Source organism: Anas platyrhynchos, chromosome 2 (assembly GCF_047663525.1).
Source record: "Anas platyrhynchos isolate ZD024472 breed Pekin duck chromosome 2, IASCAAS_PekinDuck_T2T, whole genome shotgun sequence".
NCBI lineage: Eukaryota > Metazoa > Chordata > Aves > Anseriformes > Anatidae > Anas > Anas platyrhynchos.
This window is the reverse complement of record NC_092588.1, coordinates 68,753,189-69,041,546: the sequence shown is the minus strand read 5'-3', so window position 1 is coordinate 69,041,546 and position 288,358 is coordinate 68,753,189. Positions and strand designations below refer to the sequence as shown.

At 40.3% G+C, this 288,358-nt stretch overlaps 3 protein-coding genes and 3 long non-coding RNA genes across 14 annotated transcripts; all 6 read right to left on the bottom strand.

The window, feature by feature from the left end:
- Window positions 1-38,110: 38,110 nt before the first annotated feature.
- On the bottom strand, window positions 38,111-45,304 carry LOC110353869 (uncharacterized). Its single transcript, XR_002405027.4, has 3 exons — window positions 44,885-45,304; window positions 43,090-43,227; window positions 38,111-38,270 (listed from the first exon to the last, which is right to left on the bottom strand). It is a non-coding gene; the product is annotated as an uncharacterized lncRNA (long non-coding RNA).
- An 18,190-nt stretch (window positions 45,305-63,494) lies between these two features.
- Window positions 63,495-81,224, bottom strand: LOC140001907 (uncharacterized). The gene is made up of 4 exons (XR_011807667.1): window positions 81,072-81,224; window positions 75,110-75,218; window positions 67,393-67,519; window positions 63,495-67,219 (listed from the first exon to the last, which is right to left on the bottom strand). It is a non-coding gene; the product is annotated as an uncharacterized lncRNA (long non-coding RNA).
- A 10,535-nt stretch (window positions 81,225-91,759) lies between these two features.
- On the bottom strand, window positions 91,760-177,744 carry TMEM245 (transmembrane protein 245). 7 transcript variants are annotated; one of them, XM_027451794.3, is made up of 19 exons: window positions 177,081-177,739; window positions 167,848-167,965; window positions 166,493-166,594; window positions 165,779-165,886; window positions 161,974-162,060; window positions 160,507-160,716; window positions 155,782-155,951; window positions 151,524-151,547; window positions 145,139-145,243; window positions 143,840-143,922; window positions 141,705-141,795; window positions 140,847-140,945; window positions 137,224-137,355; window positions 130,601-130,723; window positions 124,709-124,854; window positions 104,112-104,212; window positions 102,048-102,222; window positions 99,293-99,487; window positions 91,760-98,304 (listed from the first exon to the last, which is right to left on the bottom strand). In XM_027451794.3, exons 1-19 carry the CDS (start codon window positions 177,642-177,644, stop codon window positions 98,259-98,261), a joined length of 2,679 nt encoding a protein of 892 aa, XP_027307595.1. In that variant the 5' UTR covers window positions 177,645-177,739; the 3' UTR covers window positions 91,760-98,258. The 7 variants fall into 7 exon arrangements, with proteins under 7 accessions (XP_027307595.1, XP_027307596.1, XP_027307597.1 ...); XM_027451795.3 differs by lacking the exon at window positions 151,524-151,547 and having other exon boundaries at window positions 177,081-177,738; XM_027451796.3 differs by lacking the exon at window positions 161,974-162,060 and having other exon boundaries at window positions 177,081-177,737.
- Window positions 177,745-188,914: 11,170 nt separating this feature from the next.
- FRRS1L (ferric chelate reductase 1 like) lies at window positions 188,915-196,317 on the bottom strand. Its single transcript, XM_027451799.3, has 5 exons — window positions 195,980-196,317; window positions 194,756-194,840; window positions 194,154-194,292; window positions 190,736-190,982; window positions 188,915-190,276 (listed from the first exon to the last, which is right to left on the bottom strand). The coding sequence occupies exons 1-5, from the start codon at window positions 196,212-196,214 to the stop codon at window positions 190,104-190,106; spliced, it is 879 nt and encodes a 292-aa protein (XP_027307600.1). The 5' UTR covers window positions 196,215-196,317; the 3' UTR covers window positions 188,915-190,103.
- A 3,913-nt stretch (window positions 196,318-200,230) lies between these two features.
- LOC106019084 (uncharacterized) lies at window positions 200,231-213,045 on the bottom strand. 3 transcript variants are annotated; one of them, XR_011807666.1, is made up of 7 exons: window positions 212,852-213,045; window positions 211,079-212,357; window positions 209,553-209,732; window positions 209,369-209,454; window positions 208,206-208,346; window positions 204,641-204,730; window positions 200,231-204,248 (listed from the first exon to the last, which is right to left on the bottom strand). It is a non-coding gene; the product is annotated as an uncharacterized lncRNA (long non-coding RNA). The 3 variants fall into 3 exon arrangements; XR_003495541.3 differs by having other exon boundaries at window positions 208,206-208,338; XR_011807665.1 differs by lacking the exon at window positions 209,553-209,732 and having other exon boundaries at window positions 208,206-208,338.
- A 5,211-nt stretch (window positions 213,046-218,256) lies between these two features.
- On the bottom strand, window positions 218,257-275,892 carry LOC110353724 (band 4.1-like protein 4B). Its single transcript, XM_021276006.4, has 10 exons — window positions 275,720-275,892; window positions 275,283-275,408; window positions 271,736-271,810; window positions 264,235-264,302; window positions 250,625-250,729; window positions 246,962-247,100; window positions 246,386-246,463; window positions 226,534-226,602; window positions 222,508-222,671; window positions 218,257-220,860 (listed from the first exon to the last, which is right to left on the bottom strand). Exons 2-10 carry the CDS (start codon window positions 275,337-275,339, stop codon window positions 220,791-220,793), a joined length of 825 nt encoding a protein of 274 aa, XP_021131681.1. The 5' UTR covers window positions 275,340-275,408; window positions 275,720-275,892; the 3' UTR covers window positions 218,257-220,790.
- Window positions 275,893-288,358: the final 12,466 nt, after the last annotated feature.

Sequence of the window (288,358 nt, the reverse complement as noted above, 5' to 3'; positions counted from 1 at the left end):
CCACAGCCTCTCTGGGCAACGCGTGTCAGTGCACAGTCACCTGTCCAACAGAGAAGTGCTTTATGATGTTCAGAGGGAACCTCCTGTGTTCCACTTTGTGCCCACTGCCTCTTGCCCTGGCACTGGGCACCACCAAAACCAGCATAGATCCATCATCTTTACAGCCTCCCTTCAGGAGCTTACAGACATTGGTAAAATCTCCTTGAGCCTCCTCGTCTCTGGGCTAAACAGTCCCAAGTCCCTCAGCCTCTCGCAGGAAAGGTGCTCCAGTTCCTTGATCATCTTTGTGGCCTTTTCATTTCTTGATATGATTTTTTGGTTCAGGCAGGAATGGCTAGAGAAGCAACTTAAAGGGAGCAAAAAGCCCCCATACAGATTAAAAAAATAAAATCTAGAAACATGGGACAGATGCTGGAAATATACCTACAGTGCCAAAGCACTGGTGAGATGCAGAAGCACAGAAGCATGAGGAACAAGCAAAAAATAAATAAATAAATAACAGAGAGAGCAAGTTTTCAAGGAGAAAGAATGGAAAGAAATAAAATATAAGGAAGGATCAAATGCAGAGGTTAAGAAAATGAGTGCTAGAAGAGTGTGTTGAACAGAAGGTAATACAATGGGGCAAGATCCCATTGTATTGTGCAAACCCCTTGATCCAAAAGTAAAGATAGCATCCCTTTGGGACAAAAGAGCAAGGGGGTCACAAACAAACCAAACACCTGCACCTTTCAAAAAGCAACCCGTTTTCAAAATTTTGCCAAATGTTACAAGCTAGGCAGGGCCTGGCTCAGAGGCCTCACAGAGAACTAGGTGACCCAGCTGGTGAGCTGGTGATCGCATGGAGGTGGATGCTGTCTTTGGAGTTACTCCTGATCTTCCTTCACATTCTTGGATGCTGAGGAAGACATTTCTGACCATAAGGTACAAATTAGATTGGGCTCACCTGAGCTTAGAAAGTCCATAGGTATTTTACAGGACTAGTCATTTAATATTCCTTTTCCTTGCCCAAGTACCATTCTTAGGGAGCCACATTTCTGAGCTCATCTGCTGCTGAATACTTTCAACCAATCGACCCAGCCATGACCTGCAATGGGATTTCCATGATTTGTTCTGGAAATTATTGTGCCTCACAAGACACTGTCTCTATTCTTGTCAAAAAAAAAAAAAGCACTCTATACAATTAAGATGGTAATGTCTGTATGGAAATAGATGAAAACCCTTTGTCACATCTTCTCCTCTGGAATATTCATTGCTCCTGGGAGTTAATCCATATACTCTATTTATAAGATGAAACACCTTCTCTCATTTTTTCAATAAATATCATGAAAATACATTAGATTGCTGGGATTTATACAGAGATATTCAGCAGGCCTTTCAGGGCTGTCAAAGAAATTGAATACGTGGTTCTTCTACACAGAGTGAGTTATCTGAATAAATGTGTATTAGAAGAATTTCACTTCTTATCTGTGTCTGATTCATTCTCAGACAAATATATACACACTTTCGCTAATGCCAGTGAGGTTGCAGAACACAAAAGAAAATATGTCCTTGGGCTGCTTCTGTAATATCTGTGATAAAAAACTGACCAGTAATACTGGTATATTAAAAACAAACAAAAAGAAACACACACCTCTTAAGGTATAGGAAAGGGAGTCATTTATTTTGCTTGTTTCATCTTTTCATTATGCTTGGTTTTATTTTTCTGTGTTTTACCTTGTAAAGCTTTAACACAGGAAACACATAAAACCTGCAATAAAGTCTTTATCAATTACATCTTGCACAACACCACAGAGCACTTTCCAATAGCTCTTCATTATGGAGAGCCAGCACTAGATTTAGAAGGGCAATTAGCTTCCTACTATTTTGAGGCATACACATGGCCACCAGGCTACTTGCCTGTGGGCATGGACAATGTCGCAGCATTCACAGACCTGTTTAGACAGACAGCCAGGACATGCCTATAACCAGGTTTGGCATAACACTCGTCTCCCCTAAGCTGATATAAAATACAGAGGTATTCATCTGCCCAACTTTGAAGGAGAACTTCATGATACTCATCTTAAAGAGGTGTCATGTATTTATTACAATAGATCCCATTTTGTCAATCTTTCTCGAGTATTTTTATTTTAGTTTTCCAGTTACAAAACAAATAAGTTATTTATTTCTTAAATGTATTAGAAAGAAAAGCATGGATGTGAAGATGGTTTTAAAGACAATCTCTTACTACTCAGGAAAAGATGACATCTTTTTAAGGGGCAAGTGAAATCTGCCATCTTCCCATCTGAAGGAAAACTATCACCAGAAAAAGACTGGTGATGAATGCATACTAGCGCAAAGAAAAGTCACTTGGACTCCTGTACCTGTGGAATCACTGGTAAAATTGCTATATACTTCAAAAATACTTGCAAGAAATAGGAGAAATTGCCTAAGGGGAAAAAAAAATAGCGTGACTTCACAGAACAAAGACAAGTGCAAGTGCTACACTTTAGGCTAGGGAACAGTTCTGTGGGAAACTGGCAGTGGCATCAGACAGCAAGCTGAATTCATTCTCATGGAAAAGGCAAGCCTGATGCTGGGTTTTTAAATAAAAGCACACAGACAATGTATTCTTCCATAGCTGAGCCCTTTGAGACCCTAGCTACAAAACAGCATCACATTTTCAACACTACACTTTGAAAAGGTCATGAATAAATTATAGGAAGTCCAGAGGATAAAAAAAATTATCAGAGGTCTAGAAAACCCAACCATGATGGAAAAACTGAACCAACTGTTTTTTTGTTGTTGTTTTGTCTTGTTTTGCTTTTTTAAAGAAATAAATAAAGATGACTTCTGGAAGAATTAGCAATACTTTTCAAGTTCATTAATAGTCGCTTCAAAGAACAAAGGAATCTTCTGTTCTCCACACAAATTGTTATTTCCATTGCATAAATTGGATTAAATTGCAAATTCAAATTTGACAACAAAAAGCCTTGAATGATCAAAGATAAAGCACTAGACTATCTTTAGACTGGGATATCTTCAAATTTCCTGGACAGCAATCTACTTACTTTTGCAACAGAGCAAAAGAAGGCAGGCCTATGACAATACCATGAAAACATGCAGGAGCTTGGACCAGGCTTCCTCCGTGTCAGAAAAATAACTACAGGCCACAAAATCTGCCTGAAGAGAACAGATTGGCAAGATAATCAAAAGGAAAAAAAAGGTGGAAAAGCTCAAGCACAGGCTAGCCCAAATCTCCGTGTTTCATAAGCAAAAGGAGCTTTGAGCAAGCAACTCACCAGCCAGCACTCAGCAGCCTTGGCCTTACCATCCAGTGAGCAGACTGAAAAAGACAGGTGGGACTGAACAGATGAGATCTCTGATTATAGACCTGCTCATTCAGTATTGAGGCGAAGCCCAAACATCTGACTGCACCTTTCATTAAAGCACTACAATCATGCGTGCTTGTAACTGCAGAAAGCTAAGAGCTAGAGAGCCAAAATTAATTTCAATGACATGTAAAAATCACCCAGGTACTCACTGGCTGAATTTCCTATTCCTGATTAAAGTGGAAAGATGGAGCATATTACAGCTGTCTACTCCACCACTGGCTTCCAGAAATCCAGTAAGGGATCAAATACTGGCCACTAGTGGGAGGATGTTACTACTAATAACAAGTGAATCGCCAACAGGAATATAAAAGCAAATTTCAGCGGGCCAGCACTGGTTGGAACTGTTCCCTAGAATACAATTAGGCTACCATAAGAAAAATGGAACCAGTCCCATGTCACAGCACAGCCCCAACCTCTTCTCACAGAGACCTCCCTCACAGCCTCCCCACCACAGCTACCAACACCTCAACATCTACAGCAAATTTAGTGGGGGTAGATCTACACTAATGTAAATAGATCAGCTGTGGAATCCACCGTCCTCAGAGAATTTCTTTGAAGCTGGGCAATTTGGAGCAGGAAACTGGTCAGGACAACCTCCAGAGAACCTCCGTGCAACCTAAATTTTTCTGTGATCCTGTGAAAATATTCCAGACATATCAATGCAATTTTAAGTACCGTTAACAGTGTACATAAAAACAACCCAGAAATCAACTCAAGTTCCAAAAACAGTTAAAAAGGCAGAGTTGATAACTTATCATTCTCCTTGGTGTTGTGCTACGAATTTGGTCTGAGCAAAGGATGATTGGATGTTATAGCTCACTAACACCACAGATAGTTGAGAAAATAAGCTGACACAAGGTCTGATACTGAGTAGATTTGCCACTGTGGATTGTGCCATTCTCAGTGGTGAGAGGACTGCTAGCAGCCAGAAAGCAGTTTGTGAACCCGAAATTTGGTCTGTCATGCCCACAGCTCCAGGGCCCCACATCTCATAACTTACTTTCATTCACCTTTGTTCAGAAGCTGAGGACATCTCTTTACTTTTGTAGACATTTTGGAGTTTTCAAAAAACAGATGTAAAAAGTTTCTGTCATTTATTCTCTTGAGGTTCCAAGTCCTGAGGAAAATCAGATACTCAAATCTGTCAGCAGCAGTTCCTCACTCTCTAGATCTGTCTAGAGAGTGAGGAACATACACTGAGTAGGTATCTAAACTGCATTTTCATGGCCTTTTAGTTTCACTAGTCTCTTTGAGATAAAACATTAAAATATGATTTTAGCAAAGCAGATTAGTCCAGTCACTAGGGAAAAAAACAACTGAATGATTGCTTTGGCTCTAAGCAAGTTTAATCTTTTCCCATCAGTTCCTATCCTCTTTCTCTGGCAGTAAGCAAACTTCCTATCTGACCACGCTCCTTCTATGAGCTTTGATCTAAGTTATGTTTTGACAGCATACAATTAAAATACCTTTAAGTTAAAGAGCATGATTAATGTACATCCATGCCTGTAAACTATCTAGAGAATTCATTCAATTAAATATCCACCAATTATGGTAGAAGGAGCACAACCATTAAGTTTCTATCAAGAAAGGATAAATCAATAAAAAAGATTTGTAAAAGAATCCAAGTACCCAAGATTTACTCCCTTCCATTAATGTAATATTTTGCTTTCCCTCCTCAAATGACAGATGCCAGACAATTTATTCTTTTCCCTGAGAACAAGAACCTAAACTTAATTTTATGTTTAAATGTCATTAATTGCAGATTTTTCTGTTCATATCGGAGAAGTAGTATTACAATAAAAAGATCCTGCAAAAAATGAGAAAGAAAATATACAGTTATGTGGACATATTAAAATAGATGACTAAAAGATGGCTAACACAGTTTTATTTTCTACTTTGTCTAAACATCTTTCTTTGCTCGATTTGCCTCCCTACACATGTCAATGATTTTTATCTGGTTTTAAATTACCACATCCTAAAATATGCTGTGAAACTTCTGAATGCCCATTTCCTCCTCAAGCCATTCAAATTCACAAGCAACACAGACAGGATACATTTAAAGACGTATACATTACTAGCTATACGTGCTACTTATGAACTGTTAGCAAGTTAGTGATTTTCTCATTTGCTATCACTTAACAGAAAAAGTGACAACACACATATTAAACATTCATGTTTGCACTGCTGACTTTGGTATTCACTAGTGCCCCTCTACTGCTCTGCAGTTCAGCATGACATCCTGCATCTCCTAAATAAAAACACTGTAAACTTCCATCTCGATCTGGAAATGCTCCAGAATTTATTAGTTCTCCTACTGTGAGAATGGAGAACTGCTCCAAGGGTAAGTGTTGCGATTTTCCAGGTTGGCAGATCACATAGCTCCGTTCCCATTACACAACCAAAAGCCACAGTCCATGCCCCGTACAGCTAATCTACATCTGTGCAACAGGTCAGACTTTAAAAAAAAAAAAAGAAAAAAGAAAAAAGTGCAGCATATGAAATATAAGATACACTTTTGAAAATAATGTACCTCTGAAAAAAATGGTTGCCAGGAACAAATCACGTGCACTGCAATGCGATATGATGGCAAGTGATACGTGTACTATTTTGCAGGCATGTAATTACTAGTTAGTGTTTTCTCCTTTCTTAGTATTTAAAAACAACATATATGGATGCTCCTGTATTTTAAACCTAAGGAAGCTAACAGTGCTAATAGGCTAATAGACTCTTTCCTAGCTGAAAGGTGGAAGGAAAAGGCTATGTGCTACAGAAACAGATAGACAATCTGACAGCTGTCCATTATCACTTTTCTAACCGTGACTTGTCACAGATAGCAGACGCACATGCATCATAGCCAATGTGCTCCACCCATTTCCTTTGTACTTACTAACCCCAGATGCAAGAAACCTGGCTGCAGGATTTGTGGTAGCAAAGATTACATTTGTGCTCTCCCCTGGTGAGGAAGGGGGAGTGTTGTGGAAAAAACACAGCTCAAAAGTGTAGAGAAAATAATAGGCTTGCTTTCATTCCAGCAGCGTTTGGGTGGACATTGGAGAGAAAGTAGATGATTATTGTATCACAGATCTGGAATATTTATATAGAAAAAAGGGCAAACCTTTACATTCCTGGAGGAGGCAGTCAGGTCTCTGTCTTCTAAAACAATAAAAAGAATGGTTTATCTGAACTCGCTTCAGGAAAGATATAACTACCTGTCATTTTTATGCCAAAAGTGTGTGGGGGGGGGGGGGGGGGGGGGGTAAGGGGGAGGAGGACAGACAGGATTAGGGGATGCATCTGTCAAGCAAAAGGTAAGTATGAAAATAGCGTTTGGCTGTTTAGCTAACAAATCTGTAATGGGTTGGGGTATTTTATTACATCATGAAAAAAACATAAAGATTAAATTTTCATGCCACACAATCCCCAGCTGCCATAAATACAAGACAACTAATGGGATTTGGGAGTTAATTCTATTTCATTGTTTCAGAATAAGAAGTTTTAAGTCCAGTATCTGCCCCAATGCACATCTCAACCTAATTTTCTCTGTACAGTTTCAATTGAACCATTGGTAGTATTTCCACACTCTTAACATCGCTTTATTTATAAACAGCAAATTCCAGAGGTCTGATAAAAAGATAATAATCTTGGTATTTTTTCATACAAGTATAATGATGCTTAGAGAACGAGTTCCAGGGAGCACTATGCCCATCCTCTAGACTCTTCTAGGTCGTGAAGTTTAGGCACAAACTGAAGCACAGGAGGTTCTGGCTCAATACAAGGGGGCACTTCTTTACTGTGAGGGTGACAGAGCACTAGTACAGGCTGCCCAGTGAGGCTGTGGAGTCTCCTTCTCTGGAGATATTCAAAACCCACCTGGATGCCATCCTGTACAATGTGCTCTAAGTGATCCTGCTCGGCAGGGGGGTTGGACCAGATGATCTCCAGAGGTCCCTGCCAACCTCAGCCATTCTGTGAAGTCATTGACTGTCTTGCTGGAGCACAAGCAAAAAGCCATCCTCAAATTTGCTTGCAGGGAAAACAAGCACACTAATGACAGATGCACAGAGCACAGGTCTTTCTCCTCCTAACTGCTCCAACCACCACCTATTCATGGTACTGAAGAAGAGGAAGTACATCTATGGATTTGCAAGAAAAAAATGGAAAACAGAACAGCTTCAGAAACAAGCAGGAGCTACACAATATGACTACTATATGTTGAAAGCCCAGAATATTTTCTCCATTCACTGTTTTGGAAGAAGAATTCCTCTCATGCTGTAAAAACAAGCCATAACAATCTAAAACATTGCATGCTAAACAGATATACCACCTTACTGCAGGGCAAAGACCTTCAAAGGAGCAAAGAGGGTTGCAGACATTGGCTTACTGTTACAATTCCTTCATTTGGCTAGCATACAGTCAATCTGCTAATTGTTACTCCTAACAGCGCGTCAAACAAACAAATCTGATAAAACACAGTTTGCCAGTATTTTGTCACATTCGAGGCTTCCTGGCATTAGTTACTGTCTGTATATCCTGGGGCACCAACAGATGTAAGGTCTGATAAAAGCTGTTTCCCTGATTTCACGTCCAAGAAAAATGCAGGCTTTTTTTTCTGCACTGCATGCACACATGGTAGATTAAGAAGAGATCACAAATAACCTACCCCCAGCTCCCCTTGCCCAGTCTGGAATTCAGTCTGAAAGGGTTTTTAAGCTATGCCAGCCCACCTCCTGTCTCTCACAGGCCTGAAAGAGTGGCTGCAAGGAAGTTTGCCCTCAACATCAGGTTGTTTTGTGTTTTGTTTTGTTTCTGGCAAAGATGCAAGAAAAAGCCATCTATTCCTCAGCTATCCAAGAAGATAGCATGAGAAGGAATATATCTAAGATGGATTCAGATGGCTAATGCTTAAAATTGACTAGCACCCAAAGTTGCTGCAGTGAGCACTACTCCAAAATCAAGTTACACTTCAAACACTGAAGAACATCTGCATGAGCTGTAATACATTCAGCCAAGGTCTTCTGTAAGAAGTATTCACTGAAGAAAGCTGGTACTAACAAAGCCAGCAAATAGCAACAGTGACCCACAAAAGGGAGGCAAAGATTCACTAGTCATCACACAAAGTTAGAACCAGATCCAAAACCTCTCTTTAAGCTTGATACCCAATTTTCTGAGGACCACCTTGAGATGCTAAGCAGTCAAGATATGCAACCAGCAATCTGCCTCTTGATTCAATGTGTATTTTTTTACTCTGAACATTTCTATTTAAAATAGTGCATATACATAAAAGAATACTAACCACTAGACATATTTTTTTAAGCAATGTAGCATAGGCACAACTGGAGACAAAGAGGAAAATTAAAGACTAACGTAATGCCTCCATTTGATCAACAGCTAATCTGCTTAAAACATAGTTTTGATATCTGCCACAGCTCTTATTTTTCACAAATCCAGACCCAAATCATTTAGATTCCTTCATCACATTAAATACCAGAGGTTTTACCTTCACTTCTTACATTCTCCATTGCTACACATAGGAATTCAGGGTTCCTCACTGCAGATAAAATTCAGAAGGTTCCCCAAAAGTCAGGATTTGGACACTTAGGATGACTCTTCATGTATGTTGACCCCAAGTTTTGTTGTTCACTCACTACTATTGACCTGTTAAAGTGCAAAAGCCTTCAATTTCTTACCAAGTTATGCTTTTAGCTGTTGTGGGCCCCTGAAACTGAAGAAAGACAGGTGTAATATATCACAACTTGATGTCCAAGACTTGCACAGAATTCATCTGAAATACTTTTCAATCCTTTGCTTTCAGATTCTCTCTGCTTCCCAGCTCCCAGGGATTCCTCTTTTATTGTATGCTGTGAACATAACTGCACAGAGCCATTTCATTATAACAAGCTCATTTTGTAACCAACCACAACAGCAACAACTGTTCTTTCCAGGGCCAGCACAGAGACGCTGTGCCCAAGAGGCACTCTGATCGCTGGCACTTTAGCTACCTAAATCAAAAGCAATAATAAGACAAATTGTGTGTTGGGGAGGTGCCAAAAAAAGAGTCTCGCATGATTCTGAGTGGCTCAGTGCAACAAATCTTACTGTCCATGACTAACAATAAACGAGAGGCACGTCTTTACTCACAACATGCACAGGAACTGTTTATGACAAAGACATCTGCAAACCTTTTGTACACGCTACACAATATCATTTTTGTAGGGCATAATTTCAAATTAAGGTACAATACAAAAAATGTTTGTCCAAAATAAGAGAACAGAACAACCCATAAGATATCACAGGTCAAATGAAAATAGAAAGCAAAATAGACTGCAAAAACAATGTGAGGAGTGCCTTGTAAAAACTCAAAACTAACAATAAGTCCCTTAACTGCACCAGAAATAGGATGCCAGCAAGGAACCTAGTAGTACTATTTGATGACTGTGTTGCAAAACAGGAATGATGTTTGGGAATGACAAAGCCACACCCGAGAAACTCAATGTACTCTTCCCTACAGAAGATACTGATGAGATCCCCATACCTTGCACTTCCATTGCAACAGATAGGTTGGAGGAGCTAGATCATCTTAAAGTACACGGGAAGTATTAGGCCAAATACATGTAGACGAATCAGTGGTTAGGACACCAGGACTGGATGTTTTTCAGCCAAAAGCTCAGAGGAAACTCAAATGTGCAAGTGCAGAACTGCTAGCCAAGGCTTGTAGCTGATAACCACAGAGATCTTCTGTGCCAATGTCTGCCAATGGACGCACAATTACTGAAAGGACCCCAAAAGGGATCACAGGAACAACTAGGGGAGTGACTTCCAGACCCAGTAAAATGTAGACAGTCTGTAAGAAAGGGCAAGACCACTGAGCACACAAGGAAACTTAGTTTGCATCAGTGTGTCACCATGGCTTCTGAAAAAATGCAATCCCACTTCATCATCTGGCTGTAATTCTACAGGGGTGTTAGTAAGCATGCAGATAAATGTGATCCTGTGGACATAATGTATTTAAGTTTTCCAGTATCATGAGCATGACTGAGCTTAATGCAAAACTTAACATCACTGGCTAGACTAAAGAATATACCACGATCTAAGAATATGCTTTGTTTTCGCTCTAATGTCAATTCACCTGTTACTTATGGACCTACTTACCAGAATTTACCTTAATGAGATGCCAGAATCCAAGGAACAATGCCTGATGACTCAAGAAGACAAAGCTTTGTTGTTTCCACTCTTGACAAAAAATAAATTTCTCCAACACCTTGCTCATTCCACTTGTTCCATATTGAATAAATAGGTAAGTAAATTATTTTTTTGACTTTGACAGTAACCCACTGGACTAACCCCTGGTATGCCAGAGGCAGCCTTTCAGGTGGCCAACACCCCATCCCCACACAGGAGGTCTCTCCCATAGAAGGCAGCACAGGATACCAAAACTTATTTCTGGCCCAAAGCACCACTTTCTTCCAAATAAAATTAAGAGTTTAATTAACAGAAACTCCTAGAAAAATATTAAAACAAGTCTACAATCAACAGAGGAAAGACAATCATATTTAGATTACAGAATGAATTCTATTTGGAGAAAATTTCAGTTCTTGTTAGCATTAGCACCGTAAAACGTTGTAGATTTTCCACTCCATTTTCAGTGCTGAAGAAACAAACTACGCTGTTTGCTTAATTCTCCACATTAAAATGTACTTTTCTACTTCTACTAATCAGTTGTACTGACAAAGGGGTAAACAATTCCAGAATGGGGGCACCACAGAGATTCCTGTAGATCCTACCAGTCCTTATATAGGCTGATCTATTACTGATGTTGAGAGCCGAAGACACTTCCACATTAAAACTATACAACACTGCAAAGTAATACACCCAATGGGTCACTCTCAGTGTCCTTGCTAACAGCCTTTGCATGCTGTAACAAGCACTGGATGCCCTATCCTCCTTACATTCAGACAGACCCGTAGTGCACTGTTTTGGCAGTAAAGAGCTAACAGATGGCACTTTAGCACTGCTTTTCCATGGAGGTCATTAATAAAGTCAAGTTGATTTGATACTTCAGTCTAGTTATCTTTTTGGAAGAACTGCAGCCATCTATCCTTTTACCACATACAAGAAAACTGAGGAAGGCAGATCTGGCTTGTACTCCGTAACCCACAGTTCTGCTGAAACCAAGAAGCTTTGTAGGGAGCACATTCTTGGACTTGCCTCCACACATTATCACTTAAAAAAAAAAAAAAAAAAAAAAAAAAAAAGACCCCAAGAGCTGTCATTAGACCAAGATAAAAACATCAGAAAGTTTAAGATGGACCCAAACAAACTTTCTTATTGCCCACATTGTTTGTAGTAAAATGCAAGTGTGTAACAGACTAAAATTAAACATTTCACATCTTCTACAATCCCAGATTTCTTAAAAGTTTGCATTTCATTACCAATTTCAGCCTCTTTCCAAATTCCAGAATTTCCTCACAGATTACTAGTTCTAGCTCCAAGCAGCATTTGCCCACATTTCATAGTGAGGAAACAAGTACAGAATTGGACCTATTTATTTCTTTTAACTGTCCATGAATTTATCTCCTAACTGCTTCACATATGACATGTAGGGCCTATCAAAACTGACTGGGACTAAAGCACTGAACAGCACAGGTCTATTGCCCTTAAATAGCTATAAAACAAACAAACAAAAAATGGCTCAGATTTTATGGATATTTCTGGACAAGGATGAGTTCACAGCTTGTCCAAGACCACAGAGAAAGTCAGTGTCAGAGACAGACATAAAACACATCTTTCAGAGTCCTGCTCCAATATTATAAAGATAATAAACTTTCTTAAATCAAACAATCAAACAAACAAAAAAACCTTCTACTTTCACAGCACATGCTTTGACAAGAAATTTCAACCAGGAACGAAGAAGTATTTCTGACAAAGCTCCTTTACAAAAACCTTATTGTTGACAGTAAGTTTAAATTAACTGGTATTTTTCAAACAAATCTGCTTCTAGCATAAAACATCTCCACTGTCACATATGCAGTCCTACTGATTTATGACAATGCTTATGAAATTACCATTTGTCTGAAGAAATTCAAAGACCTTCAGCCCAGTAAAATTAAGAGACATCTTGAAGAAAGAAAATGCACAATGACTTAGCTAAGAGCTTGAAAATGTACAATGGGCTTGGAGAAAGAAGTTAACCTTCCTCTTTTATTCTCTTTGTTTTGATAGACATACAGTTTTTCATAAAGGATTTGTGAAAAATATTTTTGTTTGATTTTCTTCTTAAGTTTTGTATTTGTTTTTCCCCAAATGCTTTTAAAATAAAAAAAAAAATTAAAGACTGAGACCATGTTTTGATTGACAATATACAATAATCATGTAAGCATGATTCAGATTGCAAAGTTTGGACCCCTTGACAGGCTGTGGCACTATTGTTGTTCCCTTGGTTACTTCATATTTGGAAAAAAAAAAAAAAAATATATATATATATATATATATATACACTAAGAAAAGCCAGACTACCTTGACCCTCCAAGAGAAGCGCTACTTCTGCCATCTAGCAGCTTACCTTCCGACTATACAGTTTAATGTAGCATTTCATACTACAATTAAACCCTTCAGAGTACGTACCAAGTATTCACTCAAGCAGGCTCTAGTCAGCAGTTTCATGACTAATCCATCTTCTCCCATTTGCTTTGCCTCCCCAAGTGTTCCCAAGCAAGTTCGATTTCTACTCTCTCTCTCCCTTCATCACCTCTTCTGTTCTCCCAGAGAAATGTGCATTTCCTGCACTCTTCTCCATGAAAACAAAGGAGAAAAACAATTTCCTCCAGTTCTACTCACCATTTTGTTTCTCAACGCATAATTGTCAAGTTCAGTGCTTACCATCGGTTGCACATGTTAACAAACCCATCAGCGGAGGCAGTTTGCATAGAAGTATTTCAGACTAACAGCTTCAGACACACGAACCACATTTTCAGTTGTGCCTAACTCAGAATTCCCAGGGTGTCACAATGTCAGCCCTGACTTTGCACAGTAACTCAGTCATGCATCGCTTTGGAGAACCAACACCCAGTAAGAGGTGAGCATGCCAAACGACCCTTCTCATTTATCTTGATCCAAAAAAATCCATCTACATAATTACAGCTTTCATACTCAGAGCCAAGGTTTTTCAATACCTTTAAGATGCTGTTTCTTAGAGAGGCTAGTCACATTAAAATTGGATTATGGTCTCAAAGCTCAGGATAAGCAACACTGATAGTTTAGTGGTCATCACTGGACACTACATAAATGCCTGTTTCCAATTTAACTCTCCAATATATTGTCCTTTAACCAATACCTTTAACCTAGTATGGCAGAAATACTTTGCTAATACTCTTCAAGATCAGCAAGTAACACCAATTTTCATGTAGTCCTCTGTTCACAGAGATAGAGAAATTACTTTGGGCAGAAAAATTTTCCTTCTCAAAGAAGATCAGGCAGAGAAATTTTCCTGACCTCCTTGGAGGTCAGGACTGCATATAAGTGAAATAAACTAAGGTAAGAAGGAAGAAATGGGCCATCAATTTGTAACTCCTCAGAGGTGCTAGAATTACTATGATGAGAAAAAGGAGGAGGATAAAAGTTGTCTTAGTGCTCTTAAGCGCAAAGCAGCTGAGCAGAGACATTGTACAGGTTGGCAGCCATTTGGCTTCTTAGACAGAAGAACAAAAAAAAATTAAAACACTGCCAACTCACATCATCCCACCTTCTTTGCAGGCTAAAGAATTAACAGCAGCAGTTAGCAAAACACTGATTTTGCAAAAGCTCTTGAGCCATGACTTTTCCATCTCCCCATCCTCAAACTGAGGCCACTCCACCTGAGCCAGTAACAACTGCAGCTGCTTCCTGCAACTCAGCAGAACCTTCCTTCTCCCTCCACAAATGCCCCTTTTTCTAGCCAATTCACCCAAAATCCAAACTTTCACTGACCTGTCAGAGTGTAAGAACTGCCCATTCTGTTGTTGCGGGGGGAGGGGGGGGGGGGTGGAAGAGCTTCAGTTTGATTGCAACAATTGTTAATCAATACTTGCATAAATGTTTAAGGGAAACCGTTTCATAAGCAGATTTCTCAATACACTTCAGTACACTCAATCATCTTCCAAAAGTTTTTTCTCTTACTGATAGCTACTAAAATAAATGATTCTCATTTAATTACATCTTAAAGGTATGAAGGTACCTAATAAAACTTTCTGGTACTTGTACAGTTTGCTTTGCTCCCCAGTACCCTCCCAACTAAAATTGTCTACAAAAGTCCAAATATTCTTCCTGTAGGCTGCCACAGATTTCCACAGGGGACCATCAGGTAATTCCTCCCTACTCCAGGGTACATCAGCAGGACAAATACATTCTCTTGCAGAGCTGCAAATTCCCATAGCTCTCCCAAGAGCAAAATACATCAAGAAGCAGACTATCTTGACTGCTGCAGAGAAACAAGAAAAACAGAATACTGTTTGCAACCTATCTAAATTGCACCACAAATTTATTTCAAAATTGAATTTAACCCCAGGATAGAAGTGGAATACAGAAGTCCCTCAGCGAGCAGGTAACAGATCAGTCTATGAGACAAGAGAGTGTCACCAGGGACATCTGGGTGGTATGACTGCTTTCCAAACTGTCTTTCCACAGAGCCAGAAGCAACCTAACTGAACACAAAGATAGGGATAATAACAAATGCCTAAACGTTATCCCCAGGTGTTGTAGGTCTTTTTGCCAGATGCCTCACATCCATTCAAAATGATCTTAACTACAAGTAATTTAATTCTTAATTTGCCTCCTAAATAATCCTTGCAGCTCTCCCAGGTTAGTCTCCTCCTTCCCTCCCAGCGTAACAAGGAGATGTGTTGTAGCCATGACAGAGCTGCATATTGTTTAAAAGCAAATGTTTATGGCAAGGAGCAAGTCATCTCTTTGCTGGCACAGTGAACTATGAATCAACTTCTGGGAAGTGATTATTATCAAAATACTAATCTACTTGGGTACAGCTGTGTTTGTTATTTCAGAGCATCTGAACCACCCCACTGAGTTTCAAAAAGCAGGAACAGAAGAGTTTGCAGTGAGTATAAAATAAAATCAGCTCTACTTCAGTTCTGATATGTGTTCCAAGAAAAGAGGTTTGATGGCTGGAAAAGACAGCTTGCAGCTTTCATTACCTTGCTTTTGTGTCCATTTTCTTCATGAGAAGAATGCACACAAAGACAACGAGAATTAGGGAAAACAGACTCCTGAGACTCATGTCACAGGGCGCTTTATCAGATACTGCAGCCTGTGATGGAAGTACTAGAAACTCAAGCCATAACCTCAGTTATACTTTCTGGAGCTATAAGCAACACAACCAAGAGGCCAGCCCCTCAGTCCTGACTTCCATGCTACAGGGGTTGCAGTGGCTGCAGAAAAATAAGTGTTTCCAAAACTGTGGCAAACACAGATCTCAGCCCCACAATCAAATATCCTTTATTTTATTCCAAAACAAAACCAGAGCCTGAAACCCTCAGGTATTTTTATGTGGCTGGGGGTAGCTCTGAAAAATTACAGAGCTGGTCAAATACCCAGATAGGAGTCAACGTAATGTCTCACTCGAACAGTGCCATTACAACTACAGAAGTTCTCCTAAATGGCTCGCACAGCCGTGACCCGGGGCATAATATCAGAAGTGATCTCATTCTTCTGTTTCCGAGGAGTTTTTTTGCAGGTGGAGAGGGTGACTGATTATGCTTTCTGGTGCACCATCTCTGCTAGGTTAAAACATTACCCAGAGCACAGGGAACACGGGGAATGCCGACAGAGCTGCAAGTATTTCTAGCCCTCTTTCCAAAAGCCATTAAAATGCTTTCCACTATTCTCTGAAATACAGTTAATATAGCAATAAGAAAACTATCATAAAACCATAGGATAAAATACCTTAGCCTTAAGGGTTGAATTACATTTTCAGCATTTTTTTTTTTTTAAGAAAGAAAAACAACACTGAGTCAAACCAAAGTTACGCTATAGCTTCTATAATGAGATTTCTTTAGCTATCAGAGCTATGAAGCAAAGGTCACCATGCTGATATTTCATGAAAGCCTGCAGCACTTAAGGCATTTTGAATACTGCAAGAATACATCTGCATTTGCACAAAAAGTCTCCCCAAAAATACCTAATGACATTGTCAGCACGAGGTGGTTAGTCAACATTTCTATGATCTGTGCAAAGGTCAAATCAAATAAAACATGTTGGAGTGCCGAGCCCAAGGGCACTCTCTGAAATGTAGTTTCAATCCATCAATACATACTTTTTCCTGTTCTATTACCCATATAATCACCAGCCCTATTTCACCATAAATCTGTTGTTCAGACATATTCAAAAATGTCACGGTATTGGTCATGCGTGTCAGTTGCCCAGGAGTGATTTATTAAAATGTTTGGCTAAACAGGTCATCATCCAAATGGCACCTAATAAATCGGGAAGCACTTGACAATATTGCAGCTACAATAGGTGTGTGAACACGGGCCTGCCAACTATTAAAGTTGCCAGGCATTTCCATGAGAAAGCCCTGTTTTCAGTTACTTGCAGCTTTGTCAAAACGTTCAAGCTGAAGTCTTCCACGCTAGAGCTCTGCGCCGATTTTTATTTTAACAGCACATTTTTTGCCAAAACGGTTCACCTGTTGCAAGAGCAGGCCAGGGGACAGAGTGTTTTACCTCTGCTAAGAAAAATGATGTGAATGCAGTCTAGTCTGTTAGAAGCCAGCGCTCACATTTTTGAGAAGCCATCTCAACACCCAGTGAAGACAGTTTGCGTTTATGGTTGCAATTCCAGCTATACGAAACATTCCCTTAGATTAGGTCAAGTTTACAGCTTTAGGAAACCTGTTAGCACTACAGCTTGCTAGGTGCTCTCTGCACTTTAACAGTACTATCTGCACTGCATGTGTGCCCTCTTCCCAAGAAGAGCTGTTGCCCTACAGGAGCAGTTCCCAGCTGCTTTGGGCCAGCCTGAGTCCAGGCACTGATGGGAGACAGAGCCTAGAATAGGGAAGCCTTTTCTGATGGATCTTCAGTTCTGATTAAAACATAACCCAGTGGAATCCTCCAGATAGCCGAGGTATCAAACAGGAGAAAGAGAATGAAAAAATAATAATAATCCTTTTAATAATCCACTAGTAAAACAAAAGCTCCCTTTAGACTGACTAGCAATTCTGGACATTTAACCAATCCTAAAGCAGCTGGGCATAAGCTGACAATCAGGTACAAAGTGCGATGTACAAGAGGTCATTAGTTTGGCTCTCAGGAGGTGGCAGGTGAGTACCTCCAGAAAGCAAAGCTTATACATAAACTGGCCTACTGCAGCAGAGGAAGCAACACATCCCTAGGAGTTTGGAAGTTTGTTAGGCAAGTGTCTCAGCATCTGCCAATGAAAGCATTCAAGTTTTTAACAACACTGCTCAAAAATACATGCTCCTCCCCACCGCACCAACATCAAAAGTGCCTTCCCAGAAACAACCACACAGCCAGAGGTGATGGTGAAGACCTCGTCACAATTAAAAAACAAATAAAACAACAACAACACAAGAGGCTGAAAGGCAAAAGGAGCCAGCATCATTCTCTTGAAAAACCTACTACATGGATCTTTAAAACTATTCATTAAAACCATCTTAAACCAAGTGCTGTGTGGCCTCAAATAGCTCACATACTAACATGTCAAAAGGAGCCAGTGATGCATGGCAGGTCTGCAGGAATCACATGCCTGAAAACAGAACTAAACACAAGCCTCTCCGACAGTGTAGTGCCTGGTGTTCACACTGTAGTTCTCATGCTTAAGGAGGTGGTTGCAAAAAATACCCAGATAGGAGAGTTGCCTTCACTGCTCAAAGTAAACACCAGCACAAAAATTCACAACTGAGGAAACGCACTCCAAACATATAGGAAAAATATTTTATGTTACACTTAAGGAATACACTAAACTATTGTAAATTTATTTTAACAACCCACCAAATATTGACAGCTGGAGGGCTGCTAAAACTGAGGAAATGGTTTTGGAATTACATTGAACACCAACAGAAAGGCAGAGATCCCAGCAAACAAAGAAAAGTCAGAATGCCTTTGATGAAGTTTTTTTAAATAAGGAATTTGGACCCAAACCAAAAAACTTTCTTCCCATCCCGCTATGGAAAACACCAGTGAACTCACGTTTTGGGTTGATTAAATGTGCTTTCTCATGTCCAGTAGGAGCACAGTTAATTTAGAGCAAAACAGCTCAGAGACGGAACAACACACCAGCAGCCAGCACACTGCAAGGTTTCCTTCTCCCAGGAAAAGAAAGACAACAAAGAAGAAAAACTCAGCTTCATGTTTCCTGAAACCACTACAAGTCATATTTTCTCTAGAGCACCAGGCAAGTGTCACACAGGCAGAGCTTTCTTTCCCTGGCTTGGTTAACAGCTAGTGTCCCTCAGCATCTGAGGAGTTGTGGCTCATGGTGGTTTCTTTTCGTTCTCCAGAAATAAGAAGAAGCCTACACTGAAGACAATATACCGCAAGAACCCAATAACTGCATATCTAACTGGCAATAAAATCCCAAGACCGTGATTGTGCTTGCTGACTTGTATTGCCACAAACACATGGTTATTTAAATACAAATTATCACATTCCAGGCACTGGTACACAATTTCACGCAAGTCTGAATTTCATCTGCACAGAAAATAAAAATATTAAAGTTTGTTCTACTTATAGCAATGCATTTCTAATGGTCAGAGGACAAGCTCCCGATGGGCAGGTATCAGAGATGCACGGTTAAACAGGTATCTCGAGTCTCAGACATCTCGAGTCTCAGACATTTACCAAACCCACATTTCAACAACCAAACTTCTTAAAAATTCAGTTTGACTCCTGTCAGTTTGACCTGCACAAATAAACAAATAAATAAATAAAATCCTTATTTATACTAACAATACAAATGTTTTCAACAGGCTGTGAAGCTAAAAAAAGGCATTAGCATCTAACATATTTCTCTAAAACCACATGGGTTTCATCACAGGATAACCATCACCATGGAGTACAAACAGTAATAGGAAATCCTTACCACTTTTGTTTTCCTGTGAACATATTAAAACAGATCAATTTGTTTGATATTATTGAGGATTAATATTGTGATCAGGGCTGCTGAATGTCCAAGGTGATCCCACTTGATTTCAAAAGTTCTTGCTGATGTTCCAGTCAAAAACTCTTTAGAAAATTATGCTTCAATTGCAATTAAAAAAAAAAAAAAAAAGCTTTCAATGTAATATTTCATCTTTGAATAGCTAGCTGGAGGCATCAACCTAGTTGCCTGTGGCTTTTGCATTACTCACACATTATCCAGAAATTGAGAGTATGTGTTCAACAAATTATTCTCTGTGGCTTAATGTGTATGATTAATGCAAGAATAAAAGGTTACCTGGCTTTGCTTCTTTTTTTGCCATAAACACTCCATCTTTATTTGAATCCCAGACAGTGAGAAAGTATGCATGCCATACACACCACTAGTCTAGCTGCCATGTTTTCACATGAACATGGGGAGGAAAGGCCACCATACAGCAGAGTCCAGGATCATTACTCATGCCAGTAAGATATCAGTACCATCTCAAATACCACACAAGTATCACTAATGACATTTTACACTTAAGCAGTGTTTTACTGCTTAGTATTGAGATTTTTTTATTATTTTTTTTTTCTTCTGGAAGATACAGCTGCGTGCTACTACATGTGCCTAACTTGCCAGAAACCTTCTCTCCAGGATTCACTGTTCTCTACATGGTGAGATTGATGAAATGGCTTTGGCTGAAAGGGACCTTAAAGACCATCTGTAGTTCAACCCCCCTGCCATGGGCAGGGACACCTTCCACCAGACCAGGCTGCCCAAAAGCCCCATCCAGCCTGGCCTTGAGCACCTTCAGGGATGGGGCATCCACAGCTTCTCTGGGCAGGTTGTGCCAGTGCCTTTCTACAATCACAGTAAAGAATTTATTCCTTATATCTAAGTTAAATCTACTCTTAATTTAAAACCATTTTTCCTTGTCCTATCATTACACACCTTGGTAAAGAATCTCTCCTCATCTGTCTTGTAGGCCCCCTTTAGGCACTGGAAGGCTGCTGTAAGGTCTCCTCAGAGCCCTCTCTTCTCCAGGCTGAACAACCCCAACTCTCTCAGCTTGTCTTCACAGGAGAGGTGCTCCAGCCCCTTGATCATCCTCATGGCCCTCCTCTGAACTTGCTCAAACAGGTCCATGTCATTCTTATGCTGAGGGCTCCAGAGCTGAATGCAGGGCTCCAGGTGGGGTCTCACCAGAGCAGAACAGAGGAGAAGAATCACCTACTTTGACCTTCTCTTGATGCAGCCCAGGCTACAGTTGGCTTTCCGGGCTGCAAGTGCACGTTGCCAGCTCACGTCAAGCTTTTCATCCACCAGAACCCCCAAGTCCTTCTCCTCAGGGCTCTCTCAATCCACTCATCACCCAGTCCGTACTGATGTTTGGGATTGCCCTGACCCAGGTGCAGCACCCTGCACTTGGCCTGGTTGAGCTCTGTAAGATTCACATAAACCCACCTCTCAAGCCTGTCAATGCTCTGTCTGGCATCCCTTCCCTCTAAAGTGTGATCTGCACTACTCAGCTTTCTGTCATCTCCAAACTTGCTGAGGGTGTGCTTTATCCCACTGCCCATGCCATCAATGAAAATACTAAACAGCACCAGTACCAATAAGGACCTGTGAGGGATACCCCTCATCACAGCTTTCTACGTGGATATTGAATTGTTGACCACAACTCTTTGGATGCAGTCATTCAGGCAATTCCTTAGCCATTGAACAATCCATCCATCATGTCCATGTCCCTCCAATTCAGAGACAGAGATGTTGTGTGGGACCATACCAAATATTTTACATGTCAAGGTAGATGAAATGTGTTGCTCTTCCCTCATCCACCAGTGGTGTCACTCTTATAGGACATTGAGTTAGTCAAGCATAATTTCCCTTTATGAAGCCAAAATTCTCATAACGAACAATCCTAATCCTAATGATAATTCCTACCAGCTTCAAGTTCCAAGAATATTTGGTCTTAGATGGCATGAATGATCCTGGGACAGACAACTTCTTGCTTTCTTTTTCCTCCTCCCTGTCACCGGCCTCTATTACTGTATTGCAACTGGTTACTCAGAGCATTTTCATGTTTTTTTCCACAATCTGTGGAATCCATACCTTCAGGAAGTTAAGGTTCAACCCACCTCCTACTAACTGAACCATAATGCATTTCCTGCAACCTCCAAATAAACAATACATTTATTTGTACTCTACATGACAGCTGAACGCACTATTCTTGTCCTTCCCTGTCACACAAGGGAAGGACAAGGAAGTTGTGGCTACAAGACTGACAACAAGTAATTGCTTCAGTGGCCTCTTGCTATTTTAGTGACTTAGATCCCCATGATTTCATTTTTCACCTCAGTCTTTGGAAAGCATCAGGCAGCAGCTATCCAATGAGCACCATCCTGAGTTCCACAGTTCTTCAATAATTTTATGTCGGGCTCTCTCCCCACTCTGCCAGAAATATACTAAAAATTCAACTGCTAGACTAGTTACATAGCGTACTTCAACTATACCATCTAATTTCCAACTGGAGAGAGAAGCAAGGAGTGATATTACACAGCAGTGCCTTTCTATGGCATGCACTAGCAGCATTTGCAGACTATTTACATGCCTAAGAGCATACCAGACTGTCTCTGACAACGATGGACAGTCCTACCTACAATTCCAGCCAAGCATTACTTTGAGACTCCAGATTTATTTACTTATATTTTTAGTACAAAAGACATGAATGCCAATTAGCACTACTAAAGACACGAATGCAAATTAGCAATAAGAAACCATCAACCTCGTGTATGGGGAGGAATATAGCATAAAGTTTTCTCGAGCATCTGGATGGACAAGATTATTTTCCCCATTTACTGTGTTTCTTACAGCAAAGGTTTTCAACCTGTTATGAAAGAGAATGAGCACTTACAGGCTGGCCTAACAGGAAGATAAATTCACTCTTTTCCTATTATTCTCTAATATGGAACTAAAAAGTAAACAATAAATCTGAAAAAAATTCATTTGTATAAAGACAGCTTCTCCCATTAACTGCATTATTAGCATCTCCTGCCTCAGGGTACCTTTCAACATGACTCTTTTCAAAATTCTTTCTGTAAAAGGAAAATATTGTCCTACTAGGATGACAAAAGTCTTGCAATAAGAACATCCATATTAAATTCCATGGCAGAGGCAAAGTAATTCTCTCTGAAAATGAAATGCTGATTAAGAAAACTATCAGCAACCTGATTACATAACAGAATAGATTATCCACAAAAGAGCAGAAAATCTTGCATTCCTGCTCAGACTTTCCCAGATAGACTTCTACAAAAAACATTGATTACAATTCAATTGAAAAGCAACAATCCAGTATTAAGAGAACATTAAGCCAGCAGTACAATATTCCAGAGATGCAAAAACTAAGGCTAAATCTATAAACTCAACCCTGCTTTTTTGAAAGCATACATTACCAGGCTGAATAACAATACGACACTGTACTAAAACACATTCAGACCAGCATGCTGTCATGCAGCATCTTCAGTTCCACAGAAGCAAAGAACAGCTTCCCCCAAATCTATGACCTAATCTGTCCTACTTGCAGTCAGCAATCCCAGCTGTCTATCAACTCCTGTCTTTCTGCCATGCCTCAGTAATGCTGGGCAATGGAGTTCAACTCTTCTCTCTTCCTAGCTCCTCACACAGATGTACAGACAATGGCAGTCATTTTCTTCTAGCTTCTATTATGACACACTCACTTTACCTTTTGTGCACTGACATTTTACCTCCATGATCTCCATCTGTTCCTCCTCCAGTTCAGCTGTGTATGCCTGTCCTTCTTATTAGGCTGAGAAGCATCTCTGTTTTATTAATGTATCCGTCTGACTTAAATGCTCCTCAACACCTGTCTGCCTTTCTCAGCTCCAAATTTAAATAACTCCTGACTACTAGTCTGTTTTCCCTGCCAGAAGTCACACCTTGACTAAATAAGAATTTGTCCGAATTTGACAGGTATAAGAAAGTGGCACCCTGCAGATCTGTCACTTAAAACAAATGCAGTTACACTTTTTTGAAGTTACAAATGTTTGACGAATGCATTTTTATCTCCTCCACTGCTCATCTCCTCAACCCTGAACATTATTTTTAAATATTTGTTTTTAAGAAAAAAAAATAATAATACTGCAGAGGTCAGCACAAAACAAGCATAGTGTTTTTATGGCTGAGCTAATAATTGTCACCTAAAGATAAAGGGTTTATAAAAGTTAAAGTCCCAAAGAGAATATAATTTTGACTTAACAGGTTTAGATGAGAGGTACTTTGCCGGCATTAGAGCATCTATCTCTTCACCGATCAGCTTTCTACACCTTTGGACGAATCTATTGGAGACCTTACCCCTTTAGATCTTTCATGCACAGCTGACTGACCCCTTTTCCCCCTCCCTCTCTATTTTGTAGTGGCACACACTAGAACATCGAGCTGTCAAAGGCTCTGGTTGCATACATTATCCTAAATTACATAGCTATCATTGGTTCATTTTCCGAAACACAACAAAAATATTCTTATGTTTTCTTTGATGACGAAGCTGCTAATGCAAGGAACAACTTCCAGTCAGAGATATGGCAAGTAATAGCAGTGAAAGACACAGGGCAAAGCACCTGATTCTGTAAGCACAGGGCACTTCCCAACACACCACTAAATATAACATCAAAGCATAAAAAATTGCATTGAAGTGCCATGCACTGAGGCAGCAGATACTTCCCTCGTGATCAGCGCTCAAGCTCTGTATCATCATTTGATAAAGTCTTGAAACTCAGCACATTTTAATGGGTCATAAATACAGAGCTGCTTAGGGATAGCAAGCTTGCTTTTCATACAAGCTGTTTCTACAAGTGTCCACAAGAATGTCTGGAGGCCTACGAAAACAGCTAGGAAACAACAACCTACATCACTATTTGACATCTACACAGAGAACAGCTGGAGGTCGAATTCAAACCACTGCAAGAAAGATGAAAGTACCTGACTACACTGAGGGAGAACGATAAACTTCAGCCTAGTCCTTCAAAGATAAACAGGCAGCAAGAAAAAGCATGTGGGAAAGGATAAATCCTTCTGATCTGCTAAGTGAATAGGAAGAAGTTAAATGAAGAAAGAAAACCAGAACTTGCCTGGGACTCTTCAGGTCCTCTCCAAGCAGGGATAAGATCACAGCTCTGCACGCACAGCTCCACAGGCTGCTGGTTGCTCTCACCTGACAGTGTTTGTTCCAGAAGCATTCCTGGATTTTAAACTGCTTTTCTTTGGAAGTTATCACACAAAGACTCACAGAGAAATAAAGCTTTGATCTTCTTTAAGCACTCAGAACACAGCAATATGAGAAAATTTCTCACATTAAAATCAAACACTTTTTTTTTTTTTTTGGAGGAATACAACTCCAATTTGGATTCAGAATAGTTGAAAATCAATGCTACAGGTACTGACTGACAATTTGTTAGTTGGCATGTAATTAATAGAGGATTGTTTTAAACATATATAATAATGATCTGAAAAGTAAGACTTCCTACTCTTGTTGCTTAAAATAAATAAATCTTTATTGCTAACAGAGGTTGTCATAAGTCATGATTTAATAGTAAAGAGATAGATGTTGATATACACAGCTTTTTGTTGTTTTGTTTTAAATAGCACTGTTTTGTAATGAATCAATGAATGAAGTATAGAGAGAACCAAACATTCATAAAGGTTTATATAAAAGCAAGGGAAAGTTTTGCCATATTATCTAAATTAAAATCACCTGCATGTCACAGCAAATAGTGGATAGGAATTCTCCACTGCTAATATTCCTCTAAATCCTCCTTAAAAACCAAGGTTCATGGATCACGAGGACATGTTGGCTCTGAAGAATCAAGGAAAATATTCACTTTTTCTGCTTTATAGAAAAGGAGTCTTATTAGTAAGAACTTGTACTTCACACTTTATTAGTAAGAACTTATACTTAAACCCCATTCAACAAACAGCCAGGAGAGCAGAAACTGGCTAAACACACTAAGTTCCCGAAGGGACACTTCTAATTAAAAGTATACAGGGAAATAAAGCAAATAATTCCTGTAAAAATGATTGTTTATTTATGTAAAAAGCAACCCCTTTAAGTTTTTCTACCTAATCATCTTCCTCCTCAGACTGGCCTTCCTAAAAGATAAGCACCTCCCTCAAAAAGATCAGTCTATACCTCCCATACAAATGCCTTCTGCAACTCTTAGTCTATCATACCTAAGTTACAAGATGAGATGTAACCAGAACATCGCCTAATGGGGCCACTTGTGCTTGATGGGTTTATAATAGCTCTACATGTTCATCACTAAAATAGCAAATAACAGAGAACCAGATGACATTTGGCTATGCAAAGTGAGTCACATTTATTCTTGGCTATTACAGCTGCTCCCCACCCCTGCCAAAATAAAATAATTAAAAAAAAAAAATCAAGTTATGTGGAAATGGGAGAATGCATAACATATAACGTCTAATATTGTTATCCGTAGCACAGTCTGTTTGTTGTCATACCTGAACTATGATATTAATTTCATACAGCAAAATGTTATTATGCTGGCCAGTGACAAAGACTGGGACTTCCCTGTTTGGTGAATTAAAAAATTGTGGAATTTATAGGACAAAGTATTTGCATGACTGACAAACTGCAGCCCTGAAGCCAACTGTATCTTGGGATGCATCAAAAGAAACATGGCCAGTAGGATGAGGGAGATGATTCTCTCCCTCTGCTCTCCTCTTCTGAGACCCTACCTGGAGCCCTGCATTCAGCTCTGGGGCCCCCAGCACAAGAAGGACATGGGCCTTTTAGATTGAGTCCAGAGGATGGCCACGAGGATGACCAGCCCTATGGCTGGAGCACCTCTCTTATCAAGACAGGCTGAGGGAATTGGGGTTGGTCAGCCTGGAGAAGAGAAGGCTCCAGGGAGATCTTACAGCAGCCTGACAGTGCCTAAAGGGGGCCTACAGGAAAGCTGGGGAGGGACTCTGTGTCAGGGAGTGTAGGGATAGGGCAAGGGGAAATGGCTTTAAACTAAAAGAGGGTAGGTTTAGATTAGTCATTAAGAGGAAATCCTTCACTCAGGGGCTGGTGAGGCACTGTCACAGGCTGCCCAGAGAAGCTGTGGATGCCCCATCCCTGGAGGCATTCAAGGCTAGGCTGGATGGGGCTTTGGGCAGCCTGGTCTGGTGGAAGGTGTCCCTGCCCATGGCAGATGGGTTGGAACTAGATGGTCCTTAAGGTCCCTTCCAATTCAAACCATTCTGTGATCATGAAATGGGTTGGAAAAGGGGATTCTACTCACTCTTCCCACAGAAGGCAAAGGGACAAACAAAATCAAAAGGTTCTGAAGTCTTTCCCAACACAATAAGACAATATGAAGAAGCCACAGTAATTACAATCACTGAAGGCAGGCACTAAAGTCAGGCGTTTCATACAAACATATGAAAGCACTGGCTAGCATCACACAAATAAAAACAGGCAAGAGCTTTAGAAGAGCCAGAAAAGCCTTATTCAGTAAATGCAAATCATCTGCAACCACTTCTGCTACAATCATGGTATTAGGGTGTAGGACAGATGTGAGAAGGTTTGCTGGCCAGGACAGAAAAAAAGACTGCTGCTATTCCCTCCTCATCAGTACTCGTCACAGTCGCATAGTCAGTGGCAACACTCTGGGTGCCAGCATATGGTCCCCAGAAAACCATGCTGGGGTAAAATAACACTCTCTTGCCTGTACACCATGCCTGTGTGCACAATAACAACAAATGAAATATATAATAAACTGGCACAGTGCCACATGCTAGTCGCTAACTTCGGGCAGAGAGTGTGGGACAATTACAAGTTTCAATATTTTGTCCAAAACATTTAAAAATTACCTAAGCATATCCATTAGGATCCCTTGATTTTCACTATCCTTTGAATATTGCAATGCTAAACTGTTGACAGTATAGCCTATAACTCACCTATACACCTCTTAAAGGCAGAAGCTCCTGGATCAGAGACCCTCAATAACACTGAAAATGCCCCATGAGATACGGGAAAAGACATAACCTCCATGCAAATACAACAACATGACTCTCTGCCCAACTAACACTCCCAACACATTCATTCACCATAGCCAAGCTACAAGGGAAGTCAACGAGGGAGGTTTCCACAGCAAGACTAAAGCTCATAGAAGAATAACACAGACACGAGAAGCTGACAACAGAGCATCCTTCTCAAGTTGAAGTGGATATTGGAGCCAGTGAAGCGCTCTTAAGAAAAAGCATAACTAAACATTATGTATCACTGAACATCTCTAGCTGTCAGGGCAGCGCAAGATGAGACAGCAACAAATGCACTTAGCACACCCATCTATTGGATGAAAAGGCCTAATAAAAGAAAACATTGTCATTTTTCAGTTGTTGAATCACAAGAAGTAGTCTGTGGCCAAATATTTGCTTCTAATAGTCTGTTTATAGCAAACCCTAGGACTGAAGGTACATTAACTTCAGTTATTAAAGTAATCAGCAACTCTGGAATCACTTTGACCTCTGAAGTCTAAAAGGCTTCTGCACATTTAAACAGATCTATGGGCATAGATAAATACCTTTTAATCTGTAATGTTCCTCAGCATACTCAGTAAGGTCAGCTTGACTTTTCTGACCTTCAATTGTGGACCGCAGTGACCAAGAAAACCAGGCATCTCCAGGAAACGATATCAGGAACAGAACAAGAAAGTCTCTTTATCAGAGAGCCATAAGCTTTTCACTCCAATGTATTTATCCAGCTGAGAATCACAGAATGCTACATATCATTATAAATATCTTACATAGATGTTGTTCCTGTATTAGCATACCCTGTGCTAGAAGTGCAGATTAATAGTGACCATGAAACGTCATCAGTTCACAGCTCTATTGAAGGCAATTAGCTCTGCTGAGAGGCAAAGTTCATTAGGACAGAGTAATGCTGTCCTAATGACATCATATTGCCTTGAAGACCTAATGCATTATCTCTGCTGAGAACTGTGATGAGCTGGGAGCACTGTATTGTCCTGTACTATAGCACCTAGACCGACCCCTGAGGATACTCACCTTTACTACTGTAACTCATCTTCAAGGTAACCACTCATCAAGAGTGCAAAGGAGCTGACAACAAGAAGAATGGAGCTGGCTGTAGACTAAAGAAATGGTAAGGAGCTACCAGCAGACAGTCTCCATGGGAATAATCTCTTCTTCAATCTTACTTTTCCCTCCGCCAAGTCCTTACATGCACACACACACACACACGTATGCCATCCAAAATGCTCAGATGAAGACAGATAAAGATTCAAAACTGATTTATAGATAATGGCCGCCTATTTTTGGAAGAGCTTTTTCTATGTTCCATAAATTAAGAGAAACGTACGGATGTGTAACGTTCTCCTCCTCCTCTATCCCATGACTTCGACCACTCTGTGGCATTCAGAGGTGACCTAAAACTTTCTTGTAACTATGATTGCTAGACTGTATTAATGATGAGGCCCTATATTGATTTACTGTAGCTTACTAAATAAAACAGAATGAATGTACTGCACATGAATCTTTGCCCAGAACAGCAGGGGTCAGAATTCAAAACAGATCTAGAAGAACAGCTTTTAAAAGACAGAAATAGAAAGAAAAGAGCAAAACAAGCCTAAAGAGTTCTCACTCATTAACTAGTTGCTAATTCTTATTTCAAAACAAACAAAACTTTACATATTTACTGAGGAACAACACATTACAGAGAATACCTCATTTCCTTTCAAGTCAATGTTTTTTGTTTTGTTGTTTTTTTTTTAATTAAATCAGAATTACAATAAAATAACATTTCCCTGAGTCCTCATTCTGTATTCTCCACAGGCAGGAGTACGAGGTAACACTACCTATTAGGTCAGCAGAAAAGAGCTACAAGCATTTCTTGAGCTTTAATAAGGCATACATGATTTGATGCCATATGTCGCTCACAGAACAGTCTCCCAAGTAAAGTACTAAGTACCTCCTTATAGCCCCAGATTTAGATGAGAAAAACATTGGGTGACCTGGAGCTTTAAATAAACAAACCTGACTACTGCTCTGATACATATACACACATATATATGAACAGATATTTTGTCTCACCACTCCTCTTGTTTTTTTTCCTTTACCTATTGCTGCTCTGTGATAGCCTTTTGAACTTTATGCATCCTCCTGTTTCTGAAAGTGGAACAACTGACCTTGGAAATAAAGTCCAAGGACAAAACCCCACAACGTAATGTAATTCTGCAGCTTTCTTTAAATGACATGTAAAGCAGGAAAGAAAGCTAATCACCTTTATATTTTGGAAAGCATCATGCCTGACCCAAAGCCTCAATCAGGAACCAGGAATTGTTTTTCTCCCTGATTATAATCATTTCTTAGATAACGTTTGTAGCCTGAACGGAAAAGGGGAAAAAACTTCTTCCATGCAAGAGCACTGAAAGCATTTTTGCTCCTACCCCAATTATTCTTACATTCAAAACCAAAAGTCCCACAAAACCAAAATATACCCTCTGCTTTTTAAACTAGTACAGACAAGTAACAAAACATCAGATCTGGAAACAAAGCATGCAACTTCCACTATTCATAATACAACAGACATAGGACAGCTGATACAGTTCATTTGTTGTAGAGGTTTATACCTGCACTTTTTTTTTTTATCTTCAATTATGAGAATCTGCTCAAAATCATTATCAGTTGCCACCCTAAAAACAACCTTAGCAACCTGTTCTACAACATCTGACAGCAACACAGAGTAAAACAACTATATTTTTAACACCCAGCTTTGCCATCAGATCTGCTGGAAACAACTGGCTGAAATGAAAGCCAGTTCTCAGTTCCTGAAGACCACTTCTTCATTTCTGAAGACCACCTAAGGAGTTTTCCAGATCCACTCAAGAGACCTATGAGGACATGTGAGCACACACAGGGGACTACTGATTATGATTATCAACATCTATCCTCCTGCATGTTACAAAACTTCCCCCATTTTCACTTCCATTGCCCAGGCTGTTCCCAGGTCCCATATACTCCATGAATTAAGTAGCAAAAAAACAAGCTGCAGGACTGTGGTATACCATGGGATACCCAACCCCACCAGGAAACCCAATCAATGGCTAACACAAGATACTAATATTACCTTGACAATCAATTCCAAAAAAAAAAAATACAATAAAATATGATGTACATGTGCTACATGTACATGATGCACCCACTAGAACAGCTTATAGGGCTTGAGAGCTAAGCCAACAGATGCCTTGACTTCCAGGAGATCTGCTAAGGCTAATGGAAAATGCAAAACAGCCTCCCGATGCTGACAGTGGAAGACTTGAACACAAATCAATCCCTTTAAAATCAATAGAGATGCAAAATACGACGTCTGTTCCAGGAAATGTTACAGTTACAGGTGGCATACACTCACCTGTGCTTTAAGAAACATCCCATGTCCTGGGAAGGAGTCAGGAGTGCAATAAGATGCTTCTCTATTAAAATGAAGATATAAACAGTGAGCCTAAGAGCATGAAGGACTCCAAACCCTGTTTCACCTCTGGAGCTAGGCTTCTGTTGCTACAGGTTGATCTTCAGAGCACATCCACCTGCTGCTCTGCCCCACGCACCACTGGATAAGGCAACCCCCCACACCCTCAGTTAAACTTGCTATGGAGCTGACAGATTCCAGATTCCCAGGACAGCAATTTTTTCCCAACTTTCTGAGCCTCACACTCCTGCTAGACAAGCTTAGGAAAAATTGAGATAAGCCATAGTGTTGCCCTAGAGACTTGAACGGACACAGATGAGGGAGAATGATAGGGATGCCCTCACTTACCAAAGTTTTAAAGCCATCCTTCAATCAGCACACATAACAGCAGTCTGGCTCTTGATTACATCCAGCCATCATTTAGAAACTGCAAAAGCCAGATCCACATGATTCTTGGGACACAGCAGGAAGACTCCAAATTGGAGGCATATCATCTGCACATGATGATATAATTTAGCACTCAGATTTTCACGAACCACCTGTCAGTGCATAGGCAGGCAGGCACGTGCTTGATGCCAGCCAACACATTCTCAGGGATGCTAGGTTTAAGTTGTTCAGAATCCTAACTTGTAGATTCACATGGTCACAAGAGAAATTTTTATTTCCTCCTCTTTAAAGACTGCTGGCCCTCATAAAACAAATAAAATTTAGGCTCCAAAACATGATGCAGGTATGCTCTTAACATCCAAAAAATAAAAATAAAAAAAGGCAAATAAAGGGACTGATGTTATTAAAATCTTCTGATTTCCTGCCCAGTGTGTTGAATCTAAGCTTTTCATTTTTTTTTTTTTTCATATGCTTACAGCTACCAATACAAAGTTATCTCAGGTTTCCAGTATAATTGTCATTAACTCCTTATTGTTTCCAAGGATAAAAATTACACAATAATTTTTTGTGTTCAAAGATCTCCAAAAGCAGAAAGCCTAGAAACTGACTAGAAGTAACGTCTCCAAGAATACTAACATTCATTCCAACCTCCTCCCAAAAGAAACAAACAAACAAAAAAGACAGCTTGCAGCACAGATATACAAACTGTTTTAGGATACGCTGACAATCACGTCATGCCAGTGATACTGCATGGCACAGCTGATAAAGCTTACACTGACTACATGAGACAGTGGCCTAGACCTCAAGACAATCCTTCAAGACAGGCTCAGAAGGCAAGAAGGGACGTGGATGACCAGCCTGTGCTGAGCTTCATGCACATCTGAGTAAGCAATTAATATACCCAAGCTGGAGATAGCTCAGGTGAGTCCATACTGCTCTGCTGCCCCTGCATTAGCCACATCCCAGGCACATCACAAGCTTCAGTCGTGCCAGAACACTGATGATGCTTACAAGAGCCAACTGACTGATGAATTATGTCTGCACACCTCTATTTCTTCACAGGACTATTACACGTGTTCTGTTGCTCAGCCTTCAGGTACAGTGATTGTGACAGAGCCTCACTTGACCGAACTAGGAGTATTTTCTCCCTTAACAGATACCAGAAATTTGCCAAAAGTTAGAGGAGTCTGCTAGTGCACTCAGAGTTTCCCCAGCACTAGTACAACTTCATTCATTAAACAATCCTGACATCCGTTTCTGCATGCAAGCAAGATTCAAATAAGCAGCTCTTCTGGTCTGTCATTGCTTTTTCTTGCATTGCAATATGACGTGCCGTCTTCCACCATCAAATAAGAACTTCTCAGAGATGCTTTTTGGTGGGCTCAATATCAAGCAGAAAAAAAAAAAAAGGCAGAAAAATTGGATGTTATGAAATTTTCAGTCTGCCAATTTCCCAGTTTATGGAGGAACCTGCAGAAATTCATCTGAGTAATATAAATTACAGAGACTTTCATGAGTAAAAGCAGTGGAATCAGCGATTTAGTTTGTGCCCTTCTATCTTTCAATCTGTTCCTGAGAGGGAACTGTACCAACTGGGGACATTACACATCAAACCTGGCAAATATTGCAACAATCAGCTTGGCGCATCAGCTTATGCATCCTATTACTTGTGGTGTCTATTTGCCAGGGGGTATACAGGAAGCAACAGAGGATAAATGACAGCTTATTTGCTGCTTATTGCCCTTCCTTATCCTTCCCCCTCTCTGTTGAGGACTGCTGAGCCACTGCCCTGGCTGTAATGCCAGTGTGGCTCCATGAATCTCATGAACAAAGGATGTGCAGACAGTGCTGCATAGCAGCAATATCCAAGCTCCCCGCTCTCCCTTCTCCCATGGGCTATGAAGGCATCAATCCTCTAACCTACTTTGCTTTTGCTGGCCTGGCAGCTTGTCAGTTGGTTTGCTCCCAGTAGATGTTAGAACAACATAGGACTTGTTGAATAATCAGAGAATAACAAAAAAAGGTCTGGGAGCTTGCCCAAGCCTACCCCCTGCCTCAGGGAAGACCAGCTAGACGTAAACCATTCATGACAGGTTTGTCTCACCTGTTCTTATCAGCCTCCAATAACAGACTCACGCCTTCCCTAGGCAACCTAATCCAGCACTCAGCTATCTTTCTGGGTATATTTTTCACCTACGCCTAGAGAAATCTCTCATGCTACAATTCGATCCCATTATTTCTTGCCCTGCCCCACCACAGTCATAGAAAACAAGTTGTTCTTTTCCCCTCTCATTATTTCATATTCCAGTTTTCTCCTCACTGAACAGAGCAAACCCTCTCAGGTCTCCCTCACCGGTTATGCTCTGGAATCTTCATGTTTTTCTTTGGGCTCAGGGTCCCAAGCAGGGCATCACGCTGTCAGCAAAGCCTTAGCAGTGCTGACTGCTAAGGTTCATGCATCCTTCCCCTCTGATCTGCGTGCTATTCCACCACAGCTCAGAGACCGAAGAAGCAGAGCTTATACCTGTGAAAAAAGGAGCATTTTATTTTGATTTGAGCAAGCTTGGGACAACTTAGAACCAATGATTTCTTTTCTCAGCAGCTAGAAAACCAGCCAGCATGCGGAGCATCTCAACTTGGCATCCCAGTCTGGTTCTTCACCATGCTGAGCCATACATTTCTGATGCCTCAGTGCTTCTGAAAATGGACAGCACAGCTTAGCTTGACCAGTGTCAAACCTTTCCTCAAGCATGGTCAAAATTTAAGTAGCTCCCAGTTTCCTAGGTTCCCCCAGAGTGCATGCCACCTCACAAGATGCCTCAGTGAAGTGGCAAAGGGACTACAAAATATCTTCAGTACAGTGGAGAGAGCAGCAGCAGAGGGAAATCATTTATTACTGCTAGCGCATTAATCATCAGGATTATTTACAAGAGTAAATGATGTTATGCGTTGCCAGCAATAGCTTGCACGGAAGGTTAATCAGGACCTACTTTCCGTCTGTGTATTTATTGGATGGGACACACATTTGTCTGCTAGATAAAATTACAGGAAGCAAAAATATTAATTGCAAGTGCGTTTTAATATATACACATCCACAAAACTCTTGTACACACACTTGTGTGCATACGGAGAGTTAGATACTTATAGAAAAAAAGGATGTGAAGTTTTTCACATCCACCTCCGAAGTTGGTATCACAGTGTAAATTACAACTTTTCCCCATCCTTGATACTTTTAAACCAATAAAGGCTGTTCAATTTTTATTTTTTTCAGTTTCTTCCTCAATAAAACTCTGCCTTCTGAAATTCTGTTGAATTATACACACAAGTCAAGACTTCTTCCACAGAAACCCCAATTGTAACAATAAATTATGTTTTCACAGGATCATGTTTGGTTCCTGCTTCCCCTTTTACTGTAAAATTAAGTATTTGTAAAATTATTAAGAAGAGTTGCAACTTAGGTACATTAGAAAACTCCAAGTAAAAAGGAAAAATCAACACCTTTCAACTTTTTCTAAAAATCAAATAACTGTGACTACTTCTAGTCCATACTGTTTAGGGATACTGAAAATGTTTGCCCAATTGCAGAAGCTTCACTGGAACCTGGAGCTGCTAGAGAAAGCACAGCCTCACATCCAGCTCTGCCTTCAGTTGCTTACTGACTTCACAAGTTAATTAAGCCCCAAATGAATGAAGTATTAAAGACGTATGTCAATGCTGAGGAAAAATAACTTCTTGCCCAAAACAATGCTGTTCTTCATCCTTACTTGCAACTGCCTGGCTTTCCAAAGTTTCACTGCTTCACAGAGATAGGATCTTAGCTAGTAACCACTCCCTGCCAGCCTTCTGCAAATACTCTTCAAGGTTCAGATACATATATATATTATTTTAACAAGGATACTTTTAGATGTAAGTCATCCATTGACAACATGCATTTTAAAATGCCCACTATGCCCACATGAGGATTTGTAACTTCAGAATTGGGAGTTTTCAATTGTATAATACCCTTACCTCCAAACTTAAGTCTCAGCTCTGTTCAAAATAGCATTTGTAAAGGCTTGTATTATAAGCTGGGGAGATCACAAAGAGAAAAACAGAATATCAAGAGCACCTAAAACTGGTTTAGGTATGTCTATCTGCACTACATTACCAGTGCAGAGAGGTGCTAGAAGAGTCTGTGCTAGAACTAATGACTAATTAACTTGTATGCCAAAAATTTACAATCCACTTGTCCATTCCCACGTAGGCAAGCCCCAAACCACCCTTCCTGTCCTTCTGGAGCAATCGTAAAAAACACTTGAGTTTAGAAGCACTGCACATCCATAGGGCCTTTAAGCAGAACTATAAGTGTAGGAAAGATTTAATTATGGGCTCATAGGGAAAATTTTCATTTGAGGCTTTTTCTGCAACCTGAAAAATTACACAAATTCATAGCTACTAAAGAGATTCCTGCTATTCCCCCAAACTCAGGGGTGCTACTAGCTGACCTGCCCAGTCTCCTGTACAATTACCAACTAGGAACCTCTTCAGAGACACTCCACCAACATGATTTTCAAGTGGTTTCTGCCTTCATTTTCTTTATCTGTCCTTAAGAGTTGCTGTTCACTCTTAAAGAAGGGTTATGGGTTTACTCAAAGCAATTGAATATCAGTGCTGTGTGTGAAATGCCTTTACAGGTCAGGATTTGTACTTCAAGATAATGCATCTGTTCACCAAGACAGGAATTTTCTGTGAATAAACACTGATGGATTTGGAGGCATCTGCACGTAGGTATTGAAACTTGCATGCTTATGCATGTCCATGTGTGTGCATATACATACGTAGGCATATATATATATACACACACACCCTACACGTTGTTAAAATATAAATGGACAAAAGTGAAGGGGAAAAAAAAAATCAAGAGAAGAAGAGCCAACTCTGAAGCAGAGCTGATACTGCTATTAACAGAACAAATATTGGGCCGTAACACTGTTAACTCTTGTCACACCAAATAGCCTACATATATAAAATCCCAAGCAAAGGGCACCACGTCAGCTTTAACAGACCATCCCAATTTCTGTCTGTTTACAATAAAAATGGCTGAAAAACGAGATCCCCAAAGGGAGGAGCCTGGCAGACCCCGCAGGAGCAGCAGGAAGCGCAGCCTGCAGTCCATTGCTTCCTGCAGCGAACGAGAACTTACACAGAAACAGCTTTTAGTTGTTCCAGCAGCTGCTACTCCTTATAGAGTAATTAAAGTGCCCTTTTAAAAGAATTTTTTAAAGGGATAAAAATAGGGAAAGAGCATTCTCAGGCAGTGAAAAGAAACATGCTGCAGCAAGGGCACCATTTTGCTTAGCCAGAATAACCCTGAAGAGGCCGACATGCAAACCTCACCTGCTTTCCCTCTCCAGGTCTGATTTCAGGATATAGGGTTTGGAAACGGATCTTCAAGTTTTCACCTATTCTCAATTCACCTGTATGGCAACAGCATGCACTAGCCTTTATTTTGCCATGAGAGGAGACAAACTTCCATAAGACAAAGATGCAACGTTTTCCTACTTTGTAGGTACATAAAAGCACCAAAATAGATGGCCAGATTGAGCTGCAACTGAATCCTAATTCAATAAATTTATTACAGAGGGTAAACTTTTTACAAGAAAAACATTTAAAAGAAGGTTTTCAGGATCTGTGCAAGAAGTACTCTTAAATAGGATGAAGTTCAGTGGAGACCCCAGCTATAATAGTAATAAAAAAGAGATTACAGACATCAAGAGAAGGCTTGCTCATGATTTGAATTGTATTGCAGCATGATGAACAAGATTTCAAAACTCGGTGTTATTCAAAGAGTAATTGTGAAGCCTTATTTGATACAATTGAAGAAAAAAAAAAGATACATCAAAGCACTCAAAAATACTAAGCTGCATAAATGGGGCTTTCTACAACTTTCATGTAATGGAAAAGTGATTAATTGCACGTCCTTTGTATCTCCCAGTCAACACACTATTCTGAGCTTTTCAGGCAGGTGAAACAAGGACAAATGAAATGGAAAAAAAAAGAAATGGTAAATACTAATGCACACCTTTCAAACCAATTTTGCCTCTTGGACTTCACCACTGCCCACTACAGAAGAAACAGACATTTGTCTGGTTTTAACATGCCTATGTAAATGAAGAGAATTTGGGGGAGGGGAGAGGGAGCACTATCAATATTATTATAACTTGAGCCAAGTTTCATCGATCTTTTCAATTACATTTTAGAAATTGTTTCTCACTAACTAAAAAGAATTGTGGCTTTAAGGTCAATTACAATGGGCCTTTTAAGGTCAGTTCTCCTCCTCTAGAATTAATCCTAATTTCCATCCTGTGAAAAATCTTCAGGAAGAAAGTCATTTCCAAACACTTAAGTATATTTATTACTCTCATTTCCACCCTAATTATGTAGATTAAGGACTAGAATAAACCAATTTGCTACATATTCTAACAAGAGTGCTGTTATTTGCAACCTACTTCAACTGGAGGACTTACTCTGGCAACCTGCCTGTAAACTGCAGAAAATTTGCACAAAGGGAAAAAAGATAGCTGCTGTCACCTTCCTAGCACAAGGGCACAGCCTATGAAAGGTATCAGCCTCAGTATTCACACCCTAAGACCCAAATTTTGTGTGCGGCCTGTGGCCCAGGCTTGGCTTTCCAAACACGTGCTCCTCCAGTTCATCAAGCACAGTAAATGCTCACCATGAAAGAGCAGGTAGTTCTTGACTGCCGCATGAGGTGGGACTTGCTGTCTGTTGGCTGGTGAAGGAATTGCACATTTCACTATAATTAAAGCAGCGAAGATCTCAGAACCTTCACTATTATCACGGATGGAGAGGAAATGAAGTGGTTTGGCTCGTGCCTGTGGGAAAACAATAATTAGGCAGCTCGATACAGGGAAAAAAATTGATCAAATTCAATTTAGGTGGGATTTACTACTTGAGGTAATTATCCCTTCAAGAGCTGAACTGCTGTGCAGTAAAGCATTCAAGGGGACCTAACGTAGAATTGAGAAGGAGAAGGTCACGTTCCTTCTCTAGAATGACTCAAGATGACTTGAGGTCAGTGACACCTGAAAATAAAGCAAACAATGAAACTGCAATAAATACCTTCTACATCTCAACAGCTTTTACCTTGGAGCCTGTAAGTTTTTGCCAATTATGCACTAAGCGTAGTACCATCATAAGTCAGCAGCATAAACAGCTAAATAATTCACATTGGCATACACAGTGCCCCCTCTGTCACTGGCGATGTTATACAACTGAGAGGAGGCAGGATGGACACTTCTGGAATACACACTGTGATTCTGGGATTCAACTTTAAACAAATCAGGGAAATGGAAAGCCACTTCAAAGCTAAACCTCACAGGAAGCGTTCCTGGCAAAAATTATTTCTGCCATACATCATGGTAATACAGCCAAGGAAAAAGCAATGGAAAGCCTACAACTTGTTTGTTCCTGTATGCAAGTAGGAGAGACAGAAATTGCTGCACGCTTAATGCGCAATTCACCTTTGAGAACGATCATTTGAGGAAGTGTTAATCAGATCTCTTTCTAAGCACACGTGGTCTATTCAATATTTCATGTGCAATTAACACATTCTAAGAGCCAGCAGGTTCAATAGGAGCTGCACAATTTTAGATTTGCAACACTTTCCCTTCTTCACGTTGCAGTGTTTCAAACCAAGGTGTTTTAGCATTCAATAAACAAAAATAGTGATCGTGAGCAGCAGTATTATAAGGTAACTGAAAAACAAACAGAGTCTTTGCAGTTGGAAAGGGACCATTATCATTCTCTGGTCTTACCTTGTGCACCGCTGTGTGATAAAAACCAAGATGGTTTACGGTACTAAATAACCCCCAGTTTGAAGATAGATTGTGAAGGAATTACACATTTCATTATAATTAAAGCAGCGGATATCTGCAGAACTTACTAAATTACAAATAAAAGCTACACTAAACTGAAAGTAAAATAACAGATGGTGCATAAGTCATTAGGAAAGCCACCTCCTTCAACTAATGGATTTCAGTAGAGCTTATCAAAACTAGCAAAGTGGAAAGCATGGCAAAACCTGAGGAAAATGCAATAATAAATCCAGAGTAAAGATTGCAAGCAGACACCCTGTGTATGCTAATACAATCTTCTTTGTGTGTAAAAGGATTCCCCCATAGCAAATAGTCTAGAAGGGAAACTGATAGAAAACCATTCAATGTCTTACTCAGAAAAGTGTTTCAGAACAAGAGAAACAAAAGGAAGGAGAAATTAGCTGAGAAAGGAAAATCCACACTGGCCACCATTCAGTCACAAACACTCCATGCATGCTGCAGACTCCCCATGCAACCCACACATTATGCTGTGGATTTGCTGTCATCTAGAAACAAAGCTCCATCTACATGATCACCATTTGGCTGGTAAAAGACCTCAGTCTCCAAACAGACCAATTTAGCTTCCTTTATTAGTGCCAATGGCTTTTGTCAATAAAGTCAAAACATTCCTCCTAATATTAAAAACTAAAAAAGATCAGGCATGAAGTTAACTCCACATAAAACTACGTCAGTAATAATCCCTAAGGTTTTCACATTGTTCATAACTATCATTCACTTGCTTAAGATCATATTGCAACCTCTCCATGTCTTCATTGCACCTCCTCATACCTCAGAGGATCTTACCCATCTCCACTCCTGCACACAGCTCGTTCTGGGTGGCAACTGCTGAACTTCCAACCAACTCAGATGTGACTTTTCAACGTGAAACAGTACTTATTTCTTAGATAACCATCAATCATAGAAAATTTGGAAGGAATTTCTGCTTAGGAAGTACCTCTAACCCTCCCTCCACACCCAAAATTCACGAAAACAGGTGAATAATCCAACAGATTAGCATCCTTACTTTTCCCTGAAAGCAAAACTCAGATTGAACATTAGCAGGGGGTGAGGTGTTCAGCACTGCACAAAAGCAGTAACATTGAAGACTGCTTTGTATTGTCAAGCTGAAATTCATTTTTGTCCCCTGGCTATAGATGCCCTGCTTCATAACGTGGCTGTTATTAATGGAGAGGGTTGGGTTTGGTCTCTGCTGCCAAAGCAGAACTCCAAAGCAACATATTTCTCATTCCTGGTGCTTTGTGAATGTTAGAAACAGACTTAATTTTCATTAACAAATGATGAATTACATTACTCACAGACAGCATTGTGATATAGAGTAGCCCAATTTATGATCTAGGAGCCAGGCTGTTTCAAATTAGAAGTTATGGCTGTTCTTGTCACAGCTGTGAGTGCCTTCCAAGCAGGGAACTTCACTCCTCTGAGCTATTCCTTATCCCATCCTTACTGGGAAGAAACGACAAGCTTCCTTGGACAAAAAAGCACCTCAGTAATCCAGCTCCTTCCAAGGCAGAAAGGGGGATTCACTCCACCTAACCCAGGCAGCTAAAAGGCAGGTACACGTGAGCTGTTTCCAAGCTTCCCTTTATAGCAAAAGGAGACCAAAAGGCATCTGAAGAAGAGAAGTCATTTCATCCTCAAATTGGCTTCTAAAGGAAATCAGAGGAATAAATCTCTGGAGGTGCCACTTTCTCTCCAATGAGAGTAAAGACACGCTATGGTAACTAGTAACTTGGATGCAGATGTGTAATTTTCAGCTGTCTCAAGTCAGACGTGTACACCACTAAGTGTTGGGGGGAAGGGGATGAGGGAGGGCCACCACCACAAAACTTGTAAAAACAACCACTGCATCACATTTCTTTCAAGGCAAGATCAGAAAGTGAAGGCACCACTCAGAACAAAGAGCTTGAGAAGAATTTTTCTTGCAAATGCTGCTACTTCAGAGCATCTCAAAGATTTCCAAGGCACTTTTTCCACCGCTGCTTCAAGGCCTCCAGTATGACAGCAGTGGCCAGTTACTCAAAGAAAATTCTATTTATTTTATCATGCTGTGAATTAGTTTCATAAGACTGTTTCTTTCAAAATATTTTCATGTAAAGTGCTTCAGAATCCCACAGACCCAGGTAAGGAGGAGAAAAGAAATGTTGTCATCTGAAAACACTTAAGCAATAACTTTTAAATAGAACCTTGAACAGTTCAGGAAACTAGCTCCTATCGCTAGATTAGTTACTCCTATGTGCTACTGCACAAGTCCAAACATACTCTTTTCTAAAAGGAAAGAACCATAAGAAAAAAAATCCTTAACTTGCCTTTTGCTTTAAGAAATGGTTAAATGGTTTCTCTGTTAATTTTCAATATCCTACAGGGAGTTAAAAAATATTTCCAAAATGGTAACAAATGCAAAAAATGTGCTGCATTGGTACTGTATACAATTCCTTTGAACTGTTTGTTTTCCTGTTGTCCCTCTACAACACATTCACTATTCACACAAAGTGCAGGTTACTGGATCTGCTTAACAGTGCACTTTTTTTCCCCATGCCAACCTCTGAGAGAGGAAAAAAAATAAATCAAGAAACTAAATGCCTTAAATTTCATAGAAACAAAGCAGGGTATCTTATGCTAACAGAGAACCCTGAGAACAAACCATTTCTAATTCTGACACAATCTTTTAATGAGACTAAAACAGGCTTCTGACATCTGCCACATTTTCTCCACCGAGAAAATTTTCTTATCTTCTGTCTGTAACATTTCCATTCTTCAGCTAAAGAATTCAAGTAACAAGCTAGATTAAACAGCACACCCAGCTCTTCGGATGTTTGTCAGATATTTTTAAATCATTCTCCCTACTAGCTTCCATACACTGAGAACTACATGAAAATTACATCTCAACTTCATAGCTACAGAGGACGGGAAAAACATGGATTTAAAGCTTATACGTGCTTGTTAATATATATTTAGCAAATCATAATCCTAGAGAAGTTAGCTATAGATTTTGACAGATTTGCAGTAAAAATAGAGTTACCTAATGTCATATCAGAAATCTGTGCAGAGTCCCCATCTAACCAGTACTTAGTCTAGTAGATCTCCCATTCTGCTTTAAAAGAAAAGCTGTCCCAAAACCGGGAATTGAATCTGACTAATCTTGACCACTCCAAGGCACAAAAAGAACCATCCTCAAACAACTGAGCATTAACTACACCAATGCAACATAACTTTGTTCTGATAATGCTATGTTTAAATATTGGCCTTCAAATCAACCCACGTGGAGCAAGGTCTGTAAGTGCCCTGATCAAACCTACATAAACTCTAGGGAGTCACACTGATCCGAGACCACAGCAGTCCCAGAAGCAGCAGCCCTGCCCTATGCCAGGTGGATGCACATGTCCCTGACTCCCTGTCTAGTGCCAGCACTTGAGTTTTCAAGTTCTGTGGCCCCATCTGAAAATTAGTATTTTGTGTGTTTTGTTGTTGTTGTTTACCTTTGGTAGAGCTGTTCTTGCCAGCAGCATCCCCTTATATCTATGAGATAAACAACTCTCTTCAACAGGCACTATTGCCACCAGCTAAATTTCACTGATGGACAGAGTGGAAACTCAGGTAGGCTTCAGAGCAACCTACAATGAAAATGTTACCCATACCTGTTAATGCTTCACGACCACTAGAGAGGGAGTGGGAATAGAAGCACGCCTTTGCATGAGATTAATTTCACCCCAGAATTTGCCTTTTATTTCCATTCACCACAAAAAGAAGTGCAAGTGAACAGCTCAAGCTTACATTGAACGTTTTTATCTTTCCCTACCTTGACAAATGAGCAGACAATGGGGTGGACTGTCTCTTTTCTCACAGTATCCTCACTTTGTTCTGCTTCTGTTACACTTCAAATAATGTCAGTTAGGATCCATCTGTCCCCATCGTTTTTTTAGATTCCTACACCGACCTGAAGTTAAACACGTGACCAATTAAAAATGAGATATACCAGTTTAAGCTGTTCACTGTTGCTTCCTTTTATAGGAAAAAGAAAGCCTTCATAAAGAGAAAAAAATCATTCAAGCAACACAATAGTTCTTAAAACAAAGGCTATCATAATGCAAAACACTCGCAGGCCCAAGAAGCAAAGAGAGATCAATTTGCCAGATAGTACTTAGATCTGATACATAGGAACTAAGAGTCCTATCTATACACACTGGGAAGGAAAGCCTGCAGGTGTGAACTGTGATGTAGGCATTTTATTTTTTTTTCCTTCAGGATGGACATAAACATTGAAATGTTCAATAGATTATGGGACACACTAACACTAAAAACAATGAATGTTAGGAGCACAAATACTCCCTGGCTATAGAAAGTAAAATAAAACCAAATTTGACTTGATAGTAGGAGTGGATGATGCCTGAGCAAGGCCAAATAGCAACAAACCAGGTTAAAGGGAGTAGGGGGTTTACACAGCTCAAATACAGGTGGGAGAGTTAGAACAGGTGGAAGTTATCAGTAAAATTTTCAAAAGCACTTCTGGAGCAAACACAGGTTCTTCGGTTCAGTCATTTGCATGCTTTCATGCCTCAGTATGAAGCAGCAACTTTAGCTAGACCAACAGGAGGAGCACAAGACAAGGAAGTTGCCATGTCAGGTATAACAGGTGGTAAAAAATCCAGCCTACTTTCTCCTTAGAGTAGGCAGATTTGTAAGAAATGTCCTTGAGGGATTGCTGTTGGGCTTAACTAACCTGGTAGCAGAGAGTTTTCAGTCACTTGGGTAGTTTACACTCTTTGAATCTTCCAAAGCATGCTGCAGGGACTCTTACAAATATGTTTTTCTGACGCTCCAAAGGAAGGAAAAGCCCCAGAGAATTTTAAATCGAGTAAATGTGAAGATACACAAGCCAGAGAAATAAAATAGAGAATCTCCACATAAAATTTGGAGGACCTTTATGAAAGAGAAATAATTGCTGATAACTGGGAATGAGACCAAGACAGCAGCTGAGTCTGTGGTGTTGTGCTGTCTACCAAATGGACAGAAGTGTTACAAGTCAGGGGGATTTCTGGGGCCTGAGCCACACGGGGGCATTGACAGAGCTAGAGCAGCAGGGCCTGCCTTTGGAAACCCAGAGGGACAACAACATCTCTGAGCAAATTTACTCTCAGTGAGTCATAATTAGCTCCCCAATCAGAGTGCTGGCTGAGGAGAAAAACATCCGTGAGCTTATGATGGAAAAGTTATATGCATCAACAGTCTGAGGGCTGGATCTGATAAAGGAGTTGGGTGCAAACATGTTACAGGTTAATTTGTAGTGCCTGGCTTCCAAAGTGGGAGTGCAGGCAGGATGCAGGTGGACAAAGGACTCGGAGCAACCTAAGATCACAAGGCTGCAAAATGTGCCGCCCTTCAGCCACCCTTCCAGCAGCCTCTCCTCTGTGCAGTCGTGCATTCACTGTCCCTAGACCATCTCATGAAAGAATTAGTAAGCCTGTGATTACAGTAATGTAAAATTTCACTCCCACCACTATCCCTGATTTGATTTCCAATCAAAACAGGGAGAAAATGCTGCACACAGCAATATCACCGACCCTGCTGACAGGAGGGAGGAAGCAAAGACTTACCGCTATGGAAGAGGTGTCAGGGAGCAGCCAGGCCTTACTGCTCTCGTAGTGATGGCAAGCCAGGGGTGGCCCCAGTGCAGGCAGCATCCTTGCCAACCTGGGTCACAGTCCCAAAGCATCTAAACGCAGCCAGGTGCTGGTAGCAGGTCCCACTGAACAGCCCCAGACACAAGGAAGGAGCAAACCAGCTTCATAGTCTGTTTGGGGCCTGCCAAAGATGAGGCAGGAACAAGCCTGTAGCCACGTACACAGGTGGCATAGCTCAGAAGAAGAGTAGATGGGCAGGCTTGAGTTTATAAGGAGCTCCTGTGTGAACCTTGTTGGGGTAATTAATGCCAGGTGGTGGTACACTGAGGACACTGGCAAGAACTTCTACAGTAACAGACTGAACACATCTAGTGGATGTAGGTGGCAAGATTTCAGTAGTGTGGGAAGGGGTCAGTTAACGTTTGGGTTTGTTTCTCATTACCCAAATCTATTTAAGCTAGGAATAAATTAATTTTGCTCAAGTTGAGTCTGTTTTGCCTATGAGAACTAGCTCCCTGTGCTTATCTTAGCCCACTATTTTGGGCTAAGTTTTCATCCTATCCTCTCCCCGTGTCCTGCTGAGGAGGAGTGAGCAGCTGGGTGGGCATTTGGCTGCTAGCAAAGGCTAACTCAACACAATACCAAAAATTGACTGCGTAGTCATCCCCAAATGCTTTCAAAAATCACGATCCCTCTTTCCCCAAATTCTACAGCTTGTGCAAAAAGCTAGAGAGCTAGTTTATGGATGATGGCAAGCAAAACAATGGTTCTGAATACTCATTTCCTTGGAAAATGAAAACTAAGTAAAATAAAATGCAGTTAATATCTTAATATGAATAATTAATAATAATTTAATGATTGTATTAACTAGAATGAGATTAGGCAACAGAATAAGACAAACATCTCTTCTCCTGCAACTGAGATTTTTTCCTCTGCTTGCTGTTGGGGAAAAAGAATATGGAGCTAGAATTTTGAGAAAGAAGAAAGGTGTTGCAGTGAGCTACCTTTAATCGCCTCCTTAAAACAGTAAATGAGCAAAAAGGGGACCTGAGGTCAATGATGAACTGAGCCTGAAGGGATTCAAATTTATATTTTCTGCCTCCTCAAGGCAAACCTTAATCACTTGCTAAGTATGGCTAAATGAAGGAAAGTTTCCAGGCGCTCTGGGCCACAGTGCAGAGGAGAATGCAATAATCAGTCTGTTAAGTCTTGCTGAGTTCTGCTTCCTTCTCCTCTAAAAGTCACTGAAACAAACAGAGGAATAGTCCAAAGCACAGAGTTTAGGATTTTTCTGCCAACTGAAGGCCCCAGTCACTACAGCAAAGCTCCCCTTGTGCCCTCTCTCTCTAGTTTTGATCAAAGGCTCTTACATTCCCAGTTATATACTAACCCAGTTAAAGGGAAAGCAGCATGATTCAGGCTGGGAAAACACCCTCCACTCAGCACTTACTCTAGTATGGCAGGTTGGAAAGAAAAGTTAAACCTCCTTCTGGCTGAGAAAGGAATTTATCCTGGTCACACACTCTCTCAGCATGTATTCTAGCCAATTAGGCTGTAATACAAAAGATGTGTAGGAAGACTGTCACACTACGTTCACAGCTTTGAAAAGGATGTCGTCAAATCTGTTTCTTGTGAACGATTCTCTGTAAGCAAGCATTATCTGAAATCTATTTAATCTGAATAAGCTCCTGAAAGTTGGAAGGATGACTGCCTGCTTTCTGAACCTTTATTGCTCTCAGGGGACATCAGTGCTAATAGATCCAGTTTGGGGAGAGCTAAGTTCAAAACCAAGTCCCTGAAACTGCCACATCAATAGGGAGCCACTCATACGGAATGATGCTTGAATTCCTAGCTCTGATGGGCTGTGCTTGCTTTTGAAGAGGATTTGACCCTTATGATTTGTGCTTCTCCAGCGCTGAACTGGATGATCCCGGTCAGTCTTCAAGCTGAAAAATGCAGCTTAACTGCTTAGAGTTTATTGACCAACTTGCTTTGCGGTTTTATCCAAGTATAGTGATTGTTTATCAACGTTCTCATCTGTCACGTACTCACCTTTCTGCCAGGCAGTTTGACTTCCAAAGTTTTTTTAATAAATGAACATTCCTCAAGCAGAAAGTAAATTACATGTACACCATGTGAGCATTCATGATATGCGGTATGCCCACCTGCACGCAAGAAATCCCAGGGTTAAACAAACGGGTCCTTTCCTGAAATAAAAGAGGAAACAGTGAAGACTTGGCAAGTCCAAATAATAAATCAGATGCTTCAACAGCAGGCCCGACACTATGCTTTTCCTCAACATCTGCAAGCTGCTGCTAGGCCAGCACTACCCATTCACTAAAAGACTCCTAATGATATCCCATTAACCAGGATTGAAAGAGTCTAACCGCAGAGGAACCCCACACTTTTTAAGTACTCCCCATCCCAGCAGAAGCAATCACATCTCCATGATGTCTGTGACACAGAGCAATAATGCCCTTGTTTGCAGGACGTTCTTAATGACACCAGTACAGGCAGCATGCTCAAGTCTTCAAAGTAATCCATCGTGCCTCCCTTCCAGCATAATCAAAACACCTTCACTTCAGCTTGTCAATGACAAAAAATGCCTTCTTTGGAGTCCCAGGTTTCTAGGCATGCAAAGCTATCAGTAACCTTTAACTGAGTGCCCCTGATCTGTGGGAGAGGTGTGTTCCTTTGGGTTCTGACTCCCACAGCTGCATCCTCTGCCCATACTCACACAGCATATTGGGATGAGACCAGGATGCTCATCCTTCCCTCTGCTCCCCGGTATCCCCTGAAGGAACTCAGTGGCATAGGAAAGGAAGGAGCCACGTGCCCTCCTAGACCTCTCTCCTAGTCCCATGCAGATTGTTTACGGATCCGTGGTGAGCCATGCTCATGCTGCAGAAGACAGTCCATGACAATATATCGAACATGCCTACTGGTTGAAAAAGAAATTTCATCCCACCACTTCAGCCTGGGGCTTTTCTCCTAACAGGCAAGCAATTTTGGTAACTGAACAGTTAACCCAGATAGTAACTCACTACAACTTTGGATGGTTTCTAGTTGGCTAAAGATGAATATCCTGCTTTTTTTTTTTTTTTTTTTTTTTTTCCTGAGCATCCTATTTTTAATAAATAATTCACTGCTTGGACAGCATTCAGCAGAAATTAGTCTCTGTCTTTAATTAAAATTTAACAAAATACATTCCTTATGCTGGCTGGCTGTACTTCCCTAAACAGTCTAATTATCCTTCCTTGATGAAGTAAACAGCACAGCTACAATTTTCAGGAGCAATTGAATATTTTTGCTTTTGCTGCTAAATGTGCCTCCACGTTCATTTCCTAGCTTGGGATCAATGCCTGCACCAGGAAGACAACACAACTTTCCTGTAATAAGGTTACTTATGCCTGTGATGAATTACTTTTGGCTCTTAATGACTCTCAGCATGGGGTTTCTTTTCCTCCTGCTTCACTGCTTGGAACATTTGAATCTTTTTTTTTTTTTTTTTTTCCTTTTCATCTGATGTCAAAAATCACCACTTTGGTTCTTAATTAAAGTATTTAATTGTTAAGCTGATTTTGTTCCTTGCTAAGGTGGGACAAGATACTGTTGGCCCATTATTATTTCTCTCTTTTTCATCTTACGCCTTCAAAGAAAGAACTTTCTTATTGCAGACGTTTCACTAGGATTTTTCTGTACTAGAGGGTGGGTTTTTCTTTTTATTACATGTTCTTTTTAGTCATTCCAAACACATTGTCTCTAATCTGCTACCTGGCACATCTCAATCCTCCATTCAAATCACTTCAAAAAGGATTCCAAGCAGACTATTCAATTAGAATGACATGACTGAAAAATACAAATGAAAATTTAATGATCTAGTTATACCCCATGGCTACCTCACCTGTGTTATCTTCAGCTCTGCTTTCACGAACCCAACTGCATTCAGTCATTTGGGCCACAAACTATTCTGTGTTGCTGTCATCCCTCCGTTATATTTATTTGTTTTTAACCCAAAAAAAAAAAAGGGATGAAAAATAAACAGCAAGGTATCTGATTGTTGAATCAGATAAGAGGCTGTCCTATAGAAGCAGAACAGCCAGTCTTGAGAAATGACAATGACATGGGGAAGGGGACTTCACATAGATCAGTGTTTATGATACAAATGAGAGTTAATTCCTCACTTTTTACTGTCCTGGCTCTTTTAAATCAGCACAAATGAATCCCTCAATAGTCCCCATCCTAGCACATGACTTAAGAGTCACTGCGTGGCTTCTAGCTACCCTTAAGAACACAAGGGACTGAAACACAGCTTGCCAAAATTAAAACAGATGGGTCCCATCTCACAAATTATTTCCTTTTTGTAATCAGCAGCCTCAGAAGATGTAGCACACAGACACCCTGACCTGCTTATCACACAGACAGTTGACTTTCATCTTGCCAGGTGGTTATGATTATCTACCAGATTACACTCTGATATGAAATTGGAATGTGGAGCTTGCACCTACAGGGCTTCTGGCAGCACAGTTTGCAATGGGATCACCAGAGAGAAGAAAAGCTTGCAGAAATAAAAAAGGAGTACTTTTGCTCATGGCTGACTAAATGTCTTACAAATATCCAGTCATCACTAGAAGCTATAAATACTATTACTCAAAACAAAAGCAGAAAGGTTCAGTCCAAACCAGAAAATAAAATCTGTTCAATGTGTTGGTATTTAGAGAACAGACCCAATGAAAAAAAAAAATATATATATGAGGATGAGGGAGAATTCATTAAATGCCTGAGACAGGCGAGTCGTCAAGTCTGCGCTATGCTTCTGAGGTTTTGTGAACAAGGTGGAAAAAATCTCAGCTAAAATAAAGTACCACCAGGGCCCCCCGCCAAATACAACAAACAGTGAAGGCAACAGTGGGAAAATCACTCCTCAACAACAGGATATGTGCAAAATGTCCAGGGCATGATACCAAAAAACTACATATGACCAGGAAAACCACAGGAAGTAAAACAATCTACCTTGCTAGATGATGTTAAAATGTCAGCTTTGACAGAAACTGAAGGAGAAAAATTATCACTAAAGGCACCAGAAATTGCCTGATACAGCACAAGGACATTACCTATCCAAGCTTCTCTCTCCATTTGTTCACACTGGTTATTCATAGCAAGCTGGCTGAAATACTGTTTAAGGCATTGCTAGGAAAAGGGTTAAAGGATCCAACATGGATATGTATGCCAAATCCAAATGGCCAATGCTCTCACTAGGAGGGGTGTGGGATCACGGTGGAGAGCACTGGAGGCACAGCAGGTAGTGACAAAGTACAAATGTATGCCACAGGTATAAAGTTTCACTACAGCTCTGTAATACATGTATGTAGGTTTACATGGGCTCCCAGAGAATTTAAATCAAAGAGATGAAACTCAACACTGAAGGAGGTATTAGACAATTAGATTATGGTAAGCAAGGACTTCCAGGAAATCTTTGATTTTAGGAACTGCAATGGCATAAAGTATTATACGTGCTATGAAAAAATCAGTTTATAAGCTTAGGAACTTAATGGGATGAAAGGGGGAAGAACTTGCAACAAAATAAATTCCAGAACATTAGTTTGCTGAGTTGGTGGTGCTGTGATGGACTTGTTTTTTTGTTTTGTTTTGTCTTGGTAAAACTTATCTGAATGCTGTACGAGTTTTCCAGATGCTTGTATACATGGACAAAGAAACAGCTACATTATGAAAGTCAGAGAGAGGAAAGATGAAGAAACTGGAAGGCTCTGCCACTCATGAAAGAAGTCATTCAGGATCAGCTGCCAGAATACTACATGTTTCAGACAATATAGAAATTTGTACCATCAGATTCAATAGTTGGACACTGATTGGTGTAATTCACCAGCAGTTTCAGGCTGCAACATGCAACAGTTTTTAGTATGCATTCAAATCATCATCTTTTGCTACACAGATTTTTGTCCTGTTGGGATTTGAACCCCAAAAGTGCTACTTAGAAGACGAGGTGGGCAAAATGGTTTTAAAAAGCTCTTGCTGAATATGGGAAATAGTTTTGGCAGGGAGAGGGGAAGAAGTAGTACACTCTGAGCCCTGTTACCGCAGCAACTTTGAGAAATCACCACACAGACAAGAACTTGCTCAGAATAATTCTAGTTTTTCCTCGCAGTAAGGTTTTGTGATTTTTATGTTACTGACACTCTGAGATCAGTCATGCTTTCAGAGATGAGCTCTTAACATGTTAAGATCTAGGCTACTTCTCTATATCTGCTTAATGACAGGATTTGAAATATACATTTGACTTTTCTGACTGTAATTCTGTTGTTGCTGTTCTTCCTCCACGTTGCTGCAGAGCACAGGAAGCTCTCAGACAGCCTGAGTGGTGAATTCTTGCATTCAAAGGGGAGAGGTCATACTGTAATGACAAAAATGAGCTAACACCTAGGAAGCCAGCTATGCTAGAATTAAATTAGAATTCATGCTCATCCCTTCTGGAAAAAAAAAAAAAAATGATGGCTTCTCTTCTCCTTCATTAGCAGAGAGAGGCTGGGGATATAAGTATGCTACAGTATAATTTAAACAGCGAATCTGAAGAGGAAGGAGGGTGATAAATGCAAGTAACCATTATAAAACGTGACTATAAGGAAAACGCCAGCATACATCTACACACATTTTCCGTAAGGAAAACAAAATAAAAATTAACATTCAAAGAATCTACAATTACAGGAAAAAAAAATCTTCTTGGAGTAGTCACTCTGAACATGACACCACAAAGCAGCAAAAGTATTCCAGCATTAACTTACAAATTTTATTCTGTCTGCATCTAGCGGAAACCTGGGAAAATAACAGTAGACTTCCTCCTGTCTATATCACCTACTTAGAAACCGAGACATACAGCAAGGGGTGTCTAGGTAACAGCCACAACAATATTTAGACACCATCTATTTATCTAATGAGAACTTATCCATAAGGAAAAGGACACATTTCTGGATTATATTTTACCGTGAACTGGAGGCATCTCCAATTCCTTTCACTGTGTAACAAGCTGTTTACTGGAAATATAAAAGATTGCTTTCAAATAGAGAAAAATGAGCTTGCAAGCAGACCTGAACCTAAAATGGTGAAGTCCAACAAGGAACGTACCCTGAGGAAATTCTTGAGAGTCTACTAAGAAGCCAAGGTACCTGGCCTCTTCAAAGCCTTCTCCGTGATATCGACAGGGAGCTGAGATGCTGCTGGCAACAGTATGGCCTTCAGACGTATTTAAGTCTCTCTGTCAGCTGTAGGGTTCTTGCAGGGCTGTTAGAAAGTGACAGCAAGCTTGCTAAGCACTGCACAAAAGGCCATCCGCTGTCTAACCAGCAAACGGGTCACAGACGCTTCTCATTTTGGAAAGAAAAGAATAAAATTGAATTTAAAATGTAATCTGCCACAAGGCTTTTGAGGAAACAGCTTCTCTGATCTGCAAATCAGAGCTAAAAGGATAGTAGCCCTTGCATGTCCCTCTCCTGTTATATTTGTTCCCTGAGAGGACAGATCTGTATCTTCTGAAAGAAACAGGGAGAGCTCTGAAAAGTAATATTGGTGTGTTCCCATCTTTCACTAGTTTTCAACATCAGTCGTCCAGGCTAACTAAAGGATGACCTGCTAAGGGCTATTTACATACACATTTCAGGTGTGAGCATGCATCATTTCCCACTGGAGGAATAGCTGCTTCCTTCAGACATGTCCTGGATGCAGTGAGCTGAAACCTCTAGAGTAAGAACTGAATAACAATATTTATATGTTATACATATATATGTTACAGAAATACATACGTATATGTTGCCCATTTGTTGAATAGCTACACTTGTTTTAACTTCATAGTACTTTTTGGGCAACAGACAGGATCATTACCTGCATTTCAGATAGAGCTGAGCATCTGCCCAAGGTCACACACAAACTCTGTGGCAGGGCTGAGGACCGAACTCTGAGCATAAAATTATCTTTTGTCTATTGAGAGAAAACCCAGAACATTCATTTTCCTAGCTCTCAGTGAAAAACAGGTGTTTCACTGATGTAGATTTGATAGACCAATCTATGCCAGGAATTACAATGAGATTCAGATCCAAGCCAGGACAAATCATGTTCTGTCTACAGTTGTCAAGGTAACAGCAGCCTGAGGTGTGCTAGCTACCGAGGAGCTCCAGTAACTCCGTATTTATCCCTTCAGGAAGTACTCCTTGGCTGGTTTATGGTCACTCTGTGATATACTCACTAACCCTGCTGTGAAGAGACTAGGGATGTTCAATCTACCAAAGAATGGCAGCATTGTTTGAAAATAATTCACAGAGCCTCTGGATCTTGGAGAGGAGAGACCCTTCCGTGGTGCTCGTGCTACCCTGCTGTCCATCCTTCAGCCCATGGCCAGGCACGGCTGCTCAGGACATGGATCAAACAGCAACCAGCACAGGGCTGGGCTACAGCACTGAGAGTCACCTTGCAGCTGGATAGGAGACCGGGGCTTGCTGTGGGATGATGATGCTCACAGACAGCACCTGGCCCTTCCGAACTGCATGCAATAGGAGAGTGGTCTACACCACAGGACAGTGTGTGGGAAATGGTTTTTTATTCGTAAGTTGACATATCAATGAGACACCCGTAGCGGTGAGACAGGACTGCAGAGTGGCAGTGCTGCTCAGGGTGCATTACTCCCCCCAGAATTAGTTGTTTTGTTGCTGGTGGGTTGTTTGTTGTTGTTTTGGTTTGTTTTTTAATGCATGTCTTTGAGCACAGACAGTAAAGAGAAAATAAAAATCAGAAAATTCATTTCAGTTCTGCTTGCCCTTACTGTCAATATAGGGTAAGTCCTTCAAGCTTTGGATTTTGAATTTTCACGCAGTCCAGGCAAACATCTATGTGTTTTGTTTATTTTTTAAAGAGAGGATTTTATTTTATTTTATTTTATTTTATTTTATTTTATTTTATTTTATTTTATTTTATTTTATTTTATTTTATTTTATTTTATTTTATTTTCATCAGGCTTAGTATTCTACAGCTTATTTATACAAGATGTTAACAATGGGTGAGATTTAAACTGACAATGTCTCCTTAAGTTAAGGCTAGTTAATTCTACAGTCTAATAAACTTAAACATTCCTGTAAATATACGAAGTTCTCCTTCATGTCTGGACTAGCTTAACTTGGTTGTCTTTGAGAGAAGGTCATCAGGTCCCTTTACAGAGCTGATACAGGAATAGGGAGCCGTCCGAAAGCTGGACCACACTTTGAAGTGGATCTCACTAATTTGATGGAAAGGAGCTGGCTTTTCAGCTACTGTAGTACAAATGTCTCCTTCTCCCTTGCCAGTACAGTGGCAGTAATACTAGTAATACATTCTTAAAGTGAAGATAGTGCAGGAGGTCAACAGGGAGAGAGACCAGTCTAAAAAACATTGCTTAAGATCAAGTGAGAACATGATCAATTAGGCAGTTGCTAAAATAAAGCCTTTTAAATATGCCTGAAGAGTAACTTTCTGGGGATTACCTTTATGCTTCTTTAATGTTAACAAACTCTTTTAGTTTACTGCCCCTGCCATTAGCAATGACATTATTGTGTTCATCTTTCTCCCACGAATCTTCTAAAGCTAATCAATGCCACCTTCCACAAAGGAATAAACTGAGGCAGATCGGTCATGCAAGGCCAGCATCAGCACTGTAAATATAACCCAAGCACCTTGTGTCCCTGCTTTGTGCTCTGCCTGCCTGGTACACTCCCTGCCTCAGGTAAAAGCAAAGATGGGGCCTGAATTGGTCAGAAGGGTCACCATCCTTCTTTGCATCCAGTCACACAGAGCAGAGAGGCTACCACAGCCTGTTACTTCTTGCCAAGTGAATAGAGAGATGCTATTCCTGATCGTTTAGGCATAAACTGTCCGGGTGACAGTGCCCTTTGGCTGAGTGCTGACGTTTTTGCCCTCAGAACTTTCATTCCAATCTAAATCTTACACATAGCTGCCTACATCGGACTGAGTGGTCTACTTTAGCTTTCCCAAAATAAGTATCCACATCCTTTAAAAACATCCAAATTATTTGCACTGCCAAGGTCTTTCCCTGTCTCCTTGACACCTCTTCCTGCATTTGGGATGTAGGATGAAATTCCCTACCCTTTAGAAAGGACTGGAAAGAGCCAAAATGCAAGGAGAGGAAGGGGAGTTGCTGCTTGCAGCTCTAAAGGAGTGTCCTCCAACTGGCCGCAGTTTGTCCTCAGAGCTGTCCTTGCTCTTTGCTTTCAGTCCCCTCTGGCTTTAGCAGAGCTTTGCTGGAGAGTTTCCAATCATTTACAGGAATGAAAAGTTTAAAAATAAAATAGAAGCTTTGATCAAGTAAGAAGTTCAGCTAGGAAGGAAAAAGAGAAACACAAGCAATGACAACTCAGGCGGAAAGGAAGGCAAAAAGCAGGTTCATTATGAGCTGACAGACATTTCTATGCCTGTTTGCAAAGCCAAAGCCCTCCCTGCTGCTCATTCTTCTCACAAAATGTCCTGAATTAACAGTGAAAAATGTTTTGCTTTCACCTCTGGCTCTTCTCCATGAGCCAGCATTCTTTGCTTTTTCAATTGCAAAATGTTGTGGGCTTTTTTTGTTGTTGTTGGGTTTTGTTTGTTTGCTTTTTGAAGGAGCTTTCGACTGTACTAAAACGTGTGTGTATACACAGATGCACATCAGAAGAGAAGTATAAGTACTTCAGTTTCTGTTTATTCTTAGCCAATTCTCCCTCTCTCCCTGCCACATATTTACTTGTCTTAGATTGCAATAGCCATGCCAGCTGCTGCTAATGGAGAGATATCTTCACTATTTTTCTAGTGTAAGGGAGATAACGAGGCTGATGTGAAAAGAGTGCCAGCCTCTGCCTGATTTTTTTTGTAATACACCCAACTTTGCACATTTTGTATGACATAAAATTGCAAAAGCCTGACTATTCAAAGCAAGCGCTAAGCAAGCAGCTCATTTATGTTTTTCAAAAAGAAAAAGTCTTATCCACACATGCAGTCTGCATTGCTCAGGACCTCCAAAAATAACAGTGCTGAGGGCATGCCCTAAAACACAGACAGATCAAAGACTACAGTGACTCTGGAGAGTGCACTTCCAGTAGTCTGGGTATCTATACTACCTTCACTATGTGGGGGAAGACTGTTGGCAGGAAGGTGGTGAATGTCTGCAACAGGCCTGATGGAGGAACCTTCAGGCAACAGGTAAAAACACTCCTCTCAGTTTATATTATGAACAACAAAAACAGAACCAAGATTATTGTAATTCCGATCTTTAGATTTTCTTATCTGAAGTCAAAAATTTGAAAATGAACTCTTATCGCCCCATCTTTAGCCATTTATTAAAAGACAACTCAGTAAAATCACTGCTATGTCACTGAAAGGTAGAATTGAATCACAGGAAGATTTTCCTTTAGAAGTTGCAAAACTACAAGGCTCATGTGACTAACTCATCTGTTTGTTACACTTTCGGATTGTGTTTTGATACTGAAAGGGGAAAAACACACAGAATTCAAAATGAACGCACTTGCCCTTCAGAGTCCCAGTCTTGAGACCCTGGTGGAGTCCTTGGAAGGTTGCCCTTTCTTCAGGTTCAAATAGATAATTTGACATGTGGCTTGTTTGTTTGTTTGTTTTACAACATGCTCATGAGAAGCCTAAGTTGCAAGAAAACAAAGCTGTGTCAACAATATCAATGAAAGCAAATGCAGGTCCTGGAAACATAGGCATTCTTGAGCAATGCTGTTTCCATTTTGACAATTACCTGTATAACCAAAAGCAAACTCTTTTTACTCCCAGTGCAAATTAAATCAATAGAAATTACATGTCTGCTCTCCATTACGTATTTTGCAAGAATGTTCAGCAAAAACGTTTATCATTGTGGAAGGATAATCTAGTGGCATAATTTAATACTTACTATTTAAAAATTACTGCTTATGTATATATGGACAAAGGAACACGTTATGCCTGTAAAGCTCTGTTTTTTAAAACCAGAAATGACTACTAGATCATTTACTTCAATCTGCTATGCCATAAAAGCCTGTCAAGCCTGCTTCAACCTGACAACTTATATTTTGCTATGGTACATCTTCCAGTGAGGCATCACAGCCTTTACTTGAAAACTTCAAGAACCTGTCAGTTTATTCCAATAGTTAATCACTCTCCCTGTTAAAAACACGTGCACTGTTTCTCTTATGAGTTTGTCTGGCTTTGACTTCCAGCCTTTGCTTCTTGTTATGCTTCTCTCTGCAAGATTAAAGAGCCTTTTAAGAACCCAGCATTTTCTTCTCATAAAAGTACCTGTGAAATTCACTCATCTAGTTACTTCTCTGCGCAATAAAGCAAAATGGAGTTGTGGAAGTCTCTTCCTGGAAGATGTATGTTACAGCTCTTCAGTCTTGCTTTGCAACCCTTTCTGCACTTCTTCAATATCGTTCTTGAAGAACACACAGGAGAACCAAGCATGCCGTAATGATCACCTGAGTACAAAGCCATTATAATCTTCCATTGGTCAGTAAACTTCCACCTATTTTGCAAGTGACAAAACCAAGACACTGAACCAGGATTGGCCCAACTCTTCAAAGAGCAAGTAGTGGAACCAGGATATAAATACATGAACATTTTTCTCACAGACCTGATGCTCATGCCTTGTATATAGCTAAAACTCATGCCTCTACTACAACAGTGACCAGGTACAGCAATTCTTACCAGCATTTGATGGATCTGTACTATGGACAGTAGCAAAAGAGCAACAGAACTAAAGCACATGATTTTCCCTCCTACTTGCTAAGCTGCCCAACAGAAAAGAGCCTATTTTAAGTGAGTCCAGGTTCACTGGACTGGAGCTCAGGATCACTTAAGACAGGTGGTTAAAAACAACAGCAGCTCATTCCAGCCTCCAGTTGGTTACCACCCTTCCCTCTTTGTGCACCGCAGTTCCTCAGCACCTCTACCTCCCTGCCATCCAAAGCAGCAGGAGACACACCACCCCTTCACATTCACCTTTATGTCTAGACCCCACCAGTTTCAGTCATCTATAGCAAGAGGCAGTCTCCAGATACAATGACAGCAGATAGTTTTCAAGCAGATTTCAAATCTGATTCAAACCTCAACCTTATCTGGATTTACACACACTACAGAGGAAGTATTTCTAACTTTAAAAAATAACAATAATAATAATAATAATAATTTAAAAAAAAAAAACAACTTTGAATTAAAATTCAAATATCAGAAAGGTATCAAGTAGGAGGGAGGAAATGATCAGCAGGAAAACCCAAGCCTGATTTGCTCTTACAGATGAAGGTAGGGTAGCAATGAAATGTCTCAACATCTCACTGTCACTGTACAACTCAAAATTAGGGATACAAGGGAAATGGACATGTACAGATGCGTTGAATGCAATCCTTTTTACTGCCTGTATATGACCATTTAAGGCTTGGTTATACTCACATACTGTTTCTGTTCAGATCTAGTGGCTTCCACAGGAGACTGGAATGCTGCTAGGAAGGTCTCATAGCCAACTTCCTACATAGTGAGAGTTAGGGGGTCACAAATCTAGTCTACTTTATGCTGCACTTCAGACCCTTAGGCCAGTCCCTCATGGGTTTTCATATCTTCAGCAGAAAATCACTCTGCAAGATAACTGCCCTAGTGCAGGAACTGCTGGTACACCCACCCACAGCTCTGTTACTCTCCAGTTACCTACAGAAATGCTCATACTGAACCAATATTAGTTAGCAGCTAAATATGTGCATGCCAGTTACAATGTATTAATTCTTTAAGCCCAGCAACCCTCTTTTTTTTTTTTTTTTTTTTTTAACAAGCTTGGCTGAGATTTCATTCCATCACCAACAAAACAAGACTGTACATAACCTTTAGTTTCTCACTACCTTTTTGCTACAGGCACTCACAGCCTGCATTGGTCTTGGTGGCTGCAGTCCAGGAATTGCTGCTCCTACTGCTTAACAACCATCCAACTCCATGGAGGGCTGGTATTCAATTATCTTTCATCCCACTCTGTTGGATTCTTTACTCACAGTTATGCTAATTGCTGTGCAAAATCTAGAATGGATCTTTGCTTCCCTAGATGTCTCCCCCCCTGCATCTCTCTTGTGCACACACACAGAACGTGGTTGAATCCTGCAATTTAGAAAAGGTTATGAAGTGACTTGCATTTTTATTTTTTCCATAGAAATACATGTAAGCAGTGGAGAGAAAGACATTTTAGAAAGTCATTATCTTCCTCTTTCTTTTAGAAGTCAGAGGGTCATAGCAAAGAATCTTGGTTGTTCACTACTTACAGAGATGTGAACAGCCCTCCAGGACCATGGCACAAGTCTTTGTAAGGTGAGAGAAGGAAATTCAACCTTCTGCAAAATACTACATGACAAATATTTCCTTTGGGGAGCTCAGAAGGGAAAAGAAAACACAGAGAATAAAAATGTCACTGCAACGCAGTATTCATCATGTAGGAATCAAAAGAGGACCACTCAAAAAGATAATGTTGTGACAACAAAGATGTGCTAGAATGCCTCACCTTCTGCTGAGCGTTCCCCATTAGGATCTCATTCTGGGCATTCTGGTCTCATTTGTACTTGCTTGCAGGGTTCAGCAGTCATAACGCTTGATGGAAGAAAACAACACTTTCCAGAAATACGTTTGAAATTCCTCCCCAAATAACTGCCTCCAGCCTAGGTAGGAAGCGATGTACTCCTACCCAGTTTACACTACAGACCTACATAAAGGCCGCTGCATGGCTCATGGCACTTACAAGGATGAGGGCTTGAAGCTCCCTCTCCAACAGTGTCTCACTGGTTTTCCTACTCAGCCAAGTCAGATGCCATACAAAAGTACTTCAAGCATGCTGGGAATGGAAAAAGAGACTTTAATCTTACTGTTTTTGCCATATTCCTTTCAGAGCAAAGTCTATTTTGTGTAAACAGTGCTATAGCCACCACACTATAACGTGCCAGGAAGAGAAGTTACAGTTTATGATACAGTGTTGGAAAACGCTGAATACCAGAATCTCTGGTACTTTGAGCCAAGATTGAGAGACGTGCCCTCTACAGACACCCCACATGTCAGAGGGAAACCCTGATCTGCTACCATAGTTGTTAGCTCAAGTGGTAGAAGCCCAGGACAGCTACACTGGGGGGAAAAAAAATAATGGTATGTTCTCCTATAACTAAGGGCTCTAACTATATAAATTGATCCATGATTGAATAAGGATTACAAAAGTAACCAGAGATTAATCTAATTACTGCTTCTAGGAAAACTCCTTAAACTTCCCCCCACTCAGAAGAGCATGATTGTGCATTTATGTATGAGAGTCACTTAACCTTCTTCCATAGTACTGTCAAGAGGACACGTGTTGCCAGCATTACATCCACACATATAAAAAGGGACAGGTGGTAGCGTGTGGGAGAACTGTAGTTAGTGCAAGATAGGTATTCATCTTCTGATTTGTATACAATTTCACCTGTATTCAGACCTGCACAGTAGCTGGTAGTCAAAGTACTCAAGGAGCTTTATTCAGACCCAGTGGTTACAGAGGTCCCCAAGAGTTCAGGAAGTCCCCCCAGGCATCATCAGAGAGGTTCCTATGAGATCTAACTGGCCAGAACCAAAATAGAGAGGTTTTTTTTTTGCCTGAGTCTTCTCTGGAAACTGTTCTAGCCACACCACTCTAGTCACAGAAGGCAAAGGCAGGGACTGGGAGAATGAAGAACCATCCATTCACTGTAGGAGAAAATCAGGTTCGAGGCCATCTAAGGAACCTGAAGGTGCACAAGTCCATGGGACCTGATAAGAGGTATCCACGGGAAGGGATGCCATCCAGAGGTACCTTGACAGACTTGAGGGGAGGGCTCATGAGAATAACATGAACTTGGACAAAGTCAAGTGCAAGGTCCTGCACCTGGGTCAGGATAATCCCAAACATGAATACAGGCTGGGCAACAAGTGTATAGAAAGCATCCCTGAGGTGAAGGACTTAGGGCTATTAAAACCATAGAATTGTTCAGGTTGAAAGAGACCTCCAAGGTCATCTGGTCCAACAATCCCCCTATCACCAATGTCACCCACTAAACCATGTCCCTGAGCACCACGTCCAACCTCTCATTAAACACCTCCAGGGATGGTTACTCCACCACCTCCCTGGGCAACCTGTCCCAATGCCTGACTGCTCTTTGTGAGAAGAAATGTCTCCTCATTTCCAACCTAAACCTCTCCTGGCACAACTTGAGGCCATTCCCTCTAATCCTATCACTAGTTATCTGCAAGAATGTAGTTATCTGCGAGAAGTACTGCATGACAAGAAGCTCAACATAAGCCAGCAATGTGTGTTTGCAGCCCAAAAAGCCAACTGTATCAAAGACTGCATCAAAAGAAGTGTGACCAGCAGGTTGAGAGGCAATTCTTCCCCTCTACTCCACTCGCACAAGGCCCCACCTGGAGTGCTGCATTCAGCTCTGAGGCCCTCAACACAAGAAGGACATGGGCCTGTTGGAGCAAGTCCAGAGGAGGGCCACAAAGATGATCAGAGGGCTGGAGCATCTCTACTACAAAGTCAGGCTGAATTAATTGGGATTTTTCAGCCTGGAGAAGAGAAGGCTCCAGGGAGACCTTATAGCAGCTTTCTAGTACCAAAAGGAGGCCTAAAAGAAAGCTAGGAGGGACTCTTTGTCAGGGATTGTGGTGACAGGACAAGGGTTTACAGTTTTAAACTAAAAAAGGTAGGTTAAGATTAAACATAAGGAAAAAGTTCTTCATACAGAGGGTGGTGAGGCGCTGACACAGGTTGCCCAGAGAAGCTGTGGATGCCCCATCCCTGGAGGTATTCAAGGCCAGGCTGGATGGGGCTTTGGGCAACCTGGTCTGGTGGGAGGTGTTCATGTCTATGACAGCAGGAGTGAACTAGATGATCCTTAAGGTCCCTTCCAACAAATAACATTTGGTAATTCTATGATATGACAGTCAAAAAAAAAACCACAACATTGCCTGGTAAAGACTTGCACAGGTGCAGCAGGTTGATCTTACCTGTAAAATCACTGGAGATAGCTTTTATTTAAAAAAAGGAAAAAAATACTTTCAGCCTACAAATAGCCTGACTCATATCTTCATTTTTCTTATAGGACCCATATCTTCATTTTCCTCGTAGGATCAACAGAAGACAGGTTGATATATATTGATCCTTTTCTCCAGAAACTCAGATATAATTAAAAAAAAAAGAAAAGTGAAAGGGACTGTATATTTTAAACAGAATTTCCAACTGCCTTTTTATAACCTAATTAATTTATATGGTCCCTAACCATAAGTTACACTACCCACCATCTTATCAGATATCTTTATTCAGCCTAAAGCCTCCAGGAATATATGGTTGTTGTTTTGTATTTAGTTCTCAATTTATCTTTTAAGCTACATAATAGGTGGAAAACAGAGAAGTTACATTTTTACTTAGAGGTAAAAATTGCTTGAAGATGTTACAACACTTCAAATACTTTCATATCTGCTCTCAGGTGGACGTGATTTAGAAGTAACATTAGGTTCATTCTCTCACTTCCCTTCTTCAGCTAAACATAAGTAAATGAGAAAAATTAACGTATTTCAATGACTGACTGGCGGGTGGTTCACTCAGAGTTGTTGTAGTTTAATTGCAGAAACTCAGACTTAACTCAAACTTACACACGATAATTGAGAAAGTAAACAATATTGATTTTAGCTCAGTATCTTCTTTCCATCAAGGACAGAGAGAAGCGAATCTTGAAACTTTCTGACTGAATCAATTTAATGTAACTAGCCTTGAAAGATCTCCCTTTCATCATGATTGTATCATGACAGTGTGAAAATAAGAATGTAAACCCAAAGCATATTACAGAAAAAGATAGGCATTTAATACATATATTTCCTTCGCAACTAGATATAGCACTCATGCATGCACTTTTTAATAGCCACACAGCTGATCTTATCAACCTGTCAGTCCTCTCCAGAAGTGTACCGCAAATACCTCTAGAAACAGTACAAAAATACCTACAGTGTTTCAGAAAATCGATGTCTCATCTGTCACAGTTGCCATGTCTCAGAAACAAACTCTTTAATATATATGCAGGCCTTTAAATATTTAAGACAATAATCAGTGCCTCACATTATGACCTTGGGAGGAGGCCAGTAGCAACACAGTGTTATTTTTATGGCAATTAAGGCTTACAAAAAAAAATGTATAAGCAACTTCCTTCTTAAAAAAAATAAAAATAAAATAAAATTAAAAAAAAAAGGACTTGCTCATCAAGGAAAACAACAAATGTTAAGTTGAAATTCTCAGAGAGAAACAAGTCTTCCCTGATCATTACAGAATTTGTGTCAAAAAATTGTCTCTTCCTAATCCAGTAAACTAAATAAAGTGCAAAGAAATGATTAAACAGCTTCTGAGTTATCCACCATGTAATAAAATGTATAAAAAAGGCAAATTTGTTTCAGGTAACATGGATGAGAGTTTATTTGGAAATTCTGAAAGCTTTACATAATGATGCTCACAGAAGCTTTATTTGGAAAAGTCAGTCAGTCAAGTTTCTTCTTGTTAGCTCACAGCAAGGAACAAAAACTGAAGAATAACAGTAACCAAACAGATAAACAGCCAACTTCTTCAAGGTGAGCAAAAAATCAATGGCAAGTCACACCAGGATGCTTGCAAAGACAAGTAGTTCATATGCTTATTAGTGAATCACAAGGAACATCAAATTAAGCCTCTAGACATCAATGTTTTCTAGTTGTTAAGAAGTAGAAGAAATTTTGAGAGAAAATATAGATTGTGTTAGGGAACTGAGCAACAACAACAAGAAGTTGTGTTTTGTTTGTTTTTTTTTTTGTAATATACATTTAAAATAATTTGAGCATCATTAAAAAACGAGCACTCCTTTCACACATGTAAATGCATTAGAAATTTTTTTACCACCTTCAAGACAAGATTGTGATAGCACTATTAAGCCAGCAAGAACATTTCAGTGGGAGAATTTTGCATCAGATGAACATGACTTTAGCCTGTTGGGATGCTTCAGGTAGACAAGTGAAGCATTGGTGACAATTGTCACCAATGCAGTGACAGAAGCAATGACATACACAGTGAAAGAGATGGCACAAAATGTGTTTATAGGCTCTATGATAGTGAACTAACCCTCACAAAAAGGGTGAGACAAAACGTGAGTCAACAGCAAAAGTGGACAAGTACTGTTTTTAACACCTCTAGACTCACCTTCCAGACTGTGGAGGGGCAGTGAATAAACAAATAAATAAATTTAAAAAGCCTGAGGATGTCTGTCTGCAGAAAAAGAAGCCTGACAGAGCACAGTACAAGTCTGAATAGCAGTAATGATGTTTGCCTTGTGAGCTGCTGGCCTTTTGTTCAACAGGAAATAAGAATGTTGGGTTGTGAGAAACATGTCAAGGCTCTGCAGATATTCAAGACAGAGACAAGCAAGGCAAAGGCAAATCACTACAATTTGGAATCCCGTGAGCTGCCACCATGTCAGGTAAGTAAAGCTGAGCATAACATGGAGAGGAAGCAGCAGTTATGAAAACAAGTGAGACAAATAAAATACCCTGTAAAGTTACCATCAAAGTGGGGTGTATGTCTGGAGCGTGAGGTAGCAATCCAAGTTGAAAGATAAATGGCCTTAAGACCCAAAAGGTCTCAAAAAAGCAACAGCCAGATCTTGTAAACTTGTAAGCAAAGCAATGTTGCTGTCACAGGAAAGCCTAGCTAGACCACAGAAAATCATATGAGCCATATACAGATTGAAATATGCTCATTAATTTGAGGGCTGAACATTATAATTCCTGTATTTTATTAATTATAACATTGCCTATAAATTCTCATTATTATCAGTTTTGTCTGGAAAAGGAACAGAGACAGAACTGTGCTTGAAGATGCTCTTTACAGTGAACTGGAAGCAGACATTTTTTTCTGCATATTCCCTCTGGATATAGATCAAACAAGAAGGCAAACGTAGATGTCATGGCACATTTGTGAAGATGCACAGACAAAGCTCATCACCTAACACTTCAACACCTAAATACTTCAGATTCACTTAGTCATTGTTACAAGTATACTCAGTGTTTGTGCAATGTTCTACTAAAAACTGAGGGAGATTTAGATATCAATAGGACTGCAAGTCAGGATACACCTACACTTAAAATTAGAAAAATTCAAACCAATATTTATTCCATTCTCCCACCACACACCTAGACACTTTTTCATTAGTAGGCCATAAAGCATTCCCGAGCAAGGTGAGTATCATTATTCACATTTTGCAGATACAAAACAAACAAACCCTGCACACAAAATTACTTCACCAGCATCACCTAGCAAGGCAGAAAAGGAGATTAAATTCAGGTTGGAGGAATCTTAGTGAACCAACACTGTGGCCACAAGGATGTATGCCACACTTAAATCATGATTTAACAACTGTAGAATGGTTTTCTATTCCTTACACCACAAAGTTGGATTCCTTTTATGACTGCCATTGACTCTGGATTCCCTAGATCATTTCAAATATATTTTCAAACCTTTTTAAACCTTTTTTTTTTTTTTTTTTTTTAATTTTCAGCTGCTGATATTTTCAAAGAAACAACCCTGCAACATAACAATCACAAGAATGGGGAATGGGTAACAATGCCTTTCTTAGTAACAGAAGAAATGCAATAGCTTTAGTTGGATCTTTCCTTATTGAGTGCTTTTTACGTTGGGTCTCTTCTATTCTGCTTCCACAACTATCTGTATTTCTGTCAACTCCATTACAGAGATTTTGTACTTACCAGAGTTTTTTCATTATAAGGTCACAAACTCAATCTGCTTCTGTGACCTCAAAGAGCAGTTTCACAAACTGTCAGAGGCCTCACCCATCCCAAGCTACTGTTACCTCTGAAAAGGTGTATCAAGTGTCATCTCACAGCACTCCTTGAGGCATCCAAATCCTCCTCTTGCTCACAAGTGGAAGGCTCAGGCACTGATTGCTCTCTGTGGCAGACACAACCCTGTAGGCAAGGACTAACCCAAACTCACAGTTCCTCTCTTCTTCTCTCCCCCCTGTTAGCACCTCTTACATATTCTGGGTTGTATGATACAGCAGTTATGTGGGTCTACAGCACCTACCTTCCCTTCCCCGGCAGCAAGGCAGCTGTATCCAGCCTTATTCTTACTGAAGTCCCACAGTTCATGACATTTTTTTCCTGGGGCTCAGTGTTGGCCCTGGCAGCTGATTCAGAGAACTCAATGCAGCCAAGCATTTCTAATTCCTAACATCTTAAATCCTCTATCCTGCCACTAAAAAATAAATAAATAAATATATTCTACCATATAAACCAGAGACTTGCAAAAGGCAGGCTCTTATTAGTAAGGTGTTTTCTAGGTAATTGTCAGTTTATGCTCTTCCCCAAGATATGAAGCAGCTGCTTTCCTAATAAGATGGGCATTTACAACTACTGTAGACACATCCTGTGAACTATTCATGCTCAACTCTACTTTCATTTGAAGTTCTTTGACATTTCTTTTTTTCTCTCTCTAAAACATGAAATTATTTAACTGATTCTGAACATAGGGTCAATCTTTCCCATCCTCCTCCTTCCCCCCAAAAAAAAAAAAAAAACAAAAACTGGAAGTTCACAGTCACCATCCTGAAACTTGCTGTATGCAAAACCTAAATTTTGCTTTACACAAACATGAGCATATATCTTTAAAAAATAAATAAACATTTTGTTCTGAAGGATATAAAATAGCCCTACAAAATTTGCCTCTGTTCTTCGGTTGTGCTGGTAACTCAATAAATGGTCTGGTGTTACAGAACCCATGCCTTTTACATTTTTCCATCTATAAATCCTTTATTTGTCTTTTGCCCTGCATCTGCCTCCTCCTTTCTGATCTCCACACCTGTTCAGTTTCTCTCCCATCTGCCTGACATGCTGAAAATAATCACATACCGTCCCCTGCTACCGCTGCCAACATCACTTTATCCTTTGAATTCCCTTATCAAAGTGCTTTTGCAACATGCCCAGCATTAACTGCTCCTTCAAGGCTCTCCAGTTACACAAGAAGTGTATCAAAACTCATCTTCCAGAAATCTTCTCACCCTTGACTGCATTCACATTTTGCTCACCCCTTTCAGTTGTGACTCCATATCTCCCCTGCTGCCCCCTTGTGCAGTGCTCCTACTGAGCTTCAGTTCCTCATCCTCAGGCTCCACATATGCTCGTGCTCTTAAGTCATCTTGATCCGAATAGGTGCAGTCACCACACCTGACAGAACAATAAGTTTGGAATACAAAGCAAATAACAAAATAAATCAAACAAAAATGCACACGTGTTCAGGCCACTAAATCACACCCAAAGAAAAACACAGAAGGGTGAACTAAAGAAATTCTTTCCCCTGTATTTACCTCTGTCCTTGCTTTCAGTGACACCATCCTTACCTCCACAAATAGATCATTGCCTTGTTTCAACTGCACAAAACAGAGTGATGAGGCTTCAGGGGCAGGGCTCCTTGAAAAATTTCAAGCAGATCTAAAAGGTCTTCTTCTCCTTTAGAAGCTAAAATTACTGAGGTCACAAAAAAAAAAAAAAAAAAACAAAAAAAACAAAAAAACAAAAAAACATTTCTAATTTAAGCATCTTAAGAGCAAATTAACAGACAAGTCCAAACACACGCATGTTAAACTCAGAAGTCACTCTTCTCCATCAGAAAACCTATCATTGATTACTTGTCTTCCTCTCCACTTGCTAATCTCTCTCTCATCAGCATGCATTTCAAACGTGCTTGCCACTACATTATCCTAGTGCAAATTCAGCATGCAAAAAACCTGTTCCTGATGGCTGATATGGCAGAAGCTAGGCTGCTAGAAAAGGCACTCGCAACTTGAGGCAAGACCTGTCTGTAATGATTCCTACTTTTTGCCATGTATCTTCAGACCAGCTGCAGTTTCTTGATTCAGAGTTGAAGGCCTAGGGGTGTTGAAAGAACCTGGCATACAGCTCCTGCTATTGCTCTTGTTACTCTCTTGCAGAGCTGCCCTCTGACTCCGTGCCCTCACAGCCCCTTCTCACAGAGGGAGAAATCTTCTGGAAAAAAATAAATAATTTATAACCAGACACTACAGCCTTGCATGTGTAAAAGCACTAGCATGCCCTGCTCCAGCTGCACTCGTGAAGCTGAATTTGCAGTCACACACCAACAGCACCAGGCCCCTTTCCTTTCCCCTCCCAAGGGCAGAGTCACCCTGGCAGCAGTGTTTGCAGACGGCAGGAGAGGCTCACGGTAGCTCTTACTCAAACACTTCAGATGCCGCAGCAATAAAAAATTAGAAACACAACTGATCACACAGATTGCTGTTTGGTTAAACATTCTCTTTCTTCACATTTGCTGCAGTGCAAAACTGCTTTCCCATGCCTTAAGTTCTTTTATTAAGTGTTTCCCTAAGGAAACATTTTTATTACCCGAATCAATACGCACTGAAGTGGATTTAAGAATTTTAAGGGCCTTGATGTTTGCTATTAACAGCAGCTGGGGCAGCTTCCCTGTTAAACTCACAACTTTTCAGTGGTGATTCATTTGCAAAAGTCTGTGCCTTAGCTAGAAAATTTGTTTTCCATCAGAATTTACTGGACCAGCATCTAGAAGGCAGCACTGGACTGCCACCCTTTGTAGTAAAGGATTGTTTTATTAAGTAACAAGTGTGTCTGCCTGAACGCATTAGGCTTCTTCCACCTGCCCTATACCATTAGGCTGCTGTTTGCTTTTGAGATGATAGCATGAGTAAATCAACCACACCTCTTATTTGATCATTGTGAGCTTTTCAGACGTGTAAAGTAAATAGTGAAGAAAGTCACAAATACTTCATATAAAGTAAACATCACATTTTTACTCATTTCAAATGAACAAATACCTCAGAGATTTATGAAAAGATACACTTATTTTCTTTGTAAGCCTCCTTTTACCTAACAAACTGGGTTTGTGCCTGTTTTCTCCAAACCTCCACAAAGCTTTACACAAATCATTTCAGAGCATCTGCTCCCCAGATTAGTATGGCTATTATCTCTGCATACTTATATTAACAACACACGGTGCAACTAGTATCTAACCAGTAGGCTCACACCATGTGCATGGTGTGCGCACATATTTGTGCATCTCCATCAGTGAAAAGACCTATCAGGAGGGGTTGACCTCCCAAAGGCCAAGCACTCCTGGCTGCTACTGAGCTCCCACAGCAGCAGGTGTTCAGAACTGAGATCTTCAGCTGCTGAAAGGGCTCTAGCATCATAAATGCATGTGCAGAGAGGCTTTGAAGACTAGCTACATGCAAGCGAGCATCCATTGACACCACTCCACAGCTAGGAAAACTGTATTAAATAAGCACATAAATACATACTACTAAAACTGAAAGTATACATTAAGAACTTTTTCATTTCTTGCAACTCTACTGCACCCTTTCTCTTACTTTCAAAGGCAAAAAAAAGCGGTCTGTATGACAGGCTAGCCTGCTGGTTACATAAAGGCCACCAACACTGCATTTTGTTCACAGCCTTCTGTATCATGTATCCCAGGCAAAGATGATTCTGCACAAAGGCACAACCCAGCCTCATTCAAGAACATACAAGTAGGTGATCACTGGAGGCTTCTCCCAAGCTAAAGAAATGTGATTTGAAAAAGACATTATCAGCGGAACTTACCTCAGCTGTTACATATGTAAGTCTCAGAGGGGGAAAAAAGTGGCTAATTAGGCACAAAACTGCGTTTTTTTTCTCTGCAATAACATATACATGAACATTTTCCTCTCCAATTTCCAACCTGGAGTGCAACATTTTTCATCGTACTCTTAGATCAGGATTCTGATTCTAACAATGGTTCCTAGCACAAATTTCCAGAGAAGAGAGAAGCAAACCAGTCCTGTCTGCTTTGAATGAGATGGAGATAGCAAACGAGCGTAAATGAAGAAAATAAACCCATAAGAATGTTTTCAATTAATTGTCATTGTCCAAAAGCTTTAAATTGGTTGAATCCTTGAAAGTGAATTAACATAAACTCAGGTTGCATCACTGAATTTGAAGTAGTAAGATAGACTTACATCGTTGCAGAGCCTCAGTCACAGTTTAAACTGGCACTGCCTCTAACTTCACAAGAATGAAAGAGAAAAGCACATCTTTCTACCTCAACAGCTACTGGTAGACTTAGAAAAGAAAAGAAAAAAAAAAGTTGTTAAAATTAAAAAGTAATGTTTTCTTAGGATATTTCACCAAACATGTAATATTTAGGAGTAACCAGACTACAAATGAAAGGGAAGATGAAATGGTAGAAAGTTTTAGATTTAGATTTTAGATGTAGAGCTTAGGGATATGGTTTAGTGGGGACTGTTAGTGTTAGGTCAGAGGTTGGACTCGATGATCTTGAGGTCTCTTCCAACCTAGAAATTCTGTGATTCTGTGAAAGTACTTGTCTGTCCTTAATTTACATGGCAGTTGACAACAACCACAATCTGCAGTGGTTTATAAGTGCCTTACACCATTCACCCTTGAGACAGAAAAATGGGATTCCCATATTATTTAAAGGGAGTGCAATCCCTCTCAAAATATGAGAGTCTGGGATACGCAAATGAGTACTGAAAATCTTACGACTAGGCAGCACTAAACTCAACTGAGAAGGGAGGCTGAGTCTCTCTGGATCTTCATGTAACAGAATGGAAACTCAGATTTTAGCGCTAAGCAACTATTTTTAGGGATAGTCTGGGAATTGGTTCTTTTTAACCTAGTGTCCATTTCAGCCTCTTCAAAGCTAAAGAAATGGTTGACTGCTCTGTTGAATTGTGTTCCAGGCGGAAAAACTCATGCTCCTATTAACATAAAGAGCTTAATGTCTTGCTTCTGTCCTAAAGATGAGTTTTGGATTCAAACTTACCCCCTCCAAGAGGAACAACTACCTTTACTTTGTGGGGCTCATATGCTGCATAAGAAATCTGTAACTTCAACCTTCATAATGTCTCTTCTCGGAGAAGTGAGGGGGTCGCAGGTGTATAAAATGGCAAGACAACTTCCAAAAATTGTATTGCCACAAAACAATATTACCGTATTCCTGCCAGTGCAAATACTCCTTTGCAAACCACCACAGATTAGACATTAGGGCTAAAAAGTGTGGAACGCATTGTTTAACATTTTTCTGCATACTTCCAACTTTACGAGCCGGTCAAGCTGAGATGACAGCTTGAGATCTCAACTGTGGCATAGGATGTGCTCTGCACCAGAGAACTTTCTTCCCAGAAAATGCCTTGTTTAAGAATTACGTACTCTGTGGCAACCTGACTTTTAAAGTTCCTTCAAAATGTTCCTAGTGTTATGTGTTAAATCACACTGCCGCAACTGATTTTTGTGTTCCTTGCACTAGCTGTTCCTTCACCTCCTCTTCAGACACAAGGACACGTCTCTTTCACGCTCCTTCATCAGTAAACAAACCAGGACAGATTAAAGCCTCTTTCTTCAAGTCAGTAAGATACAAAGATGGTGAAGGGCCTAGACATTAATGTTATTTAAATTCGCTTTTCTAAGATCTCTTCTTAGAGCCTTGGAATATACTTGGCATTTATATCCATCTTCTTTCTTTGTTGATCAAGCTGAACATATTTAAATTAGATTGTTTTCAAACACGCAGCTGTTTTGAACTCTCACAACACACCACCATTTAGCACCTGGATTTTAAAGCCATGATGTGTTTCCATGATATGAAGAATGTTAAAATAACTTTTAAATGATTGATTTCCTCTTTAAACAAAAATTAAAAAAAAAAAAATTAAAAATCCCTGTTCTAAAGAGAGTTTTAATTTCTCAACCATGAATTATACACCCATCCTCCCATCCTCCATGCGATGTTGAGATTTTCACAAAATATCTCTTTTCAGAAAATATCTGGTTTTTAAATTTGTGTCATTCTATCACTGGTGTTCTGTCTGCATTTTGGGGCACTTGCTTTGATGCTGTTGGCATCTAACACAGATGTACTGTTTCATATATATTTAGCCACTTTTAACCAAGTCATCAAGACGTATGGGTCACAAATTCTAGAAGTTACAGATGAAATCATATGATTTAGAAATATGCCTGGGGAAGGGAAGTCCTCTTGTTCTCAAAGTTAAGATTCATATGGCTCCAGAAACTGGGACTTAAATCATCAAATATCATAAAACAGGATTAAAATTGCAGACCTTGTCAGCATTAATCTGCATTATAGAAGTACAAACTATGTTTCGATGCATTTCTCCCCATTAGTTTCAAAAATAAGTGACAGAACACTAATGGCTAAAGGTTCTCTTCCTCTCCCTCCCCTCCTCTCTCCTTTCCTTTCCCTCTCTGAAAGGGTCAATTACAGCTGGACTTCTGAAATTTGATGGCTTCAGACTGCTATCTGTTTTCAATCTTTTAAAATTTGCTAAGTTGTTTTTAAGTGACAGATGAACTATTTACTTAAATCTTTGTAAAAATTCCTGTCTGACAAGTGTTCACGTAGAAGAAACCAAAGAAATCTGGTAAGCCATCCCATATGAGACACTCCAACTGTGGAATGCATCACAAATGCTGCCACAATGGACTTTCTAACCCAGCTAAAGTTTGCAGAATTTCACATCATTATGTTTTATGTGTTTGTTTTTTTTTTTTTTTTTAATAACTGCTTCTTTAAGTTACTTAAATCTTTCATGCTCTTCTTGCATAGTTCCTTATTTAAATTTTACTGAGCACTTTAAAGTCAAATATGAAGTAGTAATTCCATTGTACGTCATTAGGCAAAATGCACCAACATCAGTTACATTCAGATATTTTTTATTTAACTAAGAGAATAGATTCAGTGTATTTACATAGTCCTAGCTACATTTTGCACTTGTATAAAAATATAGTCTCTAAAGAGAATTTAACTATTCATGAGAGACACAGTGAACAGTGCTTTTCTTTCATAGAATCTTGTTAAAAAAAATCCAATCCATTCACAAAAGAGTACCATGAAATGTTTTGGGATAATGTCCCATCCACCCCCCCCCCTCTACAGTACTGGTTTTGCACGATTCTTCAGACAGAGCAAGAGGGAAGCTGAGGGAAGTCCGTCTGCATGCCTGATGAGTTACTGAGCTTTATGGACTCAAAACCAGAGTTTGCTATCTTTATTTCCCTCTTGAGCATGGTTTGTCTGAAGAAATCTGTACCAGCTTCATCTCCCATGCTCTACTAGCCTTTGTCTGGAAACATGCTGCAGACAGCATTTACATAGCAGCTAACCAGCAAAGAATCTCCGCATTATGCAGTAAGTAGTATTCCATCACTAACCACAAACTCCTTTAATTCATTGACTGCACCTTGGATTTCTCCCTCTCCTCAAAACTGCTGAAAGCTGCTGATCCTCACTTTGGAAAGAAAGGAACTTTTGGGTACTGTTCTAACACAGTGCTGGTAAATTACTATGAAAGGATCAATTGTATCACCACTAGAGGACAGGCAGCTTTGGACCCAACAGCTCATACTGATGGATATCAAATCAGCCAAGGGAAGAGGAAGGACTCTTGAGAGATATATGTATAAAAGTTTTAAAAAATTACAGCACTGAGGGAAAAAAATGCAAAAGAATATAGACTAGGGGAATTTCTAGCGTTTTTTCTTGTTTTATCAGTCCCATTATATAATCTCTAGTGAAGGAATATTTGTAAATCAGCCACTAAATTTTCTCAGAGTTAAAGAACTAACATTGAAAATCTCAACAACAACAAAAAAATCGTTATCTACATGCAACTTCAAAAACTTGAAACTTGGAAAAAATCATTCTTCTTCAAACACACTGATTTACTTCTTCACATCAAAAACTCTTCTAAATAGAGGCAGACTATCCAGTAAATAGGTTAAGAAAAAATAACAAAGACCCCTTTAACTGCAAAAAACAGTTTCTTATACCAAAAGTGAAGTTCTCAAGGAAGGAGAAAAAAAAAAAATCTGGAGTGATTGTGTAATGATTCCCCCCCTACAGAGAAACAGCAGGGCTGAAGTACTTGCTGGTTGACATTTTGTCAGGCAGTATATAACTCAGTTAGTTCCACAACAGCAACCTGCATTCTTGTGCTCTAAAAAAATCTAGGCCCTTCATTACACTGATTCAGAGGGAAGATTACAAATAAGCAGTTGTACGCACTAGCTGTATTCACCAAAATGGAAAAATTTGCAGATGTTTGATAAACACACAGATGTAATTACCACTTCAGATTTTTCAGCTACAGCTGAAGAAAATATTTTTTTTTACTCTCTGCAATGCAGGCACAAATGCGCAATACCTATGATACTCTTTGGACGTCTCCCTCCAGCTGTTTGCTCATCCAACAAAATATGACTTTATTAATTTGGATAAATATACTCGAAATTAAAAAATCCTTTCTTATTTATTTTACTGCAAAGAATACAAAAGTTAATCTCATCCTTGTTGTCCTTAGATCTCAAGCAGTAGTGTAACAAGGCAATTGGAAACCAAGACATCATGCAAATCAAATAGGTTCTCCTTTCTCCTGCACCTCAGAACACCCCTTTGCTGAAATACCAGCTGAATGCTATCTTTCCTGAAAGCATTACTGAAATCTCAAGATTTCCATACACATAGTAACTCCAAATCTGCTCTCATATACTACACAATTTCTAAGCAATATGGCATTTATACTTCTTTACAACATTTATACTTCTGCACTTTACCACGCGTGTAAAATACATTTCTCTCTGTCTTTTCCAGAGGTGACACCTTAGACATGCAACCAAGTTATCATGGATTAGATGAGCACTAAAAGTTGCTGGCGGGTATGCTCTAATACCAGGTAAAACGCAATGTAAGGAAACTCTGCTGAAGCACCCTTTGTTATATCGACTTCCTTTGCATTTGCCCTGAGCTAAGAGTACACAGAAAGATGTGCAGAAATGTCATAACTCAGTCCTGTGCCTGAATCCTTAGTTTTGACAGCATGACTATCAAGCAACTGCGTGTTAACTGGAGCCAGAGATTGAGGAAAAAGGCAAATATCTCCACTCTTTCCATTCTACCTAAACCCCAATCATCTCTCTTACTACAGCATTTCTCTACTGCTTAAATTAGTGTTAGAGACAAAAGCAGAAATTCCCCGCACTACCTACCTGCACAAGAAACTCTTCCCTACCACTGATGTCAAGGTTAGGATAGGACTCCTCTTAGGGTTAGGGAAACTGATGTTCGAAGGGCACTCTTTTTTTCAAGTAGGTCTTTCTGCAAGGATACATAAAAGCATGCGATCAATGTAGTCTATTATAACTCCTTGTTATTAATCAAACTAAATTACATTTAGAAATGTACAATATTGCTCTGAATCGTTTTCCTCACAGGGCCATATATAGTCCCTGAACTCATGACTCTTCTTCCTCAGCCAAGCTCTCCATTGAAACCTTCCTGTACTGTTTCACCTACCAAGCAGTTCGTGTCCTCTCTCCTCTGAGTCTCTTCCTTTCTTTTGGCCAAAGACAAGTAAGATAGTATAAGACAGCAGTAAAAAGCTACAGAAACACATTGAAACCCAATGAAAACCTGAACAGTTAGGTACCCATTCTTTGACAGACTTAACGAAACTGGCAGCAGTGTCATGTCTTGGCTCTCAAGACAATCTGCTCCACGAATTTCCCTGGCACGGAGGTCAGACTGACAGGCCTGTAGTTTCCTGGAGCCTCCTTCTAGTCCTTCTCATAGATGGGCATCACATTTGCTAGCCACCAGTTGCCTGGGGCCTCCCCTTATAGCCAGGACTGATGATAAATGTTGGAAAGCTAATAAAGAACGCAGGTCTTCAAAAGACGTTTAGATGTAGAGCTTAGGGATATGGTTTAGTGGGGACTGTTAGTGTTAGGTTAGAGGTTGGACTCGATGATCTTGAGGTCTCTTCCAACCTAGAAAATTCTGTGATTCTCCTTACTCCTCCTTTTCTTGTTTATGTATTTATAAAAACATTTTTTACTGTCCTTAACAGCAGTAGCCAGATTGACCTCCAGTTGGGCTTTGGCCCTTCTAATTTTGACCCCACACAGCCTCACAACATCTTTATAGTCCTCCCTGCTCCTTCTTCCAAAGGTCATAAACCCTCTTTTTTTTTTTCTTTTTTTTTTTTTTTTCTTTTTTTCTGAGCTCTAGCCACAGCTCTCTCTTCAGCCAGGTCAGTCTTCTTCTGCACTGGCTCATCTTTCAGCATGTGAGGAGAACCTTCCCCTGTGCTATTCGGATTTCTTTCTTGAAGATTGCCCAACCTTCCTGAACACCTTTGCCCGTCAGGACTGCCTCTCAAGGAGCTCCACCAACCAGTCTTCTTAACAGGGTGGCAGTTCTGCTAAACCTCTCCTTACTTTTCCAAGAATCAAAAACTCTATTAATTCATGATTGCTATGCCCAAGACAGCTAGCAACCTCCACATCACCCACAAGTCCTCATCTGTTAACAAGCAGAAGATCCACTGTGGCATCATCCCTAGTTGGCTCCCGCACCAGCTGTGTCAGGAAGTCATCTTCCACTAGAAGATCTCTTGCTGTTTAACATCTTCATTGGTGACATGGACAGTAGGATTGAGTGAACTCTCAGCAAGTTTACTGACAATGCCAAGCTGAGCGGTGTGTTCAACATACTGGAGGGAAGGGATGCCATCCAGAGGTACCCTTCCAGGCTTGAGAGGAGAGCTTGTTAGAACACCATGAAATTGGACAAAGCGAAGTGCAAGGTCCTACACCTGGGTGAGGGTAATCCCAAATATGAATACAGGCTGGGTGACAAGTGGATAGAAAGAAGCCCTGAGGCAAAGGACTTGGGAATATCGCATGATGAGAAGCTTAACACAAGCCAGCAATGTGTGCTTGTAGCCCTAAAAGCCAACTGTATCATGGACTGCATCAAAAGAAGTGTGACCGGCAGGTTGAGAGGCAATTCTTCCCCTCTACTCCACTCTCATAAGGCCTCACCTGGAGTGCTGCGTTCAGCTCTGAGGCCCTCAACATAAGAAGGACGTGGACCTGTTGGAGCAAGTCTAGAGGAGGGCCACAAAGATGATCAGAGGGCTGGAGCACCTTTACTACAAAGTCAGGCTGAGGGAGTTGGGGCTGTTCAGCCTGAAGAAGAGAAGGCTCCAGGGTGACCCTATTGTAGCCTTCCAGTACAGGGAAGATGGGGAGAGCCTCTCTACCAGGGTGTATAGTGACAGGACAAATAGAAATGGTTTTAAATTAACTGAGAGAGTAGATTTAGATTAGATATAAGGAAGAAATTTACTCTGAGGGTGGTGAGGCACTGGCACAGGCTGCCCAGAGAAGCTGTGGATGCCCCATCCCTGGAGGTGCTCAAGGCCAGGCTGGATGGGGCTTTGGGCAACCTGATCTGGTGGGAGGTGTCCCTGCCTGTGGCTGGGGGTTTTGAGAAGATGATATTTAAAGGTCTCTTCCAACTTAAACCATTCTATATTCTACCATATGGAGTACAAACGTACAGTTGCCTGGGGAATTTATGTGTCTATATGAAGCATTGCATATAAGTAATCTGAACAGCTGACAACTCCATTATATGTGAAAACCACAATGTAGATTTTCATAAAAATGTTTTTATGAATCCCAGAAATGAAAAAATGATTCAAATATATGCCAGCACTGTTATATGCTAAAGTAAAACTTTCAAGTGACCTTTACTTTCAAATGTTAATTATGCATCAGACAACATAGTCTTCCAAGTTCTGAATCCTGCTCAGAGAAAACAAATCAATATAGATATTTTCCTCAAAAAATAACAATCTTACTTCACAACAGCATAAGTCTTTTGAACACACTGCATGCTAAATACTGAAATAATCCTCTAGAAGTAGTTTCTCCAATACTGTTGGCTTTGGAGTTAACCAATCGTTGTACCTGGTGAGTACATTGACACTCAGCTGCTCCCATGTTGAAACTATTTGCTCACACTGAAGATCATGAGATTATTATTATTTATCAAGTGTCAATGAGATAAAACTATAATAGATGCAAATACAACATGTCTGTCCCAAGGTATTTACAGTGCACATTAGGAAGATAATACAGTTTATCACACCACAGCAAGTAATTAGATAAACTCACTTCAAATCGGGACTTTTTCTTGGAGTCACTGCTTGTTCTAATGATGCAGAGAAATCAGTTTCAGAAACCATGCTCCTCCTGAACCAAAAGAATTACCTTTCTAAGGTCACCACTTGGTCCCTGTTTTAAAAAAGCTTTTGGGTTAAAGAAATACATCAAATATACATGTATAGTAGACTTGGAAAGTTCTAGCTTTTTTTAACTACTACAACAGTGTATTCCAATCCATTCTTTTTTTTTTTTTTTTTTTTTTCAAATCATCCATTTGTAAGCTAAAGAAAAGACTTGTAGCAATGTCTTTCCATACAAATATTTCAGTTTACAAAATATGCAAAGCCTGTTTTTTGCTTTGCTGATATAGCATGTTTTTGCTTCCAAGAATATGTTGGTTACCCTAGCAGCACTGTTCTGTTAAGGAAAAAAAAAAAAAGTGCGATTGCAAACCAAGGGTAGCCTTTGATTAATATTATGAGCAAGTGATGATATTGACTGGCAGTAAAGACTGTGCATGTTAAACAGGCTTACGAGAATTCTTATGACATCACTTTTATCTGTTTTTATTTACCAAAGTCTGTGCATATTTCTCAAATATGCACTTCTGTAAATAATCATGTTGATACAAAATTACACTCATTTGTATAAACCTTCACACTAATCATATCCTAAGCCTACCTTTGTGTACAAAGAACTCACATAACTGTTAATATTTAATTTCTGATTTTTTTTTTGTTCAGTTTGCCTGAATACGTATTTTAGCTACTGTTCCAGACAAGTCTGAAAAGGAACGTAGTCTTGAATGAATATTTTGGTTCTTAATAGGCAGGTATTCCTCCTCAACATTCACCACAGACATTTGAACTCTTTCTTTACTTGAACACATAGTATTGTTTCAGGTCAAAATTAGTAAGGTAAGTATAGCAAGCACAGAGTCTTTAAACTTCCTTCTTGCTTCAGACTCTACTTCAGACTGTCATTTAAATATGAAATTGTATGCAGAGCATCTCTCCCACGGTCAACAGCCACTACAGCAGTATGCAGTAAAACTGCTTGGCGTGGCATTAATATTGTTCCCTAGGCTAACAGGAACACATCTCTCTTTATAATGGAATCATTATAAAGACAGATAAAGTAATTTCAATATAAACAGACCTGGAATAATCCCTACGATCTTCCTTATCAGAAAGAATGTTTCAGAGAAGAATCAATGACTGCTTTGACTTTCTGCTTTATGAAACAAGAAACCTACAAAGCAACATGCTTCCATAATTTCACTTTTGTCTATTGTTGAAGATAACCCCAAATTTGTATTTTAATCTGTCGTGCCCTACAATGTTCCAGCAATACAATCTAGTTTGCTGGATTCCTTTGGTTCTTTTTCTGTTTCCTCTGAACTGTGAGCTTACCAATTCCATCTTCCTAAAAGGGACAATCAAAACTTTTATATAGGTAATCCTCATCTCAGAAGTTTCTTAACTTATGTCTTTCATTTTCCACAGGGAGGTGACAACTCCTAGTAAACATTTCAGGTTTGATTTAGTTCAACAGTACTGGTTTGACTTAGTTTTCAAGAAAAAAAAATCATCTTTTTAGTTTGATGCTCCTATTTTTTCCATTCCATGCTTTTTGTTTTTTTGTTTGTTTCACTTCCTGTTTTAATTAAAACCTTATTTTGAAATGTCAAAATTCTTTGTGAGATGATCACATTTTCTAAAGAAATCCATCTCCTAGAAAGAACATGGTTATCAGCACAGCAGTAAACAGCAATGTCAAAATCTGCTAAACATGAAGGTTTTGACAAGTTTCTGTTATGTAAGCTGCCAAGTGAATCCACATTAGAAATTTCATTTTTAACTCTGCAGTCTCACTCCAGTGTACAAAGGTCTTCTCTTGCAAAAAAACAGATCTACTGCTGAAAATGAGGTGTACTACACAGCGAGTGTTATCATGACATTGCTTTTTGTATAAATGGCTGTTATCTGAAGATCAGCATCTACTTTTTATGATGTTTTGACCCGTTTAAGAACTTACTAACCAAATGTTCTGGAAATCATAATATCACAGAATGGTTTGGATTGGAAGGAACCTTAATGATCACCCAGTTCCAACCCCCCAGCCAGAGGCAGGGACACCTCCCACCAGATCAGGTTGCCCAAAGCCCCATCCAACTTGGCCTTGAGCACCTCCATGGATGGGGCATCCACAGCTTCTCTGGGCAACCTGCTCCAGTGCCTCACCACCCTCACCATGAAGAATTTCATCCTTATATCTAATCTAAACCTACCTTCTTTTAGTTTAAAACCATTTCCCTTTGTCCTGTCACTACACTCCCTTACACAGACTCCCTCTCCAGTTTTTCTGTAGGCCCCCTTTAGGTACTGAAAGGCCACAATCAGGTTTCCCCAGAGCCTTCTCTTCTCCAGGCTAAACTACTCCAACTATCTCAGACTGTCTTCATAAGAGTCATGCTCCAGCCCTCTGAGGCTAGTTAAAATAACAACTCTTCTTTTTTTCTTTCCCACAAATTCTCTTCCACCAGCCAGCCAGACATACTCTGAACACTACCCACAGAATATCTATGGTAAGGATGTGTTTTAAGTCCATTTTCCCCAATACTTAATCAAGTTTGCCTGGCACTACTGGGGTAACATTATTGAGCTTAGAACTAAAAGCTTAGGACTGTCTCCTAGAAACAGGTTTCTGAGATGAGCATGGAGTTACTTTTTTCTTATAAAGCAGACAATTAAGAGGGATGCCTCCAGCCCAGCACCTGTATTTGTACACCTGCCTTGTACCTGGCAGGATTTGGTACTCTTTTCTACCCAAACAAGCTAAGTCGCTTTCCTCCTCACTGCCTCCTCCATTTAGAAAAAAAGGAATGTAGTTTCCTTTCTCAGCTGAAGCTGTTCTGTTCACTGAGTATTTAAATAGCAATTAAATCAAAGTGAACAGCAGTCTCTAGCCTAGGTGTAGGAGTACATTCACTTACTTTATATTAAACTGCTACCAGAGCAGGATCCTCTTTCCACACTGGCTGTTCTCAGAAGAGTAAATTGAACTTGTATCCCAGATGAATACTTGAACCAACAGTCTAGTATACAAGGGAAAAAGGAAACAAACATATAACTCTGATGCCAGCTATGCTTTACAATAAAATGGCAGTCACTTCTCTTTTGGGCCTATAGCCCAAATACAGACTCATAGAGTAGGCTTTCTGGGAGTGCATGTGCTTAACAGAGAGAGGCAGAGGAACAACACCTATTTGCAGATTTGGAAGAGCTCAGGTGCTTGTCTGTCACTGAGCTGCTTGGATCTGTCAAGCCGATGGTCTTCTAGGCTTATCCAAGAACAGATCTGGGGAAATACGGATGTATTAAAACCAGTAACTCCTGCAGATTTTAGCTGCCTCTAGGTTTAAAATGAACTCATCATGAGACTGGGAATAAAAATGTTAATTCCCTTTCCAGACCTGACCTTTAGTCTGTGCCTCTATTCCATGCCTCTGCTCGAATGTATACCAACACACAATTAACAACTTCCCTGGCTTGTCAGTGTCTCATATGTGTTGGCAGATGAAAGCAAAGGGTTGCCTGGAAAGGAAGAAAGGAATGAAAACCAGAAGACAATTAATACCATCAGTGGTCAGAATGACAGCCCACAATTTCAAGCATCTGACAGACTCTGAATAAACCCTACGGCGGCAGCTCTGTCAGAACCACTAACAGAGCCATGGTTACTTTTTAGCCTTTTAGTGGGAAAAAGCAAACACAAACTGCAGCGGGCAGCAAAGCATATCCAATAGTTTACAACTGGCATGAACATTAAACCACCTCAGAGGAGTTATGAGGTTGCTTGTTGTGCCAAAAAAATGACGCCAGCCCAGATCCAGGAGGCTGATGTCCGCTTCCTTGAGGTTGCTCCCCTTCAGGGCCCACAGCAACACAGGCCAGCAGGCAAACATGGTGGGCAGGGAGGGCAAGGAAGCCCCTTGCCCTCACAACACTCACAGACTCACCTCTCCTGCACCCATGGCACTGCCTGAGGCTCCCCACAGCCACCTTATCCAGCCAAGTAATTCAGAGAGTAAAACCAGACAGGACAGCAGGGGAAAAGGTGAGGGCCTCGCCACCCTTCCTTGGTCCCTTCTGCTTCTATGTTGCTGGCTTCCTCCATCTTCAAGCAAAGCATGCAGGGCTTTCATTTTACAATGGAAGTTGTGGGGAGCTGGGGGTAGGCCTCTTCTCACAGGTAACCAGTGATAGGTCTAGGGGGAATGGCCTCAAGTTGCACCAGGGGAGGTTCAGGCTGGAAATGAGGAGACATTTCTGCTCAGAAAGAGCAGTCAGACATTGGAACAGGTTACCCAGGTAGGTGATAAGAGTCATCATTCCTGTGGTTAAGGTGAGGTGAATTATTATTATTATTATTATTATTATTATTATTATTATTATTATTATTATTATTATTATCAGCCTCCTCCTTCGTATTAGTAGGCTGAGATGTGTTGTTAACAAGTTACCCAAACATTGTCATTTGGAAATAAGTTAAAGATAGGAAAAAAAAAATCTGGCAGTAGAAACATCAATCTTTTCACAAAAAGGACTCCATGCATCAGCAAAAATGTTTGACTATTTTGAGACAGAATACTTGGATTATGACAGAAACAATTGTTTTAAAGACAAAAATTTTAAAAATGAGTCTTGCTCCAAATGTATGCAAACAGTTTGTGAAAAGAGTCAGTCTCTTTACAGAAACAGTGCCAATGACATGGTATCAGTAGCTGTGATAAAGAGGCTGCAGCCAGCAACAGTTTACCCAGTTCTGAACTGGATTTCATGGGAAGAAAAAGAAAAGCCAACAAAAAAAATCAGTTCCAATACATTTATTAGCTCAGCAAAGCTACAAGGTCATTCTTGTGCACCCTAGAGCAATATAGATTAGACTACTTCTTCAGCAATAAGCATTTAATACCTGGAGGAGAGGTGAACACCACATGTCACTCCAGAAAATACACCCTAGAAGAAAATGAAGAAGCACCTAAGCAAGCCAGCAACTTGACAGCATTTTCCTGTACCACAAACAACAAAGGTTCCTGTTAAGAGAGATCAAGGCATGGCATCATTTTCTTAAAAACAAGATACAAAAAAACAAGACCAAAAATAATGTTTTTTCACTCAACATCACAGATAGTTATTTGGAAAACATAAAAGTCAACAAGCTAACATCAAAGCAAAGCCATGCAAAGCTGAAAAATATATCTTGCTTCAGCATGACTCATGAACCCATTTCCACTCCTAAATCCCTAGTAAAATGCCTTTTTGCAACCACCATTTTTATGTTATAATAAAAAGGTACATTAAAGGACAAAGGCCAGTACAACGCAAGGACCTATCATGAAATCTAAGGTGTTGATCTTGCAGCTGCCAAGACAGCAGGCATTGTTTATCTTTGCAGACAACTGCAGATGCTTTTAAGTACATGAGGGGGTTTAACTGAATGAAATTACAGTTTTCAGCAAATATTGCCTATATTGGAGAACTCACAGAATTTTTTGCCAAATGGATTGAACTAGCCTCTATTTTCCATCCTGTATAAAAGAAGCCATAGGATTTTTTCGTTCAGAAACTCAGTTGTCCTAGAGACAGTGTAATTAAAATTTATCTATTACAGATTTTAAGTCTTCAAGGATAATTTATACCTTCATCAGTGTGATTTTTCCATTTGTTAATTAGTGTTAAAACGTGTGGCATAACTCTAGTCCGAATTTGATTATAATCAACTTCCAGCCATCTGATATTGCCATTTTTATCCTACTTGAAAGGAAGACCCTTTGTTTTTTATTTATTTATTTTTTCCTTAGAGTATGATCAATCTACTGCCAATAACCTCTCTCTTGGCTAATCTCCAAAGAGAGTGCTTCTTTAATCACTCATTAGAAGGAAAATTTGCCAAGACTGAATCACTCTTTTCCCTTGTTTCTGAACTTTTTCTACCAGCCAACATTCTTTTCAATGCTTAAGCCTCAGGTCTAGCCCGATTATTTTCTCAGTTCTACTATTAATGTCATAGACATTTACCCGATACTATCTTTTTTCAACATCCAAAGATTGAATTTGTTTTAATCAGCATCCAACACAAGGAATTTTCATTCTGTCAGATTTTTAACTGGATCACAAAACCTTTAAAGCAGCACTGGCTTCCAAAATATAATCTTCATAACATACATAGAAACCTGAATGTTATCACCTTGCATTTGGCACTGTTAACATGTACGTTGTTCAAATGAGACCAGTTTGACAAGTAACCAAGTTTTCTCAGGTGTAATTTTTACATATCATTGCAAATGCTGAGAGTTATCATATTTAACCTTCAAATACTTTAAATCTTTTCTTCCTGTCTTGATATACATCCATAATGTGATAGATCAAGAACGATTTTTCAAAGGAACATACTGCAATTTTTTATAGGATGAGTGTTCTCATTTATGCTTTCTATACTCATTTGACTTGTGTATAATCCATCCAGCTTTCAAATGTATTACCAATTTTTTAATCTTAATGTTGTTTTGACATGGTGTTTGTCAGCTCTCACAAGAGTCTACCAGGTCAACAAAATTCTTCACAGTTGATCAAAACAGAATTATTTCCTTATGAAAGACCTGCCATGTGCATGGCTGTCCAGAAGACAGGAATCTCCTTTACCAAATGATCATTTCAGTTTAACAAAAATATATTTTATTTAATTCATATGAACATTCAGAATGCATCTATTTTAAAAGATAGAAAAAAAAAAGTAGAAATAAGCTGATTTATATTGGAAGAAAGAGTGTCTTTACCCTGTGGCCATGGATATACTAGATTTTTCCCAGCCAGGAGAATTTAACCCTGGAATCATTTCTTCAAATATTTATTCCTGAGAGATGAAGAAAGTAATGACATTTGAAAGTGCACAGGCAACCCTGATGTTCTTGTAAAGGTACTCAGAAAGTTCCATTTAGCTACTCAATAAATGCCAGTGCAGAGTAGTTCATTCTGACCCCAAAATTAAATATATTGGAAGTTTTAGCTGCCACAGGACATTCACTTACTCTTTTAAGAGAGCAGAGATGCTTTGAAAGCAACCTTTTCAATGCCTGCAAGCTAGTGGTGATGGCAAGCAGAGAGTTCAAATTCATTGCTGTCTCCATAGTTTTATTAGGAACCCATTGGCATAAGGTTGACACTTTCTCAGATAAATATGGTTAGAAAAGCATATAAGACTTCATCATTTTGCAATAATTGGTAATAATCCAAAGAAAAAATTAAAGTTATTTCATGCTTCAGAAAAACATTTCTTTAATTTAAATCTCCACAGAGAAATAGGCTTTACAGCATACAGTCAGCTTCTGGTTTGTCAGGATGTATGAAAAAATGGGAGTAGACTAACCACAGCTAGAATGATTGCAATAGTACAGCAATGACAGTCTAGCCACAACTATCTACTAGCTGCATTTTGTAAAGAAAGAAATAACTTACTACTTGTCAGTTACAGACCACTGAGAACAGTAAGAGAAAATATTTGACGTTACCAGTGTGTAAGTTTCTGAATTCCCCTGCTGCTGTCTCAGTTCCTAAACGTCCACAGCTAAACCAGCATTTGATGAAAGTCAGAAGTTTTGCTTTTCACAAAATGGGATTTCTTAGGAAAAAAAATATTATAAAAAATATATATATCTATATTTATATATATACATATACCATATTCTGTACATTATTAACTTAAGGAAAAAAAAATCAATCTAAAGAAAATCTGTCATTGCTGCCTCCCTCCTGATGGGGCTACATCTATGTTATGGCCTTTTACTCAGACATCTGAACAGGAAGATATGATTTTTACCTGGTTGAATTGAAACAAAGAACTGAACATGACAAATAAAAACTTCTGGGATATCTTAGGGAAATATGATTTTTTGAGGACCTCTCTCTAAGAGGAATCTGAGCAACTATTTCCTTTGACAAAAATCAGATCTAGATTCCCTTTCTGATTTTTACATTTTTTTTTTTTTCCCAAACCAGTTATGGAAAATCTTCAACAGAAGTCTATGTGGTGCTCCAAGAAGACTACGTGGTACTTTTCTCTCCACAAGACCAATATATCCCCAGTCACCAAATACTGCAGTGGACTCCCAACCACCAAACATAAAATTGTTCCCCCTTAATTATCGATCAAAATTATTCTACTATTTTATCCTATTTTTGGAGACCCTCAGAGGTGCAATCTGCATGCAATATCTGTTAGGTAACTACTATGCCTTGCTACCCACTGGATATGTGTTATATCAACACTTGGCCTATAAAGCCTTCATATCATGAAGTGCCAAAAATATCATATATCATATCATATCAGTGCCAAAAATCCTACCACTATTCTAGCTGGCAGAGCTGCCATCACCTAACTTTGCCAGCATTAATTTGAGTAAAGCTATTGAGGGTAGCTCTTTTATTGAAAATCACCATAGTTAGATAAGCCTACCTGGACAAAGATTTTAGGTAATAATCATAAACAAATACATTATTATAATTCTTTGACTGTGGCATCTTAGAAAAGATTAATTATTTAAACTGCTACAGTTCAGTTATCCCTGTCGGTAAAGCAGAGTAAGAAGAGAATTATATGGAAATATAATTTTGAAATTGGCACAATGTTTCTTGTGGTGATCATTACCCTGTCTGTACCGTTAGTTACTTATTTCCAAATTTCCACATGAAACCCTCTTAGTCTTTCACTGCATAATTCCAGACTGGGAGCAGCAAATTTAACTCACCAGCATAAGGCCGAATGCCTCAAGAAACTGCTGAAGTTCAGACAACCTAACATTACTAAAGTATGCCTTTTCTGAACAAGCCCCATTACATTCACATCTCTGAAAACCGAAATTTATTTATTCTGAGAACAGAGAAACACAGACCAAGATGCAAAACTTGCAGCCTCACCTCTCTCCAGCTCTCAGAGCTCTCAACAACCACATTGCATAGTCAGGAGCAGCAGCCCTGCAAAAAAAAAGGATATGCTCATGGAATCATAGAGTCATTTAGGTTGAAAAGACCTGGAAGATCATCAAGTCCAACCTAGCACTGCCAAGTCTACCACTAAAATACATCCCTAAGCATCATATCTATAAGTCTTTTAAATAACTCCAAGATGGAGACTCAAAAAAGGAGGACAACTTCCCTTTGTAGCCTGTTCCAGTACTTCACAACCCTTCCAGTGAAGAATTTTGTCCTGGTATCCACCCTAAACCTCCCCTGCTGCAACTTGAGTCCATTTCGTCTTGTCCTATCACTTGTTGCTTGGGAGAAGAGACTGACCTCTACCTCACTACAACCTCCTTTGAGGTAGTTGTAGAGACCAATAAGGTCTCTCCTCAGTCTCCTTTTCTCTAAGCTAAATGACTTCAGTTCCCTCAGCTGCTCCTTGTAAGACTTTCTAAACCTTGCACCAGCTTCATAACCCATGGGCCCAGTTTCCTCTGTAGACCTTTCCTATCCTCAAGCAGATCATCACTCCCACCAGATGTACCTTGTCTGTTGCCAGCAGGCCTAGTGTCAACCCGTGATCAAAAAAACCCAAGTCCTGCTGGTGACACCAGGCTTGGAGTCAGGTATTGACTTCCTGGCTCTTCCTGTTTTCCCCCACCACTGCCTGCAACTAGAGGGATAAAGGAGAACACTACTTGTGCTCCTGGTCCCTTAACCAGTTGTCCCAATGTGCTGAAGTCTCTCTTGATTGCCCTCTGACTTCTTGTTGGAACTTCATCGCTGCCTATGTGAAAAGTCAATAATAGATAATAATCTGAGGTTACACCAGGGTGGGAAGCTTTTTATCTACATCTCTACCCTGTAGGGCCCCAGGGAGGCAGCAGAACTCCCTAACAAGTGGGTCTGGCCTGCATATGGGGCCTTCTGTTCCCTTCAAAAGGAAGACTCCTGACAACGACTCATCTTTTTTCCTTTCTAGAAGCAGTTTGGATGCAGGGCATAGGCTGACTTAACCTCAGCAAAACCTCCAAACCAGATGAGCCATCATCCTCAATATCATTCGGTTCCACTTCCCGAGCCTCATACCTACTTCTCAAAGGCACCATACAGCCAAAACTATATGCGAGTTTCCCTAAAGCTTGTCAATGTCATCTGAAAGATACTTATCAACAAATTCTGAAAGCACCGAAAGTTCAAAGTTTGATCACTTTTTTTTTTTCCTCTGCTGTTCATCTTCTTTAGTAAACAAAAGCAGATGTTTGTCCAAGATTATTTTGGTTTTATTTTTTTTATTAATATAAAAGATTAGATTATGGTAAGAAAGGCAAAATCAAAACAGCCTGCTTTATTTCCCTGAGGCATGAGGATTTGATTCCAGCTGTGAACCAAGAATGCAATTTTGTAATGTTCTAGGTGCATTAAAAAATAAAAAATAAACAAAAAAACATAGGTGTTGGTACATATTTGGATCACAGCTTTTCACCTGCATGCATCTGCAACTGCTTTCAATTTTTTAAAACCTCATTACACCAAAGGGAGGAGGAAGTCGATGAAGGAGGAAATCTGCTAGGGCAGATTTTCATAGCTGCTGGCGCAACACAAAGAATAGAGCAGAAACAGTGCCAGGCTCATGTGCTTCATTTTGGCTGAACACTGCACAGGGGACTGATGCAGTATTCCTGCCAGGCAATCAGAACCACTGCATGTGGTCAGGAATGGGGAGGGCAACGTCTCCATGAGCAGCTTTCAGTACTTGTAGCTGCACACCTATGCTCAAGCTTATTTTAGTCTTAGCACAGTGGAACATGGCACAAATTAAGAACATAAAATAAGGAGCCTAAGAGGCCAGCAAGGGAGTTTGGGAAACAAATGGAATAAATTACATTACTTCTTCCTTATTTGTTTCATGGCTCCTATCCCATCTCTTTCTCTGCTCTGTTCCAACAAAACAGAAACAAGACAAGCAAAGCACAGGGCTGTGGACAACCTAGAACAGTTGGGGTTTTGTTCATTTATGGCAAGTATTTTCAGCCCTGCACAAGGCTGTGCACTCCATGCAGCCACCACTTTGTGGCAGGTTTCACAAGTACACCTCTCCTTAGCTCCTCAAGATAAATGCATTTCTTTTGTCTTCCTTAAACCATCTTGCAGCTACCAACTTGACCAAACTACTCGTGAGCATTCGTGTTCAGAACTTCACGGAACTGGATCCTCAAAGAAGTATTCAGGGTTCATCATAACACAAATAATGGCAGCATTAATACTTCAATTTCAAAGATTATCTTGTATAAAGAAAAAAAAAAAAAAAGGAAAAAAGAACTGCTACATGAAGTGTAACATGATCTTCCTTGTGACTTTACATAGAAAAGTAATTAGCATTGAGCAGTTCCTGATTTGAGGTGGTGGAAGAGAGCTATTAAATTTTTGATAGAAAGCTATGTCAAAGGATTTAAACATTCTTCACTCAAAGGGAAGAAAAAACTTAACATTAAACACGCAAGCTCAATTCTTTTTGCATGTGATGTTAGGACTACATTATACATCTCAGGTGCAGCATGAAATTTTAAATGGCAGCATGAGATACCATCTCAGTGTTTTTCTGAGCTGCTTTCATTCTTCTTACTATTTTCCTTGTTATCATTCACTGTGTGTTTGGATTAATGTCAACTAGATATACTTGAACGTCTAGGGTATTATTTTTTCTCAGAATGATAACTGCTATTTTTAAGAGTGGTAAAGCCAAAAGACTGCAATGTGAACAAGGGACTTTAATGTTCGCAAGATGGAAAAAAATCTTACCACCTATTATTTTTCAGTGCTGTTAATTGAAATACAAAAAGTCTTCTAAAGCAGCAAGAATGAAAACAGATGAAAGTAGTCTTTGGAAAAAAAATTGCCAATGTTCAGTAAAAGCTGTTTAGTAAAGCAGTCATTTGGTTTGGCTTCACTCAGCAGGAAGAGCAATTCACGCCCCACTGGCCATCTTGAAGTTCGAAAAGCAGATTAGAAACTAACTGAAGATCAAATTTTGCTCCGATTTATAATATATTCAGTAATATTTATTTCCGAATGGCTGAGAATATGCAATGTATGGTAAAAGCTACTCTTCCGATTTTAGTTCCCACCAATCCCAAAGAAACAACGGATTCATCTTGCAAGTCGCAGTCGGCTGCTTGCCATAGATTTTCTGTCACTTTTCAATTAAATGCTAACAGCTGAAACCCTTTGATGGAGAGGCTTTTATCCCCTCTTCCCCAGCAATTAATTCTTAATGCTAACCAAATTGCAACAAGCAGAACTGAGGAGGGAATGGAGAAGGTGATAAGGCCCTCGGAGGCTCGCATGTATTCAGTGCATGTCCTTCCCAAAAGTCAGAGAGGAATTGTTACAAACGTTCTGTCCTGCATGGGCAGAGCTGGCTCTGTTCTGAGGTTAAGAGACTGATTGGGGAAAAAAAAAAAAAAAAAAAAAAAAAGCAATCAGTATGAACAAAATTCACCTCCAGGAAAATCAACTACAGTATGAATTACTGTACCAGAAAATCCTTGCTTAGATTAACAATCCAGCTGAATTCTCCAAAGAATAAATGTGTAGTTTGGAAGTGATGAGGACTTTTTACAATGAAACAATTACATTTTTAATTATTCCTTTAGTCAAGCTCAGAACACATCAATAACTTTTCTTTCAGCACATTTCTTCCTTTGTATCTGCCTGATAGCTCTTTCATACACTCTAACCTTCCACCTCTAAAATACTAATTAATTATATTGGACATGCACCTCCTAAAGTACTTTGAGCAAAGAGTTGAGGCTGAGCAAAAAGCCTCCTTCACCAGGGCTAAACAATTTTAAAGCCTTATCTGCTGTCAGTGCTGAATATGAGAAAAAATATAATTTTCTCTTCATAAAAACAAACACTGTATTTGTACGTTAAAAATACGTATTTTTTTTTTTAAATGGGAGCAAAGGAGTTCTTACAGAAGTGCAATTGTTTTGCAGGTGGGCTGCTGGTTTACACATACATTTGTCTTGTCCCTGCCCATACTAAACTAAACAGGGTTTGATCCCTTCAGAGGATTAAATATCATTCACCTCTCTTTAAAGATATATTCACTAAAATGGACTGTGCTGTATGAATTGCTTTAAGGCAAGAAGTCTGGCCACCGAACAATGAGAGGGTTGGCAGTGGAACATCAGCCCTATCTCTTTTTAAACATGTGAGCAGTCATGCAGAGAGGATTTGATCACTTTTGCTTTATAGTCGATAGAATGATCTAAAATTATGCTTAGACACCAAAGAATCATTTCTATTTCACAGAGTAAGTCATAACAAAAGTAACTTGAATTACCTACAGCTGCCGAATGGAAACGTTTGCCGGGTCTGGATGCGTGGTCATGCTACTGCGGGCAGTGTAGCAGGTTGCCAGATGTCAGCTGAATCACAGTTACTGTTGAGGCACATGCCCTTACCCCATGGAAAATGTGAAGAAAAGAAAAGAAAAAAAAAAAGAGAAGTATGGAACTAAATGGAGTTATGCTAAGTGACTGCAGATCCGTTGCCTTGTTTGTTCTTCGTCTCAAGCTTTGCTTGAGATGTTTCACCAGATTAACCTGGCCTTTGTGACTCATTTCAAAGATCCAATCACTCAAATCAAACTCCATTTTCTTTTCTTTAACAGCATTTTATTTCAAAATATATTAAACATTCTGTGCTTACAAAGGACTGCAGTGTGAATACAATATTAAGTTAAAAGCCTTGTATACCTGCTACAAAAAAAAATGTTATTAAGGAAGAGGACTGGTGCATACAATCAAAATTAATTAAATACCTCTGCAGTCTATGCAAGTACTCCTCAACCTCAACTCACATTCTTTTTCTGCCACAAATGGACATACAGATTATATTTTCAATATTACACATGCAAAAAAAAAATAAAAATGGTGCTGTACCAAAACCAGTTATGGAAACATTAGTCTTGAATGTAATTCCATTTTGAAGATGTATCACAGGTACATTTACAGACAAATTTGAGTCAACAGATAGAAATTATTGCTCCAAATCCCCCCAAGTACTGGTTAGAAATACACGTTTCTGAACAGACTGTGCTCTGTAACACAGATCTGCTTTTAGATTTTAGTAGGATCTAGCCAGTCTTAGCACACAATATCAAAGTTTTCTTTGGATTTGGTTTGGTGATATTTACCAAAGGGGAAAAAACAAAACAAAACAGAACAAAACCGTTGCTAGTCTTCCAACCAAAATATCAAACAGTAGTTAACTTATATTTATAGGTAAACACTCAAGATTAGTATAGAAAGTTTCTTTCCAACCATCACTGAAGCAGAGAGATTCTTTTTAAGGGTAACAATCTGAACAACTTGTATGCTTGTTGGAAACTGAAAACATTGATCTACTCAGCCATTAAGGTATAAACAGCATGAAGTTGTTTTTTACTGATACTTCTTGAAAAAACTTCAGACTGGCAGAAAGGAGGCCAAAATTTTGGATTTTGTTCTTCCAACCTTGTGGTCTAAATGACCTAATCAACTCCTGTTCTGTGGCTACAATGTAGCTTTGTGATGCCTCTCACATTTAACCCACAACAGTACCATGAAAAGTTACTCTGACTTTGGGTCCCCATTCAAAGTCAAGATGCAAAAAGTCAGGCTGGGAAAAGAAATCAGTATTCTCCTTTTAAAACCTTTATGCTGAAAATCGTTCAGATTGATACGTGGATGTTATAGCACTCGTGTTGCCTTCTCTATCTTCCAAATGCATCCTGCTGCAAGAAAATATGCCCTGCTTCTGACTCAAACCTAGCTTTGGAATCACTAGGTAGCAACCTCTAGTTCAATAAAACATCAATTACATTTGTCCAAGTCTATCCATATGCAGAGCACATCAGGGATGCACTTACTTGCCAATTAGCAATTCCTTCCTGAATTGGACATACTGTATCAGTACGGACATTCAAAGCGTGCCCTTCAGGGGAATCTATCCCAAAATAGCACGAAGCAACACTCTCATATACTAAACCAGATTGAAAACGAGCTACCAGATGAGGGTGCGGAAGAGGTTAAGAGACTGGGGATCTGAAGACGTATTTCATGACCTATTAATCTTGGCAGCTCTTTAGTAGGTGTGTGCAAATACTTCCAGGACCAGTAATCTCTTAGCAATGCCTTACTAGACGGAAGAGCAGTCTTTCCCAACTTTATACAAACTACAGCAAAACAGTCCTAGTCACCCCACCAGTATTTGCTTGGTTCTCCTTTGACCTTTATGAAGTAAACATTAATTCTAGAAAATAGTGCTCGTTTTCACTATATACAGGCACTATTTTGTTCTCAGATATCTTTAAAAAAAATGATAGGACAAACTTTCAGTTGAAGCCTGAATATGACAGACTGTTCGTATTTATAAATGGTGCACATCAACACATACATTTACAAACCCCATGTGGAATCCCTGAATAGGCTCTACACTTCTGGCATTGTTTCTGGTTTCAAAGTATCAACTTCATTTTCCACATTGCATTTTTTTTCTTAAATTTACAATTTTATCAGTTAAAAGTGATTTGGGATATTTTTATCATGAAGCATTAAGGAATTTTACTAAAAATGAGAGAACAGTAACAGGTTAAAGATCAAACCTCAAAAAAGTTTATTATTAGGCAATTTTAGCTTTGTGGAATATGAAATTAGAAGGGAATAGCTTTGCCAACGCATGCTTCACCAAAAAGCGTTAGCGATTAATTATAATAATACCCTTGAAAAACAAGCCAAGATGGAATTTATAAAGATGATGTGGTTTCCATAAAGGTAGCAGTGAGAAAGTTAAGCCAATATAATATATAGACGATATCTGAATAAAGGCAGCTGTGGAAGCATCTTCCATCATTGATGCAAAGCCATACAGTCCCAGGAGAATAATCACATTCTTCCCATCCTTTGTGTAGGTTCATAGGGAAGGCAGCACTCTGTACAATATCCTGCCACCAATACTTGGGATTAGAAATTTAGCAATGCTGTTGCTGGTTTTAGTGGGGTATAATTTTATCCAATTTTGTGTTTTCAGGCTTTCTGAAATCCTGTTTGATATTACAACCAAACATCTATTTCAGAAATTACACTGGTGTTTAATATTGGAGAAAGCCTCCGATTTTCCCTTTGCAATGCTTTTTTTTCCTTCTTTTATTCAATTTAACAGATTACGGATTTCCTAATCGAATAATCACTGACAGAATGTACAAAAGTGCATCTTTCTTCTCCCAGTGTCTTGAACAAAAGTCACTTACCCTTTGAAATCAGACAAGCCTCAAGGTATCTCAGATGAACCAATACGTATACCAATGTGAATGGAAAAATCAGACTGTTGTCTCAATTATTAGACACGGGCATATCTAGTTCATTTCTGTAAAATGCATACTGTATGTATGCCTCTCATGTTAAACACTGTTTTTTTCAAAATAAGCCATTGCTGCTCCCAGCTGGTCACAGTGCATCTGTGCTGAAAGCCAGCGTATTGCTGTAAGGCTGGCAAAATGAACATGTGCCAGACTCACCCTTTGCAACTTGCTGCGTCGTGTTCAATTAAGCCAGTACTTACGGCGAGCTGAGGTTAACAAGCTGGGCTGTGAACGGGCACACATTCGCTTCTGCTGGTTCTGCTGCAGTACAGTAACGTTCAGCTAAGGTGTAGGAAGGGGAGAAAGGGCTAACTGAGGCTCTGTGCAAAAACAGTTATCCTGGCCCTCTGGCACGGCACTTACTTGCAACAAGCCTGATTTGCTAGAAGAGAATGATAGAAAACAGTATCATTGTATTTTATAATACTGTGAGACTACATTGTCTTGGTTTACTACTATGAGCACTCCCTTCTGAATTCTGAATTGATTTTGTTCCAAATTGAATACTAAATATATCAAATACAAGTAAATACTTGCCCCTGGAATGACTGTTTACAGTAAAGCTAAAGACCATCAACTTCTCACCTACAAACATACTAAGACTGTCACTGCTAAGAAAACTGTAGTTTAATGCCGCTACAAAACACCTGTTTTTTTAGCAGTTTCCCTCCCTCATTGTCCTTTTTTTTTTTTTTTTCTGAAGCCTAAAAATCATCTGAAAGCTCATCTCACAGAGCTGCTGTTCGCTATTGCAGACAAAGCAATATAATAGGAAGTCATATGTTGAAGTGACCAGAAGTCAAAATGACCACTTTGATTATTTTCAGGTTATTGTGAGACTGATCTAAACCAAACTAGTCTTAAAGAGGCCAAATCTTTCCAGAAAAGAACATGGAGCTGCTAAAATACACAAGGGTGAGTGGCGGAATTCTGTGAGTATTTCATATTTTGAGAAGGTGTTACTGGAGGTTTTGTTCTTTTCTTTCTGGCAGCATACTGTTACTATACGACCAAGACACACAATTTATTCCCCAGTCAGACATGGCACATAGCACTAGATCCTTAACCTTCACTTTGTGAGAAAGACCATACTACAGAAGGTTCTCCATGGCAAGCCCTAGCCAAATTTAAAAGAGGAAGCATCAAGTATGAAGACTCATTTCAAAGGTGGGAAGACTAAAAGACTACGTAAAAAATTAGTTCTCCATACAAAACGATTTCACGTTGGAAAAGGAACATTTCAAAATAGCTGATTTCACTGACTTGCCATTGTTGAAGACAACTGTCTGAAATCAGTTTCAATCTTCACATCAGAAACCCTTTTTTGATCTAAGGCAGTCACAGGGGGAGGAAGAAGAGGAAAAGTTAAAGACAAACAAACAAAAGAATGATTTATAATGACTCTTTAAAATGACCATGCTGAATCTGAAAGATTGTCTCAAAAATAATTGGGTAAACAAATGTGCATAATACAAATGTCTTGACCAGTGAGCAAAGAGGAGCAACAGAAAACTGGGAATATATTAAACATGCATATTTCTTGCTAGTAATCACTAAATACTGTCTACAAGAAGCTCTAATGTGAAGAAGATATTTCAGTGCAAAATTCTGAACAAAAAGAAAAAAAATAGAATAAAAAAGTCTCCCAAGTATCATGGTGGTCTCATTTAAACTGGTTAGAGTGTTGCAGGAGTCAGCCTCGGTTTCTCGGTCATCCTCCACCCTAGCCAGCAACAATTATGAGAATGTGTTTTATTAAAGATTAATTAAAAAAAAAAAAAAGGAAATTAAAATAGGGGACAGTTACTTAATACAAACAACACATCCTTCTGTACAGTTACTTCAAACTGATGTGTAGGTCTTTCAGAATTTAAAATATTATATGGGATATTTATATATTTCAATGAACTAAAGTCCAACCACTACATTAAGCCTGAATAATCCGTTCTCCAAACACATACCTCTAAGTTTGCAAGACCAAAACCAGCACACTTGAAACCCCAAATTTAGGCATAAAATTTCAGTAAAATTGCAGCAGCAAATTTAGAGAATCCGAGGACTAGGCTTTTTAATTAATAGGCAGCCTGTTTATTGCAAACCTATAGCAAACCTGTTCTTGCTTAGTAAGTATCAGGCTATTTGCCAGCCATTTTTTATGTCAATATACTTTCAGAAACCATCTCAATACACAGGTATTATCAAGAAAATAAGAGCCTTCAAAATCTATGAGCACCTCTGCAATGGGAATAGAATAAACATCTAATTTACTGAGACCTGTCTCTACACAAACCAGACATCCTTATCCCTAGATACGAACAGATCTGTGTGCCAACCGTTGTATTATGGTAAACAATAAATGCAAGGCATGCCTGTATTCAATATAAATCTTGTCAATCAAACTTTGAAATAAACTCAAGAAAAGTTATAAGTTATTAGAAACCGAAAGGTGGTTCTTTGGTTAAGCATGTGCAACTGCTACTTTGTTCCAAGGGCCTCAAAGTGTGTTTGTGGAAAATCCGTTCAAGTATGAAACTTCCACCAAAAAAACACTTCCTGTTTTCCATGGTATAAAGATCCATTGTGTCAAAGTATTTCAACAAGCAATACAAAAGGCCTTAAATGTCACCAAAACTGCAATTTAGGCAGAACTACATATGAAAGAAAAGCGCTAAAGTAGTTTGCTTTTGTGACCTAGGCAACGCACTGTTTCAGAAATTTAATAGCTCTGCCTAACTTTCTAAGATATTTGGCTAGAGGCATACAAGGGAAAAAGCAAACAAACAAACAAACAAAAAAGGAACTAAACAAAACCGAAGCCTGTATTCCTTTCCCTTCCTCTTTAGAAATAAACTTGCATTTGTTTGAAAAGTAAATGGAACACAGTCACAGCATTTGAAAAACAACATGAAACAATCCCCCATTCAAGCTCTTCCTATTATTGGAAGTAGACATGACAATTGTACATTACCTCTGATTGAAAACATTTAAGGCCTTTGATTAAATTTAGTTGACAACATGACTCCACTGGGATGGTGAACAGACGGCAAAATACTATCAGATTTAAACTATTTAAACAAGTCCTCCTATTTCAATATGAGGAAAACCCACATTTTACAATCTGTATGTCTACTAATTTCAGGAAGATATTAGAAATACCTGTCTCCAACAACAATAAATTTCAGTGCTTATAAGAGGAAAAGGTTTAAGTGTACTTATGAGTTATAGGTGATGATTAAAGCCTTTAAAGAAATATTTTGAGGAGCAGCAAACAAACAGTATTCAATCTTCATTTATCAACGAGTGGTTTACATCTCTGTTGCCACCAGATGAACAGAAAATAAATATTTTGGAATTAGCTTTCTGTAAAACTACCACAATTTAGTAATGCAAATAACCCAATAAATAAAAGCCAAGTTAGTCATTTCAGCAGGTAACAACTCCAGTGGATATACCTGTCCTCTCAGCCATCCTTTTTATGAAGATAGAAGGTCTACAAAGGTGGCAGTGGAACTGTGTGTTAGTATGCAAAGCCATGGAAGTAGACTTCCTTCCTCTCTTGAAGAAGCAAAGTGCACAATAATGTAAGGCCAGCAGTAATTTGGGAAGTGGTTTCTCCTAACACCCAAACTATGCTTCCCTGTGAGCTGTCCCTAGGTTCAGCTGGGAAGGGACAGAAGGCCATGGCTGTTGTGAACTCCAGACAGAAGAGAATGATTCTCTCAAGTCAAATAGGTGCAGCACAGCAACGTCATCATTCGGCAGCCATTTTCGTCTCCTCAGGACTCTCTCTAGGTGACCTGGAAAAAAATAAAAAGATTCAATTTTTTTGAGTGACTGCAAATGTCTAGTTTCCTATAAATGAAACAGGGAAAAAATACATGCATATTTTTGTGCGTACTGCAGGCAGCGCTATGTGTAGTATATGGAAAGTCTAGGAGCATAAGTTCCGCAAGTCAGAAACTACAGACAGGTCCAATTAGTGATTTTTTTCATCAGATGAAAGATGACAACATTATTCATGTGAATGAAGCAAAGAATTGCTCACAAGCATAGAATCTCTTCAAGATATATGTATAATGAGCTAGCCTATATAATTAAACAAGACAGTAGAGACATTAAAATGCCTATTGTCATTAATAATTTCACAATATGATTTCCAACTCTAATTAAATATTCAGTTAGGAATTTATTCATCCCATTCCTTAGCTGAACAGTTTAAAAATACATTTCTATATTCCACATTTGGTAATTTCAATAAAGAGATTAATCAAGACCATACTTCTAATGGAATAATGGCACATAAAGGAATCTAATTTTTTTAAATTCAAGTATGTTTATTCATATTTTGCAGTATTGTAAAGTAACACGAAGTGCAATATCCGCAGACAGTTCTCTTATTAAGGCCAATAAACACTATCAGATATCCATGAATAATAGTTTTACACGGGGAACGGGGGATGTTCAATTATCTTCAAGCACAAAGGCAGCATGTGTATTATAAGATACAAAGGTATTGTCAATGAATATTCTAAAAGAGCCTCCTGTAAGAAGCTGAGAGACATTAAACGAACATTTCAGGTTTACAAATTCCAGTGAGCATTTTACAGTACTTTTTATTTCTAGAATACAGGATAGCTGAATCCTCTCTGAATACTTCAGTAGACAATGTATGTGTGCAGGCACACACGTACACAAACTCATGCTCATGTCCTCTATACCTATGTGTGTTAACAGTGTTCCATGTAAAAACTTATTATGCATACACGTAAGACACTTAAAGCTTACCGGTAAATCTGTAATGGACACGCTGCTTGTGATGGAGTGGGCACTGAATTTGTCGGACTAACTAACATAGCACTGTAGATGTTGGAGGCAACCACAAGTATACAAAGTAGAATTGGTCCTATGATGGCTCCTTCCAGTCCCAGGTAATACGCTCCACCAGCTACTGCAAGACCTGTCAGGTAAGGGTGACCACCTCTGGAATTACAGCATGAGAAGGATAAAATTAAAGTAAGCACAACCAGCAACATTACTATTGATTATGAAATGTGGATTAATCACACAGTATCATTAAGCTTAAAAAGTGACATATATTTACAGATGCCTGTATTTAGATTAAACTGCTGTTTGAATGACTGCACAAGTATTCTCAGCTGCATTCTGTACTATATTTATACGATACATCAAACAAAATTTCTAGCACATAATGGTAGCAATATCTACAGAAGCTATTTTCTAGAGAACCGTTGGAAGAATCACAGAACGGTTTGGGTTGGAGGGGACCTTTACAGATTACACATTTCCAACACCCCTGCCAAAGTCAGGACACCTTTCAGGTTGCCCAAAGCCCCCATCCAACCTGAACCTGGACACGTCAAGGGATCTGAAGGAGTTAATGGTAAAAACATTTCAATTTTGAAAATGTAAAGATTACAAAGACTGTTGATGCTTTACGGTCAAGAATCATTAAATTTTAAGACAGATAGCAACATTTACTATGTTGAAGCCCTGAGAAGAGACATTAATTTACACAATGATAGCAATTTACATTTCATCTTTCAAAGAACAGTTACCATATATCTTTTAGGTATTATACTAGAAAGCCTGCAGTTGAAACTTAGCATCCAATTTTTAGGAAGTTGCTCTAAATTCCAAGTGTAATTATAAGATCATGAAATGTGATTTATTACATCATACTCACCTCGTAATCATGTCTTACCTAGATCAAATTTAACATACTGGTAAGGCCAAACAGATTGTTTTTTTGAGAGGACAGACTCAACCTTAAAGTTTTATGTTGCTCCAACAGTAGACATGTGATTCATTTCTAAACCTTTAAAAATTTCTAATATTTTTTTCCAACACTTGCATCAGTTTTAAAGTTTTTCTGGCCAGTTTGCTAAATCAAACAACAGATCACCTGATAAAATAGAGCTACAATATAAACTTAATATATTTAGAAAACCTTGCATAACCTAATTATAGCTATATCAAATAGAATTAACCTAATCTGCAAGGCAGCATGATGCTTACTGTTTTATGTAATGGGAAGAATACAATTTTGCTCCATCATTAGAAAATCTATTCTTGCTACATATATTTTCTGGACAGTGAACAGAGCCCACAACCCACGAAGTCAAAAAATATATTTCAATAAGTAGAAGAATTATTGGCTACTTAAACAGCTACTGGCCTTAAATTTATCCACAATTTATTGTTGAAAAAAACAATGTAATTTGATTATACTTTACCTCTTAGCTGTAATTCATGGAAAATAACTAGTGTCACAGTCTATGAAAAAGATTATTAATATTTTTCATATTATCATAAGGTTCTCTCTGTTCAGTGTGACTATTTGGGGGACAAAAAAAAAACAAACAACAAATTTCTAACTTACCCCAGCTGAAACACAATGTCTTTATTCTGCATTAATTCACTACAATACGAATTAATACAAATGAAGGACTAATACAAATGAAGGACTAGTTTAAGCACACAACTATGTCTGGAGCATGAATTAAAGCAAAGACTGATTGAGCATTCACACCTTGTCATTAAAAGTTCTCAATTGAAACAACTTACTAGTTTTGCTTCTAATGGCTAAGACTGAAGCAGTGACTAGAAGAGTACAACTTTTAACCTATATTGTACATGGTTGTGAACACATCTTGCACTTATGAACCCTGACCATTCGTATCTGTGATAGCTCTGTAAAACTTCCCTTCTACATTTTCTAGTTTGAGTTCCACAATGGTTTTTACAAGGCGTTTCGGCAGTGTGACATGCCAGTCAACATTTCAGTAGCATTGCTAGTCCTCCAGGTACAACTGCAGATGTTGACTTTCTGTCTCCATGGTTTGGAATTAGCTTTTTTGTGTACAAACTCAAAGCTGAAACCAAGAGACACTTCAACCCAATACAGGCAGCCAGAAACCTAGCAAGATTTTTCCAGAAACCTGTGTTCAGCTCCAACAACAGGAAAACAGAACTGGCTGCTGTCTCAGTAGAAGCCTCTCTCCAATTTCACACTTTCAGCTGTCTCAACACATTTAAATATCGATCAAAAAATCAATAGATTTTCTACATCGTGCACAGTGGCACAACACAAAGGCTGGCTTCAAAACAATCCTCAAAATTTTCATAGCTAATTTTGAAAAAATACAGGATTTTTTTCAAGTCCATTACTATCTCATGGATTTTCTGTTTGTTCTGCAGCATCATTTGGCATTAGGTGATATGAAGGAGAATGCAAGACATCATTAGTCAATGATCAGATAAATAATATAAGTTTATTTTATCAGCCACAGCAGCTGAGTTTTTGACTGAGAACGAGTTCAAGACCTCTGAAATGACAAATTTCACAGAAAAGAGGCCTGGGAAAGCAATGGCACTTAGGTCAGTTTTACTGAGATAGCACTACACCTACTCCTGTGCTTAAAGACTGTTACACATGCTTCATAAAAGTAAATTTAAAGGCATCGTTGTTCATTAAGCATTTTTACAACACGTAAATTTAAAGTATTTTCAGTATACTTACCCTGATATATCCGAATATATTGCTGTATCTACAAAATAGGTTGGCAACAGGTGAAAAACCAAGAGCAAAATGGCTTTGCATCCCTGTCCTTGCACAAGCCACAAGTCTAGGACTGCAGGGATTGCTGCCCAGTACGTCCCCAGAAATGGAACTGCTCCAAGGATTGCTGCTAATGCTAGAGCACACAGAAGCAGGGGTGAGAACAAGACCAGAGAAGCCTAAGTACAAAAACATTTACAGTTCAACTCTGACACTTAGCCACACCAGTTGTCTCACTTCTATCAACTGTTTCAAACAAGACACTGAAGAGGTAGCACATAAGGCTCTTACTCTTTTATGACTGTGGTCGAGAAAAAAAGAACTATATTTAATAAAATTGAACTATTACCCATATAGAAAAGCTCCATCAGCTTTTAGTCACAAAGAGTTACTTCCAATAGAGACACCAATTAAGAAAAAGATGAAGTTACACCAATCATTCAAATTTCATGTAACCACAAAATTAGCAATTGTGCACAAGAAAGTATACAAAAGGAAGTCTCAGAGAGGCATTGGACCAGCATAATGTAAGCAGTACTGTGAGAAACCAGGCGAACAGAAAACCCTTGACTTCATGTAGTTATGTCTGCACATAAATAAATACATATCTGTGCAGACACATGCATGTGTCCAAACAGGCATACAGCCTCGTGCTTATTCAACCACCCCTAGTAATCTCAATGTAGTACTGCTGTCATTCTAATTTAATGCAAAATTAATGAGCACAATAGAAAAAAAGAAAAAAGTTTTATTGCTCCTTTTTGGTCTCATTAACCAAAAGGTAAGATCTAAGATTTTGAAGGTAGCTGAAACAAAAAGAACAATTATATTTCTAAGTAGCTCTAATGACAACCAATACCTTCAAGATAGTTGGACTTTATGATACCGATCTTTTCTATTACAAGGTATTGTATGATATTTTTTCTGTTGCTTTATAGCTTCCCTTTTTTGTTCAACAACTGTTGTTTTTGTTGTAGTGGGGTTTTGTTTGTTTGTTTGTTTTTTACACAGGAATAGTGGGAGAAGAGGAACAGGGAGATTTTTCAGTGAAAACTGTTCAGCCATTCCAAAGCTAAAACTTTGAGAGTAAGAGAAACCAGAGGCTGGTAACGCAGTCAGGCAACAGCACTGAGAATAGGAAGCATGCCTCTATTGTGTATTTTCATGATACCGTATCTTCCCGCATTTAGGCATCCTGAAAAAACAGCACCTGTCAATTATGGAGGAAACAAAAGCCAAGGCACGCAGAATGAAGTTAAAACCTGGAAAGACTTGGACTGAAAAGAAGGGGGAAAGAATTACAGCTAGCAAAATAAACAGAAGTAAAATAGCTGGCTGGGGATGTGTTGTGAAAACAGAAAAAAGCAAAGCTAAGGACGTAAGACAGAAATCAGGGATTTCTCTCCACCCTACTCGTGGTCAGCTTTAAACATGCCTGGAATAAGTTTTCAGCAGCACTACATAAATTCACAGCTGGGTCTAAAGATTTTGAAATCAGAGCCATGACAAGCTGTACAGTCTTCATGGAATAATTAGATCCATGGTAGATTAAATTAAACTTGGAGGAATCAGTTAATGCTAAGAAGCTCTTTGGAACTCCAGTGCATCATACAGAAGTATTAAACTTGTCAAAGTACATTTCCAAGTCTGGTTTGAACAATAAACGGGAAATGAAAATGAGGTTACATATTGAATGGGGGAATAAAGAAAAAAAATAGCGAAATAGCTACTCTCTGAGTTCATACCATATACTGAGTCCACCAACAGCCTCAGGTGTCATGATTTAAAAAAAAAAAAAAAAAAAAGTACTCAGTTTTGTAATTAGAAACTGTATTAAGACATTTGCACAAATCAACCACATTAGGGTTGCATACACAACTTCAATTCTGATAGTTGCCAGATTCTGATATAATGTTCTCTAAAAATAACTTCGGGACTAATCTCATCAGCAACATTTAATCCTGCTGCCCTTGTGTAATTATCCAGTATTACCTATGAATAGATTATAATTATTCAAATTCTTACCAGATGGTATGAAGACTATATTAATCCCGAATATAGTGTGAGTCAGCCATGTGTAGAGTCCATAGAACCCAGCCATTTTGAGGGAAGCATCAAATACACCTCTAAAACGATCAAAGAAACTCTGTTAAATGTTATTGGCAGTACGATTCTGGGAACTGTAAAGATATCTTTACATATATGTTAAAATACAAGGTAGTTTGATAAACTGCTAAGCCGTTAGTGCCACAAATCACACAACCAAAAATGTAACCCTTTTGTGTTTTTTCCCTATGAAGTGGACAATCATCCATTGTATTTATCATTTAAGCCATCAATAGAAGAAAAAATAAACAAAAAATAGACTGCTTTTCACTGCACAGTGGGTTCCTGGGGTAAACCTCTGGAAAGAAACTGCCCAGGCATCTAAAAAATAAATCTTTTTCTATGAGATGCGGTACCATTCTATGCACAAACTACTTTGTCTTTTTCCATTCCTACCTCTTCACACCTTTTCCTTCTCTCTTCACATTTCTCTACCTGCTCGTTCTCAATGGATTAAAACCACTGGTCCAAGAACTGAAATAGACTGCTTAAGCTCTTACTTTCCTACATACTTGCATGGCTTTCCAGGTGAAAATAACTCAGCACCTCATATTTATTATTGAATGTTAGTCTCTGCATCTTTATTTTCATACCTTTTAGGTTGCTTACTAGGTTACACAAATAAAAAGCAAATCAAAAGTCCTGTAATCTAATTAAATCCTGGTGAATGCATATCCAAGCTCGCTGGCCATAAAACAAGGTACTCCTCTGTTAAGTGTCACCACAGCTTCATGAGACAGCGAACAGGCAGCTAAGCGCTGTATCCTTTTTACAGCACTAGCACACTCCTGCAAGTGAAATAAAAACTTGTGCCTTCAGACTACAGTCACAAAAGCCACACTCCAAAATTTATCTCACCATTGCGTTATGCTAGTTGTTCACTCTTATTTGAGGACACTCAGGTTCTTGTCCTGGATCTGAGCAACCAAAATATCCCTACCAACTCTAAATTCCTCCTCTCAGAAAAGCCCTAACAGTTACATCATTGAAGAGCTGGTGGCACACACACCCTCTCAGCAAAGATAAATGCAGTGTGTTGATGTTAACTTCCTGCTTTACGTGTTATGCTTTTGCACACTGCTTGTATCTTTGCAGTTTTGGGAGCACTGGCAGGAGGGCAGAGAAGACGGGAAGACACGTAAGAGAGGTCCCAGAGCCAGACAATTAGCTGAAAGGCTGTCTCTGCACCTTGAGGAGGAACACGGTCTGCACTGAAAACATCCCTTTCTGGAACTAACTGTTCCAAGAATACCATTTTGTTCCTCTGTTGAGTTGATAAAACCTTGTAGAAGAGGAACACCCTCAGCACTCCCAACCACCAGGCAGAATCTACCACCAAGAGCTCCAAGACCCCCAGCTTTTGCTTCTTGGGGCTCCCTTCTCATTATTATTCCCAGGAAAAGTTTGCATATTTTCACCCTCCTTTCCCACCTAAAGGCACGCCTAACTCCCAAATGTCTGCTGAACCAAAATTACCATACTCAAAACTCATCCACTGGAAGTGAGGAGTGCATTATAAACCTTGTACATCCACACGGTTGTTAAAATAAACGCGAGGTTCTCTTAACAGACTAACTAGAAACAGCTGCTCTCAGCCATTTTCCCGGAAAAACAGAGGGAAAAGTATATATATATATATAAATAAAGCTTTAAAGAGTGACTTGAAATAACAAATCCAGCCTTTGACATACAAATATTATGAGGTACTTGAGGAAGGGGAAGGAGTGTTTATGAATACATGGGGCCTCAGTGAAGAGAGCCCAAATACCTGACGGCTTAAAAAAGCTTCTTTAGTATTAAAATGCGAAGTTATAGACCAAAATCTATATAAACTGCAGATTTTGAGGAGTGTAATACTTTTTAGTATTTTAGTCATATGAGAAGTAAGCGTCTGGTATAATAAAATCAGAGGAGAGAGAAGTTCCCAAAACCAAAGCCACAGCAAGAACACTAAATACAAGTTTGCACTAAAAACTCTGGATGGTTTCATACTTTGGTTGCTCAAAAGCCTGATTTTTCTGTATTTTCTGTGACATTTAATTCATGTCAGCTCCTTCAGAGGATATCAAAGGAGCGTAATGTTTTTGTAACACGAACCTCTTTATTGAAACTGATTCTGTCAACCATCACACAGAAGTGGAAAAAATAACCTGTCAACATTTCATTTAAGGACCCTTCACAAAAAAAAAAAAAAAAAAAAAAAAGGGGGGGCTAAACACTACCTGCAAGTTATCTGTGGTTGTATTTTAAGAATGTAGAACATGAACAGTTCCAACGGGGTCTTCTGCAATGAGAGCCTCAAGGCAGCCTGTGGGATGAAGTGCTAGCTGTGCATCAGTGATCATGATGGTGCAGCAAAAAAACACCTCCTTGTTGCAGTAAGGATACGCTTGTTCCCACTAAAGCCCTGTGCTTTTTTCAAGTCAACCTCCTCAGCCTTGTTGGTCTCTTAAACCGTAGGCTGTCCCACAGAAACCTCGCAATTACTGCAACCCTCATGGGTGACACAGTTTCCAATTTTTTTAATGCAGTTCACCACATCCTTCCAAAACCAACCCCGCCCAACCCAACAAACACAATCAAAACAACAACCAAAATCCAATTTGGATTGTTCGAAGAAAATACAACATCTAAATGTTTAATAGCATGTATGAGAACCCAGGTTTCAACATGCCATAATTAAGTTTTCAAGTAAATCCCTTTCCTTTCAATCAAACGGGAACCATGGCACAAATGTATTTCAGTTGTCAAAAATGTTTTAAAATTGCCCTTGAAGTATCTCCTTATTTTTCCTGTAAAAATGTTTTCTGTGCTGTAGGAGAAGAAACTAGGTCTTAACTACTATGAGCGTGCCCCCAAACTACCTTCAAGTATACAGGAGACAAGGCAGAATCCTGGCTTGAGGCAGGCATCTGAAGTATCAACTTCATTTGAAATTAAAATACTTATCTGCAACTACAGGACAGACTTAGTGTTGAAACAAGCAGTCATTTTAGATTTCCCCCCAGAGACTACAGAAGATGAGCAAAAGTCTTATTATGGTAGCTACAAAAAGAAACCAGCAAATAGACAGAAGAATGATCTCAATGACCAAAAATAATTGCTGTGAATTTAACCATCTCAGGGAACAAATCTATTTCTCATTCACAAGAAAGAATCCAAAACTAATCCAAACCTAAAACTAATTCTACCCCTATACTTAGGCAGCTTTCTGAACCTTCCATGTCAGACAAGGGTTGTTTTTATCCTCAGATGAATTTTACTCAAATCTAAGTTCCATGTTCAGACATGTCTTTTGCTGATGTAACTTGTAAGAAAATTTTATATTGTAAATCCATTTCTCATTACAGATGCAGTAACAGAATAACAGAAAAGTTAATCATGAACCAACACGTATGTCCTAGTCTGATGTCATTCTGCAACCTGACGAAATGCATTACGGTTAGTGATGTTTGTAGATGATGTCACGAGGTTGGGAAGAGCTGCAGTAATTTAAGGGCAGAGATCACAAATTAAAGTGGCCCTAACAAATTAAAAAGCCACCTTAAAAAATGCAGTTCAACTAGGAAAAAAGTAGTGAATTTCGACAGCAGAAGATAAAAAAATAAAACAAAAAATCGGGTGTAACTAGAATATGTAGGATTGCCAGAAGCCCTACGTAAAGAGACAGTGGTTAAAGGGATTATCAGCAAATCTATATTATGTTAATGCACAAGAAGAGAATTTCATATGAATTTCCCCATATACATCAGTGATGTCTATGAGATTGTTACCTCTAGTAACAACTTTAGGTAGTAATGCCTAGGCATCAGCTGCAAGACTGTTGCATGGACTGATTTATTGGTGTTTCAAGAAAAATGTATGGATGTGATTCATAGTGGGAAGTGGTAAGAATGATGAGCAGTGCAGAAAGGGTGACCTTTGATTGAAGATACCACTAGAAAGGATACCACCAGAGAAGAAAAATTTAAGGGAAAGACAAAAGATACCAAAGGCATCTGCAAAGTCAAAGTAAGTGCTTTTTCTTCCCCACCATGGGCTGAATAAAAAGGAGCACCTGAACTAGAAAAAGAAGGGTTTAAGTTAGACGTTGGTTTAAAAGCTCTTCATATGTAGGTCAGGGCAGTCCACCACCAAGTTTTCACAAACAGGTTACAGTTGTGGGGTGCAAGCTGCTGGGACTGAGGCACAAATCCATGTGTCCCATATGTGGCACAGCAGGTCTGCAATGCAGTGCTATGGCAGGCAAGAAGCATATACCTGTAAATGGCTGCAGAATACTGCAGCATCTCTCCAGCTCCTTGCATCTAGCACACAGAACTAATAATCTGAAAGGAGAAGGCATCGCACAGTGCTGAGGACCTGTGTGGTGCCAGTAGTGAAGCAGTAAGCGTGAGGAGACAACCTAATTGTATTCTCCTTCTATCAGGAAAATTAATAATCCTATTTTAAAGACTCTAGAAATTCATATTCATTGTAGCTCCTGGTTATGGCAGCTCAAAACACTGACCAGAAACTTCATAAACAGCATACTTCAGCTATTCTGCATCTGTGATACCTGATCTTAAAGATCATGTATGCTAGTGCAAAACGCTGAATGAATCGCCATCAGTACAAAGCATACCTTCCTGGTTAAACTAGGACAGTAAATAAATTTCTTTTCTTATTACATTATTGGTTTATGCACAGCCTCCTTTTAGACATAAGAGCAATTCTATGTTTTAGAAATCAGAAAATCCAATTGCTTTTCGTATCTCACTTTGGCATTGTATCTGGATGAGCAAGAGTTGTCATCTGCAAATGTGTAATTTATAAGCATTTCAAGCAATTTGGTGTAGGGCACATTTAGACATATGGATTTTATTTTACTGAGTTTTGAAAAGCATGTAACTGACAAAAAAAAAAAAAAAAACAGAGGAACGTGGGTCACACTTCACATTATTCAGATTATAAACAAAAAAACTTCTGTCAAATTGTCAAATGTTTCTACACAACTAGCCTGAATTTGTTTTTCAGTTATTTCTACTGAAAAAATAAGGAATTTGCTTTTAAATTTCACAAAAGACACATTTTAATTTTATAGGTTGGGAGGGGGGGTCAATTTTTTTAGAGAATTTTGTTTGTTTTTACTTATTTATTTTTACTGGAATTTACATTCAATGTATGCTTGCCTACTAAAATAAACAGATGAATTCAGGTGCACTTCACAGAGCCTACAGGTAAGGTCTGTTCATCATTACTAACGCAGTGGACTGGCTTCCATATGAAGACCTCCAAAAATTTCAACCTATCTCCTGTAACAATCCCAGTTTAAAGGAAAGAGGCAGAAGCACAAAGGCTCCTGGGATGCAGAACATACCTCAAGCTTCAACTCAAGAGCGTTACTTTTTTGACCTCAGAGTTCCTTTGATTTTCTCCCTCTTCCCAGAGCACTGAGGGAAAGAATGTATGGGCTGAAATGATGAGAATCAGAGTTTCCAGAAAGATTATATAAAGAATATAGTGAGTTCAGAAGAGAGATTTAGTGGTTACTATTCTAAGGGGCATAAAACTAAAAAATGGATAAAAGTCACATTTGTCTTGGAAACTGCAAGAATTAGCGTTTCCCTAAATACCTTACAAAACATCCAACAAGACATAAATTGGTTTACAATGCAATTACAGTGCAAGTTTTATAACAAGAACACCCTAAGCTAAGAATACTATTAGAAAAAGACAATTTCACTCTATAATCATCACCTTTAACACCACTTCTGGTATGTTCCCATATTCTCTTAGTACACATTGCAAGGGTTGCACTGTGTCTTTGTGGCAGCACCTTCCTCTACACAAAACTGACTAATTCAAACGATACTTTAGGAAATTCCAGGTATTGAAACTCTGTTTTAATACATTTAACACATTTAACAACTTCCAAGTAGAGGGTTCAAGGTGTAAATGTGAATGCAAGCAGTACAAACTTTACGATACAGTTTCCCAATTTATTTCTTCCTACCTAAGAAGAGATCCCACCCATTTTCCTGTTCTCAATCATTCATGTCTGCCCCAAACTACCCTTCCTCTGGGTACTTGCCAGCACAGAGGCTAAGTGCCACAATGGTACAAACAAGACCAGGGAAAAGATCTGCTTGCCAATGAATTCAGTCAATAACTGCTTTTTGCTGGGGAACTTTTAACTAAGTAGCTCAGCTCTCTAGACCCCATCCAACTGATAGAGCCAGCACACTGGTAGCTGGCAGGGCAGGAGATCTTGATACAACAGAGAGCTGACTTATCCCAAATGAAACAGAGGAGCTGTTGACTCCCTCAAGGGTGAAGAGGCCTTGCAGAGAGATCCTGACAGAGGGCTGGGCAATCATCAGCTGTAGGAAGTTTAACAAGAGCAAGTGCCAGATTCTGCACCTGGGACAAGGCAACCTCGGCTATATGTACAGACTGGAGGATGAGAGGCTGGAGAGCAGCCCCACAGAAAGGGATCTGGGGGTTCTGGTTGACAGCAAGTTGAACATGAGCCAACAGTGTGCCCTGGCAGCCAAAAAGGGCCAGCCATGTCCTGGGGTGCATCAGGCATGGCATTGCTAGCCAGTCTACAGAAGGGATTGTCCTCTGCTCTGCACTCATGTGGCCTCGAGTGCTGTGTGCAGTTTTGGGTACAACAGTATAAGAAGGATATAAGACTATTTTAGAGGACATCCAGAGGAGGGCTACAAAGCGGTGAAGGGTCTAGAAGACAAGATGTTTGAGGAGCAGCTGAGGTCCCTTGGTTTGCTCAGCCCCAAGCAGAACAGGCTGAGGGGAGGCCTCATGGCGGCCTGCAGCTCCCTCACGAGGGGAGCGGAGGGGCAGGCGCTGAGCTCTGTTCTCTGGGGACAGTGACAGGACCCGAGGGGACGGCATGGAGCTGGGCCAGGGGAGGGTCAGGCTGGGCGTTAGGGAAAGGTTCTGCACCCAGAGGTGGTCGGGCACTGGGACAGGCTGCCCAGGGCAGCGGTCATGGCACCAAGCCTGGTGGAGTTCAAGTAGCATTTGGACAGCGCTCAGACACAGGGTCTGGTTTGTGGGTGGTCCTGTCCAGAGTCAGAAGTTGGGCTCGATGATCTTTGTGGCCCGCTTACAACCCAGGATATTCAGTGATTCTACAAAACTAACAACAGCTGTCCTATAGCTTGAAAACCAAATAACTCTTCTCTCAAATACCACCAAGACTTATTGCAAAAGACAAGCTACCAGTGACAATCAAAGGAGAGCTATTATCTTAAAAAAGGACTTAAGTAGTTCTCTTCCACAGTGATCTCCAAAATTTCAAGAGATCATTGAGAGAACAAGATCCTGTACACTGAAGAATGAATTCCAAGTGCCAGGACTTAAAGAAATCCTTTTCCAGAAAGCTCACAAGTCTTTCTTTTGCTCTTTAAGTGTCCTGTTCTTTTAGGGATTAAAAAAAAAAAAAAAAATCATTGAAGACCTCAAATGTGTAACACCCTTTTTCCAGGCCAAAGAATCCTAACCTTAGTTATTCCCCACACAGAAACTGTCGCAAACCTTCATTCCTCTGATCAGCCCTGTTGCCCTTCTAGCTTTCTGAGATGCAGGAACCAGAATGGCACACAGCAATTCAGGGCACAGTCCAACCACAGACTCATACAATGGAGTAATATTCTCTGTTTCTGTCTTTGGTAACAAAACATTTAATATAACTTGCGGATACCTTTAGATATTACCAAACACATGTCTAGCACATGTACTTGAAAATAGAGTTCCCAAGCAGTAACAGTCAGCACAGAGGCCACTGGTCTGTGTGTGAAGTTAGGAGTGGTTTGCACCCACATGCATCACTCTCATCTATGCTGCATTTCATCCTTTTATCCCCCAGACACTGCTGTCTTCTGAGATTGTCCGCAATCCTGCTGCAGTTCTACCACCAGCCTTCATGCTTAATAGCTTTGCAACATCAGTAAGATGTCCCTCTCTGCTTCTTTCATAGGATGTTTATGAACAGGTGGAACAGTCGAGGTCCTTACCTTGATCTTGTCATTCACTCCTGCCGTTTCTTTTTTTTTTTTAATCAGTTATTTACCTGTGCAGAAACCTTCTCTATTATCACTGCTTTATCACCACAAATCTTGGAAAAGAGATGCTGTCAAAGACCTTTATGAAACTTCAGTAGAAAATACCAGCCCAATTGACTTATTATGGCCTTGTCTGCTGAGCTCTTCAAAAAAGAGTAAGACAGAACTTATATCTGTGAAACTAAATCATATTTGCTGGGTGCTGCTACTTCCTTAACTATAATTCCTGTCCTGGTTTTGGCTGGGATAGTGTTATTTTCTTCAAAGAGGCTCCTATGAGGCTGTGTTTTGGATTTTGGGTGAGAATAATACTGATAACACCCCAATGGTTTAGTTGTGGCAGAGCAATGCATGCGCAGAGCCAAGGACTTTTTGGCTTCTTGTGCTGCCCTTCCAGCGAGGAGGCTGGGGGTGCAGCAGGAGTTGGGAAGGGACAGACCCCAGACAGGTGACCTACAGTGGACAAAGGGATATTCTAGACCATATGGCATTGTGTTGAACAATAAAAAATGGAGGATAGGAGGAGGAAGAAGGGGATATTCGGAGTCACTCATGATGAGCCCCGATTTCCTGGAAGTGGCTGAACACGTGCCTGCCGATGGGAAGTAGTGAATGGATTCCTTGCTTTGCTTTGCTTGCATGTGGGACTTACACCTTACCTTGTAAGCTGTCTTTATCTCAACCCACGAGTTCTCACACTTCTACCTTTCTGGTCCTCTTCCCTGTCCCTCTGCTGGGGAACGAGCAAGTTGCTGCATGGTGCTGAGCTGCCTGCTGGGGTTAAACCACGACAGTCCCAATGGTTCTGGTGTCTGACTTCCACATCTGTACCTCCTGGGTTCCCTGGATCGCTGCTTGGTTGTTCTTTTTAATTCCATCTTTAAGCGTTATCCACTCTCAGCAATTTGCTATTGCTCCATTTTGTACATTTCTCTTACAACCTCTCCTATCGCCGCTTTATTTTCTGAACGATTCTGCTGCAGCTCTCACCCAAGCATGGCTTTACAGCGTGACTCCCTCCACTTGTCTTCACAGCAAAGAATAACACAGCAGCATTTGACCTTACCCCCCACCTCCCACCCCTCCAACAGCCCACAGCAGCCTTGTTATCACTGTGCACTCCTCTGATTCCCCTCACCACCCCTCAGCCTCTTTGAGCACTTTCTGGCTCTGGTACACAGGAATTTTGGTTTAGTGGCACTTGGGGGAGCTTGGAGCAAATCAAACTCTCTTCTCCCCCTTTCTTTCTTTTCAGCTTATTTCTATCTGCAAGACTTTATGGTCCTTCTGTTTTCTTGATTTAGCTAACACTTCAGCTTTTTGCAGGTACTTTCTCATTTCCTGTGACCTTCATTACTTTGATGTTTACCGTGCAGGCTTCCTTTAGCTTTACCCAAGCCTTCCTCAACAGTTAGCATTCACTGGCACTGTGCATTGAACACCAATTACTCACCACACAACTTGAAAGGATTTATGTTTTAGAAACCCCTTTTAGCTTCAAAAATTTCATGAATGAGAGCAACAGCTAGCTGGACTCAATAAAGGTCGAGATCCATTCCAGTTTTATATTAAGATACTCCCAGTCTGTTCAGATTATTACTATTATAAATTTATGAATCACAAGCACCAATTCGATTGCTTATGCAGAGAGTAAGTAGTGGGTTGACTTAATAGTTCAATCTAAAATGACAATAAAGCAAAAAGCTAGAGCTATAACGTTAAATCTTTCAAATGTCAGGAAATGCTGGAGTTTTACACCAGTCCTCATGCTGTCCGCTCACGTTATAATAAATCTCTTATTTTAAATAGCAAAAATCGATTTAAGGTTATAATAACATATACTGCGGCCTTAAATATGAAGATAAAGAATTATGAGATATCCAAGTATGGAAAGTTGCAATGTTATACTGAAAAAAACAGAATAATCATAGTATCATTTTATTCCTAGAAAGAAATTCCAACACGCAAATAGTGTTTTTTTAAAAAACTCGTGTTGTAGAAAAAAGCAATGTATATGCAAAAATGCATAATTAAAATATGATTACTTGGTGCAACATGTAATTCAAGGATTAGTACCTAGGATGCTGTGCAGTTACATGGTTCCTAAAGATCGCATGCAAGTGTGCATGTGTTTAAACCTGCACACACACACACACTAACCCACTCCCATGTGTTTCCAGATACCTTCAGACTTAAACTGGACTGTCACAAAATCAGAAACTACCAAGTACACTAAAATAAATACAGCTGGGACATACAGAATATGCCATCTGGAAAGCTAAAGAAGCGAATGTCAGAAAGGTGACACTGCCTGATACAAAACAAGGAAGTCCTGCAATGGCCAGTGAATGTGTTTGAAAATACAACACACCAGTCTGCTCAGTTTTGAGAACTGTTTTGTTTGTGTTTTTTTTTCCAAGCATCAGATTATGCACTTAAATAATCTTGTGTATTAGGCATAGTAAACTGGAAAATTCCTACAGACTTTGTGATATGCCTGACCCAAAGCATGTGTATACAATAATTTTTCATAGTTTCAGATATAGTTGGGGAAAAACAAGAGTAACAATTAAGCAGGAACAAACAAATTACTTTATTGCTTTTCCTTGAATGTCTTTTTTCCTTTCTGTGATTTGTTGAATAACTTTTTAAAATCATGTGTATGTAAAACAGTATACAGACAACTGCATTTAGTAAGAACAAGTATTTTGGATATAGAAGGAAATACAGGTAAATACAAATTATTATTTTTTTTCCATACAGGACAATGTTTAAGATTATCTAAAATTGTGATATGGGTGAGTCATGTGGTTACTAGTACTAAAATTCTCATCAGACATATACCATTTGTTATCTATACCAATTGGAAAAATTGGGTTACAATTACTGTCAGTCTGGTTCTGCAAACATACTGGCACAGTACAGTATCTGTTCTGGATTTATAGACTATAGTATAGTCTAGACTTTTTTGTTGTTGTTGTAACTCAACTGAAGCCTTCCTATCCTCCACTAAATTTTTAAAAATATATTATTCCCTATTTTAGGCTAGGAAATTACTTAAGACAGAATTGGTTTTAGTTCTATTCCCATCTCTTAACATACACCATAAGTAGACTTTATAACATTTTAGTAAGTGTCTGTTAAATGTATTCTTGTGACAAAACATATTTCTGCAAGAGATACTCCTGTTACTAAAGAACACACACAACCATGCAAAAATTCAGTCAAAACATAATCAGTTAACAGTGGCTTTGAAAAATTACTCTGAAAGACATTATTAATGTTGCAGTAAAATAAACAAGATCACACATTTTGGCTTTTCTAAGCACTAGCTTAAACATGCTGGAAGATTATTGTTTTCTGTGGGAATTGTATCACCATTTCATTTTCTCCATCATTACTGCCTGGAAGACACAGCAAACAATCCAGATACTTAAAACAGCTAAGATTTTTATTTTTTTTCATGATAGCTCATTTCAGATCTCTTTAAATGTTAATAAATGGAAGTTTAAAAACCATTAAGAACCTATTTCAGCCATCCAGGTACTATAGGTTCTCTTCACATCAAATTTCTTTCTGCCAAATTTCAATTCAGGCCATAATTACTTTGGGACTAAAATATTTCCCAGTATTTTAAGAAACGTTTATATAGCCAATGAAAGATCCGATCAAATTTGAAGTGTACATGACAAATGAAGAAAATGAAGCCAATAATGATAACCCTTCTCAAATTGAAAACAAACAGTACTCATCTTCCTGGCATTACAAACCAAACTTCCACTAACAAACGTTTCAAGACATCACTCAAAATACTGATCTGGGTTTAAGACCATCTCACAACGTAATCAGGCCCCACCAAAATTGAAAGCTGCAGTAACTTTAAGCCACAGCCATACCCGTGTGCATGCACTCATGTGAAAGTATCGCACACACTAAATTGCACTGAGGCCGTGACAACATGCAACTTAGTAATGTGCAATATCTCCACCAGAGCAAGCAGAATGGGAGCTTCAGGGAAGAAGGGTATGGTGCATTCAGGAGGAGAACGACATGCTGCTCAGGGAAAGGAAAATGGTTCAGGCAAAGGTGTGCATGCTACTACTTAGGAGACCTGTGAACTGGAGAATTACTGCTTCATCCATTCAGAAAAAAAAAAAAATCCAGACAAAAACACCACCTCCTTATTTCAGGGGGTGAAGTCTCAAGGACACAATTTTCCTACTTACACGGGGGTGTAGGTGACTAACAAACTGACTTGATTTTACAGAAGCTTTTGAGTCAAGTAAATCTCACCATCTGGTACATGCAGATAACGATTTCCTCTTGCCCTCAAAACAGTGACCACTTTTGAGAACTAAAAAAAAAATCTAAATCCAGTAAAATGCTCTTACTGGTTTTCACATTTCAAAAGTAAATCATCTTCCTAACCCTGACTGCAAGTGCTGTCAAAAGGAGTTGTACAGCTCAACTTATTCTGGCATAACCCTTTTGCCATACTTGCCAGTCCCCTCCTTATTCCACTGCTTCCCATGTTTGTTTCAGTATTACTTCCAATGAAAATCACACAGGTCTTACATTCACGGACAACTGAACAACACTCAGTCAAGGGAGACTCTTGTGCACAATGGAGGTACAATACTACTTTCATAATTCATTACATTTTTGTGCTCATACCTACTAGGTCAAGTAATAAGGATATACAGGGGAGAAAAAAGAGGAAAGAATAGCAGGAAGGGCAAAGGGAGCATTTGTCAAGAAGTAGTAGTAGTAGTAGTAGTAATAGTGTGGTCACACCAAGGAAATTCAAGTGAGAAAGGCCTGAGATTATTTTGAAGTTAAAAAAGGAGAAACAGATCAAATACCTGGGCATGAAAGACCATGTCAATTGGAGGACAGAAGTTATTTTGCTATTGAGGGACTCATAGTGTTCAGAAGTATTACCATTTTCTTAAATTTCCCTCTTGATTTGTAGGTGATTGCACATGGAATTGCAGCGCTGAATTTGGTATTTTGAATGGATTGCTCTGTTTGGAGTAGTGTGAGTACTTCACACACCAGCCAAAAAACCCTCCAGTCACGTGCGTTTTTGGTAGCGTTCTTCATCCCAGGCTTTTTGCCATGTTTTTTAAGGAATCGTCATACAAATATTGACCCTCCCTTTCCTTGCAAGCCACAGTTTGCCATCCCCAAGAAGCGACCTACCAAGAGGAATGAAGGCAGCATATGGCACCAAAGCATACAGAGGTGCTTATTGTGAGAAGATGTAACAACATTTTAATCATGTAAGTTATTCTAATGGGAAAGACAGATTTATGAACAGTTTGCAAAACGGTGTCTGTTCTACAGTTCAGCCTGTCGATACCTTTACTAAAGGATGCCTTGAAGCCTGGCAGGGCTTGCCTGTAAGCACTGGGACAACTCCCTCAAAAGCAAACACCTGGGGCAAAGGCAATGTCCAGCTCATAAACACCAGGCCACATATGCATTAGAGAGAAAGACTGAAAAAGAAGCAGGCCATTCCTCATGTTTGTCTTTGCCTCTTTGTCCCCGCAGAAGCCTTGGAAGACTGAATTACACTCCCAGGTTGGGAAGCTCCACCCTGAGTAGATACTGAGAGAAGAGTAAAAGCAGTTCTTGCTTTTACCCTCCCTCTCCTCTGCATGCCCCAAGATGGGCAAGAGCTTCTCCCTGGGAATCTGTCCGAAGGCTCCCATTCAGGAGCTGCTTGTGACAGGAGAGCCCTTCCTCTGAATGAGGAAGCAAGAAGCCACAAAAAACACTTGAGAAAAGATCAAGGGCACACCTCAGGCCACCCCTTTCCCCACCACGGTCTCTCCAGGCCCTGAGGACCTCAGTGGCCCTCCAGCAGACCCCCCAGAACCGGAGGCCAACACAGCCACATGTGGCTGTGTTTGTGTCCCAGCATCACAGGGGCTTCCTGATGTCATGGTGGCATCTGCCCCACCTTTTGGTCTGGGCCTTACAACTGCAGCTGGGCCCACCACTCACTGAGTTTCCAGGCCCTCTGGCAACAGCATGTTTGGAAGGATGAGCACCTCACACAGCAGCTGCCCACCTCTGCAGGAGAGAAGGGACAGAAGAGGAACGGTTTCTGGAACCACAGAGGAGGAATACATATCCCATGAAGAGGAAGTGGAGGAGAAACAGCACCTGTGGCGCAAGAGCAACGTCCAGCACTGCGACTGATGGGTTAGAGGCCATGGAGGTAGATCCACCTTGAGATGAAGAAGAGCCAATGGAGGTAGATCCACCTTGAGATGAAGAAGAGCCAATGGAGGTAGATCCACCTTGAGATGAAGAAGAGCCAATGGAGGTAGATCCACCTTGAGATAAAGAAGAGCCAATGGAGGTAGATCCACCTTGAGATGAAGAAGAGCCAATGGAGGTAGATCCACCTTGAGATGAAGAAGAGCCAATGGAGGTAGATCCACCTTGAGATGAAGAAGAGCCAATGGAGGCAGATCCACCTCCAGGACAGCTGACCAGGGCCTCCCTGCTGTGCAGTCACATCAGCGGCACTGCAGGAGCACCCAAGGAGCTCCATACCCACAGTACAACCTCTCTGCCCAAAAGCAAACAGGAGAGGCCATCCACAGACATCTTGCAGGCTCGTGTGCAAGACCTCCCAGCAATCAACAGTTCCTCTGTTGGTTGGCCAAGGTTGTGCGAGCCCTTCTTTCCCATCCCTGCCCCTCATGAAAAGGTAGCACCTCTCCTGCAGAGTACCAAGGAAGAGAGCAACAGAGGAGCTGGCTTCCCTCGGCCTGTGGCACAGAGGCAACAGAAGTAGTCATCCCTTAGAGGGTCACTGTGGGGCTCATGTGGGGGGGTCTCAGCCTGCAGACAAGAAGGCTACCCAATGGGTGCTTAAAGATGAAGACAGACCTTCTGTGATGGTGCAGAAAGAACAGCAGCAGATCAATCAAAACAGTTAGCTGTTCCTTTGAAGAAGCAGAAGACTTCAGCATCTGGGCAAGAATAACCCCAGACACCAGTATAAGTTGGGGACTGCCCTGCTGGAGGGCGGCACAGGGGAAAGGGACCTGGGGGTCCTGGTGGACAATGGGATGACCATGAGCCAGCACTGTGCCCTTGTGACCAAGAAGGCCAATGGCATCCTGGGGTGTATCAGAAGGGGTGTGCTTAGTAGGTCGAGAGAGGTTCTCCTCTCCCTCTGTCTCCCCTGGTGAGACCACATCTAGAATATTGCGTCCCATTCTGGGCCCCTCAGTTCAAGGACGGGGAACTGCTTCAGAGAGTCCAGTGCCGAGCCATGAGGCTGATAAAGGGAGTGGAGCATCTCCCTTATGAGGAAAGGCTGAGGGAGCTGATGGTCTCTTTAGCTTGGAGAAGGTGAGACTGAGGGATAATCTTATTAATGTTTATAAATATCTAAAAGGTGAGTGTCAGGAGGACGGAGCCAGGCTCTTCTCAGTGACATCCAATGATAGGACAAGGGGCAATAGGTGCAAACCGGAACATAGGAGGTTCTGTTTATACTTGAGAGGAAACTTTTTTATGGTGAGGGTGACAGAGCACTGGAACAGGCTGCCCAGGGCAGTTGTGGAGTCTCTTTGGCGACACTCAAAACCCACCCAGAGGCATTCCTGTGCAACATGATTTAAGTGTTCCTGCTCCAGCAGGGGGATTAGACTAGATGATCTTCCAAGGTCCCTTCCAATCCCTAACATTCAGGATTTCAGGTCTGCCAAGAAGTGCTGGAGTGCACTGTTGAAGTCCATTTACAATACTTCATCAGTTCTTCCAAAGACTGGGCAACAAACAGTACAGAAATAAAACAGTATAAATGCTGTCCTCTCTTATTTGGCACTTTTGTGACTGCATCTGGGCTCCTGCATCCCCTTCTGGTCTCTCCAGTAGAGGAAAGATACCGGTGAGTGTGGTGTGAGCCTGGCACAGGGCCATCCAGATGGCGAGGGACTGGGGCACACAGGAGAGAAGGGCGAGCTGAGGGAACTCCTTTGGTCAGCGTGAAGAAAGTGAGGCTCAGGGGTGGACCTGACTGCTGCCTATGGCTGCCTACTGGGAATGAAGCCTGAGTCTTCTCAGAGGTGCTCTGTGGTGGAAGGACGCGTGACACCAGGCCCACGCTTGCATGGCGGACGGAGAGATCCAGCTAAATAAAAGGAAAAAACTGTCACCATGAGGGTGCTCAGACACAGAACAGGTGCCCAGATAGAGTCTCCATCCTTGAGGGTAATCAAACTGAACAAGGCCCTGAGCAACCAGATCTGACCGGGGCTGCTTTCAGCAGGAGCCTGGACCAGAGACCTGCAAGAGTCTCTCTGTAACACCGTGCTTCCATGGCTCTTCAAACTGCAGCTGTGCAGCCTCCTCCATGCTGGAGGGGCAGGCTCACAGCCCTGCACAGCGTGGCCTTTACCATTCGGGCCTTTGCTTCAGGCAGCCATTTGCATTGGGCCTACCAGTAGCCCCATGATGGAGCAGGTGGAGCCTTGTCCTGCTGATCATGAGGAGGTGATTGTCCCACCTTGTAGAGCCCTCACCCAAATGGATGCTGCTGGAAATGTATCACTGGCCTTGCTAAAGACAGCATAAATTACATTCAACACGCCCCCACCTCCCATGCAGATGACCAAGCAACATCTCATATTAGGCCTTGTCGTGACACCCCCTTGGCAAATCCCTGCTGGTCCCCCCCCCCCCCACCTGATGTGTGTTGCTGGCATTTTGCCTCCCTTCTGTCTTAGATAAACAGATTTCCTATCAGAGGAAGGGAAAGCATTTCACCTCATGGATTACCATCAGCTTCAAAACACTTGAAAAGCTCTTAAAAAGAAAGAAAATAAAAAAAACTCTTGAAAAAGCTGCATCTTTTTTTCTCCCACTACTGAAGTGGGAATTTACCATCTGAGGCACTGTGGCATAAACAGTCAGATTCGTTACTTGGCTCAAAATAGGCAGCAAAGCTCTTCTTATCCAAACACTACTCGGTCCAATCAGTGTGACCCCAGGTGAGTTAGGAAAATATTTATGAAATCTACAGGTACTTATAGTGAGGAAGATTAAAAAAAAAAATCACAACACAGCTCTGAAGAGAGCAATTGCAATGGAAAAGGGTCTTTGATCAGGTGCTTGCCAGGTAACATGTCCAAGTTCAGTGACGTCTCATGCTACAGAAAGCATTTGCAGACTGCCCTCCTCTTCTTTACCCTTTGATCTTCTCCTTGCAGATGTACAGCAAAGGACACAAAGGATCATGGTCTGAACTTGGGTAGACCTGTGCGGTGTCAAGAGTTGGACTTGATGATCCTTAAGGGTCCCTTCCAACTCAGGATATTCTATGATTCTATGATTCTATGATCACACTCTCCCGATTCCATCCATGATTCCTGGTGCATCTCACTAACATGTTTCAAATAAAGGAGCAGTAAAAGTGACTTAAAACACCGAGTAAGAGTATTTTAATGCCATTTGATGAACAAGCAGAGACATAACTACATGGCTTGCCACGAGTATCCCTGCTCTCCAGACTGGACTAGTAAAATGCACTCTGTGCTCTGTGAGAGTGCCATGTCCTGCTGGAGAGTGACAGGAGCTGGAACACAGCTGGTGACTTCCAAGATTTATAATCTGATCTGCCTATACCTTTGGTCAACTGGATTGCATGAGTATTTTGAGACCAAATTCACGTTTGCATAATGCTGTTGAAGTCTAATGATGAAAGCAACTACACAAGTTTCATTATTTGTTAAATTGTAATACAAAGGCAGCCCCTTGCTCCCCTTGTTTTATGATAATTCATAAAACAGACCTGCCCTGCAAAGAAGGATCTGGGGGTACTGGTGGAGGAGCTGGCAATTTCTGCTTGTAGACCAGAAAGCCAACTGCATCCGGGGCTGCATCAAAGGAAACGTGACTAGCAGGGCAAGGGAGGTGATTCTCCCCAGTTTACTTCACCCTTGTGAGGCCCCACCTGGACTACTGTGTTCAGCTCTGGGGACCCCAACATAAGAAGGGCATGGACCTGTTAGAGTGGGTTGAAGGGAGGGCCATGAACATGATAATGGAGAGGTGGAGAACCTCTCTTACAGAGACAGGCTGGGTAGTTGGGAATGCTCAGCCTGGAGAAGAGAAGGCTCCAAGGAGACCTTATAGTGGCCTTCTAGTACTTAAAAGGGAAGCCTACAGGAAAGCTGGGGAGAGACTTTACAAGGGCATGTAGTGACAGGACACGGGTAACAGTTTTAAACCAGAAGAGAGAAGGTATTTGGAAGAAATTCTTTTCTATGTGGGCGGTGAGGCACTGGCACAGGCTGCCCAGAGAAGCTGTGAATGCGCCATCCCTGCAGGTGCTCAAGGCCAGGCTGGATGGGGCTTTGGGCAACCTGGTCTGGTGGGAGACCAGGTTGGGGAGACCCATGGCAGGGGGGTTGGAACCTGATGGTCTTTAAGGTCCTTTCCAACCCAAACCATTCCATGATTCTAACTTCTGCATGCATAAACACAGGGAAAACTGATAATTATACTCTTCATTTACATACTTAAGACCACATTAGGTATTGAGAGGAATACAAGTTCATCTCGAAGAATTATGAAAAATCCTTTGGTACAACTAAGCAAGAGATAAACTTGTAAATGTCAGAATGACAGAATTCAAATAAGGTACCAAACACAGACTACTCCAAACAAACATGAAAGACTGATTCAGTCTGCCTTAATGAACACATAGGCTAAGCTCCTCCTCAATTTATTTTTATTAAAATCTATGACTAGGAGCTCCACATCCCACATCTCCAAACACTATCTTTTTCTCATCGTATTATCAATTACTAACGTGCACTAGCACTTTCGTGCTCTTTGTCCTGCTGTTTCTCTAGTATTATTTTATTTATTTCCACCATTCTGAGCTCTGATGAATATCTCAGGTTACCTGTGTCACAAGCCCATAAATTTAATTCCCTTTAATACAATCCCCTCTGTAGAGTACCCATGCCCAGAAAAAAACATTTTCTATTTTTTGATACTGTTCCCATCTACTAAGGGCTAAAGTAAAAAGAACAATTTGTGAGATGGCTAAGTTTCAGTTCATAGATCTGCCAACACCTTTCAGGAGAGACAGAACTGATACATTAACTACATAATCAATGAGAACTTAACAGCAGTCTCTGAAGAGAAGAGCTATGAACTTTTTGGCAGAATTCTGAATTTGTTTCCTTCTACCTGGACTGCTCCTTCATTTCAAACAGCTGTAGCAGTATGGTAGTTGGTCAAGACCTTACACAGCATTATCTAACCTTCTCATTGCCATGATGTACGTAGACACAGCTTAATTCCAGTAACAGAAAACAACACTCACTTGTAAAGTACATGTAGAGAACAATGGCTAACATCTGGCAATGAGTTTGGGCAGTAGCTTAAAATACCACCTACTTAAACTCTCTTCATGTTTTGTATATGTGTGTGGCACCGTAGGAGACACCAGCTATACAGAACTCCAAATGGAGACTGCTGACTGCGTAGTCCATCAACTTCTTGAAAAATGGAGCTATGACTTAAATATGTTACTTAAATCCATTTATTATGTTGCCATCATGTTAGTGTTTCACAGTGCTAATAAGTGAAAACTGACAGCTTCATTCATCTCTGATCAGTAAAATATATTACTGTACCAACCCCAAAATTGCTTTCTTGTCAAATCTCAGTGAAGCATACTTAAAAACACAAACACAAAAAATCCTCCTTCAATAACATGCAGCAATTTAGAGATGAAACAGAAGAAGGGTAACTAAGCACAAAACACTGTGGACACACTCCAGAGGTGTGGTACACAGCATCTCAACTAGGATAAGGAGAATGCTCCCCAGTTCTTCCCTTTGGTGTAATCTGGTCCATACAGCCTTGGGAGACAATGAGCTAGATCTCTCTCTGATGAAACTGAACCAGAAAATGCACTCCAGGAGCATATCTAATACATTCCAGTGGCAAATGGGTACTCAGTCAAAGACCAGACTAAAAATAGTTCAAAGTAACTAACTCCAAAACGTGTACAGCACAGATGTCAGGTCCTCTGTTTCAACTGTTTTGCTCTATGAATCTGCTCCTACCGAGCTGCACTAGCTGTTAATGCCATTATAGCTGCAGACGCAGCGCTCACTGATGGGTTTGGAATGTGATGGGTGATCAGTTTGCTTTGTAAAATACTAGCATTCACTACAGCTTAAGCTTCTACTTTTTTTTTTTTAGGCAAGTCCAATCAAATTACTCTTAATGATCAAGGAGGGGGGAAATCATCAATGCTAGGCTCTTGAAAATCCTAAGATTTTCAGGGCATGTTTTTGAAAAATGAGCTGTTGTAAGTGCTTAGTATTTGTAATTGAATACCAAATTAAAATAAATAAATAAATAAATACATCCAAAAAGGGCAAGAAATCAGCAACATACCTTATTGCTTCCTCCACAGATTGGCCAACTATATTTGAGGAGGCACCTGGCTGAGACAGAGGCGTCAGGCTTATCACCCACTTCACTGGCTTGTAGTATTCATCACTGGAACTTAGTAGGTAGAACAGTGTGGTCAGGAAAATCACCTGCAAAGCAAAGTGGAGTTTTAAACCAAAAGGAAATAAACAGTTTCAAGAACTACAGTATGCAGATATGTTTCAGATCATTGAACGTAACTGGAAACTCAGAGCAGTATTCACCAAACTTGGAAGACACAGAGCTAGGAGAGTAACTTCCAGCCTCCACAAAGGACTTAACAGTTTTATCTAGACAGCACCACCTCTTAGCTCCTTTTAGCCTCTTCACAAAGTTACCTTAAAGCAACCAGATATTGATCTAGACCAACAATCAAGATTGTTTTTCTTTTTCCAGCATGTTTAGCGGATGAGAATATTACTGATCATTAACATCCTTTGTTAAAAACAAAGGAAACCAAATAACTCTGAGTTGTCTGGAGAATCACTGTGTAACTGGATACTGGATGAATTAAACAAAACCCCACAAACAGAACATCTGCAGTGTTTATTAGGCTTGCATTCCCTACTATGAGTTTGCAAATTAGTCTGAGCAGAAGTGACAGCAGTTGCGTTGTTTCAGTTTAAAGACCAAAACACACAATCAGATTGTGTCAGCTTTGGGTATGTTGCAGTCTACTGTGTTTTACTTACTCTCTAGATGGTGGGTTCAGCAATTTCTTTGGCTAAACAAACACCACAAGTGTCTCCAGCTTGAAATTGAATACCTCAAACAAGTAAAATTCATTCTGTATATTACAATGGTAAAATATGACTTGTATTTTCTTCATCTGCAAGCCTTAGTTCTTTTATCTGTCTTCCCAAGATTAAAAAGAATTCTTTCACCTTCCTTATTTCCAACCTACTGGTATGATGGAATAAATCACATCCTCACCTTTTGATAAATCAGTCTGTCTGACCTACGTAAGTCTCCTGCTTTCAAGCATCTTATCCAGTCTGCAGACACCTCATGCCCTTCTCCTGCATTCCTTCTGAAGATGTTCAGAAAAAAATGCAGACAGCATAACATGCAGTACGTAGTTACCAGTCGCAACAAAGCCATCTATTTGTCATTGCTCTTTCTGTAATTCCTTTCTACCCAGTAAAATGTTACATTTTTTCCCCATCACAGCCTTTAACTTGGAAGCCACATTCAACTGTTCACCCACAGTGACCCCTTTCCAAAATACCACGTGTAGGTATGGGCTGTACTCTATCTTCCCAGGTGTGCAACTCTGGCCTTGGGTGATCAACCAATGTATCAACTAAAGCAAGTCATTGCATCAGCACATTTGCTCAGCATGTTGTTAATTTCAAGATCATAAAAAAATGAAAAAGGTTTAATGAGAAGTAATCCAGCAGCAGTATCAGCTAAACTGTAACTCAAAGTTACAACTTTAAGTAAATCTGAAAACCTGACTCAGGTTTACTATCTTTTGTAATGCTGCAAACATGGTTGTTTTCTCCTTGGTAGGGCCCGCCTGCTAAGCTACTATAATGTTTCCTGATTTAGCTACAAAACTCGCCACCCTGAAGCAGGCATCCAGATGGTGAGCACCATCCTTCTTCCTTCCAGTGGGACCTGGTTATAGATCCTTCCTGCAGTGCAGCTCTCAACACAGACTAGACATGCCATATCCTCTCATCCTGACACTCGCAAAAAGCAAAGTGGACAAAAGAAAGCTCCACTGGATCTTGTTTTATTAGAACAGCTTCAGTTAACTTCTTAAGATGTTACCCTTTGAAAAGTGTATGGCAGCCAGGGAATGAGGAAATTAACCGCAGCAATCAGGCGAAGCTTGATTCCCTGTGGCATGAGAAGCATACAGAGCTCATTTAAGGCAACTATGAACAGGAGCTGGGGATTAGTTCAAGTGGCAATACGCACAGCACCTGTACTCACTGGAAAAGCTTTTCTTCCCCAGTGCCCACAACAGAAACTGTCTTCCTTAGGGAGTGATGGATACGCCAACTTAGACATACCCACCTGAACTGCAGAAGCCAAGGTGGGAACGGGGATGAAGAGCAATAGAATAAAATAGTCTTAACATGGACTAAAAGCCATGAAAAGATTAACAAACCTAACTCCGTTCTTCTTAAGGCAACGTGCATGTAGCCACAGCACTATACAAAATCAACTGAATTTTAGATCAGCTGCATTTTGGGAAATTACTGTATTTTCTTTAGCACAGTAGGTGTAGAAATGCAAACAAGCAGCAATCGCAGAACCTACCAATTTGACCTCAAGGAGCTTGCTAATTTTTCTAATGAGTAGAATAGCTTCAATGGTGCATTCAGCAGCAAAATATGTCCCTCCCTCTCTCTACTGGCACTTGAAAATTTTCAGATCTCTTTGACAGGATATCTAAGATTTCAGACATGACCTAAATTGTTTCCTAACCAGCAAAATTCAAGATCCTGCTGAGGACTCTGAGGAGGAAGTCACAGAAAATAAAATAATGAACTCTTTCCAGTGTTAAACACTTGACAGATTACACTTTCTTGCTCTAGAATTTATCCTATAGCCCCAGGCTCTGAAACTTTAAATACTCTCATTTGAGGGTGAATTGACTGAATTCAAGGCAAAATCTATGAGTAAACACTAGGCTAGAATGGCAATTCAGCATTTCCACATGTATCAAGAAGCACATAGTTTCATCTCTTGTATGTCAGGTCCATAGACTTTGGAAATATTTCTGTAACGCTTTCATGCTCAGTTTTCCAATGAACGAAAAAAGCATCAGAAATCTGTGTATTCCCTGCAGGACTGTAGATACCCATCTGCCAAATGGAGATTTTCTCTTTCCAGCCTTTAACAGAGTGAGCAGACACACACCAGCTTATATATAAGCCCATGTGCACGTGTGCAGATAGGAACTCGCACTCAGAAGTAAAATAGAAGCAGCACTCTTGCAATGAATGATCAATTTTCAAGCATCTGTTGAACATCTGAATATAGCCTTACTGGATCGTGGAGGGATATGCTACACACACAGATTACTTCCTAGTGAATGCTTTGGCAGAAGATGCATTTTTCAAAATAGAGGCTCTGAATAACATATCCATTATTTCCATGTATTAAGGCATAGATTAAGTAATGGTTTTCAACTAAAAAGGCATAGATTTCAATTAGATGTTAGGAGGAAATCCTTCACTCAGAGGGTGGTGAGGCCCTGGCACAGGCTGCCCAGAGAAGCTGTGGATGCCCCATCCCTGGAGGTGCTCAAGGCCAGGCTGGATGGGGCTTTGGGCAACCTGGTCTGGTGGGAGGTGTCCCTGCCCATGGCAGGGGGTTGGAACCTGATGGTCTTTAAGGTCCCTTCCAATCCTAACTATTCCATGATTCTATGACAAGGCCAAAAAAAAAAAAAAAAAGTAAGTATGCCTTGAGACCCTGGAAGAATAATAACTGTTAAGGTTACTTCTGATCTTCTCCTCGTTTGGAGTTTTTTTCCTTCCCTAGCTTTTAAGAAAGCAAAGTGAGTAAAAGGTAAATCTAATAACGATATAGTCCCAAACAGAATTCAGTAATGATGCACGCTGCAAGGGTTGAGAAAGCCACAGTGCTTTATCCTAGAGTCACATTTCGGTTTTCTCTGCTTATTGTATTATACTGTTGCAGAAGGAAAAAAAAAAAAAAAAAAAAAAAATTGGAAAATTTAAGAAGCAATTACATTACTTCTTCAAGGACTACAGAATAGCTCAATTAAGTTATGCTAAGAAGTACTTTAAAGCCAGAAAAACAATATCAGCTGAATTCTCACAACAGCTAACATTTTCATTCACATATTGCCCCAATTAATGGATTGCACTAATCTCTATTTTGTGCAGTCTGTTTTCTGAAAATCCTAAATATGCGTCCTTTCTCTTTCAGTCAGTCCTGATAATAAATCCACGCTGAACATTATTATTAGAAGTTTCATCAATTTACCTTCTTGTGTTTTAAGAGAATCCATTTATTTTAATTTTTTTTTTTTTTAACAAGAATCTTTGTGAGAGACTTTCATAAATACAATAAACTCTGGTTCTGACTGGACAGAGACCTACGAAATGTACAGTGCAACAAAAGACTACATTACAGCACCCACCCACAGGGTTTGACAACATGAACTACTTACTCTTCAGGTAGGCACGGTTATGTCAAAACAAAATACACATGCTGCTAGGAATGATGGCCAGGAAGGGCTAAAAGTCACTATGCCCCTAGTATCACCTGCAGCCACAGTCCTTGAATATTGTCCGGCAGTTTCCTCTGGATCTGTTAACTCATGGAATTGGCACAGACCCACCTTCCAAACTGGAAGGAATAAATACATCAGCTTATCCAGAAAGTTTCTGAAGTGGATCCAACAGCGGTTGGACTGCTAAGGCTTTCATCCTTCCTGGTGTGACAGTAGAGGCAGGATGACCACTCTCACTGCTGGCTAGGGAACTGCACTGTTCAAAGGCACACGAACTACTTCTTGTCGAATTTTTGAGTTAGGAGTTATAAATTAAGGAAGTAGGAAACTTTTGAGTTAGAAATCTCATTAGTTAAGTGATGAACTAGTGAGTTCACATTAGACTAGTCTATATGAAGAGGACTGAGCCCTGGCTTGTTGTGCGTGTTTATTTTCTTTTCTAATGAGCTCACAAAATGAAGTTTAATCTACAGAGTATGTGTGTCACATAAATTTGAGAGATTCAAAGAAACTGTGACAAACGCTCAACCTACAACAGAAGTGGAGGAAGAACAGTAGCCTCTAGGGCATCCAATCTTTAAAAGAAATCCAAGGTAAACCCAACTATCTCTGCTCTGCCAGTTGACTGCACCGTGCCACAGCAAGCAGCAGGACCCTGAGGACAAAGGCAGGACCACGCATCACAGCAGCTGCATAGAACGGATCTGTTATAAGCCATTAGACAGCTGAATTTAAATTCTGTGTCAAGGTAACGAGTGCATTAAGATGATCTGCAATTATCATCCGAACTTGCCGTTTGGAAGTACACTAACTTCTCGGATACTGTTACCAACGTGTCATCATGGGCGAAGTAGTGTACTGAGGAAGAAATTAAATGAAATATTCCCACACAGTCTCTCTCTTTTCATCACTAACTGAAAGAAAGCTAACTAGAGAACAAGAAAATTCAGTGGCAATGATCTCCTTCAGTTCAAGGCAGTCATTTAATAAAATTTTGTTGCTATTTGTTCTTTCTTAAATATCGAAGAGAACCCACACAACTGCCTTGAAATATTGTTAAACATTATTTCAATTTTGCAGCTTTGTCTACCAAAACCTCTCTCCTGAGCAAGCATCAATGAAGGCAGTAAGGTTAAACTGGCAAAACACCTTGCTTTCTAGCAAATGTTTTTGAATGCTGAACTATCCACCAAGACATGGATTACAGTCCCTGTAAATAAATCCCAGGCTAGAGTCCTTAATGCTGCTCACTGTCTGAGATGAAGGTGTTCAGAAACTTTCAGCAATCCTCCAGCTTTTACATTTTTCCACCTTCTGAGAGCGTTGGTTTGTTTAAGGATATATTTATGAGGACATGCCCTAAGATTTCAGCAGTTTTGTAGGGTACCACAAGGTACAGCTCAGTATCTTCAAGGCCAGAAACAAAGATCTTTCTATGAACAGACTGATAGGAGGACTTCGAGCTCCTCAATGTGGAAATTACAATGGGGAAATTAGGCTCCTTTGCCTCGGATGTCTCCAATTAGGTAAGTTTAGAGGATGTTTTCAATGCTTGGGTTTGATTTTCAACACTACAACATGCACAATTAGGTTCGTTCAGTAAAATCGATGACATAAGCATGTAACATACTACTTACCACTGAAAGCACAAAATTGAGAAGAGCTGTCCCACTGTGGAAAAGGATTGTCACTAATGTTGTAACTGTAGTGAACAAGAGGCTCACATTGCGACTCATCACTATCCACAGAGACTCCAGGATCTGAAAAAGGAGGGGAGGAATGAAGACAAAGTGAGACAACACATTGAATTACCTAGAACACAACTGCTTGCAGGGTGATTCTTCTCCATCAAGTCATACAAAGATGACAAAAGAAATAATAAATCATCTTCCCTTACCCTAAATTGCAACAGGTATTATTAAATGAAAACGTCTACTTTGCCAAAGACAGGTTTCTAGGTCGATGGTTACAAGGTTTTAAAAACTTTTCTCCCAATACCCAAAGTATTTCATCATGTAAAATTGTAGAAAATCTAAATATAATGACACTTGTTTACTGCGATCAGTATCACCATCAACTGAAAGCACATCTTGTCCTGGGAGGGAAAGCTCATCTTTTCAAAAGCAGGAATGCTAAAGCACAAAGAACAAGGAGTAACATCATAAAGCAGAAATAAATCTGAAGCTAGCTTCAAATCTACTAACACAATTACAGCTTTAATAAATTTGTTTTAAACACTCTATGTAAATAAGATGCATAATTTTTATAATGTCTGCAGACAACTACACAAGCTGTGATTTTGCATAGGGATGCAAGAGTTAGTCAAGCAGTTATGGAAAATTAATCAAACAACTCTATACAACCTATTAAATTCTGTAATGGCTCGAGGAACTGATTGCTTATTAGTTACAGATAGTAGAGTAGTTTTGAGACATGCCTTTAAATATGGAATGCCAGTACAGCCAAATTAGTTTGCGTTTGGAGACCCACCACAATCTGAGTAAGGCAGCAACTTCAGAAACACTAAGGGCAAAAAGAAATGGCATGGCATGGCACAGGGAGGCATCCTAAAAGCTGTGCACAAACAGTCTCAACAACTATTTCGTTCAGAAGGAACACAGTGAGAAGGTTATTAGCCGAACTGATTCACACATATAAGCAGCAAGGTTGAAGGGGAAAAGCCATACCTTTTTTCAAACTAACATAGCCATATGACCATCTCTATTTTGTAATCAAATCAAAGGAGACATATAGAAAATAATTTTTGAAGCATAATTTTGTGAAGGAATAACTGCTGGGGGAGGTGACAATGATTTACCACACACAGGAAAAACATCCGTGCTTCTTACTACCTAACGGGAGTCACGTATTTAAAGGCTCATCTGCTGAAGATATTTTATGGGTCTCCCTTGAGAATGCCTCAAGTGAGGTTAGAAGTGATGACGCTCGGCTGAAAAAAGTGTTCTCCCATAGTACTTGTCCACTTCCTTACTCAAGCTTCTCCTCAAAGCTGCTCTCAATACATTCTCTGCCCAGCCTGTATCTGTGCTTGGGATTCCCCCAGCCCAGATGCAGGGCCTTGCACTTGACTTTGTTGAACCTCTTGAGGTTTTCACAGACCTACCTCTCAAGCCTGCCAAGAGACCTCTGGAGGGCATCCCTTCCCTCCACCATTTCAATGAGTCTGCAAGTTTTATGCTAGCTGTGCAAAACGGCAGTCCCACAGTGTTACTGGGACTTGCTGTGTGCACAGGACCTTGGTGCCACAGGCATCTCGTTATGATGTGGAGTTCATAGAACAAGAACAAAGCACTGGAAGAAAGGACACAGTTTGAAAACAGAGGCCTCAGAACCACAAACAGTTCACTGATGAACATGACACCAAAGAGAGCTGGGAAAAGACTGCTTTTGCTCTAAGAAAAAGCAGCAGCAACTAAGAAACAGGGTGGAAGTAAAGGCAAGCAACAGGATAAAGTAGCTGCCATGGTCAGGGAAAGTAGTAATTTTCAAAGCATCACACAAAATGTGGTCCAAGGCAGAGGTCAAGGGGTGGGAGTTCTCCGGACATGACACAAACCATTTTATAAAAAGGACAAGCTCCTTAATTTGAGCGAAGATGATGCTCCAGTTCCAGTTTCCTTACTGAAGAGCTCTTGAGCTTGATCCCCTTGACTTCTGTGCCTGACAGTGGATAGCAATGCCAACTACACAGCACCAGCACGATGCTGTTCTACCCTCACAGCCACTGTTGGATATGATTGTTGAAGACTGACTGACTAGTTTGAACACACAGCAATAGCAATTAATAGATTGTAAAACAAGTCATTAGCATTAAAGCGTGCTGTTAATGAAAGTTAGTCCGGTGAAGTTTTGTTTTAAAAGATTAAAACTGGCCTAATTTCTCAGCCTTCTAAATACTAATCACAGCCATCTTTAATTCCTCCACACACACACAGCCCTTTTCATCCCCCACTGCTACTGATGAGCAGTTCTCATGGGCTGGGACTTGCTCCATCTGCTTGAGAGAGTTTATATCTGGTGGGGCTGGAAAGTTTCTTTGGGGATGTTTTGTTCCTCCGGCACAGTCTGTACTTGTTTAAGTTTCCCTACAGGCTTTAGGCTGAGGAGCTAATAACCTGAGCACACATCTGCAGTTACCTTGGATGTAGTTATCACAGGGTTCACTCAACGAGAACAGCTGTCGTAGAAGGACATCCTAGCTTTTACTTTGGGGTAAGCAAGGATAGTGCATTTTGGAGACTTTTGGTATGTCCTGTGAAGACAAGGGCATCCTCTGGGAGTGGTCTCCAGCTGTGGAGTAAGTTTCCCCTTATGTGTGTTTACAATTAAAATTTCACAACACATTTCTCATCACAAGGATGAGAAGACAGAAATAGCAGACATCAGTCATCACTGAATACAGTATCAGAAAGTGCTCAAATACCCCACTAACAGTCACAAAAGCATTGAGTCCTGGCACCTGAGAGTTCACAGTGGTGTTTGAGTGCCACAGAGAACACCAAATCTCAGAATGCTCACAGGGAAGAGAGCATGGTAGTTGAATTATTACTGAAGAATGAACTGTATTGGATATACAGTTAGGTAATTACATGAAGAAATCCTCAGGGACAGAGCAAACATTGGGAAATGTTTTCATTGAAATATCTGAGCAATTGAAATTGGATGTCAGCCCAACCTGATTTGGAACATACGTGTATCAGTCATGCTAAAGGAACAGATCGGGAAACCTAACCGAGCTGAAGCTTACTGTGCATCTTTTAATGGAAGGTCTTCTGTCTTTCTGCCTGGGAAATCTCTGGATGAGATACTGGCTGCTGGTAGAATGATGAATACTCTTATGGAAAAAGCAAGATCAATTTAGGAGACATGAGCAATGTCTCCTATACCATCGAGGGAGTTTCGAGTGATCATTCACGGATTTAGCCAGCAGCAATTTGCTTTTTCAATGTTTCAAACCTTCAAGAAATGGAGGAAAGGGTACGAATGGAAAAGCAGGCGAGTGGAGAAGGAACGAGGCTTTTTCATTACTCAGAAATTAAATCTTAATAGCCCAGCAACATACTGCATGTTTCGTTCACCTAAAAAACTACTTTAGGATACAGCATGGGGTAGAAAATTGGAGGCAGATGTGAGGACCCACCCCAGTCCTCTCCCCAAACTAAGAATAGGATGAAACAAACCCCACTTTGGAAACATACCACTACAAAAAACAAGTTAATAACACTACTGCTTCTACTGAATCTAGAAGAATTCAAAGATGAAATGTATCAGAGCTGCTAACACCACAGCTTATACACGTAAAAACAAATGCAACTGGTGATTTTGAAAAGCTTATCTTTATATTAAATCTTCAGGCAACCTACATGTTTATATAACGACTTACTTTAAAATAATCAAGGTCTAACTACATCAAACTAGAGCTAAATATGACTGCTATAATGAACAGCATGTTTTGAGGGGGGTACAGTGCTTTACCTGATACTCACAGCTAAATTCCTGAATTGATGCATACTGTTACAAATGAAATAAATGCCAGCAATTCCCCAGCATAGCTATACCAGCTATTTAATTACATGCTTTCAACTCTAATATGAAAGTTTCTTCCATTATGGGAAAAGCCCGAAGAGAGACATTTCCATTTGTCTTTTCTAACATATTTCTTTTAACAGATGCTCCTTCGCTTACTAAAGAGGATGAACACTTGCTACGATTTCCATGAATGGGAAAGAGCTTATCTGCTTATAATTGCAATATATATATAACACTGTCAAAGAGTTGTACTTTCAGAGAATACATAGTGATCTGAACTACTCTGAAATATTTCTGAAAGCCAAGGGGCTTCCACAACTTATTACGTGGTAAACTCCAGCTATAATCTATGGATAGGCATTTACTACTACATATTCACCCACCACTTCTTTACAGTTCTCTCTTTAACTGTTTTGTGTTTAAAAAAAAATGTCAAAGCAGTTTATGGAATCTACCATGTCTTACTGTATGTTTATGAATTGCAGGTTAGCATTGATTTGAAGCGTCCTGAAGCAGAAACATCCTAGTTTCAAATTAGAGCTACGCCATTTAAACCTCCACCTCCAGCCTGTACAACACAACCAACCATCCAAAAAACAAGCAAAACAGAAAACCACAGAACACAATAAAACCCACAAAAATGTGAGCAAAAGCCCATGAAAAAAAAAATAAAATGAAAAACTCCAAACCCTGTTCTCCCCAAAACTACCCAAATGATTTAGAATATTGATACTTCCCAGTTTAGTATGCCATTCTATAGTAACTAATTGTTCTTCTTCAAAACACTGAGATTTTCATTCTTTCATAAAAACATAAATCCAGAATACAGTGAAGTTCCACTGTGACCTAGAATAGGTGAAGCAACTTTCTCAGAAACATCAGACTTACGGTAGAAGTATGCTCATTTTAATCATCTCTAAGCTTTAATGACCTACCCACGACCACAAATGAGATTTTAATCGATTCTAATTTAAAACAGTGTAATATTTATGCAATAGATTGTTTATGAGACAGACAGCAAAGAAGATGCTACCCATAAGGATGTGAAATCAGGATTTAGTGTTATATACTATGTGGACCAGTTTACAATCTGTCATTATGGATGTGAGTGTATGGAGAAAAAGGACAGGTGTTTCCCCACAGCAGATAAGTAATGGGTTCATGGATATAAACAGGAAAACAAGCCAACTCCTGCAATTTTTTCGCTGTATTTCTAAACAAGATTTTAGAGAATGTTAAGCATGCTAGCTAGATTAAAAAAAATTAATATTAATGTATTGCAGTCTTAAATATTTATTCTCTTTTCACTATTTCCTCCATTATTTTAGCCTATTTAAGATTACTGAAGCACACTTATTATGGTTTCTGAACACTGTTTAGCAATGGAGTAAAGGAGACAGCTCCACCTATAAAGCAGTTTAGTTTCTCCTCATCCTCTTCCTCTCCCTCTTGCTTAGCAGCACATTCTGTATTTATTTTAAATGATATGCTATGGATGTTTATAACTGAGCCCCAAGCACGCAGAGAAAGAATTAAGCAAATTTTTACTATTCACTGAAAAAGGTTCTCTACAGTAAGATGTTTGTCTCATCTTCTTCTTAACTTGCATTTTGTTTTTTAATGATAGAAACTGTAAAGATTTAAGCAGCAGCTGAGAGAAGACAAAGGACACATGCCCATCGGTTGAGACCATGAGCTGCCTCAAGGCAAGTAACTGCTTAAATTGCATCCACAGAAATCTTTTGTTGCAAGTTAGATATAAATAATATTCCTTCAACATGGATAAGCCTTAACCTGAATATATTTCTAGATTACAACAGCTCAAGTCAAAGACGAACTGTATCTGGGACTGACTGTATGTTAAGCGCTTCAGATTCAACATCATTTTTTAGACAAATGTAGTTGCTTCAGTTCTGATTGCTTTCAATGCTTTTTCTTTTTCTCCTAATGAGGTGAAAGGTCCAGTGCATTAATTCAGAGACTCACACAGTGTAAAATATTAATTTCATTCTCCACAGAACTTTCATAAAAGAGAAATAAGCTGCTTTCAACCCAATGAATAATAATTTGAGGAAAAAAATACGACTACAATACACACATGCACATTTATATATTACATATACATATAAGTAATATATATGTGTATATGTGTGTATATATATGTATATGTGTGTGTATCTTACAACCCCTTGGTCAATGTATTTCTCATTTATAACCTAGACAAATGTTATTCTTTTTTTAAAAAAATAAAAGCCTCCAACCCTGCACTTGCCACATGTTACATAAAAACAAGGCTGAAGCAAACTTTTATTTGGCAAATAACAACATTCCTAGAAGAGACAGACAAAGTAAGAATAATTCCAACCAAATGACCTCCAAGAAACAGAAGAGTAGACTACAGACTAAGAAGAATTTATCCAGCTATAAGGTGACATAGGTGATCCTACAGTAACAATCCCACTCAGGAAGAATTCTGGCAAGCAAATATCACTGAAGATGCTGAAATCAGGAGGGCTTCCTCATCACAATTTGTTTCTGTTTGTAGTATGAATATATCCTAAAGAGACTTACAAATATTACACAGGTAATTGTAAATAACACTTCCAATGTTTCCATGTACTTGCATGCCATGTCCTTAGCAGTAGTCCGAGAAGGAATTAATACCAGTTAAAATCAGACCAATTTGGTAATAAGAGCAAACAATACATACCGAAAGAAATGTTTCAATGTTATCATGAACGAATGAAGCAACATCTTGCCAGTCCAGAATATCACCAAGCCAGCTGTTCTGACGGTTTATGTGCCATTTGTGTCCTTTGTGTCTTCCAGAATGTGTTACATTCTTAAAGAAAAAAGACAAAGATGTAAGGATAGCAGACATGTGAATAACTCAATAAATGTGAAAGCTGAAGACAAAGATTTTCTTAATGAGGAGCATGTCCAACATGTATCTAAATAGTCAGACCTGCTTTAATTGGCATCCTCAAAAATACCTGGAAGTAAGAAAGCATTTCTTTGTACAACTGAAAAACTAAAAGCTGACAGAAACCTGTAGTTAATTATCCCATGTGAGTACAGTTCTGCACATTGTACTGATTCATCTCAGTTAAACATCAGCCTCACAGCCTGACTGAGACAACGGTATCTATCTTGCTCTTTACGAAAGCACACCAGAGGTAACGATTTCAGTTACTGCCTACATAATTTACTCTTTGTAACATATAACTTCTTCCAGTACAGCCCACAAAGAACAATAGGAGAAGCTGCCAAAACAACTACTTTCCTCATAATCAGCATCTGCTTCTCCACTGGCAACATTCAGTCATGCAGAAGCTAAAAACCAAACTGCAAGCATGGAGGATTTCTTACTACTACACAGGTTTGTAACTGTGACACAGCAAGAGCACAGAAAATGGTCATGAACACAACAGCTAGTTACTTAGGGGGCTTCACCCTAATTAAGAAGTTGTCTATTCTGCAACTGAACCACACGTGACCACAATCTAATACAAGACTATTTGACTCAGTCTGGGGCTGTATCAAGAGTTTCAGAGAAGGATGCCACAATTACAGTTAGAAAATACAAGCCTGCCTGTTGATTAAAACAGATCTCATCCCAATCCTCAATTGTAAGAGACGCTCTTAACTCTGATGTTTATACAAGCATCCCTCTACTTCTGTTAGAATTTTCCAAAACTTTAACCTTACCATTCTGCATTCAGAATGACATTACCTTTTTCTGGCATATATAGCAAGTATTATTCTGAGTGAAGTCCCTGCACTGATTTATATGGGTCAATCTCTTTGCCCAAGCAACAAGCGATAGGACAAGAGGAAATGGCCTCAATTTGCATCAGGGGAGATTTTGGTTGGGTGTTAGGAGAAATTTCTTCACTGAAAGGGTTGTGCAAAGGGAATAGGCTACCCAGGGAAGTGGTTGAGTCACCATCCCTGAAGGTCTTCAAGAAACGTGTAGATGTAGAGCTTAGTAGCATGGTTTAGTGGTGGACTTGTCAGTGCGAGGTTAAAGGTTGGACTAGCTGATCTTAGAGGTCTTTTCCAACCTGAACGATTCTATGATTATATTTTCTGTTTACTACCAATTTTCCCTAGACACACAGTTACATTTTACGATGCACAATTAGCAAAGTTGTTTAACAATCCACAGCGACGCAGAGATCTCTCTTCTAGGCTGACAGCTTATTTAGAGCAGAAAAATGCAAACAGTCAAACATCTACCTGCAATAAGCCTTTTGTATTTGTAAACTATGAGAAATCTATTTTCCATTCATCTAGTTCTGTTTTCAAAGACATTAACCAGCAGAGTTGTGTATCACTTGCAGATTTTTTTTACATTGTTAATGCCCTCTTCAAGTTCACTGTTATTCAGCAACTATACTGCAGTAGCACCTACGGCCTTTTAAACAGAGGATTCAAAGAAACTGTCAACCGAGTCCTCTAACAAATTTACTAGATCTTAGAACACAACAAAACAAAACAAAGCACTTCACACCTGAATAGACTAGCAAGACTAGTTCTCCCTGAAGATGATTCAATTGCATTTATGCCCTCATCTTCCAAGTGATTTATGATTCTGTCATTATTTTCCTTCAATAAGTACAGAGACTCGATGGTAATTAATCTCTCACAACATCTTTGGAACCTTTTAAAATATACACCATTTGCTACCTACTGATCTTTTCAGAAAGTTGAAGTTACTGGTTGAATTAACATTTTGTTGGCAATTCCTCCTCAACTCTATAGCTTTGCATCACCTGAGCTTGGGTTCTTCAGTCACCTACAGGCTACAGCAACGCTGCGCAGGCCTCAGAATGAAGTATGATTATTATGCTCATACAAGTGAAATGATGGGGAGCTTGAAAGCTTTACTGAGACTGTTAGATATTGTACAGATGTTTTGCATGCTGGAATTTAGCATACCTTCAGTTTTCAGATACTTTGAAGGACCCCACAAGGCTGTTGAAATATTAAGAAGGAAATATCCTGGGTGATTTCCACCTGGCAAGACATATGAAGTGGGCATGGGGTGTGACAGAGAGGGTAATGTCAGAAACTGAACCTGGAGCAGCAGATGAGTGGCTGCAGCCCAGTGTGCCAGTGCTAGCACAGGGTTTTGAGCAGGCAAGAAGGGGAACAGGCTTAAAAATCATATGCAGGGAGCATCGATGTGCTCCTGCAGCTTTCTGCCCTTCTGACTCCTAGTAGACCAGAGTAGGAAGCAGCTTTTCCAGAAGAGTACCTACAAGACCACAGCCTCATAGTCTTCTCTTAAAAAACAAACTGCAGGAAGGAATCAACATAATGCAACTCATAGAAATATGGCCTGTGCTGCACACTGCAGCAACAAGGTACTCCTCCAGCACATGTTCTGCTGAACCACGCAGTGCCAGGGTGCTTCTGACACAGAGCTTACAACAGTAAAAGCCCAAGTTTATCAGTATTAGCTGTATCAAAAGTACGCAATTTTGAGGTTAAGCATTCAACACAGACTACTCCTAAGTGCTTAAGGCCAGCAAAATGTCCCCAAAATGTAACTTTTATTTCTCTTCGGCAGCCTCATATTCCCCAACAGCATCATGTAGTCTACCACATGATCTTCATGCTTCTGACAGCATTATCTTGTCAAAAGAAATAACTGATTCCTTCCCCTACTATTTTGATCACCATACCCAAACTCTTACTTCTTTTAACACTGAGATCTTCAAACTTCAGAAGTACTTTAAAAGTGACTGCATAAAGAAAAGTTAATAAACTGTAACTGCAATTATTTAAATATAGGGAAGTATTTCAGGGGTATGACTTTTGGATTTTGGTATTTCCATTGCACCGTGGCTAATGAATTGCTTACTTTTTCCTTTACAGGCAAACAGCACTGACAGCATGAAAATGATTTAACTCTTATGAACTTTTCAAGATTCGGTGTGCAGAACCCATTTTTAGCATTCACAAAAATGCATTTAAAGTAATGTGAAAGGACTTCTTTCTAAAAATTTCAAATCAATAGAAGTTACAGGAATTGGGCAGAATACCAGCTTTTTCCTAACCCCTCAAGATCACAAAAATTCAATAGAATGCTCTAACTACAAAATACTAAATATAAAAAGTGAACACAGTATACATTAAATTGCTAATGTTGCAATTTATAATACATAATTGTATACACATAAGGACATAGTTCTGAATGTACTCAAACTGTAGCTGTAGAATGAGCTTTTTTAAAAAACTAATTTTCTGTTATTATATTTACTCAGTACTCCAAGCTTTTTACTAATCTAAGTGATAGTTACTATAAATATGATTTAAGTTACCCACCTTCACAAACCAAGAGTGGTAAAGCCTATCCCAGAGCTCTAGCACTTGCTTTTCAATCACAGCGGTGTTGTTCACTTTTTCTCCTAAAATCTTATGGAGCTGAAACATACAGAAATCCTTTATTACAAGGGACCGAACAAAGCTGGCATCTACTGACAAACACAAAGCTTGATGAATCACACAAAACTGTCATTAAAGGCATGGCCCAAACTCAGATAATTGGAAAAAATGAGTATTACTATGGAATATACACTTCAGACCAACATAGTTCATAACAAAGGTTTTATCCGTAAAAAACATTCTGCCACACTAAGCTCAGGCTTCTATCTACACCAAAAAACTAACAGTCTCTAAAATGCTTAATCCAAAATTTTACTCAGAGTAAACATTCAAATTATTTGAGATGTGTGCTAGATATCAAAATGCATATGGCAAATCCTCCTGAAGAATGTTAACTTAAAAATAAATAAACAACATGTCAATCTGCCACACATAGCCCACATAGAAATTAGAATACTGGTGGTAGGGGAAAAAAAGTACATTTTCTAAAATTGGACAGCTATAACCAGATAAAAAAAATTACTCATCTTTGTTTGACGTATTTTCACTGGCAGTCTTATTAAAATGATAGATTTTTTTCAGCTCTTATAAAAAAATATTCCTCCGAGCACAAAGACTACTGAAACCACTCCCACCCTTCCTTCCCTCACAGACTGAAGATTAGAAAGAGTAGATCCGTTAACAGAACAGCTAACCACATAGGAAAGGAACACTGAGAAAACCTTTTTATTTCTTTTTTCCTTTCATGAAATACACAAAATCAACACATTAAAAAAGGCAGGGGGATGTTATTCTTACCTTATGTGTAATCCACTCTCGGCCATACTGATACACGTTATTAGCTGCTGAGTTGAGCGCCTTCTGAATAACCTGGGCTTCTGGGAGCCAGCTGTTTTGTTTTTAAGAAGAAAAACAAAGTTAATTGTTACGTATTTTACTCACTTCATTATACCTGAAACACAATACAAATTAACACATTGAAACAACATAAACAGCTAAGGTTAAATATTTATACTGCAGCTAGACAATTTTGTTGAACATGTCCAAAGAGCAGACTTTTTAATAAGCCAAGCAAAACTCAGTCTAGAACATGTCATTACATTTGTAATTCACTAAGGTTCCTGAAACCTTAGTTCAATTCGTATCTCAACTTTTTCAAAAAGAGATCCTTATTCACATTACATTCGTATAAATTTCCCTAGCTTTCTAGCTTTCGGACAAATACTATATAATCCAATATTTTCTAGTTGCAAAGACAACCTTCTGAATTATGAGCTGAATGCTAATTGTTAATGTTGTTCCCCTGCATAAGGAATAGGATGAAGCAATAGGTTGGAGTGCCAGTTATTTCCAAGTATCTACAAAGCTACCCACTCATACCTATCTTCAGGGATTCCTGCCACTTTCAGGTAATGGACCCACTGAATTGCCAGCATTTCAGCACTTTTGAACAGAGGGCACACATTCCCTGCTTTGACTTTCTACATCTTGATTTAATGACTGTACTGCAGCCCTTCAAAAAAGAAAGAAAAAAAAAGGCAAACCCAAACTGCTGAATTTGTTCACCTAACGCAACACTGAAGTCGTTCTGCCCATGTTACTCTTCAGGAATGTTCTGCATAGGATTTCAGAGACATTTCAGTCACTTGCCTCTAAATATAATGTAAATATCAAGCTCCGAAAGCTGACTGAAGCTTGATAGATTTGATAGGACATACACTTATTCCTATTAAAAAATATTGTAAGTAAACATTTTAACTAAGATTCTGTTAATTACTCAGCTAGAGTTCCAGTATTTTCATGATGTGAATATGCTTCAAACAGTCAAACTTGATTTTCCTTAGTCCCACTTATTCCCATCCTATAGCAAAATGGGAAGGCCAAACAACAGAAGAGATGCCATGAAGGAATAATCAAGAGAGAACACTTTAAAATGTTTATGATTAAGTAGTTAAATTACTTTATTATAGCATTTATCAATTATACCATGCTAGTTCTATTTTTGAAAACCTCCCTTGCTCTTAGAACACAGCATGCAGTTTCTTTTGATCCTATTAAACTCTTGTTGCTTTTGTCTAGAAGGTGCTCTTGAAAAAAAGTCAACTATTTTTTCCCCATGAAGTGCCTGGACTCACCTTTACTCAAGGTCTGTTTAGCTGAAGCAGAACAAAAGTAAACCTGAACAACCCTCCTTCAAAACCACACTTCTTCAGTCTTACTTATTTCCACTCTGTTGTTCATGCAATCAGTTCGCTCAGCAGGCCACCCTATTTTTTTCCTCTATGTTCATTTCTTTCATGATCTTCTCCCTCCCTCAACATTTACCTTACTTTTTTTCTTTAATCATTACATGTATCACATCTACAGGCTTCCTGCTATATATAATACACATCTACTCTCAATAGAAACAGCCTTTCCTAACCAATTCATACCAAACTTTTCCCATCCACCATTCTTTCCACCCTTGAACTCTTTTTCTGTTCACTCCAGAAACATTTCTTTCAACTTCTATTCTGTCAAAGGCATTGTGCAGCCAGCTCTCTACACTGAAAAAGTATTTCAGCTCGCAGCTCACAATCTTTTAGAGCAATCTTTCCTATTACTTTTCTTTTCCAGGTAAAAGCAAAAGGAATATTGGCCTCTTTATTCTCGGCACCATGCACGCTTTTCTCCAAAACTGTAACTAGAGAAGTTTATACAGCTGTCCTTCTCCACCAAAGTCCAAACAGTTCTCAGATCAGATACCATGAGTCTCTTCCAGAATGACGCATAAACACTGCTGCGGCCTGAGAGCTCAGCTTTTACATCTGCCTGCAACAGTTACTCCCATTTCTGTTCACCTTGGGGGCTTTTTAAGTTAAAGAAAAATGTTAACAGCACCTGGAAGCTTGTTTATCCACCCTATACTATTTGTTTAATTTCAGCATTCTTACTTTGCCCATTCTGGGTGACTGGCTACTGTCTCATTGATCAAGCTGCTTGTGACTTGAATCATGTGAACGCTCTCCTGATGTACCTAAATTAAATACAGAGAGAAGAAATGTTATGTAATGCAAACTAGAACTCTATCCGCAGTCAGAGTTTGTGATACGTTTAAAGAATAATTCTTACAACACAGACAAGCCATTATGAAGAATGAAGTGCCATTAACCCAGAAAAACAATCAATGCAAAAAACAGCAGTCTGTTCTGACAGTTTTGGTCATGCACTGTGTAACTAGTAATGGCAAATGGAAATTTGAACCTTATCTCATCAGTGAAAAAAAGTAACAATACGGCTGTGCTGTCAAAGGAAGTACTAAAATACAAAGCATAGTTTCAGATACATCTTTTAAAGCCATGGATCAAAGAAGTATAAAAATTAATGAATGCTCAGCTCTAATATGACCAACCATACAATGAAGTGCCTCAGCAAATTCTTTCTTCAATAAGAAAGATAAAAGACTCCATATACAAATATCTTAATGCTCCTTTTATGAATGTAAGGAAGCTTTAGGCTGGAATGTTTGCACAGCTTTTAAAGCTTTCGATTTTAAGTACTTGACATTATGTAAGCCTACATTTTGGAAAAAGGAGACTAACATCAGAACCCATCTGATTTTTGTTCCATAACTGTATGCAAGTGAAACATTCAGTCTCCACTGACTATTTCCAGAATGAATTACAGCTCAAAAAAAAAAAAAAAAAAGGAAAAAAAAAGGAGAGGAAAAAACGGGTAAAGAGAGACATGAGTGACCTCTTCTGGTGAGAAAAAAAAACAGCCACAAACCAAAAATCAATTAAAATGAACATCTCTCATGCATCCCCTGCACATTTAAAATCGAAATGGTATAGGGTGAGGTTGTCACAGGCAATTATACAAACAAATAGACAAATGCACCTTAAGCATTTTGCAAATAATTTTTTTGGTGCAAGGTAAATTAAAAAGAACAAAATTCAAAATAGCTCTGCCATTGACAAGAAAACTAACCAGATGCAAAACCAAACTGTTACTGTAATATATAAGCTAGCAATTAGATTATCAGAATAAATTTCAGATCTCAAAATCTCTCTATATAAATACAAATATATATTTTTACCATTCCAACATTTTTTACTATGAGTTCAACTACAGAACATTTAATTGCTAAATATTTCAAAAAGTTCTTTAAGCTACACAATTTTGCATAAATATCAGTAACTTATTCAATTTTTACAATGAGCTCTATGATTACATTCTTCAGCGCACTGTACCTTTGCAGTAAGGAGCAGGGCTAGCAGAAGGGTTCCTATTACTAGCAAAAATATTATGAAAATGCTGATTATTTTATCTAGCATTTTCTCCAACCACACGATCATCTGTGCAGAAAAAAAAAAAAAAAGAAAAAAACAAATCATGGCATATAAATCAATCTGTAATGAAAGCAATGTTAGATGCTATCTGACGGTATTGTTATTTTTATTTACAACCAGGGTGCAAAAATCAGGCTCTAATAAAACAGCATTAATGCCAAAGCTCTGAGATGAACAATTAACAAGCAATGTTAGCATGATTAAGGTCATGGTATGACATGTGATTTTGCAAACAACATTTACACAGTACCACAAGACACGGCAAGCTCTTTGCAAAGCAAGCAGTAATCCAACATTTACTTAATAGACCTAACAAGACTAGCACTCATCTCAACTACAACCCTAGAATTTGTCTTTGTTTCTTGTCCTTTACCACTTGGAAGCTTACAGACGCTATTTGCATAGAAGTTAACAAGTTTAAGAAGTTTACGTGGAAGCTGACACAAGATATACCATAAAGTACAACCATGATTTTTGAAACTGAATAAGCTAGCAACCCTCTAAATGACTACAGACATATTGCTGCAAATGATGAGATTTTTAAAGCTGCTCATCACCTTCTGAAAAGGGACTGGAGATTTTCTAAATTATTAAAGATCAGGGCAATTACTGTGCACTAGATATTCCATTTACTTTCAATCTTGAAAGGATTCTCAGTATTATAAACACGAATCAGCTGAATCTACTGATAGAGGGAATAGCCACATTTGTTCTGTCGGTTCGTGGAAAGGCACATTCTGCACATGTGCACAAGTAACAGCGATACCACTTGAGATTAGAGAGATTCTGCTGATCTCATTCAGAACAAAACTGCTCCACTACGTGACTACAGAGTGCCAGCTGAGCTTTATCTCATACACCACTTGACTGTTCACCTAAAAAGTTGTGAAAGCTCATGCCAGTATGACCAAGCACATTTTTCTAGCTTTTGTGGTTCAAACACCAAGGCTATTTTTATCCCATCTGGCATTATTGCAGAAAACTACAGCCGTAAAATTTGAGCTTTAAGAGAACTAACTAAGGTCATCAACAATGTGCAGCAGAAAAAGATATTTCTAAGTGAGCACAAGTTAAATATTCAGTGATTAAGATGATAACTCATCGGTTAGAGCTCTTCCAAAAATAACATGCCTGCTGATGGTTTACATTATTTTTTTCCTCCTTACTTGCCATATCTCTACATATGAAATTGGCCCCAGAACAGAAGTTGTATTTCCTAATTGAAAAAAATAGTAGGGATGTTTTCCCCTGAGCTAATCCTGATACATTTAAGCAGTTAATGTTCATTAAGTTTTTTGTGCCTTTTTTTTTTTTTTTTTAACTTCAAGTTTTCACTACCAACTCCTGGCTTGATCTGAATTATCACAGCAATTATATTCAGCGTTTTAGAGCTGTTGTTCAAAATATTGAAAAAAGCAAGAAGAAATCAAAATCCTATTAAAAGAAACTAGTGCTGAGCTAGCAAGTATCTGTAACAAAATCTACACAACCTGCAGAAAGGAATCTGCAAAATATTATGCCTTGGATATTTTTAACATTTTTCCCCATTGCTGAAATATTTCTGCCATCAGAAATGCCTTGTCAGTGCTGGGGGGAAGACTGCCTGCCTGTAGCAATAACACAGCTTTCTGAAAATTTCTGACTAGCCTGTACCTGGGCTGTTTCCTCTTTGGAAGTAAGACTGAGAACAGGATTTGCTGTGCCCTTCCAAACTTCAAATACAGCTAAGGATTAAGCAAGAGAAGCAAAAATGAAAGCCCCTGCTTTAAAGGTTGGAAATAAAAACTATCCCTGAAAAACCCTGAATGGCCAGGGAAGGGAAACTTTTTGACATGGGCTTCACACTGAAGACATAAATGATTAAAGCTGCCCTTGTTATTTCTTAGTTAAAGTAAAAACTAATTGCTACTTTCTAAGTTAGAGAGAAAAGAAACCTACTAGTTAGTCTTACATACAGCACTTGAATCAGCCTCACTGAGGGGCATCCAACAGATGGAAATTCAGTGTAGGCTGCATGCTTTAGGTGTTTCAGCATGGTAGCAACTCCTAGGAGATGACAAAATTCCCAAAGACCAGGATGAGGACTCTCTCAACTTGAACACCACTAGCAGGGATCTCCTTCTTGATGCTCCTGGCTGTAGTTTGCCTATACTGCCACCAAGGTGCTGCTGCAGCACATGTGAAGCCTGAATTACCTTTAATCTAGTTAATAAAGTAATGGCAGTGGTGATGCTGCACTAGCACAGGCAGAAACCTCAGCCACGCAAGCCCACCAAGCTCAATAACTGGTATACAGAAATCAGAGGAGAGAATCTGAACTAGACTGGGTATGGTAGAAGTAAAAGCGTATGCACAACATTAATTTAGGGCTATGTTTACTCCCTCTCTAATTTACTTGCTATCAAACCTCCCTTCCTTCCTCTGCATTTACCCACAATACTTCCGTAGGAAGCACTCACCCTGGCACACTTGTGCTAAATAATTCATAGCTACTAACTTAGTACTGCATGTCAGCTAGAAAGTTAAATCCCTGCGTGCTTGTACTTACCACCGAATCAGGTCCTCCCTTTACACCTATTCTGTAAATTGTGGACACACACACGAATACAAACATGTACTGACTAAATGCTAATCGTCAGCCAGAGATCATCAAGTATTAAATTCAGTTCCAAGCTTCTTCATCTAAAGGTTAGTCAACAGCAGAAAGCTGATGCTGCCACAACATCCAAAATTACGCAAAGGTAAGGAAAGCCAGGCTCCTAAGCTACAGAAGGTCACACTTGTAAAACCAAACTGAAACATTACTGAGTTGTGATAAACTGACCACAAAAAGCTATCTTTAATTGTCAAGGTTTTGAAGGGAAAGGTATCATTTTTTATATGTATATTTTTTTAATTTTTATAATTTAGCTCAAGGTAGAAAAAAGCTTTTAAGCCACACTGCATTCTGTGAAAATGCTTCTCAATAATCTGTAAGTACTCCTTGCTTTGAACTTTCAGATAATGATGCTAACCCTATTATACTTAGCTGTAATAAAAGTTCTGCTCATGCTTGGCATCCAGGAATCATGCTATCTGAACAGGTTCCTTATGTTATGCAGTATGATACATCTTCTATGAATTCATGTTTTCATGTCCTCACACTGCATAGCCATCAGAACTTTTTTTTATTTGTTTCATCTACTGCATTACACACACAGTAAAACATACCTGGATATCTATTCCATTTTCAGTTAAATCTACACAAAATTACAAGAATCATTTTTTAAAAAACAGTTTTACCATTTATCAGCATTTTTCCATACGTTTTAGCCATTAGACTTGTTAACATTCCCCTTTAGATCCCTTAATATTTGATATCATCTTATTGATACCATTTGATGAGAATGAGGGGAAGCCCGTAATCACAACACATCTCAGGGCTATGCTGAAACAAACCAGATGAGTACTTAAATTAGAAAAGCTGGAGAACAAGCTATACGAGGTCTCAAGTGTACTCACACCGATGTCCATCCAACAGAAACAGCATTTAGTAATTCTTTATAAAGACTCCTGCTATGTGTGATGTCCTAAAGAACAAATCATGCCAGCCCAGTGGAACCTATTCTCTACTTTGGGGCATATATGCCATGTTAAACGTAATTATGTATTACTCGTTTGCTAAAAAAAAAAGTTTTAAGCAGGAAGGAAAAAAAAAGCTAATGTTTATCACCAGCAGCCACAATCAACCATCACTCCAAATTCTGCTGTTCTCTACGTGGTATATTTTTAGTTTCTCAGTGAATTATCAGAAACTCACGCTAGTCTTCAAGAAAGTACTTCCCTTCAGAGAAGCAAAAACAAGGAAGACACATAAGAAGCAATCTTTTAACTGAATCCACTGTTCTGTCTTATAAGTCTCCTCTTCTGGTAGAGAATGATTTTTAAAATATAATTAAAAACAACAACAACAAAAACTTAACTCAAGAATTGATGAAGTATTTCATTGTTTTTTTTCATCGTGATTATAATGCTATTGCTACTTGCTCATTGTGCACAGAAGTCAACATTGTGCATAACACTAAACAACCTTCAGGATCTCCTCCTATGGAACTGTAAAGCAAAGCAGTAGTTTCCAAAGTAACTCCAAGAAACTAAAGAAAAAAAACAAACCACCCTCTTTAAGAAGCTATATCCACAGGTTTTTGCCCAATAAAGTGAACCTCTGAACAAACACAAGTATTTTGGAGTTCAAAGTAATTAACAGTCAAAACATGTTTACCAAACAAATCAGTAACTAATCAAAACATTTATGAAGGATTATAGGTGTACATATTTATTGATCATAAGCCACTCACATAGCAGAAACACTTCTAAGTTAGGAAATAACAAATGCAACCTTAAAACAACCAAACTATATTCAAGGACAAAAGAAAATTCAAAGTTTGCCCTTTCAGTGGACAATTACAACTGAATGATAAAGCAAGCTACTCTACCTTCTCATTCACAAACACAGAAACACTCCCAGTTATATAACCCTGAGCTGACTGATTAACTGTGGGGAAAAATAATAAAAATCAAACTTGCTCAATTCATTATGGCTACTCAGCCTATGTGCTATTTCAATCAGAATCACAGAATCATTAAGGTTGGAAAAGACCTCTGAGACCATCTGGTCCAACCATCCCACTACCACCAATGTCACCCGCTAAACCATGTCCCTAAGCACCACGTCCAACCTTTCCTCAAACACCCCCAGGGGCGGTGACTCCACCACCTTCCTGGGCAACCCGTCCCAGTGCCTGACTGCTCTTTCTGAGCAGAAATGGCTCCTCATTTCCAACCTGAACCTCCCCTGGCACAACTTGAGGCCATTCCCTCTAGTCCTATCACTGGTTACCTGTGAGAAGAGGCCGACCCCCAGCTCCCCACAACTTCCCTTCAGGTAGCTGTAGAGAGCAATGAGGTCTCCCCTGAGCCTCCTCTTCTCCAGACTAACCACCCCCAGTTCCCTCAGCCGCTCCTCACAGGACTTATGTCCCAGGCCCTTCACCAGCTTTGTAGCCCTTCTCTGGAAATGCTCCAGGGCCTCGATGTCCTTCTTGTAGTGAGGGGCCCAAAGCTGACCACAGTACTCGAGGTGCAGCCTCACAAGAGATGAGTACAGGGGGATGATCACCTCCCTGGGCCTGCTGGCTACACTGTTCCCGATACATGAGTGTAGCATCACTCTGATTCACCCACTAGTACTGCAGTGGTAAGTGAGAATAAAAGTTGCATTTTCAGATAAGATATTTAGCTTCCCCCCTCCTCTCAATTACCCTGTTTTATCAAACACTCAAATTTTCACTTCCAAAACTCTGAGTTTTTTCAGATGGACACATCCTACAGGCATCCTTCTCCAGCTCCGTGCTTCTCTGAAGCAACTGCACTGCCCAAGCCTCACACAGACATCGCTGTACTGAGGAGTTTTCCATATCGCAGTCACACCAGAGGCCAAACACGGACTGATTCAGCTTTAACATCTCTTGGGATGCGGGTTCTCCAAGACCAATAGCTAGTCCTAGTGGACTAAGATAAGTGAGATCAACTGAGGAGAACATTTCATACATTAACACATCACATACTTTTAATATACAAGAAAAAAAAAAAAAAAAGTTATCTATACCAACTGCTTTATTTTTTTATTTTTTTTTTTAAACTAGCTGTCATTCCCTGGGAGTGTCATTAGATTCCTCAGTTTTCAGAGCACAGGTACCCTCCTTTCACTCAAGCTACGCTCAGTATGACTGAATGTCAAGGCCAACTTGACATTTCAAAATGCCATAAAAGCAATGAGAGAAACCAGCCAATGCTCTGTATGCAAGCACCTGCGTTCCTAGCTTTACAATTGTGCTTCTCAAGCCCTGGCCCTCAGCACTCCTGAGTGAATTCAGGTAACCAGTGCATTCCTGGGCAGAGGACAGCTCTCAAGTCAGGGAATTCACTGGTTTTGTTATGCATATATATGGTGAAGATAAGTGCAGCTAAATCAAACTACCACTTGAAAAGCAATATTCTGCTGTACAAACCATGTATCTACGTGTGTTTATTTTAGAAGACGACAAGAGATCAGGTAGAACTATATATGACCTTCAGTAGCTTATATCAAGAGCTGGAAAAGAGACACTTGGGAGAGAAAACTAAGAAGCAAGGCATGTTAAGGAGTTCATGCTGGAAAAAAAAAAAAAAAAAAAAAACAACAAACAAACCCTCCCCAAAACCGCAGAATCCATTAGTTGGAATCACAATTGTTCGGTTTATTTACCTTCTTATTAAGCCAGTGCCACAGCTTGTCAGTGGCAGAGGGAGATGGAAGAAAAGGGGAAAAAAAGACAAGAACACAGTGGAAAATTATTGAAAAACGCAGTAATAGAGGGAGGGGAAAGCAATGAGAGGCAGGCAGTCATCCACAGAATGAAAATGAAATCGTTCCAGACACAAAGGTAAACTGCAATAGGAAAAGAGCATAAAAACTTTGAATGCAAGAAAATAGATTTTACCATTAACATGTACTTTTTGAAATAAAGAGGGGATATAACAATTAAGAACGACTTTAATGATATTAACAGAGCAATCAGGATAACCTGGGCAATTCCAGTTTCATTATACTGGCAGCTAACATTTCAGAGTAGGATTTCTACTTCTGAGAAGTGCACATTACTAAAATAACAAAACTTAACATGAAACACTTATTGACTGCATTAATACTCCAACCCAGGCAGTTTCGTTTTTATTTCAAAACACCCTTGTTATATCAATTATGATTTTTAAAAAAATTTAGTACCACATTCATTACAACACTCATATTCAATGTCACAACATAGAAAGAAATATCATGTACATAATTAAATCTGATATACACACAAAGCAAACTAAAGATCAAACAAATGGATGGACATTATTATTATTATTGAAACTAGTTCTCACCAAAGCACACACAAGTACACCCATTTTAAGGCTTAGTTTATGTAGGACTACACTTTTAACTCCAGCCATTACCATTCAGATAGAAGCATAACCACAACAGTGAAAAGCTTTAATGTTATTGTTCATCTGTGTTAGAGGTTAAGATCGAGTATATGAAGTTTGTTCTTCCCTGAAAATAAGAAATATCATTAAACTCTTAATTAATCTAGGGTTTTCACCAATTGCCTGAAATCATATTAGCTCTGAATAAAAATAAAACTTCAGGACATTATCTAATTTTAAAAAAAAAAAAAAACACCACTCAGAACGTTAATTAAGTTTTATCAGAAGCAAGAAGTGGATATACAAAGAACGATGAACACCAGGGAATCTGAAAATAATGGATGTTACAAAGCACCCAGCTTTCCTACCTACTTGTACGGCTTCAGTGTACTCATCGAAAGAAGCACAGTTGTGGAAAACAATGACAATACTTCAAAAGCCTCAAATTGCTACTGTACAATTTGTTTTTATTTTACTTCTTACTGAAAAAATGTAGAAATGTAGATACTTTTACAGATTCAACATCATACTTTTGCCTCTAATGTTACTTTTTCGTATACTAATAGTAAAATCTGCTGTACATTTGGATTATTTCAGGGAAAAAAGAAGAAGATCTCACAGTCTTATTACTCTACTTAACAACTATAATGCAACAAAAGCTAGAGCTCCAGTCTTAGCCTGAGCTTTAGCAGAATGTGAAAGGAAGTCATTTCGGTATTTTTATGTAATTTCAGCCTCCTGGAATTGGATGATAAATACAGTAACTAGGAAATAACATCATATGTCAAAAATAATAATCATTTTACTATTAAATTTTATTAGAGAAAATACGGGGGACTCTACCTGCCTATTATCCTACCAACCCCTATATTTAAGTAGTTCTATAAATGTGATCAATCTACATTTAAAAATAGGTTATAGCTTAAGTCTAATGTTTAGGTCATTCAAAATGAGTAAGGCTACAGCAACTTTTTCAGTTTATTACTGGCATACTGTCTATACCACATCTTATGTGTCTGTGGAAGTATTTCCTAGAACAGCACATGCACTGGTAGAGATTTTGTCTAGTTACTACCTGCTTTAACTACATGTTAAATTTTGTACCCGAAAAACCAAACTTTGACTTTACCCTACGTATAAACAATCTACCACAGTCCTCCATGTATAATATTCTACTACACTATATCTAGAAAGCACCTTGTATTAACTATATGATTTGCAGAAGTCTACCAGAAAGCATGTATGCAAAATAACAGCACATCCTAATTAGCAGGTCTAGTGCGTGCAGCTGATCCACTGATTATGCTAAACTCTCTAGCAAACTCTAATAAAAAAAACCTACAGTCAAAATATTAAACTTTTTATTATTATACTGAAGCAAATTATTAGTTCTTGACTGCTGTTAAGCACACTATAACTACTAAGTTCTAAGGTGATTAGATGGATAACAACAGAAACCTCTTCCCTCCTCCTTCCTCCAAGAAGCCTCCTATGTCTGAATTTCTGGGTTTGTCAGATCCAGGGGGCAAATCCACAATCAGGGACTAATGAATACAGTACTGACACTGTATTTCTAGAATCCACATTTAAACCAGGCCTGCACATATAGGCACAGCTTGACCTACTGTTTATAATGAAAATGAAAAGCAATGCCCTTTCTTTCTGCTTGATCAGAACTTCTCTTCAGTTTGAATTTCTCTGCATTTCCAAGACAATAACCAGAGGTTGATGAGCAATGGAAAAAGAAGTACAGAAGGTTTTGTTTTGTTTTTTAGTTTTTTACTTTTAGTTAAGAAATTGACCTAATCCTATTGGCATTGCTTCCCAAATTCTTTCCCAAATGAAATATGATTCATCCACGATCCCACAACACAGAATAAGCATATCCACTAGAACTTAGAAATATGAAATCATTAGTGTGACAAGCATTGGAAGCCCACAGTTCCAGCCACCCATGACAAAGCCAGGTGAATTTTAGTTAGAATTGTCACAAACAAGGACAACAGCATCATGCAGAATATCAAACGTCTTTCTTATAAAGGCCCGAAGAGCTTGGGTTGCTTTAATACACACAGCACAGACGAAGGAATATGACTGTCAACTAAAAAATGGGGAGAAAGGGAAGATAGAGACATGTGTTGTGTCGACACTGATCTTTTGCTTAGACAACAACAACATAAATATAAACTGACCTTGTATACATTTAAGCTGGAGAGTGGGAAGTTCTGGTGCACATTAGGACAAAAACCCCTACCTTCTTCGAGGAAAAAAGACTTAATGGAATTAGGAAGGATCCTGTATTGTACAGTTCTCTGATACACGGACACTGAACTTGATGACACAGAAAATATATGCACTATTGTGCCTAGAGATTTTTCTTACTTCCAAAACAAAAGCTTTTAGTGAAAACCTTTGTATACTGTAAGCTCTCCCTCTCTCTAACACATTAATCTTTCCCACTGTCTTTCAGAACCCCACTTAACTTGTTCGTAACTGTATTCTGGAGAGATTTTTCTTTTTCAAATTCTTCCTCAGTGAACCTTGTAGAACTTACTTATTTCCTACAGCCAGTTAATGCTTTTGTTGACCTTTTGGCATCCATTTACCCATTAGATCTAGGCTAAAGCACTTTATTTTCCTGTTGGAATTCAGAGGTATAAACTGCAAGCATCTGCCCAGGTGTTGATGCTCTGACAGATGTTACTTATAGGATTCCCTTCACTTACTGACAAGTCAGATAACAGATTTTTTTCTAAATCTGAGAGTAACTCAACAAAAACAGTTACAGGAAATACGTTTTCACACACTAGCAAAACTATTACAAACAAAATATTTTATCAGCTTAAGTCAAAACTTAAAACTCGCAATAGAGGAGTCATCTTAAATTTTATGGAGCTTTCCAACTCTGCAATTTGCAACGCAGATGCGGGTACATTTTGAAAGGAAGGGGAGAAGGGAGAAGATCACAGAAGCCTTATTCTACAGATCTTCCCAAATACCTTATTCCACATATTTCTTCTCTTCCAGAGCGAAGCCTCCCTTCTGTACCATGCCACTGTGTTCAACAACTATTCATTCATACCGTATAAAAAAAAAAAAAACGTGTTTCAAACTAGCTCAGGTCCTACCTTCCAGAATAAAGTGGTTTGCTTTTTAAAATTAAGTTTGCACGGTAAAGTAGTAACATTTCATTCTTCATATTCAAGCCCATTAAATTTAACTTCAAAATCTTTGTAATCAGATAAGGTGACTGAACTGTAGGAGGGAGGTTTGCATCATTCAAGTAAGGAATCTTCTAAAGTTAAGTCAACTTTAGAAAAGTGACTTTTGTCAAGCTTTGCATGTAATTATTGAACAAAGTTTGAACATGTACTTCAGTGTGAATAGTGACAGAAAAGACATGACCTAAATTACGTGGTAAGACAGATATACTTGCATACGTGACAGACGTGCCCGTTAGTGACAGACATTTATTTTATAGTTAAAGCATCTCAGCACACAGTTAACACAATAATATGAATGTTCAAGTTGCTTAGGAAAATATGTAGGAATACCTTACTGTCAAGCTTCAGCATGACCCTTCCAAGCCCTCTGATGGGTCGTGGAGCAAGAGCTTCCTGACGTTCCTTCACAAAGTTTTCAACAAGTTGCCACCAACTTTTGCAGCGGTTTGCCATGAAGTTCAGAACTCCAAAATGAACCACGAGCTTTTTCAGTGCCCAAACTGCAACCACAAGAAGGAAATCAAGCATTAGTGATTCCAGAGGAGCACCACAAGACTACGCATCTATTCCAGTCTGAAAGATCTATGAAAAAGAAAGGAAAAGAGTAAGTTTTAATTTGCATTAGAAACCACTTCCAAAATTTTGAAGTGGTTTTACTGCTAATCTCCTCATTCATTTTACAAACATGCCTATCACCGTGGAATTTAAATTACACAAGCACAGAAGTGACTGTGCACTGCACACTTAGGCATACCATTCCACAAGTCCAGTGCAGTGCATTTAGCACATGCTCACACATATACCACAGATACCACCTTGAGAACTTAACGGTATGGGATATGTAACAGAAATTGTTCAGCCTCATTTCTCAAGTTTGAGGCCTTCTATTGTGTTAAATCTGCACCTTCCATTTAAGGACTGACAGCAGGTCATGAAGCAAACACATAAACCTTCTACTGAAACACAACTGCTGATTCATTATTGCTTTTTAACATCAAAAGCATTGTCCTGAGATCAGCTTTACATCTCGGCTTCAAAATGACCACTGAAAAATTCACACTGTTCCTCAAAACCAGACAAAAAAATACATGAACTTTTTTATTATTTGTTACAGCAAATAGCTTTTCTCCAACACTCCTAACCCGTCTTCTTAATAATGCTAGAAAAGCCTCAGCATTAATTACAGAAACGAAAGATCACATTGGTTTACCTCCAATGAGATACAGCCCAGAGACTTCTGCAGAAGGCTTATCAGGCTAATTCTGTATCTCTGTTCTCCTTCAATTAACTGAGTACAGGTATATATGCAAAAATTGTGAAGCATCACGTTAAGAAATGAGAAAGCAAATAAAGCATGCTACATACAAACCTTCCTTGGAACCTAATGGGCCTTTAATAGTCGTGATTTATCTGCCATATTTCAACAAAATGCTACACCACTCAAAATACCTGTCTTTTTATCACTGAAGAAAGCAGGCAATCTTCCAAATCCACTAGCAAGTGTAACATCGCAACAGAGAAGTTCATTAATTCATATTATAAACAAACATTTGCATTACAACTGATTTTACTATGTCGATGAAAACATACCAGTCACAAAAACATTACACAATCCTTTATGCAGGTGTACCTTAATTAATATATTTGATAGTGACAGATCTGAAGGTCTCACAACCCTGTCCTGCCATGAACTATGGATGCAAAAACCTCTAGACAAAAGCATGCTGAATCCCCAAACACTGAAAACTGATTCTAAAGGACAACAAAGTAAAGCCATTAGCAAGAGAATCATATTCAGGTCATTTCTCCTTCATTTATTTATTTTTTAACAGAAAGTAACTAACAGTGAATATCACACATAGATCAAAAATTATACTCAACATTAAAAATTGTTCTTAAACAGTAAAATAACTTTCTGTGATATTTTTTTTTTTTAAACCAGCAGCACTCCTTTGGTTATATCCCATTTACTGTAACATTTGATACTGAACTCTCCACCACTAAATTTGAACAAATTTTTTTTTCCTCTGAACTAAACGTATTACTTACTGCCACACTTCATCACCACAATAATCTCTCTGCCCTCCAAAAGTCTCATCACGCTTCTATTTGGAGGTATCCAAAATGGCATACATAACCCCAAAGGTTAACTTTTGATTTCCACAGTGCATTTATCAAGGTGCCACAATATTATCTGTAAGCCATTTGTGTAATAGTTTATATGAAAAGCTCACTGAACAATTCAGAGGTTTGGTTTACTTACCTCTGGCACCACCATGTGGCAAATACAGGATTTATTCTCTTAAAGAAATAAGCTCTCTAATAGGCTTTCTAATAAATACTCCTGGTAAACAAAACAGAGAAAACGGTGCAAGAGCCAGCACCTAACTTTTAGGCTGAAGCTTAGTATGATAGAAAGCCACTGATGGTAAATACACAAACCGTTCCTCAGCATTATGGAGCCAGCTGGCATCTTACAAGCGATCAGCATATTTGAAATGACATTCTAACCTTCTGCTATTAAATATAAATGCTTAACTATCTTCTAGAATAACTGATGGTACACTCATTGAAAATGTGATGCCAAAAGGTCCTAGAGTCAATCACACAGCTGTAATTGTGTGAAGATGAAATGAGTCAAGAGAAAAAGCCAAAAGGAGTTTTGTTATTAGAAAAACGTCAGCAGAAGAACAGAAATACTGCATAGTAAGACATTTCAAACACCTACGGGGAGCAGAAAGTGACCCAAAGACAAAAACTGAATTAAAAAAAAAAAAAAAAAAACACAAAAAAAAACACGTGAGGCAGAACAAGCAAGAAAATAAATGGAAGATCTTAAAACAAGACAAATACCAGGATCCCCAGGCTCTCATCACTGAACCAATGCTACAAGTGTTCCACAGGCTGGTTTAATGCTTAGCTTTTAAATTCAAAATTCATTTTTCACCTTTTTATATTATGCAGTAAGTATTTTCTATACCTTAAATTCAACAATTTTAAAGAAGCATCTCATCTCATTCTACTGAAGTACAAATTACTTCAAAGAAAAATGGTACCAAGATATTACTAATAATCTAAATGCTATTTCATGTACTTCTTGTCTACCAGCGTGAGGAACCTGGGCAAAATTAACCCCTTTTTATTTACAGGTGTTTTGTTGTTGTTGTGGTTGTTGTTTTTGAAACATACTATAAGCATTTTCCTCAGTGTCTCAGAAGTTCTTACAGTCTCCTTAAACTTGGAAAGTCACAGGAAAACTTCCTTTACGTGCCTTCTCATTTTCTACTACAAAGTATTTTTAATACCAGCTCTCTTTTAACAGCCCAGGTTATCCTCATTTGCCTTCTCACACTTGGTAAGTGTGATCCAACAGTCTAAGTTTGTCTCTGTTTATCACTATATTTTTATATCTTATATTTTATATCTGTATTTTTATATTTTTATCATTACCTTTTCATAATATTTTTGATGATCTAGTTATATTCATCAGTTATATGCCCAAAAAAGCAACTACCTGTATACCCAGTGTTGCTGCTAAGACAACAGGAAACAAATATTCTCAAGATTAACTTATATTTTGGCTTGAATTTATTGCTCAGGTAGAGGATTTAAACTTAAGTACTGGCAGCAGCAGTGTTCACCCACTTCAGTTACAGATGTATGCTCTGGTCTATGATTTCTCTGGCTCAAACTTAAAACCAACCTCTCATTGACACTTGCCTAAAAGCCAAACTATTGTGTCCACTTCTCTTTCCCACACGAGCAGGTATGTCTAAACAGTGGTTATGTCCCTCCAAGACTTTGTGTCTTCAATAAATTAGGCCATTTAAGCTCCACTCCTAGCTAGTTTACTTGATTTTCTAACCCCTTTATCATTTGTATGACATATGACCACTCTATCATCACCATTTGCCAGGTTGCCCAGACACCAAAACTGGGGAGTTTCTTCTGCAGCAACTGCAACGGAACAAAACAAAGATGAAAACTCTCTCTTTTTAGCCTGCGTTCAGCTATTTGTATGCCCAACATCACCCTTTAGCTCCAGCTACAGCGTCACAGTCAAATGCACAGCAGCTTCTTTCACCATGCCTCTCAGAGCCTCTGTGACCTGTAAGTATATACAGCCCACACCAGAGCACAGGGAAAGAGTAAGCAGCTCCATGGGTACTTCAGCTGCTTCCTGAGGGCAACCCACAGCAATTAGGGAGAGAATAATTAGCTACACTTTAATGTTAGATATATCAAAAAATGCTGAAAGCTAGAGTTTAAAGAAAATAGCTTAGAGAAAGATGAAAGAAATTGGGTAACTGTGTTTATGGAGGATGAAGAGAGAAAAAGACTTTCACATTCATGGTAGCTCAAGCTTATTTCCAGAGTTCTTCCCTACCTACCCTCCAAAAAAGGGTTTTGCAAAAAAAGTGGCATTCAGCATTAAAATAACTTCTTCAGATAGCTTATCATAAATATTCCATTCTTTCTTGCTATTTAAGAGAATGGATACGTGTAGATGTGAAGTGGCAAAGCTAATTAACCTCAGAGCTTGAGTCAGAATCAAATTTCTCTTGTGACTTGTCCACAGAACCTAGCAACCCTTTCTCAATGGAAATTAAAACAGATGCATGAGCTGTATTTCAATATTGAGTAACAGCTAAAACATCCTCTATCTATAGGGACAAAAACACGAAAGACATCAAGAGGAAGAAAAACAAAGTACTCCAAACCCAAAGGTATTTGTACAATGTAAGGTGTGTCACTAAATTATTCCGGGTAACATACATACTAACGACAGTCAACAGACAAAGCAATTCTACAGCGACAGAGTTGTCCACTACATGGCAACAGACAGCACACACGAATCCCATTTGAAGCTACGATTCACCAAGAACATTGTTTGTCACATACTTGAACTCCGAACACTTCGAAATAAAGAGTCTTGAAAAAGTTTTAAATTTAAAGAACTCATATAAGCCTACAGGCCTTTCGTTCTACTTTACCCAAAGCCTAGGGCAACCCAAAATCATCTTTTAAAAAAGATTTCTAGTAATTGATTACTACCTGCAAAAGGCACTGGCAATAGCTGCACAATCCAGAAATTTAGCCAGATCTGGACAATGACAATGGCCCACACAAGCGTAACGAAGTAAACATCACTGGTTTTCTTTTTTTTAAGGAAAGATCCAATCTCAGGTCTTTGTCTGCTCCCAGAAGAGGATGAAGAGGAGAAAGATGAAGAAGCTTGTGGAGGCTGTTCACCTTCTGTTGCACCTAAAAGAAACAAAAGCAAACAAATTGGAAGTTATGACATTAAAGGTCACCACAGAACAGAATATACTTCCTAGAGACAACTTATTCTGCCCTTTTTTTTTTTTTTCTTTCTCCTTTGTAATTTCACTAGAAGAGAGGGACAGCTTGACACTAATCTGAACTTTGAAGAGCCACATTAGCTCTCCCACACCATGCTATACCATGCCAGGCAATGCAGGGAGCTGAGTAGAGATGCTATAGCCCCTAACAGGCCTTCTGTTGCTGCACGTAGATTACAAAACCAAATGCACTTTAGCAAATAACCACAAAAACCTGAAAACCACAAAATAAATTTCACTTTCAGCAGGAAAGCAGAAATCTGTGTCTTAAAATAAATCTCAAATTTCTCTTCAAGGACTCAAACAGAAATCTTAAATTTGCTCAAAGCTCATTTAAACAAAACATAGTATACACTGAGGAGGATGCTCGTATCTTACAAACTTCTTACTACACTTCATTTTCTGAACACTACAAATACAGCACTCACTGTGATCCTAAACTGTTTCTGTAACCTACTTTAGTAACAAAAGCAATCACAGATTAGTGGCTAACAAATGCTGTCATTCATTCATAAATTAGTAAAGATTGAATTCAATCCAAAAAAAGTGAGCTGATGGGTTAAAATCAAAAGCACTTAAGAATAAACAGCCAATAGCCATTTCAGGCAATAGTATTAATGTGCAAGTTAAAGTTCTCTATACAAGAACATACCAACTTTCTGCTTTTATTTATTTATTTGTTTATTTATTAACTTTTTAGTTGGTAAGTCTGCCTAGTATCAGGCTAGTATGGATGATTCCAAATCCGTGTTCAGTCACTGCATGTACAACCTCTCCCCGAGAACACCATTATTAAAATTTACTCAGGCCACATGCTCAGCTGCCTGAGGAGAAATGCAGAAACTTTCCATGCACTACTACTTGAAAAACACTTACTGCCATTGTGGAAGAATGTGAACACCTGAAAAGCTACTGGGTGCTGAAGAATAGGAGGAAATTTGTATGCTGGTACACACTGCTGCAGGTAAGCAATGAACACTGGACCTGTGTCACATCAACACTTTCCTCTCATGAAGAAAAACTGATGTTGAAACTATTACTACACGCACATCAAAAAATTCACAGTTCACACATGCAATGTTAGCTGCAGTGTGTCACTCAAGCTACTCCTAGACTAAAGCGTGACAGCTAGAGCGTACAGAAGACAGATTTGTCATACGTGTACAGTAGTGGCAAGTGACAAATTCTGCAGCCTCACACACTGGATGAGCACTCTTCTTTTGTTGTAGAAAGCTGCACTGGTGTTCTACAAGTAAGGGGAACTATTTTTAGAGCTATGTAATTCCCAAAACACACTAATACAATAACGCAGATTTACTGATCCACCCAGTTGGACACTGAGACAACGACAGATACATCAGATGCTGGTAACATTTTTGGTGGAACTTCTGAATACTTCCAAAGGAATTACAGGAGGCAACCTGAAAGGAAGATCTCCGCAAGCAGCAAAATACAGCAGATGCTCTAGGTGGAGTACTCCTAGGCAAATCAGCAGATGGAAGGAAGGCCAGCCCTATCATACTTGAACTATGCTTTGGACAAAAAGACAGAAGGTAATTTTTCATAATGGAGTAGAAAGTCACCTGTAAACAGAAGCTTTCCTAAAAGGATAGAAGTGTTTTTGTCATAAGAAATAAAGGGGTCAAACATTCCCCCGTACTTCACAGCCTATCCTTGAAGAAGCAAAAAAGCACACAAAGAAACAAACAAAACAAAAAAGCACACAAACTAGAGAAACACAAAAAGTGTTTACTTGAAAGTAGAAGATCCATAACTGAGAATACTCCCCATCTATTCAAGTTATTCAACACCTTTCTTATTACATTTTCCCTCAAAATGTAATACATATCAGAAGTAATATGACAAAAAGCAGAAACTCAAATGTCCACCAAAGGGAAGGAAATCCTAAAAGCCAAAATTCAAAACAAATGAATTTAGGATGATGAAGCCTGTGCCTCAAGATTAAAATTACCTATCATTTTGTGCCCCAAAAGCATTTAGTAATACGACCTTTATGAAAGAAAAAAAAAATATTACTTCCTTTGGTAATGAAAAATGTTTATCAACAAATTTTTGCAATGAAGAAAACCTTAACTAAATAGCAGCAACAATAACGTTCAGAGTAGTACCAATGAAACTGACTCACTCTCTTACAGCTTCCCTATTAACATAAATCAGACTACACAGAATGCAAAACACAGATGGGAACTGGCAGGAAAAAAAGAAGGAGAAAAAAGAAAAAAAGAGACTATAAAAATCCTAGGGGATCCCAAGACATGACATCTTTTTCAGAATTTAGTTTGAAGCTATACCGGTGCTGCCAATGACCCAGTCTTCTTCCCGTGCCAAACACACGGACTCCTTAGCATCAGAAATGCCACTCAGGTGACCATATTGTAAGCCAGTTCACAGATTTGATCCGCTCCAAAAAACAGACAGCACAAATGAAATAAGCCACATTTTGTTGGCAAGGTGAGCTCTGCAGATCAAGGTGTGAGTGCCTCATTAACACAAATGGAGAAGGACTATCAGAATCTCGACTTAAAGTAACTTCAATTCTATAAAATTTCACTAGCGGTGGTCCATCGTGGCTTTGGAGATAAAACCCGAAAAGCACCTTTTTATCCTCAGAGTGATGACAGTATGACAGTCTTTCCCAAATAGCTAATATAACAGCCTGTCAAGAATTCTACCAAAATCAGAATATACAATACTGGGCGGGTGGGGAGGGTGAAGGTATGGAAACATTTTAGGATTTTGGTTTTCTATCATATTCAAAGCCAGCAAGACAACAATCTATCATTAAACTTCCCACTCCCAACACTAAAAAGCAGTATTCAACTACAAAATTAGGAAAACAAATAGTGCTCAGAAAAAAAAAAAAGAACTGAAAAAAAATAAAGAACTGTAAAATCACTACAGCTTGTTTTCCTTCCTGTTTTCTTCATGAACAAGCGGAAGCACAAGAACAGTCAGTGCTTCACGTTTGTACTGTTCTGTGATTGAATTAATACAGTACATGTATATGCCTATCTCCTCCTACTTGCAGTTAACCAACCTTGACAATTACTGACATATATTTACAGTACATATAAGGAAGACCCCATGAAGTCTGATAGATGGTACAAAAAATTTCCTATAGCTTATACTGCTCATAAAATAACCATGTAGTACACTACAAGTTCCAAAGCAGGACAACAAAACATCCAAAAATCATGACAGCGGACAAACAACAGAGTTATGTTTTCTTAACCCTGCAGGTAGAAACTTTTCACTGTACAAGAATGATGTTTTATCACCATTCATATAGAAAATCCAAACCAAAGATCACCAAAGCAAACACTCATGACAGAATACAATGCTGCTTCCCAAGAGACTGTTGATAAAGTCTTTTAGCTATCGTTGAATGCAGACAGCAAACACTGTATTTTTTCTTTTCCTGTTGTGAAGGAAAACAAAAACAGAACTCACAACACAGGATTAAAAAAATAAAAAAAAAAAGGTCATCTGCCTCAAGAAAGTAAGTCAAAAAAAGCACTCGCTGTAGAAGATACCTTTGTAAAGCTGATGTAGTTTTCTTTCAGCCAAGAAAGGTTACATCTTGAAATCACAAAAAGAAATTGTCTTTACGAGGAAAAGGGATTACAACTGGTGTGGAAGTTTAAAAAAAAAAAAAAAAAAGCATAACCACTTATACAGCACACTTGTGGGAGACTGTCACTTGACCAGATGTCCAAAATGCAGCCAAAAAAAAAAAAAAACAACAAAACAACTAATTTCCAAGATAAGATACAGCAATATAAGAAAATTGTCACCATGATGCTCCATTCTCAAATTTCAGGACATATGTGTTCTATATTTATTTTCATGATAGGCTTGTAAAACACAGAAACAAAGATAAGAAAAAAATAAGTTCCAAAGCCTGTTTTATATTTAAAAAAGAAGCACTGTTTCAAATACAGTTTACACTGACATATTTAAAATTTGGAAGTGTGTTTATGTTTCACCAAAAGATTTCTGAAGAGATTGTTCTACATCAACTGTTTTACACCTGATAGCTGAAGTAACTTTTTAGTTTCGTGCAAACTAGCCTTTAGGCAGAAGTTTTTAACGCTAGATGCTCAGAGCATCCTCTTTTGCACACTCACTATGCTCCCTCCTTTTTATAGTTCACATGTTTCAGACAACATAAAGAACATCCTACCTTCAAGAAGACTGCACAGACACAGCCAATTTCAAGTTTAAGTTTTGGAAGTTCATATTCTGTCAAGTTGAATGACCTGCTTTGCTTGTCTACTTATAGGAAACTGATGAAACCTTTCAATTGCCAGAGATCCCCATAATAGCTTATTTTTTAGTATCCCACTCCATCAAAGGCCTACCCAGAAAAATGATAATAAGGCTTAAAACCAGAGATGGACATGTAAACACCCTCTTTGTAGTTCTTTCAAGCCTTTTCTTACAGATTTCTAGTTCTGTTATTGCAACTGAACATACAATGACTCAAAGCTACATTCTCAAGTAAAGACTTAGAGCATTAGTTTAAGAGGAGAGCAAAGCTTTTTGTCACTGTGATGTACAGGAAAGTCATTCTGGCTGTTAACACTTGTGAAATCCAGTTATATCTTTTAACTCAAAACAAGTCAAAGAGAAGGGGGGGGAGTGTAAATAAAATAAATAATAAATATTAGGGGGAAAAATGCCCTCATTCTGAAAAAAAAATCTGCTAGTCACGTCTTCTACATGTACAGAGAGCCACATGTTACAATTCTAAAGACAGCTCTTAGATAATAATAATTGCCTTAACATTGTTAAAAACAGATAAACCACTTTCATAAAGTATAAATGTGCTATTTTGGAAGGGATGAAGAGGAAGGGGACTCTTTTGAAATTTTTTCTTAATTCCCTGTAATTTCATGCCTTTAGAGAAAATTCAAATATTTTCTTACAGAGTATTCAGTCACCTGAGGGTTGTGAGGAACGTTCACTACTGGACTCATCTTCTGTCATTGAAATTGCCATGGCAATTGTTGAAGCAGCAATGGAAATCATCTGACCAGGAAGCTCTGCCCCTGTAAAAAAAATATGTGTGTATGTAAATAAAGAAAGGCTCCAGTCTTAAAACGTTTTATTTGTCACTTGATATCCACTGAAGCTGCAGAAATAACAATAACAAGCATCAGAAATAACAAGAGAAGAAAAATATTTTTCTCAAAGTCTAAACACAAACTGTGTTTTTAAGAAACTGATATATCCAATAATTTGTGGTTACTGTAAGAAGCTTGCTGGATGGAGCTGTCTCACTAAACCCATACTGCTCATTTATTTCAAAGTTAGCCTTCAATTCCAAATTTCCTGGGCTTTACGCTTGAAGCTACATATAGGATTCTCTAAAATTAATGAAATATATTCTAAACTTCATAGTTATGGGGGACTGGGCTTGAAAATGTGAGTAACTACTTTGTTATGGAAAACAGTCAATTGCAAAGATTTTCTGTGAAGAACCAAAAATTCATTTCAACATACATAAACCACTTTGAAACAAATGTACTAAAATCTTAGTTAATTCTGGAAACGTATATGATATTGAATTTACAGTAATACAGTCGAGATTCCCTCTCTTGACTTCACATATCTTTTGCCTCCAATAACAGAAAAAATAGTGACTCATTCCTTACCAGAAGACTCCTTTCCATTCTGCTGCTCATGCAACATGCCTACAGTCATCAGAACAACTATAACCAGGAACACAGGAATTCTCCAGGAACCTGCCACAGAAGCTGAAAGAGATGGTATTTTTATTAAATATAATAATAATAATAATAAAAGATGGCATACACCATTGATGAACTCTGTACTTAGCAAAACTAAGAAAAGTGCCCCACCTACAAGAACAATCCAGGGAGAAATGAAAAAGTGTCAAAAGGCAAGCAGGTTTTCTTCACAGCATCAAAGAATAGGAAAAACAGGCGAGCAAGTTTCAGAATTAATAAACCAAGTTGTTAAAATTTCTAACATCAGTGACTTTAAACTATGCTGATGATGTACCTTAGAAAATAATTTCAAAACAACACACAGCATTACATTTAAGATATACACAAAGGAAAAACATTTTAGAAATCAAAGGCAAAACAACTCCCTCCCCAAATATGGATTTATTGTTACATCTCTAGGGTGGCATCAAGCACTGCTTTTCTTGGGTTTTGACTTTTCAGCTAGTACTTCCAGAAAATGAAAGACTGTCAAAACATAAGCAAAAGCAAAGCCACTCTGTGCAGCTTCAAACCTCAGGAAAGTGCCCCTGTGCATTCAGAAGATTCCCTGAAACCTCCTGCTAAACCAAAGTTAATCATGAAGCATGCTCTGAAACCTTCCATATGATAGCCTTTTATTATTTGTCTAACACTGCTAACATAAACTCTCGTATGATAATATAATCTGACACTGTTAAATTAAATATGCAAATTTTATAGTAGTATAATCTTATATTTAATACTAACAGATTATAGTAATCTTATATTTGCATTAACATACTATACAGATCACGCAGTAAATTTGTTTGAAATTGCTGGCATCAACATTCTTGTTGACTGCACTTGGTTGGTTGGGTTCTTTTTTGTTGTTGTTTTGTGGGTGTTTTTTTTCCCATCTTTTATTTCTACTGTTAAATGCATTTTACAGCTTGAGCCTTGGTTAATGACAAGTTTGAAAATATAAAATAAAAAAAAAAAAATCCCAATCTGTCCCTTCAGTAACAGGTCTGTTACTGCAAGAGCCAAATAAAGGGAAACCACAGCAACTGCACACTGGGCAGCAGGAGAGGAAGGCACAAGCTGCTCAGCTCCTTGATGCTCTTCTCATTCCTTACTCCAAGGCTCTCTGCTGGCCACGTGCAGCCAGTTACTGAGCAAAGAAAACCTGCATCTTGACTGAGGCTCTATTGAGGGATTTAGAGAAAAAGCAAGAATAGCTTTGATTTCAAGACAACTGAATCACTACGAACACATTAGAAAAATAACTCGTTGTTACTCACCTAGGTGAAAGAGCAGCATGATCCAGACAGGAACGGAGACTGCTTTTAAGTAGCGCTCGGTGCTTATATTCCACTTGAATGAAACCATCAACAGGTAACCGAGCACCAAGGTCCATATCTTTAAGAGAAAGATACACACAGATAAATATTCATACTTGCAATACAGACACATTTCTGTGCGCGCACACACATACCCCTAGCTGATACAGCGGGACTGATGTCAGGTTTTACTTCCCAAATGCAGGCTTCCAAAGGAAACCCCAAAGGAAGATTGTGCAGCTGAGACCAAGTGATTGCTCTGAACTTCCACTGGAAAGTCAGAGCCTAATGAAAGGGGGCCACCAGAAGCACCAGAGGGGCCTTTGGGAGACAGAGCCAGCAGAGCACCACTCCTCCTAGCAGGGCACACTTCCATCAAAGAAATAATCAAGTTTATTCCCAAGATGGCCCTTAAAAAGCTCAACAAAAACTGCTGTTCCTCAGCAGTGCTGGTTCACGGAACAGTCCTGCCTTTAAAATGACTCGTGACACGCAATTTTATCAAAGATCATTTAACTGAAGTCAAAAAACGCTGCTGTGGTAGCAGATGAGATGTGGTCATTTGCTTTTGCTGCTTGTAACTGCTTTCTGCAAGCCTGCTCACCAGATAAATGACAACAGAGAATTCTAATTAGGACTAGAGATGAAGGACTTTAGCTTGGAAATGGTGAAAAGATGAAAGTGGAAACTGTAAGAGACAGCTAGAGATAGAAAGCTGCTACTCAGCAAAAGATGTGAAATAAAAAAGGTATAAAAATATTTTTTAGAAGAGTGGTTCATTACTGTAAAATTCTTATCTATATAAATATAGATATACAAATAATAATATTTCTGATGTTTGTAAGTGGTCTGAAGGAAATCTGAACTACACAGAGCTCAGCAGCCAAGCACTGATGGAGCCAGGTAACTTCAGCAGGAGCACTCAGGCACTTAAGGTAATTCAAAAATCACTTCAGAAATGCGAGCAAACATATGCCCTTTTCATAAAATCTTTCACATTAAAGCCGGTCAGTGCAACTTTCCACTGTCACCTACCTGTAGTCACAAAGCAATGTAATACTTCTGGACAAATACAGGCTCCAGGCTAAAGCCTAAAACTAATAAAACTCAGACATTTAGATTAAACTCAAAAAACAAATCAATTTTGACCTCAAGTGCATCACAGCATGCCTTTCACAGCACAGGTTCGTAACATATCCCCTCACAAGGTGCACTGCAGTGCAGTTTTAGGCAACTCAGCATGAAGGTGCTGCCCTACTCCCTACTATCAGCAACACAGCATCTGTGTATCAGGCATATTCCAGCATTAAGACAATTTTTCTCTTTGGCTTTAATGATAAATTGCAAAACACTGACACTGAGTTCATAAGTTAGATCTTCTGGTTAAAATACACCACATGTAGGAGCCTAACAAGGCATAAGCCTATGTTTCACAGCCAGCTGAAAGCAACTGACAAAGCAGATTCACATCAATGGACAATGGATTTTATTGGACAGTGGATTTTATCCCTTTCTAACTTGGCAATAGCCTTTTTTTTTTTTTTTTTTTAACCCTTCAAATGCATGTTATATAGCCTTTCCCACTGTTTCTTTCTGAATAGTTTCCAAAGGTTTTGGCCACGTAAGAGTGAAATTGTTAACAGCCTCTTCACCTCTTCGTTATTACACGACCATCTCAACAACAGCCACCATGGAAATGAACAATCAAAGATTCTGCCTACTTTCATCAAAATTAAGCTTTTTTAATTTAAGCTTAATTATTGCACTAAACCTAAAGTACAAAATCCATGCTAAACCACAATACGTATAAATGTATTTGTATACAGCTAACCAGGTGACTAATGCACACACTTCGGATATTGCAGAATCCATCTGCTATCACAATTTCTTATTTACCAAGCTGAAGTCAGTCGCAGATACCTAACTTTCCCCATTTACTCCAAGATTTTAAATGCCTATCCAATCCCAATCATACTTACAGGTATGCACAACTCCCAAATATCAGAATTGTAGGATGGTTTAATCCCGTAAGCTTTCCTTCTTCTTTCCCTCATTTATCCTCATTGTCTGAACAGACAGCAAAGACCTCACTCCTCGTATCTCCTTTGCGTTTTGTAGCACCTCTTGCAAATTTAAAAAGATATTCTTTTGCCTTTAGACATATTAAAAATAAATAACTAACTAGCTGCATACTTCCCTGAATAAGTAACTGTAAGACTGCACTGCAAGTTCTCAGGGTTCATCATCCACTGCTGGGTTACAGCAGTAAATTTAAAAGACCAGGTCTAGAGATGTCTATGCAAGTCTGAGGGGCTTCAGTTCCTTTTAAACTGCCAAATGGAGGAAAAATTACACCACAAAAAAAAAAAGTTGCAGCTTTTATGTTAAGATCAAGCATCTGCTTCAGTGTTTTGATTTCCCTTTTAAATTTTACTGCTGGAACATCTAAGATTTATCAGCATGGCTGTTTCAACGTTACCAGAAGTCTGCTTCCAGTTGTAGTTAAAGCTGGGAGAACGTGAAAAATCTGTGAAATGCTTTGGCATCATTTTTCAATGAGAATGAGCTCTCCTCTCTCTTCCTCCTCAGCTCTTGACACTGGTTATGTCGATGAGTAAAACCTTTTATTTGCACAGCTCCCCCTTCCTGTCAGCAAGTTACTCTCTACGGGAGAGGCTTCAGAGCTGAGCTCATTCAGCAGCTCGCTGCTGCTGATCTCGGAGGCAGCTCCCTTCTCTCTCTTCTTTCTGCACACCAGCCTTCATGTCCGCCCAGGCAGCTCAAGCTTCCTCAGCTGAAAGAAAACTACTCCGAAATAAAGTTTATAATCTAATTCAGCTATAGCTGAGCATCCCCCAGTTAACAAACTTCCTAAATACTGCATGGAAACTGTCCCATCATAAACACGACAGCGAAGATCGAGGAGAATGAAGAACAGCTACTTCTGATATCTGCCCTGCCAACCTCCCAAACATTTCCACGTTTTAAATGGCATGTTTCAACTCTTCCTTCTTCTAGTTTTCTACCTTCTGCCTTTAGCGTCTCTAAATTTTGTGGTTTTTTTTTTTTGTTTTTTTTGTTTCCCCCCTTTTTTTTTTTTGAATGGAGTTATTTAAAGCAGCTTGAGGGAGCTCTGGATCCAATTCAATTCAAGTGTTTTCCTATTTCCAGTTTGCTTCAGGGCTACGACAAAACAAAAAAAAAAAACCCTCACCACTTCCCTCCCTGCAACATTTAAAAATGAAATTTTCATTTAGAAGTTCACGATTTTCATGAGTTTTTCTTAAAATAGGAAATACTTCAAACATTCACTAGCAGCCTTAATCTCTGACAGCTGCCATACAAAATCCATCGACTGCATAGCAGCTTCTGGTTCCCTCCCTGCTCCTTTCTCAACCAGCTTTAAACAACAGAAAAGGATAAGCAGAGGAAAGGGTCATTTATCCTTCCCTGTACAGCTTCCTATTGCAGAAACCCATTTCCTCCAATAATATTTCCATTTAAAAAAACACACACAACCCTTTGGCATGTGATTATCACTTACTTCGAAAATCAGATTATGGACCGTCAGAACAAGAGGACATTTCCAAGCTGTCTCAAGCACACACCTATCTAGGCACCACACAAATAAACCCCTACAGAAAAAAGGAATTCATCATTTTAGTGTTCTGCAGTCAGCAGCAGTCACACACACACCCAGGAGTCTTCTCAGCCAACTCCACGTGTGTTTTGCAAAGTTTTAAAACTGTGCTACACTGAGTGAAGCTGGTTGAAGAAGAGATCTTGTGACAGCAGCTCGTTATTTCTACCTCCTCGTCCTCGCTGGCAAAGGAACGAACCCATGGCAAAAGCTGAGCAGAACAGCGTGGGCTTGAGAATTGAAGACATGATAGGCTTTAAATGCATAGCTAAAAACCAAATTGCGTTTGGCTACAAACATCCCAGCATCTTCTTTATCCGTACATTTGAAAATGTTTTTCTAAACAAGAGATAATAAGATGGCAAGCAAGGAATTACGGAAACATTGTTTTTATTCCAGTTTTCAGAAGCAAAATTAATTTCACGTGGCTTTACTGTGTATTGCACAGGACGCAAGAGGGAAAGTTCAGCAGAATGAAGAAGTGTCACTGCCCTTCATTTTACACGGAGCTAATTTTTGTCAAAAAAAATGTGTCTTTTTTGAAGAGACAAAAAATCATGAAGTTACGATTGAAATCTTGGCAAGAACTGACCTTCAAAACCAACACTGTCACACATGGGTTAAAAGTATTTTCAGTGTCTTCTGCAACCTCTCCTAGGCTGTGAATTTAAGGAAATCCATTACATTAAGATATCCAGCAAACTGCAGCTCTGAATACTAAGATGCCCCTGCATTTCATTTTTCCTGTCTTAATACAAAGGTTACTTAGGGGAATCTCTGTTAATAAAAAGCTACTCTGAAATCAAATGTTCAAGATCCACTTGTGAGAAGAGTGCATCGAATCCTCTCCCTGCAGACACAGCAGTGCTCCTTCAACATGCTTCATGTTGCCACTTTCACAAGAGACGTCTCCTCAACCTAAGAGACTTCTTCATCTTCTTGTTTTGTTTCACAGAGTACAGCTAAAATCTTGCTAGACAGATCCCTACCAATCATTCCTTCCAGAGGTGGTAGAAAAATAAGTATTATTGTGTCTAATAATACATATATATGAAAATAACAAAAAATAACTAACTTTTGTAGCTTTTATCATTAGGCTCAAGACTAGTGTCAGTTTGGTGCCTGGGGCTGCACCTCAGGCATATAAATTTAAAAAAAATAATAAAATTCATTACCCTTTTCAAAAGGCATCTCAAGGCAGGCTCTCCCAAAGCTGAGGGGAGTGTGGAAGGGAAAAAAGAAAACAAAACAAAACACTTCAAACATCCTCTTTTTTTCCTGCCCCTCCCCATCCTGTTTTCAGTAGGACACATGTGGTCTCTAAAAAATTGATCTCTTTTGTGAAAACAAAACCAAAACTGTGGTTTTAGTAAGGTGTGTTTACAGTCAATGCCCGGCTGATTTATAAACCATGAAAGCAAACACTGAAAAGACTCTTATAACAGCAGAAAGAATACTTAAGGTTTTTTTGCTTTTTTTTTCAGTGGTTGTATTTTTTGTGGGTGGTAATGGTTTGTGGCTTTTTTTTTTCTGTTTTGGTTTGGTTTTTATATGCTAGGAAAGTTTTAGAAATCTTCAAGCCTGCTCTAAGAAGAAATTTCTTTCTTTCCCACCTTGTTCTGAAACACTGCAAAGAGGAATTACATAGAACTGCAAATCAGAACTGCATTTTCCTCATTTATAGTTATACAACCTGATGGTCAAATTTAACCCTTTCCTATGCTAGAAGAGACACTGCCCAGGAGGTGAACTTCACTTTTATCCTTTGTCGGTGGCAGCAGGGAAGCCAAGCACCTTGGATGCCTGTGTCCCTACGCGTTTGCCAAGAAGCACGTTTGAGAATTTCCATCTGCAAGAGATGCTTTGGGGACTGCTGACATCTAGTGCCTACATAAGTGAAGTTTCCCTGATGGATGTTTTTGACAATCTCCCTGAAAAGGAGCAGAGTCAACAGGCCAAGACAGACAACACCATCCTAGGCAATTCCAATGTGTTGCTCACAGCACACAATTATTTCCAAATTTGCTCAGCACTGCAGCAAGGAAAGGATTATTGATGCTGTCCTAACAGCATCTAAGCCACGAGCACAAAATGAGTCATACCTGTTGCAGTGAGAAGTACAGCTCTGCTAACACAGACCTACAGCTCCACACCTGAACCAAAAAAATAATATTATTACAGACCCACATAGAAGGACACAGCTCTGAACCTGACCAACAACTTGTGACAAACCACAGAAGAAAGACTGGTTGTGGGAGAAAAATTTTGACAGCCCTGTGACCAACTTCACCCTGGAGAATCCTGCCAATTAGGATCGCATCAGATTTAATTTACTGAGGAGATGAGCTTCGGAGTCGATGCAGAACAGCTGTATAATTCATTTTATCTGCTGGGATCTACAAACGAACCATTTTCCATATAAATATGAGCACATGACCCCCACTGCAGAAAAACAAATACAACCAGTAGCTGGCATTTCCTGCGTAGTACTGTAAATGTAAAATCTTAGGCTAAACTAGTTTGAACTGCTGGCACAAGGCAAAAAAACTTCCCCTACCTTAAGTACAGTGCTGGATAGAAGATACTTCTTACAGAACTATGAAAGACAAAGCAGTCCAAGATCAGTCTTCAGAAGGTGTGAGGGCTGTGAGGGGAACCATGCTGAAACTGGTGTAGCATATAAACATACAAGGGTATTTTTATAGCCTGCTTTGGGACAGCCTCCCCTCTGATTGAAGAAAAAAAGACGCAGAAAAACTTCCTTCTTCCCTGTTATACCTAAGTGAAGTTCATGCAGAACGCATGTCCTCTACATAAAGTTTCTGCAAACAACCTGTAGAGAAAGCTGGAATCAGGGTAAGGAGCTCAAACGATTTACTGCCAGCTCCTATCTGTAAGGCCAGCAGTCTGCTGCATTTCTTGATCAACCTCCTTCAAAGAAAACAGAGGAACTGTAAAGCAGGAAACTCCAGACTGGTACCCAAAAAAAAAGTGTAATTGTTCCCAGTCAAATTCTACTAGCAGGCACCCTCTCGCTTACCTAGTACACCAGAGGGAATCAGAAAGGGAAACAAGGATTGTGCACATTCTTCCTTTCCACAAGCCTTCCAGGTGGTGCAAAGCTCCCAGGAAGGACACAGGCACTTTACACCTTTGCAAGACAGAACTGTGGCTGGCTGGAGCACAGACATTTGTAGTTCACCAGATAAAAATTGCCATAAACTACCGTGTGCTGCTACTCAGGTGCTGCTCTCACGGTCAAGGCGCTCCACGCAGCAACAGGCATTTGCTTGTCTCCTCTACACTTTTAATAAATGCTTCATTTATTATATTCCTGGCAAGAAAGTACTCCTTACTGCATAAGGGAAAAAAGTACTTATGTTAATTAAGTTGTTCTGAATTCAACTATTTCAAAACACAGATCTGGATTGGCTTAGCTGGCTGCTAAAAGAAACGGTGCAAAAACAAAACAAAAAAAAAAAAAAAGAGAGAGATGACCAATACTTTTGCTTATCACAGAGTATCTACAAACAAAAACAGATCTAATTTTCATGCAGGATACCACAGAGAAGGAGCCATGGAGAGTTCGGGTCCCAGGAAAGAACTGAACAATGGAGCAAACTGACGTGCAACATGCAAAACTCCTGTGTGGCTAACAAGCAGAAGGCAGACATGCAAACTTGGTCCTGCAAAGTAACACGGAAATTAAACAGCCTGTCAATGCTGAACTGCAGTTCAAGCAGATGCCACGAACTGACCCAGCTCAAGGCTCCCCAGCAGCACGGATAAAATTAAGTTACCCTGCTGCAGTTCTGAGATAATACAAATCGAGTCATGGCAAAATTCATGAAACTGGAAGAGGAAAACACTGTAAAATGCATAGATGATGCCAGGCTGAGCTGAGGTTATTTAAAAAAGGAAGACCTTAGTTTCTTTCTCATATAGTGTCCTAGAAAGAGATTTTGGCAGCTCGCTTAGCTGGTTACTGGTTTGCCTAAAGAAGCCCATGGTTACTTATTTTGATATAAACTCAAATTTTCACAAGGAACTTAAGTCTGAAGAGTTCTATGAACTTATTTTTTTGCCCAGTTAAGATCTTAGAGCACCTCAATGAACACAAATGTCACATGAGAAACACCAATATGAAGCTGAAGGATCAGATGCTGCTAAACAAACCTGCACTGAGCACACAGCCGTAAGCACACTACAACCAGAGTCATGAGGCTAAATCCGCGCAACTTCCTTTGGTAGTTTTCCATTTACCAGCTGTAACTACAGCTTAATTAACTGAGCTTGAGTAAAGGAGTAGTCTTGGCCAAGACACATAGTTTAGTAACACTGATTTTGTTAAACAGGTATGTGAATCCAAAGGAAAAGTCTTAAACTTATCAAATAAACTGCACAGCAACTAACTAAACCTTCAAGCCATGCTCGTGTTCTTCCACCACTTCACTGAAGGTAAAGGGAAGAAGCTTGTACCTTCGTCTCTTAACGAAATGAGAATGAGAGAGACTGCCTGTCTTGTCTGCTCAGTCTTAATTATACTCCTGAGGACAAAGCAGACCAGAAACACTTCTCCCCTGACATCTCCCAGTACATGACACCACTTCAGAGTACAACTGCTTTTTTTTTTTTCTTTCCTGGTATACACCTCCAAAGCCGTGTGAGGTTTCAGCATACACTAGCCCCACCAAAGGGATAAAACTAGGATTCAAACACACACAAATCCAAAGTCACAAGCCTGATAAGTTTGCTATTCGATTTCCTGGCAGTTTCTCCCTCTTGCCCACATAGGTGAATCAGTTTTAACCAGTTCTTTGGTTTTACCTCCATGTGCAAGTGGAAATAAACGCGTGTCACTTTCCACTCAAGGTTTCTGTCCCTGTTATGTTTCTGGGGCGTTGTTTGCTTTTTAATGCAGAAGAGTCTAGCTTTAAAAGCCTGCTTTTAAAAAGCCTTGGACACCAAGGAAGCTGAGCGTGTTCAACAGCACATCGGTACATAAAAAAGTACAACTTTATTGATCCACTCTTCTCTCACACAGCCACTTAATTCAGATATGTAGGTTTTGGGGGTTGGTTTTTCACATTTTTAACTAAATATTTCTAAATAACAAAGCGAGGATGAGCTACAGCAGAGTTTTACGCTATGCACTGAGGGAAGAGAAGGCAAAGCAATCTCTGCCCGTCCCCCTTATCACCACGCACACTTGTAAGTTGGCCACACAGCTTCACTTGGCAGTCCAACTGCGTCTGCACCGCTTGGTACTTGAAATAAGTAAGTAAATGGGTGCAGATCTGGAAACCTGCAGGTATCCTGCCCGAGATCCTCACAGTGCCTAGAGCCGCCTCATGCCCAAAACCTCCCCTGGATTGCCCCAATTTAGGGTCACCTCACAACTGGGTGCGACGCGCAGGTGCTGGCCGGGCTGTGCCTCAGTTATTGACTTTTTAAAACCCTTTCGCACGCACCTTTACCAGGGCAACCGGGGCTCCCCCTCCACACCCCCCCCACCTCCCCGCAGCCCCCCAAAAGCACCCCGCGCCCTCCTCACCCACTGGCTGCTGAAGTAGTCCAGCCCCTGGCAGATGAAGCAGGCGAGCTGGGCCAGCAGCAGCTGCACCCCCAGCGAGCTGCCCAGGCAGTAGAGCCCGTAGAGCAGCGGCCCCCCGGCGCCCAGCAGCAGCAGCAGGCGGCGGCGGCGCAGCACCTGCTGGCCCAGCGCCTCCACGCCGTAGTTGGCGAAGCAGGCGGGCAGCAGCAGGGCGGCCAGCAGCACCGGCGTGCCGGAGCGCTGCAGCCGGCCGAGCCAGCGGCGGCCCAGCGCCGTCAGCGAGCTCTTGAAGGGGTGCAGGAAGGTGCCGCACAGCACGGCCCAGAGCAGCGGCCGCAGGAAGGCCTCCAGGATGAAGTAGACCAGCACGGCGGCGCCGCAGCACAGCCCGGCGAACAGCAGCGCCCCGGTGTTGTAGAAGGCCTGCTTGATCGGCTTCTCCAGGCGCGGCAGCGATACCCCCGGCACCCCCGGAGGGGTGCCCAGCGGCAGCCGCGGCGTGGCCGTGGCCCCGGTCCCGGTCGCAGCCCCCCGGCCCCCCGGCGGCTCCCCGCGGCCGGCCATGGCGCCCCGCAGCCCCGCTGCCAGGGGGCGACGCCACCGCCGCCGCCGCCAGAGGCTCGGGCGAGGGCGCGGGGAGGCGGCCGGGGCCGGAGTGCCGCCCTGTGGGGAGGGAGGGTGCCGGGAAATGTAGTTTTTTTCCACACGAGGAGGCCGCTCCGGCCCCTTTTTGGCTTTTTTTGGGCAGCTCCAGCCCTCGGCTGTGGCGCTGTGGGGCAGCGCTCCGTGCGCTGCCCCCCCCCCCCCCCCTCACAGCCCTCTCCTGAGGCGGAGCAGGTTTCCCACCTCTGGCGTGCAGCAGACGACAGCTTATGTTTTACAGTCTGAAAGCCTCAATAAACATGCTTGCTCTGAGTTAAGTTTCCTGAGTGCTGAGACCCCCAACAATCCAACAGTTTTCCTTTCACACCCCCCAAGCAGCCTTCACCCCGCTACTGAAGCCAGCGGTGATGCCACCACAAAGCCTCCCTAGCGATCTTCCCCTTTCCTTCTGAATAAGAAATGTGACACAATGCAGAGGTGCATGCCCCTGAACATACAAAAACTCCAATTGATTTACAAATTTAATATTTACATACAATTTTAATGTTACGTAGCATCACGGTAGACCTGTGCCCACCAGGACCTCAGCCTTTCTGGTATGCTGTAGATATCCCCAGGCTGAAATTACTCCGAGCACAACTCTTTTCAACATATAAAATAGGAAACTATTTCGCCCTTTTTAAAGGCAGAGCAGTAAAGACAGCCTAGGAGTGCTGCAACCTATCTGTCCCATTGGCCCAGGAGGGAAGGACTCCGGTTTTTCCCACACTTGCCGTAATGTGTTGTGTCCTGCAGCCCTAGGTGGGGCAGGACCCAGCCAGTTTCTGCGAGCTTTTGGCTCGCAGTCCCTACTCTTCCATGCTGCAAGGGCTTTGCTGCCAGTTACACGCCCATTCCTGCTTGCAGAGGGCCCTCTCGGCTCAGGCAGCTGTTTTCCTTTGCCAAGCAAACCATGTGCCAGTTCAAAGGACTTTAATTTCATGCAACTGAGGCATTTAGAGACCTACAGGTACCTTGTTTGATCCTGACGGGGATGATGCATTATGAGCAGCTGTCCGTAGGAGAGAGGAGCTTTTACTGCACCTGAAAATGATACTGTCACTCACTGCTCTTTGATCAATTACAACTACCTTTTGGCAGGGCGCTGAAATAGGTAACAAGCGCACATCGCTCTCCCAGCCTTTTCTCTTTGGTTCCTGCAGACAGGAGGAAGCATGCCAAAAAGAGACTCTAATGGCTCATTATAATACATCTATTGCATTAAAGTTCAATTAGCAAGTGTCAGCCGAGATTTACAGAGGGGGAGAGTTGAGAATACAAATCTTTCCATTAGATACACAGAGATGCTGGCAAATCGAATCTTCATAGGCACATCGTTACTCCTTTGATTCTTCTTAACAGACACAGGCAGTCATGTTCTTCACAAACCAAAATTAATGTCACCTCTTTGACTTGAGTGAGGCTATAAATACTGACTTCCACAAGCTGAGGATTTGGCCCCTACTGTAGAAAGCCTTTCCTATCCAACTGTATTTCACTGTTCATTATAGACAACTAAATACACCAGAAATTTAAAACACAAAACAGAAAAATCAATGAAATAAAGATTGCTATCTCATGTGTATCTCACATATTGCAACACAAACACTTAAGAACAGGGAGATGAATATCAGGAAGCAATCTCTGAGGTGACAGCTCAGGGAGGATCTTCACAAAACACATCTCAAGGTCTGAAAACTTAATTCCACAGCAGATTTCAAACAGTGCCTGCAGCCTGAACCTCTGGTCTTGTTTAAGGTTGAAGTGCAATGTGATTTTAGATTCAATGGGAAACTAGGTATAAATTGCACTGACAATTTGTGTTTTCGGCATTCATATGGCCATAGGTGCCATCAGGAACGATGGAAAAGGAACTCTTCTGTGGCAATACAGAAAACATGTACGTGCCTAAAAATACCCCTGTGGTAAGTATCGATGGTCCTTGATGCTCTGCTACATAGAGTAATATAAAGTGAAATATTACCTAACAAATAAGTAAGCTTCTCACTTCTATCTGCTGCTGCATTAGTGCCCATGACTGTGCATGTGCTGAATTGAAGCTGTTTGAGTCTTCTCAGAAACAATTCCAGGCACCCACCCACAGTTCTTATTCACTGCATGTGCAGCTACAAGTTCCAGGCTGCCTTAAAAATGCTACCAAAACATGGGATGCTGAGGTGGCCAGGAAGCACGGCAGACAGACAACAGCAAGTTAATAATGATTTATACCTGTAATAACCGCAGGAAACTATGCAATAGTTCAGTAATAAAGCCACCAGATGTCAGCACTAGCCTGTACACTTGGAAAATAAGTCTTGAGAAATCTTTTTTTTTTTTTTAAGCTCTGTATAGCTCAATATTTGTGATCACTCAGCTGGGGTTAATCTCGTTTCATTAATTCACCGCAGTTTAATAGAAAAGTAATCTCTTCAGATGAGTGAAAAAAATATTTAAACCACTATATATTCAATAAGAGCAGGACCAAAGGAATAAAATATATGTAACCCTTTAAGTTCATCATTTGGATGTAAACCTTGTATTTTTAGGTGACCAGCACATTCCTTTGTATTTTAGCCTACAGGAAAAAGTTAATCTTTTATGCAGATTCACCCGATTGACTGTTGAAGTGAGATGACTCCAAATTAAATATTATTTACAAAATAGTGGTGAAAAGAAAATGAAAGCCAGCCCTTAGGAGCAGCAGGTCTGGAAATACCCAATGATTACAGCAGTGACTGACTGCATTGTGGAAACAACTTTGTTCAAGGGCTCTGTTAAAGTAAATGGCATTACCAGTGCATAGCACTAGAACTATTCAGGGGCAGAGTCTTGTTAAGTTAATGAGGGGAATCAAATGCACGGTGGTAAGGCACAGCGGTCAACAGCATCAACAAAAAGACGTGCATTCAGTGGGCCAGCACACAAATAATCTGGGATGGACAAGATCTAGAGCACTATCTCTCAGGGTTAGCCCACATGGCAGCTGTGTGCTTGGAACAAGAGCTGGATCTACACCGACCTGAGTGACAGAAGGGTATTTTGGCCTTGTCCAGTTTGTGACAAAATGCCTTACTAATCATCATACATTACATGCTGCAACATGGAGTAAGATCTAAGACCTGCTGTTGATCCTGACCGCTTGTATTGTGCACAAGCAGGAGATGCTCACGAGACCCACCCTTTCTTGCATTGCAGGCTGCAGCTTCAGGGTAGCAATACTGCATACACAAACAGAGCACACACCGTAAAAGCACTGTATTTCTTGGTGCCTTGAGCCAATTCTTCTCAGCCTGTCAGCAAAGAGCTAGAATACATACCCAATCTTGAGAGATCTTGGAAATTGAAGCTTCCCTTTTTGAGAAACTTCTAGAGCTGCTGTTGCTTGCTGACTGCTGAGACGTCCTCCCCTCTCCCTTTCCAATCTCCAGCTTAATTTCATCATCTTTTTTTGCAAAAGCCTGTTCTCACCACTTCAGGAGCTGCTCTGTTTGACCATGCAGTGGGGCAGCAATGACAGCAGGACACCCCAATTTGAAATAGTTATCACGATTGAAGCTGCATCACAGCGGTCACAAACACACAACAGAGGTCACCACAGGAACCCCTGCATTCTTTTTACTTCATTTGTTAAGATACAGATGATTGCTTTTACTTACAGCTTCACAGCAATTCTGATGGTGGAAAGAAAAAAAAAAAAATCATCTCCCACGTCCGTTAAGTTGCTATTGTGACCAGTCTCACTGACTTGCATGGAATTACGCAGGATAAATTCAAGCCCATGGCATGGGAAGGAATTATTAACACAACACAGGGCAGCAGCAGAGACTTTAGCCTCACAGAGAACTTCTTTTTCTCCCTTTTACAAATGCCACACCACACATTTTCTTAGACTAAAAAAGCATTTATTATAACAGGTTTATAAATATCGTTGTATGTCACTGTCAAATGGCTAAGAAGGCTCACTTTAACACCAACATTTAGTATAAAACAGATGTTACAAAGCAGTATTTTAGGGCATGCATTGATTGTAAAATAGTCCCATAGGTCACCACAATTTCATTATCTATTCATCCAGCGTTATTTTTTCAAAAAGACTACTGCATGAATATAAATAAGTTTGATGATTACTTCTGGACTACAAAGCCCCAGCTCTGCACTCCCACCCAACCAAAAGCTCACCATCTTCACATGGATGCTGGGTGTTGGCAGACAGAACTGAGCCTACAAAAAAAAAAAAAAAAAAAAAAGGCAGAATACCAGCTAACACTATACTTACAAAGTGCTTATTTGTGTGCTTTATCTATGTATGTTAGATTGAAGTTTACCCTTGAGAACACTGAACAAAATCAAAAGGTACAGCTGACATTTCAGCTTCACTTTACGTAACACAACACCAAGTGGCAAGAGTTAATGCACTTATGACAGTCTGCTTACTTGCAAAGAGCTTAAGGCAAACCAGACCTCGGGATATATTAATCAGAAATACCAAGACATACCAGGCATCTGTCTTAACCTAAACAGAACTCACCACGCTTCAAATATGTTAACAAAATTTATCTCCCTAAATGAAGGCTGGGGGCATCACGCAGAATTATCACGGTCCCATTTTCCCAATGAAGTTAATAGGTTTGGAATTTCATCTTAGACTTTTTGTGTCAAGATTTGAGTGATACTTCCAGTTTAAGAGAAAATTATTGCGGTAGTTTTTTCAATTTGATTTTTATCACTGGTTTCATATCACCAGCTATGAAAAACTGAAAAAACAAATCATTGCTTTCCGAATATCTCTGAAGCAGATGTAATATTTTGTGTTTAAACAATAAGCCTTTCTCCTGCTAGATTTTAAACATGACATCTGTGTCTTCTCTCCAATTATCCTAATACTCTATATGACAACATTTCCCTTACTTCTTGAACTGCTTTTTTTTTTTTTCCATCGTATTTATAAAAAAGAAAATAATGTGAGGTTGATTTTTGTACCAAAGAAGTCAACAGAAGTTAGTACATAAAAACTGAAAATATAATACCCTAGTAGGCAACATGTCAGGTTTGCATATATTTTTGGACAATAATACAGAAGAAAATATCACCTACGAGTAAGGGAACATGTAAGATTGTCTTTTTTTTTGTTGTTGTTGGAAAGTACAGCCTATCCATTAGTTTTTAAAGTGCCTTCTATACTTTTCAGATTTGCACACTTACACACTAACAAATTTAACAAATTTACTCTGCCTAAATATTAATTCTGGGAAGTATATTTTTCATTAATACAAACTTTGCAGATCACTTTTGTGAAAAATCAGCAAGGATGTTTTTACTCCTTTGCACAGAATATAGGTGATTTTTTCCTTTGGTTAGTCCTCTACTATTACCATCTCATGAAATTGAACCAAAAGGTGTGAAGCTTAAGAGAGATCTGTGAGACTAAATTCTAGTCCCTCTGATGTAGTGGGAGGTGTCCCTGACCATGGCAGGGGGTTGGAGCCAGATGCTCCTTAAGATCCCTTCCACCCAAGCCATTCTAGGATAAATTCAGTAATGCTCTGAAATTGCTAGTTGCCACGAAACGTTCACTGCCATGAGTAGGCATTTAAGCCATAAAACAATTGCAGCTGTTGAGTACTTTTGAAAATGTTTCTTAAAAGTGCCATAGAAAGTTTCAATCTTGTAAGGACGTTCCTAAATACACTCTAAATGCAGATCAAAATTAGCCTATTCTGAGAAGCAGCCTTTCTACAAACATGGGTGGTGAAGCTCTACATATGCTCCAACCTCACATCAGTGAGAGAACATCCCTACTTCAGTGAGAAACATGGAAGCAAGTTAGAAATTAGTACAATTCAAATTATTTAGCAATCCAAGATAAAAATCTGCCCTTTTCCTTACAGCAGATTCTTTGCTATTGCCATTGCAATCACAGATTTTCAAAGAACGTAATACCTGTTCAGTCTGCTTTTTCACATCTATCGACTCCACGAGCTGCACAAGTCATCCTTAACATTTCAAAATTACACTGATTTTACCTCACTATCTGAGCCCAAATTAGAGAAGTTAAATTACAGAGTACAAACATAAATAGCTTTACCAAACTCAATGTGAAATTGAAAGAGTGACCCAATTGATTTTTTTCATACTAACAGAAGGTGAAGAAAAGGGAAGTTTACCTAGATCTTATTCTGTATCTGCAAAAAAATCAGACATATAAATTGCACAGAAATAGCTAGAAAGGAAAAAAAAAAAAAAAGAAGCGATGAAAAGTTGGCATATGGTAAATAAATATAAATGATTTTCTTTTGATTAATTTTTGTACTCAGGAAATTAAGATTTTCTTTACAGCCATCAACAGGCTTCCAGTTAGATCCCTATCTGAGCTGGGCAGGCTGTGGAAGGACTGCATTAGGCATTATCACACTATTACAGAAATAATGATAATGAAATTTTAATTAGGGGAAAGAGACAATGGACAAAGAAAGCTGTTAAGACTGAGAGCTCCCACCTTCTGAGACTTGAACTGCCACAGCCAAGCAGTTTGCAAAATGGCCAGTGAGCAGGTACGTGTACGGCAGCCAACTGTTGCTGCTGTGTGGATGGTCCTGATATGTTTTTTTTTTTTTTTTTTCTAAATTTAAGGGCACGATCAAGCCTCTAGCTCAAGCCTTGAAGTTCCCTGGGAGTACATATCTCAAGGCATGAAACTGACCTTCTGCCCACATCATCCCTTACCCAGCTAGGACCTGTATAAAAGTTAAAGTCTTGTTCAAGTCAGATTCTGCACCTTCTTTTCATATCAAGTAGCATTTTCATGTGATTTACATGTGGCAGAGCCAAAGTCATGCACGAACGGGAAGTTTGACGTAACCATCAACCCGTCCTTCTCCTTCAGCCTTACTAACAAACTCTCCACTCTTCTATCCTGAAGCATTGGAGGTCGCCTCTGCCTCATCGTACAGCTCCACTGTTCTTCACACCGTGGCATCAGGGCTGAGATGCAGGATGCCAGTTCATGCAGGGTGTGCAGCACATGCACAATTCTGTGAAGCACCAAAACAACCATAATATTTCAATGTTTCTACTCCTACCATAAATTTAAAGCTCTGGACCAGTTATACCTTGTATAAAATATTAGCACTTTTAGAATCGGCATCTGTAGAAAAGAGTGATATTAGACCTTTTCTAATTCGCTCTGTGAAATATGTTCCCTTCCCCTAAAGCTACTACTGAATGCTCTTCTCTGGGGAAACCGTGTGGAGAAGTTAAAAAAATAAAATACACCTGCTACAGATCAGTGTGGTAAACCAAGGGGTCACAAAATGTAATTTAAATGCTGGTAAAAAGCTACCAGGTATAAGTTCCAGTTCTGCCCCTAGAGAGCAGCACAGTGCAAACCTCCAGCACCACCCCCCAAAAAGAAAAGGTTAGAAATCAGAGTCTATTCCACAAAAGGAGAATAATTTACAATTTACTTCTCTTTAAAGGGGTTTTTAAATGTCTGGTGCATTAGAGGGACAGGAAAGTAAGGATAATTAAAAAGATTTAGGAGGAGCCCTGCCTCTTTCCTCCCCCTGCAGCTTACAGCAGTATTTACTTACAGGTAAGTGGAGTAATGTCCACAGCACAGATTCCTAACCATGACCTGGGTAATCACGAAGACAGCTGTGTTTCCATCATCCTTATCCACTAACTCCTCTTCACAGCTGGGCTAAGACTTCTCAGGATCCAGGTGCTAAATAGCACACAGCAGCTGTGGGAAGGAGTACAGGACATAGGCTAGTGACAAGAACAGCTCTTTTCAGAGGAAAACTGGGCACTGACACTCACAGTAGGAATATCATCCACAATTTGGCAAAAGAAGGTAGACGAATTTAAGGGATTTGGTGTCAGATGGGCCATGCTGTTGGCTATTTCCACTTCACAATAGTCATTGAGTACATGGAGACAGGTGAAGAGCTTTTCTTCCTCGAAAAGGAAGAAAAGGATATATCCATATCCATATATATCCATATCCAGGATATGGAGCCCCAAGCCAGCTTCAGAGCTACCATCAGTGTGCTGATGTGCACAATACTCCAGTTATTCTCTAATTCTTGTGCTAAAGACTGGAAAACTCAGTGCCAAACACAACCTTTGGCAACGTTTAACCCAGCCTGGGGAGGTTCCATCAGATTAAGGCAGCTATAAATGCTTATTTTCTTGCTGTCCAAGAATTGCAAACACAATCCATCAATAAGGACACGGAGGCCTCAGAGGGATTTCAAAATTTCTAATCAATATATTCTCTTTCAAAAACAGAGCAATTCCCTTATAATTAGAGGATTTTGGATGAAAGCTTCACCCTGTATCCAGTGACATTTTAAAATCTGCTAGGCTTTCTTAGGAAGAAAAAAGCCAAATCAGCATCTAGAGGTATCTCAACTATATTTAAAAATAGTTATTTGAATCCATTGAAGGAAAACAACCTTTATAAAGGTCTGTCCTCTCTGCTTATTTTACCCTTCCCTACCCTACTCTTCACTAATTTCACGCCTAACTTACTATTTGTAGTAGAGTACCTATCAGACTCCACAGTCAAAAATCAAAGCCCCTTCGTGAGAAGCACTGTCACCAAGAATCTCATTTCTTTATCAAACAGCTTCTAAGCATGTGTACATTACAGGCAAGGTGGACAGAGCGAGCAGAAGGTGGGATCGTGTTTAGTGTAACAAGCAATGGTCACAACCGAATGTTGTTGCGCGTGGAAAGAATAATATACTCAAGCCTGCTAATTAGTGCTTAGTGGTCTCTTCCAGTGCTATCACTCTAATTAATTATCCTTCTAATTAACATTCAAAATCGAATTTCCAAAGGCCACCATACTCTAAGCGTTACTTTTCTAAACCTTATGTTTCTATATCAGGTCACCCTGCAGCGAGACACTCTCCCTCTCAAAATGAAAGCGTTTTCTAAATGTGCTGCTGCTTGCAAGTAGGCACCATAAGGAATCTAGAAGTGGTTCAATTTGGAGAAGGAGCTTTCTTTCGAAGGAGACGTTTTCCTTTGTTTTATATTGGTACGCATTACATAGAAAAGTCAAAAAAAAAAAAAATGAATTGAAATGCCATATTCACTTTAAAATTACTTTTGAAGAAAGCTGCTTCTTAGTGATTTGGTACAGCAGGGATCAATCCTACTTTTCAGTCTTAAGAAAGAAAACATGAAAAACAAAACACTTCCCATGACAAGTTAATATGCCCACTCAAATGTTACGACAGCAGGTACCACACAAAGTTAAGTACCATTGAATTAAAGCCTTTTCATTTCTCTTATTACCTTTTTGTCCTCATACTTACTCCCAAATACTAATTTCTAAACACTTGCACATTCTTTGTACAAGATTTGTGTTCCTGCTTTTTCCACTCTGAAGAGTGACTCTCAAAGTACCACAATACAACAAACTTTTTTCACTGAAAAGAAAAAAAAAAACAAACAAAAAAACACCTTACTGCAACTCCTGCTTCTAATTTGATATTTTCAGCTCTCCTTAAGCTTTCTGCAAAGCATTTAGAGAAAGAATTGTAGCTTTTCTCAGATGTATGAAGTAGTACCTAAAATTTGAGAACAGTTTACTGGAGAGTAGTAACAAAGCTAAACTCAATCATCAACTTAAACGCCAAGTAACAGATTGCCTTGCTGCTTGTTGTGGACTTTTATTTCCTCCCATTTGATTAGAGACGCTTAATTAGTGCTAATTAGGTCCTTTGAAGTTTGGGTCAAAGATTTTTTTTTTTTTTTAGAAGTGCACATTTCTGCTTATACTTCAAAAAGAGAAAAGTACAACAAAGCCACCAGGCAGCACACTTAAAAGTAACCCTTAAAAAAAAATAAGAAAAAAAAAAAGGAAAGAAAAAAGAAAGAAACTGTATTTCTCCCCTGATTTAGCACTTGGTACAGCTGGGGCCTGAAGCAGTTTCTGCTGTGCACTGGGTATCTCCGTAAGTGGCTGTGCTTCAGCTCTGAATTCGCTGTTGCTTTAGAGCCTGAACTTTCAACCTTGAAGCAGCTCTGACTCCCAGTGGGCTGCCTCGCAGTGGAAAGCAGCTCCACGTGTGTGTTGTACGTTTACCTTGGTATCATTACTGTCATCTTTAACGTACCTCTGAGCCCAGGTCTAGCCAGGCTGCCTTGCATCCAGCACTGTGTTAAAGAAGTGAAGAGGAGCCCAAATGGGCTTCTATCGTACTTCAGTACCTTTCGATTATTAAATTAGTCTTTTAGTGGGTAATCAGGGAAACGCCTGAAACTAAACCAGTAAATTACAAGGCCATAAACCAAAGCAACCCTGAAGCTACTTTAAATAGCTGCAATCTCTGAGAAGGAGCTGTGGTATCTCAGCTCCCGCAACTGCCTACGCTTTAGCATAAAGGAGAAGGAATTTGCCTGAACAATTTCTTCACTTCAGCTGGTTGCTTAATATAAAACTCATTAACCATGACTTCAGCTCTCTGCTTCAGCCGCTCTTATGCCCAAATTTTACAGCCATGATGGTCCAAAGCTTGACCTTCCCCATCAGGTGGTTTCCACTAAATATTTTATCAGATAATGAGTTGGTTATTCAGCTTGCAAGAGGTAATTTATACTAAGTAAGCTACTGTATACACTTGTCAAGTTTATTTCCCTCTGAATTCCTCTCTCCCCTCCTGAACTCCAGGTCCAGCAATTTTAGGCAAACAACTCGTTAAAGACATCAATGCAAGTATCACATATTACAAAGTAAGCTTTCTTTTAAAATGGGGGCAAGGGGTTTGTGATGGAGACAAATTCCTTTTCAAACCTATTTTTAAATACTTAAAGCATAGGTTTCAAGAATGCAGAGCCTAAAAAAAATGTCTATTAGCCTCAGTCTGTGAATAATGGTGCAAACCCAGCAAAGCTAGTTCCTTTTTTTACACTCTATGCAGCAACGAAAATACAAAGGAGGTCCACTGCGTATTTTAACAGCTCCTGCATTACAGAGTCCTCAAGCACACAACATTAGAGAGAGTTTTGGTGCAATGATGCAAGTTGGGAAGTAAGCAAGCAACCTTATCCAAGCACATTCAACTGCTCCATGGATGTGTCATACGCTTCCTGCTAACGAAGCACAGAAAATCTCCACACAAACTCACATTTTTTCAGAGTATTATATGGCTCATAAAATACATTCTGACACTTTCCAGTTTGATAAGATTTAGCATTCATCTTTACAGCATTTATTGGTGATAAAATTTCTGGTGTATTTCCTCTTCAGACCATCTTTTTCTACAGTAACTTCATTTTAGCAATGATTTGATGAAATTAAAGATACTGATCTTTTTATTAATTCCCATCTCTCCTTACAAATAATCTCTTATATTTCCATTTCTTTATAAGCACGCATCAGCTGCCCATATTCGTCTTTAACATGAACAGGATATACAGGCATACAACACAGAAAAAAAACATGTTTCTCGGTACTACTGCACAACTACTTAAAAACATTATTTACATGTCAGCAATATCACTGCTTTGTCATAAAAAGAGAAAAAAGGAGTTCATCGACTGGGAGGATATCCTATGGCTTGTTGGGAACTTCTCTGTGTTTTAAACTTGTTTTTCCTATGGATGGGGAATTTAAATAACTGCATTCTCCCTTCCCCTTATTTAAATAACTTCATATCTCACTCATAAAAGAAGTAGCCTTTATTTTCAGGAAGGTTGCTGAAACACTATTGTTATGAAGACATTCATCGCTTCTTCTATACTGAAGAAAAATCCTGTTCATGCTTGATTATGCAAGTTTAGTCTTGGAAAGTACCAGAGCAAGAAAACCTTGATAAATATTAAAAAAATAAATTAAAAAATGGAATTACTGAAGGTTAAGTTTTAAACTGCAGTGTCAGTATTCTGATCTTAAGTTCAGAAACTGCACCTGGGAGTTGTTCTGTATGCACCAGAATTACCAAACAGCACTATAATGTTTTCCCAAATTTGCTTTCTGGGAGCAGTATGGAAGGCAATTTTGTTACTTGATAAGATGTCCATCACTAGGCTCTCCTGAACACACACACAGACACCTCTCCCAAACACACATACACACACGCGTGCACACACACACATTCATTTTACAAAAGTCTTTTCTTCTTTAAGTGAGTAGTCACAACACTGAAAACATTCTCCCACTTGTTCACTGATTATTCTTAAATGATTTGTCACCACTCTGCCGCTCAGAAATGGTTACTTCCTTCTTCTGAGAAGCTAACTATGTCCAAAAGCAGCGAGATGATGATGGTGGCGTGATATAAATCCCAATAAAAAACGCATCATCCATCCGTGTATCCGTCCATCCTGAGAAACTTCCACTGACAAATCCTTGCTACTTTCCAGAGGTCACGGGGTTCCCATCAATAAATAGAAGGTCAGTGCAACAATGAGGAGCAAGCAGAATGGAGAAGAAAAGGTCTGATAGGCAGCTGATGGCATGAAAATATCTTCGTACTTGTAAATACTGACCACACGCTCTGATACAGGTGGTGAGTCTATATCATGACGAGTTATAGAACCTTTAATAGGTAAGGGCAGAAAGAAATAATGTCAGGTGCATTTTTTTTTCTATAACTTTGTCAAAGAAATAGGCAGAAAGACAAGTAATTTCCAAACCTAGAGGACCATGCACTGTTACACTGTCAGTGAGTAGTTGTCTGATTTCTGAAATTAAACATCTGAATAAAATAAATGAAATTCAAGTAAACAATAAACACCCCTCAGAGGAATTCAGAACTTCCAGCTGTGAATTATCCTTACTTAAATTTAGCTTTGGGGAGTGGGGATAATAGCTACATACCCAAGAAAACATGACATGGAGGACTCTGCCAGTTTGCTCACCTTCCTGTTTATCCATTCGTAAGCCCGATGCTGCCATAATTTTAGTTCATTAAGAAAGGAGGGGGTCTAGTAAGAGTGATGAAAGGCATTATCATATTTTGGTACCTCAGCTGTTGGTAGCACAGATATTGACTTACCCTGAATGGCTGGACCCCACGCAAACAGGTAGTACCAACTCAAGTGCAGATCTACGATCGTTTCCTCTCGGGGGACATACACGGGACGCTTGAACCGACAAGTTACACGATTGTTTTCAAAAACCCCTTCTTCATCTCTGGCAGGATTTCTCTGGATTTCCTTAGCCCACTGGCCTACGTTATAGAAGTGCTGTATTCGGACTCTTCCGTTGTCATCATGGACACAAGCCATGACATCATCTCCACCCTACATGGTAAAAACATTTAGGTAGAAGGAAAACAAAGAGCGTCACAAAGCATTTCCTCATTTATATAGATAATTTTAGCTATTAAAAACAAAGACACGGGACTCTCGTTCTCTTTTTCTTAGTTATGTATACACAGATAGTCTTTTCCCAGCAATGTCTCTTCATCTAGACTGAACAGCACAGAGTAAATATATGCTTACCCTTACTGTCTCTGCATTTTCTTCTGGATTTTTCTAAGATCCATAACAACCTAACATACATAATCTATTTGTAGACATGGTATTGCCCTGACATCACGCAATTAATTGACCGGTAGAAGGCTGTTTTCTTCTGTACCATGTCAAGTTCTGGGATCCTGCTTCAGGAAAACTGGCAGCCTTGAACCCTTGCTGTGTGCAAAACCCACTGCATCAACATCACGGACAGAAAAGCAATCTAACTTAATAAGATAGAGGAGATGAATCTACTCAGTCTGGGCAAATAATAGCATCAAGTACAGTCTGTCTTTTCTAATCTCTTGTCATGTTCACTTACAAGAATATCACTTCTCAGCTATCTTAAGAGAAAACACAAAATGTTCATCAAACAGTGACAGAATAGAGAATACCACACAAGACAAGGAAAGGGTAGTTGACGTGTGCTTCTCCCCATAACATACACAGCCACCAACCAAAGAAAGGACAGAAAGAAGTGAGACAATTATTCCTATAGGTCATTCACAGAAAGATTATACAGTTATTGGAATGGTTATTCAAGGTAACTGTCATAGTGGAGCACTCAAGAATTAGCATTAATTTTAGGAGTGCTATCTTGTAGAAGCCCCAGTGTCAAGGTCCATCCAACCACCGTGCAAGTTTGATGTGTGACATTTCACTGAATGCCACTGCTGTGGGGATCCGCACCATGTTAAATGCAGGTCCTGCTTCTACAACAAAAATCTCTCTGATAGGACATGCTGATGACACAATCAATGCTTGCTAGCACCATCTCTCAGTTTTTTGTTATAAGGAAAAAGGTGCAGTGCAACTATTCCTATGTAAATCTGTATAAGACATGCCAAAAGTGAAGGGAAAAGGGAACAGCTAGGTAAAACACATGCTTGAACACTTTTTGCACCTCAGTACTGCTGCGGGCGACCTTTCCAGGTTCTGTCCTGAGCCTGTCACTGCTTTCCATAACTTATTTGCCACGTTTACATGTTGTACCTCTGAGCACCAATGCCTCATTTTTAAGTACAAAGAGTTTTCACAGCTTTTCACGAAGAAAGAAAAAAAATCATTTTGAACCTCAGCAGGCAAGGAAGTCCACAGGTGCAAAAGCATAATGTTATTTGAGGCAAAGAAATAGGTCATAGGACTTTTTAAAAATCTACTGAGAATCCAATGTACTTTTTTTTTCCCCTGAACTTCTCTATCCAGGCCACAGCACTTGGATTAGGGCCTCCAAGGTACAGCCCGCTTCTCACAGCCAAGCTGTTTCAATGGAAAGTCATTTTTCCAGTAAAGTCTGTGTATCCCAGGACACCAAATACTGCATTACACAAGATGGGTGAGGGATGTGACAGAAAGCTTGCCAAGGTAACACTAACAAATTGATAATCATACTCATAACTGATCATCTCTTTAAAGTCTGTCTAACTACTGAAGTTCAGTGTCTTTGCTTTAAAGCAGTGGCGAGGCAGATCTACTGCAGGTACATCAGAGTTACAAATTGGTAAATGATCTCTTTACAACTTGAGGCCAAAAGTTTAAGCTGCTCAGCTGCTCTGAAAAACCTATTGAATACTTCCACTTCTAGGCATCTAAACTCCTCCCAAAATTTAGCTGTAAAGTTGTTCCTCACAACATTAAACATGAACTGGTTCTTACAACATGAACAGCTCTTTATGACACAGAAGATTGCTATCCTTACTGTGCTTATTTGCAGCATCATACTAAGGCATAGTTATTAATGAATGAAAAGCACCTACCCTTGCATTTTCTATTTCTCATTTTGGGTCTGAAAAAAGGTTGTTAAGTCTGTGCAAATCTTCACATTGCTTTTTGTGGCTCCTAGCTCAGGACTTCTAAGCTGTCTTTTTTCAAACTACTGCTTCCAACTATACATAAAACACTCCTCTCTTCTGACTTGTGATATAGCACACAGACTCAGTATTTTCTGATATGCTCAGGAGCGTTTCTGTACAAGCACACCCACGTTATGAACTGCACTTTAAACATTTTATAAAAAGCACAGTAAAACATGTGATGGTGGTGAGGCACTGGCACAGGCTGCCCAGAGAAGCTGTGGATGCCCCATCCCTGCAGGTGCTCAAGGCCAGGCTGGATGGGGCTTTGGGCAACCTGGTCTGGTGGTAGGTGTCCCTGCCCATGGCAGGGGGGTTGGAACTAGATGGTCCTTAAGGTCCCCTCCAACCCAAACCATTTGGTGATTCTATGATATTGTCTATTGCTCAGTTATTTTTACAGTCCATACATTATATATACGTGCTCCTGTTTTGCTCAGTGAAACACAACGAAAAATAAGGCTTTTGAATGAAAAAGTAAGTAAAAGAATATGCATAAAACCACAGACAGTAAAATCCATGAGAGATAGAAGAAGAAATCTTAACAAGATTGCTTACTAGACAATGTATATAACTGAGTAGCAGCCATTTATTCACACCTTTGTGGCTTTCCTGGAACAACACACAGGTACAAAAGAAGAAAAAAAAAAAATCCAAAGTTTAGCAGTGAAAGCCATATTTGATTTGTACCTCTGAAAGTGGAAGATTTCCTGAAGAATAAAATTATTTGCTATTTAGTTTTGGATGTACCTTTTGCGCAAGTAACACTGAAATAAAATACAACAGGACATTCCCACAGGAGTTGGCTTATGTCTGAGGGCTTTTCTAATAAAAAGACCAAAAGCTAGTAACATTCGGACAGTCAGAGCTAACCTAAAATGCTACTATAATATTTAGTTAAGAAGGGAAAGGACATGTCAGTAAGGATGAGGCAGTTTTTTGGGAGACAGCAGACCTGGCTACTGCTCCTGGATGGCTACTGAATGGTGCTTTGTTGTCAGCAAGTCAGTTTCTCCTTACATGCTCTGTCTCTGACAGATAAAATATAAACCATTTGTGTAATAGCATGTGAAAGTGTGTACATTGTCAACATAAAGAGTCTTACCATTTTCTTGTCTGAAGAAAACCCCACTGCCACCCAGCCATCCGTATCGGCACTCAGCTCAAACTCAACATCAGCTCCTATCCTCCGGTAACTCAGGAAATAGTCACAGGTCTCTGCATTACATCCAGGTTTACCATACCTAAAGGGAATGGGAATTGCATGTAACCTTTCTTTTCAATTTGCTGCTATGGAGTTGATTATATTTCTGCAAGAAAATCTAAAAGAATGTATTTTGGTATAATGGCAGTAAAACATTTATTATGCTATACTGAAGTAGTACTATTAATTGTTCGCAACTATTACTTTTTTACAATCATTATGGCAATAAATGAATTACACATATCATCACTCTGTAGTCCTTCTGAGGCCTTCTTTTGTAAATGCCTCATGAAAATGAAAGAAACATTAAACAGTCCAGTCTGTAGCCATGACGTATATACTTAAATAACTGTTTCCTCAAATAATGTAGTCCATAATTATAAAGTATGTTCTCAAATAATAGACTTTTTTTTTAATGAATATAGAAAAATGGCCAAGCTCTCAAGAGCAATCAGTCAGCATTTGCAAACGTAAAGGTACCTGCATTTTTATCTCAGACTGACCTGAAGCATCCCTTAGTTTTTCCACAGTCATCCACTCTGATTTTTGCAAATGGATCCACAGGAGGTGCAGTAGGGAACGGGTAACCTGTAAAATGAGAACAAACCATTACCAAATAAAATACAAGGCGTAAAAAGCAGTAACACTGAAGAGAAAGGGTTCCGAGAGTATATACTTTGCTAAGAACTGAGCTGTATTGACACAGGACTACTTTGTCACAGGCACAATCCCTCAATCAGAGGGTCCTGATGTCAATGTAACAGAGAGGAATGAAAACCAAATTTTCTCAGGTTTGCAATGAAGAAGGATGCTGGAGCATGGCTTTGCTGCAGTGAGGGTGTGAGGTTTTTCACAGACAATGTCACGTTATGGCAGCATGAACACAGCGTGGGGCAGTCAGCTAATGGACAGGGATCTCCACTGAGCAAGCTCGTCGTGCACTCCTAGACCCCTTGGGAAACCTGTAAGAGAACTAAGTCTGACTCCTTAGCCACAAATGATGGTAGTAAGTGTAAATCCAGGGCACCAGGCTCAGAGCTGTAGGAATGGATGCCGAAAGGACCTCACAATACGTTTTCCTTACAATACTCTCCTTTCAAAAGTAAATAAAATACGCACTGGATTAGCAGGTAGGAGTATCAGAACTGGGAACTGCCTGCGGTGATGGCCTGCAACCACCTGTCAACTAAGACACAGAAGAGCCAGACACTGAGGGATTCATGACTCCGGGCAACCACCTATCTGCTCTACAATAATACACAGAAGAGACACTGACACGCCTGCAAACAGGACCTTTCCCCTCCTGCCTTGTAGACGCTAGGTTTTGATCCACCCCCCTTGACATTTATATCTATTATTTTACTTACCCAGCTGCAAAACAAAACGCACCTAGCCAGACGCAAACCCCATCACATGCAAGATCAGCTTAATAATTACGAAATACAAGCAGCAGGGCGGGACGGGGCTGTGCCCGATGGCGCTGTGGGGGTCCCCGTGCTGTGGGGTCCCCGCTGTTGTGGGGTCCCCGCGCTGTGGGGTCCCCGCAGGCTCCGCGCAGGCCGCGGCGGGCAGAAGATGGCGGCGGGCGCTGGCCTTCGTGCTGAACAACGCCGCCGCCGCCAGCCCCGCTCCCCACGGCTCCCCCATGCCCCGTCCCGTCCCGTTTTGTCCCGTCCCGTTTTGTCCCGTCCCATGCCGCCCAGTCCCGTCCCGTCCCCGCAGCGCACCCTCCTCGGAGAGGTAGCGCAGGTCGTAGAACTCGCTGGCGAAGGTGCCGTACGAGGAGTCGTGGGGCGCCGCCTCGTCGCCCGGCTCCCCGCCGCCCGCCTCCCGCCGCCCTCCGCCGCCCTCGTCCGCCGGGCTGGCGGTGGAGCCGGCCATGAGGAGCAGCAGCAGCAGCACCAGCAACAGCGGCACCGGCACCGGCAGCAGCCGCCGGGCGCCGCGGCTCCGCTCCGCCATGGCGGCGGCGGGGCGGGGAGGCGGCGGCGCCCGAGCGCGCCGTGAGGGGCGGCCGCCCCCGGCTCCTGCGCCACCGCCACCGCCACCGGCACCGGCAGCGGGGAGAGGGCAGCGAGGAGCCGGGAGCCGCCCCGGGGCTGAGGGGGCGATGGGGAAGGGGACGGGGAGGTCCCAAAAGCGCCCCCGCGGGAGGGAAAGGGGCGGCCCGGCGGGGAGATGAGGGGTGGGCGCGGGGTGGTGGGGTAGGGCTTGTGGTGTGGTATTGTGTGGTGTGGTGGTGTGTGGTGTGGTGTTTTGTGGTGTTGTGGTGGTGTTGTGTGGTGTTACAGTGTTGTGGTGTGGTGTTATGTGGTGTTACGGTGTCCTGGTGTGGTGTGGAGTTGTGTTTCATCAAGCAGTGCGGTGTTATGGTGTTGCGTCATCATCTTGTCTAGTGTGGTGTGTCCTCTTCTATTTATGTCCTTTTTTTTTCCAAGATTTCTCAGACGGGATCACAGAGCACCACGGCGTAACGTCCACCCCAGGTAACACCAGCTGCTCCCCGTCCGGCCGCGCGTCCGTGCTTGGTCCCGTCTGCACGCCGCGTAACGCGATGGCATGAGTGTGGCTAGCCAGGCACAAGGAGCAAAACCCTGCCTGGGTCTCCAGCGCCTTCCCCAGGCTCTTACAATCAGCCCTGGGCTCGTGGCTGGAAGTCTGGGGTCTGCTGGTGCTCCTGCTGTGCTACCTGTGGGTTCGTGGAGAAACGACGGCTGTCCAGCCCCGTGCTCTTCTCCAGGGGCTGGGTTGCTGTCTTCTGGTGAGGACTGTAATCGTTTTGTTATCTCATTATGCATGACGGTGCTTCCCCTTCTAAGAGGCTGAACAGAGACTCTGAGAAACATCGGGTTTGGGAGGGGGATACTGAAGAACATGCCGCGGTCAGCAGTGCTCAGAAAATTAACAGATCCCTCAATTTGCATCGTTCATTTTTTAATACCGATGACTGCACTGAGTTACTTTTTGGTGGTGTGCTGAGACTTCCCGAGATCTAGGCTGCATTAGGGGCGAGCTCGTTCCTTCTGGCTGAGCAGTCGCTTGTAGTCCCGGAGTATGCCCAGGTGCGTCTCGCAGGGGACATTAATTCCCGTCTGCATGCTCCATCATCCAGTGGAGCAGCGTGTGATTTCTCACCCCAAACAGAGGAACGGCTACACGGGGGTAAAAAATAAGGTGCAAAAGCAGTTTTGACCACGTGCAAATTCAATGTGTTCCATAGTAGCCCCTGTAAAAAGCCATGGGTGACCAACACCAAGCTCAAGTACAAAATAATGAGTCGCTTATTCCCCTCTTACGGAGCTTGGAAAACTTTACCAGGCCAATGCAAACAAGCAAACAAACAGCAATAGAAAAAAAACTTATAAATCAGGCTAACAGGAAAATGAGGCTGTGGCTTTTTCTTTCTGGCAATAATCAACTCTGATGAAGGCTCCGCATCTCCTTTTGGAAATAGCTACCCAACTGCTGTAATGCCTGTGAAGAAGCATTTGCTCAGCAAGGGAACAGCTGTCAGCTGCGTGCTGTTTTTCCCTCCTAGGAAACAGGCTTGAGAGCACTTTGATGCAGGCGACGCTTCACAGTAATAGTAAACACCTAGGATATTTATCATGTATTGCTTGCACCTACATGAGAGCTATCCTTTTAAATCTGGCAGCTGAGGTACTGTCTTTGATTGGAGTGAAGCTGGACTCATTAGCTACGCTGAAGACATGGCTAAGAGCCTGACCCTATTGCGTTTGCCTCCCTCCTGTTAAATCCTTAAATTAAAAATTAAAATAAGTCTCGATACTCTTTTTTCTCCTGAAACCTCTTGTGTTCACCTGAAGGTTGTCCCTGTCACAGAAATGGTTTCCTCGTAGGAAGCGGCGTCATATTTAGACTGCTGGAGCACTAATGATGACCCTCATTTTTTTTCACAGAGAAGAGCACAGCGGTGCTTGCAGCGAGCAGGAAGGTCCACAGTGCAACTAATAGCCCTGCCCGTGCGGCAGCACTTTGCAGGACAGATCCTGATGTGATCGAGTAATTAAGGCTGCCATTAAAAAAATACATATTAGCAGAGGGAGTCTAAACTGCAGCTTCATGAGCAGCTTTAATCCTTGAATGTCCAAGTTGCCTGAATGCCGTTCTTTTCAGCTTGCATGTCCTGGTGACACCTTTCGTAGACAGACACACACACGCCACGAGAGGAAGGCCTTGTGGCTCTCCAACACAGAACCATACAGTCACAATGTCCTGAGTTGGAAGGGACCCCCACAGGTCATCAAGTCCAACTCCTGGCTACACACAGGACTGCTATTGCTTTTCTGCTTCTGTGCATAATCTAGAGGGCTTTTGCCATTTGATACTCCTCTTTTAAAAGGCTCAGCTTCCTTACTCAGCTCTTGATAACTTATTACTGTTCCCAATTCACCCCAAAAAGCAGAAGCTGTTTGAGTTCTTACTGCCCGGCCTCTCCCTCAGCATATTCACGCCTCAAAAAGATCTCCTTAAACTTTAGAGCTTCTGGTTATTTCCACCAATCCAAGGCGTATTGAAAACCCAGTACGTACCCACCAGTGCTGAGTAACAGAACAGCTGATGGGACAGCAGCTTCCTTGCAATAGCTTGGCAATAATCCGAACTGGAATTTGTAACTCATGCTCAGTTTCCTCAACCCCTTACCACAGTCTTGTACAATACGATAAACACGTTTACCAGTAACTTATCTGAGGCTTGCCTTTATTAAATAACAATACATATTTTCATCAAGAAGTCACTCCTACCATGCTGTAGTTAACTACCTGTGACCACCCAGAAACATGCTTGCAGTGCTAGTAACTTAGACCCAGATACAGGAGAAAATACACTAGCAATTTCTTGCAATCAGAGCTTCTTCAAGATGATCGATGGAGGAAAAAATCTTGAATGCCAATAAATAAAGAATATCTTCTAGGAGAAAAATAAAATATAAGTGATCCCCTTAGAAAAACAGAAAACTACAGAGGAAAAAGAAGTGTGGTATTTCTGCAAGCCTCCAAGCAAAGGGATGCATGAGCTCTTTGGAGGCATGTTACTGCTTTACGTCTTCTGGAAAGGCAAGAAAATATCAACCCTGAATATGTTATCATCCAAATAAAAACAGCTTTAGATCATTAGATCATCTCTTGCTCAGCATTGGTAAATCTTTCTTTTTCTGCCTACACTGAATTATGTATCTGGTCTCGCTCCAAGGGCAATCATGCCTCTGCAGCCAATACTGCTCACAACAGCACTCTTTCTATAAAATTAATCTACTGTAGGAAAAAAGCAATGTCTCTATGTTCCTTTTTTTTTTTTTTTTTGAAAGCATAACACGCACCAATCTGGAGACTAAGTCCTGCAGTCTTAGACACTAAATCAGCATGAATTTTGCTTCAGCAAGCGTTACGGGACCTTCACAAGGTATATTAAAATGGTGCAGCTTTTTTTGTGCTAGTTTACATCAGGCAGCTCATTTATTTTCTCCCAAGACTATGTTTGTGGTTTTTTTTGTTGTTGTTGTTGTTGTTGTTGTTTGTTTTTTTACCTCTCTGGCACTCTTTGCTACCCCAGCATGAATGAAGTGCTGGGAGGTAAAGCTGCCCTGAACGCCAGATCTGCCAGATGGTGGCACAATGTGCACCAGGAGGTTTTGGAGCAAAACTTTCCACATTTTTAAAAAGTCCTTGCTACAAAGAGGCTATTTATAGTGTTATTCTAATAAGGAGCCAAAACAGAGCAGCCTTTTATTAGAATTTGCAATAGAGGGCATTACGCTGAGGCCTCCCCGTGCATAAATACCATTTACTTATTGTGCAAAAATTGGCCCGGAGAGCTGAAAATTCAGCTTGTATTAGCAAAGAGCTCATTTAGGTAGGAATGTCTTAAAGAGTTTAAGCAGCACTGGCAGAATTCAATTAATTCCATGTGCGACAATGTCATTTCATCCTAATTAGTTAAGAATTCAGAAATAAGAATTAAAAAAAAAAAAAAATGGTCTCTCCTGAGACTCCAGAGAGTTATGGGGAAAGTTTTTAAAGTTCTGCAGGTTGGAAAACAAATGTTTAAAACAGCCTTTCTCCAGCCCAAACTGACGGCTCTGAGTGTAAATAAGAGCAGTAATAATAATAATTAATAATAATAATAATAGTAGTAATAATAGTAATAATAATAGTAGTAGTAGTAGTAATAATAATAATAATAATAATAATAATAATAATAATAATATAGCCTTGTCTTCCAGGTGAATATAAGTGGGCAAGAGACATCAGCAGAGAATTCATTCAGGTTTGCTTCTCTGTTGCATTCTGACCACGTACACATCGTCCCCTTGTGAGCAAAAGTTGCAGGAGAGGACACCTTGCCTCAAACAACCCAGGGATAAAATCCTGGGGCTGAGGGAAATTTCTGTCCCATAGGGGACAAGGGGACACTGCCAAGGGATGCTGGTGTCCCACCATGAGCTCAGAGCCCGCAGGATTGAATCGGACAGTGGCTTCTTGGGGAGTTCAGGAGACCAGAGGCATCCTGTTCTGTGTTCACCCACTGAACGTGTATAAACTGATTTTTATTTTATTTTATTTCATGATGAAGCTGTCAGCCCGTTGCAGAATAGATGGAGTAAGACGTGCACACACATGACTGGAAAGCACCTGTAGGACTGCAAGGTTCAGGCTGCTCTGCATTTAAGCAGTAAGAAGGTAAAGGCTTCTCAGGGGGTTGGGGTGAGCTACATAGCACTGAAGGGAAATTACAGTACACATTCTTCCCTTTGTCTCCGGCTTCTCTCTTTGCATGTCATTCTCTGAAGTCATTATCTGTGCTCATGTGGAAGTCGGAGGGTCAGGTGCACAAGTGGATTTGCCGACTTCAAAATTATCAGTTCTTTTGTTCGTATTTAAAACAAAGGGGAGGCAGTCATACCAAAGGCTTTTGGTACAGTGGAGGTATGCTAATCGAGAAGAGTTAAGCCTCTCAGAAGCCTCACTGCAGGCTTTATTAACATCCGCGAGGTGCATAAGAGTCTTTGAACCCTTGATGCGGGAGTGAACTAAGCGTAAAACAATTTACTCTGCTGTGAAAAAAATCCCAGAGGTCTACTAATGGCAGAATCACAGCCAGCAGCCTTGGAGAGCCTGAAGATAATGTTTGGAAATGTTTGTAAACAAAGTACAAAAAGAGACATTTTTAAATATTTTACTTAAGTTGTTATTACTATTTAAATTAGCCGAGTGTGGCTGTACTTCTCACAACGCCAGTGAAGTCAGACTTTAACGTAGCTTATTTCTCCAGAGATGTTAGAATATGGGAGCGTTTTGTAAAATGCATATACCACTCGGACTGTGCATAAAAACATCATATCTGAGGGTAGCTAGAGGAGAATTTGCCTCCTTCGGAAAGGATCTGTAGCAACAGTTGTTTCTCTTGCTTCTGTTAACCCAAAAAGATTGCAGGGTTGATGAATGGTTGGCATTTTTTGCAAAGACCTTCATGTGACACAAGCAATAAGTGATATTAAACTTATGTTTTTTTGTTTCTACGGTGCAGCTACATAATATATCCTCAGGTTACTTCAATGTTTTTCATACAGATGCTAACGAGGATAAACCTAATTAAAGAACAGGTATTTAACTGGCTTATCTTTATTTGGCAGTGGGCGTGCACAGAGCAAAGGCTTCAAACAGCCTAAGGTGTACGCTGCGCAGTAGCCCCCTCCCTTACGCTTCAAATAAATGAGAGCATACTACGAATTCAGAAACCATTTCAGCGTGTTGTTAACTTGATGCTTTGATTTTGGCTCTGATGCTGTTGCTATGCCAATTTGAGAGAGGAAAGTAGCCTGTACAGCATTTACTGAAAACAGCGCTCATCAATGGGGGAAAAGGAAAACAGGGGGGAAAGACGCAGACATCGTTGTGGTACTCAGATAAAAAACTGAACTTTTCTGCTCTGACATCCCATTTTCCTGCATGTGCACAGAGCCCTCTCCCTGACCTTGAAACCATTTGCGTTGTCAACACCCCCAAAATGTACCAATGGGTAGCCAAAAGCTGAGGCTTTTGTACTGCTCCCCACAGGCAGCAGCAGTACTCTGGCACCCAGCAGCTTCACCAAACCCAGGCAGTGCTGGGGCAAGGTCCTTTCTCTCCCTGCAGCAGAAGGGCACGAACCCTCAACCCAAATGCTATAAAAGCAGGTGAGCTGGTGGTTGCACATCCCCAAGAGAGATGAGTTTGCCCATTCCCTAACCCGTCTTGCATGCCAGCCACATGCTGAAGAGAGAAAACCTGGAAAACTCAAATTTTTCAACACCCACATTTGTAGGAAAGTACCAGCACTATTTTCAAGTGATCAAATGGCTTTCTCTTTAATTTTGTTTAGGGAATCAGAGTTTCTGATTCTAGCATTTTTCCTCGAACTCATGGCATAATACTGTTCTTAATATATCCAAATGTATTCCATTTGCTATTGTCCACAGAGTTTAGTGTCATTAGGAAACCAAGTTTTGATACTTCACTTAGTTTTATCCACAAGGGGTTCTGGCTTTTCGCCCCCAGATTGAAGGAAGTTCTCAAAACACAATAAATTCCTGCTTCTGGCCAGCTTTGCCCTGAAGGCCAGGCCATGCTAAAGCTAAGGCTGCCGGCAGCCGCCCCAGCCCGCCACCCTGCTACCCGCGCACACAGGGTGACTCAACGCGTAATGACACAGTCACACATCAGTTTTTCCACTGAACCTGTCCCATTTGACAGCTTGCGATGAATGAAAGAGTTGAGCAGTGTTTATTTTTACCTTAGTCTTTTCTATTCGAGCTCTACTTTTTGGGGCAAGGGAACGAGGAGACCTGCGTAGGCTGGCGATGCAGTGTTGGCATTGCAGCTCCTGGGGAAGAAGGGAGCTCTTCAATTTCTTCCACAGCACTGTATTTTTGACAGGGACTGCCATCCGGCTCCGTTTTGCAAAGGAACACTGTTACAGGTACTGCAAATGAAACGTTTAGCAGGACAGCTGGCCACAGGCTCCAGAGACACTCTCATGGACAACACAGGCTGTGCTGACAACTGCTAGCTTAACGAAGCATGGGCATGCAAGCAGAATCACAAAACCAAACATTTATGGTGCTTCCTTGCTCCTCATTTGAGCAATTGACCCTCACACCTTTTCCCTGTTTCACTCACTGCTGTCCCTCTGCCATCAGAGGTGCGATCTCCTCACGCTTCCCTCCTTCCAACCTTCCCTGTGCTGGGGAGGTTGGGCAGGAGGCTGACAGAGGGCCTGAGCGGAGGCTGGGTGCTCTCTGTAATCCCTCAGCACTTTTTTCTCCCCCCAGATTTCCTCTTCAGTGCTAGCTGGCCCTCCGCTACAAGCCCACCCATTCCTCTTCACTGCTACCGGGATTACTGGAGGCATCAAGTCTTCCTCTAGCTGCTCACAGCCTCGATGGGCAGCAGCTTCTCACCCAGCAGAAACATTAAGCATGTAACTTTCCAGCATACGAGCCCTGTGGTGAAACCTTTGCTACATGAAGCAGAGCATTTGGATCCATTCATCCAGTGCTTTCATTCCTCCACTTTCCAGAAGGAGACAATATGATAAACATTTGTGGGGTGTGCAGTGCAATGACTCTTTGGCTCTGTCTGCTCTTGAGGACTCCCATTTCCTCGTGTCAGCTCCTGTTTATACATCAGTCCCACCAACCTCCATGACAGGGGAGCAGTTCAATCACAGAGGATCTTATCATTCATTAGCACTGTCCAGGTTCATTTATTTCTTTGGCACAATGGGTGAGCAGGCGTGCTGGTTTCCTAACAGATGTGGGCTCCTGCGGTCCGTCCTTGCCTAGCTGTGCATCCTTCAGGTGAGCTGCTCACCTTACGTGACAGGGGCAGATGCCTGAAATGAATTGCAGGGCAGTAAAAAAGGAAAGACCTCCAGAGTGTGGTTGTGTACAGGTCTGCAGGACATCGAAAGTGACTCCAGTTGCTCACTGCTTTGCTTTCGTCGTGTAATAAAAGAAAGTAGAAAGTGATGTCAGGACAGCATTTACGGTATCCATCAGTCAAAAAAAAAAAAAAAAAAAAAAAGGAGGTTTTGTAAGAAACCTTTTCTTATGATTATTCACACTCACATCTCACAGTGCTTAATTAGGACTCTACCCATCCCATCTTCTTTCCCCCCAGATTACTGCTCAGTGGGTACCACAGGGGGAACATCTTGAACCAAAATCATTATTCAAAAGTTATTGATGGTTCCTGCAACACGAGGCCCACGGATGAGATCAAGGCTTCGTTGTTCTAGGTGATACAACCATGCGGATGTCACGAGTGCCCGCTGCAAGGCTGGCAGGGAAATGAGACCAGAGATCACAGCAATCTTTGAAATATTACCCCCAGCTGCTTGTTCGAGGATCCGCTAAGCCAGCAGAGTTCCTCGGAGAGTGACATTACCAAAATCTCTCGGTGAGCTGACTCCACAGACTAGAAAGGAAGAATAATATTTCAAATAAGTGGACTGACAGAGTTCAAAGGGATAATAAGCATTTAAATTCAACATGAAAGACATCTTCCTCTGCAGAGCTCTAGGATGGAATGCAGCCAGGCAGATAAACTATTTAAAAGCCCCTTTAATCAAGACTATTAACAAAGAGATTTTTGTCTTAATTAAAAACATCCCCCATTCAATCACATTAAAGAGAAAGTGATACAAAATGTAATTTATTTTTCTATTTGAAAATTTTAAAAGAACAGTAAGAACATTTTTCCTTGCAGAGAATCACTGCCTCATTAAAAATTATCTTTGAGAGAAGATTAATTTAATCTATTCCACTGCTCACAGTTTCACTTCGAGTGAACTGTTGCATTCATATTTCAATAAAAAAAAAAAAAAAAAAAAGGTAGAAAGCCTGCTTTTTTGGATTCCCAAATGTTTAATTTTCTGACCATGAGCAATAATGAGAAAGGAAAATGTTTCTTTTCAGAAATCTCCTGGGGGTCTCAGAAACAGCTATAGAAAACAAGGCTAGCTCACATGTACAGAACATTTTCTTTTTTTGCACTCTTGGAAAGAAACCGTGCTTCAAGGATCCTGTCCATGCTGTTTAAGCTGGAACATTACCATGCACTGGTATCCTGCAAAACCTTTCAGCAAGCACCAGAAAGAGGAAATGGGGCTTCAGGGCTGAGGTCCAGATAGATTCTCCGTGCAAGGGTGAAGAACAAGAAGAAAATGAACAGGACCAGAGAAACCCCTGAAGATTGGCAGCACCAGGGAAACTTCACACAGAAGCACAACTTCTGCATGGAAATACGTAGTCCTTAGCAGGACAAGGGTTGCTGTTCACTTCATTTTCAGCCAGATTTGCAGACCTGTGTGGTTACAGAGGAAGAGCAGCATATGGGACAGGCATGAAGCCACCCTGAGCCTCCCACACGGTGCTAAGTCTGCCAGCTAAGAAACCTAACCCCAGGCAGGGAAAAATATCACCATCTGACAGAGTTTTGCCCGTGTGAAGCAGCATTTCTCACAAGCTGTGAAGAGGTTCAGTGGGACAGCCGTGGTGACGCCGAGGCCAGATGCTGTTGGTATTACTAGATCTGCAGAGGCTGTAAGGGTCATTTGCTCATCAAGCTCCTGTTTCTTTGCCCTCCTCAGACTTTGATATAGCTTCTCCGCTGTGACTCAATCTTCCTTCCCCGGCTGATACTGACTAAACAGGCAGACGAAGGAGCATATGTGGTAATATATCAGATACAGCAAGGCAGTGACACATCTCGTTTATTGTACAGCCAAGTCAAGGGGCTCTTTACCCCCTCATGATGGCCAAAGTGATCAAATACCCCATTACCTGAACTAAGGAGCCACATCAGAGCAGCAGAACAACCAAGCACCTCTTGGTGAAGTGGAATGGCCCCACACAACCACACGTCCATACAGCTGGGTTCTTCCACATCCTCCTCAGCCCCACCACACTTGGCCACTTTCAAGTGACAAACATCTCAGTTCTGCTGTCTTGTGGTGGTCGCACTAACTTTGTCCTGAGGTAGCTGTCCCACTTGGGCAGGAGCTGCACCATCAGCAGCCTGATGGACTCTTGCAAGAGTACAGTTGCTCCTTATACATAAAATATTATGTATGTATATATTGGCCTACAGACTGCATGGGTGCAGCAGGAAAGAGCATCTGCATCATCATGGCTATCTAAGCTCAAAGTAACCTTTTTGAAGCGGCTCAGTCCCCTCATTTTGCCCTTCAGAAACCTGAGGACATACACTAATTTTCACCAGCCTCTATTGCCTCATTTCTTAGAGGGGATGGACCAGACCTGTGCCAGCTTATGGCAGCAGGCATCTGGCCCTTTCCCCCCTGTGAGATGTCAAAGCTTACTTGCCTACTAAGCCCTGAGTATTGCCTTGTTCTGCTTTGTGTATTACAGACAACCTTTCCTTGAACATAATATTTCTGTAGATGCAGAAAAGGCAGAGTCTGCCTGAGGTATTTGTGTGGTTCCCAGGCATTAAATCTATTTACCTGTTACTTGAAACTAAATCCATTTGAGGGTTGTTCGATGGCTTTAGTTAATTAACCAGTTTTTTATTTGATGCTGGTTACTCTTAAATTCAATGAAGATTATTTTCATTATTGTCTCTTCAGATAAGAAGCGATACCTGCGTTTCCTTATATAACCATCTCTTAGTAAGTAGCCCAGAAAGATTCGTTATTGCCTCTTGAAGCTAAAGAAATGTCAGAGGTATTAAAACATTGACATTTTGTTGCAGTTAGATTTGTGAGATAAACCAGACAGCTGCCTGAAGGCAAGCTACAAGATTACTCATCCGATTTTGTTGCTGCGATATGGCATTGTTGCATACAATTACCGTGACTCACTGCCGCTGTTGTCAAGCTCTACACCAACCGCCTTGCTCCATTTGTCATGGTTATAATGGACTCCACAGAGCCAGCACCAGAAACCCGGAGCTACTTGTAATGTTTGTTTTGATAATGAAATAAAGTGCTTCTCAGAATCCTTATTTCCTTCACCAATGCGAAGTGAAATGCTGCATGTGACCCGTTCAGCAGATGCTGAGAAAAAACGTACTAAATCCTTCAGGTGCAGAAGGTTTGGATAGCTCAGCCATGCCTGAATGCCCTAAGAAAATATTTATTTTTATTCTAGAAAAGAAGAAGATTTTTTTTTTCTTCTTTCTTTCCTTCCTTCCAACCCTCCCAGTCCCATTTTCATTTTATTACAGTCCTTTCCAAGAGCACTGAGTAGATGAGATGAAAATAGGTTGCCTGGTGCCAGGAGGTCATCTGTCTGTGCACTCAAGATGCCTGTTCTTCTTCGTCACCTACTGTGACCTCTGACTATGTGCAGATGTAGCTCTGTCCTTCAGCTTTGTGCCGGTGCCTTTGCACTTCACAGTGTCTAAAATCAGGCAAGATCAAAAATAGGGGCGATGGGAAGGCAGACAGCAGTCATTTCTCAAGACAAAGGCAGAAGCAGCATTGGTTTCTCTTTCTGTTGGCCAGGACAGCCTGCGGGATGCCCTGGACTTACTTCGCCAGTTCTCCAGGCTGTCTGAACTCATTGTAGGTCACCGAGAGACAAATCCTTCACTAGCACATTTCTTCCCTTTCTCTGAATATATGTTTCAGAGACAATGAATACGTCTGGGAATCGCTTTCTTTTTCAGAGCAAGCAAACAGGATGAATGAATAACTTTTTGACAGCTGTAAAAAACAGCTTTACCTGTCTCCATTTGGGGGTAGGAGATGTGCTCTAGCAGTACAGCAATGAGATTTGGCTGACAGTGTCATGACTTCTTCCCTAATCCGTGATCTGGCTGGGCAGGCAAAGCAGTGTAAAAGCAGAGGCCTGAGTAACATTAGGAAACACCATTCCTCAAATTCCCAGCTTTGAATTACAATGATTTTTAAGAACATAAAGCTTACCACCAACATCTCTGCAGTCTTCTTAGTGTAGGGAAACTCTGCTCAAAATCCAGCAAGACATTACCTGCCTCCTCACTGGCTCTGTTCTTGGTCTTCGTGCTCCCACTGGGTTGTGCAAAGGTTCAGAACAGCACTGTAAAACTCAGAGGAACAGCAACATCAGTAGAGGGCCCTCCACATCAGTATACCATGCGTGTTTCCTTTCTTTCAGCTGGAGGTGAGCACATCAGTTCAAAGCCGGATGTCCTCCCAAGAGCATGCTTGAATGCTGTGACAGCTAGTTGATAAGGGAGATGGGGGAAACCCACAAAATGACAAAAACATCTCAGAAGCTGCCAACCTACTGAAAGATATTGATATTTTAATCGATTCAGGTTACACTTGATGATCTCTGGAGATCTTTTTCAACCAATACCATTACGGCTATGTCATATTAAAACCACCTGAAATGTTAGAGGGGAAGCACTGGAAAAATCAATACAAATTTTTTCTAAGGCACCAAGCCGTTGATTACACAAAGACGCAAACCTAGCAGCATTACAGAGCGTGTAGCAGGAACACCATGCCAGAGAGAGGCAGCAACCTGTCTTCTCTGTGGCATCGCAGTCCAAGACCAGAGCAAACCACTCATGACACTGTCCTCTGCAGCTGGACCACTTCCAGACACTGGTTCATTGAGAGAGCCACCACCTCCATCCTGCTTAGGACACTGCATGTATCTCAGTGCAAGTTTAGAAGCATTCTAGTAGCTTATTTCAGCAGTTCTTGTGTATACACATGTGCATCGCTTCCTTTCAGCCAGTTATGTCTACCAGACCTTTTTCTGCCCTGACCACAGCTTGAGTTATGCTGAGTCACAAATTGTGGTTTATTATATATTATTTTTTGCAAAGATTCCAGATTCCTACTAGCTGTAAGCCTATGGATCGGTAGCAAAAGAAGCCATAGATATTTCTATCTCCATGTAAGTCATTATATATATGTGTACATATATATATATATTAGGTGCAGGTAGTATTTTCTGGCATGACAAGACAGGAAGGAAACATTCTTGTATTCACCTGGATGTGTTTAGAGTCTTCCTTATCTTCTGAAAGGCTTATAGTCCAGCCCCCACAGGAGCATGGTACTTTTATCAAGCACATTTATCATTTACAAATTACCTCTCTTTGTGCCTGAGGTCCCCTGGCTACCTTTCCTGCATGGCGCATTTCTGCCTTTGTCTTTGTACTTGCAAACCATGGTAGCTCTGAAAAAAAAAAGAAAAAAGAAAAAAAGAAAAAAAAAAGAAGAAAAAAACAAACTGAGCAAACTGTAACCCCCCACTTTGTAGGACTGGTGCCTCACCTTTCAGCTTTTCACACGGAGCAGAGAGCTCTGCCTGCAAGAGAGCTTGATGTGTTTGCTTGTTTATCTTGCTCGAGACACAGCCATTGTGCAGAAAATCTCAATGAAGTTTAACAATTCCAGTGAACCGTCACCTACCACCTCTGTGAACTACAAACCAACACAGTCTGAAAGTAAACCCTTTGGGCAGAAAGAAAAGGAAGTCAATAGATTAGAGAATGCAGGTATGACTATGAATAAAGCATTTTCCAGCAAGTTTGGAAAACCACCAAAGCAAATAGACAGAGTTATTCATTCCTGACGGGTATTGTATATGTTTCTTCCAGGTGTGTGCATGAGTGTTTATTCATGTGAGAGGAGTTACCCCACTTCTGCCCTTTTAGCACCTCAGTTTTTAGGACTCCCACTAGTTTTCCTCTTTAAACTTTTCTGAACCACGCTGATTGCACAGCAGGATGACCTCTCCCTGTTAGTGCCAACCATTGGGTTTTCTTCATCACAATAAGCAAGAACTGCCTCAGCTTCGAATGACAGGGTTTCTTCAGAGCAGGGGCAATGATTTATTTCTCTCCTTAGCTCATGAAGAAGCCTGACAACTGCAGGGTGTACTCTGAGCTCACAGGAAAGAGGCTTAGACTCTCTTGGTCAAGAGCCCTCTCCCTGTCTTTCAAGAGCCCAAAGGCCGGGAAAGTCTATTCAGTAGGACTGCCCCAACTGTGAACTTCAGCCTGTTTTGTGAGTTATCCCATGTTAATTGCCAGCCTGTGCCTTTAGAGGCATGCCCAGCACCTCAGCCTCAATGTGCCCTGTATATCCTGTCCTTGCTGGTGCTATGTCTGGGTTCTCTGCAGCAGATGTATCCCCAGAAAACAAGAGTCAAAACAGTATGTTGCTTTTTTATATCCCTCTGGTATTTACCCAACAGAAAGTCTGTCAGCCAACTGCAGCTTTCACATTTTTACAACTTCAAGACCTCTGCTCATGATGCTGGTAAACCAGAACTTTTCTAGGTTAGTTGTTTAGACATCATGTTGTATATAAGTGCTGCCTCATTTCAATTTTTGTGGTGTTAAACAGTTCATTTGCTCCAGATTGGGCCAGAAAGCTCTAACTGGGCTGTTTGGTCTCTTACTGCTCCTCAGAAACATTCACAAAATGGAGAGGAGTGAGTTTCTCTCCCTGTGTTTGAGCTGCTCAAGCCTCCACAAGTTGTTTCATGGGAGCGCTCAGCCATTCCCCACCTCTCCCTTGCTGGAAAGCAGTCTGCTTCCCTCCCTCCCTCCCAAGGCTGTCTCACAGCAGCTTACTCCTTTCCTTTAATTTCCCAACCAAGCTCTCCTTCCACATTGTGTCCCTGGGAGGAGGACACCGTGCTTCTGCCTCAACACCCCCATGTCCTCCACCCTCCTGCAGCAGGCGAGGTCCCCGTGTGTCCTGAGCCGTGCAAGCCCAACAGGTGAGGTTCAGTGCAGAGTCCTTACCCAGACCTGACCACATCACCTTCAGGGAGGAAAACAAATACCCACCTTTCTCAGAGCAGGCTGCAGCCTCTAGGCTTCGTTATGTGTTACCCTTCCCATCAGCAAGAAGGCACACAGGAAGGCAGCAGAGCCTAGCTGATCAAACAGGGCTGATGAGAGCATCTCGTGATGTGAAGCCTTGGCACTGCACTCAGCTGCTTGAATTTCCCCATTTATTTCAGGTGAGGCCTGGGAGACAGCCACACGGCACAGCAGGGCATGTGTTTAAGTGCCTTGCTGAGCACAGGCCAAAGTTTACCTAGAAGAAACAGGCAGGATTTACGTGTGGAAAAAAAAAAAAAAAAAAAAAACCGAAAAAAAAAAAAATTACTGTCAGTGGGGCATGGAAATGAGAAACATATCAACAATAAATTAGCCAGAGATGAGCATTTGGGTTCATTTTTCATAGGCTTGCACATCTGGCTAATAATGAGACGTGATCTGCTGCAAGTTCTCTCTCTGTATATGAGCCTCTGTTAGGTGCTTAGGGGGAGGAATCCCCCCATCCCCCTCAGTGCTTCATTTCCTGTTTTAATTTCATAATGGACAGTTTGTGTTTCCTACAAACAATGATGGGATCTGTTTTCTCTCCCGGGAGCCTGCTCTCTGTGTTTGGTAGATGAGCAGGAGAGGGAAGCAGCCTTTAGGAGGAGACGGATGGCACAGCCCCGCGCGCTGTCTGCCGTGATGGGCATGGCAGCACCACAAAGAGCTGCAATCTGCCTCGAAGGGGAAGATTTCCTGTTTACCCCAAAGGACAGCAAGCTGTTTATAGAGGAACACTCTTCCATACTAATGAAAGGGCTTGCGGTCAGATTGCTGGCAGCTGAGCCCAGCCCCAGGCATCCGGCAGGGCCGTCAGGCAGTGCCAGCCTGGGATGCTCTGGGCAGCTGCAGGGGCTCAGGTCTTTCCTCCATGAAGCCCATTCCCTCATCCCAGCCCTGCTGGGCTCCTGCAGATCTCCTCCAGGTGTCAGTGGTCCAGTCCCTTCCCTGCTCCTTTCCTTCAAGCCATTCTGTGCCACAAAAGGACATGACTTTGAAGTCTGATGTTGTAGGAGTTGCCCAAAAGGCAGTCTCCATCCTCCTGGGGTGGGAGCTGGTGGGATGAGATTCACACCTTTTGTGGGGCACAGGAAAGCAATAACTCCAAGCAAAACCCATGTATGTTCCTGTTTACTCATAAGGAAGTGTGAGGTGTGTGAGCGAGACGTTAAGTAGCCTGTGTTTCACGGGGTGGCTGCCGGGAGTGCACTCAGTAGCTGCTGGAGCCCACGGTTACATTCTGCGGAAGAGATATATGCATAATTCATATACTTTTAATTAAACGGTGGTATCTTGCAATATATTGCATTTACTGTAATTACATTTATCTCCTTACACTCTTCGACCTACTGAAGCATCACTTTTTTTTTTTTTTTTTCCTTTCGGTTACAATCTGAGCATAAACAACACTAATTGGACTTTAGGGCTTGACGTGCCAAAGGAGCTGTGCCAGGCTCTCCCCACCAGAGGCAGCAGTGCCAGAACAGGATGCCTGAGAGCTACTCAGGGAGCTGCCCTGAGGTGACCCAAAGCTGCAGAAGACCAGTCCTGCACATCCTAAAGCTCCTCTCCTGGGCATTTGGGGATTGCCCGAGCCATTTTGGTGTTGCAGAAAGCTTTCTTTCAGGAGTAGGATGTCCCTAGAAAGAGGAGCCTGGAGTTTTTGCTGCTCTATGCATAGGTAATGTACCCATCTAGATGTGTCCCCCTGAAGACAAAGCTGCTGAAACCTACCAAGACACCCTCTTTCCTACTGAATTCATTGCTGACCTCCATGTGGTTTTATGACAGGCCCTATTAGGTGCAGTGAAGGCAGCAGCTCACCCTCACCTCCCAGCATTTGGGTGTGCTGAGCTGGGCAGGCACGGAGCAGCAGCCTCAGGGACAGCTCTTGTGTGGGAAGGTGTTTCACATCACCACAGGTGGGACACAGGGCTGACAGTGCTGGGGTTTGAGTCACTGCGCTGACACAGCTCTCCCAGAGGGGGAACCAAAACCACGTAGCTGGGGAAGGATGGGAGATGGATATCCCACAGGTGGGTAAGGGTGTAAATTGCTTGGAAAAATCCTTCTGTCTGCCAGGAGGTCTTTTTTCCTCTCCAGGAAGGTATTTAACAATTTTGGTTTCTTAGCTGCTGCTCTACAGGCTGGATTTTTATTTCTTTATTTTCTCAGCACACATACATAAAGGAAAAAAAAAATACAGTTTCACTGAGACTTATTGGTATGTTTCTCCTGCAAGACCAGGTGGGCGAACCCAGAGGTTTGTTATTGATTGTATTCTGAGAGCAGTAGCTCAGGTTTGGCAGGTGAGAGGTTGTGCTCTTATTAGGAAAAAAAAAATATAAAAGAAGAAAAAGAAAGGAAGAGAAGGAGAAAAGCATCCAGCTTGTGCTGCCCTTGTGATTTATTACACATGATATGCTGCAAGATTAACTCCAGCTGAGTTGCTGTGGGAAGAGAGCACTTACTTTGGAGCACCTGAAGGGGATTAACGAGTTGTCAATTTGGCTTTATGAAGAGATGAGATGCTCCTGTTCCTTTCCTGGGGTTCAAAGTTTGGCACAGTAGCATGGAGCACTGTAGCTGATGACCTGATGAGAGGTCACCTCGTGGTGGTTTAATGGCTGTTGAGGTGGCCAAGGCAGCCTGGGAGCAGACCACTGCTGCAGGTGGAGGGAGCACCTACAAACGGCCAGGGAAAAAAAGGGGCTTCAGAAAGGCCCAAGATTTTCCTTGGGGAGGAAACAAAGCCAGAAGTGCTTGTGTGTAAGGGGAGGGATGCTGCCGGGGGGTTGAAGGAAGCCGTGAAGGAGTAGAAGGGCATGTGTTGAGCAGAGGAGGGCTAGTGAGGCAGCATGGATGGATGTGAAGGGGCTGAGGAGCAGGTGGGTGGAAGAGAGACCTGTTCATGGTGCCTTGTGTTAACCAGCAAGGTGTCCAACCAGCCTGAACCAACACCCAGCCTCGGCTTGTCAGGCTGGAAATGAAAAAAAATGAACGGGCTCCTGGGCTGTGAAGCTAAACTCAGTCTGTCCCCAGCCCCAAACCCTCCCCTGGTGGTCCTGGAGGTGCCAATGTCCTTCAGCAGGGCAGCACGGGGCCCACTGCTGGAGGTGCTCACAGTCCACCCCCACAAAAAAAAACCTTCCCCCCTCTTGCCAAACTACCCCATGACCTTGCCAAGCCTGGAGCTTGCAGGAGGGCCCAGCTCAGCTGGAGCAGGCAGCAATTAGTGCAGAAATCTCATTGTTTTATTTTGTTGTTCTGGAAAGCAGCAGGGCAAATAATTAAATTTAAAAAATAAACCTCGAGTTCTTTAAATCATTAGGCCCGGCGATGCTAAGCCTCAGCGACTAAGTATCTTTGAAGAAAAGAGTTTATGTTGCATTTTCCTTGCATTTCCAAAAGAATTTTTGCTAATGAAAGGCAGCAGAAGAGCTGTGCAGGAGGGTAACTGGCTCCTGGCTTGCAGAGCAGGATAATCAGTGCGTGAAGCAGTAAAGATCCACGTGGCTTTCACGCCTCGCTGCTGTGAGATGCTGTGCCAGATACTCTGATGGCAGAGCTGTGCGGCCACTGGAACGGCGTCCCACAGCAACGGTAGAAAGACTCACTTAAAAATACATAACTGGCATCAACTGCGTATGCAATGATGCAGTTCTGTAAAAGTAGCTTTAGAATAAACTAAAAAGGCAAACATTTTAGGTAGTGCTTTGCTGTCAGTGCACACAGCAGCGGATGGCATGGGTTTTGCTGCTCTCTTTTGGGGCTTGTTCCACCAGCACAGGCGCCTTCCTGCCCCTCTCTGTGGCAGGTTGTGTGCAGCACAGCCAGGCTGGGAGCTATTGTCTTATCTTCCCCCCGCCGAGTCAATCGTGCCTGCACGATGACTGTTTTCTGCTCTAGAAAGCATGTCCCCTGAGAATTTATCTTAACGGCCTTGTGTCCAGTCCCATAGATCAGTCATCTGATAATAAAACCAGAAATGGTTCAGATTTACATCTCTGAAGTCCTCACGCTTCTCCATCTCAATGAAGTTATACAGGGGTGTTTGCTGACCTCTTAGAAGACAGCTGCTCATTCCCCTGCACCCCAGGACACTATTTCTTTAGCAAAGACATGTATTAAGGGAATTAATTAACTACGTTTGCTGGCTGGATAATCAATTTTCTTGGAATAAATTGAGCACTGATGGAAGAACGTTGATCTGTTGCTTTCCCTGCACAGAGATTAAAAATAGATGAATACCCAGCTGGAGAAATCGTGATGGGATCATATTCCTTCCCAATATAGAGTTTTGGCAACCTCAGAAAACGGGGTGAATGTTACTGGGATTTCATTTCATAAATGCACTGTGAAAGTGAATGTCAAAACATCCTGATTTAGAGATCTTTGAACAAAAGGAAAGGGAAGTGTTTCATTCTGAAGCAACTTTTTATTTAGTCATTTAAAAACCAGCAAAATCAAGGGAAAATCTAAGTGAAATGTTTTAGTTGTGTGAAAACAAAAGCTATTTAAGATTCTATTTAATAATACTTCTTAACCATGTTTATTTATTTATTATGTGTTCCTTCATAGATCAATTTAATAAACTGGGGTCTCCCAGCACTGTGTCAAGCGGATGCTTTCTCCCCACCCCTCCATTCCAGTAGTGATTTTGCCACCTGTTGAGCCCCAGCTCAAAGACCAGCAGCATGCTATGGTTCATGCTTCTTTACTTTGGTCCTGACAATGTTTCATCACTCTAGTTTTCATCGACACGTGCCCCAGCTAATGATCCGACTGGCATGCTACAATGCAACCTGGTGTTTCCTTTATATATATATGTATTGCCCCCATGCCTCCTAAGTCACTGATTTGACTACAAACTGCTCGGACTCTCGGGTTTATTTTTCATTTCATTTATTGCAGGCATGAATACAGGAACAGGTAAACAGCTGAGCCGTAAAAGTTTCTCTCCAGGAATGTTTTCAACAAAATGCCATCAAATACTGCCTGGTGATACACGCTGCTACTAGGATGGAACAAAACGATGTGAGCAATCTTTCTTTAAAGCTGCTACCCACCAGTCAAAGCTGCAGCTGCCAAAGAAGCCTTCTCCTCCACTTGCTTGCTCCCTTCCCTCCTTCTCCCTGCAGGTTCTTTTACGGCACTTAACTTTACAAAACACAGTTGTGAGGCTGATCTTACATGCAATTACAGATCAGCACCAGTATATTTATTGCAAACTCCTTGAACATCAGGACATCAAAAAAAAAAAAAAAAAGGTTAAAAAAAAAAAAAAGAAAAAGGGAAAAGAAAGAAACAATATTTGATTGCATAATTACAAATAGTTTTTTGTAGCCAATGAACCAGAAATGTATTCAGGAAAAAGAAAAAAAAAAAAAAAAGAAAGAAAGAAAAAAAAACAAAAAGAAAAACAGGATATTTGTAAACAGTTCAAACAAAACATGATGCTGCCTCCAGTGAAACATTTCACTGCATTGCCAGCTCTGTTTCAAATGGGCACGTAGGCAACCTGTTGCAAGAGAGTTGTGAAGCCATGAGCTGAAACTTCTGAGGAGTTAATTTTCAAACATTGCACTTTTCAGGGTCTGAGCACACTTGCAACGTGAAAAATCTGCACACACTGTGGGATCTGATAGAGATTTGGGATCTCAAACAGCATTTCTTAAGAAAACCTGGTTATCCCTTTTAAAACGAAATAGTGAAACACCAGAACCGCACAAAACCAAACCACAATTGGTTGTCTCCCGTGAGAGACTGCAACATGAGAAAATATTCAACTCCTTGCATAGCTATTTAAATGGCCAATAAATTTTGCTGGAATCACCCAAGCACGACAACATTGCGTTCTGCCACTTTGCGACTTCACACTTGAAAGCTGGGCTCTGCTGACGGGGTCGGAGCACCCCGGGGCACTACCCCAGGAGGGCTTTGCTGGCGTGGTGATAGCAGAGGGTTCACCACCAGCTGCTCCCAGACTGGACACAGCTCTAATGATGCCTCCGAGCTTCTGCCACCGTAAGCTCTCCCAGCTCTCTGCTCTCCCCGTAAGGGATAAAAGCTGTTCTGACAACAGGGTGTTTTTGGTGGTGTGTTTACACCTAACGTGCAAGGCTTTTGCTGGCAGAGCTATGTCGATCACAAATCGTACCTCAAAGGACCCCTGGATGATGGAGCCGTGTTGGCAAGGGCTTGCAATGTAGACCTAACCAGAGGGACCGAGAGCAGGATTCATCTCACTTAACTTTAAGCAATACAAAGGTAGACTTTTAAGTCAGAGGCACCTCCAGAAGGCAGTCCCTCTCACCTCTCTTCAGGCGAGAGTTGGGCACGTAACGTTAGGTGAGATGAACCCTTTCCCAGGAGAGCTGAAAAGACAGACTCTTTTCAGCCACCCCTTTTTGTCACCAGCTCTGGAGACCATGCTTCAGAAGGCTGCTGTTTAAATGCGTTATCTTTACACGTGTCAATGTACATGATAATGATAGCCTGTGCTGGGCTTCATGCTGCCACAACTACATATGCAAGCTCATTAAAGCTAGCTCAGATACCTCTGCACTATTATATAGACATACCTTCAGGCAGAGTATCCTTTAACACCTGTAAAGTTAAAGCCTGGGGGCAAATCTAGACTATGTGCCCCTCGGCTACGTTCACGTTGACGTTGTCTTGTTTGCAGTAGTTTTGGGTAACAGGTGTCCTGACACTGTAATTCCCAACCAGAGGCGAGGCAGGAGTGTTTATTCAAAGGATGTGAAAACTGAGACGCTTAAGCGTGGCTGAAGAAAGTACATAGTAAGAAAGAACAACGTGATGGCATTCTGCAGTTAAAAGCCGAGTTCGGTATCAGTCAAACATTTTGAATAAAGCTCCATTAGACTGCAGAATAGGAAACAGTGGCAGCCAGTGGATAAGACACTAAAACAAGACAAGGCAACGTACGTGGGGTTGTTCTGTGGGACCCATCCCACCGGAACTGAGTGGCCACACGAGCCTTTCCCTCTCCATCTGGGGGCACCAAGGAGGGAGCACTCTGCCCTCTCCCAGCTATGCCAGAGCACACCCCAGCCACGGAGACCTGGCCACTGCAAAGTCACCTTGGTTCGTGGTTTTTTTTGTTTGTTTGTTTGTTTGTTTTCCAGTTCTGAGCAGTTCAGCTTAAGAATTTTTATACAACAGGAGTAAAATCCTGCATTCAAAATAATAAACTAATAGCTCGTTTAAGAGCCAGAAAATCAGATGGGCTGGTCTGAGTCAGGCATTCCGTTTCGCTAAAGGCTTTTGCATATGTGACCAGACTGCCCCAATGCAGGTAATTGGATGTCTGTCCCCAGACCTGAAGGCATATTGCAGGGTTCCTAATGTCCATTCCAAGGCAATCAGTACAACCAAAGGGTGTGCTCAGATCTGTTTTCTTCTTGATAATGACTTTGTGAAACAGCTGCCAATGCACATACAACTGGGGGCTGTCTAACAGCAGGCAGCAGACCAGATTTCAGCTAGGGTCAGTGTTGTGCCATTCCTAAACCTACTTGGCTTTCCTCTCCCAAAACAGCATCTCTGATTAGATTTTTCTTTTACTTATTCTTCCAATGCTCAGTTTTACTTGGGTGCAGACAAAAGGTGCTGTCGCTTCTACCTCTACCAGCACCTTCTAGGAGGCAGTGAGCAGAGAATAATGGGAAACAGAATATTTTCACCTCCTTTCTGATCTCTTCACAGGGATTTAAAGTTCCTAGTTAATTTTTAATAACCCTGGGTTGATGGAGAGGTACACGGATACATAAGGAACAGAAATGCCTTTTCACTGTAACTAAAAGACGGACGGTGTACAGGTTGTATCTGATTACCCAGCAAAGCCATCTGAGTGCTCTGAAATCTGCAATCCAGGTGTCTTTCTATGACTCCTTGTGCCCATTCCTCATGTTGAGCTACTTCATTACATTTTGCATTGCAGGTTTCTACCTAACACTTGCGCTGTCTGTTTTGCCCCATCTTACGGCAACGGGAAAGGTTTGGGGTTGCCAGATTTGAACTGGGGAGCCTAATGCTAGTTTCTTGTCCCAGTGAATATAAAATAGACAAGTCATTTTATACCTCTGACATTGCAATCCACAGTCCTATAATGCTCTCAAGATTATCTCATTTCAGCAAAAGAGCACAAGCTAACTCTGAAGGAAACTCAGTCTCACAGCAGTCACTTCCCAGCCTCCACACAAGCAAACGGGTTAAGCTGAGATAAAGCCATCATAATCAGTACCAAATTAAGGACAATCTTTTATCTTAATACAAACCAGAGAACACAGTGTACAGAGTAACAGAAAAATAAACATCTTCAGCCATACAAAACGCACAAAAGCTTTCCTGTTGGAATAGTACCTTGTAGCTGACGGTCAGTTGGTGGTGGCTTTGTAGATAACCCTGCACTGCTGAACAGGGGGAAATGGAGAACTATATTTTTTTTTTTAAATTTGTTTTTGAATAGGAAACTGTTGGTCGCGTTACCTGCATGCCACAAACACACTCCTTGAGGTCCTGCTAACAGGGGAACACCCACCACCGAACCTTGTGCCTGAGACCTTCCCACCACAAGCGCAGGCGGCCTGCGTGCGTGAAGCCAACCTTCAAGGCCTTGCCCCTAGGGATGTGCTGATTAGTAGTGTGAAAAATGGGTAGAGACACAGCTAGGCCACAAACTATTGTTATTTTTCCATGTGATCCATCCATTACTGCTGGTCAGGAAGGTGGTTTGTCTATCCAGGAGGGAAAACACCCTCTTTGTATAGGCTGTGCCCACGCTGATGCGGCTCTGCAAACCTCCAGCGCAGGGCAGAAACCCTCTGAGTGTGGGCAGGCCCTCGTGCCTAGGCAACCTGGAGAAGTTAAAACTTCCCACTGAGTTAAAAAAAGTCAGTATCAAGCTAGAAAGTCAGTAGCAAATTACTTTAAACAACTGTTTTTTTTTAATCTTTAATGGAAATAAAGTAAGATTTAGTTTCAGGTTTAGGTCAAGACGGCGGACTATAGGGAGCGTTGGGTGTGTATACCTGTACGGAGGGGTGTCCTCCCCCTTGCAGCTATTTATATCTCTGAGTAAAGGTTAAGGTTAGGAATTTAATAAGACAGCCATTCGTTTTTTCTGTGGAGACTAACAGTCCTGGGGTTAGGATGTAATAATCATTCTTCTGCTTTAAAAATGATTCTTTAACAAATAGCAGTAGCTCATTGCAATTTTCAGTTGTACAAAATGACATATTTTCTATGTTACTATCAAAATATTCTGCATAACATTAATTTCTGTGCACTTATTAACATATGTACAGAACAGTGTTTCCCAATAGAAATCAGTATGCTCCTTGCTGATCCTTTTTGCCCTAGATTTACCAAAACCAAACCTGAAATTAACTGTGTTAATAGTATAAAATCTCAGGAGAGACAAAGGATTGAAGGTTTATTTCCCAGCAGCAAACGAATAAAGGAACTCCTTCAAGTTAAAGTCTAGCCGAGACTTAATTTTAACCGACCGTGGTGAATCCAGGCGAGTCAGGAATATCACACGTTTTCCCGATGCATTATGTTGAGTACACAGAAGCAGAGGAATGTAAACAGACAGAAGGCACATGAAAGGCCCCAATCCATTCTCCATCTGACGGAAGCGAGAATTTCATAATTCTGTCATCAAGAGTCTTTTCATCATTTTCTCTCTCTCAAGTTCACGCCTCAGAGTCTCAGCGCTGTGTAATTAATGCACAAACAGCCAATTATGGGAACAACAATAAGTCTCAAATTTCAATTTAAAATAATTAACATTTTCAAAATACCAAAGGAGGGGGAAAAAGGTCAAACTCAATTCAGTGAAAAGCTGATAACTGATGGCTGATTCAACAACAAGTACCGCTTGATATTTCTGAAGAGCAAACAGAAGCAAGAAAAAGGACACAAAAAGACCCACATGGCAAAACAGTTTATGTTTTAACCTCATCCCCATTAAAGGCTGCCGATTTCAAAGGAAGCTGGACTAGGACTCTAAAAATAAAACAAAGCAGCTACAGTAAATGCCAACATACAAAAGACTGATGTTACAGCCCTCTGCTCCTCAGCATGGTTTGAGCTGGGGGGGACAGCTATGTAAACTGAATTTAGCACAGCCTTACTTCACCTGCACCCATCAGGGTGGAGAAGCACAGCCTGAATGTCCTCGCTCTCACATCGAATTGCTCTCGAGCCTGTGGGCTCTGCAGCACTGGGAGTGCCCTGGGCTGCTGATCCCATCTTTTTAATAAATAGCATGGGGAAGAAAACCAACTGCTGGCTGTGTTGTTCTGGGAATTAAGCAGCTAATGCGTGGAAAGCAGTTTGCAGACATTTTGTTCATAGACAAGGCAGGGGTGGAATCACTCATTTGAGCTGGGGACATCCTCTGGAAGCTGAGCTCAGTACTGCAGCTTCAGAACTACACTTCTACCATTATGATGTATTTTTAGGTGAGTTAGCAATGATGACCAAATGTGCAAGTGCAATTAAACCAACATCTGCCAAAATAGTTAACAAATGAAAGTGGGAATTGACTGTAAATCCAAAAGTAAAAAAGGCTAATGTATTATGATGCCAAGGAACGATTTCTGTCTTCAGCATAAGCTTAGGACTTCTTGTGCTCCAGAAGTATTGAGTACATCCACTCCTGCATTTGTATTCAGTAAATTATCAGCTTGGGAAATTCAGCTTTGATTAAACTCTGGAATAAGAAGCCAACATGCAAAACCAGCAGGATGGGAGAATAGAAACTGAACGCAGCTGCTTGTGGAAAGATGGAATGGCATTTTATTTCCCTGAAAAACTATAAGAAAGGCCACTGTAGCCTGACATTGCAAAACAAAACAAAACAAAACAAAACAAAACAAAACATACAAACACAAAAATGAAAAAACAATCAGTGTCTGCTTTTCATTTAGAAGAGCAGGTATTTCTCAACCTTAGCTTTCCCCCACGGACATTTAATTTCAAAAAACAAATTGCGACAGCGATTATTAAAGGAAAACCTTTGTGGTTCATGGGAAATGACTTGCCTGAGGAAAATCTGTAAAACCCTTTCTCTACAGGCCATTGGCTGTAGAAATGGTACACTGCTGGCTGCAGCTGTTAATTAATTTATTTTTTTTTTTCTCAGAGCAAATGGGAAGTATAGATATTTCTTTACAAAGCTCACTTATTCTGAAGTAGGTGTCAAGCAGCAACTCAAAATCTTTTGGTATCAGCAGAAAAGGCACTTTAGAAATAAGGTGAATTATCCCCACTGTAATTATGATAGAAAAAGAGAAATCTGGCTGACTCCCTCACTGCACAGAGCATCATAGCATTGCTGTGAAAGAACTGCACAGTACCTGTCCGCCAGCGAAATTGGTTTATGTGACGTGTATATTGTCTGCACCGTTGGAGTCGGTATAGTCTCTGCCAGAGATCTCAGGACGGGCGATTTTGCTACCGGCGATAGCTTAGGCGACGACTGCACCACGCAGCACTGCAATTTGCTGTCCGTAAATTCTGCCTACAACAAAAAAAATGCATACAGACACGGAAGGGAAAGGTGTAGGTTAGCTTCTACTGCTCTTGTGTACTTTCACCACCCAATTCATTGCCAAACACTCAGTAGCAGCGAGCCCTAAAGGGAAGAGGAGGCTGTAGCTAGAGCTGCCCAGTGCAACATCTGTGGGCACCAAACAGGCTGCCCCACTGGCAGCTGTGCCCGAGGATGAGCCTGATGGCTCTGTGAGATGAAAACACCCTGTGTGGGACTGGCAGCGTTCAGATGAAAGGCATAATCAGTCTGGAGAATGCTGCTTATGATTGCGTTTTCCCTAAAAACACAGCAGCGTGCTGATGAGAAGGGTTTTCTGGACTGTTCTTCACAAGTTGTGTTCAATTTGCTTTGTGGATCCTCTGACTACACTGTTTTGTGGCACCCACTTATAGTCTAGGTTTCAAAGTCCCCATCCCTCAAGAGGAATTCCAAGGTTGGAAGTGCTGGTTACAGACAAATGGCCAAATCTTTCAGGTGAGGCAGGTCAGTACCACAGGATTACAGCAAAGACCAACCCTCCTATGTGGCTGGGAGGGAGGGGATAAACCTTAAAAATAAATTAGCCCTGCCTTGTGTTTTGGCAAGCATCATTTCTCATGCCAAACCACTGTAACTAGTGCCTACAGTGCTTGCATGGCCCTGACCTGGGAAGGGCACAGAGCAACTTCAGTTCATCAGTGTGTTGGGACCACTAGGGGATGCTCCTGCTGGCACCAGCTCAATTTCTGTCGTGGCAGCTCTCCCTCCTGTTCAGACTTTGTGGCAGGGAGGAAGAAAAGTCACTGTCATAAGGGAGCATATGATAGTGATACAGCTCTTTGAATAGCAACTTTTTCTTAATTAGCTCTCAAAATTTGCAAGCCACGTAGTATTAATCTAAACAAACAAACCAGTTTAGTCATTGGGACAATTATTTGAGCCCAGGAAGGAATGGCTGTGGTAGGTTTGCTCGCTTATTCTATTTTTTTAGCATGTCCCTGCTCGTGTTTCAACTAAAAGCATGTGATATGCTCCGAGACAAGCTCTGAAGCAATTCCATTAATTCCACAAAATTAATCAAAATGGAAAACATAAAACCTACTAAAGAAAGCCTCCCTCTTCAACCTTGGTCAATTTTATGTGCAAATACTGGCTAACGCAGCCTGTTCAAACTTCTCTGTCATTCAGCTTTCAGAACTCAGCCTTACAGGCTACAGGGATATGGGGTTTGGTGTTCCTCGCACAGGATCCCCATCCTCTGAGGGCTGCCAGGTGATACTCATGGCAAGAGCATGAGACATCACCCTGTGAGGCTGAGGTAAATTCTCCCAGCCTCATTGAAATCGGCAGAACTATGGCAAATTACACTTGCTGAAGATTTGTCCTGAATCCTCAAGTGTGTTTGCTCCAGATAATGGTTTTACTGTATATATCCAAAGCATCTTTTAATAACTGTTTACAGAGTATATTTGAAAATATATATATTTAGTTGGTTTAAACAGATATAATTCCATTAATTTTAAGTTTATGTGACTTATTCCCACTGAGAATATAGTCATCAAGCCATGCCTTTTCAGAGGAAGTCTCTGAAACTCAGGGGGGGTTCCTGGCACGAACTTTCTTTTTAAGCATTCCAGGAAAACAAGTTCTCTATTTTTTCCTCAACACCAGTGGACATGGAGAATCCCTTTGCTCAGTAACATTTCAATGTTTTGCTCCAAGCAAAATAAATGAATAAATAAGTAAAAGTGAAGGGGGAGCAAGGGGAAAAAAAAAAAAAAAAAAAAAAAAAGGAAAGAAAAAAAAAAGGAGTCTGAAATGCTGATAGCTGTGTGCGACTGGAGGACACTCAGAGATAGATCTTGCTAGGTGCAAGACCTAGCACTGATCTAGAGCTTTCCCTTACAGCTTCCCTCTGGGGTTCAGCTACCTCCAAGCCCCTGGAAGAGCCCATGCATCAGGGTGGACTGAAACACTGCTGAGGAGAAGCACGTCTCCTTGGGCTGGGACAAAGGGCCATGAAACACAGGACCAAAGCGTAATTAACCTTCCTAATTGCTCTCCCATCCTCATGCAGTCCCCCAGGTAGTGGCTGGTTTACCAGCTGGTTTACCAAAGATATTTGTACATAACTTACTTAAAGCAATGCATGGGATTTCATGATTAGGTTTTTATTGTAATGGTGTTTGAAATGTCTGTGATCTAGATTCTGCCACCCCTGCCCAGGAAAATGAGAGAAAGGGAGAATTTCTGAAAACTGAGTTTGAACTTTCCTTCTTTTCTCCTGTGAGTATAACAAAAATTTCAGCATTTGAATTTGCCATGAAGTAACCACTTTCTACAGGATGGAAATAGCTGTGGAGAAAACATATCTGGGTAGCTTCTGTTTGGATTTTAAAGTTCTATGCCCACCAATGGAAAAAAAAAAATAATTAATATTGCTCTCCTATATTTTACTTTCATTATAATCATCATAGGGAGAAAAATAATTTCCTGACAATTATTACCTTTTAATAGGAAAGCTATTCTGGGCAAATCTTTTTGCTTACATAAAGCACTGTGATGAAAGATACGAACAGTGTAACTTTGGCTTAGGTTTTACAACAGACATACTATCTGGACTTGGGCAATCTAGTGAAAAGTTGCTGTGATATATTCCTTTTAGGATTCATTTATTAAAAGCTCAACAGTAGCACTGACTTATCCTGTGGAGCCTGACCAACTCTGGCTTTGAAATACTTAGGTGGAGAAAAGCAGCATTTAGATCCAATCCCACGATCAGGTTTATTGTGAAAGAAAAGCCTCGCCCTTTAATTCATTAAGTGCAGACAGTCACTGCACGTGGCCCAACAGAGACTGAAGTTGCTTGTCTCTGATCATATGCTAGATATAGATCAGAGATACCAGTAAAACTTAACGTTAAAGGCTGAAATGCTTCATTCTGTCAGTGTAATTTAAAACAAACAAACAAAACAAACTAATAAACTATAAGCCAGTTGTTGCGGTTTACAATTAGAAGCTGGGAATTTTTCTTACAGACCAGAATCCATTCTCCCATTGGAAAGGACGGGAAAGGTTATAATTAGAGTCCCACATCACATATTCCATTATATCAAGTCCTCCAAAAATCTTTCAGAACGCTCTGAATTGCCTGAGTAGATCATTTTGTCACACTTATTATTACATAAATACCCTACCCTTAAAGTAGGGCTTGGACTGGACTTTATTTTGGAGTGGTCAAATAATTGTTTCTGTTCGCATGTAGTTTACCTTACCGAAAAAAACTAAATCCCAACTTCTGTGAAAGCTTAGTAAGAATTAAGTTCAATATTTGATTCAGATTATCAAGTAAACACAAGAGTTTATACAAGGATATCATTGTAGTCGTCAGCACACTAACCATAATTATTCCTTAAAATTCAGATGCAAATTCAATGAAAATCAGGCCCCTTTTTGTGATGGCACAGCAAGCAGTTTCAGGCAGCAGGCCATGCAGTCGCTAGACAGAGGACTGAGTCATTCCCACTCCATTGGAGTGACACTACGGAGCTTCACGAGTCCTGAACTGAACAGCATTTGGGGTCTGACTGCATTAGCAGCGAGCCCTGACCTTTAACTCTTAGTCCTCTGTCTAGTAAGCAGCAACGTCTGAATGCAGGCAAGTTAATTATTTGCATAATGGGAATATTTAACAGATTTTCACTCTAAATTCTGCTTGGAATTTATCTCTTTTTTTTTTTTTTTTTTTTTTTTTGAGGACTACTTAACACATAAGTTTCTGAGACTGTTAAAAAAAAGTCACTTGGAAGTGCATTAAATACACAGTTTTTTAGTTGCACATTCTACTTACAGAAAACTGTGGTACTGTTGTAAAAGGATCGAAAAAAGGATTAGATGTATCAGCAGGGAATGTCTTTATCTTTAAAAAAGATAAAGAAAAAGATGTTACTTTCAGAGCATAAAAATGGAAAAGAAAAAAAAAAAAGCAGCAAAGCATTGCAACTATAGTGACATACCAACAAATTAGAGCAGTTCAGCAGCCCTTGGACCAGACCAAAAAAGACCCCTCCAAAAATGCATACAGAAACCTGATGATGAATAGTCAAAGCATAAATATGAAAACCTAATAGACTGATTTTTACCACGTAATTAAATTTGTTGTGCAGGTTCTGAGCTGATTGCATACAATATACCTTCCAATTCTGTAAACAGTCACTGGATCATTACCTGCTTCCTTCAGCGAGCACTGCATTTAAAAATATGCAATATGAAGTGCAGAAGCAATTTTTTACAGTGCAGAAACTTCAGTTGAAGAACTTTACATATGCTTTACATATACGCTTTACATATTTTACTCCCCCACATTTTCAGTTACACAGTTGTTGTGCAAGACAAACGATCACATAAGATGGGATCGAAAGATAACAGTATGCAAAATAAAAGATATGCACGGACAACTGTTTGTTTCAGGCAGCTGCTGGGATCTGGCTGTCTGCCTGTGTCAAGCGCTGGGCTGTGCTCAAGGATGAGCTCAGGAGGCTTTTATTACAGGACCTGGAATGGACAGGTTAGAGACCAGCACGTCCCTGCATGGAGAAAACTCAGCCTAGAGCATATTGTCACTGCCCCAGGCCCTGCTGGAAGTCACTCCTGCCCTGAAAATTATTTCAAATGTCCATGGAAATTAAAGAAATATTCAAAGTGGCAACAACCTCTGCCCTGCTCCATTGCGAGTGATGCTTCCTCTTTGGAATGCAGACATTATTCATGCCTTCAAAGGGAGGACAAAATATCAAATGCAGGTTTTGAACCACTCTTCATGCTTTCCATTTGGAAAAACACATTTTTCAGTGTACAGGTGTGTTTTTCACTTTATTATAGAAACCGCTGTGCATTTGTTATGCATGTATTCCAGCATAATTTGCTAACTACAGCTATGTAACTGCTGTTGAATAACCAGGAAAGCTACCCTGAATGCCCTAAGCCCTTGTAAGCCAAAGCAAAACCTGAAATTATGACGTCAGATATAATTAAGTAAATATATAGTGTTTATTTTGCAAATAAAATAACAGAAACATATTTGGCTTATAAGGATGCCAAGGGAAATTAACAGCCATCTGTAGGCCTGCTTCTGCGAACATGTGGCGTTAGTCTTGGCATTAATCGTTGGGCTTCTTAAACATGAGGAGTATAGATGGGAAAAATACAGCTCAACATTTAAACACCTTTTTTTAACAGAACAGAGGTGGCTATAAATCAATCATACAGGTGCAAGCAAACAAACAGCTGTGCAAGGGAGAAATTCATTTAAATCATAATTTTCTATGCAAACACTTAAAAGAAAATTTCACACTTTTTTATAGATGTATATTTCTGTCAGCAAAGTGTACGTATACTATACTGCTGGTTGAATCTACTCATCACATTGAAGCAATAGCTCCTTGCAAGTACAAACAGTACAAAACATAAGCATACCCCATTGTAAATCCCATCTTTTAACCAAAGGCAAAGCAACACCGGGATGGGAAGTTGGTTGTTCATGTGCGTTTTTGAGTCTGATATACCACGGCCAAACTTTTTTCTCATTTTGCAGATTGGGCTCATTAAGGAAATGAAGTGCAGTTCCTGAATATAGCAAAGGAAAAGGATGCAGAACAATTTTTGGGCCCCCTGGGATTTGGGATATTTCAGGACGCCAGCCGGCCCTGGCTGCACGCCGAGGCACACAGTGGTGCAGAGCACCCTCTTGCAAAATCAGCGCTGCGACCCGTGCGTGTGGCTGAGGCCAGCCTGCCTATCAAAACCCAGCAAAAAGCAGTTAATCTGGCTTAGTTATCAGCATGACTTCCTCTCCAGCAGGGCTGCGTTTATTTAATCTCAGGAACAAGGCAATCCCGACAAATGAAGGGCTCTGTGGGCTCTAAACCCACCAATTTCCGGCATCTGAATGAAACTGAAAACAGAAATTAAGGAACAGAGGGCGGAAAAAAAGCACACTTGTTTTTCATTTAAGAGTGAGAAACAGAAACCATCCCACTCAGCCTTTAGGATTTAGTCTTTCTTTTTCTTGTTTCCTTATGAGAAGAGGCCGGTGCTGCTCAGATGGCACAACGGCGTTTGTTGGCTTGCCTTGGCCTGGTTGGCCCTGGCCTGGACCTTGATAAGACCACTACTGCTGTCTGCTCAGCACCAGTCCTTAACTATTCACAGCTTGGTTCTTTTCAGGAGGAAAAGAAAATCCTAATCCATGTAATTGCAGAAAAAAATCCATATATTCAAAAATACTTTTCAGACTGAGGCTAAGGTAGGACGGTGAGACAATAAGGGAAAGCACCAGTTAGGCAACTGGCTTATGTAAAATTGCATATGGAAACCTCAGACCACTTCACCCATGAACACCCTTGTCCATGCCTTGGCCAGGAGGCCAAGACCTAAATGTTGCCACCTGAAGGCTGAGAATGAAAGAAGAACAGACCCATCTACCACAATCCTGCAGTTTCTCCACGCTTAGAGACCTTCAGGAGCTTCCAGGCTTCACTTGGGACTGTGAATGTAAGGGGATGAGGGAGAGGAGGTGGGCAGCTCCGTGTGTAGGACAGTCTCACGCAGCTGAACCGTAGCTGCTCAGACTAGCAAAACACAGTAGCCGCTAGTGGACTGTCAACTGATGGGCTGCTGAGGTATGCTGTCTGCTTCGGTATAAAACAAACCAAGAGAAAACAGCGTTAAAGCACACAACTGGGCACAAAAATCCTCATGCTGGCAGATGGAGTGGCAACAGTGTCCACACTGCAGACTTGTGCATTCCAGCAGCACCTCGTGTGCTGAGGGCTTGTTTCACAACCTCACATGCCTCTAGCTCGAAAGGTCAGGGAGCACTACCATAGCAGAACTATTCTGGACAAGTGTCTCCTTGTCTAGAATATTTGGCTTAGCAAGTTGAGAATTTGCTAAGCCTAAAAGAACACTTGGTTCAAGAAAGAAATAAAGGGAGGAAGGAAGGAAGGAAGGAAGGAAGGAAGGAAGGAAGGAAGGAAGGAAGGAAGGAAGGAAGGAAGGAAGGAAGGAAGGAAGGAAGGAAGGAAGGAAGGAAGAGAGAGAAAGAGAGAAGGAAGGAAGGAAGAAGGGAAGGAAGGAAGGAAGGAAGGAAGGAAGGAAGGAAGGAAGGAAGGAAGGAAGGAAGGAAGGAAGGAAGGAAGAGAAAGAGAGAAGGAAGGAAGGAAGAAGGGAAGGAAGGAAGGAAGGAAGGAAGGAAGGAAGGAAGGAAGGAAGGAAGGAAGGAAGGAAGGAAGGAAGGAAAGAAGGAAGGAAGGAAGGAAGGAAGGAAGGAAGGAAGGAAGGAAGGAAGGAAGGAAGGAAGGAAGGAAGGAAGGAAGGAAGGAAGGAAGAGAGAGAAAGAGAGAAGGAAGGAAGGAAGAAGGGAAGGAAGGAAGGAAGGAAGGAAGGAAGGAAGGAAGGAAGGAAGGAAGGAAGGAAGGAAGGAAGGAAGGAAGAGAAAGAGAGAAGGAAGGAAGGAAGAAGGGAAGGAAGGAAGGAAGGAAGGAAGGAAGGAAGGAAGGAAGGAAGGAAGGAAGGAAGGAAGGAAGGAAGGAAGGAAGGAAGGAAGGAAGGAAGGAAGGAAGGAAGGAAGGAAGGAAGGAAGGAAGGAAGGAAGGAAGGAAGAAGTTACATAAAAATTATCTGTGGATAATTTTCTGCTAGTACTCAAAAATTCTTGTTGCACTCAGCCATCCATGGGGCTGACACATTTTGGAGGTATCTGTCACAACCAGAAAGAACTAACAGCACTAGCTTTCCTTGATATTTATACTGCAGGGAAGACTGAAGGAGGGTGAAGGAAGAAAAGGGACAACATAATAAGAACTTTCTCCTTTTCATGTGTGCAAAAACGTCTTCTGGACAGCGTTTAAAATCTCGGTAAGAACACTTGTACACATTTTAAGTGGGTTAGAAGAAAAAAAAATATGAAATGTTCTCATAAAAGCAAACTGAACTTGGAGAGACAAAGAAGGAGTATTCCCACCTGAAATGAAAACAGCAGGAGAGTTGTGGAAAATGAGTTAGTAGTTGGAATGTGTTAATTGAAATAAAATGAGCTATTTCTGGTATTTCTATCAGAGGGGAATATTATAAATGTTCTTGCTGTTCCAAAAAAAATGACACTTCGGGGAACAGCAGGCTTAATTTGGGTATGTTCTTCTACATTTAGAGTACCCCGTGTATCCACTGCCCTGCCACAACAGCTTCTCCTTCTGCAAGGGTCTGATAAGCTGTTGTGCTGTTGACAGGCAAATGTTGTTCTTCGCTTCACTTGGCTTCACCCCCATCCCATGCACCTTGACCTTACAATATGCTGGAGAAGCTGTGTGCTGTCAGTGGGTTTACGCAAGACAAACACTTCGCTAAGTTCCTGTGCTTTGGAGCAGAAGCAGAGCTGCTAACACCTGAAATGGTGCCGTAAACATATCTCTCAGTATACACATACAGCCAGAGGAATATTCGGTGGTGCTTTATTTAAAAACGCATGCTATAAGTTAAATACCATCACATCCGTACAGCACAGAGGTGAGATTCATTTCGACTTGTCAAACTAGAAAAAATCAGCAGCTGAAACTCCTGGAGTAAATTGCATTAGCATTTCCCAGTCCTGATGAGTGATACGACTTAAAAACCATGAGTTATCTATTAGACCCACTTTTCAAAAGCAGTGATAGGATTCTGAACCCTGCAATTATTCAGTAAAGCTCCATTTCTGCTGTCATATTTTGGTGGCTATTTCCATAATGAGGTGGAAAATGTGAAAACAAAGATTTTCCGGTATTTTTCACCACACAGTACCTTCATGGCCAAACAAAGTATTTTGAGTGGAAGTAGTTCTTGGCTCCGATGACCACTCCACATAACATTAACGCCAGCTCATTCCCTTTGTGTGTGGCAACAAAAATGACATGACAGGCAGGCATGCGTAGTCGCTGCCTGGGTGCACAAGGCAAAAATCAGCCTAAATTATGAACTTGTGACAGGATGGAGATGTAAACCAGCAATACCATGGGCTAATCATTCTTGGAAAAGGCTTTGTGAACTAAATGCCCTGATGAACCAAACTTGTTGTGAATCCCATGCGTGCTGTATCCCAGGCCACCTTCTTGTCAAGGAAGGCAGGATGCTTTCTGCTTGTCGAAGTGATGTCCAGGTATCAGTGTCAGCAGATGGATTTAATTCACACACATTAAAGAGGGGCAGTTTTGCAGAAGTGTGCCATTGAAAATGCCCTAAGGCACCAAATGAGACATTTCAGAAGAGGATGGGTTTCTGTGCTCTGCCAATCTGGGAACACTCGGTGTTCATAAATCTCCCTGGCTGCTGTTGTTCCCTCTGTGGAGATGGCACTGGGATGTCTCCCTCCCAGTTCCTCCTGGTCTTCAGGTCTCCCTTGATCATGCAAGTGCCATGTAGAGAGCCACACTCATCCCATGCTGTCTGAGCCAGGCTTGCTTGTGAATCTCTCAGATGACAAGCGTTTTGTTCCTCTGCTTGTTGCAGTACACCAGCCGTTCTCTGAGTCTTGCATGGCACTGAATCCACCTGTCCTCAATCATGCCAGCCAGCAGACACCTTGTTCTTGATGTCTCAATGGGCCTCAGGCAATCCTGCTAATATTTTCCTCTTCCTCAGACGCTTTCCTTCCTCTTAGAGTCACCTTATGCAACCATTGCTACCAGGGAGGAGTCGTCAGGAGGTGGCTGTGTGGCTCCTTGGTTGTGCTCCAGCGATCTCTGGCTCCCACATGGATGCTTAAAGGAGTTCATGGGAGCGATGTACATGGCTCAGCCTCTGCTGAAACCTTGCCTTGCTGTAGCTATAGCATTTCACAGGTACTTAACATACAGTAGTTTGTGGCTATAGTATAAGGCATATGATATTTACAAGTAGGTCTACCTAAAACACAGTAGTGAAGATAAAATCCTGAATCTTCACACCAACTTTTGTACTAACTTGGAAGGACAGCCCTGCAAATTGTGTAGGTGCTAGCATCCCTCTTCTACTGCCCTGACAGACAGAACTCTGCCAATCCTTGCTCTAAGGATTGTAATTCTGAGCTGCTAGCACAGTGATTTCAGAAGTAGTGGAGCAGGGGGCAGAAATAATGTTATTAAGTCAGCACGGCAGCTCTACAGGCCATCAGAAGGGAATGCATGTCCTGGGTTTGGCTTTACAACGTAGCTTTGCCTTGAGACTGTTTTGGAGAACACGTTTAATTCTTCAAAACAAGACAGAGTATGGACAATTCAGATGTGGTGAAAGCAAAACAGTGTCCACGCTGTCACAGTCCTAGGGATTTTCAGTACTCCTTTGCTGCTGCTGTGAAGGTGAACAAGCTTAAGCAGAACATAATCTCAGCATGGGCTGTCAGCCTAGTCACCATCCCCTGAGGAAAACGTGGTGAGGCAAAATGATGTCACAGTCTTGGTGTGTTGGCTAAAATGCATATTAAAGACTGCAGCATTTGCTTGGTCTTTGTTTAAAACACAGAAAGGAAACAAAGAAAAAGCAGCAGGTACATTCGCTGGATGTGGTGGGTTTTCTTCTCCAACGTCGCTGCAGAATAAGTTAGTTGCATTGCTAGGACAGCTAACACAGTTACCTTTTTTGCCCCTTGGTCTTTACCAATGAAACCAACGATGCTCCAGGTGCCTAGATCATGTGCACAGCTAGCAAAATCAAGTGGCATCTTCTGCAGGTGTAGACTTTTGTCACAGAAGAAAGTCACTAAATATGGATAACATGAAGAGGAGGAAAGGAGTACTGTGATTACTGCCAGATGAGAGTGCCCCAGGTAAGCCAAATATTTCCCAATTTGACAGCCAGCAGGAAGACTATACATAAATTTTGTACCAGATGCAAACTCACCACTAGCCACACCTGATTATTTCTAGGGACAGACACCGACAGCTCATCATCCAATAACTGTTGGCTCACCATGCCTTATTAACACAGAGACTTCAGATCCAGGTACGTTTTGACACAGGCTGACTAACAACCACATAACATACATTAACATTTTCAAAAGCTTCGGGATCACATTCCTCTGTTGAAAAGTTATGACAGATTGACACAAACAGTGCACTGCCTGACTTCTGTCCAACACAAACAAATAGCTTGTCTTTCTACTGTGAGCAAACTCTACTGGTATAAGAGCAAAGTTGGCTGATAGTCCTAAAGTGTCTGGAAACTCAACCAATCATGGTCTCCTTGAATGTCAGGATAGTAAGGAATATTTTGTATTAATTTTCTGTCCTACTTTTATGGGCTATTCAGCTCTGCCAAAATCCCCAAGAGTTTATACAATTCATTATTCGACAGGAAGAGAATAGCATAGGTAGATTAAAGTCAGTGGAGCTACGGAACAAGTGTTATAATGACAAGCTGAACCACTTTTTAATATATCCATCCAGGAGGACAATTGTGCTTATTTTCAGCTTCAGCATGTGATCTGTCCCAGTGTCTACCACAGTATTAATCTGTGCACGTGCCTAGAAACTTTGGTGACCCCCCTTGTGGGTTAGGATCTACTCAGATACACAGAGATGCTGACTCCTGCACTGTGCTGCTGCTTGCCAGTCTCACTGCTCTAAAAGTCTGCTCTAAACTGTGCCTCTGTATGGCAATAAGACATTACCATCACAGTAAGCCACTCTTTCTACATGAACACTGCTTCTTTAAATGTCACAGATACAAAATTATTTGGTCTTAACACTGAGCTCAACTTGATCAGAAGCTAAAAGTCTATTAAGAACCATTTAAGATCAGTGCATGAACAAATCCAATCCCATATCTAGAAAATCTTTTGTGATATATGTTGCATAAAAAAAAAAAAACTATTTATTCGTAACTTCATGCCCTTGGCTACTGAATCATTCATATAAGCACTGAAATAAAGAACAGGTCCTGCCTTGTCTGCAAGTAAAATCTTGGGACAAGCATTCAAGCGCAACAGCTCATTAAGCACATACATTTACGAATTCAAACACTTGCACTGTTATACTTTGTGAATTCAATGCCACAAAACACATCAGATGCCTCTGTGCCTGTTGAGTCCTTTATTAAACCAATCCAGCAACAAAGTGAACGTGTTGTTCCTTTTCTCAGTTTATTTCCATCTTTTCAAGAGCAGATTGGGATGCTGCCTTAAAATCCAGTCTTCCAGTCCCAGACACTGTTCTCAGGCATCTTCCATAACTAAAGAGATTAGTCCCAACCAAGGGATAATCCCAATCGATTAGGCCTATTAGCACAGAGCTCATTCTCCCCCCTCCTTAATTACAGCAGAAATTTCTCCTTTGGACTGAGTGGAAAAGTACAGAGCTCTTCTGTTTGGGCCAGGAATGACGGCATTTTGAACGCCAGAAGGCTGCTGTACCATCTGAGCAGAGCCCTGCTTCCCTGCAAGTTGTTTGTTGGGCTGAGGATGCAGGGGATCCATTATTAAAGACATCTCTTTGAAAGCAACTGAAGGAGATTATAATGCTGCAGTGGACAGGAAAGGAAGAAGGAAATAGGAGCGAGGCCAAATGATGACAGTCCCGTCCCTGGAGGTCTGTTTGTGGCACTGACTCAGGGGAAGAATCACACTGTGAATAAGTGGCACGAGCAGATCCTGGTCCCCAGGCAGGGATTCCTGCCCGTCCCAGCAGGAGCTTGCAGGTGAGCCAAACGGGGAGCTGGAGGTTTCCTGTGAGGCACGTTTCCAGCACTGCTGCCTCCAAGGGCCTTTCCCAACACCACGTTGTGATGGGGGCCGAAGCACACAGAGGTCTGGCAACCTCTGCTGATATTATGGCCCCTGGGAAAATTGTGGTTAACTCATTCAATTCAGAAAAACCTTGAAGCCTTTCTAAATTGTAAGAGGAGCAGAGGATGCTCCTGTCAACCCCATAGTGAGGGAGTAATGAGAGGGTTTATGATTACCTTTCTGAGCTTCTCCCCAAAAGCCTTGGGACAGCTGAAGTCTAAGACCTAGGATACTCTGTTTTCTTGGGGAGGTGTTTTTTTTTTTTTTTTTTTTTTTTGTTGTTGTTTTTATTTTTTTAATTTATTTATTACTTTGTGATTTTTTTTTTTTTTTTTTTTATTGCATGCTTTAGGAGTGTGATGCCCGTGAGTTTGGGAATTAGCTGTTTGTGAAGCAGGAATATGCCCACTTCAGCCATACTGTAGATGGGAAGGAAAGCCTTAACCCATACTGCCTAAGTGCCCATGTTCTTGGTGGGGGAGAAAGCACAGTTTCTCCAATCCTTTTTATTTTTTTCTTTTTTTTTTTCCAAACCATAGCAACAAGACAGGAGGGATCTGAAGGGCAAACCTGCTTTAGAGGCACACACAGACGTATGGCTCTGCTGATCACAGACACTTTGAAGAGGCTGAGCTTTGTCTGAAGTCTGGGCAGCTCAGCCACTGATGCAAACACATGGGCTCTAGCTGGATGTGAGCTCCTGAGCTTCACGGTTATTGGTCTTGACAGTTTGCTTGATTCGGATGCAACACAAGATGAGTGCCAAAGCGTACACAAATTCAGGTGGTCAGAAGCCCACTGTACTCGGCACATGAGTTCCCAAATTCAGCATTGCCAACAGGGTTCCCAGCAGAGCGCATGCACATGCCTTGGTGTGAGTGCCAGAGAGCACGGGCACCTTCTTCATTTTATGCCATCTTGGCAACATACAGCGCTTTGCCAAAAGTGGCCAAGTGATGTTCCAGTGCATCAGAGCACTTCAAGACTCTAGCCAGTTCTTTGGCAGAGGACCAACAAATGACATGAGCTTGTTAAACATGTTTTGTAGAGATTCACTCTCCTGACCTCGCTGGCTGTTCCACCAAGAGGGGTGGGAGGTTGGTCTTGGGTTGCTGAACATGGGATGAATGTCCTGCCATAAAACAAGCCATAAATACACAGTTCTTCCACAGTGATGGTTCTGTGGCCAAGTTCCAGGGAATAACTCTAAAGAGCATGCTAGAACTGCTCTCTAGTCAGCAGGCTTGAACTGCTGTGATGTAGAGGACATCTACCCATGTAGAAATTTTCCTCCTCAGTCCAAAACAGCTTAGCATTTTGTTTTTCAGTGTGATGCAAATGGTAATGAAAAGAAGAGGACCCTTTCTGAGCTCAGTGGATTTCAATCCAATTACCATGATAGTTGACTATCTGGATTTAAGCAAGTTTTCTTTCTTCCACAAATAAATGACAATTTTCTGCTATGATCCACAATACTTGGGATGAGGCACAGAAACTGTGCAGTTAACAGAAACATTCTGAGATTTAGGCAAACTCACATTTATCAGTTCCACTTCCCATTTATTTCTGTTATTGCCATTCCTCTGAGTTATGAGACTGTAGTAAAAGGCTCTGTACAAAGGCAAAGCAACAGATCTGCCCTGATGAAAATCTCACAAGTCAATGACTGGGTCTCTGTTTCATAGTTGTTTACTGGTAGACAGACTACAACAAATTAAATAGACAATATGCCTCGGTAGGAGACTTCCCCACTGTGGTAAATAACAGTAAAAAGCAGAGGACAGATCAATAGATGAGAGAAAGTCATTGATCACTTAGGTCTTGCTGATGGCTTCTCAGAAGAGGCTGCTATTGGCGCTGCTTAGGAATTCTCGTCAGAAAATGACCATTCATTCAAACCCAATTTGTTACAAAAGAATCAGTGCTGATTCAATTTTTTCTATACTTAAAAAATAATAATTAAAAAAGGTTTTTATCTCAGTATTTTGTAAGAGTATGTAGAGTAGGTATTAGTGCCTAATTTAGAAATGATGTTTTGTTTGGAAACGTGAGTTCATTGAAATTAATTAAGGAACATTACTTGAAACTGAGACACTTCAAAATTACTAAAATGAAAGCATTTCTAGGTGGCCTGATATTTCACTCTACACTTCCAACCACTCTCTGATATTTGATTGAGGATGCTTTCCAAAATGCAGACTTCGGAAAGAAAATGTAGACAACTAGATTTTACTTTAACCACAGCAAAAGAAGAAAAGAAAGAAAGAAAGAAAAAAAAAAGATTCCCTATCAGTTCCGATCATTTGAGTGGTAAATAAAAAGAAAGTTTACTTGGTCTTTTTGCTGTTTTTACAAGTTGAGTCACCCACCAGACAGTCAAAAAAAAAAAAAAAAAACAGCTCAGAAAGCAGATGTTTTCATTTTCAGTTGGAGCTTGGAGGCATTCAATTGAAATTCCACAGAACAGCCAAGCAGTTAGCATCGCACTTGCTATCGCACTGGAAAAATGTGAATTAGAATTACACATATATCAATTCATTAGTGTGTTTGAAAGAAAACAAATACACAATAGTTACTCACTGGAGTCTAAATGCAATTGTCACTAATCACAGTGAAGAAGAGAGATTAGGAACTTCACAGTCGCAGAGACAAAAGGAATGATGTGCTTCTCAGGCCAAAGGATAGGTGATAATACGTCTTTATCAAAAGACTTTCAGACATAATAGCTGCATCACTATATTGGTCTCATTGAGAGCAAGCATAAAGAGATATACCTAGTTTCAAGCAGGCTTTTGCATGGAGGCTGAACATTTTTCTATTACATGGATTACTGTAGAGTGGAAAAGTGGACTCAGGCTGTACATCCAAAAGTTGATGCCCTGTGTCTGAAAAGCCCTGCAATGTCAATTGTTCACTTTCACTCATCTTAGGCAGATGTTACACCTGCTAACTGCTGCTAAGGATATGAAGCACATTCTCTTGAAAAATAAAGCAAAAAAATGAAAAAAAAATGACCAAAAGTACGACTGAACACATCAAACACATTTTGCAAAGTTATGCAGGTTCTAAAAGATTTGCTGAAGATGCCCCTTCTCAGCTTGCAGCCGGAGGTGGATGTCAGACAATTTAAAATTGGGTTGCTTGCATTTGCCTGATCTCCTTTACTTATTCTGATGTTCCTTTCAAGCAATAAAGAAAGCTGCTACTGTGGTGGAATGATCACGTTTTTCATGGGAAGGCAGGAGAAAGAGATTGCAGGTAGCATTTCCTTTTCTTTTTTATTTTTTTTTTGTTAAGCTATGATAACCTTTGTGATGCTCAAGTTTTCACAGAATCACAGAATGTTTGAGGTTGGAAGGGAACTCTGGAGGTCCCCTGCCTTTGTTCATTTTATGATTTCTACAGGCATAGGGCAGGCACATGGAATGCTAGGGGACAGTTATAACAGCATCTTAAAAAGTACAGAAATGACTAAAAATAGCTGTATATGGCAGATTTTATCACCTCTCCAGGAAAAAAACTCCTGCCATCTTGATCCAAACTATCTTCTGACAACACATCTTTATCTGTCTTCATCTCAAGTTTTATTAGAAGTTTGCCAGCGGGTCATTCAGTATTTAAAAGCAGTGAATTACAGAGTAGGCACAGTGCAGCATCACACGCCTGCACTTTTTTCCACTTAACACCTTCCCCTCGTTTTGGTACCTTTTCTTGCTCATGTACACATCCTATCCAATTTATCACAGTGTCCACTGGTGCATAGTCAGCAGTGGATTTCACCTTCTGGATATTTATTTTTATGCAGAATTCACTTTCAATTAGTTAAAGAAATAGGGAAGTGTTGAATCATCTGTCATACATTTACAGCGCTCACCAAGTTGTTCCGTTGAGCAAAAGGGGCTAAAGGGAACATAAACATTCATCGAGCCAATGAATTTAAATTCCTTAAACTAAGGGCAAAATAAAAGTAAATCTAAATGTTCACAGTTCATCTTTTAGCAATCTCTCGTTCTGCTTCTCGACTAAGTCAACGTGCCCTTCTGTAATGGGCAAATGGGAACAAATTCCCAAACAGTTGGGAAGCAATCAAAGCATTTGTATTTTTTAGAGAATGTTAAACTAAGATCCAGCAGGCAGTCTCTGAGTCTGACTGCATTCCCAGACACTCGGTTATCTTGCATGCTAGTAATTCAATAGACTGCTTATGAGACCAGCACCCACCAGCAAAGCTCCATGCTCAAACTACGTGCAGAGCTACATATTAGTTGCAAATCCTATTTATAGTGCTTTACCCATGCAGACTATCAGAAGCAGCTATCAGGGAAACATCCAGTCCAAAATGCATTCACCCATTATTTTGGCTGCTTAAGCGCCATGATTGCTTCTAAATGTGCTAAGTCCCCTCTCTGGTTATTAGCATGCTTTATATAACCTAAATGATGCTCAGGTAATTTGCATTTGCTTGAATCAGACACTGTGCTCCCAGGAGCCTGGCACTGCATGCAGCACTGAGTACTTCCCCTCTGCAATCCCCCATCAAACGTCTCATACTCAATTTGACTGAGCAGTACGCTGCACCCCTTTGAATTGTGTTCTTATCTGGTTGAACATGCAGGGCCCCTTTCTTTGGCAGAAAAAAAGGCTCTTTGCAATATCAATATTTCAATTTTCAGTATTCCTTGGGTTCCTATGGAGTTAGATTTATTGCCTGTTGCTACAAGCTTTTTATATAAAAGTAGATTGCTTTAGCAATTGCTGCTCTTCGCTATTTCTTTATTTAATATGCAGTTAAAATGCAAAAAAAAATGAAACTGGGAATAAATGTACATTTAACATTTTGCTTACTGCTTTGGGTTCTTATGTGTATGTATAGCTGTACATATAACAGACAAACCACTCCTTTGTGCACATTGTTTTGCTAATAATTGGCTATTGCATGTAAGCTACCCTATCTGAATGTGCAAATATTGTAATTGAGAGTCTGGCTCAGAAAATAGCATTTTTGAACTCTTTCCTTTGACTTCAGGTCATATTTATTGCTTCTGATGAATCTTGTAATAAATTCCTTTCCTTTCCTTTCCTTTCCTTTCCTTTCCTTTCCTTTCCTTTCCTTTCCTTTCCTTTCCTTTCCTTTCCTTTCCTTTCCTTTCCTTTCCTTTCCTTTCCTTTCCTTTCCTTTCCTTTCCTTTCCTTTCCTTTCCTTTCCTTTCCTTTCCTTTCCTTTCCTTTCCTTTCCTTTCCTTTCCTTTCCTTTCCTTTCCTTTCCTTTCCTTTCCTTTCCTTTCCTTTCCTTTCCTTTCCTTCGTTCTTTTCTTCTTTTCTTTTCTTTTCTTTTCTTTTCTTTTCTTTTCTTTTCTTTTCTTTTCTTTTCTTTTCTTTTCTTTTCTTTTCTTTTCTTTTCTTTTCTTTTCTTTTCTTTTCTTTTCTTTTCTTTTCTTTTCTTTTCTTTTCTTTTCTTTTCTTTTCTTTTCTTTTCTTTTCTTTTCTTTTCTTTTCTTTTCTTTTCTTCTTTTTAAATGAAGATATGAAAGTTTCTAATTTTGAAATACATCACATAGCCTACCTAAGTTTTAAGAAGACCTATTTTATCTTCAGTATGTAGTTCGCAGTAAGTAAAGCATTTATAAATTTGTCTCTGACTAAGATGTTTTACAGACCCCTGGGGATGGAGAGATACTTGATCTATATTTTCAGCCACTTGTAGTAGTTACATGCTAGATAATGCTCTTATAAAATATTGCATTATAGACACCTGTTTAGAAATCAATGCCAAAAGGACCGATTGTGGAGCTATTTAAAAGTTTTATGTGTTTACCTGCCTTCCATTGAAACTTTGCTTTGCATATGAGGTGAAAAGTTACTTAAAATGAAGGCAAGAAATACTGAACTCATTTCACACTCCATTGTTCTTTGGCTTATTGCAACCTTGCAATATTGTCATAAAAGCTTAGCAACTAAAAATCCAGTCAACTCTTCTTTATCAATATAATAAATGTTAATGAGGAGTGAAATGATATTATTTACTTATCCTCCCCTATGTGCAGGAGGCACATATTTACTTATCCTCCCCTATGATATAACTATGTGCTGAGAATTTGCAAGGATGTTATACTGCCCCCATCAAGTTACTAATACTTCTCACAGTCTTATCTAGAGATGACTGCCTTTTGACTTGGTTGCTTCATTTTATTTCCAAAAATTTAGGTGCTAATGCATCAAATTCTGTATTTTTTCAAACTTAGTGTGATCACTTCCAATGAACAGGATTGTTTACACTACTAATGCCACTACTGAAATAAAATATTTGTTTTCAACTCAACTTAAGTAAAAGTATCTAGGCCTACACTGATGGCCATGTATTTTTCATTTTTAAACAATTGTGCCAATAATTTGTACCTCTTCGATGTTGTATCTCAAGTTTTGAAAAAGCAAATAATTGTCTGCTTACTCTTCTCCACCAATAGATGGCAGGTGATGCTCTAGAAATTTCTCCAATGGATACAGCATGAAATAAGAACATATAGAGTTTGCAAGTATACAGCTGGTTGTAAATCAATGCTCTCTGATACCTTTTGAGATGTGATCATAGTTAAGTCCTATCCCATTCACTTTGTATTATAAATCATAGCCAAAGTTTAGAAATAAGCACATTTTATATATGACTGTTCATTCCTATTTATTTTGTCCTATTCCATTAGGTCAAACAGAAGTTTTCACACATTGCCTTTCTGTCTCGGTTGGGAAGGTACTTGTCAGCACCGTGTAGCAGCTGCCACATTCACTCAGGGTCTTGGGACTGAGCTTTCTGTAATCAAACAAGAAAGCTCTGCATTCATACCCATGTCACAGATCATGCTGGCTGTAAGCTGGAACAGAATAGCTGCAAGCTTAAGCTTTGATTTTCAGTTCCATAAAAGCTAGAAAGATGAGAGAGAGATGCAGTCTGATGGCAGAGCCTACTACAATGCTAAGTAGGCAGAGCCTACCACAATGCTGACTAGTTTAAAAAAAAAACAGAGTAAGGATGCTTATGATATGATACTGTATTTTTTCATGTATAACATATCAAAAACAGACAAAAACAAACAAACAAACAAACAATCAATCCAGTTCCTTTCTGAAACACAGAATGCAGCAGGCATTAAACCTTGATAATATACATGCCAGGCACGGTGTTAAAAGTCACAATGAAGTGGTACAGAAAGACAAGGATTTTCTTCTGCATGTGCTATAATGATTTTAAGGACTGCATGTAATGTGTTGTAATCAATTAACTATAGGATTTACTTGAAAATTGAGTAGAGGCATGCATAAACCACATGGTTTGAAGAGTGCAAAGCACAGAAGGATACCTTTCACTTCTAGGCAATCTGCATTACTAAATATGCATTAGTTCTCCTGCAAAATGATTTTCTGCCTCGCCACTGCCCTGTTGTTATTGGCAGTCTAAGTATTGATGACTAAGTGACCATTAGCGCTCAGCTGGTTCTCGTATACATCACAGTAATTCCTCCAGGCTGACAGAATAGACAAATTTGCCTGCTCTGATCCCTGCATGGTAGCCTGGATGAATACTATTAGTCCAATCTATTCACTAATCCTTCCATTTTTATAAATTAATTTGATTTTGTGAGCTCCACTTCTAACTCTAACCCTTAGCGTGTTTTAAAGCTTCCACTGTACGGGCAACAGCAGCAAAACATGGATAAAACCCAAGGCCATCAAGAAGCATCAATGATCAAACACTGAACAACAAAGATCACGCAGCTGAGTCAGTGACTATTAATCACTCCCTGCCAGTGATGTTACAGAAGAGAAGGGAGGATGTCTGAAACTGCTTCAAATTAACAGCTCTGCAGTCAACGTGGGAAGTTTGGCAGCATATATCAGGACCAAAATAAAGTTGAGTTTAGGTGTGCAATTTAGGTGCCTTATTCCAGGCAACAAAGAGAAGTCAGCTGCCTGAATGCCCCTCAGCAGGAAACTCTGCCTAAGTAGGAACCTGAACTCCCAACCCTATCACCTCAGGCAAATGAGGCAGCATGAATGACCCCTTCAGATAATGCACATGTCACTGGAAAAGAAACAAATAAGGGTATAATTAACAAGCAACAAACCAACTGCCAGACCACAGTGTGCAAACCCAGCACACTACCGCTGAATTGCCAGTTAACATGAAGCTAAGCAGGATGTGATCTTGACCCTTAAATGACAGCACACGTTGCCACAACAGAATTTATAAATATTCAGAGTGGCTCAAAGCTATGTATTTATGTATTTAGCTTGCTTTTGTTTGGAGCCTCACTCCCTTATGAGTAAACTTTTCATTCAAACCTCAATTGACAGCAACCTGTAGCCAGTGAAACTGCAGGGAAAGGTCTGTAAACAATAACTACTCTTTAGAGAACAAGCTGACCTTTATAGACATTAAACAAAACAAAAAGGGCTGATTGATGCTGTGCAGTACAAGCTCTCTGAAATATTAAAACCAAGAAAGTCATGGAAGGTTAGTTTATGAACACACGGTATGATATATTATGTCAGTGGGTGGTGGGGTAGGAAAGGGAAATGATGACTAGGTGAAGTTTTTAGGGAAACAAAACAAAACAAAACAGCAACAAAAAAAAACCACTATTCCCTTGCCTGGAAAAGGAAAACTATGTAATGTTCTCTTCTATTAAATGGAAACAAAACTCAAACCTATGTTGTCTAGGGCAGGTCAGCTGCTAAAGTCTCCATGCCTCATTTTCAAATATTCAGATTATTAAAGTTAACTATGGTGTAATGTTTTTTTAGAATAAGAAATATATTCATAAACTCCAATTATATAATTACAGTTTAGCCACAAACATGTTATTAATACTACAAAGAACAATGTAACCTATCTGTTTCAATCTGCCTGTGTCTTATCAGCCTGAACTACTGGCAAAGACTGCAGAATGTTTAACCCTGCATCTTTCTCTCTTTCCTCTGTTCCTTTTTAATTTTCTCTTCCCCCAGAAACATACAGGGGAAGGTAGTTTGACTCGAATACCTCTCTACCATTTTCTGGAATGGGATGGTTTCATGATCCAGCACATCAAGAAGGTCCCAGGTAAACCTTCCCTTTTCTGTAGACACTCCTCATTTTTCTGTGGGATGTTCAGGTACAAAAGCAGACTTGTCCCTCCTATTTGGCAGATGCAGGAGCAGTAAGCATGGTAGTCTCAATGTAATTGCTAGTGCTGGAACAGCTCTCTCACCAAGGAGCCCCAGGGCTGGTGGATAGAAGGTGGATAGAAGGCCCCTTCAGTTTCAATTGCTGCAGTTAAGAGATCCAACACCTGCATTATAAAAGTCTGGGGGTGCAAGGACTGGTCAGGAACAGGGTGGGTGGTGATAGGACTCTGATGGCAGGTGAAGAAAACAAAACCTGCTTACTAAACCCCTGAAGTACACATCAAGTGCCCTTATGGACTTTGTGAAGAAACAACCCCACAGGCTTAAAACTGCACAAGAGAGAAAAGCCTTGCAGATCTCTCTGTCCCTCTAGGGACAGTGTTTTCCCAAACTGCAGCATGCCAGTGGCAAACTCAGAAGCTTCCTAGCTTCTGCCCAGTCCCATGCACCAAACCTGCCTTCATCAAACACCCACAGCAGCAGGTCTCTAGGCATAGTACACCTGGTGCCCCTACCATAACTCGCTGCTTACGCAGGACTGGCTGGGAGCATGCCAAGAATACCAGGAGAATTGCTAATAAGCATGGTCTAGCACTGCAATTAACATCAGAGATCTAAAGACTGGGCATCCACAGAAACAGAGCTCATGGAAATGTGAGGTTCCTGGACTCTGCAGGGATGGCTACATGCCTTCAAAGCCCAAAAGCCACAACTGGATATCCCCATCTCTTTCTGCAAGCAGGGAGGAACCTAGGAGGAATACCTCTTTGCTTTGCCAGACTTGCAGGGGAAGCCACATTGCTCTTCCAGCAGTGACAGGACACAAACCATTACCTACAAACTCATACCCTAATTTCTCTGAAGTAAAAGGCACGTCCCCACAACACCTTCCTGATACTGTAAACTAGGGCATAACCACGTATTGAAAGCAATGTCCAGAACAGGTACTTCAATACAGAAATATTTATGCCAAGAATGCTGTTATGACACTGTTATGTTTTATACACTTAAAATGCAGTTTCTAGAAGACAGCAAAAACAGCTTTCGACAGCAGAGCTATCTGGCATTAGAGCTATTTGCAATGCAGGATGACTTGGAGAAAGTTAAGGATCATACTGTGATCCTTCAAGTAATCTGCTGGAAGTCTGAGGTGAAAGCCTGAGATCACTGAAATCAAGTGGCATTTTGATTTCAGTGGGACAGCATCTCTCTTCTGCTTTTAAGCAAAAAACACAAATCACATACCTTTAAAAAAAATAAGTTAATCATCAACATTACAGACTATTTTGCTTTAATCTGAAGCAAAACGCTGTGCTAATGAAACACGGAAGTGCAAGTACATGTCTTTGGGTTGCCTGTTGGATAAGGTCTGAACAAAACCTGTGTTGAGAAGGGACTTTCCAGACAACTCCAAAAAGCAAATCTATGATCACATCATGAATCTACGGTAAGGGGACAAAAGAGGCTGGTGAAAGCAGTGGAGCAAAGTGTAAGGTTATCCAGGTAGAAGAGAAATGAAAAGTCATCCAACAATAAAAAATCACATTCAAAAGCTCAGCCACAATTGTTGATGTGAATAGATTTTCTACGATGCAGAGTTTGACAGGTGCTCAGGATTATTGCATATCAAGGAAATTTATTTTATTCCCGTGCACCATCCAACCCACTGCATAGTAACCCATTCATTTCAGCTGCACAGAAATTATTGAAAACTTTTACACTTTTCTGGTTGCAAACTGAAATTATTTACCATAGGTGTGGCCTCTGTGAAATCCATCAGAAGGTCACCTGGCTCCAAAGCAAAAGTGCTCCCAGCATCTGTGGAACTCTGAAAAGCAAAGGAGGAACACAGTTTTGAAGAAAACTTTTGGTTTCCTTAATTCTAGTTGTGTTTTTGTTGTTGTTGTTGTTTTGTTTTGTTTTATTTGTTTTTTTCTTTGTTGTGGTTTTTGGTTTTATTCCTTAAAGCATAAATTGTCAAACAGATTTCAAATTTCATGCAATGTTAAATATGGGTACTCAGGAGAGATGAACAACAAAGCCATGCACCTTTGAAATCAAGGCAAAAATTAATTTAATGATGGTCTATTGCCCCCCAAAATTGATGAAAACCTATTATTGATTTTTGTTGGGTCTTGGATTGGGCTCTGAATATTTCCTGGCTGCTGCACTTACAAAAAAGGTTATACATATTGTGACAACACTGGATTAAAACCTACTCTGAAATATGGAATTATTTCATCTAAGGAAAACATTACTTGTTACTCCCTCCCACTCTTCCCAAATACTCTCCCAACTGACACAAGATCAACTCTTTGCATATTACCTTGCCGCCAGGCGAAACCTGCGTTTGTCCTTCTGACGTCTGTGGTGTACAAGTTTTCTGTGACCCGGGAGATGCTGAAGACACAGAGGTTGATGCCGCTGCTGCTGCCGCCAGTGCTGGTGGAAGGTCATCTTCGTCACTGCGGTTGATAAAAGCAGACAGATCTTCTCATTAGCATGTATCACCCAACTTTGAACCTGACTTCTTCTGGAGGAGGCACCGGACACCTGTATGTCAGCTCAAGTGCTCTGGAATGAAATTCTGTTCCATCTGTAATGCAGTGTTTGCAGCTAACTTGGCAAGTAAGTTGGATTTTTTAAGCCTTAAAGATTCCTCAGAAATCAGTTGGCTAGTTAACCCTCATCTACAAATGGAAATCTTAAGGGCATGATGTGCAAGTAGTGTTTCTATGGAGCATGTATATGTGAATACATGAACTTATTTGACATTGCTCTACTTTAATGTTCATAATTTCTTCTACAGAGGTTGGCTGTATTGATAAGAACAGACCTCATTAGATCCATCTACAGGACCGACTGCTTTACTGGCTTAATACTACCCCTTAGTCTTAAGGGGATTTGGCATGCAGTTGCTCCATGATATTATTTCCAAACTGGCTTTAAAGGACTTTGATCAACTTGAGGAGGAGCTCTGTAGAAACATTCTTGTGAGGGTATGTTCCTCATGTTCCATTTATTCAGTTTGCAGAGAAAACATTTAATTCAAACCCAGTTTGCACACTTCCCTTGGGCTTTAGGACATCCAGCTGAGCTCTTTCCATCTCACCTACCATCACCACTAAATGAAAGCCAGTAGAGAATATTGTACCTTCATTTACTTCTGTAGACCCCCATTGACTACAAATTATTGGGATCAGTCAGCCCGGGGTCAGAATTTCTCCAAATGCTAATTGAAATTGCATGGAGGTAAACAGAGTTACAATTTGGCATACACAACCTTTATTACTGGGAATGATGTGTAGAAAGGAAAGACTATAATTTGACAGTTTAAAGCGTGGGGATTTTTTTTTTTTCTGCTCAGAAAATGGCACAAATATTAACTGAGCCTTGCTTTTAAATGGCACAGAGCCCTGCCATGCCAGTTTGATAGACATTTCCAGAACACAACTGTGCTTGGTACCTCTACAGCGTGCCTGTGCAACACAATACTTCAAACCTATGTTACACACAGGGTACACAGCCTTCCTCTGAATTGTTTGGATGTGTTGTAGGGTTTTTTTTTGTATTTGTTTTTGTTTGTGTGTGTGTGTGTGTTTTTGTGGGGGCATAAAGGTATGGACATTAATGACATCTTTTCCATGCTTCATTTTTTATCTCTTCTGGGTAAGGATAGAATTAATCACCAGAGCACGTGGAATACACTGTTTTTATGCTGGAAAGAAAATGCAAAATCTTTCGGACCTACTAAGTAGATGTTTTATTAATCTAACAGGCCAGATTTTGGTTGTTGACCTAGTTAATCTTTCTTTCAGAAACACATTGCTGACATTTTTTCTCAGCTCTTGCTCCCCTCTCTCAGTAGGAACACATTGGCACCCTCCCCATCCTTGCTGGGAAAAGCTGTTCTGTTGCAGAGAAGGAAGTGGAAAATTGTCGAGAACCTGCCAGTTAGGAAAGGCTTCTTCATGTCTGGGAACCAAAATGTCAAGGTCCAGTCTTATCAGTCATCAAACTATCAGCATGCTAGACAAAAGTCTGAGCATTGGACTTCACTGTATACCTTGAGGTATCTATTTTCCTTATTCTATGTCCATTTACCAACATCTCTCCTTCATTAGCCGTCACCTTCTATTTACTGGTAAACACCTTACAGACTTTTTTTTTCCTCTCAGACTCTTAAAAACTGATTTCTCAGTAGCCTCACTATTCTCAGCACCACCTTATCTTATTACCTTACTTGGATGGTTCCAGTGGAAATCTGATTTTGCATATATAATGTTACTAAGGTATTTTTTACCTGAAAATTGTCTATGCAGTGTAACCCCGCTCTCTTTGTTTGCTACACAGAAGTATTTGAGGACCAATTTAACAACCTCCTTATGCTAAAGCTTAACTAGAGAACTTTTCAAAGTATGCATACAAAACACGTGACTATGCCTGCAATAGGACATGGATTTCTTGCCCATCCTTACACATCAGCCATCATATTCTCTTCATTATCTGCCACATGCATAACGTAATGTAAGTGGTCCTCTGTGTGCCACAGCTTTTTCCTTTGCTGGCTGCTATCTACAAAAATCTGTTTTATACGAAAATCTGAAAAATCAGATGCATCTTGAAATATGTAGGGGACTTCCTTCTCCTGGCTTCTAGAAAAAGAGGAAGTAGAGGTGGCATCTCACCCAAGAAAAGCATTCTGCTTTTTGAGCTCTGCTGGGCACAAGGAGTAAACAGGCTCTCAGGTCTTGAGAACCTGCTCCTATCAAATGCTGCCATGTTACCTGTCATGTTACCTTCAGGATTAACAGGCAGTAAGGGAACCTGGGTTCTCTTCCCAGCTTGAGTTGTCAATTCCCATCTCCTGTAGCATTTTTAAACCATGCTGGCTGATCTGTTGTGGTAAAAGAGTCATGTCATGGTCTGCTGACCAAGCTGTGGCTGTGTGTTCCCATATGTTAGCCTCGGTCTCTTGGACAAATGTCGATTTGGCTAAATGCTCCTTTTCCTCCTAGCTTCAGTTTGATTCATTCTCCTGTTTCTTCTCCTAAATATTTTTGTCATTATTTTTTTTCCTTTATGTTCTTGACAGTGAGACAAAATAATTGCTTATTGACATTTATTAGAATCTTTTTGGATGGAAGGAAAACTTCCACTAATTTTGCTATATATTTAGTGACACTAGAAAGTTAAATTGGTAGAGGTACTAATGGTTGCCATTCCACATAGAAACCACATATAATTCTTTCTTCGTTGCAAAATTGGTGTTCTTGTATTAGTAAGTTTATGTTGACACTCTCTTTTATTCCTTTTCTAGTCAGCTTAGTCCCCTAGGTTCTGGTGGCCTTGTCTGTCGGTTCATATGAAGGACAAACCAACAAACTGATTTCCACATTTATTCAGTATCTTGCATCTCCAGACTCTAAAATTAGATGAACTAGGTGTAAATGGGATGTCAAAGCTCTATAGGCATAGATTGATCTTGCCAGGAGTAAGAGGCTTAACTTTGCTACCATAACTGTAGCATACTCAGCAATTTCTGCCAGCGACAAAATCACAGAGCGAAAGAGAGCGTGCGCCCTTTCTAGGAGGGAACAGCTGACAGCACAGCTTGACCACCTAAAAGCTAAGGACTGTTTCCCTCATTTTGCAAATGGGCTTATAATGAAGCAGACAGAGCAGCTTGCTCCAACACACACCATGTCTTTGACATTTCATGTGGAAAAGGGATTTTTAATTTCTAACCTGTAATCTCAGAAAAAGAGGGTCTGCAATTCTGAGGTTAGTATCTGCATAGGGATGGCAAATTCACAAGTTTTAAAAGCTTAAAGATTCTCAGAGATGAAAGGAACAGTATCAGTGTAAGATCATTATCATGTAATTGCATCCATGCCTTTCAGAAAGAGCAGCTAGAGCAATAATTAGCATCCCCCTTCATTTTCAGCTGCAGCAGGCAAAAACACAGATAGTGCTATACGTTACTCACAAGCTGTACTGTCTGGTTAACTTCCTCACACGAGAAACTTTAATTTCCTGCTTTTCTGTAGGGCCAGTTGAAGGCGTAGTTTCAGGTCGCACTGGAGCTGGACTTCTAAAAATAACAACAAAAATACATGTGACACAGTCTTTATTTGAACTACTTCAGGCATATCAACAAAGTTCTTACTCATCAACACATGTTTATCTTGCAAATAGTCGAGTGCTCATTGAAGTTCATCCTTTTATTATCCATCCATTTATAGTCCAGTGGCCAGCGTGTATGAACAGAAAAGGATGTGTGAATTCACTCTCCTGTGCATGGCATGCTCTTTATGAAAGCAGCAACTGATTAAAAAGACAGAGCCCATGTGGAAGTGTCACTGGTTCCAAAGGACAACATCTTAATAACAGCCCAGCTATTCAGCCATGTCAGAAATATTTTTAACAGAACAAACAAACAAAAAACCAAAAAAAAACAACTTTAACAAAAACTAATTTTATGAATTCTGAAATCTGCTCTGTTCAAAATAGTTTTCACCTGAAATTAAACGTTATTTTTCTAATGAATAATGGATTTGATCCAAGAAAAAAATATTTCTTAAAAATAAATGTAAAACTGAGACACGTTTTAGATGCTCATGAATGTGGAAAACATCTGCAGAGCTTCAACAAAGGGTAGAAATGGGAATGAGGAGATTCATCTAAAAGGATCTTCTCTTCAACCATTTTCATTAGGGTTAGCAAAGGCTTGAATACAAGATCTTCATGACCTTGGGGGGAAAACATTTCAATCATGAGCCTAAATGACAGGAATATACAGGAATTATCTTAAATACTACTTTTATCTGAAGCAACATGTGATAATTAAGTGTACTCTATATGTGTTAAAAATACTATAAACACAATACATATGCCAAACATTGAAGGAATAATCTGAAAGCATTGATTAATAATGTGTGAGCTGTATTCTGTCATCTAACCTGAAGTCAGATACTATGCCATGTAATTAAGCAGCCCAACTTATTACTGGTGGGACTGCTCACACACTGAGGTACGTACCACAATTGGCAGAAGTGGGACAAACTCGTCTTTATTTTATACACTTGTGTTGAATTTTTCAAGTCCACCTGCATCATATGAGTCTCCTAAAGCCATAATAAAATAAGTACACAATCTTCACAATTGCAGTTCCCTCTGACACCCCTGTGGGTTTTAAAATTATTAACTATCTCTGATAACTTCTGAACTTGCTGTCCGGCTGGAACAGAGCTTATTGGGAAGGCATAGCCATCGGACTCTATTTTCAGTTTTCCTATGTGTTTCTTGGTTGTTGGGGAGGTCACAGAGCATAGGAATGAGGAATGGCAAGCATGAGAGTGCAAACGAAACACATACATCATAAACAAGACTCAACTAGTTCCACTTCCTGAGGAAAAAGAACTTCTGTCAAGTGTTTTTCTGATTCTTGATCCCATTAATTTCACAAAGCCAATTCAACAGCAGCACAAATCATATCTCATTGCCTCCCAAAATCCAATTTCAGGGTCAGCCATTTATATCTCAGATTTGCAATGAGACTAATGCAGAATAATTAAGCTGGATTTTCAGACTCCTTGATGAATTTCTTAGGCTGGCAATTAAGGGGTGGATAATGGAAGAAAAGAGCCCCAACCATCTTTTTTCTAATGTTGAAGTCAGTACATCTGATCTGGAAATCTGTGAATCAGCATCATGCTGGAAGTCCCCAATGCCATCTTCATCAAGTCATGGTTCAGAATGGATGGCTGCTCTAGATAGGCTTTAGTTTATATATTTATTTATTTTTGACAGCTTGTGCTAAACCAAAGGTAGCTTTTGACAACTGAAAAAAAAATGGTAGTTCAATTTACTCAAGGTGATTTTCAGTTCAGGTTCTGACATAAGTAGGATAAATACATTAAGACCGTTAAGACCTTTTTAATGACTGAATCTGATGGTCAAATCTCCACGGGGTGTCAGTGTGTGTAATTCCATTATTTTCAGCTCAGAAATACGTCAGCTGAAATTCTTGCTCTGAGTGAGCAGTCTGTACAATTCTCCAAAGGTGATAATTTCAAATTTTAAACCTTTCCATCATCTTAAGAAGGAACAAAAACAGTGGTATCAACTACACATGAGCTGAAAAATACGTGCTCAAAAAGTATAACAACCAATGCACTCATATTATCAGTGGGCTCAGAAAACAGCCCAATGTGAAACAGCAAAGCCAGTAACAACTTTATTTCCAGTTCATTGCCACTTCATATTTCTGAAGATGGCATTATAATCCTCAATGAAAGTAAATGAGATATTTTAACAGAAATGAACATTTGAAATGATCATTTCTATTCCTTTGAAAATTTTCATTTTACAAAGCTTGTTTATCTCCTTTGATTCTCATAGTTTACAATTTTTAAACAAGGTAGGGGTAGGGGGTGGAACTTTTGAAGCAGTTATTTCAGCCCCCAAAATCTTTTTTTTTTTTTAAAAAAAAAAGACATTGTGCTACTTTATAACTAAAGCAGTTTATAATGGTCTCAAAGCAACAGTTACAAAAGTGATTTATACACATGAAAAGTTTTAAAGTTTTAAGTATGAATTTGCCTTGAAAAAATTTTCCCATGAAAAATTTCACTCAACTGTGATTAAAGGTGTTCGAGAATCAAATGACCTATTCCTTAAACCAACAAACAGATGAGAAACACATCCTCCTTTGAATGCTACAAATTTTCAAGTGAACAGTTATAGAAAAGCCAAGATACAGTATCACAGGACACACCTACTTCTTTTTAAGTGATTGTAACTACTCAGATAAGCTTGATTTATATTATTTATCATGACACTTAAGTATCCCACTTATTTATCTTGCACAAAAAATACAATTGTAAGAACAAAAACCTCTCTCCTTTTATTATAAAATTTTGTCATCGTTTTTGTTAGGTGTCGGATGCAGTGGCTAGCTAACTACTGGTGATAACATCAGGTCTCTGTGAGAGACATAAGCGCCATTTAATTGCACATTTTGAGAAGCTACGGGTTAGCTAGTATGCAAACTTAAGCAGCATCCACATGAAAAGGAGCAGTGGCAATGCCTCCACCCAAAAAGGCTGACTGAACCTAGTCTACCATAAGCACGAGATGAAATGTTAGGCTGGTTTTACCAATTGCAGAGAAGGCTTCCTGCCCTCATTAAAACCTTGCTAGTGTAGCCCTTTCTGTACCAGCCTAAAAAAAAAAAAAAACAAAAAAACAAAAAAAAAACCTGACAGCTCCTGTTTCATCTCTGCTATATGCCCTCCCCAAACACTGTTCCTCAGTGTGAGTATATTCCAAGCTGTTGCTGCCCTGACTTTAGCCACCAGATGCAAGAAGAGCTCAGATTCAACTCAGAGCCTGATCTGTTTCAAAAAATGTCAGGCTTTTAATACCACATGCACTCTTAAAAAACATCTCTCTTATATTCCTGAAAAAGAAGCATCTATAAAGCAGAATGACCTCTATTGTTGTCTTCTGAATACTACAGCCAGAATATATGAAAAGATAGGCTTCTTGAAGAGAAACCTCGCAGTTATTTTGGCTATTTAAATGGAGTCATTATGTGCAGATATGACCATTTGTAGTGTTTGGTCCTACATGTAGCAAATTATGTGGGCTTGAACAAAACCTGAAATGCTGGAGGTTTGGGAGGACCCAGGCTGGGGGAAAAAAATAGGAAAAAAAAAGAAAAATTGCAGTGTGTTACAGTTCCTTTATAAGGTTCAGTTTCAATGTCTTTAATTCGTATGAAACCTTTTCTCCTCTAACAGTATCTAATCACTACAGCATGAAAAGGAAGGCACTGAACTAAGACAGAGTTACTTAACGACTTGGCACCTCGCATAAAAATCTGTCACTCCCTGGTGAGAATGACAATAACAGCCATGAATGTCAGCATGTGGTGGTAGGTCACGAGAAACTGCCTCTGCCCAGGGAGCCCCAGCACACTTCTGAACAGCAGCCAGCACCGCACGCCTTCCCGAACCAACTTGTGTCATGAGCCTGCACAGGAACAAGTCCTAAAGAGAGATCCCCAAAACAGAGCTGCTGAGAAATTCATTTTGTTCTCAAGGTAGCAGTCAACGGGGCTACTGAAACCAAAATTGCTTGCAGAAGGAAGCACATTCTGGAACATTTCAAGGAACCAGAGGTCCACTGGATCTCCCTCAGGGACCCGATGTAGGTGCTCAGACAGAGGGACCTGGGAGCACCACATCTTCCAATGACTGATGTGCCCTCCTCATCATCTGCCAAGCTGGCACCAAAGTCCACTGTGGGAGCCCACTTTCTATATTTCTCTACAGAAATATACAGGTTTTATCCCTCTTTGCTTTCCATGTTCTGCTGCAAGAACTTCTGTTTGTCTGTTCTTTGCCACCTGGAATAAATCTCTCTCTCCCTCCATGCTCCCAGTCTCTGGACGAGAGGTGGAGGCTAAAAGCTCCATGATTTACAGGGATACAGCCACCTGCATGAAAGTTGACTTGCCTTCAGGTGCTAACTTATGGGGAAAATAAAATACTGGCTGATTTTTGGCTTCAAAGATTCTTTTGAGTGTAATATGGTAGTGAAATCCTGAGGAGAAAAATGATGGGTAAAGGGAAGAAGAGGAACAATGCTTGACAGATGCGTTCTCTTGTATATCGAAGACATAGCCTAACAGGCTAAACAAGCACACAGAAGCACACAAATCTTTTCTCAGCCTGTGCTCTGTTTCATTCTTTAGTTTCTTTTCCAAAGTTATGTCCACCTGAAGTTAAGAGACAATAATATGTGTTCTTTCACTCTGACAGGCAAGCTTTTCTCAGAAGACAGGTCAGCCCTCCAGAAGATTATTTGGACACTTGAAAGCTGTTGTCAGCATCAAACTTTCTGAATAAAGTGCTTTTTTTTTTTTTTTTTTTTTTTTTAACTGGGATTTTATATACTTTGCCAAAATGCTACAAAGCTCCTTGCTGCAGAGTAGCAGCCTAATCCAAAAACATCTTGTGGGCTTTTCCTTACCTTCTTTATTTGAGCTCTGTTTCTTTTAAGAGACAAAATTCCCTCCCCTCCCTTGTCCTCATAATGAAAATGTATCTGCAGTCTAGATGAAATCGTGGTGCTCCTGTGGTCCAACAGATGAATAAATGATGATAAAGAAACTGTTCTTTTCCCCAGCTCAGGAGCAAAACACCTAGGTTACCTGGTCAACACCCACAATCTAAGCTCAAATAAATAACAAATTCTACCTCTCTGTACAGCAATCAAGGCAGACATTAGAAACACTGCTTGCAAAAGAGCCTAGGCACAGGTTAAGGGCACTGCCAGAGAAATGTACTTTGACTGGGGTATTCATCAAATTAGCCTCATCTGGAAGGCCTGAGTTTTGCTCCTTCCTCTGTAGTTCTGAGATTAAGGATACAAAAAATTCATCTGCATCTGACTTCAGGCAACAGGTCACAGAGGTTTTTAATACTGGCAACGAAGCTAAAGTACATACCTGAGTGTCCTATCTACAATCTTTACTGCAGACTGGTATGTAAAGGGTATGCAACAGTTCAGCTTGAAGTTATGAATTTGATGCAGAAATTTCTGGGTGAGGATTCTTGTCATGTCTTGTAAAAAGCCACAGTGGCTGATCCATTAATGTCTCTGTAGGGGTGAGGTCAGGCTGATGCATGGTTAACTACTCACTTTGGTTTTGGTAAAACTGGTTGAACTTTCTCACGTGGAGAATGATTTTTATTTTTATTTTTTTTTTGACTGACCGTTTAGTCCAACTCTGCCTACTTAAGTCCATTCTGATTCTAAGAAAACAAAACTTGATTGGATTCACTGAAGTTCAAGTTGGGAAAAACCAAGCACGTAGTTTTTGATCAGCTTCAATTTTGACCTGCCTAACCATTCTTTTGTATGTCTATTTGTCCAGGGAAATGAGTTCTTTCACTTGAGGACACAAACTGTCCATAATCACTCAGGTGACTCACCTATTTTCTACTCCCAAATGCCAACACAGACATCTCCTACTACAACTCTTGCTAGAACTTCAGCTCTGTGACACTTTAAATCTATATATATTTAGAAACTATCCATGGTTAAAGCCCTGGACTTAAAGACGTGGAGCCAGTTGGCAGTTTTTGTAAGAAATGCTGTTAGGTACAGTGTCCAGGAGAGCCTTGCGGGCCACAGCCTTCCCTATCAACTGAAATCCCTGAATAAAATTCCTAAATAAAATTCAATTTGTGGGTCTTGAAGTCTTGAGCAGTCGATAAGCAGACGTACAACAAATTCATTTTTTCTGAGAACATTACTGCCACTCCAGAACTTTAGTTTTCCTTGCAAAAAAAATGAAAGCTTTTTCTTTAGAAAAATATTTTCTTGAGTAATGATTCAAGAGAGTCCTAAGTCAGTGCCACTGACAGAAAAAGTCACTGTGTAGAGTACGTTTTGTTGGATAAACTAGAACAAACTCCCTGTATACACACTTATATGCTACCCTGACATTCACTGAAAGTCTAATATGGAGAGATACCAAGATGCTAGCTTCAGATTGAAAACGTGTACAGATTATGGAAACATCTGTACACTTGGTACCTCGCTCATGTTGCCATATTCTGACAGCATGTTCGGAGAGACAAAGTTCTCTGAAAAAAATATGGTTCAAATTCACACTGCACTGTGCACTTCAGCAGGGTGTAAATTTGATACCAAGAGATGATAATTCAACTGTTAATACAGACAATTTCACTCTGCAGGTGAGAAAAGAAAGGGAAAAATGCAAGAATGCCCCCAATATTTTGCATGGCATTCCTCCCTTGAAGATATATGGAGTTATATGTAAGAAATATAATCTCTTCAGTAAGAAAAAATGCAGGACAAAGGCACACCACACTGAAAGGCAGCTAAACTCAAAGCCTAGTGTATGTACCATGATGCATGATGCCATGGCAGGGAAATGTCATTCTGACAATTTGTATGAGCAAAGCTTACTCTGCAGTGGTTGCCTGTGATTTTACTTCTCCTCATACAACTTGATATAATTTAATATTTTCCACTCTTCTTCTCTGGTGTGCAGCATCATCAAGCTGTGAGATAACATTTAATTTTATGTTACACGTTGAGCAGCTCCTAATGTAATTAGTCTTAATGTAACAGCATAATTTGGTTTTGGATGGAAAGATTTACAAAGAAAATTAGAATAAATGAATGCACAAAACACCAGCTGGTGCTTATACCTAAACCCACATAAGAAGAATATTTCTATTTGCAATCCTATGAAAGATGAGATAATTTGGATAACAAGGATCAACAAAGGGTGATGCAGCAGTTGGTCTAAACAGAAAGAAATCCGCAGACAAATCCTGAACCATGTGGGATGTAAAGCATGCCAGAGCTGGCAACAATCCAAAAGCATGTTACGAGGGAAAATAAACATTGCAGTCCATAAATGTACCACATGGAGCACAGCAGCAAGTGCTTGTCACAGCAGTGACAAGAACTGTAGTAATTCATCAGGCAATTTGAGGGCTTCAGTGGAAGAGGGCTCTTTGCTGGCAACCGGGCACCTTCCTTGTAAATACTGGAACTTGCACTTACACATATGATCAGGATTTTGCATGAGAGGCTGTACAACCTCTGTCCTTGGAGTTTTTCAAAATTCAGCAACAAAAAACCATGGCTGACCTGATCTAGTGTTGATCACTGTCCTGCTTTGAGCAGGAGCCTAGATTAGATGCGCTCCAGACTTCCTCTCCAATCACCAGTTCCATAATTCTGTGATAACTAAAATTTCTCAGAAACAATGTCCATTATTGCTATTCAATTTTTCAAAAGCTAACCTCAAAAGAGTACATCTTTAACTATCTGGACAGTAAAGAGCTGCTCACAGACTGAAGACTACCATTTAGCAGATGATGAAGAAGGTGTTGTTTACAACTACCAGTGCTTGAAGACCTTCAGCCAGACCACCAGAATCAGACATGTAACATACCTAAACTTCCCTAAGCTCCCAGGGACCACAAAGTAAAAAGTACATTATCAGCAAAACCTCTCCAGATAATTCATATCTTACACATTTGACTTCAGTTGCTTATCAAACTTTGCTCAACTGTAGGCATTTTTGATAACATTTCCACTGTCTGACCTGTCTCAAGATGAAAATTTGGCTTGGAAAGCAGGGTGTGCATGATGATAGCCACCATTTGGTCATATTTCAAAGTATGAGCAATTCCTAACATTTAGACAAATTTAGTTTAATTTTTCACATACTGAAATTCCTGAAACAAGTGCAGTTGAATTAATACTAGGAATTATATTCAGCTTTGGAAGAGAATAAAATAAAGCTAAAGAGAACAAAATAAGAAATATGTAGACCTGTATGTTAAATGTAGCCAAACTCTGTGTATATGAACCCGTGTGCACAAGCACACATATACACACACTGTAGGCATACCTAGGTGGTCATAGCCAGAGAGAAAATAGATACTTAAAAGAGTTTTCAGGAGAGGTTAATTTATAGACACTGGGGAAGTTGTACAGATGGTGCTTCTGTCTGGCAAAGCATTGAGCAAGGGGAGGAATAATGAAAGGAATTCTCTTGATGGGGTTCTGTGGTTAGCCATATACTTATTACATTTAACTGATGAAGCATGCTGGCAATTAAGTGGGGTATTTCTGGAGAGAAAGTTCAGGAAGTTATCTCGCTGGCAGGCCATCCCTTTACTAAGAAGTGGGTGAGGCTTATAAAGAGGTGAAGAGGTGACTATGTGATCCACGTTCACTTGATATGCTGCAGGCAAGTAACCTCTGCAGTGATGCCCATGAGATGGGACAGGCCTCTGATGAAGAGGAGAGTGTGCCCAGAGATGATATTCAGCTGGGTAACTACAATTTTCGTTTTTATATTTCCTACAATATTTTATACTTCCTTCATGATACAAATGTTCTGGCAGACAGCCTGAACCCAGATCTCTCAAGGCTAAAATAATTGAATAAAAAATCCCAATTGGAGGCAGGTGATGAGAGCCTTTACCAAAAATATGCATAAGAACACACAGTAATCTCTGACCTCAATTACATTAGATATCTAATCAGGGAATTCTCCCTGAGCACCTCTCCCTTGACGCTTCCATCTGGACACCGAGTTAGATGTCTGGGCATAAGGAAGTTTCCAAGAAATGAGACAATACCTCTATTACTTGCTCAAAATCTCTTCTGGCCCAATCAGCACCAAGACTCCTCTTCTACGAACGCTAAAGAGCATGTTCTGTTCAAAAGGCTCTTCTAGCTCTTGTGAAAGACAGATTCCTCTTGTTGGTACATAAAAGGGACTGACGTGACCACTGCCTTCCTTTGCCATGGGAGTGGCAGACTGGGCCTTCCCAAAGAGTGATGCTCTCTCAGTGAGTTTTTTGAATAGCTGAATAACTGAGAGCACACAAAATTCATCATCTATAGAGACTCTGAGCTACCATAGCTCCTTCTCAACTGTCCTGATGGAGTTTTACTACTTCCTGTAGTAAAACTACAGATGGAGTAGATGTTGCCAAAGAACTTGGGGTGGGGGTGTTATTTTGCAATCTCTCATCAAATCTGCTCCAGCTTTGACTGAGTAAAATGAGATTGTACCTAACACTCTAAGTACAAGACATCCCCAAAGAAGTACTATAAAAATCACTGCAAAATGCTAATTCCAAACTAGAGCAGTATTCTCATAAACACATTTTTGCTACATGCCTTAACAAAGCATTCCTCACTATGCAAAGTGGTAACTGCAAACTAGTTGTATTTCTTCTTAATTTGACATAGGCAATATAAAAAATAAACAAACACTCACAAATGCATAAATAACCCATTTTCCCAGGTATTTTGTCTTCCCTAATCCAACATCATGCTCTGCCTTGTCCAAATTGCTTACGCCCCAGCTATAGCTAGGCTGAACTTCTCCGTACATCTTATTTGGGTGTTGATGAAAACATGTGCTTTTAAGTCTGTTGCAACAGACCTGTAATAAGGACACCTCTAACTCTTCTTGGCAGGATTCCTGTGCCTTATCAAGATAACTCAGGGCTCTCCTACTTAATGCGCTTTTGAAATTCCCCTCCCACTGTTGATTTCATTTGACTTTGTTCAGCTGAGAGCTGTGTCATGTGCAGCCCGGACGGATCCAGCTGTAGTAACGGCATAATTTCCCTCCTTACTGCCACTGTCCAGATCTGCTGCTTTGCTAGGGGTTATCAGCAAAACAGCAGAGTCAGCAAAGGGGATGCATGACTATGTCTCAATTCATAGTGCACTCTATCAGCCTTAACCGAAGAGTAAGGAAAGCATCAGTGAGGACACTGCAGCACTTACTGGGTTGACTCAGTCACTAGCTTTTCCCTCGCTGAAACAGTTTTGGAGGGAAAAAAAATAAAAATAAAAAAAAAGAAAGAAAGAAAGAAAAAAAAAAACACAACATCCTGTCCAGAGGAGGGAGAGCTATACAGATGAGCAGCACTGCTTTTCAGAATCCAGGAGGAGAGGGAACTGTGCTCTCCCTATGGCCCATCATCCTCCTGCAGCTTAATCTGACGTATACAGGTTAGGTATTAACTGGAAGATCAGGAGACAAACGTTGTACTTCCATCCTGTGAACCTAACAACACAGCAAATTTCATAAGCCTTGTCCTCTGAAAGCAGAATAACTAGTGCAATTTCAGCATCAGCAGTTGTGTTTTTTTCCCCATATATAATGACTTAGGTATATAAGGATCTGCAGTTTGCCAACAGACGCAGAACACAGGTGAATTAACCAACAGATGCATGACGACTTTGCATAAGCACAACATTTTACACCACTCTGAGGCCATGCCCAACAAAATGACCAGAGCCCTGCTTGTAGCAAAACTGGCTATACCACACATATATATGAGTAATTGCTAGCTGAACCAGAACTAATTCTACAAAGAGCTATAGCAATTGTTAGACAAATTGAGTTTGCCATGGCAGATGCTAAAATAATTGCTCAGGGGGATTGCAGGCCATATCTAAGCAGCTAAATCGTTAGAAGTGTAATCTTCAGACTGGCAATGGATGAGCAGAGATGGTGGTAGCAAAGAGAGCAGTTTTTTAATCAAACAAGCACTGCTGCCCTTCTTCCTCACCTTCTATTTCCTTGTTTGCATGAAGAATTCAAACTTCAGTTAATGATCAAATCTGCATGTTTGCTTACTAGCTAGCCTGAACAAATGTTGCAAGGTCTTGGGTCTGGGAAAAACAGAGCATTTAGCTAATGTATTGTACAGTCATCAGAAATGAAATAGAGGAAGTCACTGGCCTTGCTATAAATCCCTTGCCAAAAGAGAAGAATATTGTTAAATAGCCGTGGCAGTTACTGCTTTTGACTGGCAATACGTTTCCTCAAACATTCGCACAGGTGTTGTCTACTGGCACAGACATCCACAGGAATATCTGCACGGGTACTTGCAGGAATAAAAATAATTATATTCCATGTGGAGGACTGCTTTACAAAGGATACTTGTATATTTCTTGACTGAAGCAGAGAAAAACTCCCAGGTTACGTGTCTGACTAGTATTAATCAACCCTTGACTCTACTCCCATGCAACTCCTAGCAGAGCAAAGTCTCATTTGTGTCTATCCAGGGCCTCAAAATAGAGGTTACACGTAGGATGCTTGTGGCAAACAGGTCACGTGCTGGCTGTCTGCAGCCATGCATATGTCCCTGCAGAATGAGGTACCACTTGAAGGAGAAAGAGAATTGGTTAGACACTACATTTACTTTGCATTATTATCCAAGATCTGAATGCAGGCTGTTAAAATGGGTCTGTTCCTGAGCATTGATTACTTGTATATTTGCACCTCCAGAACACAGGCACAAAGCAATAAAATAATACAATTTCATTTGGCACGACTGACTGTAGAGGAAACAATGCTTGACATAAACTAGATAAAAATAAATATTAGACACGACTACACCAGACTGCTGCATACCGAGACCTCCAGAGTGCTTTTTATGAGTTCATAAGCTTGGATGTATGCAATAGAAAAGAGTAAAATGAGTTTTGCAGCCAGGTTGCCAACCTTACTCATGCGGAATAGTAGTTCACCTCACACAGGACACAACTCGTTTACAACTCAGCATCTATCAATTACCAAATATGAAAGAGAAATGTTTTCCTACAGATGTTATACAGAAGGTCAGCAAAGGTCAGTAAGGAAAACGAGCCTTTAGCCATCTTCTAAATCTCATAGGGGTTTGCAAACCAGGTCCTCCCAATCTGCTTCTGGAAGTGACAGTAATTCAACAAAGGGTGTAATGGCAAAGACATTGCACTTCACACATTTCTATTAAACAAAGAAACAGGTCACTGGATAACATACATGAAGAATTTTCTCATTGGCCCTAAGAAAGTTGTGTACAGATCTAAAAATGGCAAGGGCACAGGAGGAGAATTGGAGATTTTAAATATCAAGTAGACTTTGCAGCCCCTTGGACAAACAAATGGGAAAATCGGTGCCTGCAAGGTTAGAAGATAAAGCTCTGCAAGATGTCCTGAGATGACAGATCTGGGGAATCAGGAACTACCCTGCTCATCCAGCCTTTTCTATAAGATGTTTAAATGTCTTATTTTAGTTATAAGAGTCACGACTAAAAAGTTATAACTAAAAATGAGATGACTAGTGCTCTGGTATATGTACTACATACACATAAACATATATAAACATATATTGAGTGCACTAGCATAATTAGCTGACTAACAGTGATATTGCCATGCTTTAAATCCATTATCTTTTTTTTTTTTTTTTTCCTCAAGCCCCTCTTTCAGATTGCTATTTCTGAAACTAAAGATGGCCAAAGCAATGGCACTACCATGCATTTAGAGGCAGGCAATTTCCAAATAACCATGCTGTAACCTCCACTTTAATCACTTGCTGAAAGACACCATACTGTGCTATTCAAATAATATTTAAATACAACAAATAGGCCCCTTCCATTCAAAAAAAAAAAAAAAAAAAAAAAAAGGAAGACTGATATCCACTACCAACAGAATACAAGTACAATCCAAAGTAGTCACCCCTGCCTGGTAAGCGATAGAAATGAGACACGTTGCTCAAGGCTGTATTCCAAATGCCTTTTTCCTATGTTTCTTATGCAGAAGTGAGAAAGAAAAACTAATCCAAGTATATTCCATTTTGGACATCTAACACTTTCCTGATCCAAAAGTTATGAAAATTGGTTTATTTTCCAAGCTTTTCTAAGTTTATCACTAGACCTGATTTTTTTTAATTTTATTTTTACCTTGCTCTTATCAGTTGTTTAAACATATACACTCATCCTGATTTTTAGAGTCGAGCTTTTATTAATTCTTCAACTACAGCTGCTCCATGTGTGTAAGGTAAGTCCCCTTCTGACAGACACCTTCTCCTCAGGTCAGTGCTTGGTGAACTTACGAACTTTACACCGCAGTTTGGGGATGAATAAATGGACTTTTAACATGTGTTTGAGATAATGTTTGGAAAATGGCTCACTATATCATGTATTTATTTGATATTTTCCCTACGGACAAGAAGCAACAGACCTTACATTAGGGTCCTGCAGGCTGGAGGTCTTACTGGGATTTACAAAAGAGGTCTCTTCTTTCACAGCCTGTTAAAAGAAGGAGCCAAAGTTTAGTACAACATCCATACACTTAGGATTGTATATATGTTTATTTAAAAATATTCCTGTAAGTACCCCGTGATAACACAATGTCCAAATGCCCACTCTGCCCAGATTTTAAAAGCACGGATTATTATTTTTTTATTATCTCCCACTGCTGAGATTCACTGTGATAAGCTATAATGTACAATGTATAGAGAGCAACAGTGATCAGAAGAGCTTGGGCTGGGATAAAGGAGGAGAAGCAAAGGAATACTGTTATTGTGTTTCACCCAGAAGGCATCTGAGCAGAAATAATAAAAATAAACCTGGGCAAACATGCTGATATTTGAGTTTTTCTTTTAATTGGAGTAAAACAAATATTTATGTAGTCTAAGCAAAATCATGCCAACTCTCACAGCTTTTCATTCAGTCTTTGAAAAATTTTTTGAAAAAAATGGGATCCCCTACATACAATCACACTGCACATGCAATTCACAGAAAATCTCACCCACTACTACTCCCTGCTAAATTACAGAGTCCCGTCTCTCCCATACCATTTGTCTATAGAGTAGAAAATACTACTATTGCAGAATGACTTACATGAAAATTACATGATTACCAAGGAAACACCCAATTCAGGCAGGTGTTTTTAGATTATACTCTTCAACTGAGATGCAGGGTTCCACAACCCACGTGTAAATGCCCATGTCAGGGCAACACTGCACCCCTCTACAGAAAATACTGGCTGAAGACACGAGAGCTCTCCAAATCAGTAATGGACTTGGCAGGCTTTGACATTTCCATTCTGCTAAATGGATAGATGGAGCTGATATAGGCCTACAACAGAGTCATTCTTCAGCTTTCAACATCTGAACCAAAATAATTTGAGGACTCTGGTTGAGATCAAATTGCATTAAACGTGTCAGTCTCATCCTCTTCATAAAGGACAGGTTCCTTCAAATCAAATCAAATCAAATCAAAGGACTTCACAGGCACGTAGAAAATTGTAAATTTGAGAAGACTTTCCATTCAACACAAACTGATATATTCCATTTTAGGGTACTCACAAGAAAAAGAAAGGAAATCAAGGCCTGAGTTTCTTCTTTACATTACTGATGAACTACAAAATACCAAGAGGATGCTCACTGATTGGGGAAATCACCCAAGTTGTGATAGTTTTAGGCCCTTTTCCCCCTTGTGCCGGGGTGCACAACCCCCCATTGCCACTTCACAGGTCGTTATTTACCAGAGCATCAGCCATGGTGGGAACAGGCAGTGCAAGCTGGTACACACAATTAACTGTATGGACAATTAAACTGGGGCCATGGGGAGCCTGGCAGAAAGCGAATTCACTCCTGGGACACCTACAGCCCGGGCAAGTACCTGAGGAGTATTTTGGGGAGTGTTTTGACTGGGGAGTATTTTGACTTAAGTCCCTCTTAGCCCTCCCTGTTAGTTTCTGCACCTTGTATATTAATACTGAAATTGTCATCAATATCATCAGCAGGTCTGTCTCCAGAAAGGAGAACAGGACCTATAATAGGTACTGGAGAAGCTCTACCCCAGCACAGTGCTCTTACGTATTTGGATTTAATCTCCTCGTCCAGAAGTTTCTTAAATCCTGGGAGAATGATTTAAACATTAAGGAGTCAGATAAAGGGGTGCGACAATTACACCATTGTCACCATTGTAACTCAGCCACCAAATGTTTTATAGTTGAAGTGCTCAGTGAATTAGCATCATGTCCTGAATAATTTCAGGACAAGGAGTGTGATTTTTTAATTTTAAGAAATTTGTAATTGTAAGAAATTTAGCTCAGTTCTAGAAAATATTGTTGTTGTTGTTTTGTTTGTTTGTTCGTTTGTTTGTTTTGTTTCCTACTGGCCACCTAGTAGCTCTGCCTAGACTAATATTTAGTCACAATCTAGTGCTCTCTTGGAAAGAAAGAAGATGTTTTATTTTTTTTTAAGGAATTGAGAGAAAGCATTTAAAATCACTTTTTGTTGGCATAGATGAGCACTTAAGTAATTTTTCTTTGTTCTGGAGAAATTACAATGCTTTTTATAAAGCTGTTGGGTTTCTGAAAGCTGTAAACATGAATCCAGCTGTCAGAAACTTAATACACAGTGTCTTCTCACACACTGATGTCTTAGCAACATTTTATTGTTAAGCCTGACAAGCTAGCTGCTTATTATGCATCAAATTGGCTATCTTTTAAAACCCTAATTTTTACTTTATTCCAATTTTCACCAAATTAATTGAGCTGCATTTTAAGATGCACTTGAACACAACAACAGAAAGGAGAATGTGGGGATGGAAGATGCAATGCAGAGGCTGCAACCAAGAACGGAATGATTAAAATTCCACCTACTTAAACACCATGAGATCTCATTAGCCAGTTGAGAGGGCTTCATTGTATTATTCCCTAATAACTGGCCCTTGGTTTCTTTTCAGTTCTGTGACTACATTATCATTCTGTTTTGACTTGTATGCATTAGAAGGTTAAGCCTGCTTCTCAAGAAGTGGTATACTCCTCAATGGCATGGCCAGCATCCTGAGTAACTTCCCTTTGTATTAATTTTCTCAATTATTACTCGTGGTTTAGAGAACAGAAAAGACTGGTGTACCTACAAATAAATACTACAAGACTAGTGAGCAAGTAATCTCACTATAAACTGGGGGCTTTCAGCAAATAACACTCAACAACCATGCAAAGACATCCTCCACCTTAATGAAAAGATGTGACCCATAACACAAAACAAGAGTTACACTTGTACACAACACACACTCTCACAATAACATTACGAGATGCTCTGAGCCCATGTGCTAGGGCCAGGATTTGGATTTCCACAGCACTGTGCTACTCCACCATGAGTAGGTCTCCATCACCCACAGAAAGCCCAGCACTGAGATGTGTTAAAGGACAGAGGCAGTGCCATGGAGCTGCTCAGACTCCCCTAGCCAAGGCAGATTCTCCTTCACCCAGAGGTTGCTGCTCTGAGAGGAAGAGGTCTCAGGGCATGTGGGGCATGGCAGACCTGCAAACATCATTTACACAGAATCAGATTAATTTGATAATTACCCAAAGAGAAACAAGCTGGCTCTTCTGGCTACCAGATTTCAAGGCAAACAAAATTAAGTGTTGAGCCATGCAATCCATCCACTAAATATCATTCGCCTTTTCTAATCTCTTATCTGCACTAGGCCCAGAGAAAAAAAAAAAAGTTCAAATTTAATATGCCATAAACTTTCTTGGTAGCACTAGAAACTAAGCTAAAGCATTACTTTCTCAGTCTAGAGACAAGAAACACGCACAGACAGAAACACCATTGTACGGGTTCTCTTCATAGGTGACTGCTAAGAAACATTAGTTTCAACAGAAGATGAAGAGGATAAAAACATTTGAGTAACACCGAATTGTGCTCACGGCTCTCTAAGCAATCTACATACAGGCTGCCAGGCTGGCCCTGACAGTTTTCAGCCTGCTTTTCAATTGAGCTGAGCACTCAGCAGCTCTGATGCTGTCCCAGCAGCCAGATCATTTGGAGCCTTAGAGAGGGAAAGGGACATTCCAGGGACACCACTTCGGATGCTGCTGAGCTCTCCAGCAGGAGTGGGAATGCTTTTGTCCCAAAGGAACAATTGTATGTATGAATTCATAAGCCCCACTGGCTGGATTTGCCTAGTGAAGAGTAGCTCCTTCTATTTTCTTGTGAAGGAAGAGCTAGCCCTAGAAAGATGGGCAACAGGACCTCGAAATGGGATTTGGTTGCACTGGGTGTATGCCGAGTAGGACAATGCAGGAAAGACCAAACTTTGGCTGCAACCTTCCAGATACTTCTGCACAGCCAATTAATTCTGGCTGGGACTTTGGGCTGATGAGCCTCCAACAAAGCACCGCATAACACGGGTCCAGTCTTCAAAGTTCAACCAAACGTCCAGGGGAGCTAGTGCACTGTGTGTCCCTCCTCCACCACAAGGGGAATCGCTGCAGCTCTCGTCTAATCCACAACAGGATTAATTTGAATCAACAAAAAAAGGCTTAATGAAGAAACTGATCACTGCAGCCAAGAGTGAGGGTCAGGTTCTTGTCTGAGAAAGAAAGAGGCTGAAAGGCTCTTATGAAACACGATGTCACTTACTTAGCAATTTCACAAAGTTCTCAGCGACAGAAAGGAGGGAGGAATGTCACAGCTTTCACATTTGGAGATATTCAAAGGTAAAGAAGCAATGGTCTCGGTGCAGTGGTCTGGAAGCATTTCACCTTGTTGGCCCTTTCTACCTGTTTGATGATGCTAAGCAGGCCTGATGCCTAACAGGTTTTTCAGCTCTTTATCAACATTTTTGTCATTTGTCAAACACGCTGATTGTTGGCTGTTCTCATTAGATAATATGGGCTAAGCAACACATCACTGGGAAAAACATCCTGCCAAGGTAAACCTACCTTGGTGATTTAATATGTCAAACGAATCATTTCAGGCAGAAAAACACAATGTTTAAGTCTCTTGGGAATGGACCACTGATTTTTTTTTTTTTTTTTTTTTTTTTCCCCCTGAGCAGTGCCTAGCACCACACATCTCCCAGGCTATGGCAGGACTCCAGCACATCACCACAATTAACAGCACTCGTCTGATCACGTACTGGCACTAACAGACGTGCCAGCGAGAAGATGTAACCCACATATCAACGTGTTGTCACAGTCTTGTGACACCGCTGCCGCATTTGCCTCCAGCATCCCGGGGAATAAATTAAAGATTTCCCTCTTTCCAACATCCTGTTTATTTAAATCCTCTCTGCCCTCCTCAGCAAAGCTGAGGCATCTTTTCCTCTGTCTTTGAGGTAACATGGCTGACACACTTACAGTGAGCTTCCGTGTATCATATATTGGTCATCCTGGCCGACACGCATTCAAAAACTTGTATTTTTATACCTCTGACACCTTTTCTTTCCTGTAGCCTCGCTTTTAAAGCTGAGCAAACCTGTTTCCCTTCAGAGACTGAAGGCAGGGAATGTGAAGCCGAGCCATTTTTAAATTCCATTGTTATGAACAATTATCAGCAACGTGATGTGCACTGGCTGTTGTTCGAGCTGAGTCCCAGCGCGGTTGCTTCTCTTTACTTAGCCCGAAATCTGCCGGAGCGTTTATTGCTCATCCACCTGGGTGACTAACAGCAAGGGCTTCGGCGAGGCACCGCGTACATCAGGAGCTGCACAAGCTTCCCCCACAGCGTGAACACCTCAGCTGTGACCTGCTGCACGCACATAAACCCGGTCCTGATCTCCACACAAAGACTGACAAATCGTGGGGCTGCTCTGTGCCGTGAATAAGGATGAGCAGAGGGAGGGAGGAAGGAGAGGGAAGCAAACAAGATCTAACTCGTGATGGAAAGAGGTTAAAATGTTGGAAAAGCTGATGGTTTCGACGTACTTAAGTCAACATCTAGTGAAAGCTGAGAACACCTCTGGGAATCCATCAGAATTTGTTTAAGTCCTATTATAAGAAAGATCGCCCAAGATTATAAATCCTCAAGTGTCTCCCCCTTACCTACTCTATTTTCATTCATGACCTGATTAGGGCTGGAATCCAGATCCCCTTACGTGAATAAAGCTCCAAAGACTCAGCTTATATAAAGACAGTGAATTTTTACTAGGAGCACAGGGCAAACACACCCAGACTTTCACGCTGACAAGGCCTTACACTTACATCTTTCCTTAAAGGGCAAAGCACAACGAAAACAGAAAAGAATCATCAAAAATGTAGCCAGGGAAGACTAGCACTGTGAGTCACCTCACTTATGCACCCTTTCTGCCATAAATAATGCATAGGTCCCAGTCTCATTTACATTTGTAGCCAAGGCTTGCATCTACGTGGAGCGTACAGGCTGCAGGGTGACACCTGTACCCACACACGTCCCGAGACATTTTCTGGATGAGGCAACCTGAGACAGCACAAGCAACCTGCACTTCTTCATGTATTTGTAAAACTTAAGGCAAAACTACATTATCATCAGTCTGTACCTGCTTCTAGGACAGGGAGGAAAAGGAGAGATGGCTATCGATGCTGACCTAAAAATTTACATGTGTATAAGCTTGTGAAGAAAGGCAGCGTGTGAAAGGGGCCAGAGGAGTGACTGTCCCTTTGTTCAATGTAAATATCCCTTTTCTGACAGAGAATTAAGGCAGGGGAATCAACTGCTGAAGAACCCAAACCTGGCTGAACCCAAGGATACCCCACCTTGGCCAAGAGTTTCCCTTGGGGCTGATAAAGCAGGAGCGGAGATGTAGGGCATTGGCCAGTAGTACTGTGTGTGAGAACAGGAGGAGGAAATCCCAAAGAAAAGGCAGAGCAAACAACCTGAGGAAGAGCTGGGAGGGAAGCCTAGAGCCCAGCTCCTGTGGTCAGTACTGCTTTGAGCAGTAAGCCAGGAAGCTCTTGTTGTGCTGATGGGAGTAGGATTCTGCACGCTCTCTATAAATAACTCCACATATTCAAACTACGTTTTCCCACCAGTTTTCTCTTAGAAAGCAACCCACAGTGCTCAGTGAGGAACAGCATAGTATGGAAGGGGCAATGTCACCTCTGTTTTTGTCTTCCACAACTGCACTGCAAAAATGTGTCTTAAAAATGAGCCTGGCCTTCCTTGTCTGCAGAGGAGGACGCAAGGCATGCAAAAACCAGCTGTGGTAGAAATCTCTGAGAAACAGGAGCTCAAGTCCTTCGTGATGATAACCTGCTAGACTTACACCAACACAAGGATTTTGGAAAGCCTGGGTAACAGGTGGAGAATACAAACACCACTTGCAGAAGACGAACAACTAAAACACAACACACATTCTCCGCCAAAAGAAAAAGCCCTGCTGAGATAGTTGAACATTTGATCAAGAGCCTGTGCTTAATTCCAAGGATAATTAGGATTTGCCCAGAGCCCAAGAGGGTATAAATAGCAACTAAAACCTGCTGGTGTCTTTTGCCCATCAGTTGGACCATGAACCATTTGGCAAAAGGGACTCTTTGTGATACTAACAAGTCATCTGATCAACCACAGCATATCAGCACTGACTCATGCAAGCTGCAAAGGGGTTTTAAATGCCAGGGAGAGCTGGTCTTTTGTATTCTGGCAGCTCCTCATCGCTGCTTTATACCATTCGCTCTCAAATGAAGTCTGGAATAAATGAAGAAAAAAAAAATGTATGAAAAAAAACAAAAGTAAAAATGTCAGGCGCTTTGCAGTGTTTAGTGCTCCCCTGGAGCTTAATTATGTGGGAACTGTGATATGCAGTCTGTCAGCTGGAAGGTGGCAGACCCCCGTGGCACAGTTTGAAGGGTGTGTTGTGAAATGCTACTGGTTTGCTCCAGACCTAGAGATACCTACAGCATGGCATGCCCCGTGCGAACGGTAGATTCCCACAGTCACATGTGGGTTCCTCTCGTTTCTCACCTGTGGTGTCTGCAGCAGTGTGCTCCTGGATTCGGTTCCAAGCATCCCCATGCACGCTGTAGTTTGATTCTCCAGCTAGCAGAACGGCACATAAATATTTCCATCTTCACCAAATAAACAAACTCGCTCCCATTAGTTTCCTGCTGCTCCATAACTCTGAACCACATGCGGGGCTCAGTGATTGGCACCATAAACTTACAAATTTTCAGTCTCTAAGTCAGCACTATTGCCATGGGAGATGGTGCATTGCCCCCTAGGAATGTGATAAACAGCTCTTCACCATAATTCTGAAATGAGGCACTGCAAAGACCATCTTGCAGTATGTATTTTCAAATGTATTGCATAATTTTCCCTGTTTTTATATTTGAGACCATGAGTATTGGAATCATTAATTTCTAAGGCTCTCTCTTGTGTTGGTGTCTAGTTGCCAAAAAGAAAGAAAACTACATAAAATTTCCTGCCTCTGTTTTTATTTTCCACTCACAAACATTTACTCCATTCTCAGTATTAACAAGGAACATTTTCTTCTACTACACGCAGGAGATGCCTTTATAATCTTGTCACATCCTGATGTTAGTAGCATATGGTACTGAAAATATTCCCATTGCTTAGAAGAGAGAGCTGGTACAAATATTTCAAGCAACAGTTTGGCAATTTTGGGTCTGATCCTACAGTGCACCAATATTTTTTTCACACATTTACACCTAAATATGTAATGAAGATGCCTTCGTGAAACTTCATAAAGGATGGGTCAGACCACAGACTTTTGGGGATGTTCAAAAAATATATTAGTAGATATTCTATCCAGCCATTAAGAAAACATTTTATCTCAAACATTGTGTGCATAAGACAGAGTCTGGTTCTTTCTTCTTCCTTTTACAAGGTAGAGGGGAGCAAATCCTCAGCTTCTTGTGGTACCGTGAAATAAAGATCTACGCCCTACATGAGGAAAATTGGCCTGTCTTGCATTACAGCAACTGAAATACAGACTGTCCTTTGTAGAACCTAGATATACTTCTTGCCCTGGCTGCCCTGTATATTGAAATATGACAATACAGAAGACAAGAGATGAGAAATTGGAGGGGCATGCTTTTAAGAATAAGGCCAGAAGACAGGACTTCTCAAGGATTTACCAGAGTCAAAAGATAGTGCTGGGCAGAGGGCAGCAGGGTTAGTCCTCCAGAAGTACTGGGCAGCAACAGGTATCAGATATGGTCAAACAGGGGCATGATCACAGCCCTGAAGGAATACATGGTGTTCAATGACTGTCATGGAGAAACTATTTCTTAGCTGCTCCCTCAAAAGGATGCTCCAAGTGTCTCTGGGCAGTTAATGCCATCCCCGCTCTCTTTTCCCTGAAGGTGACTGAATTCCCACTGGGAAATGGTTTAGCTACTGGTATCCAGTTAGTTTTTCATGGAGGGGGGAGTAGAGGAGATTACTGGATGATTTTATGGCATGCTGGTAAGGTGGTTTATCGGGACCTTCATGTAGCCCCCTCTACCCTCCTGCTTTCTAGGTGATAGATGGTAGGTTTCTTCTCCCTCCTTCACAGTCTACCCTTTTGTCTATCATTCCCAGCACTTGTCTAGCTACAGCTTCTTACTGTAACAGCTCACCACTGCCTCATCTCTGCCTACTTATTTTTGCAATGCAGCTGGGAAGGGTAATCATTCTCACTCACATATGACAGGAGGGGTGCGAACTCATCTCAGAAGCACAGGCAATTCTGTGGCTAAGCAGGGAGCTGAATGAGGATTTCCAAGACCAAGGTGACATCCTAACTTACTGGCTACCACTTTAAACCATGCTTCTTTAGCGTTGAAAGCTAGAGGGATTTCAAGTTGAACTGCATGCCATTATATTTGCACAAGATGTGCCATCCTGTAGCAGTCATCCTTCCCCTCCTGAAATCATAAGGCTTTTCTCAAGGGGGCAAGCATACAGACGTGTACTTAATCCAACCTGACTGCTAGAGCCTTGTGCAAAACAACACAGGTGAAGGAGAAAAGGGACGCTCAGCTTGCTCCAAAACTTATTTACAACATAGCAGCAGCTGAAGAACACAGTTATGGCATGATGAAAAAGCAACCCGGGATGTTCTCTTGGAAAACCTCAGGGTGAAAATTAAGGCAGGGCAGGTGAATTGAGAGATGCATATGCTTAGCACATTTCCTTCTTGCCTCGGTAATGCTGTACTCTGAATGCAGCGGCATGCACAGCTTCCAGTCTTTAACTATCCAATCAAACGTGATCATTAAGCAAATTTGGGGGAAAATACAAGCGTGAGAAATATACCATGACATCCTATAGATAAAGGACGTACAGGAAAAACAGAGGGCAAATCCAAGGGCAATCAGACAAGAAACAGGCTGCATAAAACACAGCTGATATAGCGCAGAACTCAGAAAGAGGTGATAGAACTGCTTTAAGAAAAAAAAAAAAGAAAAAAAAAAAAAGAAAAAACCCCAACCTCCTTCCCTCACATGCTGCCAGATTTATGGTTTCTGTTCTTGAAATCTAGAGCAGTCAGAACAACCAAATTTTGATACTTCCTTAGGTCTATCTAAACCAGATGTAATCTAGTTCTCAGATGAAAGATCTGCCAGGGAAGGGAACAACAAATGCACAAATATGATTGTTAACAAAATCCTTCGCAGGGCAAGTTGACCTGCTATGTTATTGTGAAAGGAAACAAAGCAACGGCAACACCAACATAATCTGTATTCAAAGAGAATAGTATGCACAAGGATACCACAGGAGCTTGGGATAAGCCATATCAATCCTTCTGTCTCTACTTTTGTTCCCGAAGCATTCTGTCTGGCTTTACTTTTGGCACAAATAGCATTATCTTCTGTCTGCTAATTACACTTGCAAAGAATCATGGATTTTAGGCTTCACTTAGATGTACCTCTGACTAGGAAATCATATTGTTACAGTCTTGCTATCCAGCAGGAGTTTTCAGTTGCATGACAATATTGCAAAACTTGCTGTGGTGTTTTTAAAACATGCTCTGTCTAAACACTGACCAAGCAGTGAAAATAGCAGCTTGAAATTTAGTAAAAGGCACTCAGACAAGTAAGAAAGCAATAGAGTAGCTAACATTTCACATTAGACATCTGCAGTTAATACCCTAAAAAAAAAAAAAAGCTGCATTTGGATGCATAAAAATTATCTTTATAACATCCTTAACAATAGTTTCCATGGGTGGTGGGCAGCCTCAGAAAACCCCAGAGGTTCCTGCTTCTCAGCTGCAAAGTAAGCAACAGCTAGTGACAGAACCAAATTGTGGAGATTTCCTGGGGCTTTCTCTCCTATTTCCACAGCCTCTCTCAGCTGTATTAATCTCATCAGGTAGGACAAATTTCCTATTTCCATCATATGGATCATGGTGACATACCTGAAGAAAGTGTGGAGCAGCTAGAGAAAGCTAGGTCAGTGTGGTCACCCTGATAAAATAAGGTGTTTCTTCAGGAACAATGTGGTTTTTAAAAATTGTTGTAAACTATGCCAAAATTAGGAATTGGAAACATCAAACACAGATTACCTGGGTGCCTACTCTAAAAGCAGCTTCTACTTGAGCTTTAAGGATGTTGCACTTCATGTGATCAGGTACAGAGGAAGGTGACACAGGGGCATGAAGGGTCTTTTCAGGTACCTTTTTCTCTTCACCCTGTATTTTATGTAAAAGACAAGTACAGTGAAATATGTTAGATGAATATGTTAACAAGATTGCCAAAGGTCAGACTTCTATGTGTAATAACTTGATTCACCAATATCAGATAAAATTTAGACGTTAATACCCTGATAAATACATTTCACAATAAAAATTCTCAAAACATTTAATGACTTGATACTTTCATCATAAAAGAAAAAAAAAAAAAAAAGCCATCAGAGAAGTCTGAGCAACAGAAGCAAGAAACAGATGTAAGGTGCTAAGAAGCATGGAAAAAGCTTAGCCAGGCTCTGGAGTGGTTGCCAAACCTGTGATCATGCCGAGGAAGCAAAGCACTGTCTTCAAAACATCCCAGGCAGGTAGAAGTGGGAAAGTTTCACAGCACTAAACTGTGGTGAACATCGCTTTCTTACACCCCTCTAAGAATGTAAAGGGGCTTTGCAAATTTAACCAGAGAGATTTGAAGTGATCTCCATTAATTGCAAGCCACGCAAAATCTCCTTTATCAAAACCAGAAAAACCCAGGAAGTTTAAACATTGCTGCTGCTGCTTCCGCTTGATGTCAACCCCTTGCCTACTCAATGATCTGGATCAGAAATCTAAAGCCTCGGGACAGCTAGCTTAGTGACCTGTTCAAACATGACCTAAAGGTTTTGTGCCTTGAACAAACAACATCCAGCAGAAATGCCAGCATGAATAAACTTCCCATGTAGAAAAGAAAAAAAAAAGAAAAAAAGAGAAAAGAAAAGGACAATGTAATACTAATGCATAAACAAACGGTATGGATGGGACCAGGCTTGTAAATGCAACCTTTTAACCTACCAAACTGTGGTTTCTCATATATTTTTAGAGAAGAATTGAACAATGGCATAACAGTCATTGCTAACTTTCCTGTTCCTACTGGAAATGAGACCTGAATTACAACCGAATGATGGCTTAGGTTATGCATTCATTTTTCTTGCATCGCTGCAGAGAGTGAGCAGCTGCATATGCCTGGACAGAACAGACATATAAAGCCGTCATTCAGATCTCACTGTGCTTCCTGCTAACCTGTCCAGCTGGAACAGGTACAAGGCATCAGTAAACCAGGTTCAGAGTACCCTTGAGGTTAAACTCTAGCAAAGTCGTTCAAGACAGAACTGGCACATTTTTACCTATTAATTTGCCATATGATTGGCCCTTAAACTTCAAAACCTGTCTTCTTTATCCTTCCTTCTGCACTCACCTTCACTTCTGCACTCTTCTCAGGTCTGAGAAGAATCACAGACAAAAAGGGGTACACTTTATGCAAGTTGAGAAAATCACAACTGGAATTACACTGCCTGAGATTATTCTGCAAACACTACAAGGGGAAGAGACAGATCTCTGCAGAACTCTGTTGAGACTACAAGACATTTCTTCTGTGTACGCACAGTTGGTCTAGCAGGCTCCTGCATCCGAAATGTCATAGCTGCCAGGTATGATTCTGAACAACTTTCTGCTAACAGATTGACCATCCTGAGATATTTTTTTTGTCCTCTTTATTCCTTTTTTTTTTTTTCTGTAATAATTCTTATATGTTTATTTGCCAAGCCACATTTACTATTTTTAATGGAAGATATTTTTGGACATTTCATTCTCTTCACATTCTTCCTAAGGGAAAAAGAAAATACTTAAAATGAAAAGTGACAGCTTCTGACTGGAGCAACTTATGGAACTGTAGCCATCTATTTAGTCTTGAATACAACTACAGTTCTGGCAAGCATCTGAAAAAGAAAAAAAAAAAAACTATTCATTTGTCAGGTGTTTTTTTCTGGGATACTGATGAAACTATGAAGTGGAGATAATCAAAAGGAAAAAAAATGAACTGTAATGAAAGCACAACCTTTCCTCAAAGTACAGCCTTGTAGCCACAGTGTACTCCTATACTCTTCAAAAGAGCTATCATCATTGTCAACTTTTAATAGCTTTGATTTCTAACAGCAGAAAGAATAATGCACTAAGCAATGGCATTTCCAAAGGCTATGCAAAATCACACCTCTGTTTTAACACTGGATACTAATTAAATAGCATTCCAGCCAAGCAAGATTAAGCAACTGCATTTCACTAGCTAAATCAAGTTAACCGATGCTTGTTTAGGACACTAACTTGTTTCATAACTTGAAAAGTTCCTGTCCACATTAATATTTTTCAGTCCTTATGTTCTTCTCCTCCTGCCCAACTTCCCCACATTGCCTAAGAGAAAGACAAAGGCCCTCAGAGCTGTCCTGAAGCTGGGAATCCCCCAAAGGTCCAAACCTCCTGCTGGTCTCAAGATCACATCAGCCAATTTCACCTAGTTGAGTCTGTCACCACGTGGGGTCTGATGCATGAGTCTCACCCTGAGATTCTCATAACCTGAGAGGTTCAAATGCTTGGTGGGAAATGGAAAGGAATGGAAAACCTGCAGTGGAAAACGGAAAAATGCTGCCACTGCAGCTTATAGCCTTTTAAGAAACCATGCCTGGGCACTCGGTTCTGCATCAGCCCTTGTTTGGGTCATCCTACAAGGGTTTCAACCTTCAAGCAAGCAAACTTGCTTTCCTTGCACCCTGCCAGGAGCAGCGGCAGCTCTGGTGACTGATCACACGTGAAGAGCAGACACTGCTGCAGTCGGCTGCTTGGCCTTGTCCTGCTCCCCGGATGCTGAGCCAGCAGCCCAAGGCCCCCACCTCTCCTTGCCCCCTGAGGAAATGTGACTGCATGCAAATGCCACATGGGGCTTGGGACTGCTCGACTTGACCCAGATCTCCTCTAGCGTCTGAACGTATCTGAAAAGGCAAATGCTTCTTTGCGTAAAAGAGTTTCTGCCACAGTGCAGCACACCTGAATGATCACTGAATTCAGCTCTCACACAGCTGATTAGCTCAGACTATTAAACATACATTTGCAATGGCACCAAAGATCCAGACTTAAAATGAACTCCAATCACAGAATAAAGTAGTATCTCATTACTTCAAACTATTAGCGTTTCTAAGCATCTATAGAAGTTCCTATTGTTCCTTAATGTCGTTAATCTATACATATAACCCCATTCCTCTCCTAATTCAACTCCTGAAGTGTAATTGTCATTGAGAAGGAACAAAAAAATTCATAATTACACAAAACCACACGGTACCTTCTACAGTTCATTTTGCTAGTTCATTAGAATATCAAAGATCTAAAACCTGACTGCATTATGGAGTCTCTATACACTACTGCTGCAAGAATGAGAGCTGTAATGTACTTTATTTTTCCACGGAATAAAGAAACCTCATGTTTCCAGAATTCCTATTGCCTGCAATGATGAGTGAAGCATACAGATAGCAGCTGGGTATTCAGATGTTGTACCAGGTTGGCAGGTATTAAAGTTTTATTTTCATTTATAAAGTAAGAGCACTCAGTGAGGAACTTATTAGAAGACTAAATACAGCATAGTGTTAATGAAACTTCCCATTCTATCATTTTTTTATTACGTATTTCTGAAAAATCTGAGATGCTGATTTCAAGTGACTATCTGAGAGTCAAACTTACATTTGAAATAAATGATCTTCTTGCTTAAACTTGCAATCTAAAGTCATCCTAAAAGGTTTAGAAATGAGAAAAAAAGTCCATATCAAGTGTTAAGATACCTGACGACACTCCAATTTTCCAACTCCAGTTCTTCTGGCACTATAAAATAGCAATGTGTCATATCACTTTCACCACTAAAGCAGAACTTTACTTTTTCCAGAGAGGGAAAACACTGGAGAATTGAATTAAATGGGTTTGACAGAAGTAGGATGAATAAGCTCATATATATATATACATAGAATACTAGATGCCTTTTTTTCTTTTTTATAATTGAGGTCTTAGATTTGCTTTACTCTTCCCAAATATTTACTTTAAATTCAATTACACTCCCTGATGCTAGAATTGAAGGCAGATTTGTACAGTGTTAGATAATGATGACACTAGCTTTGGTTTGCAAAGCTAACTGAATATTAAGTACACATACAGAATACTAAAATGGTTGCATGAAACACAGCAATACCATTCTTGTACTGAACATTTCCATTCCTTCTGAAAGGTTCATGCTTTGCTCCACATCAAACTTTTTACCAAGAGCAAGAATCATGATCCATTGTCTCTGCCGATTTATCAGTGCTCACTTCTTAGCCAAACAGTGGATTTTATGTGTATTAAACCCACTGGCTGGAGACTTGTGAAGAATCAATGAATCACCTACACTTGCCAACATGCTTGCAAATCTAATCATGAAAATCACTTCCTTCTCACTAGGTGATTTATATAACAATTTCTATGCGATAACTAACAATTATGAACAGACATCATTGTGGTAAGACCTGTATGATTATGTGTTATTTTTATTTGAGATAAAGTCTGCAAACAGAAGCTTAATTTTTTTTTTATTAGAACAATATATTTGGAAAAAGAAACAAAGCAAAAAAAAAAATCAACTTTAAGCTGTCAGAAACACTAGACCTTCTCCAGGTCAACTGCCATTTGGTCTAATGAAAGATACAACTCCCAATAAATCTTGTCTTGCTTATATCCTTGAAGCAAACCTTTGACTCCTGGTATCACATGTATTTTATAAAATGCTGTTGCTCAATGTTATTAGACTTTGCCCCTGTCAGTACCAGGCTTTATGACAGCCTTACTGGGCTACAGTAGCTGTGTTTCCCTGAGTGTGTCCTCTCTGACCCATGTAGTAAAGAGAAGAGTCAGTGGGACACAAGTTTTGAACAGTGTGCAAGGCCGCAATATTGAAGCTTGTCAGGCTTCCCGTCTGGACCTTTCCTGACCTGCCTGCTCTTTGTTTTACTACACCTAGTTGTAGCAACAATCGTTTTATACAGACAACAGTAATACACGCAGTCATTCGTTGTAGAAAGAGATATTTATGGCTACCGTAATGATGTAGTATAAAGCAATACAGGCCTGGTATGGAAACAGAGGCCTTATGAGGTGGAGGCACAGGACGTGGTGAGGAGGAGCGCAGGCATGGGATGGTAACAGAAGGGGTGCAGGCTGGTGCTGGAGCCCCCCTGGTTATAAACAACCCACCAATGGCCAGTTAAAGAAATGCAGACCTGGAGCTGGATAAAACTGGGTTTAGGGGTAACGAAGAGAACAGAGACAAAGTAGCTAGCACGTGTAAAAGCCACCACATACAGTAAATTTGGATGCAATGTGAAGCTGCAGATCAGTGAAGAAAGAGCAAGGTGTAAAAGTGTGTTAGCAAAAACACAATGAAGGCCCCAAGCAGATCCTAGAACGAGGAAGAAACCATCAACATGAATATCACATCCCCCCTGCTGAGGTACTTACCATAGCACCCCTTCTCCCCACTACCAGCATGAAACCTCTGACCTTGGGACTCAGGGGCACAGAGGATGGGTGAGCATAACACCAGTGAAAGGGGTAGCTGTATCATAATTCTTTCTTTTTCAGTAATCTGGACTAATAATGATTAGGGTCCAAAGATTTCAGAAATCCTAATTATAAATATTTGGCTTTATAATATATATATATGTATATACACACATACACACACATGGAGCAGAGAGGATAGGAGACATTTATTCCACGAAAAGGCTTGCAAAAAAGAAAATTGGAAATACATTCACAGCTGCAACACTTAAGTCTATCTCTTCTGGAGATTAAGAAGTCCACCAGTACCAAAGGGCATAAGATGCATGTTGAAATTGACTTTTATCATTTAGTAGGTGGACAGACATATCCACTGTACCAAACAGCTCTGGAAAAGAGATTGGACACATCCATTCATCATTCCCATGAGATGGAGTTTGCTGTAGCGGACAATCAAATTAATTAACTGCTGAATCCAATTTACCCAATTTCTTGTTAATTCTCCTCTGGGTGGATTATTAGGCCTGACAAATTCCAGCCCCAAAGCACTTTGCTTGAAAAAATAATAATTAGCAATAGGAAGAGAGGGAATGAAAGTTGAGACTCCACAATAGATGTGGAAATCATTGCTTTATTTTCAGAAATAGAGCAAATGAAGCAGCCTTGTAAGTGCTTCACTGGTTTTGTTTAAGCATAGTATTTCAGGGGACACAAAAGTGTGGAATAAACAGGACTTAGTAGAATAGAAATTGGTGGTGTGGTATAGATCTGTTACAGCTTCATTTTTTTTGCCAGACACTAGACACAGTGAGCACTCATTAAAACTTGTTTGCTGCTGGACTCAGTAGCTAGTTAACTACCACAACCAAAGCAGCTTTAAGAAGGCCACACTCTCAGCTGAAAAACCTTGCCACAGTTCAAGGATTGCTGTTCAATCCTATCTAACTTGCCCTGCTGCCTTTGTGCTAGGTGATGCTCAATGGCATTTCAGCCCAGGCAACCCAACATTTACAGCAAGTCCCTCTTTCATTGCAAAAGCCATCTGCAGAGGCTGCTCAACACTCTGCTCAAAGACCCGTGGTTTGTTTGTTTTAGCTTTATACTCTCCGTGTACACATTTCACTAGGACTGAGGTCAGAAAGTGGTGCTTGAAGAAGAAACCACGAGAATTCAGAATTATTTGTTGGTCACAACACACTGCCTGTAACGTGTTGTTCTTGGTTGCTAGTTGGTGCTTTCCAGTAGTGAATCTTGGTACATTTCAAGAGCACATACAACTGTGCGATGGCTCAGAACAGCAATTTTCATAAATTTTGAGGGACAAGCCTCCTTTGCATAGTCTGGCTCTATCCAGAATCAGCTGAAGGCACTTCACAGCACAGGCACAGTGGATTTTGCCTCACATGAATACAAGGAGCCACTGATCTGGTGTCCTCTGGTCTCTGGTAGAAGCAGCATGGATGTTTTGCCACCCCAGCAATAGTCCACTTATGAAACACCCACTAACATCAGGTGCCAGGGGAGTTAACACGAACTCTTTGTGTACAGAAACAACTCTTTTTTTTTTTTTTTTTTTTTTTTTAATAATTTTAAGTGTTATATTTTTACAGCTCTGGGCTGCCTAGATGACTAAGTGTTCACAACCAAATTAAAACTACACCAAGCATTGTAGCAGTGGCTTCTGAAATTTTAAAAGGCAAAGAAGGAAGTTCTAAATCTGAAAACCAAACCTCACTTGCATGAGGAGATGGTGAGAGGTGATTAAAAAGCAAGACATTTACAGATTAATGTTGACTTGAATTGAAGGTGAAAAGCAGCAGCTTCTGAATATTGAAGTGATAAGGGGGCTCCCTGACATATACATGTAAAAATATATATGTATATGCTATACCTTGTTCATGCTGACGTGCAGGGGTGGCCATGGTCCAACTACCTTCACACTCTCCGTTTCTATTTTCTTCAGATGAGAAGTTTCATCAAAAAGAAGGGGAAGTCCTGAGCTCAATTCTAAAAAGATGCCCGAAAGAAAGAAAGAAGGAAAGAAAGAATGAAAGAAAGAAAAGAAGATAAAACAGTCTGAAGGGAGGCTACAGAAGAACAGCAGAACAAATCACTCAACCACATTTGAAGAGACAGTGATCAGCAAACCATCTTCCCTGTAAGAACATCCAAAATGTTTCGTAATTATGCCTGTTGGGTCATTTTTCCTTGTTTTATTTAGCAAACGATTCCTCCCCCTGCCCATCCTCTCCCATCCCTATGTTTCAGCAGGGCTTTTGCCAGCTTAGGGCTAGATATTTCTTTCCCCCACTCCCTTATATTCTAAAACTCAGCTGACACCAGAGGGATTATTTATGCAGCCAAGGTGCCACTCTCAGAACATGTGATGTGTAAAGAGATCAGAGTATAGCTTTTGGCTCCTCTCAGACATCTTTATTTATATGCCAGCCTCCTTAAGACTGTTGTCAGGAATTTGCTATGCTTTGTCAACAGAGATTTTGAGCACACCACTGACACAGAAAGACAAGGTAAAATATTTTTTGAGACAGCCTTGAAAGATCTCTGCCAACGTCTTAGGGATGGTGTGGCATACATATGTATATTTGCAAATATTCTGAGAAAAATGAGCTTCATTACATGATAATTTAATGAATCCTTGCTGCCTCCTGCATTTCTTTTTTCCATAGATTCTAAGTGATAATAGTTGGAAACAGTTTGGTAGTCTCTGGAGTCTGATTCAAAGACCACTGAAATCAATAAAAACTTTGCACTGCCTGCAGTTTTGTTTGGATCAGGTTCTTAAGCTGTCCTAAGAATATTAAATATTGCTCACTCAAGATCTAATTCTACAGCTGTTTAAATATACATTAAGGCTTTTGCTGACTAGAGACAAACTGCTAATGCCAGCTTACAGGGATATAAGTAAAAAGCTGGTTTTGGCATTGGTGAAATATAATCAGAGGTATTAATGTCCTAGAAGGGGTTACGGTATCAGCATTGACCTCCCATTGGTGGCCTCTCATCACAAGCTGGTGATGGCAGAGTTCAGCATTTCTGGCACTATGGTTCCTTCCATAGGTATGAGACTGTGCTTGGTGGTACCAGGGAATAAATTACCCCACCCACAAGACTGTAGTCCCAAAGAGAAGGCACAATGATAATTTTTTACTTTTTTTTTTTTTTAAAGAAACACAGACATTCTATTTCCTGTCAAGAAGGAACATAGAAGGGGAAAAAGTGCATTATTTAAATTATTCAAATGCTGTGATTTAAAACTGACTAGTTAGATTTGTGTTGTTGTTGTTGCTTGAAGGGAGAGCTTCAGAAACCAAGCTGTTTTAGCCTTTTGACTCAACTTTGCAAATAGATATATTAAAAGAAAATGCAAAAAGATGATGTCCTAAAAAAAAAAAAGAAAAGCATACATTTACTGAGTCAGCATTAAGACTTGGCAAAACCAGGCTTTCATTTCAAGAAAGGATCTGGCAGCATTGTGTGGTTGTTTTTTTTTTAAAAAAAAGCACTATTCCAGCCTGAAACTCAGGCTATATTAAACCATTCTCTGCTCAGGGTCACACAAGGAATTTTGCATCAAGCAGGTGAGGAATAAAATATTTTTTATTTTTTTTAAGTGATAACCTGTAAGCTCAACCTAGATTCTGAGAGGCAAGCTGGGCCCCTTCTTTCCATTTGTCATCTTCTGCCATAAAAATTCTGCAAGCTATACAACATGCTTGTTGGCAGCTGTTTTCTGCAATAGCCCCAGCTGCTGCTGGTGGGTCTGCTCATGTGCACGTGGTAATCCATGTACAACATCGCTGTGCTGATTCGGCTTAGGGAGCAGTGCTGGCACTGCAATGCTATCTGCTGCTGAACACAGTGGTCCCTGGTACGGTGACTGAAAATACATGGGGGAAAATCTGCTGCATGAAAAGATATGATCTGTTTGTGCTAGCTTTAAGGTGATGGGCAGCACAGCAAATACAGTAATTAGGCTGAATGCATGAAAACATCTTCTGCTGATCTACCTTCATGAACACACATGTCAGATTTATTTCACCTGATTTCATTTCTTCCAGTAATCGAAGTAGACAAATGACTTGGAATGTGAAAAATCAGGCAGATCTGGCCCGGGTTTGTTTTCTGTAATGAAGTCCCATGCTGTGTGCTTGCTGTAAAACATGCAGAAGTATTTAAAAGAAACTGTGGCTGGGCATACTGTGATTTTCACCTCTCCATCCCAGAGTCCTGTGAATTGGCACTGGGATTTTATCAGAGCATATGTAAGTGGAGGAAATGGAGGCATCCTTCTCCCTGTCTCAACCACATGCCAGGTACCAGCAGGTGGGTCTCTCCAAGTTCCACTTCGCATTCATTTAAAATCATCTCTAAGCTCAGGGATGGCTCCCGCCTTTAGGAACTGGAGTTCCTACTTGCCCATGGCCCCTTGGAAAACCAATAGGTAGCCAAACTGACATGCACAACCTCACCCCCGCCAGCCTCACTGGGAGGTTTCCATCTGGATAGCACATTGCCCACATGGACCTTTTGGCTTTCCAGGCATCTCCACTTGAGATATTTTGGTCACAAGTACCCTCTTCTTGAAACTGGGCTCAGGCTGGTGACCCTGTCCTTCCTGGAAACACTTTCCCAACAGGGGCCCTTTCACCCAGCCTCCAGCCAGACACTGACACCTGCCCCCATGTTGCCACAGTCCTTATCCAGACCCCTGACAGCATCTCCTTTCCTGGGTGTTTCTGGTCCCACACTGTGGTCCCAGAGAACTGGCTGACAGCCAGGGTGCTGGAGGTCAGCCTCCAAAGGGCACCCAGGGCTGCCAACACAAGCTGCAATGATGACATTCTTATTTTGGCCTGAAAGTTTCCCTAACAGATGCCTATCTCAGGGTGATTTACAACTAAAAAGGCAAAAAATGGATAAAGGAAAAACTTAGCATCCCCCTGAGGCGAGGAAAATAATAGATCACACTTATTTGTCCATCTTCAGAAATTCTTACACAGTTCCAGCATCTCATGCACTGCAGAGTGCAGAGATTATAAATTTGGAGAGCACGAAACAGGATTGCTCAATGGCAGGGATGTTTCTCTTCCAGTTTCCATGTAAACCTACAAACACCTGGCCAAGCTATGTACCTTTAAAAAGTCTGTACATGTTCAGCAGCAGAGACTCATGCCCAATCTCCCCAAGGCTGTAGTAGAAATAAGCAGGTTTCTCTCCTCTTCTCTTTGTGCATGTCAAAGATATCTCCACACAGCAAACAAGCGTACTCCAGTGGTGGCAGGTGGGGCTGAGTGGGAATTGTCACCATTACTGACAGCTAACCTGGTGCCAACCACTGGGACTGAAAATAGCACAGCAAAGCAAGTCCTTCCGATGCAGCACAGGGAAAGACACCACCTGACTCAAAAGGGAAGACCATAAGCATTGTAGAAGACAGTAAGCCCCTAGGGATGATAAAAAGTGCTTCTGATAGACATCTCAGTATGTCTTTTAGCCAATCTAAACCAGTTCTTGTAACATAGCTTCTCAGGTGTTTTTGAGTTTCTGTTCATTGAGCTGAGCCCTGACATTTGGGAAAGCATTTTTGTCATGCTTATTAAAATCTATGGAGTCTGCAGAAGTTTTCTTAAAGCGTCCAGAGAGCCTGTTGCACTGGACTGGACTCCAGCCTCAGTGTGATTTTTCTTCAGCTACTTCTCCTTCATAGCTGTGGATGCCAGTACCAAAACAGAGAGCAAGATGGTGTTTGTCCAGTGCTTCAAAATTTCTACTGCTTCTGCCCAGACATGAAAGCAAGAGCCAGATCCAAACAAGGGCTGAAGGCCAGCTGGGCAGATCAGCAAAAGACAATGGCAACAAGGATAGGTTTTTGATATTATACAAATAATAGTAACAATGAAAAAATAGCCTGTGCCAAGAAGCTGGAGACTCAGTATCTGTGACTAATTGGGTATTTGTTCAGCTGTGGAACACCAGTCTACCAAATCCCACAATCCCATAGCCAAGCCAGGAAACTGTAAAATCTTGTCTCATTTGCACACACTACCAGACTAGAAAATAATCACAGGAAGTATATTCAAAAAAGAAAAAAAAAAAAAAAAGAAAAAGAAAAAGTGATGTTTTGCTTTCCTTTCTTTCCTTGCCAGAGACAAATCCGAAACCACCCCATTTATTGACATGACATTCACTGCAGTAGACTTACTATTTGGATTTGGAACTCCAGAAACAATGTCTTTGCTGTCGGGAGCAAGGGCGCCGTAATTAGAGTGGTGGTGGTGATGACGGTGGTGGTGGTGGTGCCTTGCAGGTATTTTTGCGCTATATGGTGTCCCACCATTCTCCTCAATGTTGAACTGATGCAGATCACTGTTGTTCAAGGGATAGCTACAAAATAAATTCAGTTCAAATTAGAGTGGGAAACAGTAGGATAAACTGTACTTTTGGAAAGAGTGCAAACTTCCTTGGGAAAAAATGCATTTTTTTGTAAATATGTATGTTTTGTTTTGTTTTTTTTTTTTAATGAAGCATATCCCAAATCTTTACACTTTTCTGTTAACAGGAGAGTCACAGGGTGAGGAAAAAGGATGCCTCTGCTTGTTTGACATGACTTTAACTTCAGAACTCTCTTTGATTTTACACTCTGAGCAACTTCTACTAAACTGTTACACAGAGTCAAATTCTAACTGACCTACAGAATGATTCCCCAAAACATCAAAATTTGTACTGCACAAATTTGCAGTTTCACCTGCAGTAGGAAAATGGTCAGTCAACAAACAATAATTCCTGTAAAGTGAAACCATCAGAAGAGGAGACCAAGGAACAGTCCCAGAATAACTTCATATTCCTGGACTCCAAAACAATGGTGCAAAGGCTCTATGAAAAATCTGTGAGCTGGGAAAAAAATGGAGAGAGATCCTACTGGAAATAGAAGGTTTTTATAAGTATCAACGTACAAAATAACACTTGGTCAAAAGGGAATCATACCTCTGTTGGTAAATATATGTATTTTTTGTTTATGTTTAGTTAAGAGATTAAGTGTTGTTGTAGATCTACAATGTATGGAGAAATGGAGACACTGAAATTTTAATTCATCTCTAACTCAGATGTGTCACATGACACTATGGATTTTATTCAATAGTTTTAACTGATGCTGTTTCAGTTTATTGTTTGATATGATGAGAAACATATGGAAATATTTTCTCTCCATGTCAGTAACCAAAAAAGACTGGCATAATTTTTCATAGATGCTGCAAATGACTCAAATGTGCTCTCCTCGAAGGAATGCTTAAAATGTTTATAATGTTTTAACTAATTATGCAGTATTGCATTAGACAGTAGTTGCAGTAAATCAATTAATTAAAAATAAAATTAAAAAAAAAAATAGAATTCCCTTCCCATTTGCTAAAGAAATTATCTCTTCACCCACATGGGTTTTCAGTTTGCTCTTATTACTAACAGTAGCTGCAAACCTGACAACATGGAATAAAGACAAACAGAATAATTAAAGAAGCAAGGAATAAATTGTACCTAGCTCCTCGCTACATATGTTCTCT

What these genes read in the sequence shown, in the direction of transcription:
- TMEM245 (XM_027451794.3), bottom strand. Translation starts at nt 177,644, where the DNA reads ATGGCCGGCCGCGGGGAGCCGCCGGGGGGCCGGGGGGCTGCGACCGGG. An exon ending in ACATTGAAACATTTCTTTCG is followed by an intron (nt 130,724 to 137,223) that starts GTATGTATTGTT and finishes CTCCTTTTTCAG; the next exon opens with ATCCTGGAGTCTCTGTGGAT. An exon ending in TCTGTGGAGGAAGCAATAAG is followed by an intron (nt 104,213 to 124,708) that starts GTATGTTGCTGA and finishes TGATCGTTTTAG; the next exon opens with AGGTGTATTTGATGCTTCCC.
- FRRS1L (XM_027451799.3), bottom strand. Translation starts at nt 196,214, where the DNA reads ATGGCGGAGCGGAGCCGCGGCGCCCGGCGGCTGCTGCCGGTGCCGGTG. An exon ending in AAAACTAAGGGATGCTTCAG is followed by an intron (nt 194,293 to 194,755) that starts GTCAGTCTGAGA and finishes CATTCCCTTTAG; the next exon opens with GTATGGTAAACCTGGATGTA. An exon ending in GTGGGGTCCAGCCATTCAGG is followed by an intron (nt 190,277 to 190,735) that starts GTAAGTCAATAT and finishes TACCTATTAAAG; the next exon opens with GTTCTATAACTCGTCATGAT.
- LOC110353724 (XM_021276006.4), bottom strand. Translation starts at nt 275,339, where the DNA reads ATGAAGTGCAACATCCTTAAAGCTCAAGTAGAAGCTGCTTTTAGAGTA. An exon ending in CAACAGTACCACAGTTTTCT is followed by an intron (nt 222,672 to 226,533) that starts GTAAGTAGAATG and finishes TTTTTGTTGTAG; the next exon opens with GCAGAATTTACGGACAGCAA. An exon ending in CCAATTTCGCTGGCGGACAG is followed by an intron (nt 220,861 to 222,507) that starts GTACTGTGCAGT and finishes TTAATTACACAG; the next exon opens with CGCTGAGACTCTGAGGCGTG.